Source organism: Drosophila subpulchrella, chromosome 3R (genome assembly GCF_014743375.2).
Source record: "Drosophila subpulchrella strain 33 F10 #4 breed RU33 chromosome 3R, RU_Dsub_v1.1 Primary Assembly, whole genome shotgun sequence".
Taxonomy (NCBI): domain Eukaryota; kingdom Metazoa; phylum Arthropoda; class Insecta; order Diptera; family Drosophilidae; genus Drosophila; species Drosophila subpulchrella.
In genome coordinates this window covers 10,566,927-10,783,872 of record NC_050609.1, presented here as the reverse complement: position 1 = coordinate 10,783,872, position 216,946 = coordinate 10,566,927, and the positions used below count along the sequence as shown (strand labels likewise).

General features: G+C 43.4%; 30 protein-coding genes and 1 pseudogene across 44 annotated transcripts; 17 read left to right on the top strand and 14 right to left on the bottom strand.

Annotated features, from left to right (window-relative positions):
* Window positions 1–5,032: 5,032 nt before the first annotated feature.
* Window positions 5,033–5,783, top strand: LOC119550897. Its single transcript, XM_037859890.1, has 2 exons — window positions 5,033–5,155; window positions 5,215–5,783. Exons 1-2 carry the CDS (start codon window positions 5,045–5,047, stop codon window positions 5,755–5,757), a joined length of 654 nt encoding a protein of 217 aa, XP_037715818.1. The 5' UTR covers window positions 5,033–5,044; the 3' UTR covers window positions 5,758–5,783.
* Window positions 5,784–7,559: 1,776 nt separating this feature from the next.
* LOC119560881 (probable V-type proton ATPase subunit d 2) lies at window positions 7,560–8,827 on the top strand. The gene is made up of 2 exons (XM_037874562.1): window positions 7,560–8,299; window positions 8,357–8,827. Exons 1-2 carry the CDS (start codon window positions 7,614–7,616, stop codon window positions 8,721–8,723), a joined length of 1,053 nt encoding a protein of 350 aa, XP_037730490.1. The 5' UTR covers window positions 7,560–7,613; the 3' UTR covers window positions 8,724–8,827.
* A 410-nt stretch (window positions 8,828–9,237) lies between these two features.
* LOC119549279 (RING finger protein unkempt) lies at window positions 9,238–19,910 on the top strand. 4 transcript variants are annotated; one of them, XR_005219396.1, is made up of 12 exons: window positions 9,238–9,330; window positions 9,400–9,609; window positions 10,939–11,358; window positions 11,417–11,619; window positions 11,888–12,000; window positions 12,209–12,317; window positions 12,494–12,616; window positions 12,683–13,263; window positions 13,319–14,843; window positions 17,772–17,873; window positions 18,526–18,596; window positions 18,672–19,910. XR_005219396.1 is itself a non-coding variant. In XM_037857216.1 (9 exons), exons 1-9 carry the CDS (start codon window positions 9,266–9,268, stop codon window positions 13,514–13,516), a joined length of 2,022 nt encoding a protein of 673 aa, XP_037713144.1. In that variant the 5' UTR covers window positions 9,238–9,265; the 3' UTR covers window positions 13,517–16,631. The 4 variants fall into 4 exon arrangements, 2 of the variants coding, with proteins under 2 accessions (XP_037713144.1, XP_037713159.1); XM_037857216.1 differs by lacking the exons at window positions 17,772–17,873; window positions 18,526–18,596; window positions 18,672–19,910 and having other exon boundaries at window positions 13,319–16,631; XR_005219397.1 differs by lacking the exons at window positions 12,209–12,317; window positions 13,319–14,843; window positions 17,772–17,873; window positions 18,526–18,596; window positions 18,672–19,910 and having other exon boundaries at window positions 12,683–12,824.
* Window positions 19,911–26,815: 6,905 nt separating this feature from the next.
* Window positions 26,816–40,987, top strand: LOC119552307 (protein hedgehog). The gene is made up of 3 exons (XM_037862069.1): window positions 26,816–27,556; window positions 35,547–35,808; window positions 39,796–40,987. Exons 1-3 carry the CDS (start codon window positions 27,095–27,097, stop codon window positions 40,467–40,469), a joined length of 1,398 nt encoding a protein of 465 aa, XP_037717997.1. The 5' UTR covers window positions 26,816–27,094; the 3' UTR covers window positions 40,470–40,987.
* Window positions 40,988–41,280: 293 nt separating this feature from the next.
* LOC119554847 lies at window positions 41,281–42,700 on the top strand. The gene is made up of 2 exons (XM_037865928.1): window positions 41,281–42,154; window positions 42,217–42,700. The coding sequence occupies exons 1-2, from the start codon at window positions 41,443–41,445 to the stop codon at window positions 42,555–42,557; spliced, it is 1,053 nt and encodes a 350-aa protein (XP_037721856.1). The 5' UTR covers window positions 41,281–41,442; the 3' UTR covers window positions 42,558–42,700.
* A 486-nt stretch (window positions 42,701–43,186) lies between these two features.
* On the top strand, window positions 43,187–45,638 carry LOC119551813 (zinc finger protein 184). Its single transcript, XM_037861377.1, has 3 exons — window positions 43,187–44,322; window positions 44,386–44,519; window positions 44,580–45,638. Exons 1-3 carry the CDS (start codon window positions 43,254–43,256, stop codon window positions 45,294–45,296), a joined length of 1,920 nt encoding a protein of 639 aa, XP_037717305.1. The 5' UTR covers window positions 43,187–43,253; the 3' UTR covers window positions 45,297–45,638.
* Window positions 45,542–51,159, bottom strand: LOC119551801 (arf-GAP with coiled-coil, ANK repeat and PH domain-containing protein 2). 2 transcript variants are annotated; one of them, XM_037861355.1, is made up of 10 exons: window positions 50,783–51,159; window positions 49,148–49,264; window positions 48,975–49,068; window positions 48,746–48,910; window positions 48,537–48,680; window positions 47,927–48,222; window positions 47,623–47,760; window positions 47,400–47,558; window positions 46,192–47,346; window positions 45,542–46,137 (listed from the first exon to the last, which is right to left on the bottom strand). In XM_037861355.1, the coding sequence occupies exons 1-10, from the start codon at window positions 50,833–50,835 to the stop codon at window positions 45,951–45,953; spliced, it is 2,508 nt and encodes an 835-aa protein (XP_037717283.1). In that variant the 5' UTR covers window positions 50,836–51,159; the 3' UTR covers window positions 45,542–45,950. The 2 variants fall into 2 exon arrangements, with proteins under 2 accessions (XP_037717283.1, XP_037717294.1); XM_037861366.1 differs by having other exon boundaries at window positions 47,623–47,739.
* A 570-nt stretch (window positions 51,160–51,729) lies between these two features.
* LOC119563017 lies at window positions 51,730–55,673 on the top strand. Its single transcript, XM_037876211.1, has 8 exons — window positions 51,730–52,155; window positions 52,267–52,361; window positions 52,418–52,600; window positions 52,664–52,852; window positions 52,911–54,340; window positions 54,406–54,732; window positions 54,800–54,904; window positions 54,966–55,673. Exons 1-8 carry the CDS (start codon window positions 52,116–52,118, stop codon window positions 55,024–55,026), a joined length of 2,430 nt encoding a protein of 809 aa, XP_037732139.1. The 5' UTR covers window positions 51,730–52,115; the 3' UTR covers window positions 55,027–55,673.
* A 1,514-nt stretch (window positions 55,674–57,187) lies between these two features.
* On the top strand, window positions 57,188–103,921 carry LOC119563018 (proteoglycan Cow). Of its 2 annotated transcripts, none has more exons than XM_037876213.1 (11): window positions 57,188–57,663; window positions 91,828–91,894; window positions 91,990–92,092; window positions 92,197–92,574; window positions 97,506–97,654; window positions 98,283–98,476; window positions 98,545–98,664; window positions 98,732–98,828; window positions 99,366–99,752; window positions 100,721–100,858; window positions 102,213–103,921. In XM_037876213.1, the coding sequence occupies exons 1-11, from the start codon at window positions 57,526–57,528 to the stop codon at window positions 102,317–102,319; spliced, it is 1,878 nt and encodes a 625-aa protein (XP_037732141.1). In that variant the 5' UTR covers window positions 57,188–57,525; the 3' UTR covers window positions 102,320–103,921. The 2 variants fall into 2 exon arrangements, with proteins under 2 accessions (XP_037732141.1, XP_037732140.1); XM_037876212.1 differs by having other exon boundaries at window positions 57,189–57,663; window positions 99,366–99,761.
* Window positions 70,391–71,597, bottom strand: LOC119563023 (annotated as a pseudogene).
* Window positions 71,732–73,408, bottom strand: LOC119563021 (aminoacylase-1-like). Its single transcript, XM_037876219.1, has 5 exons — window positions 73,274–73,408; window positions 72,726–73,217; window positions 72,255–72,672; window positions 71,925–72,192; window positions 71,732–71,856 (listed from the first exon to the last, which is right to left on the bottom strand). The coding sequence occupies exons 1-4, from the start codon at window positions 73,362–73,364 to the stop codon at window positions 71,988–71,990; spliced, it is 1,206 nt and encodes a 401-aa protein (XP_037732147.1). The 5' UTR covers window positions 73,365–73,408; the 3' UTR covers window positions 71,732–71,856; window positions 71,925–71,987.
* Window positions 74,342–75,791, bottom strand: LOC119563022 (aminoacylase-1-like). Its single transcript, XM_037876220.1, has 4 exons — window positions 75,665–75,791; window positions 75,121–75,609; window positions 74,643–75,060; window positions 74,342–74,587 (listed from the first exon to the last, which is right to left on the bottom strand). The coding sequence occupies exons 1-4, from the start codon at window positions 75,753–75,755 to the stop codon at window positions 74,383–74,385; spliced, it is 1,203 nt and encodes a 400-aa protein (XP_037732148.1). The 5' UTR covers window positions 75,756–75,791; the 3' UTR covers window positions 74,342–74,382.
* On the bottom strand, window positions 76,930–78,494 carry LOC119563019 (aminoacylase-1). Its single transcript, XM_037876214.1, has 4 exons — window positions 78,382–78,494; window positions 77,833–78,324; window positions 77,362–77,776; window positions 76,930–77,308 (listed from the first exon to the last, which is right to left on the bottom strand). The coding sequence occupies exons 1-4, from the start codon at window positions 78,476–78,478 to the stop codon at window positions 77,104–77,106; spliced, it is 1,209 nt and encodes a 402-aa protein (XP_037732142.1). The 5' UTR covers window positions 78,479–78,494; the 3' UTR covers window positions 76,930–77,103.
* Window positions 78,997–80,994, bottom strand: LOC119563020 (aminoacylase-1). 3 transcript variants are annotated; one of them, XM_037876216.1, is made up of 5 exons: window positions 80,969–80,994; window positions 80,755–80,853; window positions 80,165–80,656; window positions 79,371–79,788; window positions 78,997–79,309 (listed from the first exon to the last, which is right to left on the bottom strand). In XM_037876216.1, the coding sequence occupies exons 2-5, from the start codon at window positions 80,843–80,845 to the stop codon at window positions 79,105–79,107; spliced, it is 1,206 nt and encodes a 401-aa protein (XP_037732144.1). In that variant the 5' UTR covers window positions 80,846–80,853; window positions 80,969–80,994; the 3' UTR covers window positions 78,997–79,104. The 3 variants fall into 3 exon arrangements, with proteins under 3 accessions (XP_037732144.1, XP_037732146.1, XP_037732145.1); XM_037876218.1 differs by having other exon boundaries at window positions 80,964–80,981; XM_037876217.1 differs by having other exon boundaries at window positions 80,955–80,973.
* Window positions 103,922–108,026: 4,105 nt separating the features above from the next.
* On the top strand, window positions 108,027–113,424 carry LOC119554267. Its single transcript, XM_037865119.1, has 8 exons — window positions 108,027–108,646; window positions 109,877–110,221; window positions 110,292–110,481; window positions 111,211–111,451; window positions 111,555–111,735; window positions 111,792–112,005; window positions 112,175–112,372; window positions 112,424–113,424. The coding sequence occupies exons 1-8, from the start codon at window positions 108,559–108,561 to the stop codon at window positions 113,346–113,348; spliced, it is 2,382 nt and encodes a 793-aa protein (XP_037721047.1). The 5' UTR covers window positions 108,027–108,558; the 3' UTR covers window positions 113,349–113,424.
* Window positions 113,351–114,640, bottom strand: LOC119554275 (ubiquitin-like domain-containing CTD phosphatase 1). The gene is made up of 2 exons (XM_037865130.1): window positions 114,309–114,640; window positions 113,351–114,245 (listed from the first exon to the last, which is right to left on the bottom strand). The coding sequence occupies exons 1-2, from the start codon at window positions 114,466–114,468 to the stop codon at window positions 113,443–113,445; spliced, it is 963 nt and encodes a 320-aa protein (XP_037721058.1). The 5' UTR covers window positions 114,469–114,640; the 3' UTR covers window positions 113,351–113,442.
* Window positions 114,641–119,408: 4,768 nt separating this feature from the next.
* On the top strand, window positions 119,409–121,994 carry LOC119557705 (scaffold protein salvador). Of its 2 annotated transcripts, none has more exons than XM_037870593.1 (3): window positions 119,409–120,310; window positions 120,650–121,579; window positions 121,649–121,994. In XM_037870593.1, exons 1-3 carry the CDS (start codon window positions 119,514–119,516, stop codon window positions 121,713–121,715), a joined length of 1,794 nt encoding a protein of 597 aa, XP_037726521.1. In that variant the 5' UTR covers window positions 119,409–119,513; the 3' UTR covers window positions 121,716–121,994. The 2 variants fall into 2 exon arrangements, with proteins under 2 accessions (XP_037726521.1, XP_037726512.1); XM_037870584.1 differs by having other exon boundaries at window positions 119,409–120,325.
* Window positions 121,995–124,600: 2,606 nt separating this feature from the next.
* On the top strand, window positions 124,601–126,669 carry LOC119557719 (cystinosin homolog). The gene is made up of 7 exons (XM_037870604.1): window positions 124,601–124,715; window positions 124,792–124,888; window positions 124,947–125,129; window positions 125,236–125,596; window positions 125,854–126,142; window positions 126,199–126,301; window positions 126,466–126,669. Exons 1-7 carry the CDS (start codon window positions 124,664–124,666, stop codon window positions 126,560–126,562), a joined length of 1,182 nt encoding a protein of 393 aa, XP_037726532.1. The 5' UTR covers window positions 124,601–124,663; the 3' UTR covers window positions 126,563–126,669.
* Window positions 126,670–126,980: 311 nt separating this feature from the next.
* LOC119563183 (cellular tumor antigen p53) lies at window positions 126,981–131,458 on the top strand. 2 transcript variants are annotated; one of them, XM_037876455.1, is made up of 9 exons: window positions 126,981–127,102; window positions 127,163–127,465; window positions 127,827–127,946; window positions 128,015–128,051; window positions 128,114–128,140; window positions 129,931–130,240; window positions 130,309–130,558; window positions 130,618–131,045; window positions 131,107–131,458. In XM_037876455.1, exons 1-9 carry the CDS (start codon window positions 127,059–127,061, stop codon window positions 131,127–131,129), a joined length of 1,542 nt encoding a protein of 513 aa, XP_037732383.1. In that variant the 5' UTR covers window positions 126,981–127,058; the 3' UTR covers window positions 131,130–131,458. The 2 variants fall into 2 exon arrangements, with proteins under 2 accessions (XP_037732383.1, XP_037732384.1); XM_037876456.1 differs by lacking the exons at window positions 126,981–127,102; window positions 127,163–127,465 and adding an exon at window positions 127,509–127,689.
* On the bottom strand, window positions 128,159–129,546 carry LOC119551410 (putative gustatory receptor 94a). Its single transcript, XM_037860753.1, has one exon. The coding sequence runs from the start codon at window positions 129,371–129,373 to the stop codon at window positions 128,159–128,161; it is 1,215 nt and encodes a 404-aa protein (XP_037716681.1). The 5' UTR covers window positions 129,374–129,546.
* A 1,526-nt stretch (window positions 131,459–132,984) lies between the features above and the next one.
* Window positions 132,985–136,695, top strand: LOC119563438 (short-chain dehydrogenase/reductase family 16C member 6). The gene is made up of 7 exons (XM_037876829.1): window positions 132,985–133,431; window positions 135,277–135,432; window positions 135,493–135,669; window positions 135,870–135,942; window positions 136,005–136,182; window positions 136,241–136,366; window positions 136,435–136,695. Exons 1-7 carry the CDS (start codon window positions 133,144–133,146, stop codon window positions 136,520–136,522), a joined length of 1,086 nt encoding a protein of 361 aa, XP_037732757.1. The 5' UTR covers window positions 132,985–133,143; the 3' UTR covers window positions 136,523–136,695.
* LOC119563439 lies at window positions 136,678–137,364 on the bottom strand. The gene has a single exon (XM_037876830.1). It carries the CDS (start codon window positions 137,362–137,364, stop codon window positions 136,693–136,695), a length of 672 nt encoding a protein of 223 aa, XP_037732758.1. The 3' UTR covers window positions 136,678–136,692.
* A 1,620-nt stretch (window positions 137,365–138,984) lies between these two features.
* Window positions 138,985–139,425, bottom strand: LOC119562973. The gene has a single exon (XM_037876149.1). The coding sequence runs from the start codon at window positions 139,318–139,320 to the stop codon at window positions 139,045–139,047; it is 276 nt and encodes a 91-aa protein (XP_037732077.1). The 5' UTR covers window positions 139,321–139,425; the 3' UTR covers window positions 138,985–139,044.
* Window positions 139,426–148,089: 8,664 nt separating this feature from the next.
* Window positions 148,090–149,984, top strand: LOC119555244 (estradiol 17-beta-dehydrogenase 11). Its single transcript, XM_037866531.1, has 5 exons — window positions 148,090–148,319; window positions 148,877–149,032; window positions 149,133–149,309; window positions 149,396–149,468; window positions 149,527–149,984. Exons 1-5 carry the CDS (start codon window positions 148,152–148,154, stop codon window positions 149,916–149,918), a joined length of 966 nt encoding a protein of 321 aa, XP_037722459.1. The 5' UTR covers window positions 148,090–148,151; the 3' UTR covers window positions 149,919–149,984.
* A 7,465-nt stretch (window positions 149,985–157,449) lies between these two features.
* On the top strand, window positions 157,450–162,907 carry LOC119560857. Its single transcript, XM_037874525.1, has 3 exons — window positions 157,450–158,931; window positions 160,056–160,217; window positions 161,842–162,907. Exons 1-3 carry the CDS (start codon window positions 157,450–157,452, stop codon window positions 162,682–162,684), a joined length of 2,487 nt encoding a protein of 828 aa, XP_037730453.1. The 3' UTR covers window positions 162,685–162,907.
* A 6,470-nt stretch (window positions 162,908–169,377) lies between these two features.
* On the bottom strand, window positions 169,378–172,729 carry LOC119553572. Its single transcript, XM_037864023.1, has 4 exons — window positions 172,496–172,729; window positions 172,363–172,431; window positions 170,875–170,997; window positions 169,378–170,744 (listed from the first exon to the last, which is right to left on the bottom strand). Exons 1-4 carry the CDS (start codon window positions 172,655–172,657, stop codon window positions 169,815–169,817), a joined length of 1,284 nt encoding a protein of 427 aa, XP_037719951.1. The 5' UTR covers window positions 172,658–172,729; the 3' UTR covers window positions 169,378–169,814.
* Window positions 172,730–174,535: 1,806 nt separating this feature from the next.
* LOC119554970 lies at window positions 174,536–184,833 on the top strand. 4 transcript variants are annotated; one of them, XM_037866102.1, is made up of 5 exons: window positions 174,536–174,660; window positions 176,649–176,968; window positions 178,242–178,331; window positions 181,896–182,067; window positions 183,483–184,833. In XM_037866102.1, exons 2-5 carry the CDS (start codon window positions 176,654–176,656, stop codon window positions 184,619–184,621), a joined length of 1,716 nt encoding a protein of 571 aa, XP_037722030.1. In that variant the 5' UTR covers window positions 174,536–174,660; window positions 176,649–176,653; the 3' UTR covers window positions 184,622–184,833. The 4 variants fall into 4 exon arrangements, with proteins under 4 accessions (XP_037722030.1, XP_037722047.1, XP_037722039.1 ...); XM_037866111.1 differs by lacking the exon at window positions 174,536–174,660 and adding an exon at window positions 175,357–175,425; XM_037866119.1 differs by lacking the exon at window positions 178,242–178,331.
* Window positions 184,834–187,382: 2,549 nt separating this feature from the next.
* Window positions 187,383–205,800, top strand: LOC119550944 (sodium/hydrogen exchanger 9B2). Of its 3 annotated transcripts, XM_037859972.1 has the most exons (11): window positions 187,383–187,741; window positions 188,467–188,736; window positions 195,074–195,425; window positions 199,608–199,895; window positions 199,951–200,133; window positions 200,209–200,384; window positions 200,481–200,587; window positions 202,723–202,911; window positions 204,151–204,294; window positions 204,607–204,708; window positions 205,410–205,800. In XM_037859972.1, the coding sequence occupies exons 1-11, from the start codon at window positions 187,726–187,728 to the stop codon at window positions 205,653–205,655; spliced, it is 2,073 nt and encodes a 690-aa protein (XP_037715900.1). In that variant the 5' UTR covers window positions 187,383–187,725; the 3' UTR covers window positions 205,656–205,800. The 3 variants fall into 3 exon arrangements, with proteins under 3 accessions (XP_037715900.1, XP_037715914.1, XP_037715908.1); XM_037859986.1 differs by lacking the exons at window positions 187,383–187,741; window positions 188,467–188,736 and adding an exon at window positions 191,324–191,712; XM_037859980.1 differs by lacking the exons at window positions 187,383–187,741; window positions 188,467–188,736 and adding an exon at window positions 192,708–192,908.
* Window positions 196,004–197,302, bottom strand: LOC119550973 (odorant receptor 94b). The gene is made up of 2 exons (XM_037860011.1): window positions 196,205–197,302; window positions 196,004–196,057 (listed from the first exon to the last, which is right to left on the bottom strand). Exons 1-2 carry the CDS (start codon window positions 197,300–197,302, stop codon window positions 196,004–196,006), a joined length of 1,152 nt encoding a protein of 383 aa, XP_037715939.1.
* LOC119550964 (odorant receptor 94a) lies at window positions 198,127–199,440 on the bottom strand. The gene is given in 4 exon segments (XM_037860000.1): window positions 198,127–198,212; window positions 198,274–198,613; window positions 198,615–198,638; window positions 198,698–199,440. Coding segments are annotated over 4 exon segments (1,161 nt in total). The 3' UTR covers window positions 198,127–198,158.
* A 3,646-nt stretch (window positions 205,801–209,446) lies between the features above and the next one.
* On the bottom strand, window positions 209,447–210,079 carry LOC119553118. Its single transcript, XM_037863305.1, has one exon. It carries the CDS (start codon window positions 210,046–210,048, stop codon window positions 209,575–209,577), a length of 474 nt encoding a protein of 157 aa, XP_037719233.1. The 5' UTR covers window positions 210,049–210,079; the 3' UTR covers window positions 209,447–209,574.
* Window positions 210,080–216,946: the final 6,867 nt, after the last annotated feature.

Sequence of the window (216,946 nt, the reverse complement as noted above, 5' to 3'; positions counted from 1 at the left end):
TTAACTCCCCCAAGACCTCTTACACATGTGCCTTAGTGACATGTGCTGAAGTGGAGAATGATTTGTGTGCACAGGGAATAATAATCCATTATCAAAGTTATGATTGAAAGAAATAAAGAAGTTTATAAGAAACCATAAAGTTAGAGAGGGATATGATATGATAATAAAAGTAATAGCTATTAGTATTTTTAGTGCAACTTTTAGCTTTTAATTGATTTCACTTTGTAGTAGTACTAAAGATTATTTTTCCCAGTGTGATTACTTAGATACAAGCGTAGGGCTGGTAACCTCAGTGGTTTTGAAAGCGCATGCATCCTCTTAATTCTCAAGGTCATGGTTAAAGGGCGGGGAATTCATAAGCTGTTTGGGGAACCGCTCTTGAGCGAAACCATCAACAAAATTGAATTATTTGCATGAGCGGAGACAAAGACACGTGGCTGGCACACGTGGTTGTGGTTGAGTATACTGAAAGATATCCTTCGATTTTAAAGTAATCCCCTGACACGAGCCCCCTGATTTCCATGTTACGTTATGTGGCGTTCTGTAATTTCCTTTCAGTGGCCAAGAAGTGTTGCATACTTTCGACGACCCAGTTGCGAGTACCATTTGCGGCTATTTTTAGCCAACTTGCAGGTTAATTCAGGCCTTGGCTAACAAGTGCCAGTGGCCAATAAATAAGTACGGGCACGTACAGCGGATCTGCTTGATTAAGGAGGTGGATTGCGGGTGGTTCTTGCAGTTGGCCGCAACCTGAGCGTACTGCTAAGCCAACGCATGTCAATGTCATTGCGTGCCCGGCATGGAAATGGAAGAGGGGGAGGGGGAGGGGCAGGGGTCAGCCCGCTGACGTCCTTCGATGACCTCTGGTCGGCCATTGAACTCCACATTGCATGACACGGTGCACCACAAAAGTGGGCCATTTGCATGCCAACCTGGCCAGAAGCGGTGACCTAGGATGCGTTTAGATCCCCAAAGAAAATCCTTCTGCACTCGGAACGTGCCGCAGCTGCAAGGAAACCACACAAGGCTCACCTCGGTCAGGCATAAATAAATGTATATAAATAGTATGCACTTAAAGGAGACATCTGCCATGCTCCAAAGTCCCAAGATTTATTGGGCAAATACAAGACAGAGCCTTACAAATTAATTGCACACAAGAATTCGTGATGAATTTTATTTGGGGAAACATAAATCAAGAAGGAACTTGAACAGTAAATATCTATGTTTGAATAGGCAATAATTTTGGAAACCAATGCAAGACGTGCCCCAATTCTTATTTATTACATTGGTTTGAAAAAAAAGTATCAAAGCATTATCGACTCAAGTTACAGTATAAAACGTTTAAAGGGAAAATAAAATTGTAAGATCTTCGGAATATAAAGGTTCTTATCAAGCAATATTTCTAGAAATTGTAGACAAAGCACATGTCCGATTACAAACTCAACCCTTAGATACTTTCGTCCATTGCCCTTGGCTCTTCCAAGCGATACTCGAGTCTCAAGTCCTTCCTGCCGATATCAGCTGATATTGTGTGACGTTAATGGCCAGTGCCATAAGTCCACCAACTGTCCCTAATTAGTTGCCAAAGCGCCTAATCCAAACTTATCTGGAGTGTGCAATTTCCCCTTGTGACTTAGCGGTCACTTTAATGTTAATGAGCCATCCAGTCGAGGTATTAAGGTCTTAGGCCACTTTTATGATGTTAAATATGCAAAATTCTGCTATATCTTCAGCTAAGGCGCCTATTCCACCGAAGTTCCAGCACTAATGGATACTATCAGCTCAAACAAAGGGATAAACTCGGGAAATACCCGAATGATTATGACATCGACGGTGTTTCGGCTTATGGCAAACTGTCTTTTGGAGCCTGAACACATCTGATGGCTCCCCTGTCACGCTGGTCAACAAAGCTATCCATAAATTCAGACTCGCGACCATCCCGAGGCTTTTCGCTGTCACACCCCTATCAGTACTAGTATCTGTATCTGGAGCAGTATCTTTTATAGTACCTGTATCTGTATCTGCACCTGTACCTGTATCCCAATCTGGATCTTTGCTGGCGCATGACTACTGTTGACTCAGCGCGACTTTTTACTGACGGATTCGTACGCAAATATTAGCAACAATTTACGACAGTTGACATTGACTTATCTTTTCCAAAGGGGGTTCCAGAACTATAGCTTTTCAGGCTGGCGGGACATCCATTCGCGTTCATCTTAGTGACTTGGAGTAAACTAGATTTGTTTGGTCAGGTCTAGACTTTAAACTGCGACTGTTTGGTCTGATTTATCTAAAGAGACTTTTTAAAGTCAGGGAATATGCTAACCGAATGACTAACACCAAACAAAGTCACCTAGAAAATTGTAAATATTAAGTAGCTTAAACAAAATAGTTTTCTCATAAAAGTGTTAGCCACATTTTAATATAATAAATATTACTTGCTCTACTTTCAATCTTGAGGTAACTTAATGGCTAGCTATTTGTTATTCGCTACAATCTTTAATTAAGTTAGTTTTTGTTATAATCTATAGCTGTGTTATTTGATGTGCTCAGCTGTCTCTCATAGGAAGTTGAACCCGGCAGCATTTTCTTTTCATTAACACACTCATTAGGAGGGCCATTCTATCCTGTTGTTTTACGGCCCACTTTGACCCCGGACGGAGAACAAAGGCAATCATCCATCACATGTCACCAAAGTTATTTCGAGCTCGTCTCCTGACCGCCTTTTTCCAGAAAAAAGCAACAGATTTTCCAGGGTCAGGCGCCAGGGTCAGCAAATAGTTTAGAACCGAATTCGGTTCAAAGTTGAGCGCTCCCCGAGTGGCAATAAATTTATGTTGATTGCCCGAAATCCGACCTATGGCAACATTCGAAGGATACATATGATTCTAGAGACAGCTGAAAAAGAGCATTAAACTCACCCCGAGTCTTTGACCGGCACTCCTGGCTGATGGATGTGGATCTTAAGTGAGTTAAAGTCCCTTTAAATCCCCCAGCCAAACAATTCCCTTGTATGCAAATCGGATAATGGTTAATGGAGCGCTGAACAGCTGAATTACTGTATCAACAGTGGGCACAGCATTCAAGAGATTCCCAGAGGTACTTCTAAGAAAAGTCCCCCATTCAAGCGAGTTTTAATTGAAAATCGATGGTCGCACTTTTCCCGGGCCACGCTTCAATGGGGAAAACTTTCCGCTGCACTCAAAGGAAACCAATAAAACTTGGTCAACTCTCAAGTGACGGTCAACGTGTTTTTCAAGGTTAGCGCGAGTCCTGTGGCTCCTCACAAAAGGATGAGGGGGAAACTGCAGTCAAGGTCAGTCAGGATGTGCGGGGTGGTGGGTTGGTTGGTTGGTTGGGTGGTTATAAGGGTGGTTCGGTGTAGAGCCAAGCAAACAAAAGGGACGCCAACGGGAAGCGGATGCCCAGACAGGGCAATTACCATAATTGCCATGCACATATGCGTACAAGTTAGCTGCACGTTCCATGTATGCATAAGTAAAGCAGCTTCGGTTCAAGGACACTCTTCGAATTGAACCGGAAGGATCTGGATTCAGAGTAACCCCAGCGGGAGTTGAATTGCAAATAGTTTCGCCATTAGCTGTCGTGCAATTTGCATGACCAGCTTCCCCCAATTAATAAGCTATTCGAGACCCACTTGTCAACCTGTCGAAATACTTTTGGGATATTGACCCAATCCAAATATGAACTTGGCACAGTTCTAATTATTTTCATTATTCTCACGCTCATAGCTGTTGGCCATTTGGATGGGGGCCAGTTTTCTGGCGGACCATAAAGTATGGCTAGAACAAGAGCCAAACAATCTATTTCTGGGGATGCGTGCTAGCCCTTGGCAACGGCAACACACCAAAATGATGGGATAACCGTGCTGAAAACCAAAACACAAATATGGCGTCTTCTTTATCACTTAAAGGGAAATATTTATAGAATTTTGAAAGTACCCAGTTGGTTAAAAATTACTATGATTCATGGAAATATAAGTCAACAATTTTAGATAAGCTCATTCATCACACTCCCTTTCTGATTGTTATTAATTGAAATTCAGTGGCCAACGTTGCGTATGAGTAATGTGAGGGTAAAGCTAGATAAGGTTATTAATTTAAAACGAAGGTAACGCCAAATCTGTATGGTAATACCAGCTAATCTCAGTGCTCATTAAATGTTTATGAACCCTAAATACTTTTTCCTTGAATAACTGAGTTATAAGAGGAAATTTAAAGCAAGTTGATGCTTCAAGAAAAATAAGTCAAGTGTTCTTTAAATATATAAATATTAATAATCTCTGAATTTTTGCTCATCTCTTAAAATAACCCTTCTCAAATGCATAGTATATGGAAAACTATTTATAAAAAATGAACTACGAAATCGGGAATGTCAGTGGAAAGTTTGATAACTGATTTGCAGTAGCCTAAATTTAGGAATTGCAAGCCAGTTTACTCATGATTTTCGCTGGGGAAACACCCGATCCCCTTGGAGTCAGCTGACCCAGAAATAATCTTTGGCCATAAATCGAGGGCGCGGTTTTTGAGTCGAGTGTGTCTATAAAAATCACGACGTTGATTTGGTAACTTTATCGGTCAGGTAGCCCCTAGATTGTAAACTGTACTCTGCTCTCCCGGATTCCGCCGTCTGGCCAATTACACCTATCTAATCTGAAGAAGTTCTTTTTCTGACTACTGGGGTGGTTAAGTTAAGACTAATTATTATATGGTCATGTCGCGCGGTCATGCGACCAGATATATCTGCCTCGCGTGGTGGCAATCTTTATGCGCTGCTAAAATTGGATGTTTGCTGGTTCCTTAATTCCTTAATTGAGCTTAGATGTTGTTTTGCCATGTCAAGTTATATGGGGGAATACTTAAGACATATTCTATTATTAGCAGGGGGTCTTCAAATAAATAAGGACATGAAAATTCGTTTAGGTATTTTGAAAAAATATGGCCACATCCCAAGAATTTATCATAGTTCCGCTAAAGTAGGCCTTGATTTTACTATTCCTGTTTGAATATAACCTAAAATAAAGATGTTTGCCAAGCTCCGCAAGATTTATCCCGGTAAAAAGACGGTTAGACCGTCTCTAGAACCCTGTTGCTCCAAGGACTTGAACAATTTGGAACAGGAATCAACAGGGAAGGTCAGCAGATTGAAGGGCATACCATACATTGAACCTAATCTACTTGTATTCCCCTCCAGAAAAGACGAGCCGAGTATCTTTTGGATAGAATGCAGCAGCTTCTGTTCTTCCTGGCCGTTTTCTTATTTTTTCCCGTGGTGATCTTCAGCACCTTTAAGTTCTTTGTTATGGAACCGCTCTATGGGAACAGTGATACGAATGGGGCCATTGGATCTGCCGTGGCCACGGTGATAGTGATGCATGTCCTGATCACGGGATATATCCTGCGCCTGATCTTCGTCCAGGAGTTTCCGCGCATGGAAAAGCTGGAGTTGTGGACCGAGTGGGAGGTACTCATTCCGTCGCAAACCCAGATACATGGTCCCGTGTTTATAGTCCTCCTCCTGATGTCCTACTGCTCTTTGATACTCGGCTTTCCCATCGCCACCTTCTTTGCCCTCAAGTTTGTGGTGCTCAAGAGTTTCGCCCACATTGATGCCGACATTATTTCGGCCATTTGCACTGTGGTTGCAGTTCATGCAGCTGTTGGTTTTTATATTTATAGAGCCATCTACACAAAGAGTGCTAAGGGCAGTCGGGATGGTGGAAAGATATCTTTGTGATTTTACCAAGAAAACAAAAAAAAACGTTAGCTATTGATTTTCTCAACTTAAATTCTTAAATATACCAAAGAAAACGCAATACTTTCTTATCCAACAATGGTTCTATTTATAGCTTAAACACTTCCTGCATTCGTCATGAGTTTGGCAAAAGTACATATACACCCCCATTGCTTCCGTGGAAATGTTTTCGCCATTGGGAAAAACATTTCCCACGCGATGATTTGTGTTTTTTGAGCGAAAGTTGCATGTGTTGGAAACGCATTTCAGCTGTCACTTGTCCATCTGAAAATGATGGCTTGGTTTGAACTCCTTGACGGGCATATGACCAGGGATTTAAGCAGGGGACAAAAAACAGCGACAGCCTAAGACTTTTCGCATGGAAAATTTAGCAGAGTGACGAGCCCCCGACATGACAACTGCCCGAATTAAATAGTTCAACAATGTGTTTATTTATTACCCATATCGGCTGACTTCTGTCAGTTGGCAAGACTTTGTCTAAATATTTTGACTACTGCGCCATCGGAAAATAACAGGTGGCACTCGTGACTTAAGCATTCGCCATTGACCTAAAAATTAATCATAAATTCCTAAGTCCACCAAAACTTATTGACCCCGAAGCATCCACAAATTTAAATTTAGAAACGTAACATATTGATACTTTAAAGAACTTGCCAATCAAAATGAAATAAGACAAAAGCGACACTTTTAAGACGCAATCGACTTTGAAAATATTTGAATCTTGGATGAAAGTATTATATCCAATGTTAGTAATATTTTATTTAAACATTTTTTAATCAAGAAAATTAAATTTCAATGTTTAAGATACTAAAATTTTTTATATTTTATTGACTATCAATTTATTGGATTTACAACGTTTTTTAATACATAGTTTTCAAAATGATAATTACTTATTCAAACCTAAAGGCCGCCAACTAGTTATTCACATTCTGTATATTTCTTACCATATTTCCAACGTTAAAAACACATAAGATCCGTTGTGACAGTTTCATTTTTCATCTGCCAGGGAGAATTATTTATGTTTGATGATAACCGAAAGTGAGAATTTGTCTTTGTCCGCATTGACACCCCTGTGATGGGCAATTAAATGGCTCGGCGGGAATAATAATTGTCGTTTTACTGCCACATTTATGCGATGCACACGCGGCGAAACTAACAAGGCGATGCCAAACCGTCGCAATATTAAAACACCAAAGTCCCAGCGAGAAATTCACATGTTTATTTGCTTTAGATGAAAGGCCGAATGTTATGGCAACTTGCAGTGAGAATGCTGTTGGCTGAAGCGCAGCTAGTTGACTGAGTAAACAAACAAGTGGCAACAAGAGCAACAGGTAAATCCCATCCAGCATCCCATCTCTCCAGGCGCATGTGCAGGAGTTCCGGGAGAATAAGCGGATGAAATGCAGCCAAGTGATCTGTAAACAGTACGGTGAGAGTGGGGTTACTCCAATATTTATAACTATTTTACTTAGAAACACTTTAACCGCAATCAAATAAATAAATAATTAACTAACGGAAATTTAATTCAAATTCAAAATTTCTAGAAGACGTTGCCATACCGTCAAAAAAGGCTAAAAGTATGGTAGCCCAATATAAGCAGGGCGGCCCTAGGATTAACTGCTTGACAAGCAGTTCAGAAGATGGCAGCGCTAAAAATTTAAATAAACCAGCCGTTACTTTATTTTTAAGAACAATCTTATAAGTTATAACAAAAGAGACATCTTTGTTTCCACCCACACAATCACATCTTCCGAGTTGTACCTTTCACTACCCACCAGCTTTTCACAGTTGCTGGGAGTACAAACCTTTAAATAATAGTTGAAAAACAATAGGTCAAAATGTCTATGATCTTCAATACGGAGTGGGGCTACTTGGAGGCACTAACGCGTGGCTTCAAGAATGGTATGCTGAAGCATTCAGACTATCTTAACCTCACCCAATGCGATTCCCTGGAGGACGTGATGATCAGCATCCAGGGCACAGACTACGGCATTATTTTCGGAGGTGAAAACAAGGAACCATGCGTGGAGGTGATCGAAAGGGCCTTGAGGGACCGTCTTCTGCAGCAGTACTACTACATACGCAGTCATGCGACCGAACCATTGACCACTTTTATGGAGTACATCCGCTATCCCTTTATGATCGATAACGTGGCGCTTCTGATTGCTGGCCTGAACAACCACCGATCCATGAAGCGTCTGCTGAAGATGTGCCACCCGCTGGGTGAATTTGACCAAATGGGCGCCATCGAGGTGGCCACCAATTCCTCGGAGCTCTTCGACGCCATCCTAATTGACACGCCCATCGCCCAGTTTGTGCCACCCGATCTGCCCATGGGAGGCCTGCATCACCTCGACGTGGAGATTATCCGCGCCCACTTGTACCGCGCCTATCTGGAGAAATTCTATGCCTTTTGTAATGAACTGGGCGGCACTACTGCTAACGTGATGGCCAATCTGTTGTCCTTCGAGGCGGATCGTCGTACCATCACCATAGCAGTGAATTCGATAGACAGCGAAATCAGGTAATAATAAAAAAGGTATATAATTTGGGTGCCTTATAGTCTAATTATCCCTCTTAGTCCAAAGGATCGGCTTAGGATGTTCCCCTCCTGCGGCTACTTGCCCAAGATCGCCCTGGCCAGCATGTCCGTTCTGAATGACTCGGATAAAATAAGGGACGTGTGCAATATGTTCGATGGATACGGCAAGATGTTCGACAACTTTGAGCGCGACACTGACGGCATGATCACGCTGGAGGACCGCTTCCTCATGGTCGAGGCCAAGAAGAATGTACAGACCTTCCTGCAGCAGTTTCAGTTCGGGGTCTTCTACTCGTTCATGAAACTCAAGCATTTGGAGTGTCGCAATATCGTTTGGATCAGCGAGTGCATTGCGCAGCGCCAGACGGACAAAATCAATGCCTACATTCCCATACCCTTTGATTAATTAATAAGGCATTTTTCATTAGTGGGTACAATCCAAGCTTTTTTTCGTTCACTATTAGTTATAATTTTTAAATGATTTTTTGGTTTCTAAATTTAGAAATTTGTTTCATAACATTAAGACAAAATAAATAAATAAAAATAAATGCTTGCATTTTGTTAATACATGAATAAAACAATTGTTCTCCCTTTGCATTTAAATCTTCGCGCCTCATCGCCACCCAAATGTTAGGTTGATAATTTTTTGGTATATATCGAACAATACCGGTGGTTTATCGAGGGTGTCTCTAGCGAAGACACCCTTCTAACATTTGCGTAGGACCGTATACGAAATACGGTCGGTAAATTTATGCATTTTCTTGGCATATACCTCAATATACCGACAGTAAGGCCTCGACAAAATGTTGGCGGCGATAGTCGAGACACCCACCTAACATTCGCATGGGACCATTCTTTTGCGCAGATCTCCCATCTCTATCGCAAATTCATCGATGTTTCGCCGTTTTCTAACATTGACATTTCTAGCACACTGCTAAACACTGTAAAATGTTGGCGAACGAAACGAACAAGCTGCTGCTCTCCTCGCAGCAGGAAAAGCCCAATCACTACACGTAAATACCTGGAAATTGCTGTTCAAAGTGCCCTCGAGTGACCCCCCGCTCTACCCCCCTCGATTGCAGATACCTGAAGGAGTTCCGCGTGGAGCAGTGCCAGTCCTTTCTGCAGCACAAGTGCAACCAGCATCGCCCCTTCGTCTGCTTCAATTGGCATTTTCAAAACCAGCGTCGGCGTCGCCCCGTTCGAAAACGCGACGGGACTTTCAACTACAGTGCGGATAACTATTGCACCAAATACGATGAAACCACTGGCATTTGTCCCGAGGGCGACGAGTGAGTATCCTTGGGGTTTTTGAATCCCGATTTCCGATCCCCCCTCCCGATGAAATCGCTCGGGGATGAGACAGCAATAGCGAACGACGTAGTATTTTTTCGTTTCCTCTTTGCGCTCTCGTTCCTTCGCGATGTGTGTGTATCTCTTGTCTTCGTGTTTACAAACAAAATGTATGGTGCGGGTGTGTGCGGGGGCTCGGCGTCGTCTGGAAAGCTAAAAGTGAAATTGTACATAGGTGCGTATGGGTGTTGGGTGGCTCTGCTACTGTGTGTGTGAGTGTGTGTGTGTGGGGGGAGGCGAGGTCACCACCGTGCAAAAGTGAAAGTGATTCCAGCTCTATTGGGCTAGCGAATTCTTATCAGCATCCGTTTTGGCCTTGCGATGGTGGTTGTTGCTCTTTCGCCGTATACATACACGGGCACACACGCTCACGCACGCCACCGCTACAAGTGTGTGCGTCATTGTTTTTATTGCGTTTCGCTTTTGCGTGTTTTCTTCTTCGTTTATTTTGATTTTCCCCCGGCAGCTTCGAAATGTACAGTTATTGTGGCTGGCGAGCTTTGGAGAAAAGCTCTGCCAAGCGCAAGAACGGGCTAAAAGTAAAACGCAATTACAATCGTTCAGAGAAACAACAACGCGGGCTGAGTTTATGACCCAGACTCAAGGCCCGACCTCTGACCCCTATTTTATCTATATATTTTTAAAGACTCGTTACTTGCAGGGTAGGCGGGGGTACATTGTTTTGAGGCAAAATCAGTGGTACAAGGCAGATATGTAAATAGAGTTCCCAGCTCTAAAAACTGGTTACTATTGTAGAACCACAATAACAAAAGTCCCAATTTGAATATAAGTCTATTTAAAATTATCAATTTAACTTAAGCTGGCCATTTCTGATTTTTACTCAATTAGTTTTAAACCAATTAAATACTTAAAATCATATTCAAGTCAATCATTGAAAAGAAAACCGAAAAAGGCAATATAAAGATTTTTAGTTTGAAAAGATGATTATCTGTACATAAAAATGTATGGATATTCCTTATCAGCAATCATAAATCCAGAAAATTAAGATTGGATTCCCAAGGCGAAGTTCCGGTTTGCTTTTTGGCTAAAGATTGATTGTATGTACATATTACAGTTTTTTATCAGCACTCAAAGTCGAATAATAGGGTGTATAAAGTTGTGGACCCTATAATTTGCTTACTAGCATACCTTTTTTTTTCTCAAGACTAACCTGTTAACAGGTATCTCCCAGTCGAAACACTAGACTCAAGAGATCTTTATGGCTACAGCCTGCTTTGACGTCACTAAAACTTCTTTCTCCCATTCAGATGCCCCTTTTTACACCGCACTGCTGGCGACACCGAGAGGCGCTACCACTTGCGCTACTACAAGACATGCATGTGCGTCCACGACACCGACAGCCGAGGATACTGCGTCAAGAACGGACTTCACTGCGCCTTTGCCCACGGAATGCAGGACCAGCGCCCACCGGTCTATGACATCAAAGAGCTGGAGACCCTGCAGAATGCAGAGAGCACCCTGGACAGCACTAATGCTCTGAATGCCCTAGACAAGGAACGCAATCTGATGAACGAGGATCCCAAGTGGCAGGACACCAACTATGTGCTGGCCAACTACAAGACAGAGCCCTGCAAGCGCCCACCGCGCTTGTGCCGCCAGGGATACGCTTGTCCACAGTACCACAACAGCAAGGACAAGCGACGCTCGCCCAGGAAGTACAAGTACAGGTAAGGAGACTCCTTGGGATTAGCTGAAAGCCAGATCTGACAACCTTTTACCTTTTAGGTCGACTCCTTGCCCGAATGTCAAGCACGGCGAGGAATGGGGCGAACCGGGCAACTGCGAGGCCGGCGACAACTGCCAGTACTGCCACACACGCACCGAACAGCAGTTCCATCCGGAGATCTACAAGTCGACCAAGTGCAACGATGTCCAGCAGGCCGGCTACTGTCCGCGCAGCGTCTTCTGCGCCTTTGCCCACGTGGAACGTAAGTACAGAAGAATCGCCACCCTACTAGCTAATCCTCGGCTTTCAGCGCTGTGCTCCACAACCAGTTGGGAATTAGTGGGGAATTGTGTAGGGCCAAGCTATTACTTTCCTGTTCTAACTCTATGTTTGTCTTTTATTCGCCTCATCAATCAACCCGCAAATCTGTTTTAAACTACTGTAAAACTATTGAATCCTTTGAATACCAATGCATCAATCAATGTTCGGTGTCGCTTGCCCATGTACCTATTCCCAATCCAAAAAAAAAGCATGTTCAATTGCCGAGGAGAAGACGTGGGATCACGAGGTGTCCCTAAGCGAGCTTATTTCCAATGCCTTGCCCGACCTTCAGGCCCAGGATGCATTCCAAAGGGGCGATAATGTACGTATTACCGAGCCAATAACACCCACCCACATCCAAGCCATCGATGTGCATCGCCTAATCCCAAACATACTACCACGCATCGTACGTCGTTTTAATCCAGCTAACCAACATCAGCTAACTGCTTAACACTCTCACCAAACCATTGAATCCTGTGGCCTGCTCTCATTGCGATCCTCGATTTTTTCTTGTTTCGTTCTCTTCGTAGTTGTTGAACATTGATGGTAATAGTACCAATAAAATGTTGGTAGATGCTTTGGAAAACACAACAAATTCCAGCAAATTTTTAAGTTTCTCACGACCCATGGACAGTCGTTGTGAGTATCCGAGAGTCCTGACATGCATACACCTAAGTTACACACCCGAATTCACTATCCTAAATGTTGGTTGTGGACAAAAAATGTCAGCGCTAAGACAGCAAACGCCTTGCCCTGTGCTCCACTTGCCTAACTTGAATCTTAATTATTTATTTGTCTTCATTCTTTGCAAGCAGCTTGCTCACTGGACGATCCGCGCGAGAACTCACTGTCGTCGAGTCTGGCCAATACTAGCTTATTAACACGTTCCTCGGCGCCAATTAACATTCCTAATACGACTCTAAGTAACTCAATTAACGGTAAGTGATCAACGAGCAACGTTTACCAACTAATTGCCAATGCTAATACTAATTCTGTTTGCATAGATTTCAACTCAGGTGGCTTCGCCGTCAACATTCCCAGCAGCTCGCTCACCTACAGTCCCACCAACCATGCCAATCTCTTCAATGTGGACGCCTTCAACTACGGCGGCTCCAACAAGCTCAGCAATTCACTCTCGGCCACCCAGAACGAGAGCAGTCTCTTCTTCCCATCGCGCATCATATCGCCCGGATTTGGCGACGGGCTGTCGATCAGTCCCTCGGTCAGGATATCCGAATTGAATACCATACGCGACGACATCAACAGCAGCTCAGTGGGAAATAATCTGTTTGAAAACACTCTGAATTCGGGCAAGAATGCTTTCAGTCTGCAATCGCTGCAGTCGCAAAACCACAGCGACCTGGGCCGCATCACCAACGAGCTGCTCACGAAGAATGCTCAGATCCACAAGTTGAACGGTCGCTACGAGGACATGGCTTGCAAGCTGAAGATCGCCGAGTTGCATCGCGACAAGGCCAAGCAGGAGGCACAGGAGTGGAAGGAGCGCTACGATCTGGCCCAGATCCAACTTAACTTGCCGGCAGAGCTGCGGGATCTATCCATACAAAAATTGAAGCAATTGCAGGTTAGTGCCTGGATTATTTTCCCATTTCGATGCATCTAATTAAATGCCATTTCAGTCAAAGCTGCGCACTGACTTGGAGGAGGTCGACAAAGTATTATATTTAGAAAACGCCAAGAAGTGCATGAAGTGCGAAGAAAACAATCGTACGGTTACCCTGGAGCCGTGCAACCACCTGTCCATCTGCAATTCTTGCGCTGGCTCGGTCACCGAGTGCCCCTACTGTCAGGTGCCGGTGATAACCACACACACCTAGAACATGTTTTATCAGCAACAGGACCACAAGTGGCCCTTTGGCTGAAAATCGGATGCCGAAGAAGATCGGATGGATCATGGGGATCAATGGCGCGAACAGCATGACAATGTGGTACTCACAAAGCAAACTTTAGTCATAAGCAAAAAGTTGAAACTTTTGATCGGTTAGGAGATGCCACATGCCACATGTGCGTGTGGCAAAGAATATATAATTTATATTTCCACTCTACGCAAATTATCGTCATGAATATTAGCAATTACTAGGCACAAACTATTAATTGAATTAGATAGCAGCTCTAAACAATTAAGTATGTAATTTTATTTTTGTTCATTTTTTTCTCATAACGACTACAGGAAAAAGTTTTAAATTTGATTTTTTTTACTATGCTTTTATGTCACCAACTATTTTAATTTTGTTTAATATTTTCTGTCTTTAGGCATACAAATTATCGTTTAATCTAATCAACTGCACGAATTTGCAATATCTCATTTATTTTTTTAACCATATATTTTGTGTATCTCTATATTTGTATTGAAATATGCTACACTTTCAGTCATATTGTACTTTTCACTAGTATTACTTAAGAAATTATGAGAACTAGGCCATTACAAGATGTAATTGGTTGAATGATATGATAAATATATAATATATTAATTTTTCTAGACACTTTTAGCAATTGACTATTAACAAATTTATAGAAATCAACAAATTGAACAAGTTAATAATCTTTAACAATGTATTGTCGCATAGGAGAGCAGCAAACAACCACAAACAAACAAAAACCACCAGTGATTTTATATAAGCCGATTTTCAAACTGTATTTTATATGTATGTGTTTCGAACTTGTGAAAGCAGACTACAACTGAAAGCCAAGACAAGCGTCATAAAATCTATGTAACTGACAGGTAATTAATCTTAGTCGTACTCGCTTCAATTTTTTTTCCAACTGCACAAAAGTAATTATAGACGTTAAACTGAAATGTAACTGAATGCGACAACGCTTTTCCTTATCGAGAGTTCATTTTGTTTTCTGAAAAACAAGTTGAATGTATTAAGACACTTTGCTTTTATTTAGGCTTTGGTGGGATCAGCGTTTGTTAACCAATGCCAATAACCAGCCACAAAATTACGAACTTACGTATATACTCTATTAGGTTATTTTGTGATTTAAATAGTGCTTTAAGTACTTACGTTGCAGCTGACTTCAATCTTCATTTTACTTTCGTAGTCTCAACCGGACGCTTCCACTTAGTAACGGCAAAAACAAAATAATCGTCAATGTCAGAACGTAATATTTAAGATATATAAATCAAGCATTTGGCTGATGGTACAAGAACGAATATGAATAGATATATATATTTATGGAAAAATTGAACGCAGATTCGACGAGTGTGATGTAGAAAGCATAAACAATAAAAGTAACTCGATACAGCGAAATGAACAGAGTTTAATGAAAATGTTAACCAGAGTTAATGTAAAACCGTCTTCAAAAACCATTGTATTTTTTCTGCAAAAATAAAGTTATAAAAAGTAATCAATTGGTATCTGTGGACAATGTTGAACGAAGCTGAAACGTCTTGTTAGCTAGTTGAGTTAAATTGATAAACATGTAATCAAAACGGAACTGTTTTGGGAGTGAATTGAAAATGAAACTGCATAGGCATTTATTGGAAACAAAAGCAACACTATAAAGATATACAAAAAATAAGAAAACGATAAAATATTATATTACAAAGCTAAGTAACTAGGAAAGGCAGCGCAAAGGCTTTTATCTCTGTGTGTGTTTGTACTGTGTTTTGTAGAAGCCAAATCATCAAGAAATACAAATTAATAAACATAACAATAAGCAAAAATGTGTGTTAACTTATAAATGCTTTAATAGTTTATGACAAAATGTACACAAAAGAACTAAAAATCACGAGAACAAATAATGAGAAAATTGGTTTTATAATGGAGCTGTTGAGTCGCAAATCTAGTGTGTGTAATACCAGACTAAACTACATGCATACCTCTCTCAGAATATCCTTGACTCTCATCGACCGGGCACAGTTTAAACATTTGCTAATTTACTTTATAAATCTCTGCGAATATTCACGGGATGTCTATCGACTTACGGGTTTTTCGAACCTCAATCCAAACCAACCAATGCAAAGCAATTTTACAACATGTCACAAAATCCATTTCACGCCATCTCAACTGAGAAGAATCAATGCATAAACCAGATCGAAAAGTATATTTATAGATGACACATGTATTTTGTATACGCTACTGTAAGAGTGATTTTTATGTGATTTTGAAACTACTTGAATATGTGATCCAGAAATATATAAAAAACAAAAAATAACAAAAAAAAACACAAATATTTATATGTAAATGCAAGCTCGCGTCAGCAAACAGCAATAAAACAAATCAACTTGACTTTATGTACAACAAGAATGACAACAAGATAATATGTTGTAAAGCTCCAGCTCCATTTAGAAAACAAACGGCAAGGAGGAGAATTTTAATAGTTGAACAAATATGGACACACAGAATACTTAAAAAATTGTCACATACACGTAGACCAGAAACATCAAGATCGTTAATGTCTAAAATATCAAATTGAATTAGTAGCTAGCTTATAGGATTCTCAAAATAAAAATTTAACGGAAGAAATCTCGAACGAGTAACAACAGCAAAGGCAATTACTTCTCTAGCTCTAGAACAAAGAACAAATGTTTGCTACCAATTGTTTCAACCATAGTAGTTAATTCGTAATAAATTAACAAATTATAGGCAACTGTAACTGAAGGTTTAACATGATTAGTTAACCACAAATAGCAACCAAATAACATGAAAACTCTGAACACCGAACAGGAATTTTAATGATGAGTTATCCTCGTGGATAACGAGCAATTCGCAACCGAAAGTACTGTCTAGTATTTTAAACTTGTCTACAACAATTATGAATCAAATAGATTTATGCAATTTTGTGCGAACCAAGCCCACACAGACACACACAATAAGTGAAACACGATAAACTAAGTGGAATCAATATGAATAAATTTATTTTTTTCTAGAATACTACAAATGTGTGTCAAGACCTAAGTGAAATAAACAGAATTTGAAACTTTTACTAGGAATAAACGAAATGAACTAGAGATTCGAGAAAAATCGACAGCTCTTCATAAGACAACTTACAACTAGCCTAGGAAATATATTTACCCATTTAGAATATCTATGAAAATTGTATACTTTATTTGCGGTTCATATCGTCGCTTTTTTGAGTTCTGATTAGTTTGTATATCTTCTTTTTATTTACCTCCGATTATTGGGTCTTGTCGAACGATATTAATACCGATGCGCTGATATTGCTCCGACGTCATAAAGCTCTTGACTTATACAATTTCTTATCGGGGATTAATTGCAGCTGAAACGAGGTCAAAGCAATTTTTTTTATCACTTGCAATATAAATTAACGGACATCCCCCGATATTATAAAACCTAAAGACCAAACACAATATTTGCTTAACGATGTTCATTCGCTTCCATTAATTTTGTTCTTTCAGTTCGTAGTGACTCGGTTTATTTTCTTGCCTCACCAGGCAATGTTGTGTGTTATTGCTAAAGTTATTGTCAAAAGTGAAGATATATATAGATATTTAGAGAGAGACAGAATCAAGAAATAAGCATTGTAATATTTGACAAACGAGCAAACCAAAATAAGTGACAAGCTACAAACAATAGACTCCGACTCAAAAAACACCCTTCCACATCGTAGACAATGCAACCTTAACAAATCAATTATTTAACTAGTTATGCCCACAGAGGATATGAATACAACAAAATATTTGAACATTTATATATATATATAACATATTAACTATGATAGCATTATCAAATTATTATCAAGCAAATTGTGTAGCAATTTAGTTATGTATTTCGAAATCGAGAACAATTGTTTGTCCAAGGCGACCACAAAAGCAACAAAAGCATCTGCCTCAATCCGAATATACACACCTCTATATATTTACGAAACTAAGTGTTGGCAATAATCGAGTGGACAGCAGGAGTTTCTATATAGGCATTTGCTAAGGAGAGTTACTACTATGTAAACTATGCAATTAACAAATTGATAAATACAAATTACTATTTAAAAGAAAGATTAATAAAACCGTGTTTAAAGCAAGCCCCCCCTGAGTGCCTTTCCTAATTTGTTGATGAGAATGCCGCAATTTTTTGTGTGTTCCCTTTTCATTTCTTTTTTTTTTTGCAGTCTGCAGACAAGACAAAGCCAAGGCGCTTGGTTCCCATGCGTGATTTCAATCTGGCCCAGCCACCACAACAAAGAGCAGCAGAGAAAAGGGCAATATAAAAGGTAAAGGCAGAGCAACATCGGCATCGGCATCAGCAGCACAAAACTCGTAAGAATTTTAAAATGCACGATAATCGTTCAGTGATAGCTAAGCAAGCCGACAATGCTTGGCTGCCTGCCTGCCCTGCCCTTACACTCGCCGAAAAATCAGAACCAAAGTCATTTTCAGTCACCTTTTTAAAAAAATTTACCATCATTTTAAAAGCCTCTTTTTAACTATAATATCTTCTATATACATACATATCTTTTTAAACCAAGGAAAGCATCAATATAGACATTTTTAAAAAATGTTAATTTTATATATTCTTGAATTATAATTAAACAATTTTAGTTATAATTTGCTTGATATTTTTAAAATTACTCAAGAAACATTTATATCCAAGCCGGTTATTTTTTATTTAATCCTGAATTTTAATAATACCTTTTTTGTATAAAATTTTTTATATTTTTAATAATTCTCACCAACATAATAAAGTCCAAAATGTTCTATAGAAATTTTTAAGTTGAGCTGAGTTGAGTTGATAAAATATTTTGACGATAAAAATGGTTATATTTATGAACAAATATTTTATGCTTTAAAGGGTATAAATTAAAACCACGATATTATTCTTACAAATATTTTTCATATAAAGGAACCTCTTAAATTTGATTTCAGTGTAGCATCTCATCTCTCCACTGCCACTTTAAGCCGAGCCACCGAGGTCCAGGGAGCCAGTTTGAAACAAGGTAGGATGCTGCCGTTGCTGCGATATCGCCGCGTTCGCGCGTTAAACACAAGCGCAACAATTTTTATTCTGTCAGCGAACGCGTGCCTGTATTTGTGTGGTCCCGTCTTCAAACTGGACTGGATGGACCGGGGTCCATGGGCTCCTGCTGCCTGCTGCCTTCTGCCTGCCATCCTTACCTTCTGATCTTGCGTGGCGATCTCACGCGCTTGCGCCTGCGCTTGTGGAGGAGCACGCTGCAGTGCAAACTGACGGGCATATCGATGGAGTTGGAGTTGGAGACCCAACTTAGGTAGCTGGCTGCGGCCGTGGCTTATAAATAGGTTTTATGAGCGCAAAAGTGTTGCCATTTTTCATGCTGGCAAATCCATGGATCCCCACCCGCCACCGCCGTCGCCCAACTATTTTTAGATGGACATTTACAAGAGCAGAGGAGCAGCCGGGGAGGAGATCAGCATCCAGCATCAGCGTCAGGCTTTCGCCTCGATCTCGATTCGTGTCCATGTTCTGCAGTGTTTCGCACGCTGCACGCTACACGCATTTCCACTCGAAACTTGTTCTTGCCGCTGCCATCGCTTCCCCCGCCGTGATTTGTAACACGATACATTTCGCCGCCGCCGCCGCCGACTGGAGTAAGGGTGTATATACATATATAGGACCTACGATCCCAACCGAACCGATCCACGGGTCCCTGCTGCTTCTAATGCATTTTTCAGCTCTTTTGCATCGGACCCGGACCGATCAGCTCATTAGGCATTTTTAATTTGACAACGCGCGCAATTTATGTGGGAATTTCACGGCGTGCAGTTTGACTCATCCAATCGAATCGAAACGAAACACAACGAAACGAAAGACTTAGGCAGCGAACTTGGCGCGCCGAGCTCTGCTCAAAAATCAATTTTCAATTTGCTGCAGTTGGTCGGGACGGAATGGGGCTCGTGTGACTACCTCAGGGCCCTGACTGCCGAACTGCCTTTCTGACTGACTGACTGCCTGACTGCCTCACTGCCTGCCGTCCTGCCTGCAACATCCGCAGATCAAAGCCAAGCGAAGGAGTGCGCAAGGCGACCCCAAAAAAGAATGACAGGAAAGCTCTTATAGGTGGGACATCGAAACAGTGGTTACCCTTCGATACTTCCATTTTTAAGTATGTATATATTTTAACTTTGATGTTTTTTAGTTTAATAATAAATAAGGTGGTAAAAATACCTTTAGTGTAGTGCAAGTTTTATATTTTATAAGAAACAATGTATTTTCGCAGATGAGAATCAGATATGTTTTGTTTTCTATATGTGCCAAATCGAAGCACTGCTGATTTCAAAATAATTAAAATTAAAAATTAAATATTTAGCATCTTACAAGCTATTTGTATTTTATACTTAAAGTATTCTATACGAATAAAACTAGATATATAAATAAGGATATGGATTATTGCTTATTGCTTAAATGTGTAGTGCTTCTTTTCAATATTTTTATATTTATATTAAACAAATATCTTCTATTTTAATTATTTTTTTTAATAATTTAAAGTTTGGTGGAGGTCAAAACAAACAAGTTCGCTAAAGAGTGCATGACGCTCCCATAGAGTATCGAAAATCTATTTAGCCGGCACAGGCGTTGACGTTGATGTTGGCCCCAACTTAACGAAGTGTTGCTCGGCAGAGCCCGCCCTCCGTTTCCAGCCCCCTTTAACCCCTGGCTGCCGGCGGCTACAAATCTACATTCCGCGTGCGGTTTTTGTGGCCAGGCGGCATTTGGCCACGAGCGGCGCATAACAAAAAGGGAGTACTGCCACTATTGGCATTTCGAAATTGAAAACCCCTTTCCAAAGAAGATAAAAATGTGCAATTTTCTAAGACCCCAAAAGCACTTGAAAAGGGGCAGCTTTCCGATGTTTCACCTATGATGTGTTTTACGTGCTGTTGTTGGTCATCAACTTTCCATAATCGGCGCGCAGACAACAAACAACTTGAGCCTTCGACGCGGCCCGCCCGCTGGGTCCGTCGGCAACAACAACAGCAACAACAAGGGCAACAAGCGCCACTTTGCTGTCAATTCAAAATGATAAAGCAAACAAATATTAACCCACTCCAAGTGGACGCATGTGGCTGCCGTCTCATGGCACTTTCTGACAGCCCAGCGACACTCGAGCCGATCCGATGCGATCCCGGGATGTGGGACTGGGACTCCGAGAGCCCAAGACTGTGGGAATGTGCCACGGTCTCCTCGCCTCCATGCCCATCCCCATCTCCATCTCCTCGTATTCAGAAAGACACTCGCATTGCCACGGCTTAAATGCTGTTCCAGGCCATAATGACTTTTAATTTTTATGGCACTGGCTGCCGAGGATGCCGATGCAGCATCAGCAACGGCAGCCGCAGAGCTTAAGTCGCATATAATTCAAGTCCATCAACGCATGCGCTTCACTTGACCACCGCCATGATACACATTTAAATACGAGATCCCATACCCATGCCCATGCCCATGCCCCTCAAGCAGATCCCCCGCCCCTTGGGCTGTCGCCTGCACGGCCACTTGAGAGGGCATCCATGTGACTCGTCTGCGTCTGGACTGGATCTATGTAGCTCCTCCAGCTCGATGCTCAATGGTCGATGCTCGAATGCTCGAGAGGGCAACAACGGCTCAGCGTTGTTTAATATTTTAAGTAAGTGCTGCCGCCTGGCTTTGCAGAGAGCATGGGAGAAGCTCCATGGGATCTTCTTCTATGATGCAGTGCAATTTGTTAACAACAAATCAGGAGTAAAAGCCCTTAAGTCGAAGTGGTTAATACCCTTGATATGGATTGGTTGTAAGAAGATTTTGGGATATTGGTACTAATCTCTCAGGATAAAACAAAGCTTTGTTTTTCATTTTAATATTTCAATTAGGAAAATATTATAAAATATAAGAGAGTTTATTTCGTTTTGAGTCCGTTAAATCTTAAATATTTTTTAAAAAAATTTGAAATCTGAATTCTAGGACTTATCTTTACTATATCTTAAATGGTTCTGTTAACTATTACCTGCTATTATAGCCCGATCCCGGTTTACCTTTGCTAAAACTGATCTTATAAAATTGGAATTGTAAATTATATGTTTTTTTTAAAAACGTTGATAATGATTCCAAGAATATGGGGTAAGCTATCATAGTTCAATTTCCAGCGAATAAGTGGCATATGTTTCCATATCTACCGACATTTGATTTGTGTACTGATTTGGCAGAAACATTCGGCACATTTAGCTGCATTTTTGTGGTTTGTCTCGTGCAAAAACTGTTGGCCAAATACGCGCCGCATGTGGCCGAGATGCCTTTCCTGTTGCAGCCCTCCTCTGGGCCAGCGGACACTGCTTACTCACCGAGATCTCGACTGCCCCGACTGCCGTTTAAACCGCATCGATCGCTGCCAGCTGATAGCACAATGGAACCACTGCACAATGATAACTATGCCGCTTACGACTTTTTGACTCTCGTGCCGGCCAGGATCAAAAGGAGCCCGGTTGACAAATGTTTGTAGGGAACACAGCACACACACAGAGGTTGGCCTTCCCGAGTGTTACTGAGACCCTTTTTATGCCCAGTTACTGGGACTCTGGCTGTGAATGTTTATGTTACAAGCCCCCTGCCCCTTTTGCTCCTGGGCCCATTCAGTGGCTGTTCCTGCCTTTGTGGTGGCAAATTCCCCGGAATACCGGAGGCACATCCATCCATTTGCCTAATTTCTAACTCGGCAGCAATTCCCCAATGGCATTTCACTTAGATTTATGTGAATTAAACAGCCCGAGTGCATACAAGTCGGAGTTCCAGTCCCGATCCCAAACCCAATCCCTAGTAGCCGTAAATGTCAACATCCATTAGAGACCTCAAACCGTTAGTGGCATTTGTCGCACGCTATGAGGCCAACAGTCACAACAAGAGTCCCACCACTCGCAGCATGATTGAGTGCCTGATTCTTGGAATCAAATAGAAATCAGCATTGGCCTGATATGAGAACGTCGGCTGAGATCGGCTTGGATTGGTTTTTTGGTTTGGTTTCCGTACCCCTTTTGGGTATGTGCCAGCCAAAAGTGGCCATAAACAATATAAATATTCTCGTAAATATTAGTTAGTATCAGTTATTAAATTACCGCGACCTTCACAGGAGATAACCGAGCGAAGAAACCGGTGCGACGGGGCCAAAGCACGCGTTATGGCCATTATTATTTGTTAATTATGTGGCCGCTCATGATTCTGTCTAATGCCAGAGCGGCGCGAGTTGTGCAGCCAAAACAAAAGACTTTGGCAACAAACTTGCCAGCCACAGCTAGCTCACTGACCATAAAGCACTTCTGAAATTCAATGAACCCCAAGCCAAAGCGGAATAGTTGTGGGGACGGAACTGAAATCGATCATTAAATACTCTATAAATTTAGATTTAATGTTCTAAAATGATATTTACATATATTTACATTATATACAATAAATAGTATTTTTAAAAAGTATTTTAAGATAAATTAAAGATCTTAGAAGTCTTTCAATTTTCTTTCAATACCCGTTTATATTAACTTTTTTGCTGTTTGGCTTAAAATGTTGTTCATCCTCAATTTCTTCAATTTTAGTATTTAATGCACCTGTTTTCCTTGATATTTTTGTGGTAAATAATTAAAGTGGAACTTTGGCTTTAAAAATGACTTTCCAAAAAGTACCTTCCTTTTTTATCAGCCTTTATGGCATGCTGTTCATTTTATATTTTGAATTAAAAGTAGGTGTCTTTTCTTTTTCTCATCATCCTTAAGCGACTGCCCCCTTCACCCACCCCAAATCGCATTACATAAGCCGTATGCCCCCAACCTGTGGAAGCGCATAAAAAAGAAACAAAAAATCAAGTTTCATATCGAAGTTTTATGATCGAAACACCAACGAAAAGTAAGAGAAACAAAAAGAGCAAATCAGCCGCAACCCATGGCGTTGGTGGGAATGGTGGGATCCAAGCCGAAAATCAGCCGCAGACCAGCAGGAAGGGATCGAGGCGGTCGGAGGTGGAGGCGATCCGGGCGAGGCAGCAGCAGCCATGTTAACAACTTCCATTAAAAGAAATTAAAAGCAGACGGAGACGCCGTTGGATGCGGACGCGCCATGGCGCACAGAAAATGGCGTTCCATCTGCTCTTCGGCATCTGCCTGGCATCTGTCCATGGATTCCATGCCGAGTTGGCTCAGAGGAGATGGGAGCTGTGAGCTGCGATCTGGGCTCTGGGCTCTGGGGTCTCCAGTTGGCCAGCGAATGGTCTGGGCATTTCCGGTTCGACTATTTCGAGGCTCTGGCACACGGAAAATATACTAAACAACACAAGCCATTCTTAAATATATACAAACTATCGTATTTTTAAGATAAGGTTTAAGCAGTATTACTTCAAAATGTAATATGTCTTATACTAAGCTTGTTATGAAACATATAATTAAAATAAAATTAAACGGCAGCTAATGAAACAAAAATTAAATAATTTTTGAAAATGTTATGTGGGTATCAACGAATGATCAAAACATGTTGACATATACGTACTATAACAGAAAATATATGCAATAGCGATCAGCAATAAAGGAACTAATTTATTGCTGATCGCTCAAAATATTTTGAAACGCAAATGAACCTTTTTCAAAAATGGACTTCTACTTCAAAAAAGGCAAGTGGTTATTACTTAAAAAAATAAGATTTAACACTATTTTTGCTATTGTCCACAAGCAGTGTACAAACTAGAAAAACTAATAATAAATTTAACCGCATTGTGTTGAAATACCTGCTAAATTAAAAGAGAAAATAAAAAAGTCATTGTATCCCTTTCTATATAGAAGTAACATCAATTGATAATCGATCCCTGTTTTTTAATTTTTCTAAATATAAAAAATCAAATATAACCAACTATGCATTTAAAGTTTTTTCCCGTGCAGCATTACAGGTTGCCATTAAAATTCAATTTCGGTTTATAACTGTCGTCCCATTAATATTCACATAAATCAATGCTGGACCAAATCTAATTACAGAAACTAATCTGCGCCTTTTTATCTCGAAGGGCCTGCAAAGTATTTTTGTTAGTTTATTTGTTTAGTGTTTTTAACTTTTTTTTCTTTTGGTTTTGTGGGGTTTCGGCTAAGAGCGCGATCTATATGATCGTGATTATGAGGCCCGCTGGCCGTCTCGCTTGCTCCACGGCCTGCGATTCCATTTATTCATGCTCATTAAGTGCTGGAGCGATTGTTGTCTGGGCCCCGGGATGGGATGGTGTGGTATGGTATGGTATGGTATGGTCTTCGTATCTGTATCTGCCTTGTTCACGGTGTGTTCATTCACAAATGAGCGCCTTAAGCAGCTCCGCCCCACACACCGATACAGATGCCCAAAGACACACAAGACCTCAACGCACACCAGCGCACGTAATGAGTTGGGAGCGCACACAAAGAAGCCAGAAATTTATGTGGCAGCCACATAGAGTCTCGCACACAGATGCCCCAGCATCCAAACCTCGTACTCCCCCCTTTTCTTCGCCAGCCTTTTCAGCTTCTTCATCTTTAATTTGGTTCCGTGTATCTTGTTGATGGCGTTTTGCCTTCTCTTATATCTTTTGCCGCCACGACCAGCTATTGAATGTGTTTCTTCTGTATTTCTTCTCTTTCGTTTCGTTTTTGAACTTTTTTTTGTTGTTGCTTAAATTATATTATGCTACGCTTTGCATTCCAGAGCGTTACCCAAAAAAAAGATCTGGCCCCTTGGTATCCGTTACATGGGCAGGTGCACCCTAGCCCTTGGTTTTTCCCAGATCGAAGGTGACAATTTCTTGGGCATACATTGACGGGCGTATTCCGCGATTCGCGCTTGCCAAGTGAGAGTGTCAATAGACCCTAGTGCAACCGCAAAAAGGTCTTGAAAAAGACCCAAAACAAAAGACTCTCGGGGGCGAGAGCAATATTATGGCACCACAAGCCACCAAGTTCAAAATGTGCGAAAAAGCCAAAGTAGATATACAAACCCCAGATACCCAGATTCCCAGTTCGGGAGAATTCTATATTGGCCAAAAGTCAACAGAGATAAAAACTGGAAATTTGTTGATCTCTAGAAAAGCGGCATCAAACCTCAGTCGGTTATTTGCAGTGCATAAATATAAAGTACCTAATTGCAAATTGTATTTGTCAAAATTGTTATCGGGCTTGCAATATATATAGACATATTCGCGATTATTTACAAAGCGTCGAACGGAACATATGACAGAGATTAATTTCCTTCGTTGTATTACCCAGTTATTTGAACATCTTATCGAAACATCGCCACTTCCCAAGGGGCATATTAATAATTTATACATCCTGAGGCGATATCTTATCGACTTCCTTAGAGGTTTTATTAACCTACTCATTAGGTGACATAAGCTCGGAGTCTACGGCGATTATGATCGGTATATGACCATTCTAGCTGGAGATCCCCGCGATTTTCTTTTCAGTAAAGATGGCCAAACGGAAGCAGCATTGAACCTATATACTCCACATACCATATACCATATAAGGTGGCCCAGGAGTCACACAATACACAAAAAACCGGAACATTATTAATTTACAAGCAATAAAGCGAAACGAACAACAAAACGAAGAAAGGCAACGGAAAAAAAACTGAACAATGAGATGGAGGAGATGGATGTGGACATGGCGATGGAGGAGTTGCAGGGTCAGAAGCGGCTAACAAGCCACAAGAGTCGAGTAGTGCAAGTGTTAAGAGAAATTGCAGCAGAGGATGCGGCTCTTCTGGCCACTAACACCAGCACATCCAATTGGCAACAGGCGCACACTGTTAACCATGGTTATAATGGTACGATACCATACCATGCCATACCATCCAACATCTGTTGCCAGCACCGCTTGGTGAGCTACGAGTACATAAGACCCACTAACACTGGGAAACCAGTCTTGTAGGTATGGCCTACTATCCGGTTGTCCCGCTCCCACCTCCGCCTCGATAAGGCAACATAAAAATGAACACCAGACCCGATCGTCGAGTGGCATACCCATACAACCCAGACTGGGAATGAACTCGGGGCAGTTGTGTGCGTGAGCTGAAAGGCCTAGGGTTCTTGAAAGCACCCTCGTACTCGTACTCGCACTCGTATTCGTATTCGTTTTCGTATTTGCCGCCGTACTCGTACTCGCACTCGAACACTCTGCGCGCTCGATACTCCGCTCGGAAATGTCATTTGTCAATCACAGTGCGAGCGCAACGGTTGTCCGATCCGAGAGCTAACTGCCAGTTCAGCGGAGAACAGTTAAGACCGACGACGCCAGTTAGGACCTGCTAATCCGCCGATTCCAGTATTTCGATTTAGCCAGGCTTAATATTACCTACAAATAAATTAATTCAAAGATAACAAACGTGTCGCCAAAACGTGTCAGTGTGCCAAAAGTGAAGTGCTAAATAACCAAAAAAAAAAAAAAGAAAAAAAAACCCAATCAAGAGAAACAGCAAACAACGAGTCCAAAATAAATAATGGATAACTCCAGCTCTGTGCCCTGGGCCAGTGCCGCCAGTGTCACCTGTCTCTCCCTGGACGCCAAATGCCACAGTTCCAGCTCTAAGGCGACCACGAGCTCCATCTCCGCATCTCCAGAAGCGCAAACGATGCGCCACATTGCGCATACGCAGCGTTGCCTCAGCAGGCTGACCTCGCTGGTGGCCCTGCTGCTGCTCGTCATCCAACTGAACTTCACCCCGGCCCACAGTTGCGGTCCTGGCCGAGGACTGGGTCGCCATAGGGCGCGCAACCTGTACCCGCTGGTCCTCAAGCAGACCATTCCCAATCTCTCCGAGTATACGAACAGTGCCTCTGGACCTGTGGAGGGCGTAATCCGTCGGGACTCGCCCAAATTCAAGGACCTGGTGCCGAACTACAACCGGGACATCCTTTTCCGCGACGAGGAGGGCACCGGAGCAGATCGCTTGATGAGCAAGGTAAGGCAAATTATTAATATATCATTTGGAAAGTTTCGCTTAAATGGAGTTTTTTTTAAATGACATATACAACATTTTTACGAACTAAAAATATATCTTTCGCCTGACTTGTTAACAGAAAAATGACTAAACTATTACGTACAAACTAGTCAGCTACTAAAGTGATTAATCAAAATTGGGTTTTCCAACTCAATCTTTTCGAAATAAAATGTGCACAATAATATAAGATTTTGATTATTTCCAACTGTCTGAAGATTGGGGAATCTGTTAGTAATAGAGTGAGTAACACAATCGGAAATCATGTGAGTTAGCAATAAATAAAACTACTTGTAATCGTCAAATAGTTGGACATTAATGCTTGATATAGGAACTATTTTTTGATATGAGTAAGCCCATTGTGATATGGGTATTAAAAGCAATTGAATATAAATTTTCGGAAAGGAAGTTGCCAAAGTCCCGATTTCTGGGGCTATACCAACTTCCCTTCCAGATAGACTAGGCTAATTCCGTGCTTATTGCGCACTGCACTCACCTTTCGCCACCCGTGAACACAAATTCAATTGACAAATTAGCGATCGCTAATCGCTGGCACTGGTATACCTTATCTAGCGATCGCCCGATGGCACGAGATTGTGCCACTCAGTTCCCATTGATAAACGCTACGTGGCGGAAAAGTGCCCAATCATTGGCAACGGGTTGGCTATTTCACAAAACTTTATGGCGCCCGCGGGCCATAAAACCAGGCAGAAATATCGCATAAGTTTTTGAGCATTGCCCATTAAATGATTAATTATGCATCTTATCGGAACCACTGCACTTATTTCGCAAGTTCAGAATAACAGGAAGCCCGATACTCGAAAGCCAAGGTAGATAGCGTCTGAATTCCAGCGAACTAAGCCATAAAGCAGTAAAGCACCCAAGCCAAGCGTTTCCGAGTCCAAACAAACAAGAATGCGTTCAACAACCTCGATACCAATCGATCCGCGGATCATCATCGCAAATAGTTCAATCGACATTGTCACCGCTCGGCGAATGCGTTCTCGATTTCGCGCTGAACAACAAACAGGGTATCGAGTGCGGGGATTACGAGTCCCGGTGTTTACCTGGTCTTACCCCTAACCAAAACCACCCCTCCGCCCACTTGTCTACGCCCCAAAAGTCGAGGCACGCGAGCTGTTGCCGCTTATCGCCGGCGTTTGTCTGATAAGCGGACTGCAGCCAAGTAGTCCGTTCGCCAATACACAGGTACTATCCACCAGATAGTGACTATATTTGCTAACATGTGTAGTTGGTAGTTACATATGGGCTGACACCGAAAGAATATTAGTTCACTTTTGATGACTCATTATTTGTAGGATATTTATTGTATATTGCCTAAGAGTATGGGATTTTTGAGTTATACATTCTAGAAAATAATAACCATCTGAGCCATCTTAAAGATCATATTAGGTCCTATATTATTTTGGAATCTATAAAGAATCTTTTAAATTCTAGGAATAATACAACAAATCTCTGTACTATACTTTATTATAACTTTTTTTATAACTGAATCCGGCAAACAAATCATTTGTGAATCATTTCTGAAACACATTCGATTTTTTGGTTTATATTAGGTATATTTAATGGGTATTTTTATTTTATAAAAATGTTTAAATTATTTTCCGTGCAAGTACTTATAGGTGGCTAATTGTGCCACTTCGCCAGTAAAATGTGTGTTAAGACACCAGCTAAGGCGAAGAATAGCAATATCTTATCGCTCTAGGACAGTGAAAGTGATGGGGGGTGGCCATTCGGTTAGGGGGTGGTTGGGACTCAAAGTGCAAAACAGCTAAAACAAGTGCTTAATTTCAGCGACAAGGTGGTGGTTGCATTACAGCCATAAGCCTGGCCAACAGTCAAGCCCCCCTAAGAGGGCTGACATTGAAGTTGATATTGCCGATAATATATAATCGGCACGCTTCCCATGGACACAGCTGGCTTATCGGGTGTATTTTTGTTATTTTAATGAAATTTTAAGTGCTGACGAGGTGTAAAAATAGCCCTATTATCGATAAGCTTCATAAAGGGGCCATTAAAGTTTTATGGAGGACTTCCAGTTCCCTTGGCCACGATTTGAAGCAAAAGGCTGACGAATAACAAACCAATAATCAGAAGTATTAGAAGACAGATTACGGCTGCCAAGCAAGTAATTCAGTTGATTTAAGTTTATAATATAAAACTCAAGTTATAATGACTTTCATTATTGAGATTGATTTGCTGGTAGTTTTTGGGGGTTTTAGAACAGCAATCGATCTTTAAGATACGGGTTTACTGTACCTAATGATCCATAGAACAAAACAGTTGTTCGCCGTCTAGAGTTTCACTCGAAAACTTTCCCAAATTGCCTTTTGCAACTGCCACGTGCCCATCGGGGGACTTTAAATGGTGGCAGCGATTTCAGATGTTACCTTGAATTTGATATGCAATCAAAAGGTATTGCAGCCTTTCCAGAAACCGAAACAGAAACAGAAACTGGCGAACAATTAACAGTTGCTCGCACGGCAGCAAATTCGAAGTGACACCGAAGGCCAAGGTCCTTCGGGCAGTTGACTAAATGGCCAAGGACACTCGGGGTACATAAAAATTCTGTTGTTCACGGGGCAAATATTTACAACGGCAACTGTTCCGCTACCGAAGTTGCAATACCAGTGACATTGAGAATCGGGATTCGAGGACCTACAGAGCGCAACAAAATCGTATTTTATGTGGATTTGGATTTGGCTATCAGACCGAGTGACTTACTGGCCGCTGTGCGTGAATTTCGGCTGGTAAACAATTCGTTTTGGCCATTTAAAACGCTCACAAAACGGACTGCTAACTGTGTGGCCCTGGCTGTCTGTTTTTTTTTTGTTCAGTTTTCCAGTTGTTGCATAAACAAATTGCGAAAATTTCAGCAATTGGCATACGGTGGCTAAACCGAAGCGAAGCCTCGTAAAATGCCGGAGCTTATGACAAGTCATTGCCTCAGGTAATTACAGGCAAATGTGTCTAGGGAACACGCCTTTTCAGAACCCAACCGAAGTATCTGAAGTGTATCTCGAATGCCACGGGATTAGACAAGCAGCAGAAACCGCAGCGGACAGATGGATGTGGACGATGGACAAAAGAATGCGTCAAAAGCCGCAGCATAAGTTCTAAAATTTCATAAATTGTAGCAACAATGGGGCTGAGGGCAAAGCCATTGGGTAATCCGATATGATTATTGACATGCATGCAGCGGTCTCTGTCTTCGGTCTCCAGTCCTCACCCCCTACTCTTCCAGACATGCACATCAAAATCAAAAATCAGAACCAACATCACCATCAAATCAACTCCACTCAAATCAAATCAAAGTAAGCCCTCAGCCCAGGCATTTTAATAGAGCATTATGACTCAAAATTGATCCTATTATGACAAAAAGAGAAGAGAAACAGAAAGTAAAAGATAAAACGTTGGGTGGGATGATGTCAGAGCTTCAGTTTCAAAGGCAACATTGCCAAAAACTCAAATCAAATCACGTCAAATGCTGCGATAAGCAAAACATCAGTCCATTTCGTGGGAACATTCCTGGGGGCCAACAAAGTAATCAAACTTATCAAACAAACATCAGTCAGGCAAAGTGGACAAATCGTCTCCGAAAAGTCCCCATATATAGTGGCCATATATGGCCGAATGTCCCTGCTCGATCCGCATTCGCACTGTTTGTTTTGCTTTTGTCCGAGATGAGATGCTTTTATATTATTATTAATCAATTTGATACTTTTACGAGGGCACTCAAGCGCGAATGTTCAAGGATTTGCTGGCCCAAAATGCCATCGATATTTGTGGCTTTTGCTTTATTTGCATAAAACTTTTATGAACTTGCTCGGGGGAGAAGATCGCGATCAGAGATCGCGTCGCGGCTATCACATTACTGCTGGGCGAGTGACTCACATTTCACATGGCTCCTCTCGATTCCTGCAAGTCATTGGAACTTGGAACTGGGAACTTGGATCCCCATCCCCTAACCCTCTCCAGCCCCATCAGTGCCAATGTGCGGCTCATAACTCATCATCAAAGTTAATCACACATCAGGGATTATGGCGCTTATCATTTAAGACCCTGCCCGAACCCACGGCTCTTACCTGGCTGAGACTACTCGACTCCACAACTCCTCTCCTCGTCGCCAAATGACTTTTGCTGATCGCCGGGGGACATTAAATGTGGCAGGCAGACCCCAGGCAGGTGAGGCAGGGCAATAGGCCACAGCTGAGATTTAATTTACGATTTCTGCAAATTAATAGCATTTAATTAATAACAATAAAATGACGCCTTCCTTTTATGGACATTTATTCGACGCGAGATTTACGAGCACTTGTAATGCGTTTGGGGGGGACTCGTTTAGTTGGGGGCTAAAGATCTAGTAAATGGAAAATTTGCATTTACATTTTTGGATGGGAAAATTAAAAAAATATTATTATGATTTACGATTAATTGCTTTTGACTTTTGCTTGCTTCTTATAGCCTCCCAGTAAGTGGCAAAAATTCAATTAGCTGCGATACAGAACTCTTAATCCCCCATTAATCCAATAAAGGTTTCCACTTTTTAATGCCCTGCCATTTATAAGGGAAACAAAAAGCGAAAACAAACAGACAGGAGCAGACTTCGGAGACCCAAAGATTCCGTAAACATAGTCTCATTCCCCCCGGAACCGTTTCCAATTAATTAAAACTTCAGACGTCCCTTATATTTTCGATATATGATTTTTGCGCTGTAATAATTGCGCTGCCAGCGCATCGTAAACAATCAAAGACCGCCGCTAATTCTAACGAAGAGAACTGTGAGCTGTGAATAGATTGGCAACACAAATAAACAGAGTGATGGAGCTGCGGATTGGCATTGCTCTTGAATCAATCAGAGGATCCATAACAGTTTGCCAATTAAGTGAGGAAATCTGTGTGAGCTCTCGAGTGGGCCACACAGGGCGGCAAAAGGCAGATGATGACTGATGCGAGGGATTCTAGAGTCTAGATTCCATAGATAGCAGACTCCAGAACCCGTGAAACCCTAAGTTGCCACCTAAGTGGTGGCCCCTCAAGTGGCCCACCTCAGTCCCCGTTGACACACATATCGTGTATAGTGTGTGTATATATTAAGTCGGGTGGGTGACGTGATTTCTTCAGAGTTTCTCCTTTCTCTCCGTTTTTTTTACTTGACTATATCCTGTGTCGCTTCCTCAGTTGTAAGTTTTCGCTTCCTCTGCGATCGCAATCAGTGCCGGGAATCAAAGGATATGCCATATCTGCTTACACCATAGAGCACGTGCATCGGTATATAAAAAAAAAAGGGGTGACTCCCCTGGCAGCCGTAACTTAATGCGCACTTGAATTATGTCGTTAAATTGTGTCGTTTCCTAATCGTCGGTTTCCCTGGGGTACCCAGTAATCCGAGACCGAGACCCTCGCAAAAAAGCTCAGGAACAAGATGGTATGGCATGGGATGGTCAAAACAAACAAAGCCCCCGAACTTGTCGCCGGGCCGAGAAACGGGCTATTAAGCCAAACCCGACCAGGCCAACTCGTCTTGTCTTGGCCGCGGCCTAATGATGATGAGTGCCTAATAATCTTCGTGCCATAATAATTTCGCTCGGCCATTAAAAGCGTCAAATTGGCAGCCAGCCAGACAATTTAAATCAATAAAACTGCAGTCGCGGCCATTAAAAACGCATCAGAGGGATATAAAAAACACACAGAAATAGCCAAAATCGAGCTGGAAAGCTGTAGGAAATCGAATGCAGCTAGGTCCCATGTAAACACACAATGGGGCGTGGTTGGATTTAAGATCTCTGATTTTCTGATTTTCTGATTTTCTCATTTCTGATTTTCCCCTTTTCGGGGTAATGGCTGGGCAAAGGTAAATGCAAAGTTCACACCTTGTTGAATGTCTAATTAATGCAGCTTTCCATGGGGGAAGAGAGGGTATATACATATGGGTATGGGCTATAGGCTATAGGGATTTTCCGATCCCAGGGCACGGGCTTATTTACACTTGACGCTGTTGTCTAACGGCCACTTACAAGGCACACACATTATTTAGCCATCTTTTTGGGCCGCCGACGCCGTGTATCCGTAATGTTTACCTTACGCACCCGTCGGCAAACGAACTTGCTGGAATCGCTGGGAGTTCGTATATGGAAGATGGGATATGGGTATGTATATGGGATGGGTGAGATCCCAGTTTCAAGATCCCAGATCGAAGATCTGAGACGGCCGTTGTTTGTTCATTGCGCGTCCAGCGCATCGATTCGAATTCGAGCTCGAGCTCAATGCATTAGCATGTTGGGTAAACATCGTTGGCAGTGCTTAAGACAAAAGCGTTTGTCTTTCCCCCAACCATAGCCCAGTACCCAATACCCCATAACCATATGAATATATCCATCCATTGCCTGTTTGTCGTTACGCTTTTGTGCTCATTAGCACAGCTTGGCTGTCGCCTTTCGAGACTTCCAACATCCAACAACTCTCGACTCTTAACTGGTTAAGCCTTTTAATAAAGCAAAGCTGCAGCATCGGAGCAAACAAATATCATTGAACTCTTCCCGGAATGCGGCCTGCCACCTCAATTTGCCACAGTTGCGGCCGCTGCGAAGCTGTGTGACAAATTTGGCAGCTCTGTTTTTGGCCAAATAATAGCAAACACAGACCGCTACAGATCCACACCTCATCAAAACATAAGCCCAAAAAGGCAACAACTGATCGGCTGTGGTTTGTCCTAAAAATAAGAATGAGAAAAGGATCTCTGTGTTGCAAATTGATTTTACGGCTCGAATTCTGTTTGCCCACAAAGGCAACATCCTGTCACCCGGGCTCTGTCCGTTAATAATTGATTTTGTGGCTGGCTCAATCTTAAAGATACTCTGTTGCCTTCTTAGTTTCGGGTTTTGATTTGTTTCTTTTTTCGAGTTCTGAGTTTTGGTTTCTCAAATATTTGCATAGACCTATTCGAATCCTTTTCTGCTTGGCTGGCATTTCTCTGCTTCTCTCTCCACTAAAAAAAAAAATGAAAACGAGCCGACAAACGGATGAGCACCCACCACATTGGCAAACAAAGCGTAAGCATTTTCATATTATCGACAGGAAAAACAAAGAGTGAAAAGGGAGAAAATAAAAGGTATATCTTCGAGCGTGGGTTAGGTGGGTTAGGGTCACCATGGAGGGTCAGTGTTTGAACTGCGCGTAAGCATGGGCAAATAAGCCTTTGGCCAAAAGGGAACTGGGCAAACACGATCGCCTGTTTGTTGAGGTTGCAGCAACAGGTTCAAAGGATGCGACCAAAAAGGGCAGACTCACAAAGCATGAAAGGTAGATGCACTGGGAAAAATTCGATTCCTATTTTTGATTAGTTTTGGTTTTGATTATAAATACGCTAAAAAGATAAATAACACGGAAAAAACTTTTTTTTGGAAAAAGAATATATATTATTTTGTAGTGCTAAATAGGTATATATTATAATTTTGTGAAATATTATAATAATAACATTAGTGTTTTTATTTGAATTTTTAAATCCTTTTAAACTCAATAGTTTTATAATTCTTTTTTTAACTTTATAAGTTATTTATAGCAAATGGTTTTCAGAAAAAAGACATAGTTACAAATATAACTAACAAGTTTTGTATCTCTTTTTTCAAACATGTAGAAACTGTAAGAACTTAAAATCCTAGGAACTATAAAGTATCAACAAATATTGTTATTCAAAACAAATAAAAATATTTTAAAGTTCCCAAGTTTTCCGAGTGTATGCCTCTGTCTCGATTGGAGATCGGCGAAAATGAACGCGTTGGGCCCTTTGGGCCACCGGAATGAACGCCCGCATGCCACGCCCCTCGGCAGCACTATATCCATCTCGCTTGCCCGTGCGTGCTGCGTGAATTTAACATGGCGTCTGGCTATTAACAATACCTAATCGATCTACCCTGCTTTCTGCCCCTTTCAGCGCTGCAAGGAGAAGCTGAACGTGCTGGCCTACTCGGTGATGAACGAGTGGCCCGGCATCCGCCTGCTGGTGACCGAGAGCTGGGACGAGGAGTATCAGCATGGCCAGGAGTCGCTCCACTACGAGGGCCGCGCGGTGACCATCGCCACCTCCGATCGCGACCAGTCCAAGTACGGCATGCTGGCCCGCCTGGCCGTCGAGGCCGGATTCGACTGGGTCTCCTACGTCAGCCGGCGCCACATCTACTGCTCCGTCAAGTCAGGTAATTGTACACATAATTTACTTAATCGCGGCAAGGGGCGCCTAATGATTTGGTCATATTTCAAAGTGAATACATTTCCGGTTTTGTGGTTTAGGTTGAGTCACAGTTTAGCTATTAAAAACATCATTTTTTACAAATATGTATAAATGGAAAACATGAATTACCATAAAGACATGAATATAGTAAGGGGGACCATAAAAACCATCATTAAGTATCCCATAATTTTGATTGCTTTTCTATATGTTCGTTTGTTAATAAAAACAATATAGTTTTTGTAAACTTTTTGAGGAAACTTAGGAATTCATAGAATTGGATAAGTGGGATTATAACTATGTGCCTTTTTAATCTCCATTTTTCCACAATCCTTGCCTAGTTGAATATTTTTTGATAACACCATAATTGGATTGTTAATTAATTTAGATTTCTTGAAAAAATTAATTGTAACCAATCAAGTATTACTGGAAATAGATTATTAACAAATGGATTTCACATATGTATACTCCTCAATTTACATATGAGTATTAAGATCTGCTCCCATATAAATCTATAACTCATTTCCTAGAGACCTTAGAAGCTGTTTCAAGTTAGTGCATCTGTAGGAAGTAGTAAGTGAGGTGCCGGGTGATGGGTGGGCCTGGTCGGTTAGCCAGAAGTGACACTAACAAGCGTAATTTCGCATGTTTCGTACTGGCGATCGCTAAGCTGACAGGCGTTGGCAAATTTCAGCCGCTCGCCCTGTACATCGCATCCGCCAAATTGGCCACGGCTGCAAGATCGCAAGATCGCAAGATCCCCGAGATAGCCGAGATGGCAAGATCGAAAAGGGGAAACGACAAAGCAACAAAGTCCGAAAACCGGACCATGGATGGTCTGCTGGGGACCTGACTGGACCCGAAACTCGGCTCCAGAGGCGGCAACCACCACTACTAACCGCATGGCTGTTGTTTTGACATGTTTAGGTTTGCGCCTGTCAAATTAAACGAATTGATGATACGACACCCAAAGCGTTTCTCAGGCAGCACAAACTGGCCGAGACAGAGGAGCTGGCAAACTGGCAGGCAACAGCCAACAGCCAAACAGGCAAAGATGAATTAAATGCCGGGCTAAAACCTGAGCGCGGGCCTAATTGAAAAAAACACTGAAACCAAACGGCCGGCCAGCAAGTTAGCATCATCAGTTAAGACGGTCCAGGCCGTTCCAAGTGTGTATCTGTGAGCTGCCATTATGGCCAGCAACCAGTTTTCCCCGAAACATAACGAAACTGCCCCAAAGACCGAGAAGAAAATGCTTTTGCCTCGATCAGCCAACCAAAACGGGCCAAGACAATTAAGTTTTCTTGCCCAGAGATTTGCTCTCTCTCTTTGGGTTGCCTTTTATACATACATATATATATAATTTTTTTTTGCATTTCTTTGGCGGCTTTGGAGGGATTTTCCCTTTCAAGTTTCCCACACACAAACGGACAGACACTTTGGGTGCGACTGGCTGTCAGTTGTTCATTTAATTTCCATCTACAATTACAAGATGATGCCACGCCTCTTTCCCACACACGCAGTCGAGTCACAATATTGTGACTTTTGGTGGCGGCCCATAAAGATTACAAAGGACGATGGAAGGGAAACCGAGCCGAGTGTCCTTGCTCATTGATTCTAATTGCTTATGAAAGGAGCCGCCGCCGGTCTGCGAGCCTGGATCCTGCTGTCATCTTCTGCCCCCCTCTCTCCTCTCTCCTTTTTTTTAAAGGAATATCAAAAGGTCAGCCGACGAACAAGTGGCAAGCAGCAGGTCATCTTATTTCTAAACCTATGCCCATCCTGCCACATGTGTGTGGTCCCAGCCATGTGTTTGTGTTCGTGTGTTGCATGCTGCTGGCTATCAATAAATTACGGTGCGATTGATTGCTGATAGGCCGCTGCACATAAACCACGGGCTTATGACAGTTTTGGCACAGCATTCGCTGCGCCTCGAGTTCGCTGCCTAAGTCTTTCGTTTGGGGGCCTAAACAGCAGCAGCCAAAGCAAAAGCAAAAGCAACAACACGACGACGAAGAGTAATGGCTGTAAACCTTTTTGTCGACACTAATTTTTTTTCTTTTTTTTCCCCTCTTACCAATGTTGCTGCTGTCTTTTGTTGTTGCTGTTGCTGGTGTGTCGCGCGCGCGCATTAAAGCCCCCAAGCGCGTGTTGTTGTTGCATGCTCATGTTAATGCTGTCCAAACGATCAGTCACCAAGCCAACAACAACAACAGCAACAACAGCAACCAGCGGCTGTCCTCTGTTTTGTAATAATTTATCAGTTTAGTCTTCACAACAAAGATAAAATAACGATAATTTTAACCACTTTAATGGTTTATTAATTTATGACCCTTCAAGTTCTTCACTTTCCACTCACCGCCGACGAAGAAGACGACCAGGCCTGAGATTTTTCTTGTCCCTCGTCTTTTTTTTTTTTACTTTTATTTCTGGTCTCCGTTTCTGTTTCTCTGCCTGCTTTTGGTAGAAGGTAGATTTCACACCAATTTTTCTTGTTACCATCGCGCTTCCTCTCACACTCCCCTTTTTTTACCCAGTCTGTTCTTCTTTTTTGGGCCCGATTCCGATTCCGCTGCCCTCCCCATCGATTATGGGTTTTATAGACCTCGACCATATGTATTTAATCCGATTTTTATTGTTTCTACACTTTTGTGTGTCCGCCCGTCAGTGTGTTTACCGAAATGCATCAATGGGAATTTCGGTTGGGCCACTGGGAAGGTGCATTTTCTTTGGAATTCCATTCCAGCGGCAGTGGCAGCCGCAACAAGGCCACTTTATGGCCACTCATTATAATAAAGCGCGCGCGGTTAGTGGTCGCCTTTGGTCTGGAATTTTTAATTTGAATTTTACAAGCCTCGACAGCAGCGGCGGCGCTTCGGGTGTGAAGGCCCCCGGCTGCAGAGAAAGTTCTACAAAGTGCATCCCCCGATCTTGGCCAGATCCATTTGGGTGGGCCCTTGCCAGGGCAACTCGATACCCATTAATGATGATTAATGTGGCCTGCGCTGCGATTATTGTTTAGGTGGGTTGCAGCATGTTCGGTAATTGCCAACAGGTTGCCAAAAAGGTTGGGAAAACAAACCACGAACTGCTACCTGGCCCATCCCCTTTTTTCTTTTTTTTTCTGTTCCTAATTTTTTTTTGGCAGCTCACCTCCGTGGGATTCCTAAGCCGCTTTGGCTCGAGTTCGGCTTGGGCTGAGGCTGATCCCACGGCTAATCTTGCAGGGAAAACAAGATCACAATTTTTGTGCAAGCCGAAACAAAAACACGTCGGCCGCTTGTTATTGATATGCCTGGCAGATCGCAGATTGCTGATCTCGGATCTCCGATCTCCGATCTCTGTTCCTCGATCGCATTATGTTCATGGCTTGTTGGCGAACCGCAAAAGGCAGTCCTTTCAGTCCTTTCGGGCCCATTGTTTCACATTGGGCTGCAACGGGCCAGCCCCGGACTGTGAAAACCTTTTTGACTTGTTGGGCTTGGCAATTGGATGCTTAACGCCAAATTAGATTAGCAAACTAATGCCATTACCTGGGCGGCCTGAACTGAGAGCGCACTACTAGCTATCTACAGATCAGAAACACAGGATTTGATTCCAGATTGTGTAGTTTTTAAAAGGAGCTTCCTTAAACATTATTACACAATTTTGTATTTAATAAAATAGCTTGTGTTGTACTTCTCAAATTCTCTAATAGTCGAACTAAATCGAAATCTAATTTAATAACTAGGATTATGATGGATAAGAAAGTTATAGTTTTTTCTTACTATTAAATAAAGTAGAATCCCTATAAACGAATATATCAACATTTTAAGGAATTCAAAAATGATTATTTTATAAGGATTTCTCAAAAATAAACGACAACATCTGGAAGAGAGATTTAATGTTCTAAACTATGTTAATAAAGCCTTAACTTCAAAACAAAAGTTCTAACCATATCCTTTTCATCTTACAGATTCCTCGATCAGTTCCCACGTGCACGGCTGCTTCACTCCGGAGAGCACGGCGCTGCTGGAAAGTGGAGTCCAGAAGCCGCTCGGCGAGCTCTCCATCGGAGACCGAGTCCTGAGCATGGCCGCCAACGGACAGGCAGTCTTCAGCGAGGTGATCCTCTTCATGGACCGCAACCTGGAGCAGATGCAGAACTTCGTGGAGCTGCACACGGACGGTGGTGCGGTGCTGACCGTCACGCCCGCTCATCTGGTGAGCGTTTGGCAGCCGGAACATCAGGATCTAACCTTTGTCTTCGCCGATCGCGTCGTGGAGCAGAACCAGGTGCTCGTCCGGGATGCGAAGACGGGCGAACTGAGGCCCCAGCGCGTCGTCCGGGTGGGCAGTGTCCGGAGTAAGGGCGTGGTGGCGCCCCTGACCCGCGAGGGCACCATTGTGGTCAACTCGGTGGCCGCCAGTTGCTATGCGGTGATCAACAGCCAGTCGCTGGCCCACTGGGGCCTCGCTCCCATGCGCCTCCTATCCACGGTGGAGGCGTGGCTGCCCGCCAAGGACCAGTTGCGCAGTTCGCCGAAGGTCATCTCCCAGGCGGAGCAGCAGAATGGCATCCATTGGTACGCCAATGCGCTCTACAAGGTCAAGGATTACGTGCTGCCGCAAAGCTGGCGCCACGATTGAGGACACAACCTGGATCCCGATCCCCACGATCCTGTATTGTATTATATCCTGTAGTTATGTATATGCCTAATGATTGATGTATTTCAATGTTGAATATCGTTAATGATCGATCGATACTATTTATTTACCACAAAACAACAAAAAACACACACACAAAACACCCCACCCAAGCGATAAAGCAAAGAGCAAACGAAAAAAAGAAATCAAAACGAAAACGAAAACATTGTTAAATGTCCTTGACTTATTGCTTTTGCAAACATTTTAGCTATAAGTAGGCAATCCTCGGCGCAGATCCTAAAATGAGTAAAGAAACCCACACCTTTCTTTCAACCGACAAACTCCCGAAGAACACAGACGACTGTTACTGTATATTATAATGGAATTGAATTGCATAATTTATTGAGGTGCGGCGGCGAGTTCAAGCCATTGGATATAAATATATCGTACTTTGTATATAGAAGAAGCATTATAGTGACTGAATACTTTATTGTAATTGTGTATATAATACTTAATAGTTAACTGCGTATTTATACTTAATATTTAATGAAATATAATGAAATTGTTTGATAAATGAAAGAGTGTTTTTATTGGTACACGGTAGTTAGAATTATATTTGTTTTGGCACTATCTTATATATAGAGGGTATATATGGTGAAATGCTAGTTAGCATCTTTTTTTCAAATTTTTAAATTTTACCCGCCATTTGGCTGCAGGAAAACGGTCACATTGCCGGAAGAGCTGCCAACCTGCGATATTTTCTCAACACGCTTGCAACAAATCTATCGAAAAATAAATCGATAACACCGTTTATGTTTGATCCATCAATAACTTTAACTTTTTGTTGTTTTTCAAATTTGGTGTTTATAGTTAATTTGGCTTTCTAGCAAGCCACCTTTAATATAAATTGTCAGACTTACCTGAACCCCTATTCAGGTGACCAGCTGTCTTCCACCGGGTATCCTGCGAAGCAATAATGAATGTTTGCCGCCTGTGCCTCTCAAAGGACGCCAACTTTCCTGTTTTTGGGACTGGCACGGCTGCTTTGAGGATTATGTCCTGCACATCGCTGGACATCGAACCCGGCGACGGTCTGCCGCAGAACATATGCACCCCCTGTCGTCTGCGCCTGGAGGAGATGCACTGCTTCCGTCGTCGCTGCCAGGCAGCCGACCGGCGCTTAAGGCGCCACAAGGCGTTGCTGCGGCAGGGGGTCAAATCGAATTTGGGGGAGGTAGCGGAGGAACTGGATGCCCTGCAGGATGTGGCGGGATGCAATGGCACGGCCTGTTCTGAGAACAACGCCCAGTGGCGCCAACAGGCTGCCCAGCTCATTCGCGCCGAGATGGATGCCTACAAAAAGGAGCTCCTGGCCACCTGCAAACAGGCTGTGCGGGCCGACATCGAGCTGGAGCTCCGGGCGGAACTGGAGGAGGTCATCATGACCGAGGCCAAGCAGCAGCTGCGGCTGAGCGTCCTGGACGACTTGTTCTACGAGCTGGAAAGCTACTTTGTGCGCAAGCGCAACGAGACTGCCGGCGAGCAGGTCCATTGTTCTGAGAGCTTGGCCTCCGGATCCGATATGAGGATTAGCTCGAACACTCAGCTGGCTTCCGATGGCTTCTACGAATCAGTGGCCGGCGAGGAGCCAGAGGAATCCAACGATGGTAGCGTGGTGGAGCTACTGGGTAAGATTTATATATGCCTCATTTACCCGAAATCAGATATTGTACAGAACATTAATTTACAGACGACGAACCAGAGACCAGCAATCAGCCAGCTGCCACTTCTACAGTCGCCGTTCCCATGGTCGAGATCAACATGAACGACCCGCAGCTAAGTCATTTGCGGGAGGAGTTTAACAGGGACGCCTTTCTGAGTACTCAAAGATCCCCCATAAAGGATGTAAAAAAAGACACGCCTTCTCACAAGAAGGTGCGCTTCCAAAGCCCGAAAAAGAAGCTGGTCAGACTCTGCCGGAAGCACGCGTCCTTATCGAGGCGGTACTCCCACACCAGTAACTACGAACCCAGCAACTGTGTGCGCTGCCGTCTCAGAGGAGCGGATAAGCTCAATAGATCAGTATCGTAGACTATCGTTTTAACAATGAACTTGCAACATGTAACCAAAACGTGCCCTTTGTATTTTGTAACGTGCATGAATGTATGTTTCTTGCCGAAAATAATTTGATATTCTTTGTCCTAGCATTCTTGATGTCTGCATATAGTCTAAGTTGTAAAGTAAGCATATTCATAATATAATTAAAAGGATATTACAAGAGATTATTGTTCTTAATTGAGTCGAACGTATTTACATTTTAATATCTAAAATGAAGCAGGCTTGGGTGCAAGTACATAAAAAGAATGGAGATATAGAGTAGCAAATCGTTAATTTCTTCGTTAAAATACAAACACGTGCTTAATAATGAAATTGAATCTTGGAATTTGTATTTCTAACCTAAAAAATGATCTCTGGAAGTATTAGAGGAAACAAATCTATATGCGTTAAAAATGATATTACGAATACAAAAAATATATATTAGTGCAAAATTTCTTTTAACTTTAATATTGATAAATCTCTTTGAAGTGAAGGTGAACAAATTATAAACGAAGGTTAACAAATTTTAAATTTAAAAAAAGTAAGGCAGTGTTGGATTAATGTTCGCCAAATGTAAGTATTTTTTCCCGCCCTGCCTGCGGTCACATTATTTTTTTGCTTTTTATTTTGCGATGCGAGAGACGCCGCCGTGTAAATAAAACGTTGATTTAGCACAAAATAAGTGACTCCATGGACGCGCCGCCGTCGTATCCCGACTTGGCGACCCTGTGTCGCCTGTGCCTCAAGGAGCACCAGGATGCGTACGCGATCTTCGAGGAGGACGACACCCAGCTCTCGATTCCCGTGCGCCTGATGGCCTGCGTCGCTCTGGACGCCAAGGCGACGGACAGCCTGCCGAAGAGGATCTGCCAGGAGTGCCGGTACCAGCTTGAGAAGTCCTTCCTCTTCCGCCAGCGCTGCCAGTGGGCGGAGAAGAAGCTGCGCAAGCACATCCGCCTCCTGGGCCTGGGCAAGCGGAGTCGGGTCTTCTCCAAGGATCCGGACGACTACGACGAGGACGAGCTGGAATTCGAGGACTCCATCGCCTTTATCGAGGTGCAGGACAAGGTGCGCAAGTTGGAGGACGAAAAGTGGCGAGAGGCGTTCAAGGAGGAGCAGGCGGCGGAGTTCAACAAGCGGCTGGTCAAATCCCGCCTGGAGCTCCGAGCCAAACTGACCATCGAGCTGCGCAAAGGACTCGCCGAAGAGGTGCGCAGTCAGGTGCGCGAGGAACTGGCCGAGGAGGTGCGCAACCAGGTGAGGCATGAGCTGCGCCACGAGGTTAGCGAGGACATGCGGAAGGAGCAGCTGGCCATGCTTCTGGGCGAACTGGAGGTGTACCTTACCGAAAAGCGGGCCGGTCAGTGGGAGCCCTTGGATGGCTCAGAGCCGGATCCAAAGACACAAACCAAGGAGGACTCCTCGTCAAGACAGAAGCTAAAATTACCTCCCAAGCGGCGCCCTAGCTCACCCTGCAAACCACAGGTGCCACTGCCCGTAAAGACGGAAAAGGATGAAGAATTCATACTGGAGTCGAACTCGAACTCTTTAGGTGCTAACGAAGTTAATTTGGACGCCCTCGAACTGGAGGAAGAAGTGCCCACGGAGGACGGGGAAGACTTCAGGGACATCAAAATGGTCGGATCAGGGGATGTGGTGCACACCGAGGACGGCGAGATCTACATTATTAATGCGGAGGATCAAAAGCAGGACTCCCCGCCTGAATTTGATCAAGACAACGAAATAACCTCCTACAACAGTGAGTGGGAATCTTATTTAAAAGTATGAACACAGTTTTAATCTCATTTACCCTTTTGCTTAGTCAAGGAAGATGGCGAGATTCAGTTTAGTGGCGAGAAATCGGAGGAAATCGAGGACGTGGTTGTGTTTAACCTGGGCGAAGAGATGTCTGAAGAGCAACAGGTCTTTAATTTCGACGAGAATGTCATCATCGTGGTAAGTAATGGTTTGATATTTTATCTAACTTAATTATAACAGCAGTCTACGCATTTTCAGGAAAAGGAGCCCATGAAAGGTGATGAGCAGACGCCCGTCAAACGAAAAAGATCGAGTGAGTTGGTGTTCAAGCAGTCCTCCATTTGCCCCCAACCAAAAACCGGGCGGGTAACTGACACGGTGAAGTCGTTCCAGTGCCATTTGTGCCCAGTGGCCTTTGCCACGCAGAAACTGCTGACGCGGCACCACAACACCCACATCAAGGGCCTGAAGAGTGGCAAGGGCGGCACGCTCAAGTGTCCTAGCTGCTCGCTGCAGCTGTCCTGCGCCAGCTCCCTCAAGCGCCACATGATCATCCACACGGGCTTGAAACCCTTCAAGTGCACCGAGTGCGAACTGTCCTTCTCCCAGCGCGAAGTGCTCAAGCGTCACATGGACACCCACACGGGGGCCAAGCGCCACCAGTGCCCCCAATGCTCGAGTTGCTTCGCCCAGAAATCTAATCTGCAGCAGCACATTAGTCGCGTGCACATGGGCAACTCGCGGACGCATAAGTGCCACCTGTGCCAGCGCAGCTTTAACCACGTTTCTGGCCTCAGTCGTCACCTGGTCACCCACGCCGGCGTCATGTTCTCCTGCAAGCAGTGTGGGCGTCAGTTCAACGACCGCAGTGCTGTCCAACGTCACGTGACGACCATGCACAAGGTCAAGAACAAATCCGCCGACTACATATCTGAGCCCGAGATCAGCGAAATAGAGTTTCAGGCTGGTTCATAGAATAGTCCTCGTGGTTATATCAATAACTTTGTCCCCCTATGTTGCAAAACCATCAAAGAACCATTTTGCTCTGAATATTTTACAACTTTATTCGCGAACTTGAAGTGCTCACAATAGTTGGCACCAAATATCATCAACATGATAGCGTTAAAACATTTAGAAAACATGCAGCGTTAAACAGTTTAGCAAACAAATTCGAATCGGAACATTTGGAACAGCTCTTTAACAGGATACCATATAGCTAGTACATTTTACAATATCGTTTAATAAATACCACATAAGACGATGTACAATTTGATAGGCAAATACACGTATTTTTAATAAACTCAACTCTTCTACGAATACTTTAAACTTAATCTAAATGCCAAAAAACGGGACTCAAAATGCGCTTTAGAGAAAACGAATGGTCAATGCACGCCATTCGAGTGCAAAATGCAATTAATAGTATTTTCTTGTATAATCGGAAGCGCTTTTTAAATGAGATTACCTAGAAAAACAAGCCCGTACCGATTTCCTTGGAAATCGAAACCGTGTAACATACTTGGTTAATGCGTTATAAAGCCAATAACAATCCAATATCACCCTAGCCAACTAATCGGAACAAATTCCTTGATAACGAGTAAGTTCCTAACTCCTGCGACCCATCGCCCACTGCTAGTCGGAGTTGGTCAAAGAGCTGCGCTGCGATTCCAGGGTGTTTGAGTCGTGGCGCTGGCGCAGAACCCTCGTCTGGCTAGCGGGTAACTTGGAGAAGTCCTTCATCACATTCTTGTACGTCTCATCTTCCCCGTTGTACTCGTCGTTGGGTCCAATCTCGTCATTCAGTTGTGTCAATCGGAGTCTGGAAGAAGGATAGTTAGGTTTTTGTACTTTAAAGCTTGGTTATCCCACTCACAGCGTTACAATGTCGGCATTTTCCTGGTCCACCGCTATGTCTAGGGCCTTCTTTCCGTCACTGGAGGCCAGGTCGTAGGCAGCCTTATGCTTCAGCAGCAGATACACCTGGGCGATGTGACCCTTGGCCGTGGATATGTGCAGTGCGCTGTAACCCATCTCATCCACCGCATCGATGGCGGCACCGTTTAGCAGCAAGAACTCGCAGGCCATCACAGAGCCGGATATCACGGCCTGGTGCAGGAATGACCTCTGTCGGTCCTGGGGATTCTTCCAGACCTTGTCGGCACCCAAAGCGAAGGCCATGCACATCACCGGCAGATTGTGCACCACTGAGGCCATGTACAGCAGCTGGTTAGCGTCCAGCTGCGAAAAGGGCAGTTCCTCTGGCGTCTCGGCATCCGACTCGCCATCGGTGCTCTCTTGATCGCTGCCCAGAATGCCGGGCGTTTCCAATCTGTCCAGGGCCAGGTCGTCGCCAATCACCAGCAAATCGTCGCGCGAGATGCTCAGTGACATCGAGGGAATGTTGATGGACTCATCATCATCGTCATCGTCCAACTCGTCGCCAGTCTTGGCTGTGTTGTAGATGCTCGGATCGTCGCTCAAGGTTTTGGGCAGTGGTCGCTGCTTTTGCCTTCGTCTCAGCTTCTTCACCGCCCACTTTCTAGTGCCGCCCAGCGAGAGAGTGGCCCGCTTGGCGATTCCACTGCCGCCACTTTCACCATCCTCCACCACGCCGCCGCTGTCTATGCTGAGCACTTCGGCCGTCTCGCTGGCCAGCAGCTCCTGCGGTTTGGGCATTCCACACACAAAACGCCGCTCCACATATTTGGCCTTGATCCAAGCCTCGCGCACTCCAATCTCGCACTGCTCTGTGGGTTTTTTGAGCCCACAGTCATCACCGATGCGTGCCTCATAGATGCGGTTAACCACCTCGTTGCCCAGCTCCATCATCACCTTCACGTTCTCTGTCTCCCAGGCGTCGAGCGTCAGGGAACGCACCTTGCTGTAGTGGACGCCCAGACTCCGGTGCACGCCGGAGCACTCGATGCACAACGTGATGCCCAGGTTAATGGAGGCCCAGCGTGGTTCGGGACTCCTGCAGTCGCAGCAGTAAGCGTTGCCCGGTATCTTCAGGAACTCCTCCCAGTGGCTGTGGAAAATTGCTCATAAAACAAATGGAATTCGATGATGATTCAAACATACATTCTACGCTTTGCGGGCAGAGCGTTGTTGGGAGTGTTCGTCGATTGTGGGCGCGAGTGGTGCGTGGAATCATGCTGGATGGCTGCTCCAATGCTGTGCTGCAGCGCGGAAATCCACAGGGACAGCATGTCGGCGGAGTCTGCCTGCAGGATGTGGGACCTAGAGAGGGAGGAACCAAATGAATACCCAATTTTTTATAGCAAATCAGACATTAAACACTCACTTGGTCGGCGAGATGACCTCGAAGCAGAAACGGCGGTCGCCCTCGTTCACCGGACGCACGCTGCAGATGCGCAGATCCTCCTCCATGACCGAGAACGAGTCCTCGTTGCTGCGTTTTCTGCAATGCGAATCCAAATCACTTCAGCGTACGGCCACAACACATCACATTACACCACACAACAAAAACATCACAAAAATCAAAAGTTGCAAACGAAAAGAAGACGATTGATTAACTAAGCAAGCAGATGGGATGGCATTTCTGGATGGGCGAAATGAGTGGCGTTAATTAGGCAGAGTGCACCCACCTGTAGACGAGCTGGTTGTCGCTGAGGTAGAACCATCGCCGGCACCAGGTCTTGAAGCCCTTGGACTTCTTCTTGAACAGATAGCCCTCGATTTTGTTTGAGGTGCTGTTGGTGTTCGAGTCGCAGTAGCGATTCACGCTCATATGGCGGTTCTGCATTGCCTTCTCCAGCTGCTGGTAGTCGCCGCGCAGAGTATTCAAGTCCTCGCTGATGTTCTTGAAGAACTCGTCAAAGTCGTTGCACAGGTCGAAGCCCTGGTGGTAATAGGTCACGCACGCCTGATAGTAATCCAACAGCTGCCGAAAAAAGAGCAGAGGAGAGCAGCATGAGAACGTGCCAAAAGCAAAGAATTGCTGCTATTGTTATCCAGCCTTCTCCAACAGCCACAATCCAACTCCGAGCACTCCCGATAGACAACTGAGCGAATTGGCCAGCGCACCACTGACTCAACATGCTGATCAATGGGTTTAGATATGGAACATACATATACCAGTTCACATTGATATCACAACAGTGACGTCATAGCAATAACAAATCAGAAAACTTATTTACTTAGTGGTCGTGGGGCACTCCATTCATGGCATTTACAGGGCGATAAGCCTTTCCTTACCGTGGACAATATGGAGGGGACCTTGCGAGCCTGCGCCAGTGTTATATAGTTGACATAATCCAGAGCGGTATGTTGGAAGCACGATTTGGAGGCGGAAAGGATGTTGGCAGCCTCCTGCATCTCCTGGGGTCGGTTTTTGCTGGCCTGTAATAAGGGAAGTCATATGTAAGCTTGAGTAAACTCTGCTTATTGACACAAGCCAAGCCCACCTGTGCGTTCTTAATCAGCGCATTGTCGTAGCCCTCGGAAACCTTGAGAAAATGCCCCTTGTAGTCCTTCACCTGGTTGATGTCGTCCTTGACGAACACACTAAGATTTTTCAGCACCGTGCGACTAGCCTGATCCAACAGGATGGTGTGGAACTTGTTCATCTCCTGGAAAACAAACTCGGGACATTAGCTATATATAGCAAAATAGGCACTCCAATGAAAGGCCAACCTGAAAGCAGTGAATCAGCTTGCCCAGCGCATTGTGGGCGTTCTTGTTGTCGAGAAAGTGCTGCTGCAGATCCCACAAGGACATGGCAAAGGCGCTGGAGAAGTAGAAAAATACCGAGAATCGATGCAAATGAATATGCATGAGGTCGAGATATTGCGCAGTGAGTTGTTTACCTCTGGTTCTTGACATACTCCTTGCCCGAGTCCACGGCCACATTGCACAGCTTGATGATTTTCTCCAGCCGTTGCTCCAAGTGCTCGATGTCGCTCTCCTCCTTGGACACAAATTGTCTGACGAAAAAACAAATTGAAAACGTTAGCACAATCTTGTCGGGATGTAAACAAAAGATGGGCATCGGCGTGGGTAAGCTGATGATGATTAAAATTGGCTTCGGCTGGCTGAGCAGGGTAAATATAATCTTCCAGCTTAATCAAAGAAGTTATCGCGGGGCCAGCGGATGATTCCCTTACTCAGACCCTCACTCTGCCTCTGTTTATGTTGACACTTTTAATTTATGCGGACTTATTAAAGCGCTGTTTGCGCTTCCAATTGAAGACGAGTCGCCACAAAATAGGGAAGACCCCGTCTTCTCCTCGGGGACAAGTTTTTGTATCACTTTGTTGCGTCTTGTTCGGTGTTTTCTCGCCTTTTCCCCTGTGAATTCCATCGATTTGTCGGGCACTGCTTTTGTTTTAACTTTGTAAATGTTCTACAAAGTACTTACGTACTCTTTCAGAGGGTTTTGTTATTTCAAGTGGAAGTTTGGAATGCAAAGGGAAGGAAGTTCTGAATTTAGCAGGGTTACTATAGAGCAGTTTTATCATTCTGAGCGGTTTTTTTTAGGAAGTTGCTATCTTGCTATAATATACATATATATGTATCTATTAACAAACGAAATTTAAAAACTACATATATCTTTTTGTAGTTGCCACGATTGAGCCGAATGCGCAGTACGTTATTGCTTTCGATAATAATTATTTTAAGCTTGGCAGTTTATCCCCTATCGCAGTGCTAGGAAAATACGGAAATTAGTCAGAAATATTTAAATTTATTTATATAAAAAAATTGATTTTTCAAATAAAATAATTATTTGTAGTCCTTTATATTTATGAAGCATAACTGTGCAGATTGTAACGTGTTTCTTAACTTTTATTGACATGACTGACTATTTACAAAGGATGAATCACACTAATTGATTGCAGTTTGTTTTAAGAAAGAGGTCTACCGAGTTTTAATAAACCTAGTTATGGATAGAACTTCTCTAGATGACGGAACAACTAAACTGCAAAAGAATTCTAAAATTCCAGACCTTAATTTCCGGTTTTCTTTTTTTACTGAAGCTGCTGCAGGTGCTAAAAACCAAAAAAAAAAATAGGGGGAGTGGGGATTGGGCTGCTGGGCAAACAAGTTATGACCGCTTTTGAGCACCGTTTTACGAGGGAAAGCTTTGTCTTTGGATGCGATTAGTGGAGAAGCGGCAATTTGGGTGAAATCTTATCAATCGGCAGCGAACTTCGGGGCGTTTGAAGAGGAGCGACGGAACGAGACGAGAGCATCGACAATTAGCTGCGGAAATTGGGGGGCAGGCACTACATTCGTACATTCCACAGTGCTGACGGGACAAAGTTTGTTCGATGGATGATTAAGCCGCGTTTTCAGGTGGAGGTGGAGGAGGTGGGTTCTGGGAGGTGGGCCGTATCTGGTTTTGGATAGTAACCCGTCACGCTACGCGGAACAATGCAAATCTCAGCCAGAAGAGGAGGTGAAGTAGGAGGTGGGGGTGGTGCTATCTGGCGAATAATATCCACCTGAATCTGGGTGAATCCTTCAGGCACTCCTCGAACTCAATGGTGGCGCGCATCTTGACCAGAAACACAAATCTGTCAAGGAAATTGCACTGTTGGCTAATTGGGGCCTGTGAATTTTCGTTGGCCTGTTGCTGCTGCTCTGCCTTCCTGGCTAAAGTGGAGATTTCGATTCGCGACTTTCGAGGGCGGCTCTCGGGGAACCTAATTGCGGGCAGCCGGAAGTTGGGGGACACCTCGCATCCTCCACAATCGACGGCCAGACACGTAGGGCACTGGCCCAAATTAGAGAGACACGCCGATTTACGCGATTCGGGGCCGAATTAAACAAAATTACACAGCGCGCAGAGACAACAAATTAAAACGTCTCACTTTCTACTCTCGGGGAAAAGTGTGGCAGCATCTCCGTAAAATCTTGCAGCTGCAGATTGTGGCACTTTGGCGGGCTTTTTTGTTTTCCATATTTTCTATTCTTTATTTTTAAGACAAGCTCTTTAAATAGATTAAACGTGGGTTTTATAAATGCAGGCTAGAAGTTAAAAGCCTGATGAAGCATAGATAAATATATTTTAAAAACAAAAATGTAAAATCTGCAGCATTGCCAACTCTAAGTCTTAGAGATGCCAGTTCCGACCGTTGAAATGGCAAATAGCTAAAAATGCTAATTGAGATTAACTACAATAAAATCTTCTCTATCCCATTTTTCCTCCTATAAAGTATGTACATTTATATCGGGGGAGACACACAAATATCATCGGTTGAAAATCAAACCATATTCCTACCTGCATGATTACAAATTCGTATATTATCAGAACTCGAAAAACCAAGTTAGCTATCTGATTTAGCTAGGAAAAAGCTAAACTAAAACCATTGCTGGATTTTAGGGTGCCCATATATTCCAATAAGAACACCACACCAGTCCTGCACAACGCGCGATTTTCATTTCATTGTTCTGTTCTCTTTCTGCTGGTGCTGTTTTGGTTTTAGTGCAATTATCCACTCAAGAACGCACCGAAACCCGATGCACCTGCCCCGTGCACCAAGTGTGGGAGTGCCCAGTGCCAGTTTCATTTATAAAACTATGAGTTTCGCACGGCTTCCAGCGCAGCTGACCGACTGACCGATCAGAGTCGCAAGCCCCCTCTTCTGTTTGCCCCCTCTCGTCCAGCGATCTATTTGCGTTTCGTGTCCATCGCTTTAAATCGCCTCATTTGCATACAACTCATTACGTCTTTACGTCACAACTCTCTATAAGGAGGAGGAGTAGGAGGAGGACTGGAACACGCCCATTCCCGGAGGATATAGTAGTATTAGCCTGACCTGTTTGGAATCCAGAATGTGGAAGTGCCACAAGTGCGGCAAACCCGTTTACTTTGGTAATACAACAAGCACCCACGCACACACAAACCCAAATTCAATCCCAATCCCAAGCACACACAGCGATCCGTAAATAACTTGTAAATTATATTTATTTATGCCCCGCACAGCGGAACGTAAACAATCGCTCGGCTACGACTGGCATCCGGAATGTTTGCGCTGCGAAGAGTGCGGCAAGCGTCTGAATCCCGGCCAGCATGCCGAGGTGAGTGGGATCACCTGTTGGTCATATAATCTCTATAAACAATCTGTGTATTCCAGCACAAAAGTGTGCCCTACTGCCATGTGCCCTGCTACGGAGCCCTGTTTGGTCCCCAGTTGTTTGGCCATGGCACCCGGGTGGAGTCCCACAAGAGCTACGGGCAGAAGGGCGCCCAGAAGCCAGCTGGAGCTCAGGCCAATGGCCCCACACTGCCGCGTGATCACCTGGAGTCCAAGCTGAAGGTGCGGCATTCAGCAGTACGAAGGAGACACAAATGACTCATTAAATCCCCTTTTTATGGGCAGGTCTACAACCAATTCTACGACAACAAAAGCCTGGAGATACGCAGCCGCGAGGTCAACAACCGCTTGGTGCTGGAAGGAGCCCTTCGAGTTTACTGGGGCGTTCAGGGAATGATTCACCTCAAGGAAGACGACGATCAGCGCATCTTGGTACGCAAGAGGAACTCCTGTCGGGTCTCCAAGGCTGCCGATGTAAGTTAACTCTTAAATCAATTATAAACCATGCAATTCATGTGAGTTTCACTCACAGGAAAGCAGTTCGGACAAGGAAAACGAGGCTAGCGAGTCGCTGGCTCCGCCTACAACCACCACAGGCGAGGTGGACCAACTTTCCACGGATGTCTCACTTTCCGAGAGCATGACCTTCGATTCGTGCAGCCTCAATGAGATCTCCGAGCTGCCCACAACCCCAGAAGATGCCTCGGCCAACACCACAGCCAACAGCAAAGAGGTAACCAATGGCAAGGTGTCCAACGACGACGAAGATACGACCACGACGGACTCTTCCGGCACTCTGGTGGAGGCTCCAACGGCCAGCACAAGTTGTGTGTCCAGCACTCTGCCTTCCAAGCTGGACCATCTCGAGAAGCTGGACTGGGACGACATTGATGATCTGCTGCAAGTGGAGAGACGTCACAATGAGAAGGATCGCATCTACGAAACCATGCCGGTCAAACTGCCGTCCTCGCAGTCCTCCAGCGACAGTTCGCCCAGCAAAACGTCCTCGGAAACCACGACCACCACTGAATCCAGCTCCACTCAATCGGCCACGACCAACAGCAGCAGCACGGACAACTTTATGACCGCCACGGGCTCGTTGACCGCCAATACCAATACGCAGAATACCACAACGTTGTCTACCACTGAGACTTCGCTGGATAATTACGAGACCTGCGATGATAATACCCTGAAGCCCATGGATTTCGAGGACTTTAAGCGCAGTGTCCATCAGGACTATGTGAATGGGGCTAACTCCTTTACGGAGCCCAACGAAGGCACCCTTAAGCGTAATCAGCCAATTGATCCCTCTCGCATTCATGATTCACTCAAGCTCTACGGCGAGAATTCAGTGATGAGTAAAAGCTTTAACTGCGAGCATGCTTTGCGCTCCATAGATCCATCTCTGATTAACGACACCATGAATCTGCGCAGCAGTGTGGACTCACCCCGTTCCACGCAGCGCCAGTACGCCTTGCAGAAGAGCGGATCTGCCTCCGCATCCACAGTGACTAGCAGGGACCAGAAAAAGCCATATCAACAGGGGCGGCAGCTGTTCGAGAAGGGCATTAACCGCTCCAAGTCGGGACCCAGCTGCTTTGTGTACTCCGACAGCGATGACGACGACGAGGCCACGCTGCGTCCACAACGCCTGGCCACCATGCGGCGCAGCGATATTCCTCTCCGGTACATCAAAATCCAGATGGACTGCTATCCCAAAGAGAATGTGGCTGCCGGCAGCGAGGGTGAGTCAAGTCGTGCCGATGCTCCGTCCATTACCAGTGGAGCAGCTGCCGGCGACGAGCTTACGCAAACAGAGGAGTTATATACTGCCAGCGAGGGAGTTGGAGGTCCAGACGGCGATGGATCGGCTGGCTTGCACGTGACGGAAGACGGTGTGGTGCTAAGGAGACCTCCGCGCACTGGAGCTGCAGCCATCAAGCGACGCAGTGGCAACCGTCGGTGAGTTGTACTTATAAGCTCATATATCTTTATCAATTTTGTAATTATAATACTTTCATCAACAGTTCTCGTACCAAGCTGAAACGTCGGTGCTCTATCAATGGTCACTACTACAATCGGGAGACGTCGTTTTTCACGCCTCCCTACGGTTCTCAAATGTCTGTGTGGGTCTCCTCAATGGTGACCACGACAGAAGTTATTAATTTGGTGCTGGAAAAGTACAAGGTGGACAGTTCGCCGGGCAACTTTTCCCTTTTCATTGTACGCGACAACGGGGAGCAGAAGCGTCTGAAGGATGATGAGTATCCTCTGATTACGCGCGTCACTTTGGGACCTCATGAGGATGTGGCTCGTATGTTTTTAGTGGACTCGCGCAAAACTGACGAAATCAGGCAAGTAATCCCGAAATCTTCAACTGAACTCTTGCTAACAGTTTCCGTTTCCGTTTCTTCATATCAGTAATGAAGTTGCTCAATTTTTAAACCTATCGGTGCCCGAGTGCCGTGCCATTCTGGAGCGTTATGATCAGGAAATAGCTCGCGAAGTGGCCAAAATAAAGGAAAGGTGAGCTTGGAATTTTTTAAAGTTTCACCACAACTCTACTAAATAAATAAATTCATTGCAGATACGCCGAATTGCGTCGCCGGATTGTGAGCCGCATGGAATCTCTTAAAGTGCATTTGTAAACCGTAAACTGTAAACGGAATCTCTGACATAAGAGCAATTTTTATTAGCCATAATATGAATGCGGCCAAAAAAGTGTCGGCAGCAGCACAGCTAATAGTATTCACGTTTTTATACAAGATATATATTTTTATGTAGGACTTAGAGAAAATTACGAACTAGCAACATTAGGCGCCCAGTGAACAAGAAGCAGCTGCTGCACGTCGCAAATACACATATATACATTACGTTTAGGGTTCGATTCTTCCCAGCCGAAACTAACAATCATTTCCAGGCATTTCCATTCGTTTAGAAAGCGTTTAAGACTTGTAACTAACCAAAAAATAATTATTAATCCACCACATTACCATACAATTTTTTGTTTTGTGTTTATAATCAAAATATGTGCTTTGTGCAGTCACGTTTAAAGCGGTGTCATGTATCTATTGTACAATGTTTAGCTTTTAAGTCGTGACATGAAGCACAGGTCCTGCTAGTAGCCATTTTATTGAGCCATTGAACAAATGTGTGAAAATCAATTTGATTAGCAATTGCAATGCCTGCGAAAAAGAAAACAATAACTGTACCACATACTACATATTGCATAACATGGACTTGTTGATTGAAAATCATTTGGAAATCCAATAAAATGTAAAGTTTTACAAGAGAAGCAGCAAAGCAGAGTTTAAGGCCCCATGGCCACCGACAAATTCCGGCAAGTAACGCGTCCCTAGTGCAAAAAGGCGGACCTAAAGGCGGCCCCCAGCAGCAGGAAGTGTGAGCCGAATATTCAAAAAAGGCAGCAACCGGCGCCAGCCGTCCGTGCCGAAACGGGGATCAAGTGGAGGCGGACTTCAGAAACACATACACCAGAGAGGAGGGAGTGGAGTGGGCCCAACCAAAGTCCTGTCCGGGCCAAAGCAGCCATCAAAGCACAAGTCAATGATGCCATTATAATAGAGAAGCAGCCGAGGAGCAGCGACGAGGACGAAAGTAGGCAAGCACAGGCTCACTCACATAATAAATGCACACCCCACAGCGGCGCAGGGTGTGTGTGGTGTGTGTGTGTGCGTGGCTATTAATTTGAAACTGACAGAGCCTACGGGTCCTCCGTCCTCGGTCCGGCTACAACGTGGCTGGGACTCCAGCGACAGGACCTCACCAGCGTTGGCCAGCCTTTGAGACGCTCTGATGCTGACGCGTTAAATGGTTTTGGGGTTTCCCGGCCAACAGCGGCCGCGTTACCAGTGGTCCAAGTGTGCCAAGCGCCAATACATAAAAATCAACAGCCAGCGACACTAGCGAAAAAAAAAACTCAAGTCCATTTGGGATGCGAAGTCGCATTGGGCGCCAGTGGCAGGTTCACGACCCGCTGCCTTGGCTCCAGCAATTATGGCTTAAGAGAATTCCCGAGCCCGCATTCCAGAGCTCTGGCAATGGGTGGCCAGAGAAGAGAGTCCGGAAAATCGATTTTAAACAATCGCTAGTCGCTGTCCATATTGTTGGTGGTGGCATTCGGGAAGGGCCTGGCAGTTGTTGCTCTAAGGATAAGGGGATGAGGGCCACATCGAGTGAGAGAGAGCTGGCCCACATTGCGCATACGCACTGAGGTACACTGGGCAAAGGATTGGGGGATTGTGAGTATGCAATTTAAATACTTATGATTATTAATTGATTAAGTTTAAAGTTGTGTGTAAGGTAATTGAAGGCTGAAAGTAATTGAAATACTTAATAAAAGTATAAATATACATTATTTTAGACACTTTAAAAAATATTACAAAGTAACAATAATTAAAACAATTCATTAAACATTTAATTCTAAATTTTATTGATAATAAGTTATATTTTTTACCGCATCTATTGTCTTTAAAAATCTATATTTCTATAAAGAAACGCTGAATTGTATAATGTAGGTAAAAATAGTTAATTTTCGAATTATGCCATTGAACAAAACTCTTAGTAAGTATGACTAATTTTCAAACTACACTTTAATAAAATATACATTTTATTTTAAATTTATTCTAATAATATTTTTCTATTTTTCGCAAAGCATCGTGACAACCCTGCTGTTCCAGTGGCTCTCTTAGCGCATCCTGACAGCACTCTTAGACCTCGGAGCAAGTGTCGCAAAATTCCAATGCTGCCCGCCGCGGTGGATGCCACTCAGCAGCTCGACTCGAAGGCGCTCAGTTTACGTTTCGGCCGCATCGCCTTCAGTTCTTCAGTGTTCCGTGTCCAGGCTGCACTTCATCCGCGGAGGCGTCTGCGATTGCAAGAGCAAAAACAAAATCAGAAACAGAAACAGAAACAAAACCCAACTCATTGTCATTCATAGCTTAGCATACTAGCTGCGTGATTGTGTGTGCGTGGATTCCGCCAGTGAGTGTGCGTGAGTGCGTAGAGCCGAGGGCGTCCGTAGTTTTCCGCAGGACATTACACCAGCGATTAGCGCCAGCGAGAGCGGAAGCACTTCCTCCGTAGCCACCACTGTCGTCTCCTGTTCCTGTTCCCGTACGTAGGCCATGAAGCACTCGCCGCTGATTGCCAGCGCTTGTCTGGCGCTGGTGTTGATGTCATCCAGCCTGATTGGCAGCTCGGAGGCCAGAAACAAGAAGAAGTACGTCGGCGAGACGGGCGGCGATTTCGAGTTTATCGATGAGGTAAGTCCCAAATGGCTTCACGGCAGCCAGCCAGCCATCCAGCCCCACTTACTCACTGTCTCCGCTTGCCAACGGCTCGGATTCGGATTCCCCGTCTGAGTCTCGGATGCGTCTCCGCCTCCCAGTTTGCCACTCTTCCTGTCTGTCTCCTACTTAATACGCCTTAAGCTGACTGCTGACATTTGCCAAGGCTCCGAGGCGCAAGAGTGCGGAATGCACGGAGAAAAACCCATCAATGTCAACTAGATATTAACAGTTATGGGGTGCTTTTTAAATGGTTGTCGTATCTTTTGAGGGAGATTATGGTTTAAATCCGAAAGAAAAAGTCTAATAACTAGTAGTCCCAATGCTTAGCCTTGTTTCTTGCAAATTTGTTATCATTTTAGATACTGGGATTACCCCTATTCCCCAAAATCCAAATTTTCTTAAGACTTGAAAACTTTTGAAAATATTCTTAAAAGTATGCTATGAAAAATGTAATTAATTATATCGCATTTCTGGCAAATTAGTTTAATTGCTTTTTAATTAGACTGCTTCCTACAAATTAGTTTGAAATCTGAAACCACAACATAGAACCTTTTCATTGGGATACAAAAACCATTCAAAAGCCTAAGTAAAAAGTCAATTTTTTCTGTGTGTTCTGTGGCATATATAACGCGATTGCGCTTTTATTTGCCCAACTTTTTTCCCAGCTCGTCGTTGCTGAGGTTTCACACCAACAACTTCCGGTCGTGTTGTTTGTTTTTTTCCGCTCATCGTTTTCTGGCCCCCAAAAAAAAAAAAAAAGAATGCGACGTGCCAATTACTCACGCAAATCCGATTTGTAGTAGCCTGGGTGTTCCCGTCTCCGAAGACCGAAGACCTGACCCGGCTGAGCTGGGCTATCTATGGCTCTACGGCTCTATGGCTCCCTTCTTGTTCAGGTCTTTGGCACGCACCTGTCCGGATATCGGAGCCGATCCGGGAGGAGGCCCAATGGCGGATAGGTACAAGTACCAGCCAAGCGAGGAAAATCAATAGCATTTGGCATTTTTGTTGTCGTTTGGCTGCGCGTAAACTATGAAGTAAGCGCTAAGCTGCTTTCAGTCGGTCTGCCAACACGCACCACCCGATCCCATCGAACCGCCCAGAAAACCCACCCAAAGAACCCCCGAAAACCACCCGAAGCACCCCCTCATCGATGACTGTTAGTCACAGACGCAACGTCGTCGCTTTGTTTTTTTTTTCGCCCATTTGAATGTATTATTTGCCTGGCGCTTTGCTTTCTCTCCAGCTTTTCTTCGCTCTGGACTAGTTCTTTTCCATACTCTAACAGAGGGTTTTCAAGTATTGTTAGAAGTTTGGTGATGAATTTTCATCCATATCAAGAATTCGCAATCGGCATCACTTCAAGGGCTAATAACTACTCATTAGAAAATATTTTTAAATAATAATTTAGTAATATATTAATCTATTTTGGCTGCAATAAAATCTAAATCTTATCTATAATCGATATCTAATGTTGGAAAAGATTCGTTTAACTTTGAATATATAGTAGATTATGGTTGAAACTGCAAGAGTACATTCATATTAGTTCGCAGAATTTAACTTTTTTTTAGAAATGTATAGTTAAGCTCGTCTCAAAATATTTCAGGGGGATTGTTGAACCAATCGATAACCCTTAACTTTAATGGAACTGATTTATTCATCTGAAAATACCTCTTCGATAAAGCTTCAAGAGAATATACATTTCGGTTCGCAGAATTTGACTTTCTTTTCCTTTTTATTATTTTTTGTTGTATTCCGTTTTGTATGTTGTGCTGTGTTTGTTTTGTTTGCCATTTTGGTTTTATTTCTCTGCGTTTCCTTCCCATTTTTCCGAGCTCTTTTTTGCTCGGCCATTGTTGAGCCCTCTTCCCGAATGTGTTTGTGTGTGTATGTGCTAATAGTCTGCTGTGCCAGTGTGTGTGCCTCAACACACACACACACAATCACAGTTCGTCTAGCGGCCTTCAAGCAAAATTATTGCGATTCGCAAAGTTTCCATAGGAAAAGAAGGAAAAATTTCACGAAACAAGGCATGTGAAATTTTTGGCAGGCACTACATACGCAGAATTTTAAACAGTTTCCAAACCGAATCCACATGTGTCCTTGTATCTGTGTTTTTCGTGCGTGTCTCCCATACAAACAACCCAGCAATTTACAGCCTCCGCTTTTGTTTCTGCATAAATTTCACTTTGATGTTCCAAAAATCTCCGTTTGATGCCATTTTATATTTCCTGCGCTTAGTTTTTATAACGTCTAATCGCACATTTTCATTTTCTCGCAATAAATTGTACTTTTTATTTCACCAACTTCTGGCTTTTCAAGTATTCGCCGAATGGAATAAATTATTTGAAAAGTTTATACAACCAAATTGTCTGCAGTTAAGTGGGAATTCAAATTTCTCGCAGATTTCCGTAACATCGAAATTTTCGACACATGCCTGGACTTTTGGTAACTCCCTGAATATCTTTTAATTGAAAAGTTTTCGGGCAAAGTCAGAGATTCTTTGCCGAAAGTTCAAGACAAATTGTGAGGGAAAATCGTTTTCAGCCAAGGATTTAAGCGAAAAGTATTCAGAGGAACCCTACCGATACAGGCGTATGAATAAATGAAATCATATTTTCTGTATCCCTAGGTAATTTGCTGGGTTATCTGGCAGGAAGGCGGAAGTAATCCCCGCCAAAAAGGAAATGGCCTCGAAGTGTGCGGCACAAAATAAATAACCATAAACAGTTGACGTTAATCAAGCACAAAAGAAGCGAAAGCCCACAGATACACACGCACTTTGGGATGGGATAGGAATAGCATTTCGTTATGATTTATGCATGGTATACATTTCCATTTCCCGGTCCAATTTGGATCCGTTTTGTAAGCTCTGCATTAGTCGTAAAAATGATAATAAATTAGCTTAGATCGCAAGGAATTCGCCTGATTTGCCGACATTTCCGCATGGCTGCCAACCAAGCAATAATCCCCAGCCATTCATTGCTAGTTTATCCTATAGATATAGGCAAAATCAGGCAGACAAACAGCCACTTTCAGTGACTGAGAGTCTGAAAGTCAGAAGCTCTTACCCATCGATTACCAACAAATGACGCTCTGTTTGTCAGCACAAAATAAATCTTTGCATTGTGCATTTTGCAATTTGAGCGCTGGGAAAATGTGTCGCTGCAGCATAAAATAAAATGCGAATAAAATGGGAGTAAAATAGAAATAAGCTGAGGCCCCATGGCTCAGACTTTCACTCTGGATCACACACAATGCGTAATATATGCAAAACGTGGGGCTCTTTGTGTGTAAACATCTCGGCTGGTGGCATTTTGTGTGTGAAAATGGCTGCCAGCCATAAAGTTGATATGCATAATTTTGTATAAGCGCCACTTAGTGCTGCAGACACTATATATCCCATGGACATGGTATAGAAACACCTCGCTCTCTCAGGGAAACTGAAAACTAAATCAGAATGTGGCTAAATTACAGCTTTCCCCAGCCTCTGGTCAGGATCCATTTTTATGGGCACTAGATGGATAATGTCTGGTCTCAGCATCCGTTTGACCCCCCGCGCCGTGTGTAGTGCAAGTTATGTAATAAACTTTTATGTTGTCAAACTGTTGCATAAATTGCCAGCACGCTGGCGAAACTTTGCAGGATGCTAAATAGGTTCAGTGGAGTGTAGAGTGGGTGTGCGTGAGTTAGGGACATCATGGCCAGCAGGGACATCATCATGGCCCGAGAAGTTATAAAAACGGCTGTAAAAGCTAACGACATAAGTATTCGGCTGTCTGGCTATTTGGCCCCTGCATTAGCACCTATTTAGGGCTCCCGGAATCGGATTCGGGCCAAATGTAGCTTTTCTCAGCCGGAGCTTAGCCAGGTTCAGGTGCGCAGAACAGAGGACTTCACTGGGCATGCAGTTCGTTTGGCTTTCATTAGCATTGCAATTTCCAGGACCATTCCCACGGTTCACGGGCTAAAGAGATTTGCATATTGCATGCCAGAAAACCGAAAAACCGAATAACAGCGAGGGAACTCCGGCAGCTGAAATGTCTGAAACCAGCAATTTTCTTGCCGCCTTCCTGCGATGAAAATTTCCCAGGAGTGACACAGCTCTTGGTCTGAAGAAAATATGACCCGAACTAGACAGAACAATTTCTCTGTTCTCCGAAAAAAAAGAAGAAAAAAAATGCAGACAAACAGACAAACGAACAGGAAAACTTATGAATCCGCTGCAAACTTTACTCACTTTACTCTTTTATTCACCGGCCCACGCCCACTTATCAGCCTTGTTGTGCATTCCGCTTTCGTCTGCTTTATGGTCTTATGGTCGCCCTTATCGCATTGTGGCCTCCCTGCGTCCTTGCCAATCGCAACCCTATCGCCACCCCCCGAATAACCACCCAGCTTAATTTCTTTGTGGCAGGAGTCGAGTCCTGCACGTACACATTAGCAAATTGCCTGCATGTGTGCGAGAACTGAGCCACTGGATATATTGCTACACGCTGCAAATGGCAAATAGCCTGCAGCAAAGGTTAAAAAGGCTGCAAATCGCTTACACACAAAGAAAACAAAATTTCCATTGGATATGCACAGGGGGGAATTTCATTTTTGCATTTGTTAAACAAGTTTATTACAAGAACCGATTCTAGAGATGCCTTTGGGATAGTTTCAAAAAACAAAGTGACTTACAATTTTTGAACAATTACATTATTTTAAATAATAATGACCTAAAGTATGAGCCTACCATATATATATATATAGCTTAAAAAGAATTACCTAAAATGTAGTCCAAATAAGTCAAGGCAATACAGATATTATCCTAACTTATGTGTTACGATTATTTTAAAATTTATATATACCTTCAAAGTCATCACTTCCAATATTTAAGTAATTGTTATATCATTTTAGGTAATTTTTTTGGGGTGCAAAATTGATATAGATTTAAAACAAAATAATTTCGGTTCTATGTTAGTTGATGGCAATGACAATTTTGTTATAACAGTCTTTTAGAAGGTCATTGTTACAGATTAAAAGTCAGCAGAGAATTATGAGTCACGTCTGATTAATTAATTGCTTTTTTATCTTACGGATTTAATTGCCTATAATTGAGAACTCAAATTAATGGTTTTTTAGAATATGTTCTCCTGTTTGAGTTCTTTACCTTTACATATAGAAAGCCGAACTTTTTCCTGTGTATTTAATGAACATCATGAGCTCGTAATGCGATAGAACAGCCGCAGGATGCGAGTTGGGGTTTTTCCTTTGATCATCGACGCTAATTAACTGCTTAACTCGGATTTGGGGCAAGCGTATTTGTTCCGCTTAAGAGCTACTTTACATGGCTCCTGCCAACAGAGCCAACCGAACCATGTTTCATAAATCTTGCACTGCGCCACCCACCAATAAGACAAATTGGTTTTGAAGCAACAAAACTTCGATGTCAGCCAAGGCGAAACTAAAATATTTTTCCTCCGGAGGGGAGCAAAACTTGAGTAAACTCATTTTTCACTTTCATATTGTTGTGTGGCAGGCCCCAAACAGCTGGAGGACTGACTCGGATAGCCATACCAAACTATACCATACTGAAAACCACCCGGCTATTGAGATCCTGGTTGGTACATATGTGTGTGCCACTTAACTGATTATGTAAGACGAGCTCTGTGTGCGGGCTTGTCAGTTCTTGTTTGCTCCAGCAACATCTGTATTTACTGCCGGGCAAATATTAAATTTTCATAGCCATGGAGCCAGGGAGCCAGGGAGCCAAGGATGCCGGAGAGAGAAATGTGCAATTTTAATTAATAGCTGCAGGGTGATGCCCGGTCGAGTTGGTCCAGTTAGGAGAGCTGGCCACATATTGCAACTAATGAGTTTTCGAGAGGTGAGACTGCCCAAAACCTCGGCCCAAATCGAAGATGCGAATCTGTCGCCTGGCCTATCAATTACAACTCGACACAATGGCCAGATACTCGGCAGAAATTCGGGGAACTGAAGCATTGGGGCTTTATGGCAGCTAAGCACATGTCAAATGGGATGTCGCATGGTCTGGCGGATGAGTGCCAGCCTGTTAAGCTGTCATTATTTATGGCCCATGGACTCAAGGACTAAAGGACTCGAGGAACCTTTGCTGACAGCCGCTCGCTGTGATTTCAAGGAAACGAAAACAGTTACAAATTATGCATATTAATTGCTTGTCTGCGGTTGACGCAAAACCTAGAAAAAAAAGTGCTTAAAAAATATTAGGGTTCTTTAACGAAATGGAATGGAATTTTCCAGACTTACATTTCAAAATTTTTTTTAAAAATATCATCTTAAATTCACTAAACTTTCAATAAGATGCTACTAGTCTATTTTGTTATATTTATTTTATAAACACAATAAACCCATGCCTTAAATGAGTAAGAAACAAAATGAAAAGATTCTTAACTGAAAATGAAGTCAAAAGATATCCTTTAGGCCCACATCGCGTATACGTAATGCGTGATGCTGGCGATGGTGACCTTGCTTTTCACTCATTTTTCCGCAGACATCTTGCCGTCGGCCATTGGTTTTGGCCTTTACCCTGGCTCTTACATAATTTTCGACGAAAAATTCATCTTGATATTGACTTTGTTGACGAACATTCCTGACATTACAATTTGCCATATTAAATTTCTCGTCATGTTGTGATTGGCATTTGACATGGCCAAAAAGGAGCTCATGTCGCCGCCGCTGTCTCGCTGCAGGATTTCTGGGGCCAAAAAGGACGAAAAGTAAGGTGGAGTAAAAGTTGATTTAATATTTCAGCTGCAAGGTGCCACGGAAAAATTAAAAGCGAGATAAAGGGATTCGGCATGGACGTTAAACGAAACGACATTTTGGGTGTGGTAATGCGAGGTCCTGAGGTATGGAGCACATAAAACTTTCTGCCAGAGACATTTTCGTGTGTGCGCACGCATTACCATAAATAAATTATAACGTTCGCTACTTCGACTGCGAGTTTATAGCTTGTATGCGATAACTCTCACAGACACACACATGCAATTTAGGATCCTTCCTTGGGGGAGGGGGGTCCTGGATGTACCAAAAAGCTGGGAGACAGATACTAACAGTTGGCAAGTTGGCAACGAAGGATGGTTAGGATGCTACATCCTTTGGATGCTTGACAAGAGAAAGGGAGCGGCACACATGCAGGCGATAATAATTTACGGCATGAAAGCAAAACACAATGGAGGCCTGCCATTCGAAACAAAACCAAAGACCGAAAAACGAAACGTTCACCGAGGACGAGAGCATAAAACTTTTTATTCCACTAAAATTGCAGAATCCTGCATACGAATTATGCAATTAGGTGGGATGTGAACGACAAAAATTGAGGCCAAGTGCGGATATTATGTTCTTAAAAAACTAAAAGCTCAGGCGAAAGTTTTTCCGCCAGTTATCAAATTCAGAAAATTGTCTCTGCCGCAAAGTCAGCATTGACTCCCAGGTCCCGAGTCCTCAGTCCCTGAGAAATAGTCAAAAATCCCTGACAAATTGTCAACGAAAGTTTATACTCGCTCCAAGAGTTGGCTCTTGGCTCTTGGCAAAGTTTTTCCAGGCTAACTGCTGACAGTTGTAAAAATAATATTGCGTATACGCAGCGCTTGCCAATGACGAACTGCCTTTGGGAGGGGGGCCAAAGCAAACACTGTAAGTGAAACGGGTATAAAAACGAAGCCTGTCTGAATGGGGACAAAGGCGCCCAAAAGTTTTCCATTCAAGTTGCAATTAGCTGGCCCGAGGAGCCTTAGAAAGCCGGAAACAGACAATGACAAGTGGTAAAACAAGGTCTAAACTTTGACAGCCAAACAGAGAATCTCAGTTGATTGACTTTCTGCTGGCAAAAAGCCGAGCTCAAGGCGCTTTTTTGTTTGCTTTGGAAAAAAAAACAGCATACTCCAATCATGCAGGAAGAGAAAATTAAATTTTTATTCTAGCTTCATTTTGCATTTTCGTGGCAAATTCAATTGCAGCTGCCGCCTCTCCCACTTCCTGTTGCACTTTGTTACTCTGCAGGAACTCCTGCACTCCCCCAAAAACTGCATTCCTTTGCTCCGTTTCAATTAGATACCGACTTGGCAAAAAGTTTATGCAAGAATTTCGCCGTATCTGCGCGAAAGTCTGTGCAACAGCCAAAAAAACACAAAACAAAAACAGAAGCTGGAGCTGGAACAGCAGCCGAAAATACTTGTATACTTATTTCCCAAAAATAAACGGAACGGCGACTGCAAACACACAGCGATGGCCAAAAGAGGGAATAAAATGCCAGGGAACGGAAATGAAATTGCAATTGCTGGCCCACACAGACGACGCCAAGTCGCGAAGCGTTGATGCGCAGTCGGTGGTGGTGGTGGCGGGGAAAAAAGCCAAGTTTGCACTGCTTTTGCATGTCCTGAGCTGTTGCCTTTGCCTCCTTTTGGCCCGCCTTGCAACGCCATTTCCGCCACGGTCTCATATTGCGCCCTGGCGTATGCAATAAAGTTTGCTCTGCGGCAGCGGCAGCCAAGGAAAGAAAGCTACAGTCGAAAATCCGCCATTCGAAGATCCATTTGACAAGGAACATGTACAAACAGACGCAGTATTTTTTCTTTTTAATGATTTTTCTTATTTTACCCCACTTTTCTCCGATAAATATATCAGTGACACAAAGAAAGTCTGAGCTGAAAACCTGAGCAATTAAAATGGAATATTTATTGTTTACAAGTTATAAGATTTATTAAATTTCCTTAATTTGTTTGAAAACATTAATTCACTAATTTATATACCTTTAGTATTTTGTTGAAACTTTCAAAGAATTTTATTGCAGAAAAGTTATTGAATATTATATATTTATCTAAATTTAACTATTATTTATTAATTTTTAGACCAGTATTGTTTGTTATAATGTTCGATAAATTATATTTTTACACCATTATTGTGTTGTTAAAATATTCATAAATTATGTAGCTTAAAAGTTACTACTACCTTGCACTAGAATTTTTTTTTTTGTAATTAGTAGATGGGCTCTACAAATTTTCTTTATAATATTATTTTCAAAAGCGGGCTCTGAAAATGTGTAATTACGGCCTTTGGATTTTAGTTGCTAGTTGTGAAAGTTTGAAGTACGAAAATAAATTATAAGCAATTAGTCGCCAAACTCTATTTGTTCCTGCTATAAAGTTTAATAAATTTCTACAAGTGGATTTTGGAATTATGCTGGAGAGGACTGTATGCGAAACTAGAAGCTTGACTCCCAAGAGCCATTTGCAAGACCATTTCCAAAACCCCACTCTCACCCGTTGGCCGCAAGGGCTTAATCAGGCGCAACTTTTTAGAAGAATTTTGTTGAGGACTAACGCTCTTAATGTCGCACCCCCACAATCCCCACAACCCGCACACTATACCAAATATATAGAGCTATAGCTGTGGATATAGCTTTGGCTATATGGCACACAGGAGCTCATTAGTTGGGCGGCACTGGCGCTTAAGCTTAAGCTGCGAGCGTGGAAATTGCGCAGCTTTGGCGCTAAACAAGTTAATTAGTTTGCCTCTCTTTTTTCCGCAATGGCTGGAGTTGAGCTTAACGACAAAATAAATTATTTGCCTCGCCATGGAGACTTCAATTGACTTTATTAAGCGTGTGAGTGCGTGTGGGCGTGCCTGCGCCCTAATGACACTTTTCAGTCTTTCCAGTCAGCTGCTGTCGCTACAGGACGTGGTTCTAACCCACGTTTATTATCCCGGCTAACGGGGGCTTCCTGGCTCTGCACAATGGCAGGATGTGTGAGCCGAGTGGCAAATGGGATCCCATCTACGGCCTGACTTTGATCTACGGCATATTAACCTCCACTCTGCGTGCTTCAGAGTCTTTTTTCCACTCTCTCTCTTTTTTTCTTAATTTTTTAGAAATTAATTTTTATGTGACAGCGGTAAAACCTCCTGTCGCCTGGTCACCTGTGCGGCCCACTGTGCAGCTGCGGCCACATTAGAAAACAAGGCGGCGGCAATTGCCTTTGTGTCGCACAAAAACACTTTGCTGTCCCCAGCCAGATATATGTACCACATATACCACTTGCGCTTAGGATAAGCCCATACAGCTGAGGTCAAAATAATAGGCTTCTTAGAAGCGAATCTCCCAGCATTATATGAATTTATTGAATTAATACACATTTATTTTAATATGATAAGTTAAGTCCAGAGCTATTTTGTTTTGGTACTAATGTCTTTGTGAAACTTTTTTATTTAAATGAACAAATGTTGTTTATATGAAAAATAAGTTTATCAAATTAATCAAATTGCACTGCCTTTAATTTATTTAACAAACAATGCTGTTAATATTCCAATAAGCTGGCATATATTGGCAATAATGGGATTATTTCCCATAAGTCATCATATGTTAAAACAGGATTAATGACAAAAACTGGTCCAATGACACTTTTCTAAAATACAAATCCCACTAAAAGTGGTGTTATAAATCGAATAAGCTGTAAATCTATTGGCTAATAATGCGATTAGAAAGCGTACATTTGTTAAAACTAGATTCTTGATTAAAGACTGGATACATGACATGTTGGTAAACGTTTTATTATCACTTCAATATGCTGAGTAATATTTTATTATATTGATTATATTTGTTTGCATTTAAAAATGTATAGGATAACAAAAGTATATTTTCAAGAGTTAGCAATATAATATAGGTATACCTCTTTATGACCACAAGTATACTAAGAAGGAGAAGCCCACACAGATACAAGCCTAGGCTCGTTTAATCTTGGATTTTAATTGCACGGCCATAATGTTGTGAGCCTTCAGAAGGCATTTCAGGACATTGAGCCGCAGCAGTCACAAGTAAATTGAATTTAATTAGGAACGAGTTTTTCATTGTGATCGTTGGGTTTTATTCGTCATAAACTTCGGACGGCAATAAAAAATCGAGGCTGCTGCCAAATGCAAATGTGGAGCTCATTCCAAGCAGTTTAAGAAAAAAAAAAGAAGAGTCTTTAAAGACGCTCAAACTTCTGGAGGCCCTAATTAGTGTGAGTGGGCCATTAAGAATTTGCCCAGGTTCGGCTTAAAGTTTGCATCGAGTGTGGGGCAAAGAAATTAAAATTGAAATGTAAAAGTTGCCAAACTTTTCCCCCTTCCCTAACACACACATTATGTGAGTTGGCGGAAATTTAAAATGCAAAGCAGAGCGCCGTGAAAAAGGGAAGAGAGATCCCGAAAACCCAGGAGCTGGAACCCAAAACTCGGCACCCAGAACCCAGAACTTGCTTTCAAGTGGGTTCGTGGCAGGTGGGCTGCAAAAACTTGCTGCATTAAGTGCACTCTGCGAGGACCAGACAACCGGGCGGAAAAAGCAAAAGAGGTGAGCGAGCTGTGCTGCCAACTGCCACCAGCTCATTAAAAGCAAAAATGATATGCATTAAGTTGCCAGCGGTAACGAGAGCGTTAAAGGGCTGGACCTCGTCGACCGAACTGAACTGGACTGGTCTCATTATGCCAAACTGGCGCCACTAATGGTCAGTGTTAATTGCGTGGAAAGCATTTGAAATGCACCACCCCAAATAGCCAGCCCCTTTGCCAACTGACATTCGCCTGATAAATTGTCATAATTCCAGGCCGCACAAAGGACAAGGGATCCCTCTCCCAGGACCGCCATCAATACATATTTCATTGCCCTGACACATGCATTAACATGTCTAATCGGCACGCACGGGTCACAGTTGCAGTCCGGCCAGGACACAAATGGCCAAAATGGGGGGTTTGGGTTGTAGAAGGGGACCCTTTGAAAGCACGTAGCCATTATTCATTCTGCGGCCCCAGCATAATTTATTGCCCTTGGCACCACTCACATGTCAGACATTCCGAAGTGCTGCCCAACTGACAATTTGCAGAGACTGACATGCAGCAGTTTAACCTAACCCCTGACCCCCAACCCCCCACAGAGTTCTCAGGTGGCGGCGACGGGGCCCTAAAATTTATTTTGTTTGACTAACTGACAAAACTCACTCCCACCTGTCTCGTCCGCTTGGCAGCAGTGTCTCGCAAACTCGATGCACAACGCTGTCACATCGACGACAGCACTCCGTCCACCGGGTAAATTGGCAAATAGGCGAGCCAGGCGTATACGCGATGCACATGCACTGGCTGAGGCCGAAATGAGTTCGTTGCAGGACAAAAAAGGAACCCTGAAGATAGGAGTCCACCTCTCGTGGAGTTGGTCAATGGTTGATAGACGAAAACCCAAGGGCCAGTATCCACAGTTGTCGCATAAACCGACGTTGCGCCAGGTCAAACGCCATTTTGAACTTTCGATCCTCTGTGTTGTAAAAACCAAGTCTGGTGTACCATTTAGATAACTCGAAATTTGACTACATCGTTGCTTATAAATGCATACCCAAATTTTAAACTCAGCTGGATTTTATTATGACCGACCACACCTTCGTCTAGAGAGAAGCCAACGTCCACTTCCTTCAAGTAATCGTGCATTGATTCAATTTCCTCATAAGACACTTAGGTAATGTTAACAGTTCACTGGGGTTGAGTTGATTTATATCTTAATTTTTTATTTCTATTTGAAACCATTTTCTTATCTACTCAAATACCATTTTGGTGATAAGTTAAACAAATTGCTCTGATCAGACATTTTTATCATCAAATATTTATCTTTATATACGTATAACATACATAAAATTTCATCCTTCTTAGACGATGTATCGCAAAGCTGTATCCACTTAAGATAAGATACGTAAATCAATACGGTCCTATTTAAATAAGATGTGTATAGGGAAGACGTTGGCTAGAATTCGGTAAGATTCGGAATAATCTTTTTGTAAACTTCAATGCCTTTTAAGTAATCATCAGCCTTCAAAAACTCAGTACGGGAGTATTTATGATGGGTGAGAAACCAATTGCTGGGGTTCCCTGCTGGCGAATAAAACGGCTCCAAGGCACACAATCGGTTTTATTTTCAAGCCACTAAAAAAAGGAAAAAAAAAGTTTTTGATTAAGAATCCCACCAATACGCACAGTTCATCTATAGCGGCTTTTAAAGCTAGCCAATAGGGATTGGAATCATCCAGTTTGGTGGGGGCCACATAGGCATCTTTCAGAGGGAACTCGATCTCAATGCCACCACCTGCCGATGTTGATGCTCTGGTCGTTTTTCAGTCGCAGGTTTTGCGAATCCCGAAACTCTGACAGTTTGTTTAGCACATAGTTGAGATTTACTCCGGCAGTATCGGGCAGCAATAGTGAACCATGGCCAGCTGTTCCGCCCACTTTCAGATGCAAAACTTCAGCAAAGAAAAGAGTTTCAATTCACTGATATAAATCCTGTAAAGGCAACTCACCCCAGCGAGTGCGTTCGGCGTAGAACAAATGATGGACATCAGTGGCACTGGTGCCTCCCTCGTCCAAGCCGAATCCCACATTCATTTCTTTGTAAAAGTCGGTTTTAACAAACGCTTCCATGCCAAGGGTTCCTCCAATCTCCTCGTCGGGCACAAAGGTCACGTAAACTGTCTGTTTAGGCTGGAAGCCACCAGCCTTCAGAAGGCGAATAGCCCCTAGATACTGAGTGATCACAGATTTCATATCCTGAGTACCCCGCGCAAAGATCCTTCCCTCCTCATCTATATCGGCGAAAAAGGGTTCATGAGTCCACCTTTCCGAAAACACGGGAACCACATCCATGTGCGAGTTCAGGAATATTGAGGGGAGCTCCGGCTGTTTACCAGCCCACTTGATGATTACCACAGGCTTTGACTTAATAGCTGGATAAACTACTTCGACGGGAAGATTGAGGGAATGAAGTCCTTACTATAATCAATTTCCGGGTGTACGGATGGAATACGCAAGTGTTACCGGAAAATTTTAATTTCCTCATTGTTCTCCCATTTCCCGGAACTCATTTTGAAAGAATTCAACACAGCAAGTAAGAGCGATATACTAAGAATGAGTAGACTAATAATTCCGCTGGCTATTCATACTTTGGGATCACTTTACTTGGGTTCCTATCTTATGTGCTTATGATAATATTGTTCTATTAAAATGCCGTAATTTATTTTCTATGGATGCTTGCGGGAGACTTAAAATGATAACACCAATGAACAAAGTCCTTAGATTATTTTAATTTCCTTCGTTTAAATTGAAAGTGGTGTATCTTGTTATCTAAAACGAAAAGATGTAATAAAGTCTCCATTAAATTTGATAAGATAAGAAACAAAGCAACCACCAACCATGCTTAGAGGAATCCGGCCATATTTAATCTGACAGTGATCCCCGTTCATGCAATATTTTTATTATACTTCAGCCAGGTTGTAAATAATCTTCTTGTACACTTCAATGCCTTTGAGATAGACATCAGCATGCAGAAACTCGTCATGGTCATGGATCCGCAAGGTGGTGTTTATGATGGGTGAAAATCCGATTGCTGGCGTTCCCTTTTCCCGAATGAAACGGCTGTCGGTGGCACCAGGGCAAACTATGGGACGGACCTTCAATTCACTGAGAGACCAGCAGATTTTAATAATATAACTAAGCCAATCTAAAATTTAAATGGCACTTACAGTTCATCGATGGCGGCTTTGAAAGCTAACCAGTAGGTGTTCGAGCTGTCCAGCTTGGTGGGTGCTATATAGGGTTCCTTCTGGAAGAAATCAATGTTAATGCCACCACCAGCTTCCTCGCACCAGTCGCGAATCTGTTTCTCAAAGGCAGCGACGTCCACAGTGATGGCAATGCGCATGTCGAAGACCGCCTCGAAGAGCGGAGGAACCACATTGCTCTGGACTCCGCCGCTCAGCTGGGTGAGATTGACGGTGGTCACATCGCCGAACCTAAGACTGGAATCCTTCGCCAGGATCTCCACCTGCGAGGTTCGGAACTCCGTGAGTTTATTTAGTACGTAGTTCAGCTTTACGCCGGCGGTGTTGGGCAGCAAAAGCGATCCGTGGCCAGAGGTTCCATTAACTTGCAGTTTGAGCCCTGCAGGAAAGACAGATTACTCTGTTTCCACCTTGATCTCTAGAATATCTTACCCCAACGCAAACGTTCGGCGAAAAACACATGGTGCACATCACTTTCGCTGGTGCCTCCTTCGTCCAGGCTGAATCCCACATTCATTTGCTTGTAGTAATCCGTTTTAACGAACTCCGCCATGCCCATTTGGCCGCCAATCTCTTCATCGGGAACAAAGGTCACGTACAAAGTCCTCTTGGGCTGGAAACCGCTGGCCTTGAGCTGTCGAATGGCTCCTAGATACTGAGTGCCAACCGATTTCATGTCCTGAGTGCCCCGTGCAAAGATCCTGCCCTCCTCATCTATATCGGCTGCAAAGGGATCGTAGGTCCATTTGTCACGGAATACAGGGACCACATCCGTATGGGAGTTCAGAATAATGGAGGGCAATTCCGGCTGACTTCCGAGCCACTTGATGATCACCACGGGCTTTGTTTGGACAGCTGGAAAAACCACCTCCACGGGAAGATTCAAAGAGCTAGCCTGACGCTTAAGAAACTTTACACAATCGGCTAAAGTCAAAAAGTTTTTAATTGGTGAAATTTTTAAGGATTAAACTGAACCTTACTGTAATCAACATCAGGGTGCACGGTTGGTATACGCAAGTACTCCCGGAAAATTTTAATTTCCTCATTGTTTTCCCACTTTTCCAAGCCCATTTCGAAACTACTTCTGCTAGAAATAAAATGCAACTGAGCTGCTTTAGAGACCCCGTGCGATTTTATAATCGCATTCTTTGCCTTAATGTTTATGGATAACGTTTATCGCTTAAATGATAATCAAATGCGGTTGTGGATGCCTTATCAGCAAAAACCACTTGTCTGTTACCGAAAATAGTGACTACATTTCTAGGAGTTTAATCAAAAGGATAAATTGTTAAATATGTATTATACCTATAGAAAAAAATGTTGTATGTAGATTTTTATTTGGTAGGAACTTAAAAACAAGTGAATCAAGTCATATGTGTACTAAAAACAAGTACAGTTTATTAATAAAGTTAGTAAGTTGCTGGCATGATTTAAGGACGATTATTTCTTAAAGCAATAGACATATATTGTCAATTTAAATTGGGCCTTAACTATGTGCTAGTAAGAAAAATAAGTATTGAAAACTGAATGTAGATAAAGGAGATATATTTAAATTACATTATTACCGTGTATTTTATGCTAATTATATACCGAGCCCTTTCAGAATAAAAAGTTGGGAATTTTAGGAGTTTGTCGTTACTTTAGTCCTAATTGTTAAACATGAAATCGTTATTAAATCAAGTCTGTTTGTACTTCATTCAAGCCCTGTGTTTTTCTGAGTGTATCATGTTCTTGGAATAAATCAATTCTGATTGCACCAAAGAGTAGTCTCAATCCGAAAAAGTATGACACGTTTTCGGAGCTTTGATTGATAGCCTTCTTTCTAAACTAATCAACTGATTATTTGGCTTTAATGGGCTCCCCAGGTTTCAAGCCTGCTATCTACAACGATAGATATCTATTATCTACTTGCTGTCGTCAGGATAGCAACTTGTGTTTTCCTAACAACAAAGCTGATATCTCTATGTGAATATATCCGTTTAATTCAGGGCAGATAAGATAGGAAAGACGGGCATTTTTGCATCAACTTATAACAAAATCATCAATCTTTATTTTGATAAGGTTCTCAAGCGGTATTTCGAATTTTTTTTTAGACTTTGGCTAGGTTGCCCAAAATTTTCTTGTATATTTGAATTCCCTTCAAATAAGTTTCGGCTCCCAAATATTCATCGTGATCATGGATGCGCATGGTGGTGTTCTTAATGGGGGAGAATCCCAAGGCGGGAATGCCCTGTGCACGAATATTTCTGCTGTCGGTGGCACCGGGACATACAATGGGGTAGATCTTCAGGCCACTGTAATATTTTAATATTAGAAATTGGCTTTGTAAAACACTGGACTCAAACTTACAGTTCATCGGTGGCGGCCTTGAATGCCAGCCAGAAGGGATTGGAGTCGTCGATCTTAGTGGGTGCCACATAGGGTTCCTTCTCATCGAAGGAGATCTCAATGCCGCCACCTGCCTCCTCGCACCAATCGTGGATCTGCTTCTCGAAGGCCACGACATCTAGGGTGATGGACAGGCGCATGTCGAACACAGCCTCGAAATGAGGAGGCACCACATTGCTCTGGACTCCACCGCTCAGCTGGGTGAGATTGATGGTGGTCACATCACCGATGTTAATGGTCTGATCCTTGGCCAGCCGTTGGACCTGCGATTCACGGAACTCCGTCAGCTTGTTCAGCACGTAGTTCAGTTTCACACCGGCAGTGCTGGGCAGGAGCATTGAACCATGTCCGGAGGTTCCGCTGAAGTTCAATTTGAGGCCTAGAAAAAAATTGATATGTTCTAGAGTTCCCTATGACCTGGATCATGAGAATTACTCACCCCAACGCATGCGCTCGGCATAGAACACGTAGAACAGGTCAATCTCGCTGGTGCCGCCCTCATCGAGACTGAAACCCACGTTCATGTTGCTATAGTACTCCGTCTTGACGAACTCCTGCATTCCCAGTTCTCCGCCGATCTCCTCATCGGGCACAAAGGTCACGAAGACATTGCGCTTGGGCTGGACACCACTGGCCTTGAGCAGGCGAATGGCACCCAGATATCCAGTGCCCACCGATTTCATGTCCTGCGTACCCCTGGCAAAGATCCTGCCCTCCTCATCCATATCGGCGGCGAAGGGATCGTGGGTCCACTTGTCACGGAACACGGGTACAACATCCATGTGCGAGTTTAGAATAATGGAGGGCAGTTCCGGTTCGGTTCCCAGCCACTTGATGATCACCACGGGCTTGGCCTCCACGGGATATATTACGTCCACTGGGAGGTCCAGGCTGTGAGCCTGGCGCTTCAGGAACTCCACGCACTCAGCTAAAAGTTAAAATGTTCTTAACATCCTTTCAGAGATCCTTTGGGGAGTCCTTACTGTAATCCACATTTGGCTGCACCGTAGCTATACGCAAATATTCCCGGAATATTTTGATTTCCTCGTTGTCCTCCCACTTTTCCGTGCTCATTTTGTGATCGTCGATGTTTAGCCTACCAGTTACCAAACTAGAATGTGCGGAAATTGGCATGAAATGAGCTTTAACAATTATTTTCATGCTGGTGATTTTCTATTTTATGGCCTTGGTTTTGAATTATTATCAAATAATTAGTACCTTATCAACCGCTAGCGGTTTCCAAAATGATAACAGCTCAAATTCGTGTACAAAACTCTTCCAAAACAAATGTCTGATAGCAAACAGAAGCCCCCAATTCGATATACAGTGGTCGGCATAAGTATTTTGACAAAATAAAAGTTAAGTATACTCATAACTTGAATTTACTTCTTGTAAACTATAGGCATCAATGGAAAGGTAATTTCAATGCCGTTTGAATGATACAATACATTTCTTTACCCATTCAGTACTTATTGAAAAGGACGAATTTGTGTAAATCAACTTTGAAATTTAAAAAAAAAACTTTTTTCCTCGTCTTGAAAACTTAAATTTTTTGATGCAAAAAGTTTCTTCAAACAAAAATAATAGTAACTGCAAAAAGAATTTTTCAAATATCATTTTGCTTATATTTTTTATGATTTTTTGAAAATGCTTAAAAACAGGCATTTGAGCCATATTTTTGTCTTTTTCATACAAATTTTTTCCGACATTGTCACCTCCAAAAATAATAAAAAATATAAGCAAAATGATATTTGAAAAATTCTTTTTGCAGTTACTATTATTTTTGTTTGAAGAAACTTTTTGCATCAAAAAATTTAAGTTTTCAAGACGAGGAAAAAAGTTTTTTTTTTAAATTTCAAAGTTGATTTACACAAATTCGTCCTTTTCAATAAGTACTGAATGGGTAAAGAAATGTATTGTATCATTCAAACGGCATTGAAATTACCTTTCCATTGATGCCTATAGTTTACAAGAAGTAAATTCAAGTTATGAGTATACTTAACTTTTATTTTGTCAAAATACTTATGCCGACCACTGTAGTTCACTCACCGATGTTTATGTACCCTTATAGGCTGTGGGAAACTATTTATTATTATGAGGTTAGACAAAATATAATAAAAACGAAAACTGAATACATGTTCGGCAATCCGAAAATTTTAAAATTTTATTGATAATAGTGACGAGTTGTATTTATTGGATATTATTTGGGGACAAAGTCTATAACAAATTAGTCTTCCCAGAAATGTGTGCTATCAGTGTTTGGCTTTTATTTGTTCTGTTTTAGATATGAATGGAAGTAATCACAACATTTATTAATTTAATTTCGGCCCTACACTCATCGCTTGAAAACATTACTCATTAAAGATAAGATCAATCGAAGCGTATTGATTTCCATGCTTGAATCATCAGAGTATTGAGTATTTTATGAATCAGCAATTGCCGGGATAAGCTTCCTATACACCTGAATTCCATGTAGATAGGTGTCGGCCCGCAAGTACTCATCATGATTGTGCAGCAGCATGGGGGTGTTGTTGATGGGGGAGAACCCCAGAGCGGGAACCCCAACCCGCCGAAGGTAGTAGCTGTCGGTGGCACCGGGGAAGACTCGCGTATGGGTGATCAAACCTCTGTTATAATAACAGCATTAGAAAGGAAAACTCTACTATCTCGTTATCCTTACAGTTCATCCAAGCCCTTCTTAAAACCCAGCCAGAAGCGATTGGAGGCGTCTATCTTGGTCTCCACCGAGGGGCACCTTAAGATGAAATCCAGTTCTATCCCGCCTCCAGCCTCATCGCACCAGTCGCGAATTTGCTTCTCCAGGGCATCCGCGTCCTGGGTGATGGCGATGCGAATATCGAAAATGGCTTCTAGCAAAGGAGGAACCACATTGCTCTGCGTTCCTCCCTCAAGTTTGGTGAGATTCAAAGTGGTCACATCGCCGGCATCCAAGGAAGGGTCTTTGGGCAGTAGCTTGTCCTGGGTTTCCCGGAACTTCATCAGCTTATCCAGCACATACTGGAACTTCTCGCCAGCCGTGTTCTTGTGCAGCAGCGATCCATGCCCTGAATGGCCACTGAACTTAAATCGGAGGTCTAGGAAGATAGTATATTATTGAGTAATGCTTACTGCCCTTAAAAAAAGAACTCACGCCAGAGAGTGCGCTCGGCATAGAAGACAGGATAGGATTCATCACCACTGGCGATGCCCTCGTCCAGGCTGAAACCCACATTCATGGCTTTGAAGTAATCGCCCTTCACAAATTCGGCCATGCCCAGGTCGCCGCCAGTTTCCTCATCGGGCACAAAACTCAGATAGACAGTCCTCTTGGGCTGATAGCCACTTGATTTTAGAGCACGAACTGCAGCCATATACTGGCATCCCACGGACTTCATGTCCTGCGTGCCACGTGCATAAATCCGGCCTTGGTCGTCCATGTGGGCACCGAAGGGGTCATGGGTCCACTTCTCGGGGAATACGGGAACCACGTCCATGTGCGAGTTCAAAATAATCGCCGGCAGTTCGGGGCTCATCCCCAGCCACTTCATAATCACCACCGGTTTGGATGGCATGACAGGATGCACCACATCCACCGGTAGGCCCAGGTTGCCAGCCTGCCGCTTCAGGAACTCAACGCATGCAGCTGCAAAGGAAATCAGGATTATAAAACAAATCTAGGGGGTATTATAGCAATCCTCACTATAGTCCACATCCGGATGCACCGTGGGAATGCGTAAATACTCCTGGAATATTTTAATTTCTTCATCGTTTTTCCATTGTTCTGGGCAAGTGTTCATTTTGAGTTGAATGGCTCGCGGCTGTAAAGAGACTGACTTGTAATCCTCGACGATATTTGTTTTTAGGTCTGGAAGGCTTTATCAGCTGTTGACTCTACACCCAGAGAAATGCGGTTAGATTATATAATTAAAGACGGAACGTTCTTAAAAATTAGAGCCCTGCTTGGGTTTTTTGGGTACCGAACCTAAATTTTAGGTAAAGTGGTTAGGGTGTCTGTCATTAACCACAGATCAAGTAAGTCAGGCTTTTATAATTTTTTTTCATTTAAGAACGTTTTTTCTATTAATGGGAAATGTTTGTTTCTGAGATTCAGCCAGGGAATGCGATTCATCGAAATATTCTACGTGTTCTAGCAGTTAGGAGGTTGGCGAACGCTGATAAGAGAGACCAGTAGTTTTCTTTTTTAGGCGTGCAAAGCCTCTTTTATATAGAAAACGGTTAAAAAGTACAGCTGCCCAATATTTGAAGGTATTATAAAGATGTACACTATGGATGGTAATCTTTTAATTGTATATAATTGTGTTTAATAGACTTTTATTGGCCTGCCTAAACAATTTTTGTAAGCAAACAATTAAAAAAGCATATAAATGCAATATTTCATTATATTAAAACTTCTATCGGGTTGTTAGGCATCGGCGACGGCAGGAATGAGCTTCTTGTAGACCTCAATGCCATGTAAATATGTGTCGGCTTTCAGGAATTCATCGTGGTCGTGCAGCAGGATGGGAGTGTTGTTAATGGGCGAGAAACCTAGAGCCGGAATGCCTGCATAGCGAACATAGCGGCTGTCCGTGGCGCCGGGGAAAACTCGAACCCGTGTCTTGAGGCCACTGAAAGAAAAAAAGAAAGGATATCAAAGCAATGCCTTTAGTAAGAGCGCCTCATCCTTACAGGTCATCGAGAGCCTTCTTGAAGGCCAGCCAGTAGGCATTCGACGAGTCAATCTTTGTTGGCTCCACAAAGGGATTCTTCATCTCGAACTCCAGCTCGATGCCGCCGCCAGCCTCCTCGCACCAGTCGCGAATCTGCTTCTCAAAAGCTGGGATGTCCACGGTGACGGCAATGCGGATATCAAAAACAGCCTCCAGCAGGGGAGGAACAACGTTGCTCTGCACTCCTCCCCTTAGTTGGGTGAGATTCACAGTGGTTACATCGCCAATTTCAAGGGAAGGGTCGTCAGCCAGTTTCTGCACTTGGGATTTGCGGAACTCCATCAGTTTGCTCACCACATAGTTAAGCTTCTCGCCAGCGGTATTGGGCAGCAGCAGAGATCCGTGTCCAGCAGTTCCACTGAACTTGAAGCGGAGATCTAGGCAAATAACATTAAATATGAACTAACTGAAAATTGAATAAACGTGAAATGTGCAGGGGATTTCCAACTTTAAAAGGTGTTTTAGGGGGTTATGAATCTAAACAAAAGTTTAACATTTATGGTTGTTTCAAAGATTTAGGAAACGAGTAAATAAAGAATACTAGAAAATATAAGCTAAGCTGGAAAGGTAAATTAAAATCCAAAGAGTTTTACAAGGTTTTAAAAGTAAAGTAAGGAAATCCCCTTCGACTAGATACATATTTGTAAAGCCAATCTTTAAATTTTGTGTTAGAACATTACATTTAGTATCTTGAAAACTATTTATATACATATGTATATATCTTTGATCCTTCGTATTCTTTAGTATACTTACGCCACAAAGTCCTCTCGGCGTAGTACAAGGCGTAGGTCTCGTCCGCGCTGGAGATGCCCTCGTCGAAGCTGAATCCCACGTTGAGCTTCTTGAAGTAGTCGCTCTTCACCAGCTCCCGCATGCCCAGGTGGCCGCCCACCTCCTCGTCCGGCACAAAGGTCAGATAAATGGTCCTCTTGGGCTGATAGCCAGTGGCCTTGAGGGCTCGTACTGCTCCCAGGTATTGGGTGCCCACGCACTTCATGTCCTGGGAACCCCTGGCAAAGATCCGACCCTCTGCATCCAGATCCGCGCTGAAGGGACCATGGGTCCACTTGTCGGCAAAGACGGGCACCACATCCGTGTGCGAATTGAGGATGATGGAGGGCAGCTCCGGTTGGGATCCCAGCCATTTGAGCACCACCACGGGATTCTGCTCGTTGACCGGATAGATAACCTCCACGGGCAGGTCCAAGCTGGCGGCCTGTCGCTTCAAGAATTCCGTACAGGCGGCTATAAATAGAAGACACATTTTATAGTACGGTCATATATGTAGATTGTGCGCCTTATCGCATACTCATAAAGATATACGAATCCATCATAAAACTCACTGTAATCCACATTGGGATGCACTGTTGGTATGCGCAGGTATTCGCGAAAGATCTTAATCTCCTCATTGTTCTCCCACTTGGCGGTACTCATTTCGAAATCTATGAATGGGGATTTAGCCGGTTGATAAGTAATCAATAAAATTGTTTGTCCAAACAAAGATCTTTAAACAGCTGTTTCACAGTTCACCACGGCAGATCACCTCGCTCACCACACCTTTCGCAACACTGGTTCGTCGACGACTGTGCGATCGTGGTGAGAAGCGCGCGTTTAAATATCAGCGATAAGCGGGAGAAAGAGACAGCATGCTAATAAGGCAGAAAAAAACTAAACCTAATTTCTTTATCTTGCGGTTTTGCCTATTAAACTGGTTTATCAGAAGAATTTGTTTACTTTTTGGTGGCTAATCTAAATTGGTGTACTTATGACTGGCACTTAATTATGTGTGGATAGCAATATTGTTTTTAACACGAAACTATGTCTTTTCTTTGTCAGACTTGTTTTTTTTAGTAATGAATTAATATTTCTATTACCAACAAATCTTGAAGTAACTTTAAATTTACAAAAGGGACAGTTCCCAAATAAAAGTTTAAGAATGTATTTCCTCACCAAATCGGATTTCGCAGCTCATAACACATTGATTGAAAACCAATGAATTCAATTTCTGTGACACCCGAATTGGTAAAGACTCTCCGCATTGGTAAACATTTCACCAACGCTTTGCAGTACATGTGAACCCACTTTAAGGCTCATTTACTTGATAGTCCCCCTGACTGATGGATTTATTTTCCTTAAATCGTAGCGAAAGTGCTTCGCATTGCTTTCGGGGCAATAGGATGGCCGGGCGGGATGGATGGTGGCTCCATTTGGCCCGCAGCCAAGATTTCCGATTACTGATGAATCGCATGCAATCGCATTCCAATTCCAGTTGATTTGTTAATCAAGATGCACTGCACACGTCCTCGCCCACACGCCCACTGGGGTACTGAGTAAACAAGTTGCCGGTCCTGGGGCCTTTCAGCCACTCCAAAATTTCGCATATTAATGGTGTTGCTGCTGCTGTTGCACTTGCACTAACCAATGTTGCTGCAATGCGACTGTTGTCCCTGTGTGGGAAAAGTTTGTTTTAGATTTGGATTTCACGCTTGTTCCCATAGTGAAAAAAGCTGAACCGAAGCCCTGAGATTTGTGTTTTCATGTACAATGTACAATGTATATACTCGGTGCCAAAGTTGATATTGTTTTAGTGTGTGCACTCACAAAAAGTCATTAAAAGTTCATTAACAATGTTGCTGGGATTTTAATGGCGCACCAGCAGCAATAACAGCAACTACGGGCTACACATGTCTGCATTTTAAATAACATCCAGGCCCAACAATCGTACAAACTCATATTCCCCCCTATTTACAACGTCACATAAGTCAAATAAACACACAAACTTCCTGCGCACGAACACTCGCACAGCTGCACTGTGGGCTAAAAAGGTAATTTACTGGATTTTGCGAGTCACTGGGCTAAATGTTTGGAACATTACTAGGGTTGGTGAAATGATAAATTAGAAGTATGCCCCGAAAAAATTTTGAATTTAAGATAATCGGATTCTAAAATGATATACCATTTCTTTTTTGGATTTAGATTGTTTATATTATAAGAAAAAATTTATATTGTGGAGTATGCGATTTTTATATGATGAAAATCAATACCTTCACTTTTATAAATTGGTAGTAAATGCTTAATTTGATTTATTTTTAGATACAAATTTCTTTAATTTGGAATTAGACCATTTTCAACGATTACGTTTTGCTTGGATCAATTAGAAATACGTCTAAAACGGACTAAAAACACTTAATTTATGAAACCACAATGTTTTAATGTGAAAGTAAATATTTAAAAATGTTTTTAAACTTGTTACCTGTTTCAATTTGTCTTAAAATTTATATGCATCCTTCTTAGCCATTAATTTATTTAATTTATGCCGACTAAATTACTTTTTGCCCATGGTGAGCTGGGGGCGTGGCTGCTTGCCGAAGTTGTTGGTGCTGCTGCTGACGCTGATGTTGCTGTTGTGCTGACATGTTGTCGCTGGGCAAATAAACTAAATGAAAATTTTGTATATTGTAACAATTATCCGGGCATCGCCGAGAACTGTTTGCGTTGAGTCCCAGAGCTGTAGGGCCCGAGGATATCATGGTTTGGGGTGCCTGTTCCAGGGCCTCTTCTAATCCGTTATGGGCGCATTACCTGGCCGAAAAAAAAGACTGGAACTGATATAATCCTGCTCTGCCATTTACCATTTACCATATCCCTCAGCCCAGAACGAGTACTCCCCTTTGTTCGGGCTTTGGGCAAAGCCTTGGTAAAACTTTTGGTAGTATGGAAATGTGGGCGAAGTGGGCGTGGGGGTGGGCGGACTGACAGCTCAAGGACAATCCGGCGGGCATGCGTTTGCATCTCCCGTAGAGCTTCAATTTCTGTGTGCCAGGCATTAGGTGAAAAAAGCGCTCAGCTCTTGGCAAGCACTTTGGCAAACTGCACTCACAGTCGACATCGATATACAAAAAGTGCTGGCCAACAGTGCGTATGCGTGCTGAATGCAGCACAAGGCAAAACTACTCGAAATGTTTTAAATTCACAAGTTGTGCGAATGTCATCAAAATGTGGAGCACTCGGCCTGCAAATTGGATGCACATCCATAAAGCCTCTGCAAATGGTCTCTGGCAAAAAAAAGTGCGTGTTTACATAATTAGCAGTCATAACTTAATTGATCGACATTTATCGCTTGATTAAAGATAATTATTACACACTTTTCAAATATAAATCCCCCAGCTTTAATTTTAATTGTGAAGCTCAGCATTCACAATTCCCGGAATTCAATGGCCTCGATTCCTGTTTGCTTTGGCCATTAATCGCATTCGACGTTCAATTATGCAGCTACCAATAGCCCGATGCAATAAAGCAAATCAAATATTTATTTAGCTGCATGTTTGCGGGGGGTGTGTATTACAAATTTGGTTGGATGCACTTTCGGCCGGTGCAAATAATCAGCTTTGATTCTGCATAAATTAAATTACATTCAAAATTGGCAGTGAGCCGGACTGCCTCAATATGAAGTGGTTTTGTGTTAGCACACAAAGTGTGGCTCGGGCGGAGATTACATGCTCTAATTTAAATTTCTGAACAAAAGTCAATATCAGCCTTTCAAGGGAAAAGTAATCTGCTGGGCATTTGAATTCTATATTTAACTCTCAGAAAAATAAATTATTAAAGTGCATTCGATTTAGTAGAATATATAGGGCGAGGTAAATAAGAAACAATATATGGGAATTAATACCACAGAAATAATTTCTTATTTATTATTTTTGTATCTATCATGAGCTAAACATTTCTTTTAATAAGATATAACTTAATTTGTTTATTCTCTGGTTAAAAGAAAATTTTTAAATTATCTCTAACCTATAAATTCTAAGTTACATAAATTAAATTATAAGTTATGTTCTAGTTAAGTCAAGAAAATAAAATATGTAGACTGAAAATACTATAATAAATACAATATATATCTTGTGCAATGGTAATGAAGGTTATATCAATAAAATATTTTTTTTTATTTTTTCTTTTCTTTTTTTACCAATAATTAATTAATTAACTAAATGTTCAATAGGAATTTATCCAATTTAAGTAAAACTTCTCATCAAATTGTAAATAGCATTACGAGAAAGAGAAGCCATACTTAAAAAATGGGTAAAAGCCAACTTGTGAGTAATTCTGTTTTATTACTCCTACCATTAACTGACTTAGTTGACTAGAGAGAGCTTTATGTGTACTTAAAAGTGCTCTTATTTTCTGTGCTAAAAGTGCAGCTCAGAAGCAGTCGAGGCAGAAATCATAGCATACTTACGGGCATAAACTTTGGACCCTCCGAAAGGACGAATCTCTGTGAAGGGGAACCAGAGGGCGATGGGACAGATAAGAAGGCAACAGGCAAGGATCGCACTTGGCAATTACAGCAACAGAGATTACAGGACATGAACAGCAAACACAACAACACCCGCGGGCCAAAGCAGCGCCATCAAAGCAAATAACACACAAAAGTTATGATAAATGCAGATGGAGCACGGCAAACGGCATTATTGCCTGTCATTTCTCATCAGCGGAGTTCGACAGTGGAATCAAAGGGTGGGCACAGAGATAGGGGGGACAGAGATAGACGACGGATAGACAGAGAGGGCAGCAGCAACAGTCGACTTCCGGGTGCCGCCGCCATTTTTCGCTGGGCTGTAATGGCTGCCTGGAAAATCCAGGGTGCGCTTCGCCCTTCTGAATGGCTTGCAAATGAAAATGGAAGGCGGAGGTTAGCGGCGGGAAAAAGCGGAAAATAAAACATGATTTTTGCCTCGCTTTTATTTTCTATTAAGAACCCAGCACATTCAGCTCAGTGCCACCACCACCATTTCAGCCCCTTTTGCGTGAGCGATGAATTGCAATTTGCAAAGTTTTTGTTTGCTCTGTCTGGGAGTTGCTGATGTAACTCGGAAAAACTTCATTTTCCGCTACTTCATTCGGGCCCACTGTGAGTGAGTGTGAGTGCGAGTGCGAGTGTGTGTTTGCGTTTGGGCGCGGGCGACAATTTCTTGTCTGCCACGCCCTCTTTTCCACTTTCTCCTCGGAGGCGGACAGTTGGTCGTGATGTGTGGCAATGAATTGCAGTCCCATTTCGCCAGCTCGCCCCTGTCAAAGCTAAAGGATTTTTAATTGTCGCTGCACAGGAAAAAATACAGGATGTGGTTAAATCAATGTTAAACAATATACTACCTTTGTTTACATCTTTGGATAAAGAAAGTTGTAGGTACTTGAAAACAAATTTACTGATTTAATTTAATTTAGTTTCCAAAAAAATTGTTGAGCATAAAAATCACTTTAAATCAAATTTAATAGTTTCTCTTCGCTATTCATCCATTGCGGTTTTTATTGGTTTTAGATATGGAAATATTGAAATAAACAATTTTAGTCAATTAAAGTTAATTTAAAGATTATTTGATATAAACTTTATTTTCATTAAATAACAAAATGCCTAAACGAAATGACTAACAAAGCACCTAATATTTTTATTTAATAGGCAGATATTTATTTCTACTGTTCCATTTTTATCAGAGAAGCTTCCTTAATAACAAAACCCAAATGTTATTAAATTCAATTTCATATTAAACCCCTTTTGTTTCCCGTGAGCAAACCACGTGTGTCAGCCCGTCGGATTGCGAGTTGGCCAGTGTCATTTCCAGCTATCTGGTTTCCTGGCAAGCTTGAATAGCCGGCAAACTGGCAGCTGGCAAGCTCGGCTCCTTCCTGGCAATCACATCGCCCCCACTCACATCCGGATCCGCAGCAGGACTCACAGGACTTGCCCTCTGCTAATGACCGCTGCTAAGTGCCTCGATTTGTGCGGTGCACTCCGTTCGACCAGAACTGCAATTAACTAATTGATTGAACTATTCAATCGGTGAAAATGCACCGCACTTTGGGGGCACGAAGCGTGTGACTGGGTGTGGCGGGCTTATTAAAGGATTGGCGCTTAAGGAGCGAGCATTTAACGCTGCAAAGTGTAGACTGTATACTGCAAACTGCATACATATCTGTGCCCTTTGTGGCGTGGCCGGGGCACATTGCTCACCGGGAGTTGAAAGCTTTTAAATGCCCCCATTAGCCGGCTGCCATCGCCCGCATATCGCAGGGAGTCCGGTCCAGTTGAGTCGAGTTGAGTTCAGTTCCTATTTCTAACCAAGTAATGCCTGACTGACTGATTAATGGCCAGGGCCCAGAGATATAATCGATTTTCCGTAATGCATTTAGAGCCGTTGGCCTCCTTCATATCCGGAATCCCTGCAGCATCAGCATGGCATCATAACTTTCCACCTTTATCCGGGTCCTGCATCTTGGCCAGTGTTTATGGGCCGGGATTTGTAATAAACTTGTTCCAATCTCCGAGTCTCGAAGCCACACCCACCGAAACACGTTTCCGGTTTACCAAATGCAGGACATAAAAAATGCCAGCAATCAGATGGTTACCACTCCGCCACCAGACAATTCTCCAGAGTGCGGCTTTTTCAGAGTGCTTTCCATGGTCTGCCCTTTGTTTTTTTTCATTCCACCAGCCACCATGTTTATAAATAGGAATTGCAACCTTGTATGTAACCGAGTGTATCTCTTCCACACAGGTAAGCACATTTTAGTGGCCTTTGTTGGCCACGATGATGTTGCACTAGTTGCAATTTGTTGCAGTTTCCCTCCGCAGCCTTGTAGCGGCAAATGTTTTATGACTGCATTGCAGTCTGGGTTGCCAGTTGCAAAATGCATTTATGATTCATAAACATAACGGCAAGGATAGGCCTTCCCGGGGATCACGTTTCATAGCAGGTGGGCCCAGGTTTATTGTCCTGCATGCCATGCTTTATTTAAAGCACGAATCGCATAATTCTTTTTATTGCCTCCGACATAAATATTTTCCACCTGCAATTTTGCCATTTTCCGTTTTAACGATTGGAAATCAGGGGGTGACATCAGTTTTGACAGCTGAACGTTATGGTAATTTAATTAACCATTAAAATGAGATTATGGTGTAATTTATGCATGTGACAGCGACAGTGACAGCGCTTTTAATGAGTCGCCCATAACTAATAAGTCAGTGGGAGGATGGGCACCAGAGCAATTAACTTTCCCATTTCCATTTCCAATCGGTGGATTGGGAATTTGATGGCCCGAATTCTGGTGACACTCTGTGCCAGCGCGAAGAATGCAATTTCCTGGCCCTAAGTCCGCTCTGGACACTTGAAAACTCTGGTCTAGGCTTTATATTGATGGATTCGGATTCGTTCTCGGATTCGAATTTGGATTCACCCCCTGCCACGAAACCGGATCCGACTACGGAAATGTGCCAGCCCGAAATCCGGACAGCCGGCTTAGGGGCCATCCGCTGGGTTGTAATAGTAATAGGAATTGATTTACCATTTTGTGTGCACGAAAATGTGCAATTTATGTGAGCTCCGTCCCATCTGACTCAGCATGGATGATGGCCCTGGCGGATTGGGGACACACATACCATATACCATTCTTTCCTATGCGGACACATAAATTCCGGGGGTTAGGGCTAATGCATTTTTCAAGTGGAGTGCATAATTTAGAAGCGAAGTCAGTCAGTCAGTTGGTCATTTTTCGGGCCTGCATTTAGCATATCAATGGATATTTGCATACACAGAGAAAAAGTTGATAAGATATGATGATCATTATGATGGATTTTACTATCAATTCTTCCTTTTTTCACTTTGATATGTTCGCCGTCTTGCTTTTTGCAAACTTTTACTCTTTCGGAGAGTTTAAAATACTGCTGTCACGCTCTTTTCTTTTCTTTTTGATGCCATAATCAATATCAAGATTACATTATTCAATGGCAAAAATAATACTTAATAAATTTACCATGCCTATATCAAATCAATTCTTTTGGTTTTTTCCCTGTGTATAGTTCCTTCTTCAATCCTGATCTATTTTGCTCTAATTGCCACACAATGCTGCGGACCCGAACAATTCCCATATTTTCCCGACCTCACCGCGTTCATATTTTATTGATTGAATGGTAGGAGCATTGGCAGTCATTTGATGTCCGCTGAATAATTTACAACAATTTTCGGGCCGAGCCACGCCCCGTTCCAGTTGCAATTCCAATTTCGTCGAAATTTCGATTTAATGCCCATTTTTACTTCTTTTCTGGCCGCGCTGATTGCCGAACGCCGCAATGAGTTATGTGCCAGGGGATAGAAGATATATGGCCATCGATCGATTCAGCTGAAATCGGTTTGAATTAATGCATGAGCGAAGGTTAAATGGAGCACAAAGGATTTGGATTTGGTTGTGGATTCGAATGTGAATTTGGGTTGGGCTTAAGATATCGATTGCGGGGCATAGTCAACTTAAAAATTACATTTACATAATGCAACCGAAATTGACATTCCCACTCGAAAAACGCCAAGTAACCACTAAAATATTTGCTATTCCTCCCTTGGCAAATAAAGAAAACAATAAAGGAATTGCAGAGGCAGCGGCTCCTAGAAAACAAAGGAAGATGAAATAAGTCCGCAACGAAAACAAAGTCGTAAATTCAATTTAAAGCTTGACAGATTGCCACACTGCGGTGAAAAAGTGGGCGGACCGAGGGGCGAAAGGGGCGTGGCATGTGGTCTGAACAATGCAGCTGTTGGTGCAACAAAAATGGCGTCTGTAACAATGCCGCCTTTATCTTTTGCCCCAAACTCAAAACCACGGAAAATAGTTCCCCCAGAGCTCGAGGCTCAAGGATCCAGGCTCCAGGCTCCAAAGAGCTCGACTTCCACTCCCAGGGACTCCCTCTTCACTCCTAGGTTTTCTTCCACTTCTCGAGGGACTTCCAAATTAGGGTCAAGTTTTGCTTGAAGGCGCCTGTGGAGCACCGCCAATTAAATGGGCTTTAATAAGCTCAGCCACTTAAACAGCCAGAAATCTGGCAAAGAGGTTAAACGGCTGGCAAACTTTTGCCAACTTGTGGGTGGTGTTGGCTGGTGGCTCCTTTATCCAGCCCTAGTGCACTGGGGATGGTGCTGTGTTGCATTATGTTTCACTTGCAGCTGCTGTTTTGACCCAGTTTAGTGGGGCATTTTTTAATGCCATGCTGTTTGGGTCATGTCACCGTGTTGCCTTTTGCACAGCTGTGCGCAAGTTTATCACGCGCCCCGTAAAAAGCCACAATAAGGTCAATCGCATGGCCAACGCCGGTGATAGCAGCACCACCCTGGTTACCAGGCTTCCCCCGGCATCAGCACCACCTGTCCAGTACCACCAGCACCACCGCCACCGCAGCAAACGCAGCGCAATTAAAGCCAACAAACGGGGCGCCACAGAAGCAGGCCGCACGGATTGCCGGCCAAGCCAATCAGCGAACACAGCCGCAGATCCACATACCCATGCAGAGAAAACAAAACCAGGGCTTTAAGTTGGATATGAAAAAGCTATATTCGTTAAAATCTAGTACGAAGATGGCCTCTTCTTAATTTCTAACATTTAATATTAAAATAGATAAAGCAGCATATTTTTTTAAGGGACTAAAACATAGGTGGCTCATAAGTTGCAATTTATTTTAACAGCGGGCAATAGGAAAACATACAATTAAACTTTGCAAAGTGGAAAATTAAAAAGCAAACTCTTAAATGTAATTTTAGGTGCCCAAAAGTATGCAACAAAATTTTTGAGCACAGGACCTTACTCAATTTATTCAGATTCATTTATTTACTGCATACTTTTGGACACATAAATTTATTTTTAGTTCTTGTTCTTTTCTTTAAACAATTTTGATATTGGATTCTGAAAAGTTTAGTGTAAAAATACAATTCCTTTTGAAAAATAATAATTAATATATTTTAGTGAGGACTAGCGTGCAAAAAATCTACTTTTAAGGAAAGACATTTTTATTAAATTCTTTCCTACCCGCAGGCTGTTTTACAGTTTTTGTGGTTGTTTGGTGAATAATTTTTTAATATTATTTAACCCTAGGGGCTTAATATATTTTTTTTTTAGTGGAGCGCACTGCACTGCAATCACAGGCGAGCGTATTAAAGCTGCAAGAGATCCCGGTACGATGAAGAGTCTCATCGGAATGTGCCAGAAGGCGTGGGGTGTTGGTAAAGTGGTAGGAAAAAGGCATCGGAAGAAGGCATTTGGGATGGGGATGGGGGTAAGGATGGAGGGCTCCGAACCGGGGGCAGGAACGTTGCGGCCGCGGCCAGGAAACGCGCACAAATTGCGTTTTAACGCATGCAAATTGCCTGCGTCCACGTCCTGGACGAGTTTATTGCATTACAGGGAAAGGACGATGGGCGTGAAAGGGGGGTGGGATGAAAGTGGGATGAAAATGGGTGGCGATGGGTGTTGCCAGTGGATGTGTGTCCCGCAATTGCCACTTCGCACTTGAGCGATTTCGCGCTCGAAACGGGCTGTGTGTTTGGGTGCATGTGGGCGGAAAACATTTGCAACCAGCCAGGCTGGAAGCTTTCAGCCGTTCCTGCCTCAGTTGGTGTCCTGCAGCTCCTGTCGCTTTCATTAAGCCAACTGACAGCGGCGATTGCAGTATCACATGCCCATGCAACGGCTGCCCAAACTCCAAATACAAAACTGTCAAGTCAACGTGAGCTCAGGGTGGGTGGTTTATTTATTTTCCCCATTTTTCAAAGCTTATTTTCCCCATTTAACCAACAGCAGCAGCAGCAGTGGCAGTCGCTATTTTTGTTGCCGCAGATGCTGTTGGGGCATCATAAATTTTATAGACAAGTTAAATATTATGCATACGCACCATTGCACTTAATAACATTTCGGTTCGCCTCACAATGCCCAGGAAATGGGAAAATACACACCATTTTCGTGGATGGTTTCGCTGGGAGAGCTTAAGCAACGTGCTGAATTGAATTAAATTAAAATAAATCTGCACCGAGTGTCGCATAACTAAGCAAGGCAGGAATATGCCATATTTTTAGTATGCAATCGGATTTGCATATGTTCACTTGGACGTGCATTTTTGTTTGCCAGCCGGGGAGGCCTTTTCGGACTATACAAAGCAATATGAGTTTTTCCTGCTCGCAAAAAATGTTATTTTTCCTAGCTTTAATCTGTGAATCTAACGCTCCATTTGTTGCCATAACAGATGAACTATTGATCATCATTAGAAAGGCATACACCCATATGACACTACCCCATCTCGTACCTAGTTTTTTCAGTTCTCCCCTGACTCGATACTGTTTGCTTTTTAACTTTTCCCCCTGTAGTGCAAATATGCCATAGTGTTCTGAAAGTCCATGTGAACTGCCATTACGCATACGCCCTGTGTGTGTTTGCCTCAGTGGGTCTGAATGGATGCCATTTGTGCATGTGTGCATTTTGACAGACGTCAGTTCGGTTTGGCTTGTGTGCTGTGTGCTGTGTGTGCACTTTGCATTTTTTATGCATTTAAATAACAAAATTAAACTAGCAAATGTTTCACATGCAATTTATTGTTCTCTCACTTCCAGATAAACAAGAACACGCAGAACAACAAGAATCTGGGCGAGCACAAGCGCTGGATACACGATCCCTCGAGTGAGTTACACAGGCTTCGGGAAATTACGTTTTCACACAAAACTTTATATATGCACAATATGACCTATTAATAAATTAAATTGCCCTATTTGCAGGTGACCTTTGCCGACCGCTGAACTGCAAGAAGCGTGAAATTTGCCTGTTGGAGGACGAGTTCAGTGCCGTTTGCGTGTCGAAGAAGGAGCTCCACAAGAATCGGTACGTACTTTTTGGGGCATTTCCCTCCTGACGAGCCAATTAAATTGCGACGTCCGAGCCGCAGGCCTTCTAAACTTAAACCCGAACCATATTTCGCATTCCAGTGATGAGATAATCACCAAGGCCAAGTATCTGGAGGAGGAGGCCAAGCGGCGTGTCAACCAGCAGGACAACCAGGACAGCCAGGATGCGGAGGACATCAACAACGACGACGAGGACAACAGCAGCGACGGCGGCAGCAGCAACGCCAGCCCCACGGGCCAAAACAATGGCCAGGCCAATGTCCAGGGCAACGAGGAGACCGACGACGAAGATAAGAGCCTCAGCCTGGCCGACGACGAGGACTCCAAGGAGGATGATGTCTTCTACGAGAACAGCATCGCCGCCGGCGATAAGCAGCAGTCACAGCAACAGCAGCAGCAGCAATCCCAGCCTCCTGCAGCTCCCTCCGCCATTCAGCAGGACGACGACGAGGAGTTGGAGTAAGTACACTGATAAACATTTTTAAGAACTAAGCCCTCACTTGTAAAGGACCATCCCAATTATCTTCCTCTCTCCTTGCCTTTTATTTTTGTAAGGTTCGGAAAGTTTTCCTTTAAGATGTTGTCACACCAAATTTGTTTTTAATATTTAGAAACAATATATGATGAACTTAGAAGTACAATGAAATCATTTAGAAAGACGACTATCCTTTATTTACTGCATACTTTTACACACATACGATTTTGTTTGAAACCTCATTGGCAACCCCCTTTACCTATTTTATATATTTTTATGTCACCAGAAAAAATCTAACAATTTGATAACATGTTATAAAGGATAGTGTCGGCTTAAATAAAAAAGTAACACAGACGATTTTAAATATATTTAAGATATCTGTTTCACTTCTTTTTAAATTCACTAGAGATATATTTCTAGTTTAGTAGCATAATACATCGTATAGAGTGTAAGATCTGGGTCATTAGAAATTTCCTAGTAATACAAATGTTTACTTTTATAAACTTTTTTACTAGACTACCAAATTACTTTTTATATTTTCATTTCGAGATATCCTTTCTGCCTATATATTTTTCTAAGTGTACAATTCGAGTGCTTAACTCTTGGGCCGATCTTTTTGCGATTGCCTTTGTGTGGGACTTTACATTTCATTAAGCAAATTCGGGTCCACAAAAAGGGTTGACGACGGGGGGTCGGGTCACCTTTGACATGCGGCCCCGCCCGCACTCCAAACTCCCCCTGATTTCCACGGTCGCCATGCTAATAACAAATTGTTTTATCGTGTATAAAAATTCCGCAATAAATTTACAGTGGTGTAGTACATTTTTGAGCACGCAGCCTTTGGGCAATGGGGCCCTGGCCTGTTTTTGCCCTCCTACCGCTGTTGGCTTTTTGGATGTTTGGTAGTGGCATACTTCTGGCTGAATGGTTCAATGGGCCGCAACGACAGCTTTACGGCCTTTACCCTTTGACGCGTGCCGTCGTCGGATCCCTATCCCTTGACTTGTTCCGTGTTATCGCTTTGACCCTAACCCAAATTGTGGACTGGCACGCGAGCAGTGCCACCAAGAAGGGCCCGAAAAGGGCAGTTCCTTGGGAGGAGGACCAGGAGCAGGTGTGCCAGCGGCAGAGCCCGGAAAATGAAGTCAAAGCCGAGTCGGTGTCAAGGCTTGATTGGCTTGGGTTTCCACAGGAAAAGGGTTGCGATTGCACCCAGCAGCGATAGGAAGTCGTTGGCAACAAACAGTCAATTTCCTTTCTGAAAATATTTGGAAACGTTTCCCGCACATTTTTACACACTTTCAAGGATGTACCCCACAACATTGATATTGAAAAATATTTCTTATAAACTTTTACAATAATGGATATAACAAATATCTAGTATATTTTTAAACGAGAAAGCAGACTTCTGAATACTTCCTATTCAGATTAATTTCTAAATAGAAAGTTGTGTAGGTATTAAATGCTATACAAGTATATAAGAAATTTTACATTTTCGAAGGCCTTAAGTTCAATAACTGCTTATATACTTAAAGTTATATACAAAATTCTATTTTGATGGCCTTGTCTACAGTTTCATTCTAAAAGCTCCTCAACTTTTGTTTACACAAGGTCCAACCAATAGCCAACTTCTTGGACTCGTGTCCCACTTCTCAATCCTTTGATATTTAGCCCCCACCCGAGTGTTATAAAAATGTTTTCGCTTGGTTATTTTCGTCTTGTTTATCAGTTGTGTTTTTGTTCGAACAAAGTTTAATTTCAAGCTCGCTTCCTGACACTGGTCCAAAGTTTTCGTTCTGATCCTTTGGCGTTGGTATATTTTGAAATGAAAAACAATTTATCTGAAAATAAAATAAAAAAAAATAAAATAAAAGAAATATATTGTAGTTAGAAATCTGGGGCCAGTAAGGCGATGGATTTCATGGCGCTTGTTGGTTTCTATGTGCCTTCTCAGGCGACTGTAATTGAATTAAAATCCACTTGCCAAACAACGCGGCACGGTGGGTGTTTGAGTGTAAAAATCAATCTATAGGCAAATCACGCGCCCCGATCACATTCCCCATTTTCAGCTCCCAGCGATGACATTAACAATGGCTTTTGACATATTTCCCCTATTCTTTTACGTTTACGAATTTTCCTTTTCAATTTTGCTTTCACGAAAAGTCCCCGCTTTGCATATGTGTATCTATGTCAATGGCATGAAATATGAATGTGTCACGCCGTGGGCAAAATCAATAGTTTGAGCCACAGCACTTGCCACTCATCATGGCAGCGGGAGCTGCTCCAGTTCTTGTCTTTCCATTCAGGCGCAAGTCAAACAAAAGACCTGCCCCAGTGAAAGGGTCTTCAGGGGTAGGTAGTGGGGGCGGGGGCAGGGCACTTCTAATAGACCAAAATGCCAGGCAACCTCCACAATACCCAAACACACATTTCCCAACCAGCTGCAAAACGAGATCGGGCCATAACTCATGTGTGAGACGGGCATTGTTTGTTGCAACAATATGCCATCGCACAGTGGCGTCTATAAGAAGAGCTGTGGATAAAATCGAATTTTTATTAGTTCAGTTTGACAAAATTATATTTATCATAATTTATAACATATTTCTTAAAATTCTTGTGGTTTTTATTAGTTTTAATCTGTACCTTTCTTTAGTTATAAAAAGTGTTTATGTATAATTTGTTTTTAGAATGCCATTTTTAGAATTTTGGAAAGTATCTACTACTTTTATAACTTAAATCCAAGATTAATATTATATTGTGCAATAAGTATTCACATTTTCCCACATATAAGGTATTCTAAAGTTCTTATATGGATATATGTCCATATTTATATAAAAACTTTTCATGTCATAATATTTTTCCTTCTTACATTTATCATTTCTCTTTTATTAATTTAAATTTCGTATCGTAAAGCTTATGCCATTTTGGCTGGTTTGTTTTTATATATTTATTCATACTTTTGCTTTTCCTTTATTTAAAATTTATTTTAAACTTGTTTTGCTTTCAAGAATTGAACAGAGTGCTTCGCTGGAAAGGAAGCTGTAGGGATTCCAGAAGGCCCCGTTGGGATAGGGCACATACCATAGTTCAGATCTCACCTCAAGCTGCCTCAACTCGGCTGTGTGGGGCTCTCTGTCCTTGGCAGTTATTCGAAACCACTGAGCTGTTTTGTGGTCTAAGCACATGAAGCTGTCGGCTCCAGCAATTTTGGGGTACAGAGGCAGCAGGTACTGGAGCCGCTCAAAGGGAGACTTGGGTCCCGAAAACTTGGTTCACGGTGGCTCGAATGGGATGGGGTTGCAAAATTGAAAGCAAATATTTGAGTAAAAATTTACACATTTTACGAGGGAGTGAGACACGAAGCCGGCATTTGATGGGCAATTTGCTCAAAGCAACCGCAGATGCTGGGCGGGCCATTCAAGATGCCATCGGCAATGGCAACTCTATGGTCGCTGTCATTGACCAAGGATCGCATTATCAAAATTTATTCGTCTCACTATTTACTTGGCCCTAAGAATTTCATTAAATTTGTATAAACAATCCGGCGAAGCAGGGCAAACAAAGCGAACCGGAAGCGAGCAAAAGAACATGCGAGAGAATTTTTAATTAAAAGCTGTGCACACACACAAACACAGGGGGGAAGTTAAGGATATAGGGATATACATATCCGGGAATATGTTTACATTGGTTTTGGCCATTGGTACGTTTACTTTGGCTCTGCAATCAAATTGGCCAGCTTAGGGGATACAGATGCACATATCCAAAGTCCTTTGACAAATCTAGTTATTCTTTTATTTTATTAAATTTACGAATATATTCTTCTGCACTTAACAGTTGTGTACCCAAGGCTTTATCTATGTTTAAAGTTTATTTGGCAAAGTCAAACAAGTGACAGTTGCAAAGCCAAGCTTGACCCGAAAAGCAGGCCAATTTTCAATTATTACTTCTTAAAATAAAAAAAAACAAAAGCCCGCTGAAATCCTCTAATTATGACTGCCAAATTGGGGCAATTAGGCAAATTGCTTTTCATTCGTTCTCACCCGGCGTTGTACAGCCAAATAAATGTGCAAATTTTATTTGTTACCAGACGAAAAAAATGCCAACGGCAAGCCCAAACAACGGAGAATATATATCTCTGAATAAAATTATGAAATAGGGTTCGTGGCAATTGGTGGCGAATTCGTGGCAGGCCAATTAAAGCGACATCGAAGCAGATAAAAAACTCACACTTTTTTATTGAATGGATGGCCACTGCAGTGGCACTTATTAATTGGAATAATCGATTAGTTGGTTTTATTTATTAAAAACAGGGGAAAAGAAATAAGTTGAGGGGTGTGATTTTCTTTTGAATTTTTAAGATAATTGATTGGCAGGAGATAAAGGGCTAAAGCAATTAAAAAAGGATAAATGTTGCTAAAGGAATTGAAAGGATAATGGCTACGTACAATGGAATGGAGTTGTGTGTACGAAAAGCTAAATTATGAGTTTACCCCGGGTACTTTTCGTTTGACGCTGGCAGTTTAAATATTTGTTCAAATTATTAAATAAAGTTTCGTCCTGTGCCCCATCCACATCCTGCTCCCCAGTCCCCGAGCCAATCTCATGGCTCGCCTGTTTGCCTGGGCGTGCGTGCAGCGCATATTAAATAAATATTTAAATAAATGTATAAGCAAGGACCTCCGCTGCTCTCCTACCTGTTCAACAAATTGTCCACCAGAGGTGGGGACATGTGGACAGAGATACAAAAAAAAAAATGGTATTATATGTAGAGAGAGGGATATGGAAAGACGCAGGCTTCATTTGCATAAAAATTAATTTTGCATGTCATCTATTTGTTGCCGTTGCGCCCCTTGAGTTTTACTTTTCTGATTTCAGGCGGCATTCTAACTCCGCTTTTTTCCCCTTTTTTTCGTAGCAACTGCAAGCCGTGTCCTGTGGCCAAGCCGACGTTCCTGTGCGGTGCTGACAACAGAACCTACTCATCACTATGCAGATTGGATTATCACAATTGCATACATTCGACGTCCATACGGATCGCCTGCAAAGGATTCTGTCCCTGCAAGGGTGAGTCTATATCCAAATCCTAGCCGTAACAAACGGACTAAGAGTGCCGGGAACAAATAACATGGCCCCGTCCAGACCAGAATCAAATGCCTCCGCATAATGAGCTACAGCCTGGCAGTTGGCCAGAGTCGAAGGACCACGAAGGACTACGAAGGACTTACGTAGACTGCAAAATAAATTGCATGCATATTTTGCGACAGGCTTAGTCGCCCGTTGTTTGCCCATGAAAGTATGCTGCAAAAAACTGAGCTGCCTGCTAAACGCAATTTGTTAGGGAAGAGAAAAAACCTCCTCAAAAGCTGGCAATTAAAAATTCCAATTACCAAACAATGGCTTTGGCTTTAAATATATTTTTGCCCCGGCACATCACTTGTTAAATATTTAATAGGCCGGCGAACAAGTAGCCGACGCTGCCATTGTTATTGGGGGCCCCCAAAACCACTCAGCCAGTCAGCCACGTTAATTTTCAATTTTGCACAGCTGAGAGGGCAATGTTGGCCGGAAAATAAAGCAGAGAAACAGAATTTGGGGGGTTCCAGGCGGGTGTTCTGATGCCCGGATGCAAAAAGTTGGCCTGTTCCAGCGGTTTCCTGACCATTTCGCCACTTGGCCTTTTTATTTTCCACAGAGAACGTCGATGGAAAGCGGCTGCAACGTGTAGGCGGCTACAACAAGTACAACAAGAAGATCAGCCTGGACCAACAACAGCAGCAGCAACAACAACAACAGCAGGCCTACAAGGATAGCAGCAACAACAATATCATGATGAACAGCGGCAATATTATGGGCGGCAACAACAACGACTTTAACACAATCATGAATGTAAGTTAATCAATTATATATATTTCCTATCGATATTTTAAGACATTTTCATGTTGGCTATTCCGCAGGACAAAGAGGACAATAACCGGCATTATAACCACATTAATGCCCAGTACACATTTACGCCCGAGGAGATCAAATACGACAACAAGCACTACAAGTACCTCAAGTACACGGCCTACAAGAAGGTGAGTGGCCCAAAGCCCCCTGTGGTGTCCCTGTATCCAGTATTCCTAACTGTTTTGCAATTGGCAGGACTCCAAGTACCAGGAGGACAAGCACAAGATGCGCAACTACAACGAGGTGGTGGAGAAGCAGCAGCAGAAGTTCAATAAGAACACCAACTTGAATGGTGAGGCATTCCCAATAAACACAAATAGATATCGGGCAAATTTGGCCACTACCAACAGTATGCTTATAATTTCATGAAATATTTCCAAGACTTATTGAAGATTATTTAACGAACCGAATCAAATTATACAAGTTTTTATCTACTATCTATTTTCAATTGCTTAAGAAATTTATAAGTTTACAAAATATAATTTTTTATTGGTTATTTAAAGACTCTTAAAACACAAATCGAATGAATTTTGGTTACTTCACTTTTTATCCATTTTATTACGATGATTCATCACTGATAAACTGGAAATTAAAAGAAATAACTAACACTACAAAAATATTTCTTAAAAAGAATTTATAAAGTTCGAAAGGCATATTGGTATGATATGGAATTTGATTCCCAGGTAGAACTAAAAATATTAAGTATAAAGGGTAGTGTACTCGACACTCTTAAGATCCTAATGTAACTTAACTCGAAAATGGACCAAACTATCTATAAAGAAAAACATCTCTAATTATATTATAATGATCTATTATCATCCCCCCACAGCCTACCCCTCGAAGTCGGCGGAGTGCAAGCCGCAGCAGCTGACGGCGATTGGCAACCGGCTGCTGGACTGGTTCTCGGTGATCATGGCCGACAGCAAGAAGCGGCGCCAGCACAGCCAGAAGTCGAAGGCCCACTTCCCGCCCGCCTGCAAGACGGAGGCCAAGTGGATGTTCGGCCACCTGGACCTGAACAACGACGGGCAGCTGTCGCTGCAGGAGATGTACGACCTGGAGCACGACCAGAACGAGCGGTGCATCAAGCCGTTCATCGACACCTGCGACTTGGACACGGACAGCTCGATCAATACCAGGGAGTGGTGCCGGTGCTTCGAGAAGACGGATCGCCCCTGTGCCGCCGTGCGCCGGAGAATCGCCGGCGACTTTGCAGGTGAGATAGGTACAGGTGGACATTTCTCTGGCTACATAACACTAATACTTCTATGTTCTCTCTATATATTCGTATGAGTTGTGCGGGGTCTCCTGGGCCTTATTTATGTATATTCCCAAACACCCAAAAAAAAATATGAACCACAACAACAACTAGAAAACAACCAAACTAAAAAAGACCAAAGAAAAAAGATAATAAGCGCGCTAAGAGTAATTTGGTTTCAGTTGGTTTTCGTTACTTTCACCTTCACTACCGCCTCTATTGCCATCTCTTTCGCCGCCTCTGTTTCCGTCTCTTTCTGTCGTGCTACCTGCCATCTCTTTCGGACGGCGCTTTGTTGCCCGCTTAGTTTTTGTTTGTCTGACACTCTTTGCTCCTACTTTACACGCGTTGGAACCTTTTTCAAACTATAATTAAGCGCCTGACAGCTAAATAGAAACCCTGACACACTTACACTTAAACACTCTGCTGAAAAACCAACAACACCAACACACACACACACTCAAACACAAAGCAGTTAACAGAAGTAACCTTTTTTTCGCGCCGCTTTCGTTGTTAACTTTCGTTTTGTGCTCGCTGCCCCGTTTTTTCTATATCTCCAACTTTTAAGCCAGCAAATTAAACACTTTTAACAACAACACAGAACTTTTTCGCAACCTCAGAACCCCCGAAACCCCCAAAACCCCCGCTGTAGAAACCGCCACAGTCCGATGCTTTTTGTGTTTGCCTTTTTGGAAACCCTCTTATAAAATATATATATATATAACTATATAATTTCTTCCTTTGTTCGCCCGCCACACGACCCTACTATACGAAACCCAAAAACAAAATAGATCCAGCAACAACTTGCTTGTGCCGCTTCTCACCGATAACAAAACTAACCCACCCATTACTGCCCCACCAAGTTGCCCCACTAAAACGCTGCACTTTCTTCTCTCTCCCTCCTTGTGGCGCCGCAAACTAATTAGGGGCCTACGCACCGGACTGCGACATCCAGGGATTCTACAAGCCCACCCAGTGCCACAACTCGGTGGGGGTCTGCTGGTGCGTGGACAAGCACGGAGTCGAGTTCGCCAACACACGCACACGGGGCAAGCCCAACTGCGGTGAGTACTGGGGTCGGGATTCGGGTTGGGAAATGGGCACTGGAAACTAGGATGCGGGATACAACCAACACTTAACCCAAACATTTGGCGCGGCTCATAACAAAGGGCCCACAAACTTTCAAAAGACCATAATCAGCGGTGTGGCGCCAGTGGAAATGGGTTAAGCTGGTCAGTTGCCGCGTTTAACCCTCTGCACACACAATTGACGTTTCTACAAAACACCTGAAAGTGCCCAGAAACATATGTACGTTGGTAAGAGCCACAGTTCCCTGGCAAACCGACCATAAAAACATAATGCAGAAGCCAAGCAATTTACACATAAAGAGCAAATTCGCCTTGTTTTTAAAAGGAATCTTAAATTTCTGCCTTCCGAAGAAAACTTGGAAGAGTCTAAAAACCAAAATAATACATAAATAATAACAATAAAGGTCTTTGAAATAGGACCGACAATAGGAGTAATTTAAGACTCTTATGTTGAAAAGACTACTGTGAGTTTTATCTTTAGACAAAAAAATATCACTACTAATTATTTATGTCGAATTTAAAAACCTTAAAAATAAAATTTATCTGTGACTACAAAGTGATAAAAAAATACCTAAACATCCCTGTAGTCCTTTTAAAACAAAAGTATTAAATACCATATATTTTTGGTTCCTGTCCTTGCTTTTTTACTATCGATACACCCTAATTCATAGGACTAAACCGAATATGCGAAATAAATGAACCTGTGCGCAGATATAATCCTCAGTGGTTGGCATTTACTGCAGTTAGCAGTCGCTGCCAATTAATGTGGAATCCCCTTGGATGAAATACGGCTGAAATACTCGTGTTTCTTTAACGATTTTCGTGGCTATCGAACTGTGTCGGCCCGGCACTCCCACGGTTTGCCACCTGAGTCCTGGCCAGCCGCCCGGATTGAAATACCAGCCTTTAAGCCAGCTTTTATGACCCAATGCTGAGTTATGCGTTGCCGCAGTGCCAGCCTCCTATCGGTATCGAAAACACCTCGGACTCCGTTGCGTATACGTAATCTGCTTATCTGCCTCCCCCTACTGTTTACTTGGCCTATCCTTGTATTCTGGTTTCCCCGGACGAGCTGATTTAACCCAGCACTTAAGGTTGTTAAAGTTGTCGGGAGCAGGAGGCGGATAAGAGGGTCAGTCCGGGTATTACCAGTGAGTCGGTAATTGAGTTTTGCTATTAATATCGCCCATACGCCATGCATAACACATGAGAGGGCTGCGAACGGGTTCCGTTTCGTCCTTTCCAGAAAGGGAATCTTTGCGGTTGGGCAAGGGGTATCTCTCTATAAATCCAAGCACACATTCTAATTTCCAATTTCACGTCCAAACAGAGTCCGTGGTTAATAACGCCGCTTCCCTGACATCCGACGACGAGGACGAGGGCGCCGATGACGAGGACAGCGCGGAGGGCAGTGCCGATCAGATGCTGGTCTTCTAAGCGACCCAACGACGGCTCCAGCTCCACCAGCTTGGGCAGCCCATAGCCCTGGGCCCTGGCGCATCATCCAATCAGCGAGCTAGCGTTATAACAGAAGATTAATATTATTATTATTATTATGATTGCAAACAGACCGAGAAAGTGGAAGTAAAGGCAAACGCAGCAGCGAAAACCAAACCATAAAAAGAAAAAAAAAAAACCAAACCAAAAAACAGAAACATAAATGTGCAGTAGCCAAGTAAGCGTTTTTGAATAGAACTACGAATAGCAAACAGCAGAAGCAGCAGAAAACACACATACACATCACACTCCACGCCATCGAGGATAACTAAAAGGAGTCACAGGACGAACAGGAGGGCGAAACCAAAGAGAAACTGTAGCATAGTTGAAGGCGCATCGCACGCAAATTGGCAAATCGCTGATGTAGGAACACAAAAAAAAAAAAATGGAAAAGAAAACCCCCCAGAAAGCACCCATCCAAGGCTCAAGTTTTTTGTTTTTCGGTTTTTCAGTCAATCAGCACAGCCCATTCAGACACGCATTCTCCTTTGTTATCACTGTTGTTTGCACAGATGGGTGACCATCTCAGTAATCCGTCTATTTTGGCCTTTCGCAGCAGAATTAGAACCCCTCCTCTGCTTTCGCGCAAGCAAAACACGACACACGCTAAGAATTCCGCCCAAAAAAAATATATAAAAATTTATGTGATAAGTTTTTGAAATGAATGAGAGTACGAACGAAGATGGCAACTAAGCTAGCGACTCCAGGGCCCTCAGGATCAAAGGATTTAAGGATCGTAGGATCGCAGGATCGTGGATACACAGGAACGTGTGGCCAAAGAGAGAGTAGTTGGAAAAGGGGTTTTCAGAAGAGGCGAACTCATAGTTGCATATGTACGAAACATAATCGCGTTCATTTAGTGTTACTTACCAGATATATAGTGAGAGATCCGGCGCTTGCAAGGCTTTGTTAACGTCGGCTAACGTCGTTTGTATCAGCACCTGCCAGGGCAGAACTCAGCACCTGCTTTTAAGTAATCCGATTGTCAGTAATACCAGTACACCCAGTACACTCTCCCCACATTGAGATTACCAATTTCCACACACACTCGTAGGACATACGACATTAACGTAAGGAAAGGACTCGGCAAGAGATTCGATAAACGGCAATTCGCTTATACATGCATATATAAATAAATAAAATATATAATATGTTTAACGTGTAAGTATATAAGAGGCATAATTAAGTGGCAGCAAATAGCAGATCGTCGAACCGTAGCTCATCCCAAATTTTTTTAATTCCGCCCTTTGATACTTTCCAGACGCGACTAACATATGAAATTGGAATTTTAACACATTTACGGGCGAGAAGGATTAAAAAAAACATAAAATGCTTGCAAAACGACGAAATTATATAGCCAATTGTAGTAAACAAAACCAATGCATATAAATAAACCTTTTAATTATAGCAAAAATTTATAACCAACAAAGAACATTAATAACAATCATTTGCGATCAAGCGAAGAGTGGAGAATAATATCTGTTTTCGGCTGCATTTAAAGCAAAGAGCAAGAGTAAAAATATAACTGACTATGTACTACGATTACGATTGTATTTATGTATGTATTTATGAACTTGTGTATTATTATGCGAACTGCATTAATTCTAGGGAGCCAAAGGGGCAGCCACCACGGAAATAAAAGACCCATTTAGATCACACCCCTGGGCACTTTATAATATATTATTATTTTCCAAATTTCTGTTTAATTTTTACCACTCATAACTACGCGATTTGCCATAGAATCAACTACATGATACGTACGTAATGCATTTGGAAGACATTTTACGAATAACATTTACTTGATTCGATAGCACAGGTTTTCGTTTCTACTAACTACGATTCGTTTATATATGGAATGATGAAATCAATAAATATTATTTAATGCAATTCAAGTGTCGACTCTTTTCTTGGCCAATCACACGGCAGGTAAGGGATCTACTTCTATGGCCAATTTTTTATGTGACTTTGGGGCGCGTGCAAACGGCTTCGTTGGCCGGACATTAAACAAATTGTGGCAACTTGTGACATTTAAACGGACTCCATAACAACACAAAAGCGGCAAGAATGCGAATGACTAACAATAAATTTACGGAGCTAATTTTATGCGCACACAAGCAGCAAAAAGCCAAACAACCAAAATGAAAATGAAAACGAAAACCAGAAGAACTCGGCGAGGGCGACGCGCAACAGGCGCCCAAAACAATTATGGCACAGATTTAAATAAATTTTAGTTTGGTGGGGATGGCTATTTAGTTGAGGGTTCGGGGGGTCGTCTATATGGAGCACACAAAAAGTCAACGCCAACACCAACGAGTTCACACGCTAGTCGGTTGGCGGGGCACGGTCCCCATATCGTTATAAAGCCAGCCATATAGTCAGCCATATAGCGGTGTCAAGGGTGCTGAGACCGGCGGCAACTTTGCCGTGCCGTACAAAACGGAAGTTCCCGGCGACAATTAGGCAACACACACTATATAGTATAGAGGGCCAAGTTGCCCCCCACATTCTTAGTCAAGTCAGCTAGTCAGTCACTCAAAGTTCACTGCTGCACAGAGAAAATAAATTGACATGAAAAAATTAAATTTAAAGTTCTTTAATTTAATTAATAAGACATCATTGAATTTTGACTTTCGATAAAAAATATAATTTTTAAATATGGTGATTGACACACTTTTTTGACACTGTTACTGATGGGACCCCTTTCAAAAATTGTTAGATAGATAACATCATTTCTTTGTATTATTTATAGAAGTTAAATTGATAAAATCATGGAAATCTTTTAGAGAAAATTCAAAAATCTGAAACATTTATTAATTTTTTTAAATACTTACATTGTATATGAATGAGCCTAGAGCTATCATTTTTTTCGGTTTATTTTCAGTTTCTGAAAATAGATTTCCCTATATCATTTCATAATAAAAACATGTTGTTTTTATTTTTCTCTGTTCATTTAGTATTCTTGTGTCTAGATTTTTGACTAGCTAGCTTCGGCTAAATATTTGGCCAACATAAACAATTCCGGCTGAGTGTGCGTCGGCTCATTTGCATAATTCTGTGGAGCAGACAATGCGACAAGTTGCACATGCAACGCCTGGCTGCTCGACTCGACCAGATTTTCGAGCCCCTTTGCCACATAGCCAGTTTGCCAGACGGAATGGGACTGCTCTGAGCCAAGCTCCATGTCAGCCAGACGGTTATGGTGGCGGTTATGGGTGCCTCATTGTTCCGGCCTTTTGCCACCCGGAACACCCATGACTTTTTGGCATTTTTAATTAGTGCCCTGATACTCGTATGTATGTGCTGCTGTGCAGTTGGCAACTTTTATTTTTATGCGTCATTCAGGCGTCACTGGGCCCTTGTTGTTGACACCACGCACATACTCACTGGGTACTTTATAGTTCAAGGTGACTACGTAAAAGTTTTGTGGGACTCGACTGGAAATAAACTCAGAGGTCTTTGTGTTGTTCGGCCATAGCGTTAAAAATTTAAGCCTGCCCCATTCGTCCTGCGATGTTGCAGCAACATTCTGGCTTCGTGTCACGCCACTGAAACTGAATGTTTCACATTATTTAACTCCTTTTTTTTTGGATGGGGTCAACATAGGCGACGCAGGGAGGCAATGCTGCAGGGGCGTGGCCTGCAGCTGCTGCAACGGGCAATTATTGCGCAGTTATTGCATGTCGTGTGCAATGCCTATGAATTATTACGTATACGCAGAGTGTCCACAGCGAAAACGAAAGTCGGGGCGGGGCGGTATTCATGCTGCAGTTGTTAATAAATTCAACGAAATTGCTACAGTTTTTATTTGTAATGTTTGGCATGGTAAGTGCATACATGGCTTTTTTTGTTATTTATTAACGGTTTTATTTTTTAACAAATTAAATTACAAGAGAGCCATAAGATTCGATTTTAAATTGAACCTTTTTAAAGCACATACGTAAAATATTTTTATTTATGCTAAAATCTGCTAAAAGTACATTTCATTCATTATTGTTAAATAAATGACTTAACGACAAATAAGTCTGGTAGATATTTTTATGAAAAGTAAACACTACTAAACTACCTAATAGCTACGTAGCTTAAACTAGGTAAACTCTAAGCTTATCGCATTCCTGGCTATTCAACATTCTGTATGACAAAACCGCACGCTCTCCAAAACCTCCTCAAGTCGGATGGCGTTCATTAAATTAGGTAATCGCATGAGCCCTAATGTCAACCGTATCGCCGCTCAACCAAGACATTTCGGTCTCTGTGGCAATAGAGATAGAGCGCCACCGACCTTGGCCAACTTGCCAATATGGGTTCCAAGTGGCAACCGCAGAGGTCACGCACTGTTCGCCATTTCGGATCGCACACTGCTAGTTCCAATAGATACATAGATACTTCTCTGGGGGCCCTTTGATGACACACTAATTAAAGGCTACCTGCCACTAATTAGCGATAAACAATTGGCCCGCTTGCTCTTGCCACGGGTAAGATACTTGGCCCCAACTTGGCCCAAGAAAAGGGGGCCAACGGCACGACCATTTGTCATTCGGAAGCAGCCGCTGCAAAGGGGAAACAAACGTTGTCAACGCCAAAACCACTGAACTGTTAAAAGTGCCATTGAATTCAAACAACAAGCGATGCTGGGCGCAACTGTGCAAACAAACAAACTGTCGGAAAGACAGAGCATGCATGGCTAGATGCGGTGTCTGTGTCTGTCCGATGGATCCCCATCCCAATCCCCATCCCCATTCCGATTCCGATCCGACCCACCCGAACCGAACTGAGGCGAACTGAACTGAACCGTGCCCCCAGATGGGACCTCGCCCTGCCCCACTCGAAAACCCTTTGCAAGCGTTAAATAGTTTTGTTTATTGCACATTGAAATCGAGCCAGCGAGCAATTCGGTGGCTGCTCCGCGCGCGACACACTCCAGCGATCTAATCAGCAATCTCGACGACGACAGCGCCGTCATGATATTTCTCATACGCTCGGTTAGCCGCGACGTCGACGCTCGATCGAATATATTCCCTATGCACTGAGAGAAAACTCTACACTTACCAGATCAATGTATAAGGTGACAGAAAAGTGGTATATTGGCTTATCAAGCGTCTTCAGTTAAAACTTCTTTAAAATTTTTAACATTTTCAAAATTGTTTTAAATAATCCGCAATGGAAATTAAAATTTTACAAAATTCAAAATGTTAGAATCAACTAAAAAGTGACTTTAAAAAAAAAATATTTCTCTGCCTCCCAAAAACAAAGACATTTTTCAAGGAACTATCTCAAAATAGGCCAATAAAACTTACAAAAAAAATTATTCGCCTAATTCAATTCTAAAACTAAGCTTAGATATTGCTTTGGATAGGAGTTAAAATTTTTTTTTAATTTAAAAGAGGAAATGAGCAAATTTTAAAGGAAATATTGATAGAACAGCAGATATTTATTTATTTATGTATTTTTTTAAAAAAGTTAATAGTATTACAATCTGTTTTCCGCAGTGTACTGTTGCTGCTGCGACAGAAGCGTTCATATCATTTACATACGCAGCGTTTCGGAGTGAGTCTGCTGCGAGTGCCTGGCGCTCTGAAGCCTCTGCGTCTGGGCCTGGCTCTGGGGGATGGATCTCGATCTCTCGGCTGGGAGCTCAGATCAGAGTCGGCTATTTGCAAGTCGAGAGCCGCGCGAGTCGGACGTGCGATCGCCTCAGCAAAATAAGGGGCAATACAATTAAACAGATGAAACAAAGTGCATTCGGCTAATGGAAGTGGTGGCAAAAGTCAAAGCCATAGCCAAAGCCACGAGATATTTCCGAAAAACAAACAAATAATGCATAATCGTGTTTGGAGTAATTAGCACTAGAGGCTGCTGGCGGCTGTCCGACCCCAAATCGGTCCAAATTATACATTTGATTGCAGGCGGACAGGATTCAGAGCTGCACTGAAGTGGACCCGGATCCTGACCCATTTGCATATGCAAATAGCTGAATCTGCAGGCGATTGAGTGGCAAACAATCAGTGCACGTGCCGAAAGTGTTAAACTGTGCCAAACATAACCAGCAAACAGGCAAAAAGCCAGTGAATAAATAACCCTGTTCGAGTGACCCGTGTTCCAGCCGAAAATCAATTACAATTTATTGCACGAGCATGCCAAACGAGTCGCGGTTGCAGCCACAAAAACGCATCTGAAAAACAATGCACCTCCAATCATCGCTGACCGCCCCCTGGCTATGCAAATTAGCGATTGCAGCGATTTTGCTAATTCTACAGCAGAGTGCCAGCGGTGAGTTCTGTTCTCAGCCGACCTTGCCGATTGGCTAAAATCCCCACTCAAAACGTCATTCCTTAACCGATGTTGCCAATTCAGAGAGTTGTTTGTCGAGAGTGATGAAGATGCACTCGCATTTGCATTCAATAGCAAAAGTGGAAACCAAAACCAAAACTGCATAGATCAATTTACAAGTCGCTAAAGGGGGTTGCTTTGCTGGATGTGCATGTCAGCTGTTATTATAGATATATTCGCAAGCACCCTGAGAACGAGTTTTCAATATTATTGAATGGGAGACTGACCTACACAAGGAAATGCATTCCTAACTAAATAACCATCGTGGGGAAAATACTAGTAAGATAAGGATTTACCAGGTTCCTCATTGTCTTCTTAGATAATCAAAATTGGGGGAATGCAACACTGATAAAAAATATAAGGGTAAAAAAAAATTCCTTCATGTTGAATCAAAAATTTCATATTTCAACTATATAAAAAACATTTAAGCTGCCATGATGTAATATGAATAAATAATTGAATCAATATATGGTTACTTAAGCATATTTACTTTTAGCATCTTAAAAACCTATTTTTTAAAATTTATTTAATAAGACATATTTGGATTTTCTACCTTCTTTTTATCAGTGATCTTATTCCATATAATCATAGTCATTTTCTATTTAACACCTGTTAGTAAACAAGTTTTTACTTCAGTTTTGACTCCAATAAAATCAAATTATCTAAGGGTATCATCCTACAAAATCTTTACCGATTTGCACTTGTGAATGATCTTGAAAGTTTTGGGTAGTTGTGGTAACTCCATTTATAAAATTGATCAGATCTTAGTTGTAGATTTTAGTCTGTAACAATCTGAGTTATTTATCCCCTATACTAGACGTTTTCATTTTCCTTAGAAAATATTTTGCCTAAGATCAATTACTGTATTCCCTGTATTAAATGCATTTTCTAATTGTAAGCTCAGGCATTTGGTATTCCCTACTTAAATCTTTAGCTCGCAGATGCATGATTGATTTTCTCATTGCTTACTTATGCATAAAAATATCATATTAATTGATGCCCAGCCACAATGGCGCACAAGCTTAGCAAATAGACATACCCCTTGAATGGAAATCGATACGCAATCCCTATATTATGGTTGCTCGGCAATTTCAAAAATGTTATGACTCGCAGTCATGCGCATCCCTTGGATGATAGCCCACATTCATGGCATTCCGTTCCGCCCCCCAGTTGCCCTGCTGCTCAAGTGTCCGCTGCACCAGTTGCAGTTGCAGAAGATCGTCGGATTCCGGCCTCCGCTGGAGTATCTGAATGAGGGCAATCTGATCTACGGCCCGGAAATGGCGAGCAACTTCAAGGAGCGCAATGGGAACCAGGAACTTCCGGTCAGCCAGGTGTGCTGGAGGATCTGCAACGAGGATCCCGATTGCATTGCCTATGTGCATCTTCTGGACACGGACGAGTGCCATGGCTACTCGTATTTCGAGCGAACCTCACGATATCTGGCCATTTCGGGGGAACTACCGCTGGTGGCCGATGGCGAGGCCGTGTTCTACGAAAAGACCTGCCTCCGAGGTGAGTAGAACCATGACCGGATGGGGGCCTGAAGCGACCTTGCTAATCGACAACCATTCCGACCTTGCAGTTCCCGATGCGTGCCGAGGGCGTCTCTGGGCACTGACCAAAATCCCCGGCAGCACCCTGGTCTTCCAGAGCAAGAAGACCATTTCGACGCTGGTCACGCGGCGTGAGTGCGCCGAGCGCTGCTTCTTCGAAAGCGAGTTCAAATGCCTCTCCGCCTCCTTTGCGCCCTCATATCGGAACAATCGTGAGCGGTAATTGACTGTTTGGTGGCCGGTTGTTGTAGGTTGTTGTTGGTGGTTGTTTATTGTCGTTGCTGTTGCCGGACAAATTAATTGCTTTTGTTGTGCATTTTTAATGCATGGCCGAGGCTTTTCTCCGGATTATGACATCACTCGCAGGCGGTGATGGGATAGGTTAGGTTTTTTTCCATTTTTCTGTAAAAAGTGATTAACATTTTTTAATATTCAATCCAAGCAGCTTAGTACAATACGAAATAGAGTATAAAAGCACAGATTTACATTCAAATGCCAGTTAAAAAATATAATTATTTTTAACTTAAAAAGGATTTGTATGAGTAAACGGGAAAATCGCTTTTCAAAACGGCTCCACAACTGTAGAAAACCATTAGGTAGTATGGAACAAAGTTTTTAAGTTGGTATAGCCAAACGATTGAATTATTAAAGGAACAATTTGTTTTGATTATACTCAGAATAAAGATCGACGTATATAAAAAAAATTTAAGAGCATTTTAGAAAAAGCTGCCCACTTTTTTCTTTCAAGAAAATGAAATAGTTTCCGAAGATTACCAAAATTTGCCGTTCCTTTAGAAAATATCATTAAATTAGTACCATAGCGGACAAAATTATTTGTGTATTACTAAAATAGATAGATAGATAAAAGGAAATGAATAGTGGTATGGGGAGGTGTAGGATCACAAATTACCTGATACTAAGCATATAGTTTAAAACGTGCGTCTACAGGTTCCGTGGCGAAGCGAATCCCGGCCAGAGCCCCTCCCCCCGCCTGGGCAGGTGCATGCTGAGCGACAGGGACAAGACCATCCAGCCGGACGCCTTTCGAGCCGCCCCGTACGACGAGGAGTACATGGAGAACCAGTGCCACGAGCGGGCCGTCGAAAGCGACAACTGTTCATACGAGCTCTATGCCAACAGCAGCTTCATCTATGCGGAGGCCAGGTATTTGGGCCTCTCCCAGAAAGAGGTGTGTCCACCGCGTTTCGGCTGTCGCGCATTATGATTGGAATCGAAATCGATGGGAGTCGGTTGAGTGATTGATGACTCTTTCCTCCGTATTTCCCCTACAGTGTCAGGCGCTGTGCTCGCACGAGGCCAAGTTCTACTGCCAGGGCGTCTCCTTCTACTACGTAAACCAGTTGTCCCTGTCCGAGTGCCTCCTCCACTCCGAGGACATCGTGTCTCTGGGACCCCGGAGCCTGAAACTCCGTGAAAACTCTGTCTACATGCGGAGGGTCAAGTGCCTGGATGGTAAGAGCTCCTTGGAATGTGATATAACTAATTCTAAGCATTTCCATATTCCACAGTCCGGGTGTTTTGCACTCGTGATGAGATGTCCATCAAGTACAACCCAAAGGACTGGTTCGCGGGCAAGATCTATGCCAGCATGCACTCCAAGGAATGCCTGGCCAGGGGATCCGGCAACGGAAGTGTCCTGCTGACGCTTCAGATCGGCAGCGAGATCAAGGAGAACCGCTGTGGCATTCTGCGAGCCTATGAGATGACGCAAGCATACCAAAGGTAAGTCACTTTGTAGAAGAGTACCCTATATTAGAAATGTTCTGTAGAAATTTCGAGTTTGTAGCTCTACTGGATTAAGATCTACATCGATCCCACTTTTGTATAGGAAATGTATGAATCCATTTCCGAATTTACTTTTATAGTCAATTATATTCCTTTCATTGCTCAGAACCTTCATCTCTGCCCTGGTGGTCATCCAAAACAACCCGAATGTGCAGACCCAGGGCGACCGGCTCATCAAGGTCGGATGCATACAGAGCAATGCGACCGCCTCGCTGGGCGTTTCGGTGCGGGACAGCAGCGCGGATGCCTCTGAGATTGTGCCCAGCGCCATCGCCCTAGAATCCTCCTTGGAGTACGCCGAGCAGTGAGTTCTGGTTTTCTTTATCTGATTCCCCATCTCACATAATCCTTGCAGCATGTTCCCTCACGAAGGCGTGGTGCACTACAACAGCACTACTGGCCCCCATCCGCATCCCAGCATCTCGCTCCAGATAGTGGATCTGTCGCACCAGCACGAGACCAACGACGTGCAGATTGGACAGAACCTGGAACTCCAGATCGTCGCAGAGTACAGCCAACATCAGCTGGTCGAGCACATGGAGCTGCAGTTGGCACCACTGCCGGACTTTCGAGCCACCTCGCTGGTGGCCAAGACAGCGGACAACGAGAACTACGTGCTGTTGATCGATGAGCGGGGCTGTCCCACGGATGCCAGTGTGTTCCCCGCTTTGGAAAGGGTTCACTCGGCCACCAGAAGCATGCTGCGAGCCCGGTTTCATGCCTTCAAGTTCTCGGGAACCGCCAACGTGAGCTTCGATGTGAAGATCCGCTTCTGCGTGGAGCGGTGCTCGGCCAGCAACTGTGCTAGTGCATCCTGGCAGAGGAGACGGCGGCAGGTGGATCAGCCAGATCGAAGACCAGAAGACTTGCGTGTCCAGAATCCTGTGTACATCTCCACCGTGGTGGACGTTGCACCAGAACAAGGCAAGGGGAACTATTCCATTGCGCAAGAGGAACTGCCTCTGAACTACAATATACGGGTTCATGGACCGGACAAGAACAACGCCAACAGCTACATGTACGGCGAGCGGGGAGTGCTGCTTATAGCTGGCATCGACGATCAACTGCACCTGGATAACGTGTGCATCAACCAAAGCCTGCTTATTGCCCTGTTCATATTCTGGTTGATCTGTCAGGTAGCCCTACTCTTCGGCTGCGGCATGGTGCTGCAGCGCTACCGCCGACTGGCTAAGCTTGAAGACGAGCGGCGCAGACTGCACGAGGAGTACCTGGAGGCGAGACGAGTCCACTGGGCGGACCAGGGCGGATACACACTATAATGTTCGGCTGGGACGCAATGCGTACAAAATGCATCTTAATTTAATAAACATAAACCTATGCGGATCTTACAAACGAGTGCAATTTCTGAAGAGTTCAGGAGTTCTTCTTGGGATGGTAGTGTTCCCACTTGCGGTGATTCAGCGAGTTAAAATCCGGGCAGTGGTGGGCGATCTTACGCAAGTAGTCGGACAGCTTGAGCAGCTCCGTGTCCGTGCCCCGGTTGAGATGGGCCTGACGGAAGGGACGGATTTTCAGACCGGACTTGGGATTCATCAGGAAGTTGCGGCGGATATCGTCAAACATGATGGTGTTGTTGGAGCTGTACTGCTTGTACAGGGCCCAAATCACACCAAGTGGCTTTACATCCACCACTCCGCGTTCCGGCACATGAACTGAGATCATGGCGGTAGAGTCGAGGTAGAACATGACCTTGTAGTTCTCGTTGTTGGCCACGCCCAACAGGCGCATCTTCTCCTCGATCCAGCGCATACTGGTGGCGGACCAGATGACAATGTCGTAGTCCTCGTAGGCGGAGGCGAGGAACTCGTGCAGATACGGACGCATAAGCTCCGTGCCCGTTTCAGCCGGCGAGCGGTGATCAAAGAGGGTGTAGTCGATGTCCAGGACAAGAAGCTTCTTGCCCTCTCGTGGCGGCGACAGCTCCTTGATCTTGTAGTCGCGCACACGACGCTGCACCTTGGCCAAATACACGGCGGAGTGCTCGACGGATTCTTCGCGCTCCTCGGCGTCGTCGAAGTCATCGACCACTTCGCCAATGTCCTCCGGCAGGCTGCAGGCATCTTCGATGTCCGCCTCCGTGGAGCCCACCATCATCAGCTTGAAGTTGGGCTTCAGTTCCAAAGCGCTAATCTTTACATTGTCGGCGGCTGTCTTTCCTGCAAGTCATTGGATTTGTAATGACTAGGAATCCTTGGATATGAAGCCTCTTAAGTACGTACCTTTGTACTTTAGGTTGAGCAGCTTCTGGCGCTCGGGGCGCACCTGTGTCTTGCGGAAAATCTCGTGACGCAGCACCTCCACGGTGTCCTGGTCGGTGAGGTCAACTGGGTACTCCTTGCCGGACCACTTTACAATCACGACCACTTCCTTGACCTCCATCTTTGTGTTCCGTCAAAGAATTTTGTTTGCGACAGATCTATCACACCATAAAACGCTTTTTAAGCTTAAGATATGGTTTGCGGCTAGGGAATTACTGTAATTTGTCTTAAACTTTATTAATTTTTTTTTTTTTTAGAAATAAACAGCGTCGGAGATGTCAGACATCGATGGCACTATCGATGAAAATTACCGGCGTCATCGATTGATTTGGGACTAATTGAAAGTATCGAAAGTACTTATATATTTGCACTGGGCTCCCTGTTGATGACCAGTCAATTCAGCCCACTTTTAAATAACCCGCGCCCGTTCTTCATGATCTTCGACGAGTTTCACTTGAAGAAAATTCCAAATTGGCGGTTTGAATCATGGAAGGCTATGGTGGTGGCCATTGCCACCTTCGACGGGAAATTTCTGAAGATCGTCCACATCCAAATGGTAAGTTTTAATTTATGTAAATGTTTATTTTAGTCTTAGCTTTCGCATTTAGACGGCCGCGCGCGCGCTGTTCTGTTAGAGATGCCATCGGATATCGTATATCGTATATCGTAGATATATCGGCACCGTGGCAGTGCAGTGAAATCTACTGCCAAATGTAAACAAATTTGAAAAAAGGCGTTATTTTTTTTTAATGCTATTTTTAATGCTATTTATTATTTTCATATTTTATATATATACATTATATTATAATTTTTTTATTCATTATATATATATGTTATATATTATTATTCATTATTTTTATTTAATATTTATATTTTTTCACAGATGTCTCCAGAGATCAGCAAATTGGGGAAGGTGGAGATAAAGGACGGAGTGAGGGAAGTCTATTACTTTGCAAAACGAAACGGGCTGCAGCACCACCTGGTAGGAGCCGTGAGCGACGGAAATGCGGCGAACCAGGACGCCATCCAGTGGCTCCTGGGAAAAAATGTTCCCAGCATGTATGACCACCGTCACTTGTGCGGGCGCCTTGTTCGGTTGGGGGTGGCTGACGGTTTGCTCAGGCACACATATAGGCACCTCAAATTCCGAAAAGGTACCTATATGCGTGTCCTGGGCGAGATGGCAGCCAAAGCCACAACCTCCATCTCCAACCACACGGCGCTCGCGCACTACAAGGACGAGTTCGGGAGGATGGAGTACTTGCTGCGGAACATCTACCAGGTGGTGCCGGAGGAGGAGGAGGTGTCCCTCACCAGCATCAATTCTGACCTCTTGGAGGACATCGGCCAGAAATGGGCCTTCTTGTTGGACGAGGCGTTCAAGGAAGCCCTGTCGGTGTTCCCGGAGGTCAGGGAGGATGAGGAGCAGGCCCTCCTCCTGGTCGGAGTTTTGGTGACGGTGATGGCGATCTCCGAGGAGCATTCTAATTTGTAAAAAAGAAAAATAATAAAATTTTTAAAAATCAAACACTTTAGTCGTATTTTTAATTTTATGTAATATTAGAAAATTTACTTTACAGTAAAGTAATAAAGAAATATTGATCAAAGCTCTTAAAGCTTTCGATCATGGAAATGTTAAGTTTTTAACAGGAGGGAACGGGCCAGCAGCATACAATTTAGAGCGAGACGACTATGTAAAGCATAGAACGGTTATTGCGGTAAATTTGTTTTTTAAATTTCTTAAGAAGAAGAAAGTGACGGAAAGTGGCGAAGACACAAGTCAGGTTCCGAAGTTAAATCTAAGAAATAAAGAAAAATGGATAGAAAACAAGTTAATGAGGGTAAGTAAAAAATCTTTCTAATGAATGTTTTTTATGAAAACGTTAATATTCTTTTTTTTTATTTGCACAATTTAGCAGTCCAGGCGATGATGACTGCGATGGCCAATGGGATGGCGGCGGCGTCTGCTGGTATGGCGGCGGCGGTGCAGCTTCTGAATATGGATATTCCACCGCCGCCACCATTACAGGCGGCCATACAGCAGGATCACAATCCGCCGCCACCACCACAGCAGGCTCCTCCGACGCCACCACCAGCGCCGGCGCCACCACGTCCGGAAGGAAAATGGACGTGGACGCCAGCGCAAAAAGAGCCAACACCACCTCCACCTCCGGCAGGAAAGTGGACGTGGACGCCAGCAGAAGAGATGCCGCCACCACCACCACCACCACCACTTCAGGCGCCATCTCCGCCGGAGGTGGAGCAGGAGCAGCCGGAGGAGCAGCTGGAGGAGCAGCCGGAGGAGCAGGCCCAGGCTGCCAATCCCCCGTTGGCCCCCCCAATTCTGTCGCCGCCGCCGGGGCCAGGGCCATCAGCAGGGCGAGGGCGCCCATATCCAGCACTGGGAACGCCCCGTCTTTCGTTGCCTAACGATGCCGTCGAAGTGTCTCAGTGGCCACAGCTCCCCACAAGGGAACTGCAGAGGCACTTCGATGGCAATGGGCGACGGTGCCTTTCCAGTGCTGGATGTGCTGGCAGAAATGCGGTACTGCGTTTAAAGCCAGGCGCCACACCTGCTTGGCCTCGTCCCTCACATATTCGTGCCCCTACTGCCCCTTCAGTTCAGTGGTGAAGAACCCTAGTGGGCATAGGGCTAAGTGCGATGGGCGGAGCTGAACAAAGGGGTGATGCAGCCGCCTGCTTCCAGGGAGTCCTCGATGTCCCCCCAGTCGCGGGAGCTCAGTGGGGGATCAATTTATTGAAGTAAATTTTTTACAGAAATAAAAAAATTGAATTTAATTTAATTTCAATTTCAGATCCTAGTCTCTAGCTTGCTGGACAAAATATTTCAGCAAGTCTCGGGTGTTTGGATCCAACCTTTTGTTTATGAATTACATTTTTAAGTAGTTAATTATATTTACTTTAATAAAATGTTTAATGTCAACATTAAAATGTATTAAATTTATGTTTTTTATTTAATGACCAATATTCAGATATTCATCTCCAGCAGATGGAGTGCTTGCGGTTAGACCCGCACGCGGTGATTAAAGCCGAATGATTGTTTTGTTGACGAATCCCGAAATCGACAACAGTCTATCGATTTGCCTGAATATCGGCTATCGATGTGTGGCCAACGTTGCCACCCTTCGGGGAGCTGCCACTGAGCCTGCCACTTTTCTGAGGTGAGTATTCCGTTTGAAATATGTTTGTGGTATGAAAGAGTTTCAAATAACAGAGCTATTAGTAACGGTTTTCCAAGAAAATTATTTGTTATCAGTTCCCTAAAATCCTCACTTTAACCCTTTTTAAAAACGAAAAACATTTTTAAAATGAAGTTTAACGTATTTAAGAAAACAAAGTTCACCCATAAAGTAGAAAACTGTAAACAGGCGTTTGATACTTTGTGGATAAGATCGAGCGTTAGTTTTTGCTTTTAAGTTCAAAGGTCCCGAGTATTCAAATGTATGTTTTAATCGTTATAGTCGTACACTTTGAAGCTAAAAAACATGTTTATTTTTTTTTTAGCTAGGATTTTTGTTTTGTAAGTTAGTTTTTATTTAATCTTAGCGTAAAATAAATGATTTTAAGCCCACCTTAAAATACACCAAAAAAATATTTTATGCCCGTATTAGTAGGCATTGCCCTAATAATTTATCCAAGGATATGCAAATTACTTAGCTTAGGTAAAGCTACTCAGATCGGCTTAGAGTTCCACTAGTCGAAAAATCTTATTCTTCGTAGTGTGACCGAAGTTTTCAAAGTTCACCCGCAATGCATCAGGCATGGTATTACTGTAAAGCAGCTGGGCATGTTGCCAAACGAAAAACAAATCAACTAGAGCAATTTAAAAAAGAAGAGTCTGCTGATACACAAAGAAATTAAAATAAAAATAAATGGAATGTTCAACGAATGTTTTTATTTCTTCTTCTCCTTCCAAGCATGCTTCGCCATCTTTCCCGCGCCATCTTTAGGCCAGCTCCGAATCCCAATAAGCATATTGGACCTCGAGGAAGTTGGAGCCGGATTGGGAACGGGGTTTTTTCTCCTCATGCTGCAGGAAGTCGCCCAGCATCCTGGCCATGGCTTCTCCAACTGTTCCTTAGCGGGCGCCCTATTTTCCTCCTCCCTATAGAAGCCACCGCGTCCTCCAGCTCCGCTTAAGCTGCCAAGTAGCTGGTGGTCCGGAGTCCTAATGGAGATCATATTACTGGTGGTTCTGCTAAAAAGATCCTTCTATTAGTACAACGCAACCAAATTATTTTGGCCAGATCTTACTTTCTTTGCGAGAACACGCTCGGCAGGATGTCCATGTAGAGAGCGAAGTCCCACTCGGCATGTTCCTTCCCACTGGGATTCTCTAGAGGATCTCCTCCAGCACGTCAACCATTCTGCGGATTTGCCCCGGTTGTGGTATTGCTTCCTGTCTGTGAAGTCCCACAATAATGGGCAACAGCTTGGATTAGGCGTCCTTTTTCATCTGCACTGACCTCCTTTAACCGTTTTTGGGGGTTTTCTTCCGTTTAAAATTTTTAAATTCCCTACCGCTTCTGCACGAACACCGCCAAAGATTAAATTTCTTATTCTTTGGGCCGCGGCAAACGGCGTTCATCGAAAATTCACTCCCGAAATTTGGTATTTTTTCTGGTATTTCCTTAGCTCATCTGAGTACCGCGCTGAAAAACAGACCCGACGAAAAGCTTTAGCCGCCTGTTTGCCTCTCGCTCACTCCTATGGTTAGCTCGCGGTTTTCGTCGATGTGAGTACTAGGCTTTAGAAATAAACAGCGTCGGAGATGTCAGACATCGATGGCACTATCGATGAAAATTACCGGCGTCATCGATTGATTTGGGACTAAATGAAAGTATCGAAAGTACTTATATATTTGCACTTTTAAATTGTTTTAAATAATTATTAATACTTATCAAAACTGTTAGTAAATGCGAAATATTTTTTTTTTTTAAATGAAAAACTAGTTAAGACTTTTTCGAAAGTAGGAGTACCCCTTTTTCGCCACACGAATACCCCTAATTTACCAGCATGCGATAGTATCGATAACTTTGAGCTGGCCACCAGCTGAATAACAAAAAAATTGACAATAGCATAAAATTAGCTCGGATATGGACTAAAACAAAGAAGGCGAACCGAGATCCGAGGTCCGAGATCCGCATGAACTATCTAACGATTCTGCTGTGCAACCGAAAACCGACGATGCTCTCGCGCCGGAGCAAGGAGAAGTCCCAGTCGCACAAGGAGGGCGTGGTGGGGAAGTACATGAAGAAGGACACGCCGCCGGAGATCCCGGTGATCAATGTGTGGACCACTGACCAGCGGGCCAAGAAGAAGTCCCTGCAGCGTTGTGCGAGCACCTCGCCCAGCTGTGAGTTTCATCCGCGGAGCTCGAGCACCAGCCGGAACACCTACTCCTGCACGGACTCCCAACCGGACTACTACCATGCGCGGCGGGCCCAGAGCCAGTTGCCCCTGCAGCCGCACTCCCATCCCCACTCCTTGCCCCATCCCTCCCATCCCCAAGTGCACTCCCACCCTCCGCTGCCGCCCCACCAGATCCGGGCCAGCAGCAACCAACTGAGCCAGAGCAGCAGCAACTATGTGAACATCGAACAGATCGAGCGGATGCGCCGTCAGCAGTCGTCGCCTCTGCTGCAGACCACGTCCTCGCCTGCTCCCGGCGCTGGGGGATTCCAGCGCAGCTACTCCACCACCCAGCGGCAGCACCATCCCCATATGGCCGGCGCGAGCTACGATGCGGATCAGGGCCTGCTCAGTGCCTCCTATGCCAACATGCTGCAGCTTCCCCAGCGGCCTCACTCGCCCGCCCACTACGCCGTCCCACCGCCTCAGCAGCAGCATCCTCAGGTCCACCAACAACACGCCTCCACGCCCTTCGGCTCCACGCTGCGATTCGATCCGGCTGCCATGTCTATCAGGGAGCGACAACCAAGGTACCAGCCCACTAGGTAAGCAGCAAGCACTGCTAGACTAGTTTAGATTCAGAAAGAAAAGGTTGCCATTGGTAAAGATGCTTTTGAATAAATAGGATGGTTAAGACTTGAAGCGAGTTTCCTTATTGCATTACATTTTCCAGCGAATTAAAATAATTCTTAGAATATAATTAAGACAAAGAGAACTTTAGTTTGAAGTCAATCAAAACAGTAATCAATTTGTCTTAAAATATTTGTACATTCTCTAAGGTCTGTAAGAGGAATTTGAGCAGGTAGTGTTTAGGTTTAATTACCTATATGAACTGTTTTTTTTTAAAACCACCTCTCCTCCTTTCACAGGTCTCCAATGCAGCAACAGCAGCAGCTGCAGCACCAGCAACTGGCGGCACACCTGGCCGGCAGCTACTCTAGCGACTCATACCCGATCTACGAGAATCCTTATCGTGTCTCATCGATGCGCGCCACTCAGTCGCAGCGATCGGAGTCGCCTATTTACAGCAACACGACAGCCTCATCGGCCACGCTGGCCGTGGTTCCTCAACATCACCACCAGGGTCACTTGGCAGTGCCATCTGGAAGCGGTGGAGGATCTCTGAGCGGCAGTGGCCGTGGCGGGAGCTCTGGCAGTGTTCGTGGCGCCTCTACCTCAGTGCAATCTTTGTATGCCCCGCCCCGGACACCGCCCAGTGCAGTTGGCGGGGCGGGGGGCAGCGCCAATGGATCGCTGCAGAAAGTTCCATCACAGCAGTCGCTCACCGAGCCCGAAGAGCTGCCTCTGCCCCCCGGATGGGCCACACAGTACACGCTGCACGGCCGAAAGTACTACATCGATCACAACGCCCATACCACGCACTGGAATCACCCCCTGGAGCGCGAGGGGCTGCCGGTCGGCTGGCGGCGAGTGGTGTCCAAAATGCACGGCACCTACTACGAAAATCAGTACACCGGGCAGTGTCAGCGTCAGCATCCTTGTTTGACGTCCTACTACGTGTACACCACGTCAGCGGAGCCGCCAAAAGCCATAAGGCCCGAGGCATCGCTCTACGCTCCGCCCACCCATACTCACAACGCTCTGGTGCCGGCGAATCCTTACCTGCTCGAGGAGATCCCCAAGTGGCTTGCCGTCTACTCGGAGGCGGACTCCTCCAAGGATCACTTGCTGCAGTTCAACATGTTTAGTCTGCCGGAGCTGGAGGGCTTCGACAGCATGCTGGTGCGACTCTTCAAGCAGGAGCTGGGCACCATTGTGGGCTTCTATGAGCGCTACCGGTGAGTAAGCGACCACCTGGCTGTATGCTCCGCTCTAAAAAGCCACTTCTCTCTTGTTACACCTTTCAGTCGCGCTTTGATACTCGAGAAGGCCCGACGCGCCGGCCAGAACCAGAATCAGAATCAGAACCAGTGACCAGGTGACGACTGAATCAGACCACATACTCGCCAGCAGCTATATATGTAGTTTATAGTGTCCTGCAATCGACCTTTAACTTATTTAACCATCGACTCACAACAAATCAGTGCCTTTGACAAGACTAAACGAGGAGGAGGAAGCCAAGCCAATCCATGACAGTTCGAGTGCCTTGTTTTAACGTAGAAATGTGTAACGTTCTATATACCCTTTAATGAGATTTGAGCTTGGTATTTGTTTGTAAAATGTGCAAATTAAACTGGTTTACTGCTCATCATACTCGCCCAGTGCAATCGTAATCCACGTGCAACGTGACCCCCCACAGGTTGTTGTTCAAGCGGAATCGGTTTCTCCCCCGGATGTTTTGGAAATTGAGCCCCAAATTGTAATTAAGGGCCAACAGTTGGTGGCCAAGTTTTACTTGGTTTGGCTTGACTTGGCAAATATTTTCGAGTTACATGCCAAGTTTTCCATTCGCTTGCAAAATTATGCATTGGGCACAAGTGGATCGTGGTTGATTCTGCATCAGCAAAAAAAAGAGCCAATAGAAAGTGAATCTTGTGTTTGTTTTTGTTTGTGCTTATGCTTATTTTTAGTCCCCCATTGAACGCTCGAACTTGATATTTCAAAGACATTGGCCCTTATCGAACTGTACTGTTGCTCTTTCTGCAGGTCCCTCAAAATGTTTCTTCTGTTGATAAGAAGTTTCAAAGTGTTGTGTGAAATTCGCTATACCCTGTTTAAAGGTTTTTGCCTCTTTGCTAAATTTAAAAAAATGATGTCCCTAGGAACAGGTCATTGATAATGGCTTGTTATACGAGTATGAGCATTCTTTTTTTCACTAATTTTAAATTTTAACCTAATGGTAATTTCAACCATAACTAAGTATGTCTCATTATAAACAATAAATATTTTTTTTGACTAATAATATTTTTACTTTTAAAATCATAAACCTACTAATAATGTCTTCCAGGAAGTATTTTCAGTGACTAACATTATTTTTGATCTTTAAAAAATTCTAATTTGTGAAGATTCACTGACAGAATAAAACATTAACTTATAGTTTATTATGTCTCATTGTAAACAGAAAATATAATCTTTGACTAAAATTATTTTTTCATTCAAATTGTAGCTCAAAACAAAGTCGTTCATTTTGGAAACCTGAAAAGAGCTGTCAACAATTTTGGTATAATCCCACTGAAGTACACAACTTTCGTCTGATGGGTTCTCAAGTGCAAAAATCAAATATAATAAAACATCAAGACGGCGGCGATCCGCTCTCGCTCCATTTGTTGTTGTTGTTGTTGGGGCCCGCTGCCGACGTCGACGGCGGCTGCACCGCTCCAATATTTAAACGGCTCCATTGAAACGCGCCGTCAGTTGCTGGAGAGTCGCCATCGGTTCCAAACTCATTCCATTTCATTTGTCGCCTCAACCTTACCCGTTTAATCGTCAGTTAGACACATTGTTTAACTTTAATTTTAACGTGAGTGATGTGGTGTGATGTATACCACTGGGCAAACAGTCTGTTCTGAGCACATTATCTTTGTTTCGACCAAATCGGGCGGAGTATACATATGTTTTTGGTTACCCGCAGAAATCTACGCACTGCTTTGCTTTCCCAGATGCCAGTGAAAGTTCTTATCCGGCTGAAACAGACTCAAAATAGTGGTATCTCGTGCGTGGAATTATGAATGAACGGCTGGTATTGAAACAATTGGCTTTTCCAGACGTTCTTTATCGGAGTAAAACTGAAAGTGTTTATAAAAATAACCAATCACTCAAGATATATAACGACAATTCTTATTTTTTATGTTAATCACTGTGTTCAACACGCTCAAGTTACAGCCTTATATGATATCCAAGCCAATGGGCCATAAAACTAGATAATTGTTATCTAAGATAAATTGAGATTTTCACAGTAAAAACAGAATATACTTTCTAATAACACCTTTCTTACTACCAAAAAATCTTTAATTATATAAAAAACATAAAGGAATAAAAGAGTATACTGAGAAAATGGGAGATTTTCACAGTAAAAAAGAAAACATAATAAGATAAATTTTAAACATGACATATTTTACATTAACCCTCTTTTAAATGTACCTAATAGTTCTTTAAAAATTTAAAAGCTAGTGAGCAATGAGTGATTTATAGAGAACCAAGTCCACGGTCGGATCGTGACTTGCAATTACAATATTCCCAGGTTATCTGGCGTTCGCAGTGCATTGCCCAATCTATTGGCTATCTGTAACCTGTGGCACGGCATACTGCCGCAATAATTCGAATAAAACCGATTGACACTATCAGCTCCATTGATTGAGATAAGCCTGTGTTCTCACGCGGTATTTACACTTCTTCACAATCGCCTTGTCACGGCCCTCCCTTATAAACCACTCGCAATATAAATAGTCTGGAATCTTTTGTTTTTTACGAGTGGCCGACAAAGCCGTGTATTTCCTGCTGGGGTCCATATAAAATGAGTTTCTCGATCGTGTGCTGTGCAAAAGTTTGCTCTAATTGCAAAATTGTAGCATTGGGCGACACTTTCTGAAGGTTGTCGACTCACGCAGCAATTTTATCTCAAATTCTATAGGGAGCGTACACGCGTAGATCGAGATTGTTAGGCACATACGTGCATTCATGTGCTATAAACTTGTTAGAAAAAATAAGAGACACTTTAAAAATAGAGTATTACCTTTTTTCAAGATTAATACATCTTAATACATAGTATATTGCAAGTCAATAACTGGGCCACTAAACTCAAATTTGCCATTAAGTGGAAGGAGTTGCATTCCAGACTCCTTCGAATTCATTCCCTTGATTGTTGTCAATTGGTCAATTGAAGTAATTCACGTTTAAATCAATACCATATATAGGGCTTCATTGAAGAAGATGCCAGCAGGCCTGGAAACTCACGCATAAATAAGAAGACAATCGAAACCAGAATGGATAGGCACGTAAGCACGTTCTACCTGGCTTTTCTGCTGCTAGCCACAGGTGAGACTCCCATTCCCGAGTTCCAGCCGGATCCAGAAAAGGTATTCGATAATGAGGGAGTTTCTCCACCCCACAGTTGCCCTGGGAAATGCCCAAACCAGTCTACTCACCGTCGATTCCCATGACATCACCGTTCTCCTGAACACAAACGAGACATTTGTGGTATTTGCCAAGTGAGTTGCAATTGCAGGGAAACCAAAGTGATATCGAGTCATGAAACATGTATTACAGCGGACTAATAACGACCGATGTGCAAGTAACGCTGGGAACGGACTCCGAAGATCACTTGGATCTGGACCCTGCGTCGTTCCTTTATCCCGCCGGCGGTACCCAGAATCAGTCGGTGGTGATAACAGGCCGGAGTGCCGGATATGTCAAAGTGACAGCCGACAGCGATGCTGCAGATGCAGAGATGTGAGTAATTTCTCGGAATAACCAGAGATAGTCCCATATGTCCTATAAATAAACCATATGATATGAATGATCGAAAACATCTCACCAAGAAAATCCCTTTTTCCAGCGTTAAGGACGTCTTTGTCCGCGTTACTGTGGCCAAATCTCGGGCCCTAATATACACCTCGATCGTTTTCGGATGGGTGTACTTTGTGGCCTGGTCGGTGTCCTTCTATCCCCAGATCTGGATCAACTACCGCCGCAAGTCCGTGGAGGGCCTGAACTTTGACTTCCTGGCCCTAAACATCGTGGGTTTCACGCTTTACAGCATGTTCAACTGCGGCCTCTACTTCATCGAGGGTCTGCAGAAGGAGTACGAGGATCGGTATCCTCTAGGCTTGAATCCTGTCATGCTCAACGATGTGGTGTTCTCCCTACACGCCATGTTTGCCACCACCATAACGATTCTGCAGTGCTGCTTCTATCAGGTAATATTAAATGTATGATCAGTGATTAATTTAAAAATAGACTGGGTATTTTTTTTGAATCAGCCTTGTCGCCAGAGTGACAACCATTGTCGAATCGAACTGTAATTAAGTACTAAAACACTAATTGGCTTTAATCAAAAATGGCAATCAAAATGAATCACATAGGATATTTTTGATAAGAAGTAAGATAAGATTTATCATATAGTTTACGCTATTCGATTTGCCTAAGTGTATGTTTTTTTTTATACTTTATGCAGAGAGCACAGCAAAAGGTGTCGTTCATTGCCTATGGAATCCTGGCAATCTTTGCCGTGGTGGTGATTGTGTCCGCCGGTTTGGCCGGAGGAGCCGTCATCCACTGGCTGGACTTTCTGTACTACTGCAGTTACGTCAAGCTGACCATCACCATTATAAAGTATGTGCCACAGGCTCTGATGAACTACCGAAGGAAGAGCACTTCCGGCTGGAGCATCGGCAACATCCTGCTTGACTTTACTGGTGGTACTTTGAGCATGCTGCAAATGATCCTGAATGCCCACAATTACGGTATGAGCTAGTCCATCATCAATGAATTACAACTGAACTTGAGTTTTGCTTTTTAGATGACTGGGTGTCCATATTCGGAGATCCCACCAAATTCGGACTGGGTCTGTTCTCGGTGCTCTTTGATATTTTCTTCATGCTGCAGCACTATGTGTTTTACAGGTATGGAAGAAAACTTACTCACAAGTGTCCGTCCTGAAGTAATCATTGACACATTTTTTGAAGAGGAGTTTAAAATTGTATATTTCTTTAATGTTAAGCCAAAAATCAGTCACCTTTTCATTGTACACTTATCATCACTGTGCTGTTTTGCATTTCTTCCCCAGGCACTCCAGAGAATCCTCGAGTTCTGACCTCACTACCGTGACAGAGGCCCCAAATCGATCAAATGAGCCAAGTGATGTAACGACTGAGAAATATTAGAGCTGTAATATGTGTGCAGTAGAAGACTTTTGTGCCAGTAGTGCTTTTTTGTACATTCTAGATTTGTAAATATATTTGTACGCCTTAGCTGCATAAGCTTAATATAACTGGTGTCTTTTAATTAAATATAGCTTAAAATGGGTTGTAAACCAAAAATAAAATGCAAGATATTTTGTATTTTAGAAGCCGGCAATGCTACGGACCACTGACCAGTCATTCAAATGGATATTTAGTGAAACCAATTGCCTATATGTGGCATAAAATGTGCAAGCCATTAAATAGATTTAAATAATACAATTTAAACTTGCCGCTAAATGGGCAGCACTGTTTTAATTGGCCGCGATAGTTCCAATCGATAGCTTATCGATATCGGTAAAAGTTATGATAACTCTGGTCCACCACAAAAACATCCAATTATGGGAGAGGTGCCAACCCTGGTGGGACGCAAAATTTCTACACCTGCGAAATAAAAGTTTACTTTACTTAATCCGCAACCATGGCACTCCAGAGATCCTCGTCTATAAGCATGACTTTCAACCAGTAAACAGCGCTGCGATTCCTGCATTTATCCAATCCTCAAATGGTGGCTCTTTCTTGCAGAAACACTGCGTTTGTTTCGCGTTCCGATGGTCAGACACTGCTTCTGGGATCTTTCGAGGAGTGCTTGGAATTCATAGACCTAAGCAATGAACTGTTCCAACTGCCACCGGTGAGGTCCTCCAACAGTGGCGGCAGCGGCGGAGCTTCCGGCTTGCTGCAGAGTTTCGTGGCCACCGGATATCCCCACCTGGTGATCCAAACACCGGATGGATCCCACTTGGACAACAATATCTATGCAATCCCGGCTAATAATTGCGACGCCAATAACAACGCACAAGCATTCGACAAAATCAATCAATGGGGGTAAGCAATTTCAAAACAACGCGCTCGCAGCGATAACTATCGTCTACCGCGATTGATCGCGTTTCGTGGCGAATGGCACAATCCGTAGAATCAGTGGCCGTACATTTTTGTTGGTAGTTTTAAGCAATTAACAATATTTATCCCCTTTCTCCTGCCCGATCGGTTGATCAGATAAAGCTGCCCGTTATGTATATATCACAACCGATGTCGTGGCACAAGATCAGGTACAGCCGGGCCAAGGATTGCTGCTGAGCATGCAGACCATGCATGAAGCAACACGCTTGTACTTGCATCATTCTGTTTTTGTTCACCTAGCCAAGGCGGAATTTTTCACTAATTCTCTTTAAATTTCACACTGCAGCACTGACTCCGAGGATGATGTCCATGTGGTGAACGAAGCCTCTTTGGGATCGGTCGATTCCGCTGTGGAGGATGCTCAGGAGGATATTGAACAGGCGGTGGGGGTGACAGGATCGGAATTGTGGGTACCAAATTACAGCTGGTTCGTACCCTTACTCACTATTACCACTACTTTTGTTATTCTTCCAGGACCACCGAACCCATGGCCTTTCTTCAGGGACTAAACGTAAGTTGCTCTTCCTAATCCAACCATAAATAACTAACTGTTAAATATTCTCCCCCGAATAGTCCGAGAATCTGATGCAGTTCAGCCAGGTGGGTAAAATCCTTTATTTAGAGCATCTTAAAACGCTGCGAGAGATCGGCCTGCACTAGGATCAGCAGGAACATGGCCACCGCCGAGAAAACATTGCTGATCAGCCGCATGTCCAGCTCGTATAAACCCAATGGCTTGATCTGGAACTTGGTCACCGTGACCAGCAGGGTGAAGCTATGGACTGCTTGACGATAGCGACGGTCCGCATGCCGGAGATTCATTTCCTGGAGGATAACCGCTGATCTCCTGGTGGCGACCAACAGGTGGTTGCACAAGTGCGTCAGCAACGTGACCTCCGCCAGCGAGATGAGCAGGAAAACCAGGTTGATCAGCGATCCCTGTCCATCGTACGGCTTGCCCAAGATAAAAGTATCCGCTATGGAAAAATACAGGCTGTAGAAGGCCACTGTAATGCCGAGCAGGTGGCAGATAAGAGACAGGATCATGGACAAGGACATTGGAGTCAGATACTTTCCGGAGTGCACATATATCAGCCTGTATCGATAAGCCAGTTTGTCCAGTTCATCCGCCATGGTGCAAAATCGCTGCATTCGGTAGTATCTGGTGTACAGCTTCAGCTGATCCTTTCTCTGTAGCAGATTAACCTCCTGCAGCTGCAATTCCAAGCGGATATTCAAGGCATTTAGCATTTCCTTCACCACGACCATTGCTCCAAAGTAGCAGTTGTTGAGCAAATTTGAAATAACCAAAGGAAACAGCCTGTACACCGTCCAGATCAAACTCATTTCCGGATGCTGCCGCCTCTGCTGCAGTATGAAGGCCACCTCGAGGGTCAAAGGAAACACAATCGTCTTTACCAGGGCCAAGATTATGGACCTGTACAGCGACCTGCTGTCAAGGTGGAATGTTTTCAGGGTATCAAAGAATGGAACTCGGCTCATCATTCTGGCCACATGGTCACTGATTATCATCTGCGTCACATAGTTAATAACAGCCACCGTGATGTTCATGTAGCTGTACAGAGTGGTGGCGTCTTTAAGGTTGACTTGGCCGTGGAGGTATTCTTTGTAGATTTGCCTCCCGTAAACCAAGCTAAACGCAATGGTCCATAGCAGGGCATAGGCCAGATAAGCCTTCGAAAAGCGGAACCTTTCACGGCTACCAGAGCGATAGCGATTGGCCAGGAGTCCAAAGGCGGTCATAAAGACTACAAGCGTGATCGTCAGAAATTTCACCATACGCCGGTGCGCGTAGTCGCTGGCCAAGTTCATTTTTCTCTAACAAATAATACAGACTGGCTGCATTTTCTATAGAGCACCCGTTAATAACCGCTTAATTGTTTTCCAACTTTCCAACCGATGCCATCTAAAGGTCCTGTCAAGTTGGCCGACACTATCTGGACACATCGCGCAAGGCTTGTATTTCGCTGTCCGTCTGAAAACCAACTGAGCATGCGTTGCGTTGGCCATTAAAAAGAGCAGAGAATAGCGAGCGGCCGGCGACATTCCACTTATGACTCAGCCGCTGCCTGCAATTTCATAAGAGTAACATGACGTCAAAACCTCACAGGGATTCACTTTTAGTAAGAGAATGGAACAGCACACTCTTATCTAGCCATTTGGCAGGGAACACTCCTACTTGTCGTCACTAGTCAGCTAAATTTGCAAGCACTTGTGAAACAGCAGAACAAAACAAATCAGCAGTCCATTTGTTATTCCAACAAGCAACGGCATGAAGCTCTATCAGCTCTATGAGCGCAAAGTGTGAACTCTTGATTGGTTCCGGTTTAATTTACCATTATAATAATGTTCGCTTCATATTTTTTCAGCAATCCGTGCTGCGCGAGATGATGCTGCAAGACATCCAGAGCCAGGTGAACACGCTGCCCAAACTGGAGAACCACAACATTGGCGGCTATAACTTCAGCATGGTTCTGGATGAGCCGCCCAAGTCACACTGGATGTTCTCGGTGCCGCTGAACAAGCTTTACATCCGGATGAACAAGACCTTCAACGTGGACGTTCAGTTCAAGGCAAAGATGCCCATCCAGCCACTCAATCTGCGTGTCTTTCTCTGCTTTACAAAGGATGTCAGCGGTCCGGTGCTGCGCTGCCAGAATCACCTGAGCGTAGAGCCACGTAAGTGAAGAAGAAAGTGCAAATCTGTTAGCATTCTTTAACTTATATTTGTATGTACATATCTGCAGTGACCGGCCAAAACATGAAGATGCGAGAAAGCTTGCTGCGCAGCGAGAATCCCAACAGCGTGTACTGCGGAACGGCCCAGGGCAAGGGCATTTCGGAACGTTATTCTGTGCTGATTCCGCTGAACATGTGTCGATCTGGCAACCGGAGCGCTGGTCATGTGCGCCAGACCCTGGCCTTCAAGTTCGTCTGCCAGAACTCCTGTATTGGCCGAAAGGAAACCTCCTTGGTCTTTTGTCTGGAGAATGCAAGGTGAGATTGTAGCAGTCGAAGTTAGTAATAATTCCTTAGACTCGTGTTTCCTTTTGCAGTGGCGATATCGTAGGACAGCAGGTCATGGAAGTCAAAATCTGCACGTGCCCGAAACGCGATCGCAACCAAGACGAACGCCAAATGAATGGCAAGAAGCGGAAGTCCATAGCTGAAGTTACCGATGAAGAAGAGCAGGATATAAAGCCCTCAAAGGTGCGTCGGCGCACGGTGTCGTACAAAAGTGATATAAAGAAGGAGGAGACGGAGAGCAACGACAGCCACGACAGAGACACCAGTGAGCCCATCTCGGATTGGAACGTGTCGACGACCAAGAACGGAGAGTACCGCTTGGCCATTACCTGCCCCAAAAAGGAGTGGCTTCTTCAGGGCATTGAGGGTATGATCAAGGAGGCGGCGACTGGAGTGCTGCGAAATCCCAACCAAGAGAATCTGCGTCGCCATGCCAACAAATTGTTGACCCTCAAGAGTAAGCAAAAGAATCGATAGATTGTGAAATGCGATCGTACTTACCCAAGTTTTTTTTACAGAATGTGCCAATGAGCTGCCATGACTTTGGAGCTGACCAACATTTTTACTACTTTACACTGTGAACCGCCAGACACCTTTGAAATGTGTTGCAGATCTGAGGTATAGGTGTAAATATCTTAAGTTTGTATTAATCTTTGTTTGTTAGGCGTTTAATAGTGATATTCCTATGCGGACTTGGCACGCACATAGCCAAAAAGAAAAGATTTTTATATTTTTTATAATATTATACAGCTGTTAAACTCAGTTATATGAAACTAAGTATTTATATGTAACACAACGAAGGAACTTCCCATACTCTGTACAAATAAGCCAAAAGTGAACTGATTAAAGAGCTGTCATGTTTTGCAAGCAGATCCTGATCCTATAAACGTGGTGTACGCCAAGGCCTAGACCCTACTGTACTCCTACCTCGAAGCGCATGCTATGTGACATGTGTGGCTTGCGTGCGGTCAATGCTCTCGGGATCCGTCTCAGCTAGTCTGCTAATATGTCAAAATCGCTGGGCTGCATTTACATATTTTATTTATACCCGTATCTGCGCGTCTTTGGTTTTAGTTCTATGCTTAAAAAAACAACCTCAAGCAGGGCGCATGCGTTCGCCAACGTTGCACATGTGCGAGGATGCAAAAAGAGATACAAAAAAACACCAGATGTTGACACTGTGCCGCAGCTGCAGGCGACTTTAGCTTTTGCCACATGCGGCAGCTGAATGTTTACTCTAGCACACCGATCGCTGTTCATTGACCTAGGGCAGGGCCTTAAATATGCTTTAATTGTAACGGAATGGAATCCACCGTGGCCATCCATAATGCAGCCGAAGCGGATGTACCGGCCTTCATTTTGGGGCCTTTCCTTTTTCGCCTGGCTGCCACTTCCACGTCGGGCAGCCTACCAGTTTGGCACCTCGAAAATAGGTCGACCAAAGCGCTCAACCATCCAGCCGGTCTGACTCACTCAATTCTCGTTCGGTGAGAGCTATGGAACGCGGTTTTGGATTCGAACCGAGTTCAATTGGAAAGAGAGTCTCTAGTGCAGAGGGAACAAAAAAGCTCAAGACGTGGGGGCTTCAGTTTATACTAATAGGGATACCTAAGGCCTCTCATTAAAACTAAGAAAAGGTTTTCTTAAATACTAAAAAAGTATAAAATTATAAAAATATACAATGCATGTAAAATTGCATCCAAGTTTTTTTTTATAAAATCGTTATTGTGATACATTGTTTAACATCCTGTTGTTAATCATTTGCAGTTTTTATCTAACACAAACATATTTGTCAAAAAAAATTCCCAAATTACTCATTACTTTTGTGTTAGCTTAAAAAGTGATTATTTTTCTCGGTGCTCTTTTCTCCAGCGCTGCACTCACCTAAGAAGCCCAATTAAATATTTGAGTATTTCTTTGATTGGCTGGTGGCAAAAGGTTGACAATTCGAAAGTGCTGCACAGTGGCTGCCAGTGGTTTATAATTACCCTTATTATTTAGGGGATACTTCGAGACTTTTAGGGAGAGATGAGCAGTAAGCAGTTGTTTACCATTTTAACCAGCTGCAGATATCCCATCTTTCCGGACCAGATAAGGGGAAAGCAAACACGGGAGACCCCTTATCGGGGTTCATCTTCATCCGCAGTTCCCACTGTGCGCGTGGGGAAAACAATATGGCCAAGGCCCATAAAAACAGAAAGCCGGCCCAAGACGTCAGGTGAAACGCAGTTACTCCACTCGGGGCACTTCCACTTCCACTCAAAGGTGCTGGCTGCCCACTCAAACCTGCAGTCGTAGATACGAAAACCAGATAAAGCCGAGCGCCCAGCGATCTTCACTCAATGGGGAAATACTGCTTTAGAGTCGAAAGCTTGAAAACGTATTCGCGTTTGCTTTTCAGTCTGCTGCCAGATCTTCTACGCGTTGGAGTCGCCGCGAGTGCCATATAATTTTTGCTTTGACCGCGAAAAATTCTGGGCTAAACAAAATATTTGTGTATATACATATACGTATCCCACATTTTAGCCATTTGTGAGTGCAAGAAACTGTGAGTGATGGTGGAAACGGAGACGACAACCACCATAACGCGCACCACCACTGCCGTTCCGGCTGGTTCAGTAACGGTAACCGGACCCACCGCCTCGGCCACGCCCACCGCGACTCAGGCGGCTGCGCAGGCGCACCGCAATGATGAGACCACCCGGGCCATCTTCAATCTGAAAGTCATCATCTTCCTGCTCCTGCTGCCTCTGGTTTTGCTGGCCGTCTTCCTGAAGCACCTGTTGGATTACCTATTTGCCTTGGGACTCAAGGAGAAGGATGTCAGTGGAAAAGTGGCGCTGGTAAGATCTATCAGAGTGCTCTCGGGGCTAACAAATGGCTGCAATGAGCGTTTGGCAAATGAGCCATTAATGGGGCTAGTTAGATACGCATCTGACATGTGTACACTCAGAAAATGACGGCTGTATCATATTAATCATTTTACATATCAGATGAATATTAATAGAAGTATCTTGTGCAGTTTTTTTATAAATTGGTGTTTATTTTTTCGATTTATTACCATTTAATTATTAGAAAGCATTGTGCTGAGATTTAAAAAAAAGTAAATATTATGATTTCCAGTATAAAATCATATCTTGAACCATCTTATCATATCATAATAGTTTTCTGTGTATATGTATCTTTGATATCTTATATCTGGTGGCATATGTAGCCAGCCAGAAACGTCACGCACTTTCCTTTTCCAGTGGCTGCCTCCGGTTTCCACGCCCACCTTTTGCCTCACCCACCTGGCCCCTATTACCGCTTTTCTTCTATTTCCTTTTTTTTAAATCTTTTTCCCACCTTTTCCCCCTTTTTTTTTGATGTCACTGCCATAGGGTGCGGCCGATCGTTAGGATTGTGTTATTAAAATAAATATTTATGCGTTTGGTACCAGCTCGTTTAGTTGGCCAATTGTTTAGTTGTGTCCACAGAGTCTGGTCTTTGGTGCCACGGTCAGCTAATGTGACATCATTTCCCTATAAACGCTGCAATCGGAGAAAATCTCCAACTGCAATTCGTGCCCGTGGCAACCATATCGCAGTTCATTAATCACATGTGCATCTCGGGTCGTCGAATTATGGAGAAGTCAATTGTTGGGGGCGCCATCGCCACTGGACAAGGTCAAGTGTGTAGGTGATTGTGGAGATGATTCGATGTTCCATACCGTAAAGAACCCGATCGAATTCGGAACCCATTAGCATGCTTTTCAGGCTTTGAACGTGGGCGTGTGCCGGCCATAAGCGTCTCATGTAGCGAAAATGAATCATTGTATCTCGGTTTTTGTTTTAGTCTCAGCTCTTACAACCGCTCTCTTCTCGATATCGTTTTTTCGGATACAGATACAGATAAAAATACAGATACTTTTTTGCGGTTGCACAGGGAAGTACTAGTACTGCGGGAGGGGGCAGAAGTTCTCAGCCCAGCTGTGAGAAGCATCTTAATTAGAAGATTGATTGTCGTTGATAAACTCTGTTGACATCATTGTTAAGGAATTCGAGTAATTTCGGCTTGAAATCCCCCCTTTTCGACGCCCCTGTGTAGCCTCAAACTGGTTTTGCCAATATGAACTCAAAAAGAGCGCAAAAATGCAAGCCACAGAGACTTCACTTTTGTTTTCGATCGCTGACGTTTGTAAACAACAGAGAACTTTCGAAGGGCAAAAATAAAAAGTATCTGGGAAGCATGCCGGGTATCTCTCAGATGCGTAGATAAAGCCCAACAGTTGTTGCCGCAGCTAATTTGCATATGATATTGAAATTCTTCAGGAATGCTATAACTATAACCACAACAATTGCGCATTTGGTATTGTTGTTTTTTCCGTGCCTATTCACTAACGTGCCAAACATTGAATTGAACTCATTCCGGGTTAAATTTCGTGCGATCCCCCACCCCCAGAAAACGATTACTGAGGTCACCCAGTGCGCTTTAATTACGGTCAAAAGTCACTCAATTGTCCCCCAGAGGGTCGGCCCACCGAGCGTATGAGTAATGCCATTCATAAGTCGCCGCTGTTCGCTCACATAATTGTCCGTAAATGAGGTTTTTGTTCAATGCAAAGTCACATTAGCTCGAGTTGATTGTTTGTAAATTAAGCTAATTAATTTCGTTGAGTATAATGTGAGTAACCTGTGATTTAAACTCAGGTGACCGGAGGAGGCAGCGGCCTGGGTCGCGAGATATGTCTGGAGCTGGCCCGTCGTGGCTGCAAGCTGGCCGTCGTGGATGTCAACTCCAAGGGATGTTACGAAACGGTGGAGTTGTTATCCAAGATCCCACGGTGCGTGGCAAAGGCGTATAAGGTAAGATCAAAACGAAACTAGGGTTACTTTGATGTTACTTCAAACCTATATTTGTTACAGAACGATGTCTCCTCGCCTCGCGAACTGCAGCTAATGGCCGCCAAGGTGGAAAAGGAACTGGGTCCCGTAGATATTCTGGTTAACAACGCCTCCCTTATGCCAATGACCTCGACACCCACCTTAAAAAGCGATGAGATCGACACCATCCTGCAGCTCAACCTGGGATCCTACATTATGGTGAGAACATAGTTCTACTTTAAGTTCATCATAGCTATTCTTTCACCACTACTACGAATTTAAGAAATTCTTGCGGTCAATTTTGTAACATAAATGGTTAAAGTTGGTGTTTAAAGTATTAACACATTTGATAATATTTTTAGTATCTGAAAATATTTATTTGTATTCTATCAAAACTAATGAATGGTTTTCCTTTTCAGACCACCAAGGAGTTCCTGCCCAAGATGATAACCCGCAAATCAGGTCACCTGGTGGCAGTGAATGCCCTGGCGGGTTAGTTTACTTTTCATTACTAAAGCTAAGCAGTTCTATTAATCCTGGCATTCTGTACATAGGTCTAGTTCCTCTGCCTGGAGCTGGTATCTACACGGCCACCAAATACGGAATCGAGGGCTTCATGGAGTCACTGCGGGCTGAACTGCGATTGTCCGACTGCGACTACGTTCGCACCACGGTGGCCAATGCCTATCTGATGCGAACCAGCGGGGATCTGCCGCTGCTCAGCGATGCGGGGTAAGAGTGGGTTAATCTACATCCTGATCACCTGATCTGATCCAAATTCCTCCTCTAGAATCGCGAAAAGTTATCCCGGACTGCCCACGCCATATGTGGCCGAGAAGATTGTCAAGGGAGTGCTTCTGAACGAGCGCATGGTGTACGTGCCAAAAATATTCGCACTCAGTGTATGGCTGCTCAGGTGAGAATTGAATTAGCCCAGGTATCCAACGATTATTCCTAACGATTATTACATTTTCCTTCTGCTAGACTGCTGCCCACCAAGTGGCAGGATTACATGCTGCTCCGCTTCTACCACTTCGATGTGCGCAGCTCCCACCTGTTTTACTGGAAGTAGGAAAATCATCGGGCGAAAAAGGAGTTCCCCCACCCAGCATACAGCATTTAAGCGGCGAGCTCTTGTTTGTTTCCCATTTGCAGTTCTTAATTCGACTGTTGCTTACGCTAGGTGTACATGTTTAGCTATTTATACGAAACTTTAACTTAAATTAAATCTATATCCTAACATTAGAAGTATATCTTCTGATTCGTTAGACGAAGTCTATCGGAGTAGCACTTCTTCTCGGACTGCTGGACGCAGGATCTCCGCTCGTAGTGCCAAGTGTAGCCCGAAGGACATCGATGGATCAGCTTGGAGCCATTGGAGCAGTAGTAGAAGTAGGCGCAATTTCGTGGATGTGCCATAAATCCAAAAATTCCCTTCTGGCAGTCGGTGAAGTTCTCTGGGGATGGCACCCGATTGCAGGACACCAGATGAGCGGGTGTGCAGGCCTTTGCCAGGCCCGCTCCTTCATAGCACACCATATAGGGATAACAGGGTCCTGCGTTGGGTAAAAGTCGCAGGGTGATGACCAGTGGATCCGCTTTCTGAGCTGCAATGGGTGGATTCTTAACGACCAGAGGTGATTTGGTGGTGCTAGCCATCGGATCCTGACACCTCTTCACCAACTCCTTATCCACACAGCGTTCCAACTTTTCTTCGTAGTAATGACCGTCCAAACATTCGGCTTCGAAAGATCCCGGACCGGCACAATAAATGTATTTGGAACAATTACTAGAGCTGGCCACGTAAATTCCCATTTGTGGGGCACTGGCACACTCCTCAAATTCCAATGCAGCGGTTCGGTGACCCAGCGAGGCCACCAATATAATAATAGTTATTATGTTTACAGTTCCCATTTCTGTACACCCGTAATGCCGGGAAGATGACTAAAGACTAAATTCATGATGATGGGTTCGGAATATTTTTGCATGTGCGCCACCTGATAAAGAAGACAAGTAGGAGCATCGATTATTGCGCGGTTATCGCGTACTAGATACCGCTAATGAGTGCGGGGGAGTTACTGCCACGCCCATGTTTGCAGGGGGTGGCAGTTACCACTTTCGTAGCATACTTCCCAGTGGCAGAGAGGCTAGGGTTTAAATGACTGGGCCATAACCGCAGCACAATGCTCGACTGCTCTCGCAGATCAATAAAAGTTGAAAATGCACTCAATACGCAATTAAGTGTCGCCACTTCCGGCAGGACAAACGGACGGCCAGCGATACCATTCAGCCCATTCATCCTCATCCACATTCACATTATTATTTCCATAGCCATCGCCATCATCATCATCATCATGGTCATGGCTTGTTGAAGTCAAACGCCGGCCATCGATTTAATATCCGATGAGATATTCATAACTTGCAATTAGGTTTGGCGGCTCTGCGCTTTTCCGCTCGCTTTCGATTTACGTAAATGATTGGGCTGCTGATTAATGAAGAATTACCAGGGCAAATGGCTGGGATCTGCGGGCATTATCCAATTCCCCATCTGCCAACCGACGACCCCATTGCCATTAACATAATATTCAGCGCTGTCATCGGCAGAGTTCAGTGCCAATTGCGCGCAAATTAAAAGTTTTATTAATTGTTAATTAAACGCTGTCGAGTGCTGGCTCTGCCGCCAGCTTTGTGGCATAATTTTCGGGTCAATCCCCATATCTGGCCAACAGGTTATATCGCTCGGTCCATATTCCACGCTCCACCAGATGCCGTTCGGAACCAAGAAACACAAAAAAAGGACCCCATATGGTGCCGACGGCTCAAGTGATTAAGTGCACGACGAGTTCTTCAAATGCATTGCAACATGTGCACAAATAACAACACACACTCATACACCAACGATTTGAGAATGTAAATTCTAATTAAGATTGTGGAAGAAGACCCCCAGCACCTGATTCTTCTACTCCCGCGGCACTCAGTGTTCAGGCTTCAATTCTCAGTGCTCATTGCGCATGCGCAGCCCCGTCTCCGATCCATAAAAATAGCTCACTAATTATTTGTGTGCTAGGGTTACAGTTCTCATAAAAAACAAACAAACTGTCGGCCGTTTTATGGATCTGCCGCCGGCTTTAATGCCCCCACGAAGTTTTTCGATCCCAATTCAATTCGACACAGAAACACTGATGGCTTTCCCTTTTTATAAACACTTTAGCATCAGTAGTTGTAAATAAGAATATCTCATTTATTATTTAAATCAAGTTATAAAATACCCGATGTGTTAGAAATTATGTGTCATATATACTTTAGTCAGATTTTATAAATCACAAAATAGTTAAAAATAATTTCATATTATATGATCATATTAATGGATTCATTGTTTTTCTTAATCAGTATTCAATATATTATCCAACTTATTTGAACAAACATTTTATAAACTCATAAATCCGAGTAGTATGATTTCGATTCTATGATTTCCTTTATTGTTTTCCCATTCTTGTCCTTTAGTTAATTAATTAAGAAATACATGTGACAATATTTTTTTATACATTTCATGTTTTTATTTCACATAATGTACGTTTTCAGTGTATTTCCCGCCTACGCTCTGGCATCCGGATCTCCGCACCCATCGTGTGGACTCTGCGGCTGCATTTCCGAGCTGATTAGCCGTCGAATCTCCACCAGAACGTTCTCCGTTCGCTCCTCCAGGTTATCCAGGGCGGAGTTTAGGGCGTCTAGGCTTGAGTTGACACTCGCAATCAGACGCTCCGAGTTGTTGGTCATTTCCATGAGGTCATCGAAGTTGCTGACCCGTCGACTCGCCTCCGAAATCATGTCCAGCTCGAGCTGCAGCTGCTCCTCGCCGCTTTCCATCAGAGCTTTGAAGGCAGGAAAACAACTTTTCGAATTGACTTTAAATTTTTATCACCCTTCGGAGAACCTAGAACATGACAGACATTTTTGGGGTCCTATATTCTGCTAACCAGATCCGAAGTGTAGAGCAAATTTGCCTCTGGTTTGTTTTGCTATCAAGCATAATTAAAGTTGCTTAGCAAAAAGCGATTTAATTCAATTGAAATTGCAGCTAACTGATTTTGTGCACTTTTGCTTTTAATAAACGAAAAATGTGCCATATTAAGTATATTTTATTTCACTGATTTCGCCTGTAATTTTGGGTTCACGGGGTATGTTGAAAAGCTACCTCGGCCGCAGGGTTTTTAATTAAATGATTTGTAGATTAATTATATAAAAATATATATTTCAGTAATATTTTAATTAAAAATTCAATTTTATTCTTAATCACTTGTTTTTAAATCCGAAAAGTTGATAAAAATTAAAAAATAATTTTGGTTTGTCGTTCTTGAAATCTTATTTTTAGAAAAAGAAATATATTTTTGCCTAGGGCATCTTAATGTCTACTCCCCTAGTTACTATAATGTTTATTTTGCTTTGTTTGTAATTGCCGACTTTTACAAAAGCTACACTCGTTCATTTCATTAAACCCATTTACAAAATGGCTTTGTCCATTATTTATACATATCAATTATAAATTGTACGCTGCGCCTGCAATATTCATATTCACTTGTCAAAATGTCAACTCAAAATAGAATATTTATGCATTTTTATGTGTGCATATCGGTGCGTGATTTGTTTGTTTTATGCTCTCGGTTCGAGAACTCTTTGTCGGGATTGGGATGAAGTAAAAAACCAGAAAGGCAAAGAGGAAAATGACAATTCAGCCTATAAATAAGCGGCGGCAACCGAAGTTGAAATCAATTTTTTTGGCCCCATACTGCGGTGGTCGCGTTCCCCGATTCTCGAAAAAAGAAGGGTTGAGCATCGAAAACTGAATACCGAAAACCGAATGGTGCGACTATTTAGTTAGCCGCAGAACAAGGTGCCTCAATTTATTTTTAATTGAAGGCAAATTGTGCCAATCGCCGGGTTGATGGAGGTGGCAATGGAAATGCCCGGCTGCGGTTGTCCATGCTGTGTGGTCTCTTTCGGCTATTAAGAGGACGAAGCTCAAGCTGCCCCAAACCAAAATGTCTGTTTCTTCTGCCGGCTTACGCATTTTCACTTAATGAATTTTCATTCAAAGTGACTGCAAGGATGTGTCGTCACTCGATGGCCAAAACTCTGGACCTGAAGTAGACTTCCAGCCTCACTCACTGGCCATTAACCGACCTGCTGCTGGCCAAAAAGGATGCCTCTGCTGACGTTTTCTCTGTGGTTGGCTAAAATCTGTTATTATTGCCATTAAGCAGGCTTTTGTTGTCACCGCCCGGCCTACATATGCATATATGCATGCATTTTCCTTCGATATCCTTCACTTCGAGTGGTCTTGCCGGGTTTTTCACAGATCTTGAGGCTGTAATCGCTTGGCCATTGAATTTTCCACACACTTAACGAGACCCTAAGTCCAGGGCTCAACTTGTTGCCGCCCATTTTCAATGAATTTTGGTTTCTGCTCGTCGTCATTAGTTGAAAGCGCTTAGTTTGGCTCGTTTGTTTGCTGAAAGTTGTATGTTTCCTTGTGGCCAAGGTCTGTTTCTGCTTCTGTTTCTGTTGCTGCAGTACGCAGCCTGCTGTTGTCATCAAGTTGCATTTGGTTTTTACATTGTTTCGCCTAAATAAAGGCGTGTAATTTATGTGTGTGGCCTATTTACAAGGTTGTGCATACGCCACGTTGACCGCCCTGTGAGCCGGCATCCGAGGAGAGAATACTGAGTGAGCTGCCCCATTGTGGTCCATATACTTTGTCACGGTGCGCAGCCCGTTTCCCTGGTTTTCTCTGGTTTTTACTGGCCTTCCCTCGTCGTTTCCATCCCGCCTGAAGGACGACGCTTCGGAGGCGATTGCTCAGGCAGGACATGTGTGCCCCGCATCGTTGCCCGTTATTGTTTTCCAACTTTTCACCTTGGTTATGAGCTGTCCGAGCGCCGCAGTCAGTTGCACGCTCGCCTCCATCAGCGTCGCCTCCATTCCGCTGACCACAGTGGACAACGTGGACTTTTTGGCCAAGCTGCTCGTGTTTCTGTCCCTGAGTGGATCAGTACAGTGAGAGAAAGTCTTTAAGAAATGATTTTAAACATTTTTAAAAAGTAAAGCTATTTAAAATAAATCAAAAGTCGATTAAGATGGAAACAATCAATCTTTAAGATAGATAGGTACATAAACTGAGGAACCCAAGTCTTATTTTTTTTATCCTTTAAATGGTATTGGATTTGTAAGAGGATTACGGAAAAACGAAACACATATTATTGAAAGACTTATAAAATATTATTTTAAAGGTGTAAAACAAACAATCTATTGGCATTATATTATCTTAATATTATTGTGAAGTAAGAATGAACTACTATAGAAGTATAGCAGTATATAATAATATAGAACTGTTGTAGTATAGTAACTACCTTTAATCATTATAAATATAAAAGAGGAGGAGTTCATAGTTTAAATTTGAATAATTGTCACAATAAGCCCTATTCAAAGGTGCTTTACCGTTATAATAATAAATCAAAATTAAGAACCTCAAATACTTAAAATCTCTAAGATCCTATGTTCTGCAAGCAAATTAGTTTAGGGATGCACATTTCAAGAAGAAAACGTTCTTAATGTTTTATAATCCTGGCTTTTCCCGCAGTGGAAGGACATGTGTGCTTGTGAGTGCTGTTATGCTTATATCCTGCGGCTTAAGCATTTGTTGTTTTACAACGTTTCAGTCTGTTTGCCAAGTAAATAAAAGCTGTTAACTAGTTTTCACACACCGAGCCGAAAAGGTGGAAGGGGTTCGGGTTTCGGTTCGGTTTGGTTTGGTTGCGTTTTCCGAGGCGAGCTGCAACACGTGCTGGGCACTTTTTTGCCAGGCTTGTCCTGTTCCGGTTCCTGTTACATCCTTTTCCATACTTTTCCATTCTATTCTAACTGCTTTTGTGCGTAGCACTTGTGTATGAGCAATTATTTAATGCCGTCCGCTTGTCATTGTTGTCTTTGGGCTCAGAGTGTTGCCTTTGTCTTGGTTCCAGCCAGCCAAGTCAGCCAAGTTGGCCAAGTCAGCTGCAGCCATCTCGTCGTCTTGTCTGCCCCTTTTGTGTCGCTCATTTATTTGTGTTTATCCTTTCGCTTTTAATTGCGGCACCGTCCTTCTGCCCCTGCAGCCACCCTGCCACCTGGCCACCCACATCCCGCCCCCTTTGTGTAATTACAAGTGTTTGTTGTGTAAATAATAGCGTTAGCTGCCTGGGCCGAGGACGAGGACCATCGTTGACGCATCGTTTGCATGCTCAGTTAATGCCGTGCATCAGGACATCCTCCATTGTCCTTTCTCTCTGTCTGTCTGTGTGCTCTTCTGGTCTTCTGTCTGTGTGTTTGTGAGTGCGTCTGTCTGTGGCAGGGAAAATTAATTACAAGAATTAAGCAGCACAACGCCCGATCTGCCGCGTTGACACAGGTGTTGGCCGCCCGCCGTAACGTATTTTCCTTAGATAATTCCCACACAACTCGACAGCCATGTGCTGCACCTTGAACTCGAACTCAGACTAGAACTCAGTGCAGATGCACAGAGGAAAATTTAAAATACAATCCCCAAGAAATAGTCTTGATTTCATAAATTTAGAAAATATTTTTCGATCCATATGTTTGGAAAGTCTTAGACAAAAATTTCAAACTCTAAAAAACCAAGAATGTTGGTATGTTTGAAAATAATTTACATTTTAAAAATACTTTTAAAAATTCCCAATTCGAGGATTTGAAAAATCAAATGGCTTGACGTACTTGAATATCATTTACCCCAAATTAAACTAGACAAAAATTCGAATTTTATAAGGTAAATAGTCAAATGGTTTTGTATACTTAAAAATATTTTACATTAAAAGGATGCTAGATAAAAAATGTCGTATTCCAAAATTTCAATAATCAATTGGATTGGTATACTTGAAAATAATTTACAACAAAAGGATGCTAGATAAGAAATTTCGAAATCTAAAAGTGAAAAATCATATGTATTGGTACAATTGAAAATAATTTACACCAAGAGGATGGCATTTAATATTATCTATTTTTTCTGTGTGAACCTCTCGAGAGTACCGGAGGCGGGACATTAATTCATTCACCTAGAGACACTTACATGTGGTGCCCATTAGCCGAATGCCACGCCCCCGTGGAGGGCAAATGGCAGCGAGCCATGCGACTCCAAAAATTTCCATTTCGTTGCTTGAACCGTGCATAAATATGTCAATAGGGATTATCCCATCCCAGGCGGCAATAAAATCTCCGGGAGCTATTAAAAAATAAAAAATTTCGAAAATGGGGAGAGGAAAACCTCAGCTAAACAAACAGGGAGCTGCAACTTGATTATCCTGGCAACCTGCCGCGCATTTTCCGACCGTTGAATTATGACATTCGACTGTCAGTGCGGGTTCAAGTGGATTGGGTTTGGGTTCGACATAGATGTAGTGCGGATGCTCCTGGCAGGCGTGAGAATCCGTTATCCTTGCACCTAAACAAACACGTTCGAGGCCTTCGGGATGCAGTAGCTGCTCGTCCTGTTCGAGTCCTGGCCATGGGTGTCGTGTTGCAGAATGTTTTTCGATATTGATCCTCCGCATCCTTACGCATAACACGACCAGCTAATTTATTTACTTTGCTGCCTGTACACCAGTTGCACTTGTTCTAAACTGAAACACATGTTCGAGGATCATAATCGAAATGGCCTGTTATCCCGGCCTGTCTCATTATGTCCTGCTTTTGCTGCCGTTTCTGCTGTCGCAGTAGCACTTCAGATTGGTGTTGACAGTCGTGCTGAGAAATTGCCTCGCCTTTCGCCCCTTTCCCCTTTTTTTTGGCCCTTGTCTTTTACAAGATTCCTCTAAGCTCTGAGTGCTCGACATGCTAATGTGAAATATTACAAAACTAATGGAAAAAACGTAGAGCCATGCCATCGAGTTTAACGCTTCTGAGCACTCAAACTCTCCACACTTTTCCCTTTCGTCCGCCAGCTGGGGCCCTCCTCCAATCTCATCTCATACCATCCTGCCCTCGGTTTATCCTTTGCCGTGGGAAACTCCGGTGCACAGGTTTAACCACCACTAATCCTTTACCTTAAGCACTTTACAACATTTTTCTGGCGCTGCCCGTTAAGAGTGCAGTCGTCTGGGGTATATTCTCTTATTTTTCAGCTATTTTCCAGGGTACCAACCGAATTATAATGATGTTTGGAATGTATTTTAAATATTATTTAAAGTTTTAGTTTTGACACCTTTTTAAGGAAAATTAAAATGCTGAATTAGAAAGGTGTAGTTATACTTTGTTTCTGATATAAGCAATACCTGATAATCATTTCTATAATAGCTCATAAAATCAAACAAAAAACCTAGCTCAAAAAATACATTAAACAGAAAATTCTGAATTACTGTTTAATAAAAAATGACTTTTTTAATATAGTTTAATATAAAAATACTAATTATAATATTTTAAGTATCAGCTAGCATTACAACTTCCTTACTTAGTTTTAGTTTTGATAAAAATGTTACCATCATGAAGTAATTAAATTATTTTCGAATGTGCAAAACAAAGTATCTTTATCAGGACTTGTTAAGTACTTATATTACAATTTAAAGTTACTTCAAGAAAGTTTTTAAATAGTATCCAATAATTTTTTACAATGATGAACTTGGCTAGTTTTTTGCTCTTTGGAGTTTAACAACTCGGCTAAGCGTTCTTAACTTTACCGCCAGTGTTCTTTGAGTACCCTTTGAGAGGAAACTGAAGCTGAAGTGTTGTTGTCGGGACAGCGTTGAGTGGCAAGGAGTTTTGACAATTAAGGGGGTCACAATGCTCGAGTGTCTATATCTTTATAGCTTGCCACCGCAGATAAGGTTGGAAAATGGAATGGAGGCAACCGGTGCCATGTGCTCTTATTCCGAAAACGCAGACGCCTGGCCCATAAATCATCGAAACCCAATAGCCGCAAAAAAGTCGCATGCAAAGCGCGGCGGCACCACGTGCACAAAGTGTGACCCGATTTTGGCAACATCCAAAAGCGAGTGTTCGCCTAAATAAATACAAAATTGCATCACGTGCAGCGGAGTAATACGAAAAAAAGAGCGAACCCCATATCCTCATCCTCAGCCAAGAAGTTGGATTCGTAATTGCGCCAAAACGCATGGAAATGAAGCCAAAGAAGAATTCCTGGCCGCATATGTGTGGCTAAGAGGATGGGGTTTCGGTTTTTGGGGTCGTTTTCATTTTCAGCGAACCAAAGCTATTCTGCCAGCGATCGACACATGCCCTCGAGTGCGCCAAGTGCAATAAATTGATACAAAAACAAGGAAGAACGCTATAGTCGAGTACCTCGACTATCAGATACCCGTTACTCAGCTAAAGGGACCAAAGGGAAATGGAGATATGCAAGCAGCAAAGCGAGATTTAAGTGCGCCACCTACCGGCGGAAGACAGATTTAAACATTGTGGGCGTTAGGGTAGGCGTGGCAAATTTTTTTTTGGATCAATCGATAGGTATTGACGAGACCAATACATTTCAGTTAAAATTTGTTATCTAGCATAAAAATTGTGGGCGCCACAGGCTTGGGCGGTTTGTGGGCGTTAGAGTGGGCGTGGCATATTCGCATAACAAACCTGCGCTGCGTACAAGGCTACGGAATCTAAATCTGAAATCCCAATACTCTATCTTTGATAGTTTCCGAGATATCCGCGTTCATATTTACGGTTTTTTGAAGTTTGTGGGCGGTTTGTGGGCGTTAAAGTGGGCGTGGCAAACTTTTTTTTGGGTCAATCGATAGGTATTGATGAGAACAATTAATTTCAGTTTAAATTTTTACTCTAGCATCAAAACTGTAGAAGCCACAGTTTTGGGCGGTTTGTGGGCGTTAGAGTGGGCGTGGCACTCTACTGAAACAAACTTGCGCTGCGTAAGAAGCTCAGGAATCTGCTCGCCAAATCTCAATAGCCTAGCTCTCATAGTTTCCAAGATCTCAGCGTTCATCCGGACAGACAGACGGACAGACGGACAGACGGACAGACGGACAGACGGACAGACGGACAGACGGACAGACGGACATGGCTAGATCGACTCGGCTAGTGATCCTGATCAAGAATATATATACTTTATGGGGTCGGAAACGCTTCCTTCTGCCTGTTACATACTTTCCGACGAATCTAGTATACCCTTTTACTCTACGAGTAACGGGTATAACAAAAGTGTCGCAAGTGGGGGCTGCGGGGAGGTGTGGTAGAAAGGGGTGAGGGAGGTCTTGGCGAGGGGGTTAACCTGCTCCGATTGTTCCAGCACCTTGGCCCGGCTAAAAGTCTATTAAAATGCCATTGCCAGAGCGAGAGAAAAAAGAGATGTGATAGGTAATATTAACTTGTACTTCAAATACATAACTTTTGAATACTCTTAAAAATTTTTTTTATTGTGTATGAAACTCATAATTAAATTAGTATCTAGTATTTGAATCTAGTAATAACAACTTATCATATTAATGTGATCTACATCATAAAAAATTGGTACAAGAAATACCAACTACTTACAATTAATTTTAAGTTTTACACAGAGGTCTTCAGCAAGTAGAACAGATTTCTCCAGAAAAATATTTTTCTTATTTTGAATTTGCTAGATTTATATTTATGAGATGTAATTTATCTGTTCAAGTACTTTTTATACATAAAATGAGTATTATTTTCATAAGTTAACAAATTGAAATATTTTAATACTGAGATAAATCTGCTTAACAGTATAAAAAGTAAAATTTATTCATCAGGCTAGTAAATACAATACATCGTTTTTGCACATTATTCCATCGATAATATTTTCATTAGTCTGGAAATTAATAGCAAGCTTTATCGAGCAGCTTAAGCACCCTACAAAAAACTGAATATGAAATATACATATTTCACGAATCTCGTTTTTGTCGCTCGCTCTTTGTTATTTTTAACTAAAACCACAGCCGGCAATCGCTCTGTCCCGCTCTATTCCCCCCTCCCCCAACAATATAAAATTATCCTTTGGCTGTCTCTATTTGATTTTTTTTTTCCAATTCTATAGGGTGCTCCGATTTTTTGCCTCTGCTCGTTTTCGTTTATGGATATCCACTTTATTGTCAGAAAATCATTTTTTCGTTGGCATCTCTTGATGTCTTTTTTTTTGTTCCATCTTTTCTGTTTTTATTGAGCTGGGGCACAGAATGTTTGTGTAAGTATGTTTGTGGGGATGTTTGGATGCTCATATGCATATGTAGCACTTGTACATTTGTAGTTCACAAAAAATTGCCTTTATTTATTACTAATGGGCTGGTTGCGCTGCTGCTCTGCCCGTATTGAACATTACTTACCGCGGCCTCAGCCGACTCATCTGTGCAGGAGGTGACTTTTCTATTTATTTGCTGACAACGCCAGCTCCCCAAAATTTTTCCATGGAGTTGGGGGCTGATTTTTGGATTGCTAGGTAGTAAGTGGGTTGTCAATTCGGCGCTTGGTCCACATTCGGACTTTATAAGTGCGCTGGAAGTCGCGGTTAATTGCCGATCTTTGCCAACCGAGTCATTGGGGAATCACTCGAATGCAATCTCGACTAAAAGCCAGTTTCGCGAAACGATCCGCGTTTGGCGGCTTGCGTTTGCGACTTGCGATTCAAAGCTTTATCGCCATTCTCTCCGATCGGTCGTTGCTTCTTGTTTCGCGGAAAAATGTCGGAAGTACTGCGAAACACTCTGGTAAAACTTCAGGCCCTCATCGGACTGATCGGCCTCGCGGCTCTGACTCCACTACTCATTTTGGCCGCTATTCTCAGCCATCTGATTGCCAAACTCTGCCGCTGCCCCAAGCCGAAGAGCATCGAGGGAGAAGTGGCTGTGGTGAGTTTTGGCCAACAAAAAGAAACCAACTTTTAGCGAAACCCATAATAACAAAATTCGGCTAATGAAAAACTTGGCTTTCAAAGAGCGTGATCAAGTTGCAAAGCCACTGAATCGTGTAAACTCAAGAATGAGAGTATTTCAAAATTGTTACCTTTTTAAAAGTTACCTATATTTCTGATTTTTGTAACATCTACAGTACGTTTGTACTTCCAAAAATCTTATTATTTGTACATATTTAAAGAACTGGAATAACCGGCACAATCGATTTGGTAACAAAAAAGGATAAATTATTTATAACGGTTGGTAAAGATCCGGTTATTTTAAGCTAAGCAGATAGTTATGATGATTTATTTCAATTTAAGTATACAAATGCTTAATTTGCTCATCCAGACTAAGGTTAATAAGGGTACACTTTATTGACATATTTTACCTGAAAGTAACATTTATTATTGCAAAGCTGGTTTATGGCTTAAGATGAATGTTTTTTTTTTATGAGTGATAAACTTAATGAACTTTTTATAACACGTTTATTATATATCTGTTGTTTCACCTAGGTTACTGGGGCTGGTCATGGCCTAGGTCGAGCCATTTCCCTAGAACTGGCCAAGAAGGGCTGTCACATAGCCGCTGTGGATATCAATCTCTCTGGAGCCGAACACACCGTTAAGCAAATCCAGGAAACCTATAACGTCCGTGCCAAGGCCTACAAGGTAAATTATATAAACGAAGGGATGCTTGCAATACTGGTTTTAAAAGGTCCATTTAATTGTTGATACAATTATCAGATTAAATTAAATGCTTAATTCCTAGGCCAACGTAACTAAGCTCGGTGAACTAGTTGACCTGAACAACAAGGTGGTTGATGATCTCGGACCCGTAACTGTCTTAATTAATAATGCAGGTGTTATGCTGCATCGTAACATATTGAACCCGGACCCGGCAGATGTGCAACTGATGATCGATGTAAATCTAACCTCGCACTTCTGGGTGAGTTGTCCTTATAGGGTTTTTTGATCTAAATATCTTTGTTATAAGGTAATATCCTAATATATACCTTAATATAATTCCTTTAGACGAAAATGGTTTTCCTGCCGCCAATGAAGGCATTACGTAAAGGTTTTATAGTCACCATTAGTTCGCTTGCAGGTAAGAGGGCTACTATAAAAAATATTATAATCATTTTGTAACTCCCGCTTTCCTTCAGGTGTTTTCCCACTACCTTACAGTACGGCCTATACAACCAGCAAGGCTGGAACCATGGCCCACATGAGGGCCCTGCGAATGGAGTTGGCTCTGGAGAAGCAGAATAACATCCATGTGACCACTGTACTCCCCACCTTTCTGCGCACCAACGATGAGGTTACTCAGATGTCGAATACTATCGGAATCGAGGAGATGTATCCCCTAATCAGTGGAGAGGAGGTGGCCCACCGAGTGGTGGGCGGAATGTTGCGGGGTGAGCATGAGATCACCTTGCCGGATTTGGCATCCGTCCTCTACCGCCTGGTGTTCCTTTTGCCCGTCGACTGGCAAATGCGAATGATTCTGCTGCTCAGCGGCAGTCGGTTCAAAGAGTTCTCAAATATGCGATCCTGAGGAAGATGTGGTGGGAGTGGCAAATAAATAAATATGTATATATTCCGGTTTCGGAAAAAAAAGAAACTCGTGCGTACTCGTCTGCCCCTGGGACTCTCAGGTGGCGGCGCTGCTTAAAAGCGTTCCATTAAAATCCGATTAAAGATACTTTTTGCGGCCGGCTGGTCACGGACAACTGGCCACAGGCCACGGACTCCAGTCATGTGTTTTTCATTTAATTTTCAGCCAGCATTGCTTTAATTTTTCAGCCCGTCTGGATCCTGAGTCCTGGGTCCTGCGTCTGCATTTGTCAGTTGGCACAGGGGGGTGGAGAAAGGGGGATGCAATCAACTTTTCAGCGGACACAACTTCGCCCACTTTTCCACTCCCTGTGCTGAATCTCATTATGCAACTTTTATGGGGTCATTGAGGATGTGTGATTTATATGTTTTGCAAATATAAAAAAACACAGCCCGGCAGGGGTAAAAAAAACTGCATATAGAAAACTGAAAGGCTTAAGGCTCTTTCACTTGTTAAATTCAGGGTTTTTAGAGCAATTCGGTGAAAGTACGAGTGCATATGCAAACGTTTTTGCCACTTCAAACGAAATTGTTGTCTAATAGGGTCGAGTGAGGACCATTAAAAGAGAGTGGCTTGACAGAAAGTATTTTTTGGTTAAAGTGATTCCTTACAAAAACCGTAGAAGGATGAAACCCCGTCTTTTTGTTCGCCCGACAGTTTTTCTTTGTTCCTTTATCTTTATGCTGGTGAAATTAATGCAACACATTAAGAGAAATATTGCAACAGCGGCGGCAGCAGACGAGGACTTTTCCATTTTTCTTATTTTTCCTCAGCGCGAGCTTTTCACAGACACGCTATGATGCCATATATATGTACGATTTTCTTGCATATTTCCACGTTCTGCTCTGCACGCGCTTTTCCCTCATCCTCGACCTGATGCTTTTATTTTATTTATGCTATCACTGCAACCTGAAATGCTTTAGCCACACAGATACACAGATACACACTCATAAAGCCGGGCTACAGGATACTGCATTTATGTGGAATTTCTTTCCTGCTGCATTTGCCTTTTCTTTTGGAGCCCAGGACATATGCATGGAAACTTTAGTGAAATTAAGAAAAATATAAAAAGACATTCCAGCAGCCGGAGTTGAAAGAAAGAAAGAAACGCTTTAGGAAAATGAAAAAATAATGCTGCCAAATGCAAAAATAACATCAGGAAATGAGTCAAAGTCCTGCTTCTGCCACTTGGCTTTTTCTCGGGGGAAGGAAACCGGAAATCACCAGAGAAGGGAAAATATTATGTCAGCAAATCAAATCGATTGTGTGGGAAAGCAGCATTAGCAGAGCAGTCAGGAAAAGGGCTCCCAGTTCCCGATATCCCCAACATCCCCGTAATTCCCAATTAAAAAGCCGTTAATGATGCGTGGCCCAAAGCGAGACCATCGCAACCCCAGAGGCCCAGACGTGTCGCAAGTAACGCCTCAATGGCAGCCTGATTGAAAACTCGAATGTGCCACTCCGATCCGATGCGATCCGCCCCCGATGCTCCGGTTTATTGTTTGTCTTTGCCACTGACGAGCACTTTTTAATTTCGATGGGTTGTCTGCGGACAAACGAGGCATTTCCGCGTGTGATTATCGGGATCCATGGGGATGTACATATCTACATATGCGTATATGGGAACTCCTCTGTCGACTTGGGCTTAATTATGAGCTGCGAGTGAAGTGCGTGGGAAATCGAATAGAGTTCCCCAAGGAACACTGGCTGAGGGCACCTGTGGTTGCCTCTTTCCATTCAGATTCCCATTTTTACTACCAATATTCTCTGTAATACAACAGACACTTCCGACTTGTGTAGCAGTCATGTTTGGGGGCATTTCCATCAGCTGCGAATCCGCGAAATGAATTTAATGAAGAGTTGTATCCCGTGTCAGGATGCTCACAAAATTTCATTTGCTGTTGCATGCGCATTTGCATTTGCATTTCCATTTTCCGCCCGCCATTTTCCATTTTCAGCAACCTTGGTCCGCAAAATGACGGCTTTCGACTGTCAGGCGTCCAAAACTAATTAAAAAGCTGACCGGGACACGTTCCATGACCATTGCCATAGCTAATGTCAGAGTAACTAATTTTGATGGCCCATTGATTTTGGGCACACAGTGCCAAAATGATTGCAATTTAAAATAAATAGAATTTAATACTTAAAAAAAAACCTTCTCTGTAATTTATATTAACAAAGCTTACAGTTACTACTTAAAGCTACAGTAGTTTTTAAATTAAATACTTTTGCCCGGACGAAAGTCAAAACAACTATGGCCGATTCCTCCCTGTACCTTAAGTTTTAAACTTCTGGCAACAGTGTACAATAAATAAATACTTTTGCTAAATTATGCTTTTTGTTGTCTGGGATTTTAATATTTTTTAATTTATATTTTTCCAACAATTTTGTATTTTAAATAAATAAATCGATAAATAATATTATTAAATTGATAAATGTACTTAAGCGTGTAATTTTTCTCAGTGTATAAACAGGACTATCTAGCCACCAAGTGTACTGGAATTTCACAGTCCGCTCCTGCCGGGAAATGCGATACGAAGCGATACGCTTCGGGTGCATAAATCACATGTTTAACTAATTAAACGAAACAGTAAATAACGATCTAAGGCCGGTCAGCGTTTTAATGAGTAGACAAAATGCAACCGTAAACGGGGACTTGAAACGCCCACGGGAATGCAGGGTCCACCGATCATAAAAACGCCCCAACCCTGCACAGATGCCGTCCCCCCCGGCGCAATAATCATAAAAATTGCATATTAAAATTCATTCGGGGGGCGTGAACTGCTTCAGTTTTCTTCTTATTTTCTTTTTATTGTGCGACGCGTTTAAAATGTTTATAAATACAGTCAATTTGCTGTCAACTTTTGAACTTGCCACATGTGTTCGGCTTCGGCTTTCGAGTTGTAAAATGTCATGGGGTCAACGGCAACGGCTCATTATAATGCAACCGCCTAGGCCGAATAGAGTGAGTGACACTCTTTCCAGTGACGGGCCAGAAATCGGTTTCAAATCGAATTATGCTAAAACATATTTCGCTGCGATAGCGACTACTCCGGCATGCATGTCAACGCAATCATTTGACATTTTGACAGGACATCGGGGGGCTGAGCCGGGGATTTTGGGATCACAGGGTCGGGGGACGGGGTACGGGGGATGGGGGTTCAGGGAGCGTGAGTGCGGCAGGATAGTTCGAGTTGAATGTCGCGCCTGCGCGGCTCAAATTACAAATTAAACAGCGACGATGTCGGGGTTTTCCATTTCTCTTGGCTAAACAAAATCAAATTACCGCCTGACAAATGTACTTGTTGAATGCGATGAGGGCGAGCGGTAACGATGTGGTGTTTAAACACCTCAACATAGGAAAACTGGCCCGTTTTCCCGCTTTTTCTAGCTGAGTGCAAAGATATTTTGACTTCTTGCCAAGCAAAAATCACAATTGACGCGAAAATGTATTATTTTCCCTGTCCTCTTGTTTTCATTTCAGTCAATTGAATTGTTTCAATAGGGAAAGGAAAGGAAAGGAAATGATTTTCTTCAAAATAGTATAAAAAAATAGCGAAAGACCATTTGAATCATCAATTTTTATACAGCATATTTCCTAGAAAAGATAATAACTCTATTTTGACAGATAATCACAGCTCAATCTCAACCCTTCCCAACGCTGCTTTATTTATTTATTTAAAGACATTCGAAGCGTACACATGATGTCTATGATTGGAAATAAACAAAAGCAATAACCATTTCGAAGTTTCCACAACAAGAATTACCCCAGATATAGCCCCAGCCCAAAATCCTGCCCATCAGCAGCTCTCTTGATGGAGAATGTGTATGTGGAGTAAATAAACGCGACCATTTGCAGCATTGTCAAGTGGAAAATCATTGACAAATTTATGAACCCAGCCGACAAACACTCAACAAGGGCAAATACACGAGTGTATATGTTTACGTACCGCATATATATCCTCGAACCAGAGAGCGGAAAACATAAAGTTAAAAATTTCATTAACAAATCGACACCGCACCGTCTCATTACTTCGCAACAAATAAATTTTATTAAGTACGCTTTTTCTGTGTGCTTTTGCCCGCCGTTTCACGATTTACGATTTTTCATTAAAGTCATTTGGCATGCCGCATAATGCCCACCCACCAAAAGTTGACCAAACATTCGGCTCTCGCGTTTATCCATTAATGTTGCGGCTTATTTGTTGCATTGCGCTAAAAAAATATTACAATTTGATTGAAAAAATGTTTACACATGCAGCAGGGCAAGGGTCATTCAACATTCAGTGCTGCTGTTGCAAGCTTATGCAGCTAATTAATTGCATGGTTTTTGGGCAAGCATTTTCCGCAAACTCATTCGAATTGCCGACGAAAGTGATTCACTCGGGGATTTTGTTGAAATCGAAACTTGCCCCAGACAAATCATAAATTGGGCGACAGTGGCGCTGCCCACGCATCACGAAAAATTACCTTAAATCTAGCGGGAATTGATAATCACCAGCGGAAATGGTCGAGTGTTTTCCCAAGAAACGTCGCCGCGCGTCATCGCCCCTCATATAAACATCAAGTAGCATTGGCATCAGGTCTATAGGTCTGGGCCAAACCACCAATTTCTGAACACTTGAAAAATTTTAACAACATTTTTTGAAAGTAAAAGGTATTAAATTACTTAGTAAAGAATTAAAGAACAATTAAATTTGAAATTGGAAAATTATTCCTTTAATTGGAAAATAAAATAGTTATTTAATATTTTTCTCATCTATAGAAAATAATTGTGTTAATTAATGAAATTTGTAAAATTCCTATTTCGGTACAGAAAAAAATGTGTAAGAATTATTATTATTAATAATATTATTATTATCATCCAAGTTCCTCTCAGTAGATACCATTTTCCCTGATATCCATTACCATGATTTTTAATAGCAGAATCATAAAGACACATCCTGTTTAGTATTTAAAATTCGCTTTATATTATCCCGCTTACTACTTGTAGATACATTTTTCGATGGTAGGAATTTCCTATCTTAAGAAATGTTGATTTTGAATATTTGAATATCACGGTACGGTTTCGGGTATGATATTTGAATATCAGTTCATATTACCGAAGTTCCTGTTATTAGATACCCTTTTCCTTGATAAATATTTTCAAGCTTTTGAAATATTTAATATTCACTTGCTATAACTCAACTCAACTCTTATTTGATACCCTTTTTTTCCCAGTGTGTCCAAAAAGCATGGCCAAATCGACTAATTTTAAGAATGATGTAAGTTGTCGCCATCGTGCGACAACAAAGGCTGTGTCCACACAGTTTTGGCCGCGAGCCCAATCTTTTGGCCAGCCCTCCGACCGATTCGCAAATGACGAGCGCGCAAGTGGCAGGAATTGTGTGTTAAACGTTTCTGAATTGACTTGACGCGTTCGGCCCGAGAACAGAACCCCCTGGCAGGGGCAGCCAGCTGCCAACCTATGCCAACCCGAAACCGTACCATTACCATCCCAAAAGCACCAGCCCAATCCCAATCCCATAACCATGGCCATCCGGGTGAACGTGCGCCAAAGCGCGACGCTTGCCAAAAATCATAAAAAATATATGGCGATTATTGGGGAGATGGAGATGGCATCATTTAATGATGAAGTGCCGCGATGGGCTGGAAAGGGAAATGGAAATGGGAATGGGTAGGGAAATGGTCGGGGATAAAAGGAAACTGACTCATGCTCCGGAAACGTCACTATTACCATTGCAATTACAACCACACAATGGGCAATGCACTGGAGGACCTAGGACAATACGCTTCTGAAACGGGGGAACAAAAACAAATAGTTTGCAATTGCATTTTTGTGGCGTAAATTAAAAACATATTGTCAGGCATTAGCGGACGGGCTAAAAGTGCTATAAATAGATCGAAAAGAGAGCGGGACTTCGAGATGCATTTTTGCGTTCTGCAAGATGCACTGGAGCCCAGAGTGTGCGATGTATGTGCTATTTGTCGCACTGGCAAATGAGTTGCCTTAATAAATTTAGCCCATGTATGTAGTACAGTACTTACGCCCGCCTGGTGATTCTGATTCTTATTCTTATACTGACTCTGAGCAGCAAAAACGGAGAGAAATACAAAAAAAAAAGGAAAATTATGTGGCAATAAAAAATAGTGCTAAAACATTCGACAGCCTAGCTGCAACAACAACCACGGGGGCAGAGCGTCGCACACTTGCACACCATGTGTGCAACAACAAGATCGCACTGTGCAGCACGGCTGCAAATGGAAAGGGGGCGGGGAAATGGTCGAGGAAATGGAAACGGGCTGAGGATCCAGCAGATCACAACGGAGCCCAGCGACACTGCCACGGTCAAGTGCACTGTGGAAAATGTGACGTGATGTAAGGGATGGCAATGGGATTAACTTTAGTGATGAAATCTTATAAGAATGGAGGGCTAAGAATGTTCCTTAAAATATAGTACTATCAAATTAAACACAGCTATATTTTTTATAGTCTTCTAACATTGCCAATAATATTTTTTTTTAAATAAATGATCCTATTTTTTAACACAACGCTTCAACAGTTATTACGAAACTATTAAATGCATGATCATATTTTAATAAAGGGGATCCATTATGTTTTATGTATTATATTTAATGTTGCTGTAAAACATATTATAATACAACAAAATTTAAATAATTTTATTTAATTTAAATAATATTTTGTGTTTTGTATAGTAAGGTATAGTAAGGAAAATATAATACAATTAGTATCAATCTTTTCCCTTAATATTTTGGTTTAATACTCATTGAGCTCCCCATTTTCCACAGGGCACTCGGTGTAGCTCACGCATAATTTCTATACACAAACATAAGCCTAAAATAACAGTATTAACGAGAACAACAACCACATCGGCAGCACTGCGACTAAAACAAGAGGAGTACAACTACACCACAGATCGGGAAAATCTAGGGGGTGGGGGGTTACGGGGTAGAGGGCAGGGGCAGGGGTAAGGTGGAGGGACGCCGACGTCGACTGAGGCAGCGGCGGTAGCACATGTGTGCGTGCCAAAGGCAGGAAAAGCGATCTGCGCTCGACGCCGACTGCGGCAGAGGCAGGATCCAACGCTCCACGTTCTTTTTCCCCTTACCACAGCCATTCCCATTCCCATTCCCATTCCCGATCCCGTAGAACATCCCGTTCCGGGCATTTAAATATCGTGCCCCAGCAGCTCTCCGGTTTATTGTCAGCCAGATCGCGGTGGCGTGAACATCGCAAGTGTTGAGCTAGAAAAACTAGAAGACTCTCGGATTTACGTGTGTGCGTTAGTGTTCGATTTCCCTGGGATTTCCCGCGTTCGGTGGCCGTAGGAAAATATAAAAAAAACAAACAAAAATAATTGGCAACCTTCCCAGACAACTGCCGGAAATGCGAAAGTGAAAGCGGCCGGCCAAGAAGAACGGACAGCAGCAAATCACCATAGAATATAGTATGTCATCCACGCTGAAGACCAGCCAAAGTGGCGGCATGTACGTCAAGACGTCGGAGATTTCGGGCAAGGAGGCGGCCAGTTGCTACGGCGGCTTCATGTCGCCCCCTTTGAGTGCCAATATTACGGTTGGCACCAGGGATCGGGACATTTTCCGGGTGCCAGCCAAGGTGGTGGAGACGGTGGGCGGAAACTTCACCTCCAGTGAGCTACAGTTTCCGGACTTCTCGCACCTCTGCTTTGCCGCCGAGACCCCGAACTCGGTGTTCAGCGATTGCCACAACTATGCTGGCCAGGATCAGCAGCAGGACTCGGATCAGGATGATATAGTATGCGCGGCGGCGGGAAACACGGGTATGCCCTATCAACAGGGACAGTACACACAGCTGAATCGCGAGGATATCTTTCGCTTTGAGCCGGAGGATATAGCGCGGCTAACTGGGGAATCGGAGCTGCCGGGTCTGCTCCAGCCGCCGCAGACTCCCTACACCCCATACACCCCCTATACACCCTACACACCCTGCAGTGCCCAGAACAGCCAGTATCCCGTGCAGCCGGCGAATGACTCCATTAATCTGGATATCGATTACTTTAATTATGACGAGATTAATTGCCAATCGAAAAACCAATCACCATGCTCATCACCGCACTTGGATGCCTGGCTGAACTTCAATCTCGGCGAGATTCAGGCGGCAGGTGGCGCCCCATCGAGTGGCGCCTCGCCAAAGTTGTGCAATGTGTTCGAGGAGGACGAGCAGCGGGTCAAAGAGGAGGCCTCGCCCACCAAACTCCCGTCGATGAACTCCACCTTCGGCACCCCCAAATGCATTCCCATGTGCGCCAGCAACTACGAGGACTACGCGAATCTTTACCAGGGATCGGCGTATGCCTCCGAGAACTACCAGAATAACATGGCCCAAGCCATCGAGAAGCCCAATCGGGAGCACAAGGCCATCTGGACCATTGATGAGCTGGATGAGCTTATGCTCGGAGACCAGCAGCAGTTCTATCAGCATCAAATGCAGCAGCAGCAGCAGGATCTGCAGCAACAGGAACCGGAAATGCAGTCCCAGAGCTGCAATTACTTGGCAGATGAGTTCATTAAGGCCGAGGAGATCCAGAATGTGGACAGCGAGGATGATGAGAACTACAACGAGGAGGAGGAGGACCTGGACAACGAGGTGTTTGCCCCGCCGGCGGAGAGTGATCCCAAGCCGGATTCCACCTGCTGCGATCATGAGACAGAGGGGGCGGAGACGGAAGTCATTCCCCTCATCTGCCGCTGGACGGGATGCGACGAGGAGTTCCCCCACCAACAGGCCTTCGTGGAGCACATCGAGAAGTGCCACGTGGACGTGCGGAAGGGAGAGGACTTCTCCTGCTTCTGGCTGGACTGCCCCAGGCGCTACAAGCCCTTCAATGCCCGCTACAAGCTGCTCATCCACATGCGGGTCCACAGCGGCGAGAAGCCCAACAAATGCCCGGTAAGGATACGATATAGATCTTAAGTTAACTTTGGATGTGAGAAAGATCCCCTCAACTAAGGAGGTGGATAAGGATAATATTCACTTGTCTCAGTAATTCCTCAATTTAGATATATTGCCTCTCTGTTTACCAACCTAATCAATAAATTAAATATCTTTAGACTCCCTCTTGGTTTACCGAACATATCTCATTGCTAAAATAGTTTCTAAAAAATAAGTTTAGTTTCCCTTAAAACCCCCATTTCTGTTAAGGAACATATTAACTTGGCTTTGTGGTTTCCCAATTTAGATATATTTCCTTAGTGTTTACCAACCTTCCCAATCCCTCATAGAATATCATTTTTCAAAATCAAACAACAGATTGGGATTTTTTGTTGTATTTTTTTTCTGGCCCAGCTGGCGCATTTGTTTATGCGTCCAAACAAGAGTTTTCAGCTAGGAAACCCATTTTATGCGTTTCAGTCTCCTTTTTGTTTGTATCATGCACGTGTTGACATTTGATGCGCCATCGCTGGGATGATGAATTGTGCGGCGCAGGGCAATCACAGGAATTGACAGGGCGAGAGCTGCGAAGTCCACTTGAAATAGAGTTGCTGGTAATGTTATTAGGGCGAACACTCGCTATATCTTCTATCCTATCCTATCCCATCCCATCTCATCTCTCTACCCATCCCATGAACCGCCCTTTTGCCATGCTCTTTCATTTTGATTTTTGAGTAATTGATGGATTCTTGCCTGCTTTTTTTGCGATCGAAAAGGCTCGGCCATCATCAACTTGGCCCACTGCTGCCTTTTGCCATTACACATGTTTCTGTTTCTGTTGCAAAAACGTAATTTTCCCATTTCAGGTGGGATGGCAGGGGATGGGATGGGATGGTATCGTATGGGGTCAGATGGGATGGGTTGCCTGCGACACCTGCGGGCAGCAGCAGCAACAGTAACAGCATCATCGTCACAATTTTATGCGTCCTTCCAGCACTTCTTGTCGTTCCTTTACCCTTTCGCCATTCCTTGCAGCCATCTTCACCCCCAATATCCATCGCCCATACCACCAAACCCCCCCCCCCCCCCCATGGTAATTGCAATTCTCGATGACACCTTTCTTTTTTGTTTTTCCATTACAGTTTCCCGGCTGCAATAAAGCATTCTCGCGTTTGGAAAATTTGAAAATTCATCAACGCTCGCACACGGGCGAGCGGCCTTATGGCTGCCAGTATAAAGGTTGCCTCAAAGCGTTCAGCAATAGCTCGGATCGGGCGAAACATCAAAGGACCCACTACGATACGGTGAGTCTCGCCATATAACTCCTATATGCATATGAGTGGGGATGTGGGGATGTGGGGCTGTGGGGTTGGGTGGTTTCCATGGGTCCCAGCAATTTGCAGTGCGTGTCAAAAGGAAATTGAAGAGCTCGCGGCTGCAGAAGATGCAGCTGGGGATTGCCGAAGAGCGGCTTTAAGATTTAATGGACGCCAAGGCTCTAAGCGGCCACTCTGGCTGCTAAAAAAAGAAGGGAAAGAAAAACTAGAAAGGAGCCACTGTTGCTGCTGCCAGCATGACATGTGCACATTTCGCATTTCGCTGCCTGAGTGATTTATAGTTTGTATCTGTGAGAGCGGGCCCGATGGCCAAAGTAACAGCAGCTGGAATAGGAATCGCACTAGAAATCGGCACAGGGATATTGGGGAGGGGCGGGGGCATCAGCAGCCGCGTCAGCGCGTACGACAACCGGAAAAAAGGTCAAAACCAGCTGAAAAGGCCACCGATTCAGCCAGCAGCAATGGCAGAAGCAACAGCAACAAGGGCAACAACAGCAGCAGGCAAATCGAATAAACTAAACGAGTTACTTTCGTTGCCTAGCTGAAGGGGCAGGGCAGCCAATCAGGATCACAAAAGGACACAATGTGTGCTGGCTTGGCGCGGCTGCCAGTGCCTGGGGTACACTCGAAAAAACAGGTGTTCCAAGTACTGTCACCAAGCTGATTCTCAGGAAGCGAAAAATGACATCATTGCTAAAGTGAAATTTTTAGAAAACCTTATGTTTTTTCTTATACTTGGAAACGGGAATTGCTGGGAATTTTGAGTCTAAAATAAATTGAATAAAACTTAAGAATTCTATATTTTCGGGAATCGTACAATTATATTTTTCAACACCTGAGTACCATGAATCATTTTAAGTGGAAATAATATATTTTTAAATAAAATCATATGACGTTGTGTATTGGTTAAACATATGCCTACGTGACATTAAGACTTAAAAAAAGACTCTAAAAATGTAGTAATGTATGTTAAACAATTTAATAATGTTTGCAAATTTATAATGATGTTCAAATATTTTTTATAAAGCTTATAGTTTCAAGCACAAGTACAGCACAGCTTAAGATTCTATAAATTAAATGAGAAGTTAAATATAACTTAACAGTTTCGATAATAAAGGCAATATTTCTAACTAATAGGTAGGGACTATATTATCCTTGACTCAAGCTTATTAGGTATGTTAGGACTCCAAGACAAGTACAAGTTCCCCCAGTTATTAGAACAATTTTTTTCCAGTGCACTGCCATTGCTGTTGTCGCTTTCGACCCGCGGCTTTTGCCTGGGCAGAATAAACAAAATGCAGCATGACATTTCAAAACGATTTGACTTGGCAAATACGCTGGCCCATCTGTTAGCGGGTGTGTGAGAGTGTGGTTGTGTGCTATGTGAGGGTGTGTGTGTGTGTTATGTGTGCGTGTGAGTGAGTTAGGAGGGCCTGCGGGGCGAATGGGAGAAATCAATTGCATAGTTTTAGGCGGCGGCGGCACTGTAGCTCTGAGCTGCAGCTGCGGTTTGATTCGAATGCGAATTCGAAGCGGAGGCAAATACAAGTACTAACGCAACGCTCTACCAATTCTCGCTCTATTGGAACAGAAACCGTATGCCTGCCAGCTGCCGGGATGCACGAAGCGCTACACGGATCCCTCCAGCCTCCGCAAACATGTCAAGAACCACGCGCTGCGCAACGCCAACGGACAGCTGCGCCGCAAATCTGCCGGCGGCGCCTCCATTCCGCCCGCCGGACCCAGGAAGGCGGCCAAGACCCGCCGTCACTCCGAGGGGGGCGTGGCAGGGGGATCGGCTCCGGGGGATCAGCGACAACACCGCAGCAATAGTTGCAGCGAGGCGTTGCTGCAGCCTGAAAACGACAGGACGACAGGGGCAGGGGCAGGGACATCCAACCGCAACAATTGCGGCACCACCGGTGTTGCAGCTAATAACAATTCAATGAACTTTAATGAGTTGTCAAATTGCATTGTCATCATTGAGCACAATCAGAGTGGAGATGGTCCTGCTACTGCAGCACAAGTTGCAGCAACCGCAACGGCAACTGCAACATATGGCGGCAACATGGCGCCCGCACCGGAAACGGATGTGCTTAGCGGGAGCAGCAACAACAACAACAACAACAACAACGGCCATTACAATGGGAATATTAATCAATTAAGCGAACTGGAGCAATTGCTGACGACGACGAAACCTTCGGGCCCGTCATCTGGTAATGGAATTAGCCTGGCCAACAATAACCATAATAACCAGGCCAATGGCGACAGCAAGTGCCACTTGAGCGAGTTTGTGTCCTTCGAGTACGTGACAAAATATCTGGCGGATGTCTACGAGCCGCCTGCGAAAAGCCCACAGCCACCGGCTAATTTCCACTTGCAGCCAGAGTTCGATAGTAACTTCGACATGCTGGACTTTCCCCAATTCATTTAACCTAAGTGTAAACTTTACTTTAGACATAATTAGAGAAAAGTCAGCGATTCAATGCCCAAAGATCTCAGTGCCTGAGCCCTTATAAGAATGCCTACCATTAGTAAGACACCACCACTGTAAATACTGTATTTAAGTAGTAGACTAGAACACGCCAAAAGAAACGTTCCTGAATTTCATCGTAATCCAGTGATTAGCCGCGTCTTCCCAAACCCTTCCCAATCGTAAATTTAACTAGAATAGAATACTCTCGGTTAAGTACTACCTGTAATTGCTTCGTTAAAGTTTGTCAACAAACACATTGACCATAATAAATAACTTAATTTGCATAATTTTTTCTTAGTACTTAAATATTTAATTTCATTTGAATATTCATTTTAATGGCTTGGTGAAACATTTAAAAAAATATAGAGTGCCTAGGGAAAAAAATGGACAATAAAAAGATTGCGACCAGAGTTAATAAATTGGATTAAAAAAGATTTAATGGTACTTCAATGAAATGATAAGTATAATTATATGTATGTTTCAAATTCAGATTACCTTAATGGTTTTTTTAATTTGTATATAATAATCATAATATGAAATGTCCTTGCCCTAAAATGTCCTCGATTTCTACCATAAGAGAGTGAAACAATCATTCAGAATATTATTAGGATGATCATTCTGTCTGCCCATAAAGATTTTACTGAGCTATAAATCCATTTCTGAGTACATAATTCCTGTTAACGCGCCGTGATTACGCCTATCCATTCCATTTCGATTATATATCTCACACCTGGTTGCTTTTCCGCGGAAAATCGGACAGGGAGACATGCACAACATGTTGGGATTTCCGTTTCATGTTTGCCCGCCTGACTTTACTTAATTGCTGTGCATTCAAAAAATAATTTACAACGCCAGCGAGCCACATTAATATGTTGGTATATAGTTAATTTATTATTCGCTTTTAACACATTCTCAGTTTTTCTTTCATTTGTTTACATATATCGAATTAATTTGCGTTGCATATAAAATTCATATAAATCGGCTTAAGTCTTAAATTAATTTTGGTTCGGGTCGCGCACTGATTGCAGTGTGTTCGGGGGTCAGCGAAAGGGAAGGGGGTTGAGTCAACGCGACATTTGCCTAATTTGATTTAATATCCCACATTGGGTCCTGTAATGGAAAATAACGGATATAAACAGGGATCTCATTAAAAATGATCATGTTAAGCCTTAAACCTTGACGTACCTCACTGGCCAGCTGTACTGCCGATGCATTTTTAGTGACTTAATAAGGCTCGAATGGCCTCTTTCGTTAACTGGTTGGAAATGGCCCTGGTTGTGGTACACAGCGGGCTGTTAATGTGTAAACAACTGCCAACATATCAATGAACAGGGGGCGGTCGGGGCGGCTGGGGGCGTGGCCCGGACCGGAGGGCAGTCAGGCAAAAATAAAGTGGCCAGAAGCATGGCCCCGTTAAATGAGCAGTTAACATTGCCCGTTATGAACTTTAATATTAATAACCATTTATGCTTATGACAGACAATGAAAGCCGTGCGCAAATTTACTTGCCGCACAGCCGCAATCCCCTTTCCCCCCGGTAAACCCCCATACCCATGGCTCGTTTCTGTTTTCGCTGTTCAACTACGGCCCTAAAATGCTTAGGGCTGGAGTTCGGTGGGTGGTTGGGCGTGGGGAGGTGGTTCAGTGGGTGGTTGGGCTTTGTACTATGCATTTAAAAATGCTGCAAGTGTGCCAGTTAATATGCAGACCGACACGGTCTTCATTACAGCCCGCAAACACAGACAGGGACAGACACTCTCACACACATAAGTACATATATACACGGAATTGCAGGGACAGCGTCAACAAAATAAACAAAAATGTAAAGCAATTAAAAGCAGCCCAGCAGAACACAACGGAATATCCCACATAAAACATGAGCAAGGGCATGATTTTGACTTTTTTGCTTGCTTACTTTCTATTATTACGTCCCTGACTCTCGGAGAATTCGAAACCATCCTCTGCGGAGAAAAAGATACCCCCTTCTCGTAATATTTTGATTAGGATCACTAAAAAAATACTGAAAACATTTGAACTTTTAAGCTAGAAAATTGCAGTGAGCACTTAATAATCAAAGTATTCAGCCTTCTTTATCAGGATGTCTTAAAAGAATGCTTATCTTAGATTTTAAAATTTCAAAAATTGGCCCTAAAAGAATTGCATTGATGACAGCTATCTAATTTTTGGGATGATAATAACATGACGAAACGCAGAACGCTTATTTTAGAATAAATTATATCAAGTCGGTATTAGTATTTTAATCTGTTATTTTAAAAAACCAAATTCTGCAAAGGAAGTTAGCCCTCTTATCATGATATTTTGGTCAGGGTCAGAAAAGATATGATAAAAACGTCCCAACAATTTCTTTAGCTGAGCGTTATAAAATTTATTAATGTGTAATTTAAATAGGAATTTAAAATTTGTATTCTGTTTCTTAATAAAATACAAAACGAAGCTAATAAGTAAAACGGTTTTTTTGGTTTTTTCAAATACAACCGAACCAAAACCCATCCCAAATGCCAATATACCCCTTCTATTTTCCACGATTCCTAGTCATCGAAAACGACTGTGGGACTGCCCGCTGAGGGCTACAAGTGGTCATTGGCTGGCTCCTGGCGCTCATTCAGACCGGATTTTAGTTGGATCCGAAATGAATTTTTTGCTTTTGAGGTTAAAGGGCAAAAATGGTGCAGCTAGGCGTCGGCGAACACACATCGCAGCGGATGGCAGCTAAATATTTACAAGCTGAGCGAAAACATCCGCAAACAAAAAGCGCAGACACGCAGACGGAGAACGAGAAGTTTTATGAAAATGTCCATGGGTATATATACCCCGCATATGTGGCGGAGTAATTGTTATGCCAAAGTCCCGCTCACAATTTATTTTTGTTAATCAGCAAACGGCCATTCCAGCAGGCCATGCCCCCCGCCCACCGCCCACCGGCCAGGCACCACGCGTGGCAAGTGGCAACAATTCGACAATTATGTGGCATTTCCATTGCTGCCCCTTGCTGTTCGTTTTTATTTTAATTAAAAAGTCCCCTGCCAGGATGCAAAAAGCGAACAGGTTCGCGGGTTCCCACACCTGCAGGCAACCAACCCGAAACCATCCCGAAACCCCCTTGCAACCCAACCATGTGTTAGAATTTTTGATATTTATGGGCAGTGGCCACTGGGTCGGTGCAAAGTTACACCCCGATAAGCATCTGCACCACCCACAAATCCCCTAAAATCACCCAATCCACCGGCCATTGCAGCTGTTGTGGCTCAGATTTTCGGTGCGTTGCGACGGTTTGGTTCGCAATTATGCAAATCAAAAGATCGCCACACAGCGATATCCTAAAATTCCATGCATTTACAATTTTCTAATCAATGGAATTTTAATTTTAATTTCCAAGACTGCCCCCGCCGGCTGTGGTTGCCGATATATCTTTGGAGTCTGCATTTTACTCGCTGCGTAAATATGGTTTAATTTGCTGCTAGGGGAACACAGAATTCTAGGGTAATCGCCGGGCAGTCCAGATGAGTTTTCGATTAAAAGACCCCATGTTTCGATTAATTCAATCCCAGTGTGAAATGTGTCACTCACCTGTCGCCCACTGAATCGCTTTGTTGCCTATTTACAGGCGCCGTGAATGTGGATGTGAATACGCCTGTGAATGTGAATGCAATTCATATTCATTTTAATTTAATCAGGCTCTTGCGACATCGCTCAACCGTAATTAAGTTTCTTGTGCCGGGACCAGAAGCTCGGCGAGCGTGCGAGAATAAAAACAAAATACCCTGCCATATAATGGGGGAAAAATTGAATAAATCAGATAGATATGTGCACCATATTTTACAGACAGCGAACCCAGGGAGCCCAGTGCCCCCAGCGGGCCCAGCTCATGGCGACTAATGCAATAAAAGATGGCCACAGCACGTTTTTTAATATTTAATTAAATAAATAATTTCCATTTGCCGTTTGCCAGTTGCCGTTTCAAATATTCGAACGCACGAATTTAAATATGGAAATACTTTGCACGCAGGCGGTTGCATTTTCCATTTTCATTTCGCATTTCCCATTTTGCACTTCCGGTGGGCGACTCGTCAAAGTTTCCACGAGGAGATGCACGCACACACACACACACATGAATCAGGGGGTTTTTGGCCAAAAGTTTTCCCTCGGAGTAATTAGAAGACTTAGTCCCCTGCCAGGCGGTCTTTGGCTGACTGCTTAAAATGCTCTTTTGGCGTTAAATTTATGACAACCGCACATGTTGTTTGCCAGCAAGAAACAATAACAATAACAGCCCGCCAGGCGGCAGCCGAAGGCGTGCAGCAACAAAGGCCAAAAGGGGCGTCGGCAAAGGGGGGCCAGATCGCAGGGGGGGGCCGCTGCGAAATGCTCGTTAGAAAGTTTCTAAGGTTGCGGCCGCACACGAAACAGCTGCGCCGCCAAAGGGGCAGGATTCTCCAAATTGTTGCACGCTTTCCTTCGCTTTGGGGCGGTCACATTGTTGCTAAGCTATACACACACTCTGTAAGGACTGTTTCTGTTGCTGCCTGATAAGCTACACGTGAAGAAAAGTACTACCAAAAAATCAGAAATAAACTTATGGGGGTAAGGAAAGACTATTAAAAATAGTTTACGATGCCTTGAACTGAAACTCTGCTACCGAGATATCTTTAAAATCACCACAAAAGTAGGGTAGTATACGATGATACACAAATGACCTGAACATGATTTTGTAAGAAATCTGTAAACCTTAAAAAAAATATCACCACATTTAAAGCTTGCTTTTAAAAAAAATTGTTGTATATATTAAATAAACTTTTATTGTGTTGAAATCATTTATAAATGTGTCTAGAAGTATGCAGTGAAAAGGGAATATGACACTTAATGGTTGAAAAGTAAAATTGGCTTAAGTATTATGTTTGAAATTCTGAAAAAATAATTGAATTTAAACTCTACTAATTCTACCCCCTATTTCAAGACCAAATACCCCCTTTTTTGGCAAGTGCACTGGGACTCAAACGCATACCCGTACCCATACGCCGTGTGGTGCACTGACGTGACCTCCACTTGTGCGGCAAGTGCTCGAGTGGGCGTGGCAACGAAATTTTCGCTCCAAAGTGAATTTATTGTTTTGGCCATTACCACTTAGCCGGTCCCGAAACTTGCCCCAAAGAGCCGTTTATTTTGATGCAAGACGAGAACTTAAACAACGCGGCTGGGCTGCCATGGATGCAAATTGAAGGGCGAATAGAGCGTCGATGCTTTAAGGGCTGAAGCCCTCTGTGTTTACCCAAGGTAAATTGCACTCGATAATGAGTGCTTCACATTAATTAAATAACCAATAGATCGGTCTGGGCTTCCCATTGCAAATTATGCGGGGGGTTTCGCCGGGGGGCAATGGAAAACTGGAAGCACAAGCACACTTGTCGCGGTTTTCGCAGCGATTTCTTTTACCAGCGACAGCGAAATTAATTGCATTGCAGCGTTTCACGTGGAGGAGCACTTGTTACGGTTGCCATTAGCGGGGCCATCATCGACCCTCGAAATCGCTGTAATTTCCAATAGATAATGAAATGCAATTAGAAAACGTGTGGCTCAGCCTGTGTGTGTGCCGCAAGACTTGTGCGAAATGAAAGTGCAACAATAACAGCAATTTAAACACGCTTTCCCAGCCGTCGAGCAGCAGCAGTGCATAATGGCGCATAGAAGTTTGTAATTAAAGTTTGCCGACTCTGTCAGGTGACGACACCACGGGATATGGCCGTTTATTCCGGCCATACCGACCAATCCGACCAGTCGGGGCTCACAATGCTGCACCAGGAGCAGCATCACAGCCAGCAAATCAATTTCCGCAACCGGACGCGGATCCACGGACTGTGAACTCGGCGCTCCTGCTCGGTCTTGGTCTTCGGCCGGGGCCTTTGTGCGGGGCATCAACAAAGCAGAAAATAAAATTCAATTAACGCGCTTAAATTAAACTGCCACTTCCTGTTTTGATGACATTTTCATAGCAGGCTCCATCCAGGAGCAGCCAGCGGGAGGCCATTCTGCAGCGATAAGAATGCGGTTGGATCGGAGCAACTGAGGGCCTGCTGCTGGCGTGGTTCATCCTCCTCCTTGGGCGCCTTGTGCATCAATATTAAATGGTAAACGGCCGGCATAATGGCTGTCCGACTGCGGCTGTCATTATGGTTCTGCCGGGACAGGTTCCACGCCTGCTCCCGATGACAAATAAAGCTCATTACGCGCTTGTCCGGCATCCTTCACTTCGCTCCTGATTGACCTGCATCTGCGGGTGGCGTCGCCGACTGCAGCCCTGCACTGGGAGAAAAGAAGTGCTGAAAATGGGATGGGAAATTTGAAAAATATTAGGAATATGTAATCATAATCCTCTATGTTTCAGTTTGTACTAAATGATCTAAAATTAATTTCAGGTTGCCTAAAAGTATGCAATGAAAAATGATATACCAATATTATTGATCCTTAATATTCAATAAGTTGCATACTTTTGGACGCCCTCTTAAGTAATTTGATAACCCTTGCAACTTTTCTAACACTCTCGAATAGGTATTTTTTTGATTTAAAAAAATATGTGAATATTTTACCTTAGGTATATTTTTGGTTTTTGGTGTATTTCATCGAAAAATCAGAATATTAAGCAAAGAATCCATTTATTTTCTGTGTGAATCGAAGACATGCGTTTGTCAAGCAAACCCCTGAAAGCAGTATACCCCGGCTTCATTATCGAGCAGCGCAACTCTGACGCCAAATGACACAAAGTCAGTGGAGCGTTCAGGAGTGATTAAATTAGAACTCAACTTGGCCAAGTTGAACTCTTCGCTGCAGTTCACCGGGCAGTGGAGCATCTCTGGATGCTGGACCAACTTCTTTGCATCTCCAGTCAGGGGCCTTTTGTCCTGGCTCGACACCCATTCAATTCCTTTGCCGGGTTCAGTTCTTTACGCGATAAGCAACTTTGGCCAAGCAACTGGCGTTTAATTTAATTAGTAAAGAAAATAGGAGGAGGTTTTGAGGATGGGTTGTAGGATGCCCGGCTGATAAGAAGATGCTGTTGATTGAGATGTCGGAGCTCAAAGCAAACGAAAAGCGGATTTGTAGCAGCAGTTCTGGTGCAGGTCCTTTGCAGGATCCTGTGGATCCTGCAGCTCGCAGGGACAGCGGTACATCAGCGAGGCCGGCTTAGTTTGGACAACCTGCTGGGGCACATCTTGGCTAGGAGTGACAGGAGGAATGTGAATGGGCTGCATCCCGGAAGATTCATTGATGGCCGGGATGTCGGCCGAGGATGGAGTGGGAGGATGCAAGGATGCGGCGGAGCTGTGGCTGCTGCTGTCCGTTCCGGATTCCTCGTCACCGCCCTCGGCAGTCGGCTTAACCCCATCCTGCTGTAAATCATTCGTCGAGAGTGAAGGATGCTCCGCATTCGCGTCATCCAGAGCATGCATTGTTGTCCTTTCGGGGGGCCTGGCTGTCACTGGCGATGTCCTGGTCGGGACTTCACTGGGATCCGTGGAGCTAGTCCGCAGTAGGGTGGCGGCATTCGAGGGGGAGAGGTTGTCCATCGAGTAGGCACAGCCCTCCAGCAGCTTGGTTAGGAACTTGTTCGTCGGCAGCACAGGTCTTCGCTTTCGCCAGGTGTCCTGCTGTCCTTGTCCTCCTGCTATTCTGCTCTGTCGACCACTGGCCACCGGTCTTGTTATCCCGGCGAAGAGCTTCTGCCGCAGCTTATTCTCGGATCGGCACATCTCGAAGGCGTTGGCTATGGTCAGGAAAATCTGCTCCGCCAACAGAGCCCGGCGGGGAGTGTAGAAGTCCCGGCAGACAGGACAACGCTCGGAGCGGATGCGACAGTCCACGCAGAGCAGGTGTCCGTTTTGGCACTGCATCGCCGGCGGAGAGATGGTCACTACGCAGACAGGACACTCGACGAGGCGCAGGATGCTCTCCAGGACGAGGGACAGGCGTCGCAAACTCGTGGGCATGGGGGCACAGCAGATGCTCTGGGGATTGCCACAAAAACTACTTTAGTTAAGTGTCGGAATGGATTTATAGATAAATGTTGATTAAGGGATATTTATAAGTCGCTAGGATGACTTATGAATATAAAATATATATTCTTCTATCACTCACATTTTTATCACAGTCGTTATCACATTCGCTGTTCCAGCAGAGAATTGTGACACAATCCTTTTGACTTTTGACCATTTTGGCAATTTCAGCTACTCGTAAGCCCAAAACATCTTTACCATTTACCTGAAAATATATAGGTATCTAAATGTTAAGGGTAAAATATGGGGTGTAGATTACTAAAGGCTTACGTCAAAGAAAAAAATGTGGATTTGTTATTCCAAGAATACATTGTATATCAGGTAACTAAATATTTGCATTCAGACAAGCTTTAAGAAAACAAATAAATAAAGCGAAATATGGCCAACACATTTTCAAATTCCCGACACTGCTTGCGAATGCTAAACCTCTGTTAACTGGAAGTGTTAACCGGCACTGTTAGCCCAATGAGATATTATCTGATAACTGCAAGTCGCTCGCTTTTGCTTGCTTTAAATATTCAAATATTTACTTAGCGATAATTAATCTTTGCCGTCAGTTAGTCGCGTTAACGTTCGAGTTGTGTCATTAGTGTTAGGCTCGTCTAGGGCGCTTTTTGCATTTGCCAGCTGTTTCAGGTGCCCACAGCCCCCTCCAATACACCCTCCTCCAATAAAAGTGCTGAATAGCCCCGATGAGAAGCAATTAAGTTTTACTGCATTGCTATTTTAAGCAGGCAATATCCACGAAGAACAACAAAAGCAGGTACTGGACTGCAAAGTCCAGGCTTTAGATATAAAGTCCAACTTCCACTACAAAAACTTCGACTTAAAAGGAATTTATCTCAAACCATTGGTAATTTAAATGACTATATCGCTTGAAAAATGTTATACTAATTCTACACACTATTTTAGTCTAAATACTTTTTTATTAAGTACGACATTTTTGAACACTTGTCTAAATAAGATTTTTTTAAGTTTGTCAAGATTAGACTCTTAGTCAAAGTTAATTTTGATCAATATTTCGAGTTTAAACGGAGATCTGAGTTAAATAATTTTACTAAACCTTTACCTTTGGCACTTGTTTTGTAACCAACTGACTAAATTGATGTTTAAAAATTGTATTTAAGACATAAATTCATAAAACATTGTTAGGCTGGAGATTCTTTTTTCTCTACGCTTACCATAACGATTTAAAATAAATTAATTGGCAAAAATCAAGCAAGTGTCATGGGGCGTTTAATGGGATAATAAGTTTTCCAAAAAAAAGGTAAGGTAATTATTTTGTATTCCGAGAAGTTCAAAACCTGAAATTTTGTAAAAATTCACGCCTTCTTACTTTTATATTTTCCTGTTAGTACTTTGGCATGAAACTTCTAATCTAGGCCCTATTAGGTGAAGTATGTTCTGATCGACATATAGCACTTTATTTTCTGAAACCCGAGTTCTTGGCTAGATGGTGTTGCTTTCCCGGTTGGCCTGTATTTTGCATAATCCAAGCCAAGCCCCTTTTTTCCGAAGCTGAGGTCATGGTGGCCAGTGGTCTGTGGCAACTACGTGTGGCAGTACTCACCTCCAGAACGCAATCGCCGGATTTTAGGCCGCAGAGTGCGGCAGGTGTGCCGGCTGCCACCTCGCATACCTGTCGGTTGGGCGATATGGCATTAGAAGGGGGCGGGATCTACTATTGCTGGCTAGATTGTTACCCATGGATAGGGATCCCACTTGCTGCGGGTCAGCTGGAATCCGTAGTTCTCCATGGCCGGGGCAGCCCTGGGGATCCTCAGCAGGCGAACGGAGGAGCCCACTTCGTTCTCCCCGTCATTTTCAGTGGGCGGTGGCTGAAATCCTCCCCATGATTTCCTCATCTTTGGCTGGAAAACTCGCGATATGATCCAAAACAAAACGCGGCTAGCGAGAGACGTGTTCAACGTGCGCTCTCAGTTGGCAAACTGTTTTTCGTGTGTGTTTTTTAAGAGCCAGCTGGCTATAAGTGGGCCGCCTGAAAAGTGGCCGAGCGCCGAGCACTGAGCGCTCTGGGCCGACGCAATCGGAATCGACGACAAACATTTTGGCCTCAGCTTTTGGCCAAGCTCGTAGCTCCCAGCATCAACCATTTAACCCCTGCCCCTCGAACACTTTGGGCCATATGACGCTGTGTTGTAAGTTGCGACTCAAGATCCGAGATCGGAGATCCGAGATCCGATGCTGACAGCCAGTTGAGATCATGGAAATTAGTCTTGCGAAGCAAAGTAAATATTTGAACTTTCGGCTGGCAGCGGTTTTTGGGTGCGTTATTAAGTCGCCAGTAAATGCGATATGACAATATAATGCGATAAAACATGAATAAACAAATACATGTATCACCGATTAGGTCATAAGAAGATATGGTTTGATTTGAAAAACTTGAAAGTGAGTGTTATTTCAATCTCGTACGGTAATTCTGCGGAAGTGAAATCGAGAGCATGGCTGAATGAAGTAATTTTCATGAAAATTTCAAATAAAACTAAAGGGGTTTCGTGTTTCAACATGTAAGGAAAATTACAACCAGATGTTTTCGAAAAATAATATTTCCCTATAAGAAAACATATTAGTTTCGGGAAACAATAAATGTATTTTCAATCTAGTAAAATTAACTAAACAACCAAACATTATAAAAACAAACCTCACCCAAAGCTTAAATTATATTTTTGGTACAACCCACACAAAGTGTAATCGGATAAAATCGCTATTAGCAGTAATGTACACGAAACTTAATCAGTTTAATTTCATTTTGTTTACTTTAAAAGTTTATCGACTTTGTAATTAAATTTGAAATAAACAGTGTTGTTTTTCAGCTTAATTGCGGCCTGACAGTGCCAAATGAGAGTGCATTGTCAATTGAGTGGCGGACCAGTGAACCAAAATATTATTATTTGAAAGGCCGAAGAAATTAAGGCAACAAACGTGGCCCTGCATGAAGGTGTCAGGCCGCGATAAACATAAACAATGAGGCCCTAAATAAATAATCGGTCCCAAAACCAGCTCGTCCATTAACCCTAACAATGATAACTGATGGAAATTGGCAGCTGACAAATGGATTTGGCATGGCATGGCCAGCAAACCATCGCAATCCATTTGACTTTCGCTTTTTTGTTGTTTAACTGCCATTGAGGCGGTAATTTGAGTTTGGAGCTCGGCTGAAACATTGCCCAAATAGCATTGAAATTTGCAATTTCATTAAATTCTGCGCCCAGCGAAACTGACCCTGGACGGCATTGTGGTGTGATTTCGTTTTGGCTTTTCAATTTGCCAGTTCAATTAGATTTGACCGAATTTATGTGGCATCGAGTGGCCCACGGAAGCGTTCGGCAGCTAAAAGCCGTCAGCAGTGTCAAAATTACCAAATACTTGGCCATAACCAGGCAATAACATCAAAATTCATGTTGCCCAAGCGAACGCCCACCCGAAAGGTAATTGACTTTTATTAATCGGCCGGCAATTAGGCCTGGCCCAAAGGCAAATGGCCAAATTCAAGTGCAATTCCGTCTCTCAAAGTATTAACCACCGACTTATTTCTGCCCGATGGGTTTTGAAAAACCGTTCAAAAGCTCGCTGCAAGTTGGTTCAAAGCTCTGCCGTAAGAGGGCGCTCGGTTTAAGCCAAGTTTGTAGGTCTGCTGGTCAGCTGTGAAGACGGCGTGGCTCAGTTTCTTCGCAACTGGCAATCGGTGAAGTGCGCAAGCGCCGCAAGTTCCGCTAGCAAACGCGAAGTGCGAAGCGCCGGCGCCAAAAAAAGTTATTACGATACGATCTGAAAAAAGAAAAAAATCACCTAGCGTGTCCAAGAGTTGTGAAAATTGATTAACCAGCTAAGCAATAAAAAAAAAACGGTGTGTAATTGTTAACAGGCGAGAGCTAATGGCCCAAATGACCTTACTATCCCAACCAACTTCCAACTTCCAAGTTGGTTAACGTTGGCTTAGGTCAAGGTCCGGTTAAGAGCCGAAAAACCCGGAAGTGTAACGCATAATTATAAACGCATTTGCTGGCTTTTCGTATAATTAAAGCGGCAAACAAGTTTGCTTCTATTTCCTAGCTCCAAAGCAAACAAACGGGTCTAAATTGAATTAGAAACGCGCCAAGAGCGCATAAATCAAACGTACTCATACGCAATGCTTGCGCAAATCTCAAACACTCACATGCACACTGTGCGAAAACGGAGGCAAAAAAGCAAATCACGTCGGAATTTCAATTTTTACACGGCAATCCCACAGAGTTTCGGGTCCCAGGCGGCTAATTGTAGAGCTGCAGCGTCAATGGCGCATGCGCAACTTTTTAGCCCGCTTTGGGGTTTCTGGGTCTCTGTCTCAGGCGCTTTTTTTTCTTATTTGATTTTTATTTTTTTCGCTTGCGGTTTCTTTCGTGTAACTGTGACGCAATTTTCGTGTGAGTTTGTTTTAGTCTCGCCTCGTCAGTTTTGCCACTGACTCAATCTCACAATACACTGAAAACGAAAGCGGCGACTAAGATCGTGTGCAATGTGCTTTGCCTTCGGGCGACTGCGTGCTGCAGTCAGTTGCAATTCACACGCGTGTAAGCTCAGTTCGCTTCCTCCAGAAAAATAGACAATCTACCATAATAGCGTTAACTTTACGGTATAAATACAGCAGTTGGCAATTAAATTTGGGCCTGAATTGGAGCGTTACCAGGGGCATTCATCCTGCATTTGGGGTTTGCGTAATTGTTAGCCAAGTGATGCGCTTCATTGACTGGGTCTAAAAGAAAACAATGGCTTGTCGTTCAATTCCAGTAGTGGGTGCAGCTTTGTAATGTAATTAAATCAAACGCAACTCCTAATTGCCCTCACAAGGGATAAGGCTTAATTGATTGAGGGCCAGCTTATTGTTCAATGGCTTATTTACTTTGCGCTGTGCCCACTTCAATAAACCGACGTCACAGCGGCTTCATGGCCAATGTCAGTAGAAGTGAAGTGAAGTGATTTGAACAAGTTTGCCGTACTCGTACTCGTTTATCTACAGATACTCACATCTGTATCCGCGTGCGTAGACAACCAGAGAGGAAGCTATAAATTCGCAATCTACTCCAAGTTTTGGAGTGCCAGAAACATAATCAATTTCGCTGAGAGAATCTTCTAAACTGACAGCCCAGCGAATCTGACGCAATTCATGGCTTCGACTTCTGAGTGACTAAGCGAAAGAATCCAGTTGGTAGAACAGCTGGGTCCATATATTCTATATGGGCATGTGAGTTCCGGGGCTTAATTGATTTTCGTTAGTGCTGAAAAGTTTTCAAGAAACCCTTTCTATTTTTTTTTTCTTTCCCCGGCTGGCCCCGGAAAACTTTTGATTTATGTGGGCAAATTTTACGCCTGGCGAACGTGGCGTATGCGTAATTACGACCACTTGGCACCAAACTTTCTGGCTAATTAATTGGGCTTCGTCTCGAAGCTGCCGAAAGGTGAAAGAATCGCCCGCCGAAAGGTGCAAATGAGTCGAGTGTTGGAAATCAGAGGACTCCCGGCTAAGGTTGCCCCAATCACACACACTCGGGGGCATAATAAATGCGAGTGTGTTCGTGATGGGCATGTCAAGTAGTGTGTTGGCCCTCTGAGACAAACGAAATAAAACAGTTTGGTTTGGCAACATTTTTCAAAGCCCCTTTCCCCCCCCCCCTGTCTATCCAGTTATATATGTGTTATGTGCCCAGGTAATTAGATGAGCGAGGGTGTGTGCGTCTGGCAGACGCCCCAAGTGTTGAAAATTGGCCAAATTTATGTTGGCCAAGGCAATGGGCGACCTTGTGGTTGGATGACCAAGTGCCGGATTTGATTTGAACCCCATGTCATTACCAATTACAGACGAGATGCTTCAGTTGTGCACCATCTACGCCTGCGCGAACGGGACCTTGGGCCTGAATTTGAGTCGTGCCCCCTGGGATCCGTATCCCTGGGTCAGCGGGGTGCAGGCGAAGTCGAGTGCGGAAAGGGGCGGCGTCCGGCTGGGGGATACCCTCCTGGAGCTGAACGGAGCCGATGTCCTGGGCCTGAGGATCAGTGAGCTGGCCAGTCGGTTGCAGGATCACTGGCAGAGCGGCGCCGAGGTCGTGACCCTGATGATGTGGCGCCAACAGGGGGCCATCGACCAGAATGAGGATCCTGCCGAGGCATCTCATGCTGTGGTAAGTATTCCACCGTTGGCCTAGTTAGAGTGCGCTGCCTATATGGGCCATTGTCTTACATGAGTGCCTTAGCCAGCGTTACGTAATACTGATTGACTTAATCACTGCTACTGCTGGCTTAGCCCAGTAATTAGCAATTAGACGCTGCCACTTGGTCCGCTTGCTTTGTGGGCCCCAGAATAAAGCCCGTGCCAAGGTTTCTTGGCTTATGAGAAATACGCAAGATTAGTCTGTAACTAATAACTCATCCATAACCGAACGTTATCGTATTTGACTGGCCATCAAATGTTATTTACTTGGACTTAATTGCGCAAATATAAACTTAGTTGCCTACATTTTATCCTAGGATGAACCTTTAAAAAAGATTTTATTAGAAAAATGAGCACTTTGATTAATTTAATTTTTTTTAAATGTATTTTATGTATCATATTTTCTTAAAAGTCATCATATCTTGTTTTAAAAGTTAACAAATAATTTGATGTACTCACATCAAATGCATGCCAATTATATTTGCCTAAAGCAGGCCTTGAAGTTATTTAAAGCAGATTTGAAAATAAAAGTTATTAAAATGTTGTTAAAATTAAAAAGTCATGATTTTTATGCGGAGTTCAGGTCCACTTCAATGTATAGATAAACTGACATCCTGAGGTGAGCCTCGAGGTGTTCAGCCATGCAGATGTCCGTGTGTCGTTGTAAATTGTTTATCTGCCGACCAAGAAGCTGTTTACTTTATTAAATGCAATTGAATCGAAATAATGCAATTTCGTTCTTGACACATTATGTGTACTTTATTGCAATTCAATTGACCTAAATGTCCTCGCAGAGGACAGTTGAAATTTAAGGACATTCGCATACACGTGGTGGACATTCACCTGCACAGGTGGTTGGCAGGGAAAGTCCATTTCAATCAATGCCGAAGGCTGTGAATCACAGAATGTGTGCCAGATTGACCCGTTAAACAGATTAAACTTTCAACCGCACTCGGCCATAGGACAAATGCAGGCGGTCCTTTCGGATGGGCATTCAAACACAAGTCGTTTTGATAATCGCATGCAGAGTTGAATGGAAATCGGCTTAAATCAAAGCCTTTCATTGCCAGCGTGGCGTGAATTTTTGACACCGCCCCACTGATATTGGGGATGTTCCGCCCCAAAAATTTAAATATAATTAAGTGCAGGCGTCTGATTCAATTGATTAAATTTCCTCAAGTGTCGCTTGCCCTTGAAGTGGAATCCTTAAATTAACCAGCAGTCCTTCCCTTTTACAATTGCAGCAACACGAAATTAATCAGCAATCGCTGCAAAAGTTTGCAACATGCCTGCAACATATTTCCCAATTACTGGAGTGTCCTGTGTGCCTTGAGGTAAGTGGATGCGGGATGCGGAATACGGGATGTTTGAGTGGGTGGGAGGCTGGGCCATAAGGACATCCACTTCCAGCCGCCTGCATGTGCATTGCATATCGATGAGCCCGGCTGGCTTTAGTTTTAGTTCGTCATTATCTAACTCAGCTGGGCTCGAACTCTCGACCCAACTCGCCCCAAACTTAGTTGGCCAGTTGGCCTCTTGTTTGCCTTTGTGAGCCGCTGCTGTCAATCCCACTTTGAGAAAAGTATCGCTGGGAACATAATTGAAATGGGTTCTATCTAGGTCATGTTGTTAAGGGCGTTAGTTTAAAATATAGTTTAAAACGTTTTAGTTCTAGTCTAGTTCTTTTGAAGGATATCCTAACTTATTTTAAAATATGTGGTATAAATATATTCTTTTATAAAGTACAAAATATTATATGAAATAATCCTTACTTTCAAAACGTATTCGTTCTTTATATCAGCGGTCGGCAGCTTCCTATGCCCATTTCTCTGCCGCCACACTTCTATTTATTAGATATGAAACGCATGAAAGCTTTAGTAAAACGAGTTTGTTCAAACTTGTGATAAAAGACCAATGAAGGGAAATATGATATTGTATAGGAATTGTTCTCTGTGCAGTGGCAGTTTCATTGGCAATCCCAGTGCCATCCTCTTCCGGGCCTGCGTTGATTTTGCTGCGCAAGTTTGTTGCTAATCACTTGACTGTATATAAAGTTTGCAACGTCGGGCTGCCGGTGATTGCGTGCCCCCTTGGCCCACGTCCATGGGCCCATGTCTCCGCCCCAGGAACCCCCTCTCCTTCGTCCAGGTACCCCCGCTTTGTTGACTCAATTACTCAAACGACGCACATGGCTCTCCATGTTGCCAGTTAATAGCCGACGGTTATGTTGCCTGGCCAAGTTTTTTATTCGGCCGGCTGCTCGCCTGTTTTATTTTCTGTCCCATATTCGAGTAGGTTTTTGATAAATGTTTGCCCTGGCATGTGATTTGATTAGTTTCGCAAAATATATACATCCAAAGCGGGCCGTGTGATTGATTATGTCGTTTAAAAATCAAATATTGACGATTAGTGTGTGTCGAGTGTGTGGATGGGACTGGGATTCGATCGGCGGCAGCGGAAGTCAGTGTGAATAATCGTGTCAATCGCCTGCGGGCCAGCTTCTGATTTTGAATTTGCTGTTTTTGATGCGATGTGATGGCCAGAGCCAGAGCCCAGAGCCCAGAGCTCGTTGTGCATTTAAATTAAAGCTGGTGGCGAGGGCCGGCTTTAAATTTATTTATGCCCAGCTTGTCAGCAAAAACATAAATTTAATTAATTAGACAAGATAAAGAGTGAGCAGAGCGGAGCAGAGGAGAGCTCTCCTTTCTGGCCATTTAAAATGCAGAGTTATTTTCAAATGAAATTCTCGCCTGCAGCAGATCTTGTTGGCCCAGTGTGCTGGAGTGTCAGTGTGTAACCATAAATTAAGCATGTGCAGGGAGGGCCAGGATGGGCCAGGATGGCAAGGACATCCCGTAGATATCCTGGACACGGCCACGCTGCAACGCCTCCGAAGCCAGCTGGCCACAGAGCAGCTGGAACTCCACTTGCAGCTGCACTGAATAATTTGTTTATTAACCCGAAATCAGTTTATGCTGCCCCATCCTGCGGCCGAGCTGGCGAGCAGGAGTCCTTCGGAATGGGTTATTATTACTCCAGCACGAAGCCGGCATTATATTGTATTATGAGCACACGCTGGTAAATATACATATATATATGGTATACTATATATGGCATATCCTTCGTTATGAGCCATGTATGCAAACACGCACACAAGTCCATTAAGTTATTAAGGGATTTTGTTTTGCTAGATTTTCAATAGTTGTGCATCCTCGATTCCCTTGAATGCTAATCGCCTGCATTAGTCTGCATCCAGTCGGATAAGGATTTGCCTCTGCTTCTCCTTGTTTGACATTAAATCGGGCATGAAATTGTTTTTGTTCCATTTAAATATGCATAAATTTGCAGGCCATTTAATTTCCATACATTTTGCAAGCAAACAGCTCAGCCATCGCTCTTTATGGCAATATGATTAATTCATTTTCGATCAGCCCGGCGGTGTTTTAGTTAATATAAACTATATAAACAATATAAACTGGCCAGCAAGTGGGTACTTTGAATCGAATCAATACTGTCCAAGATATTTTACAATATGCCCAAAAGCATGCTATGCCAATTTCGATTGCCCTGCGACAGTTGCGGAAAAGTGGGCTAAAACCAAAACTAAACCACTCGGCTTTGGACATTTCCGCTGCCCCTTCCAAACTTCCCCTTCCCGTACCCATTTGGTTTTCGCTCAGCTGCATTTAATTGATTTCTATCACTAATTGGAGTCTTTGTTTATGCATGCTGGGGTATTAAAATTAAAAGCATTTGCTCATGCCATTTAAGCCAATTAAAAACAATAAAAGACGAGTAACATTTAAATATCTGCCACACGTGCAAGTTCCTTTAATCCCCATATAAGCTCGATGTTTTATTTGCCAGGCATGTTGAAAAGTTAGGGCTTTCTAGCTATTAAATTGCATATACGATGATCACATCCACATACAAAAATATCTGTATATTTTATTAAATCCCAAATATTTATATGGATCCGATATGGTTTTTACGTTAATGAGGATACAATCATATGTATTTCTTTCCGTGCACACACGTTCTTTATCTTGGGTTTTTATCTGGTCAGATTGCAATCGAATCGTTTTACATTTGTAATACTTCGACTGCAGTTTTGCCAAATCGTAGCAAAAAGTATGAAAGCTGCTGTACTGAAATTGTTTCTTTATTCAGCTCGTAGCAAATTTATGTTCGCCTGCATATTTACAACAGTTTTTGGCTGAATTCACGCACAGAGGGGCGGAGACAAAAAGCATTGGCCAAATATCGATACACATTCCCCAGCTCCATAGTCTATTTTCTGTATTTTTCTGTATTTCTATTTTCATTTCTGTATTTCTGTTTTTGTGCTTTTGTGAGGGACCGACTTCAAATGCGCAAAAGTATTTGGGTGCGCATCAAACACAGTTGTATTATTTTAAATCCGCTTGCAATATTTTCAATTTGATTTTCAATTTAAATGGAAAGCTTGCTGCGCACAGCGCTGCCAATACAATAATACATTTTTCATGTCGATTCGAGGAGGAGCAATCGGGGCTGCAGTCGGACTTAAGGATGCCCAGGTTCCGGAGGCAAAACAAGGAGCAAATGTGGGCAATAATCAAATTTAGCTGCCGTTTGTGCATTACGTATGACGTATGTAGACTAGAATTGGTTTTTGTTTAAATGCAATTGGGAAAATAATAATGAAGCAATCAGGCAGCCGGGCTCAGTGCCAGCTCATGGGGATGGGCTCGATGATGGGATGGGCTCGATGGCCATTATACTAATAATTAATTGAAATAATGCTCTCCCCTTTGAGTCCTTTGAATAATTACACACACTCACTCACGGAAAACTCTTTCTTTTTTCCACTTTCCTTGGCGCTCCACATCCCGTTCACCTGGCCAAACGGAAATCAGGTCATCAAACCACCTGGCTGGCAGTGCTGCAATGGACACGTGCTCTGCAATAATTGCCGCAGTCGCTCCGTAAAGTGTCCGGTGTGCCGGGTTCCTCTGGGGCCCAGGGGCCGCTGTCTGCTGTCGGACAAATTATTCACCCTGCTGGCGGAGAGCTTCCCCTGCGACGGCGGTAAGTGCTGGCCGGCTTTCGAGGACGTGTATTCGCGACTTTTATCTATTTAAACTGCTCGAAACGATACCCGAATTAGCCTTGTCATTAGGCAACAGCTGTCAGTTTCTGCCAGCTTCGGGGACCTCTAGGGGGTCTTCAAGGGTGGCAAAGACAGAGGTGGGTCTTGGGGGCTAACTTCTGTCTTCCCTCATCATTTTAATGAATCCAATTTAAAGTCCTTCATTCTCTATTAATCGAATTTAATTCAGGCTTCACAATGAAATACAACTTGTTGTTTAAATTAAAAATAAAGGTTTCCTATTCATTTATTTTAAAACCGTTAAATTATTACAATTTCGAAAGAGGCTTTGTTTATACGTTTAGCCATTTTATTCTAAAGAACACGAATTTTTTGTATCATTATGTTAGCAAAATAATTATTTAAAGAAATCCCCTTCCTTACATTCTTGCTTAGGTTTACCTAAATCAAAAATGGGACTGCGAATTCTTCAGAAATCGGTAGCCGAAAATTCCAATGCCAAAAATGTAATATTTTAATGATTGTCATTTCAACGATTAAATTTCAAACTGGTGTATGTCAAGAAGATATGACCTTTGAGGTGCAAACCCCCTGCCAGTTGACTTTACCCCGCCCCGCCCTAAAATATATCCCTGTGACCATTAGCAACATCCTGTTTTCGAGTCTTCATTTAGGTGGGCCCAAACTTTTCGACAACGGCAAGTGTCAATGTTTCAGTTAAATCTCAGCCGAGAGTCGGCGTAAATGTGACGAGAAAGCGGAGCCGAGTCAAGAGTGCTTGAAATTGAGCGCAATGGCTCATCTTCGCTTGTTGTTCTTTTTATAGCATAATTATGTAACATAAATTGCTAAAGTTTTCCGCGCTTTTCTCCGCTGCCATCCGACCATCTTGCCATCTTGCTGGCATTGCGATACTTGTGCTCGGCCCACTGGGCGGCTTCGTTTAAAGTTTAGCCGCCCTTGTTGCCATTTTCAATCTGTGTCCGCCAACTTAACTTCGAGTGAAGTTTACAGCGGAGGTAACAAGCAGCAACAGAATTTTCCGCCGTTGTCTGCATTTGTTTTTCCTTGTTGGTCTTCATTTTTTGCCACTTTTCCCCACTTCGGGTTATTTTTCTTTGTTTTCCCCAGCTTATGCTGTGCTTAGTGCGTTTTTATTGCTTCTACATTAAGTGTGCATTCTTTATGTTTCGCCGAGATTCGCCCATGGCTCAAAGTTGCATAGATATAGATGTTGGATATTTATTTACTTTTTTCCATTTTCATTTGCCACTTGAACAAGAGTTAGGGTCTGCCTAACGAGCGAAAATGGTAGGAAAACTTGGGAACTGTGCGTGGACTTGGTATCCGGTCTGTATTTATTGTATTTACCTTTTCGAATGGCTCTTTCCAGGGAAAAGCAACCAGGTGACTGCGGCCCAGGGCCATCAAAAACTGAGCATCGTCAACAAGTGCACAAATGAATATCATAATCAACCGAAAATGGCGTTGGCCAAGCCGAGTTCCGGCAAGTCGAAGTGCGGCAAGCAAATCTCCAGGCATCTGGCAGTTTCGGTGGACCACAACCCAGTGCCAAAGGGAACTGAAGATGGAGCCGAGGAAAATGCTGTGGCCCAAACTACCAGCGAAATCAGGAGGAAAAGCCAGGAGGCTGTCCTGCAACGTTGCACGCTGATAAAAGTGCAGCACCAGGAGACTGCCGAGCACTTTTCGGGGGAAGGTCACAACAATATGCTCGTTAAACCAAAGTTAAAGTTGAGTAAGAAAAGTTGGCGGATTACAGGGCGAGATCAAGACGGATTGCGCTGCGATGAAGTTGCCTCCATGAATAATGGTGGGCAGGTGGGCCAGCCGGAGGAGCAGGAGCTGGAGGAGCAGGAGTATCAAAATTATCATTGCCCCACTGGGAAATCATGCGGCCACAGTTACCAACTGGCCAACAAATTGTCAACAGTCGCGATGCAGGACACCGCAGTTGGGGATTCACTAGGTGCATCCTTATCAGCGGGGAGCCATAAACAGGCGCTTTCATCCGGAGTAAATCAGGGAGTGATCCCCGCCGAACTGGAGGCGGGGTCAATAGGTCGCCGGGAGTGGCAGCTGCTGCGCCATTTGAGCGGCGACCATCGCCTGGCAGTGCTGCAAATCTACGGCACGTTCGGCGAGCGGTTGCACGTCCGCCCCCAGCTGCCCCAGGAGGGCGTGGCCTGCCTGCGGCTGAGCGAGGAGTCCTCCTCCTCCTCCTCCTCCTCCTCCGCTTTCGGCCACGTCAGAGTGCACACATTTTTCTTGGCTGTCATTTCAACCGGCGGCGTTGGCGGCGATGAGCACGCCGTCTTCCTGTGGCACCTGGACCACCTGCAATCACCGCAAGGACCCACTTTCGAGGCTGTCATCGAGGCACAGGGCTTCCCGTTTCGGGGACCTGCCCACTCCCTCCGCCGCAGCTGGCCAGAGATTAGGGCCTCCGGCCAGTTCCTCACCTGCCGCAACCTGTCCGCCAGCCTCGAGGTGACCATTCAAGCCAGGTAGACCTCCCCAGCACCCAAGACTGGTCCCAAAGCATAGGAATAGTAATAGTATTAAAGCTAATTAGGTCTAAGAAATTTAAGCCAAGACTATGAACTGATTTTTCTGGCTCTACTAAAGTAGCTAAAGTAGCATAGAGCAAACCAAAAGGCAATGAGAATAAAAAATGTGAACTGTATGCTTTGTAAATTATATTTGCATTTTTTCAACTCGCTCGTATTTATACGAAAAATGCAAAACGCAATTTGGAAATGTGTTTAATTTGCAATATTTTTAATTAATAAAAACATTTAGAAAAGTGCTGACCTGGCAGTTTGAAAGTCGTGGCAGATGAAAGGTGAAAGCGGGCTCTATGAACCTTTAGATGCTCTATAAAATCAAGGAACTTTAATAAAGGTATGTATTTATATGGGTACTTTTATCAGGGTACCGACTCTTTTGATATTTAATACAGTTTTTTTTTGGTAACCCCATCAAGAGTATCTCAATTTCGTGAGTACCTCCTTTTGGTGCAAAAATAATTCTGATATTTGTACTGAAAACCGAAAACCGACAACATCAACGGCGATGGTAACCAGCGCCTGTCTGTTTGCTGCCTCCTGATAATTGACTTGCATGCAAATTAATGTTTTTTGCCTCCTGCGAAACGCGGGGGCGTAAATTGCTGCCCTGTCTGACAAACAGTAAACACGGTCAATGCAGCGGCGAGTCATTTTCATCAACGCGGCGCTATACATAAATCTCTGCACCATCGATGTTTACCATATTTAAGGAAAAAATTCCAATTTGATGCAACAAAAATCACAGCCCTGTAACAACATGTGTGCGCAGCAAATAGAGCAAGTCTGTTTTATTATCCCATCTTTTTTTTTATGTTTTGTCGATGTCCTGCCTTTCCACACTATCGCCTGTTTGTTTTTGATGAGCCATCATCGTCATCATCATCATCATCATGGTCATCTTATATAGTGGAACTCCAACTGCACTCGGCACTGCATACAATTGAAAAACTGAGCATAGTTAAAATAAATTAAATATTTTCGCAAACGACACTTTTTTCAACGCGGATGATGAGGAGATGATCTGAGTGAAGCACGGATAATGGCGGTGACGTCACAGCGATTGGTTATCTTTGTCAGGGGCGTCCATCAGGTAAATTAAAAATATTCCGGCGCAGCAATTAAATTACGGCGGACTCGGTGGGAGTGCAAAATAAGCCCAATATGATGAGCCAGTCAAAATGCAAATTTCCAGAAAACAATTTACAAGACAAGCGACACGGTTTTTAATGAAAGCTGCGGCTGCATTTAAAAACAAGGAAGAACGCTATAGTCGAGTACCTCGACTATCAGATACCCGTTACTCAGCTAAAGGGACCAAAGGTAAATGGAGATATGCAAGCAGCAAAGCGAGATTTAAATGCGCCACCTACCGGCGGAAGACAGATTTAAGCATTGTGGGCGTTAGGGTAGGCGTGGCAAATTTTTTTTTGGATCAATCGATAGGTATTGACGAGACCAATACATTTCAGTTAAAATTTTTTATCTAGCATAAAAATTTTGAGCGCCACAGGCTTGGGCGGTTTGTGGGCGGTAGAGGGGGCGTGGCATATTCGCATAACAAACCTGCGCTGCGTACAAAGCTACGGAATCTAAATCTGAAATCCCAATACTCTATCTTTGATAGTTTCCGAGATATCCGCGTTCATATTTACGATTTTTTGAAGTTTGTGGGCGGTTTGTGCGCGTCCAAGTGGGCGTGGCAAACTTTTTTTTGGGTCAATCGATAGGTATTGCTAAGAACAATTCATTTCAGTTTAAATTTTTACTCTAGCATCAAAACTGTAGAAGCCACAGTTTTGGGCGGTTTGTGGGCGTTAGAGTGGGCGTGGCACTCTACTGAAACAAACTTGCGCTGCGTAAGAAGCTCAGGAATCTGCTCGCCAAATCTCAATAGCCTAGCTCTCATAGTTTCCAAGATCTCAGCGTTCATCCGGACAGACGGACAGACGGACAGACGGACAGACGGACATGGCTAGATCGACTCGGCTAGTGATCCTGATCAAGAATATATATACTTTATGGGGTCGGAAACGCTTCCTTCTGCCTGTTACATACTTTCCGACGAATCTAGTATACCCTTTTACTCTACGAGTAACGCGTATAAAAATTAAATTGAATTAACAATAAAAACCATTCTTTTAAAATATTTAAAACTATTTAGTATAGTCTTTTTCCTTTTTCTTTTGTAATACCTAACATTATTAAACAACAGCATTGGCTTAATATACGTATATCTGAGAACATCTAGAAATGCGGTAGGTCAGGCATTATTTCATGAAAAAGTGAAAGCATTTAATCATGAAATACTCATGAATTGCTGATATAACACCCTTATATGATTACATGTATATTTATAGCCAAGCCTTATCTCGTTAGGATAAATTATGATTATATGTCAATTATTTATCAGCTAATTGCTTTGCCTTAGAAAACTGAGGGGAGCATGGAATCGAAGATAAACGAGGGTTCGCACCCCCTTTATAAGTATGTATTATATGCGTGCTCTCTGCCTTCCCCCACAAACTCATTCCGCTCATTTTTCTCCAACTGGAGGTTTGCTTTGCCCTGCTTGTTTGTTTGCCAATTAGTTTTAATCGAAGAGCGCTCGCTGGTTCTCCGCTCGCCAATCGCTTGTTTAAATTGCTTTTCTAATTAATGCGCTGGGCAAATATTTGCCAGTGCATGTGTTGTAATAAAAAGAAGCTCCGGGCTCCCGGTTCCTTGTTCTTGGGCTACTTCCATTCGATTCCGCCTTTCCGGCGGTCGTGTCGCGCGTGCTATCTCAAAGATTCCCATACAGCTATATAGTATCTCAATTCTCCGGGTCCGTCAAGTGGTCGATTGTGTATAGCTCCTCAGTTTCAGACCAAGTCTCTTTGGCCCACTGCGATTCTCTTTGGCTGTCAGTTTGAGAAGAAAACAGGCGGCTACGTCATCGTTTGATTGCGTCAGCAGTCGCTCTTTGCTTTTGCCTTTGGCTTTCATATTTTTTCATTCACTTCTCACTCGGTTTTGTTTTGCTCCGACATTCAACAGCCGGTCGTCATGAGCAGCGATTTTGGTAAGCTAATTTATTAGTGTTTCTAGCATTTAGCACGAGCGGCTCTCGATTCTCACATTCGGCGTTAATTTACGAGTTTATGGTTAATCAATTAAATGCCACTTTTTGCCGGAGTGCCAATAAATCGTGTGCAAATACAGTCCAACTAGCAAAATATTATCCACTGGAAAATAAAATATTTTATTTATACACTTCGGACTGACAAATAAATTCTAAATATTTTGTTATTTTTTAATCAACTTGACATTTATAAGCTATTTTATTTATTTATTTATGGTTTTTGTTAACGGTCTATAAAATTAGTGGCCTTTACAAAATCGACTAGAAACATAACTCTTTAATTTATAGTCTTCAGATTGCCTAATAAATGCAGCATCTCGTATACAATTTTATTCAACTAAGATAATTAAATCGTAAGCGCTTTTCATTAATGGAGAATATTATTATAATTTTGATTAGGGCAAAACGTTTTATTTTGTATTAACTAAATGAGTGGGAAGAAATTTAGTTTAGAAAACGTTTAAGAAAAATTCTATTAATTGGATTTATTTTTAAAAAATGCTTTAAATTAATTAAAATCTATTTAGAAAATGCTGCATATGTAAATTATATGTAAATTAAAAATTTAGCCCATACAAAATAGTTTAGTTATGTTCTTTTATCCATACAATTTTGTGAATCCTATCATATGTAAGCAGATTTTCAAAATATTTCTACGCCTTCAGATGTAATGGATGTGGTGGCGGGTAGTGATGGTCCACCTTTGCAAGCCTTTCGAAGCAGCAACCCCTTTGACGAGTCCTACCGGAATTCGTCCTCCCAGCAGGACTTGGAGCGGTATCGGGACGCCAATTTGACGCCGTTGCATATGCTCAGGCGGGCCAGTGAAACGGTGACCGCTAGCATCATGGAGCCCGAGAAGGAGCACCTCCTGGGCGACAAGCCCCAGCCCCCACCACGCACCCATGGAACCTCAGTCCAGAGTGCCTCTGAAGGTGAGTAACATGTATAATTGTGCACTGTCGTCATGGGGAACTCAAAAAATGCAGAGTTGAAGCAGGACGAAAGTATTTGTTCCGGAAATTCTTGCCTTTCTCCACCCATCCACTCTGAGGCACAAATATATGTATTCCAGGGAATTGGACTGGTACCGGGAAAAGGATGCTGAGGAGAGACAGCTCTATGCCAGCGCTTTGTTGGCCAGCCAAGCGAAGTGGCTCCGACAGCCAAGTGCACAATGCGTGCTCAGATATGCACTTCAGCACATATTCATAGTTTGTTTATGCAAAGTTGTGGTTTTTGTTTCGCCGGCGAAGGAGGGATCCTGGCTAAATCACAGCCCGTTCTCTGAGCTGGCAGGATCTGATTGAGGCATTTCGATTTTAAGTGAACCGCACAATCACATCTTGGCACAACGGGCGGTGGCGAATGCGGCGTATACGTAATATTTCCGCACATTGACGCCAGAACGTCTGCGATTGGCAGTCGAGAAGCTGCTGTCCCGGCTCAAACTGAAACTCAAACCCAGGCGTTTCCTTGGTTTTCCTCTGGCCAGTGGAATTTTTCGCAACGCTGTTGTTGGCCATATGTGAGGAGGACCCGGCTTTGAGTTCTGGCCGGGTTTTTGTTTACGCTCTTATGTTTTGGCAGGTGGTCGCTGCTGGTTTTTCGCCCTCAACCAAACAGTTATTATTGTTGAAAGCCCCCGGAGTTGCAATTGTTTTGCATCTGTCCAAATACCGGTTTTTCAGCGGGGGAGCGGGCTTTTGCCAACTTTTGCCCAAACGAGGGGCAAAGGAAAAGCAAAAGGATTTCCCTTTGGGCCATGGCCGCTGTGGAATTTTCACACGAATAATGAGCCGTTTTAGTTGCGCCCAAATGCCCACAATCAGACAGCTAACACGAGTGGCAAAAGCCCGCGGCCCTCGGCAAAAGTATGTTTCCATGAATATGCATTAGCCGGGGCTCATTTCCTGTGCATTTCATTTCGCATTTGCCACTTGCTATTTGCTATTCGCATTCGCTTTACATTCGAGTTGGGCCCTCGAAGGCAGCACCACTGATTCCGATTCAGAGTCTGTTTTTGATTCCAGTTGTGATTCTGATTTCGACTCTGACTCTGATTTGACTCGGGAAGTCATATTTAAATAAGTTTGCGCACCGCTGCAGGCTGCAGTAATGTTCGCATGTGCAGGCACTCGTTTATATTAAATAAATTCCATTTAAATGCAGCGTCTCGGGCAATTCCTCAAGCTCAACCTTGAATGGTGCATCAAAGCCCACCCACCTGCCCACCTGCTCACCAGCCCACCTGCCCACATTTCACATGTCGCTTCTGCCTGTGAGTGAAGCGGCGACATTTCTGTTAACTAAAGCCAACATGATATACGCTTGGCACACAAACATTCGCTCGGCTATTGATAAATGCAGTGCATTGCGCATTCGCCCCGTGCGCCCGTGTGTGTGGGTGTTCAAGTCAGTTCATTACGTATACGCAGTGTGCGACATTTATAAATGCCAGAATGGCTGTGACTCGGCATAATGATTTTGAAATGAATGGCAGAATGTTAAGCGTCACGAAAACCCTTTCGACGCCATTTGAATTGACACTCGTGGGAATGCTGATGCGCTTTGCCCAACAGCATATCCTTTTGAGTGGCTCTGAAGGATCTGGCACTTGCACTTGCACCGCAGCTAATTACTAAAACTGCGCTTAATCGGAGCTTTCCATTTCCATTGCACCTCTGACCACCTGCCAGACTTTGCCAGCGGATTTGTTTGGCGTTTTCAATTTGTCGCCTTATTTGCCAAGCGTCATTCAGCCGCTTTATGACCTGGTTTTTCCTACTACTATTTTTATTTCGTTTTGCCCGGAGCCAAGAAAGTGCCAGTTTCCACTGATTTGCGATGTATGAGCACTAAATTAGATGCGAATCGCTGGGGCGTGAGTTCATCTCTGCGCAGCAAGTGCGTGACAACGGAATGCAATCCCCCGCAGAAAGAAATTATTTTCCGACTGCGCGCTATGTGTAGCTGCAAGTCTGAATCGGAATCGGGATTCAGGACGCGCCAAGGATGCCGGCTGGCATAGTTAAAAGGCGGTGCGCTTAAGTAAACATAAATAAAATAAATGTGTGCTGCGTACGGGCAAAGTGATTTGATATATGATGCAGACAGAGATGGAGTTGCAGACGCAGACAAGCGGAACTTCAAGTTCCTTGGGTGGGAAAAAAAGAAAAATATTAAGGAGAAAGGAGAAAGGAAAAAGAAGCAGGAGCAAAAGTCATCACCGTGTGCAATTTACCGTTTAAACATATTGAAAAAGCACCTGACGTTCGCCTGTAAATAATGAATAGTTGAATAACTGATATAAATCACCGGAGATACTAGCATCCACACCCCTGCCAAGCAATTTATGGCACTTTTTGCCCTGCACTACTACTGTCACGCCGTAATAACAATCTAAATGTTAAGTGACAGGCAAAAAAGTTTTGCAACTTCGAGAAGTGCCATAAATTCTCCATCAGACCTTAAAGAACTTTTTCGAATATCTTGTTGTTTAGTTTTCGGCCCGGCCTCGTCCGGAGAAGTGTTCGCCTCGCTTCCAATTAACACCTCAGATTCGCACTCGTACGCAATAGTCCGCACATGACAGCCGAATGACAAAAACTTTGGCCGGAAATGCAGCTGCAGCCATTACTTTTTTCCATCCTGGGGAGCAGGATCTTCGCTTTTTTGCGACCAGTGGCCATAATTTGTGTGGAAAGTTCTTCGGCAATTGAAAAGCGAGATGCTCGGCAGCCAGGGCCTTGGCTTAGGGGAACTTTAGCATTATTTTCGTGCCTGGTCACTTGAAAGTTGCAGAAAATATGACAAGATAAAATGGCAGAAAGTGCCGGCGGCAAGTGGGCGGCGTGCAGCGATAGGGGGCGTGGCACCATCCTGGGGAACTGAAACGGCAACTGCCAAAGGTAATAATCAATGGGGCGGCCAAAGAAGCCTTAATGACCTGCCCAACTTGCAGTTCAAGTTGGCTCAACGGCTTCTTTTTGCCGCGCAGCAAGTGCAGCGCATGAATATGAAATATGAAATATCACAGCAGCGAAAAGACCTCCGAAAGTGCTCTCTTACAATACCTGAGCGCTATCTTCGTTGACACCTTTGCACAATTTATGCACCATTTTTTTTGGCGAGGCAGCGACAGAAGCTGGCAAAAAATAAAAGTAAGTGCCGCAAAAACTTTTAAATGAGGCACATAATTCAAAAAGATGGAGAGGAAATCTTTCCTCCGTTATCGTTCCACTGCCCCTGCAACTTTTCCCAGTTTATTTTGTTATGGCGGAGATATTTTAAATTAATTAGCAAAACTTAAATATTTGTTGTAGTTCAAACGCGAACTTCGCATTGAACTTGTAAATATTCAATGGGCTCGCAGTCATAATGAATTCAACTCAACTGAACCGCACCGAGTCGGGAGTTTAGCCCCGTTGAAATGGCAAATATTAGCAGGGCGTACATAAGTTTCCTGTTGGTTATGGCTAATTAATTGATAAGCAAATGCTCGTAATCAAAATTGGGCCCCAGGCCAAATAAGTGTTTATTTTGTAGAGCAGAGTTCCGCGGAGTATTACTTCCCCAACTATGGAAACAGCCCGGGGCTTACAACGCACTTTAATCAGTGGGAATACAATATAACATCTTAATCATGATCGGATTCCGACAGCTCTTCGGATTAGCACCTCCAACACAGGGTTCAGTGTCGATTCCAGCTATTAATCCCATCCATATATTCTCATTATCACACATGGGGCTCTCTCACTCGCCATTTGCTCGCTAATTTTAAATTATTAAACAAATATTTTGTGCGTTTCGCTCGCGTGCCCACGAGAGCGTCTCGAACTCTTAGATATATGTTCTTATTAGCATAAGATAAAAAGTATATACGACAGAGGCTGCAAGCTTTCCATAGAACGTTTCCATCTCAGTTGGCCGCTGCCTTTGAACGCGATTAGTCGGTGTTTTGGCATTATATTTGTGCGGTTCGGTTATGAAACGGTTTCAATAAAACTGCAATTTCCATCCAGTGGGAGTGTATAATGCTAGTGAATATTGCTAGTTGTATGAGTGTTGTGGCTAAAATAAACTAATTTATTTACCTGCTGCCCAGGTAAGCCCCCAGTAATGTCAGGGAAACCCATAATTTCCCGACTTTCATCATTGTGTTGATTGTTGGGAACCACTATTTCTATTAGCGCTCTGGGTTTTTAAGTTCGTTATTGTTTTCAAAAAGTGCATAAATTTAATGTTTTGCATTCAGCTCCCGCGTTGCCAAAGCAGATTACTTTATTATTTTAAATGAAATTATAATAAAAATTGTTTGGTTTTGATGTGTTGCTGTGGAGAGAGAGTGAGCGTTACTCTTTATGGGTAATTATTTTGAATGCCGGTGTTTTGAAACGCTTATTTTCGTTATCTGTCGTTTGCATCAGTTGTAGTTTAATTTTAGTTTATTTTCTTTTTGTTGTTGTCCAGAAAAATCAAGAATTTGTAGGAATAGTCTCACTTGACTGTAAACCAGTATCATAGCTGCACTACTATGCATTCTTTAATTGGTGTTTATATATTTGTGAGAAACCATATATACCGAATTTTAGATTTTTATTGTTTCTCTTTTAATAAAATGGAAAAGAATAAACTATTTTCGGTATATTGTGCCAGCCTAAGAGGGATTTAAAATCGAATTATGTAGTTGGTTTTATTTTTCATCTCTTCATTGTTTTTTTGCCTGAGAGGATAAAAAAATTCAAAGTAAATGCATGATGGCCCATATCCTACTAGACTAAGAACCAATATTAAGGCATTTTTGCTGTTTTCGTTTTATTTGAAAATTCAGAGAATGAGATTTGAAAAAGTAAAATAAAAAGAGAGATACAAAAATTCTATAAGAGGGACTTTAAATCAAATTAGGTAAGTATTTTATATGCGGCTGTAATAATCCGAACTCTATTAGCTGTGATTTCGCATTCACCATATAGATTTGCGCTCCCTGAATTATGACACCCAATTAACATGGGCAATCAATTTAGCCGTGTGTGCCAAAGAGTCGTATGACGCGCTGAATCACAATCGACACGTGATCGATGGACCGATACGCAAACAGCGAAATTGTCACCCCGAACAACTGGAACTGGAACTGAAGTTCGCACCGGCGAGAATTGGCGCTAAATATTTGCGCACAATTAACACGTAGCCATTCGAGTGGTGACAAATGACAAGCAGATTGTCTTCTAAACTCAAATACAAACACGGCTAAAAAGGGCAAAGAATCTGAAATCGAATCAGAAATCAAGTGCTGATTGCAGAGCATATGGAATAGAGACATATACAGAGTCGGCTGTGCATAATAATTGGGATGAGAAGTGGATTGTAAATTCTTGTTATTAGACCAGCGCTTCATATGCAAATATCAGTCTCCACTCCAATTAGCCGGCGTGGAGGCGTCAATTGCTTGGAATGGCTTCGATTCGGATACTCATTCGGATTTCCATTCGGATTCCCAGCGAACCGACATTAAGTGCGCTAATTATAAATGGAAATATTTATGTATTTCCTAGCACCTAGCACCTAGCGCCTTTCTCAACCTGTGAAGTTGTCGCGGCAACAATGAAGCCAATTATGGAGGCGACTCTCGCAGACCGTGCACCTGTCTGTCTGGGCTCGTCCTTGTGCTCGTCCTGGCCCAGGTGAAGACAGCTTCCTGCCGGCAGCGGTGTCCTCGTGCTCGTGCTCGTCCCCGTCTGTGCCTCTGCCTGTGCCTGTGACTCCTCGGCGCAATCAACGGTTGTCAATCTTTGTTGCAATCTTCATTGCGCCATCGCCTTGAGTGGTGAGGAGCTTGTGTGTCTGCTGCACTTTGCAATTTAAACGATCCAACTGCTGTTGGGCCTTCGTTATGCATGAGCAGCGGGAGTGAATGCCAAATGGGCTAAATGCAGCTGCTTGGCGCTTATAAGCCAGTCGATGGTGCTACTCTATTTGGTTTCGCCGTTAAGTACACGGCAATAAATGTGAAAACAAGAAAAATTCTAGGATATCTGTTAGATTGGTATGATAAGATGATACAAAATATATTGCTGCATACTTTTCGATACCTTTAATAATTATTTGAATCTATTAGTATTTCCTAAGGCCTCTATATCTTTTGAACATCTTTGAAGCAACCAGTTGTCAATGGCATTCCTTTTAACACATAAGAACTACTGCCCATTTTCTCCCAGTGCACTTCTCGCTGACATATCTATTAAGACATTTAAATCTGTTTGCCACTTACAGCTCAGCGCAGCAGACAGCAACAGCAGCAGCACAACAACAGCAACAGGGTCCTGGCGCCAGGTGACAATATGACACAGGACGCGAAAGGCGACATCCTGGCCCCCCGTCCGCTGCATACCAAATTAGACATACAGAAAATCCCAGAGGATGCGGGCGGTGACGCCGCACAAAACGCTGCAACAATAATTTTAACGCCGACATCATTAAATTTAACAAATACAACACAGAATGTTGCCGGCAACAATGGGGGAAACTCCAGCTACCCGACCCCGAACCCAACTCCAGCTCAAACTCAAACTCAAACCCAAACTCCTGGCGGAGTCCGTGGCGAGGAGTACAAAGGACCCAAATGGTAAGTGAAAAGCTCATGTGGCCGGCACTCCGGGTTTCGCTGGGCTGCCATTGTGCGGATTTGCGCTTAACCCTTTGAATGCACTTCCGGCGGGACAGCAGCGCCGCCATTCACACTTGCATTGCACGCGTTTTTCGCATATCCGTTGGCTGCCTTCTCCTTCGTTTTGTACACTGTATTTTCTGTTCTGTATTTCGTATTTTGAATTTCTTTTGTTGGGATCCCCAACAATGTCGTCGTGGAAGTTGCCGCTGCACTAGGCAGCAGCGCGTGCTTCCGCTCTGTTTTGGGAATGAGAATGGGATTCAGCATGGGGATGTGACTCAGAATGGGGATGGGGATGGGGTCCTGTTACAAGGCATATCTCATTCTCATATCCCCCGACGTCTAGTCGCTGGCGAGCCCGATTTCTTGTTCCCTTTTTGGCTGCGACACTTAGTTTAATAGCTGGCGAAATGCCTTGTTGGCTGCAGGCGTTTATTCTCCATGTTCACAACAACGCGGCGTATGAGTTACAGTGTTACGTATCCGACCCGTGGGTGGGTGCTCCATTGTGGCTCCGCAGCGAGGGTCTCACTTTACTTGGATATCTTCAGCAGCAGGGCGAAGAAACTGTAGGCATTGTTGATAGTCTGCCAAAAGTTATGGGTTAAAGGCTGTGATATATATACGGTACTTAAGAGGGTTTTCAGTTCCGCGGGGATAAAGGATTAGATAATTTTAAAAAATAACAATATAAAAATTCCTTTGGAAACATAAACACCTCTTGCTAATTTCACCTTTACAAAGATGGGCAATCCTATTTCAAAGAACGCCCCAGCTCGCACTTTCACCGGTCGCTTGAGGAACTCCATGTAGCAGTTGAGCAGCTTCCGAGTGCCCACCGAGTACCCCAGCCAGTTGGTACCAAAGACACTAGTGGTAAGAGCATTGGCATGGAAGGTCAGCTCATTGCCATAATAGCAGGGCAGGAAGATCTGGACGATCATGACGGCCACAAACTGCACAGTGGTCAGGAAAATTCCGGGTCGCTGTCTAAAGCCCATGTGCACCAGTCGATAGGCACTAAAGCATATGATAAAGGCACTAAGGACCACCTGAGATAGGACATAGGGCGAAACCAGGACTTCACATTGCCTCGTCAATCGGCGGACTTTAGCGTGGAGTTGGAAAATGTTTCTCAACTCCAGCTTGGCCTTCTTCTCGGAGGAATTTTTCAAAGCCTCCAGTCGCATTCCTATCAACCTATAAAACGAGGCAATGTGAAACATGAAATAACAGCCCAAAGTATCCAAGAGAATATTGGATAGACAGCACAGAGTCATGGCCACCACATTGTAGCCCCAGGCGTAGAAATATCGCTCCTTGGTGCGCCATTCAAAGGGCACGTAGTATCCGAAGGGCAGCTCGTACTCCTCTTGGAAAAACACGCCTATATATCCCATTATGGCCACAAAGAGGCTGCCAGCGATGTACCAATAGAAGATGCGCTTAAAGCCTCTTTGATTTTGCTGCCAGAATTGAACTTCTTCGGCATTGCGTAGATTATAGGCAGGATCGTGTTGTAATTCATTGATGAGGTTAGCTGCCTCATTGCGTCGATACCAAACATTCAGGAGCTTAGTGACCAGGGCTAGTTCGGTTATAGACATGTACAAAACTTGTCCAGCTTCCTCGAAACCAGATGAAGTGATGGCCTCATACCACATGAGTGCTATATATGTAAAAGTCAACGGCAGGTGCAACACAAAGGGATAAGTGCGCTTTAGCCAAGTTAAAAGGCCATCTTCTTCCTTGTTTTCCCATTTAAGGAGTCCTATCCATCGTTGAATTACCAACAGAGATTGGATGGCACTTAGACGATTCGTAGACTCCATTTTCACCAGCTTAATTTTAATTTCCTTAATGAAAAGCCCACAGAGTCTTCCGACTTTTATAGCCCTTGTAGTTCTCAAAAGCCTTAACAGGTCACCTTGGGGATATTTTTTTAATGAGGCTGAACTAGGGAGGTATTATAGAACTTATTCCCACAGGAACTAACTATTTACAGCCAAGTTCCTTTTTAGTTCTTCAAAATTATTACTTGCATCCTTAAAACCATATATATATTGAAAGTAAGGAACCGGTTCATTTTGGGAGCTTAGTTCTCAAGTTGCTCCGTCCCTGAATTGTTTAGGTAACCAGCCAAAATATTTACACAATAAATAAGCAGGGCAATTACAATAATTAGCTTGCTGTCATTAAAATCTATTAATTGTTGACCGTCACTAAATGTGTAAGTCACGCAATAGAAAGCAAAGATAATTGGGGAAATAACCCCATCATTGTTGTGTGCATTCCCAAGCTCGAAAAAAGTTTAAATCAGTGCATTTTTAGAGCCCCAACATGTTTCTGACTTGATGAGAAATTTATTTTAAAATGAACATTTCACAGAAAACGTGTACGAGTCAATGAAGAAGTCTTAATCTTTGTCACTGTTAAATTCTAAAATGATTTCTTAAATTGTTACCTAATGCCTGCTTATATATATACAGATGCAAAATAATTTTGAAGGCTGTTGTTGGCCTACCACATGCTACCAAACAAATTTTTAATAAAATAAATCTTTAGTTTGAAAATAGAAGTTTTTATTTTCTTTTCAAAATGAAATCTCATTTAAGATTACAATAAAACAATATTTTGATATATTTCATAAATAATATTGGTATACTTTATTTTGTCAAATTTTACAATTTATTTCGATACATTCAATAACAGAGCGAGGAAACTGTAGGCATTGTTGATGGTCTGCAAGATCGGAGACAATAACTTTAAAAAAGAAGATATATACAGGTTAAAAAGAATAGACCTTAACAAAAATGGGCAATCCAACAGCGAAAAAGTTGCCAGCTCGGATGGTAACAGGTTTCTTGAGATGCTCCATATAGGCATTGAGCAACTTGCGAATCGGTGGTCGACATTGTAGCCAATCGGTGTGATAAACCTCGTTGGTCAGCTGGTTGGCATAGACGGTTATCTCGTTGCCATAGAAACATGGCAGGAATATCTGCAGGATCATCACACTGACGAACTGCAGCATGGATATAAACTGGCCGGGATTTTCCCGAATTCTCAAGTGCTGCAAGCGATACCCACTGAAACAGATGATCAGGGCACTCAGAATAATCTGAGATAATATATAGGGAGACAATTTTCTGACAGCTTCTTGTTAATCTGTGAAATTACAGTGTTATTATAAGAGAAACTTAAGGTAGTTAGAAATATCACCATACCTTCGGATACTCTGATGTAATATAAAGATGCCACGCAATTCGTGGCCAAAGTGGGCTTCATCCTCCATATTTTTAAGACCCCTTAATCGTAGGCCAAGTAGGCGATATAGAAGTGAGATGTGGAACAGGAAATAACATCCCAGGGTGTCCAAGGTGATGTTCGAGATGCAGGTCAGCGTCATTCCAGCCATATCGTAACCGTAGGCGAACCAATACCTTCTCTCATTTCGCCACTCGAAGGGAACGTAGTAGGCGAATGGCAATTCGTAGTCCTCGAGGAAAAGCACACCAGTACAAGCGCTATATACCACGCCCAAACTAATTAGGATGTAGATGTAAAAGAACCTTTTGAAGTATCGTTGCTCCCGGCACCAGAAATCCCTCTCCTCCTGCTGGCGAAGTTCGTAGTCAGGTGCACTTTGTAGCTCCTCCATCAGCTGCCGGGCCTCAGTTCTATAATGCCAAATGCTCAGGATCTTTACCACCAAAGCCATCTCGGTGATGGACATGTAGAGCACCTGGCCAGCCTGTTCCAAATCGCTCGAGATGAAGGCCTCCAGCCACATGAGTCCGATGAAGGTGAAGGTTATGGGCAGGTGCAGCAGGAAGCGATAGTTCTGCTTTAGGAAACCGGAGAAAGTCCACTCCTCGCCAGCTTTCAGGGACCAGGGCCAGAGGCCAAATAGTTGCATGACCCGAAGAATCAGGCTCATGGACTCAGTGCGTTCCTTGTGGCTTACCATTTTAGTCCTGGTTGTATTTTCCCATGGGCTGACTGCTTTTATAGTTCTAAGTGGGCTCGGTAATTAGCAGCAATTACGTGTACATAATTTAGGGAGAGATACACGGAAGTATTTCTAAAGAAAGAGGTTCCTTAGTGTATTCATAACCGTTTTGAACTCCTCCTTAGGTGGCTCCATTTCCTGTCGCATTGGGTGAACACATCCGAGCTGGTGGCCCTGCTGGCCATTTTCCTGGGCCTTTGGGCCATGGGCTGGGTTCTGCTGCCGGAATACTCGCAGCCACAGACGGTCATCATGCGCATTGCATTCCTCTTCGTGGGCGCCCAGATCTCTGGAATCCTGGTGACCTTTGTCAATCTGCCGGATATGCTGGGCATGCTCTTCTTCGGCGTGCTGTATGCCAATGTGGGCCTGGCCAATTTCGAGGGCTATCAGAAGTTCGAGCTGTTTTTGAGGTAATAAAATAAATAATTTTGAGAAACATATAATGTGGTTTTTCCCTTAATACAGGGAAATGGCCTTGATCAACATCATGTTGCTGGCTGGCCTGGGGCTGGATGGCGAGGCCTTCAAGCGGCTGTGGTTCATGATTCTCCGCCTGACCCTGCTGCCCACCATTGTGGAGGTGGCGGCCATCGCCGTACTGGCCTACCTCACACTTTCCATGCCCTGGCTGTGGGGCATCGCTTTGGGGTGAGTGTGGCTAATGGAATACTTGGATTAACGGAAGCCTTAACGGTCCTGGTGGCCCTGGGGGTATTGTTACAGCCTGGTCATCACCGCCGTCTCCCCGAATGTGGTCGTCACCGTGATGCTAAAGCTTAAGGAGGATCGCCTCGGCCTGAACAGCGGCATCCACACGCTCATCTACGCCATGACCACATGCAACGATGTGGTGGCCATCTTCATGTTCGGCGTGATAATCAGCGTAATATTCTCAACGAGTGCGTGCCACCCGCCGTGCCCGGAAAATCGGGAATCGGATTCAGAGTCGGAATGAGTGTCAAAGTTAAATAAACCCCCACTCCGCTTACTTGCAGCCTCGCTCACGCAGCAAGTGCTGCAGGGTCCCATTGGCATCGGGATTGGACTCGTTTTCGGCTATCTCTACGGCTCGATGCTCCAGTACTTGCCGTCGCGCAACGCGGTAAGCTGCCAGACAAAGGCGCGGACCCAGACGCAGCTCGTCCTGCGTGTCCTTCCTCGTCCTCGAGCGGGCTGCACTTAAAATGCACATTCAGTGAACACTTAGACACTCAATCAGCGCATTTAATGATGCAAAACGCGCGCCAGTCTCTAGAGGGAAGGGTGATGGGCGGGCTTGGGGGGCGGTAGCTGTGCCATATGTACGTGGGGCCTCAGAAGACTGCACTCAGGAAAATAGGTTCTGAAATGAAAAATATATTCTCGGTAGAGGAAAAACAGGATTACCTGGAAAATGTTTGTTTATATATCACATAGGACCTTATAATACTTACTGGCCCTGGCAGTACGACTACAAGAAAATATTAAAATAGAATAGCGAAAATTTAGCAAGTGATATGATATAATAGGGCTATGTTTGCAAGTTCGATAAATCATTCGCAACATTTGGAGAACTAAGAAGAGCAATCTGTATTATAGAATCGGTTAAATGTTCTTATTTTATAAAATATGTTTGGGGTTACTAGAAATATGTCAGCCAACAAATTAAGGACTTACAATTTCGTTTGGATTTTGACTGCAAGAAATGATACTGGCACTTTAAGTTATGTCATCTCAGGACTGAAATATCTTGAATACAAGCTACCAATCCCAGACTTTGGACCCCCATTTTTGCTCAGTGTCAGCTTCCGCTCAGCCCGCCTGCTTGGTTGTTTGTGTGGGTGCATTTTGCATAAAAAGACACTTACATGCATAGCGGCAACGACAACGACAACGGCAACGACGGAGCTGGCGACATTTGCGACGACAGTTACTGCCAGCATCTATGTGAAGTTATGCCGGGGACATCGAGGCAGCCGCAGCCAGAGCCACAAAACTCATTGCCGCAACTTACACCGCTAATGGCGCGCATAATCAAACGCCATGGGTGGTGGTGCACTGAATGGGCTGCACCACCCAAGTCACCCCACCACCCATCCGCCCATCCAGCCTCCTTATACACACACTCCCGTCGAGTTCTCATAACTTTTGTTTTCTGCAAGTCGCGCTCGCCTTTGCCATCGTCAAGTGGCATTCACATCCGCATCCACGCAGCGCTGCAGTTTGTACAAAAATTTCACGCTGAGCGCCGTTGAAGTTGCATCCTTGCATATTTTACACACCCCCCAAAACCACCTCGTGCCGCCCATCAACCACACACACATACCATATACACACAGCCATGGGCTATTCGCTGTCACCCCCCAAGGGGGTTTAAATAGTGGGAAAAAGGGGGGTCTGTCATCAGGCCTCGGTTTCGGTCTCAGCATCTTTTCGCATGTCATCGCCACCGCCTTTATTTTATTATTATTACGCAGTCCTCTGTAATTTTGCATTCAACGTCACCTTTTGCCACTTATTTTTCCCGAGCCGGTTGACAGTATTTTTCAATAAAAGATTCGCGCAAAAGTTTGTAATTCAACGAGGTGGCAGAAACTAAAGTTGTAGAATTAAATAAGTATACCAGTGTGAGGGAAAACTTGAGTTTTTCCTATAATAAAGACTGGTAAGTCCTAACGATGTCGAAGGCAATTTCATGCCATTTTACTAGAACGACCAGTTTAAAGTTAAACGAAAATATCTTGACAAAGGCGAGGGCGTAAATTGAATTGCAGCCATTTGCGGTGTTTCAACGGGCTATTGAGAAAGTCACCAGGTAAATTAAAAGATCCCAATCACTCTCAGCACCAGCCAGGAAAACTGACAAGTTGACATTGCAGATATTACAAAATATCCGAAAATTCCGGCTGAGAAAACATTGTTGCAGGCGAGATTTATCAGATCTAAACCTTTGTAGAAGTCATTTTAGTACAATTTTAGAGCTTGGAAAAAAATGGTATATGCAAACAAAAACAAAGAAGAGATGGGAGGATAGGATAGGAGGGTTTTCCTGGTTTTTCCTTGACTGCAGGACACGTTGCGTATACGCAGCTGACCGCACCCACACACACACACAACACAAACAACGCAGGTGGGCGGGTAAAAAAGCAGTTTCCATCAGAGTTTCGTAAGTGATTTCGCCTTTTTTGCCCGGGAAGCCTAACTCACCTGTTTTGCCATTCACTCTCTTCATATCTGTCTTTTTCCCATCCTCCGCAGACGTACGCAAATGGGCTCCGTTTCGTCCTTACCGTCTTGGGCGGAACCATCGCCGTGATGGGCAGCCGCGTCATCGGTTATACGTCGGCAGGAGCTCTGGGTTGTGTAACGACCGCCTTTATTGCGAGGATTGGCTGGCGGCGGGAGGAGGCCAGACTGACGCCCCCGCAGCTGCAGGCCCAGCAAATTGTGAGTACTCCGCACTGCTAAAAATAGGGGGTCCCTTCTAGAAAGGAAAAAATAATGGATAGGACAATGGGATACGATAGGTTTTAATTAGGTGTATTAATCATATCAATGTGGTACATTGAGTACTGGTCTCAACCATCTTATTTGTTACCAGAAATATATACTACAACATTTTTTTTATATTTTATGTTATAATTAATTTTAGCCTTCTTAACGTTCAAACTACTTATATGATAGGTCGTTATTTCTATTTAAAATCATATTAATTTGATGGGTATGTTACACTTTTGCTTAACCTATCTTATGTGAAAGACATTTTCTACAATTTTTATTTAGTTTTATATATCCTTGAAAAAATTTAAGATAAATCATGAATTTCTTTTCTACTTTGATATTAATCCTTCTTTCACCTTCAAGAATTGGATTGACTTTTACATTATTTACATGTTATCAGATTGATATGTTAAATACTTGTCTCAACCGTCTTATTTGATGTCTGAGATATTTCCTGCAGTTGTGATTAAATATAATCCTTGAAAATCTCTTTAATGTTTTATCATACTTAGAGATATACTTTCTACTTTTAAAATTTAAATAAAAATTGAAGTTAAGTAATATGAAATGTATTCCTTCCTAAAGTTTATTCATCTAGACGACCCATAGATTACCAAGTTCTCCTCCAATATTTCTTTTCGTGTTTTAAGGATCAGGATTGGTCCAGTCGGCTGGCTCTCTGAGCTCCAGACTTTGGCTTTGCCTCCACCTTTCAGATTCTGAGTGCTTTTGGGGTATAGACCCACACGCTCTTTTCTTTTTCTGATTTGTTTGGTTTTGGGTCAAGAAAAATGTTCCCTGGGTGTAGTGCCATTTTTTATGTCTGTTCCGCTGCAGCCGAAAAAAGCGGCTGTATGTGCGGGATTTTTGCTAGGTAATTTGTGACATCACGTCCTTGTCCCATGTCAGAGTTGACTGCCGGTTCTCGATTTGTTTCGAGCAAGTGTTTTGTTTTTCTTTTCTCGTTGGGTCTCTTCCCATTTACCTTTGCCTTAAACTTTTAACCCAGATCCTGCGAAAGGCGGTGTTTTTGCACTCGAACTGCACTTGAGTTCCAAGGCAACGCTCCGTAAGCCGATTGGCTTGCTTCCTGCTTGCTGGCCATTGATGGTCTGATTTAAATGGGGAACATAATGAACTAGCTGCCCGATCTAATAACAACTTATTGATTTCTCTCCCCTGCAGGCGAGTGTTCCCAAGCGTCTGGACCTCATGTGGAAGTTCCTCAAGCCCGTCTCGTTTGCCCTTATTGGCAAGGAAATTAATTTCAACGTGCTGCAGGGCCATGTAATCGGTTATGGCGCATTGTTGGTGCTCGTCGGAAGTTTGGTAATTAAAATGGTCGCCGGAGGCGTGGCCGGTGGTGTAACAAATGTTCACCCCGGCCACTTACTTAATTTCTCTCGCTTCTCAGCCAGTTTGTGCGGGGAATACTCGGGTCCCCACGGTTTTGTGGGGTACGTCCATCCTGGTAAAAAAAAAAAAGAAGAAAGCAGAAAGCCAAGTGGAGATTCCGGATTGGGTTTGGGGGTGAACCGAAATGAAAATGTTCCGGCACCGCAATGCAAATGTTACCTGCACACGGAAAACTGAGGGGAAAAAACCAGCTAGAGATGACCACTTTCTTGTTCTTGTTTTCAGTTTCGCCTGGCTTTTGCATATTTATCCACATATGGCGGAAATCTGTCGAGAAAGGAACGTGCCTACATTACAATTTCCGGTTTTCCCAAAGCAACTGTCCAAGTAAGTTTCCCGTTCCGCGTGTCATGTTGCTGCGGTTCCCATTGCCACTGCCCCCCATTCCCTTACCCCTACCCTTTTCCTACTCCATTTTCCATTTTCCATTTCCCATCCGTTGTCTCCTGGCCTGGTGGCGCTTTTTATTTCATTGCCGGCCATTTCACTCGCTTGCCACGAGCAGACTGCCCGTCGTCCTGATCGTCCTGGACGTCCTGCCCGTCCCGCCTGTCCTTGCTGTCCACCAGGTTGTCCTGGCCGGGCCTGTCCTGGTGTTTTCCCCATGCTTAAGTTATACACGTATTTGCAGGTCATGTCCTCTTCGGCCAGAGTCATCGCAGGTCCTGCTCCTGCGGCTGCAGTTGGCATGCCAGCCTTTTGTTTGCAGTTTAACCGCAAGCGGACATTTTGTTTATGTCGCCTGTGCGAGCGAGTGTGCGTCTCTGTGGTTGCCCCAAAATTTAAATGTTCCGCTGGCTTACTTACTTCCCCAAAAAAGCTGAGTTGGTCACATGTGCGCCTGTCTAACTTTTCCCTAATATGCGGTGCATATTTCACTGTCCACCTTCCTCGTACTGATTTAATTAAAACTGCAAAGCGAACCGCATTTAATCCGAATCCGCTGCACATCGCATATCACTCATACGCAGCGGTGGCCAGTGCTTAATTTTAGCCCTTTTCTTCGTTTTTTTTTCCCCCAACTTTAGGCCGCCTTGGGTCCCGTGGCTTTGGACATGGCACGTGCTGCCAGCGTGGCCAGTGCGGAGCAGCTGGCTCTGGCCAGCAATGTGCTCATCATCTCGGTACTGGCGATTATATTCACTGCTCCGCTGGGCGCCATCCTCATGCTGCGACTGGCGCCCCACTGGCTCAAACGTGGCGATGCCGTGGAGGCGGCGGACTCCCCGACCACGCCCACCAGTCCCAACGCCAATTCCTTCAAGGGGTCCTGAGCTGGAGACCTGGAGACCTGGAGATCTGGAGTCGACCCCTCCAGTCCGAACTTTTAATCCATGCCGTACTTATACTTACGTGTACTTAGTCGCATTCGGTAATACGCAGTTCAAATAAAAATAAATGCGAAAAGTTGCCAACATATTTTGCTCAAAGGTTCCCTTTTCAATTCATTCCCAATCCAAAGCACCTTTTTTTATGGTCCCAAATTCCCAGTTATTTGCCTACTTGTCCTTAAATTTCAGCGAATTAACAAACTTTGGACTTAATCCTGCAGGACTAACGCCCCAAATGGGCAACTTGGCCAACTGGGATTTTATTGTTTTTTTTTTTTGTCCCGCCCATGAAAAGAAGAAAAGCTTTTGGGCACCTAATTATGACTGGATCTGTGTTAATCTCGGGCTTGAGCCTGTGCTAATTGATTTTATAATTAATTTCGGGGGACTTAAACGATCCGCCGTGTCAATCTGGCCCGAGTTTTTGTGTCATGTCGAATCAATCCGTATTAATGATTGACAATTGAACAAGCTGTTTTTGCGAGTAGAGGTCGTTTGAAGAGGCTTTCGTCGAGTTGGTCAAGTAAATAAATTATCCCAAAATGATTTCGTTATTTCAAAGAACAGTTGTCGACCTCTTTTCCCCCGTTTCCACTCCGATGTATTTTTACGCCTGCTGCTTTTGTGGCAAAATCATTTTGCTCCGAGCTTCGGAAAAAGCCAGAGCCATGGCAAAAAACACAAAATAATGGCAAAGAGGGAAGAATGGCATTTAATTGAAAAGTGATTGTGGGGCCAACCAGCCCCGTCGACAAGCGATGCAGAATTTGCAATGCAAACGGCTTAGAATGAACTTGATGTTCTGGCCGCCTTTGATGCTTTTGGTTTTTGTTGCTGCTGCGGTCGCCTGACAACCGATGGTACCGGGAAAAAAGGGGACATTTTTTCCTAAATTGCCACCAATTAGGTTTCGGAACACTGGAAAAAGTCGGAATATTTTGCGAATCGAATTTTGATTGCAGCTAAAAATAAATAAAAAGTGTTTCATAGAAAGTCCTTTTAAAAGTTAATTGAAACAAAGAGAATATTTTCCTACTTTTCAGATATAAAGTTCCGTGAAACTTCTATAAATGCTATTATATCAAAAAAGTTTTTGGAAAAATTTTTAAACTGAATATATATTTCCCTGAGTGTAATAGCTGAGCTTCAGCTGTGGCCGGATGAGTGAATGCTGAAAGGAATGAAATTAAAAGACGGCAAAAACGCAGCGAACGATAGAACTGAGAGAAAAACTTATCACTTTTATTATCCTGCAGCTGCGCATATTTATAACCGCATATCCCTGTCTCTTTCGCATTCGCATCTACCATTTGACAGCCCGTCCCCTTCGCACCGCCAACACTATACCATCACCATCAGTGGCCTTTGTGTGGCTCGAAAAAGAGTTGGGAATTGAAGGTAAATTAGTGTTATTAAAATGGCTGCACAAAAATAATTGCGCAACTAAATGAAAATTTTAATGAAAATTCTTTGGTTTCTTCCCCATTTTGTACCTGTGCTCCAGCAGTTTTTTGCTGCGATTGCGATTGCCTTTGCCCCTTTGCTTTCTGTTATTAGTTGCATTGTTTCCGCAGTTGATGTCCGTGCAATTAGCATAATGAAACCATCTGGAGGACCAGGATATTTGCGCAAATAGCCAAGGAAAAACACGGGAGAGAGCATCCGAAGTACGGCCAAGGGCCATAATGAAGTGCCGGAAAAGCCAGATTGGAGCAAAGCAATTACGCCGCATTGAAGTATGTTCGCATCACATCAATTATGCTGCCACCGGCATAATCCTTCAAAACTCATTGCTCTTATCGCGGCCATTGAAATGCCAGTGGCCATAGATCAACCTTATCAGCGCAGCCAAAGCATTTTCCTGCGCCAAATAAATTCCAGCAGTTTATTATTCTAATTCGCATGCCGAATTCCGGCTGAAAAAGAACGCCTGGCACGTGAAGCCAACCCACCTGAAGCCAGCAGAAACCACCTGAAGCCACCCGAACCACCCAGGAAGCCAGGAAAACCACCCAATAAGCCACCCACAGACAGCCAACCGATACGGCGAAAAAGGAGTTGTGCGAGTGCCAAACGAAATCAAATCAAAAAGTTCACAAAAATGCCAGACCAACAGAAATTAAGTTATAAAATTTTAAGGACTATGCGCAGTTTAATTTCCAAATGCCATGCCACCACCCACCTCCTGAGCCACCCAACTCCCAAAGACACACAGGTGGGCTGAGCAGAGGGGCTGGAGCTGAAGCGTATTGTGGTTTTTGTTATGCGCCGATTACCATAAAAACAAGCCAAAGAAAGTTGCGTCCTCCTTGTAAGTCCGACGTGGTCGGAAACGGAAATCAAGAAAACAAAAAGAATGGGCCCAAATGAAGTCAAACCTGGCGCCCGCTCCTTCAGTTAATAAAGTTAGTTGCGTTTGGCTTGACGGCGAAACTTTTGAGTTATAAGCGCGCAAATTATGGCTTACAACAAAGCCAAGGCGGCGGCACCAGAAACAACCCACAATGCCGAACAAAGGAAAACAATTAACATGACGAAGACACATAAAATTTCCACTTCCATGCCAGTCCTTCTCCGCCCACTAGTTGGGTGCGTCGAATTAGCAGTTGTATTCGCTGGCTCGAAATGTGCGTCAATCACGTGATGGAGGGCGGATCCCAAACCCTCCAGAAATCCACTTCCACTTCCTCCAACCGCCAGAAAGCCGTTTCTTGTCTGCCTCTTCTTGTTTTGTTAATTTTAATACATGTACTTTTTATCGCTCGGCATTCCGCAGCAAGCTGCTCGCTGAATTAAGCCATTTGTTAGCTGTATCTGTGGCTTAGCTTTTTGGCTAAGTCCTTCCCCTGGTATCCACCCCCCCCCCCCCAGAACCTTTCTGGCAGAAGGCTATCAATGTCAGGGGCTACAGGTCACAGCACATCACAGTTATTTTCGTGCAAATGGCATATTTTTTATGGCTTGTCGCTGGCTTCTTGTTCCTCGTGTTGTAATTAGACAAAATTGTTGACTGCCACGACTCCGCCCAGTGCCCCGCCCACCCGAAGGTAACCCCTCCCCCCCCACTCGCGATTGTTCACTCGTTCAGTCCTTAATTCCGCCACTCATGTCTGAGTCCTGCGAGTGTTGTCCTGCCGCTGGAGGTGTGTTTGACACTTGGCGTGTCGGGACAGCGAAAATATTATTCCCGAACAGCGACCACTCGCTGGGGAAATGCACTCGGAAAAATATATTCTAATAATAATATTTCCTGTACGTTGGATGGTTTTGCTCTTTTGATTCGGTCTACAAAAATATTCAGTTCCTTTATGTTCTCAACTAAACCCATAAAAATTCTCTAATCTTCAACTTCCTTCGGAAAAAAACACAATAAATAATAAAAGATATAAATTGAAAACATAAAGATTAAAGTTCATAGAAATATTGTTTATATTAGAAACAAATATTTTTGCCTCAAAAGTTGATTAACGTATACAGTTTGTGAGTTACAGTAAAACAGGTTCTCGATGATGAACCAAAAAATTGGCACACAAATGTTTTAACAATCTAAACACTTAAAAATATTTATTTCCCACAAAACTTTTATTGGGTAATTCCAAATGCTTCAAATGTTTAATTCACTGATAAGGAAATCAGTCATTCATCACAAAACTCAGCCATTTGTTGTGACTACTAGATTAGCGTTGTTTATACCACATACTTATCAACTTTTTTCCAGTGCTCGAAGACAGGGATGATCTTTGGGCAGTTCAGCAGTTCATTGGGGTTTTATTGTGATTATTCAGACTATGCATGTTTATAAAAAATTCCACAGGTATACCTAATAATTATGCATTGGGCACGTGTCACGAGAGGCGCCCAACTACCAGATTTCCCGGCAGCGACCACGATGGTCGGGCAGATAGCCCGGCTGGCAGGGAAAGTCGATCATGGCCACCATCATGGTGTTGACGGCGGGTTTTCCGGCGACTGGTGGCTCCGTAGGTGCCTCATAGGCGGCCAAGACCTGCTCTTCATCCAGATCGACGCACTGGTTGGGCTTGGCAGTGGTGGTCTGGTTATTGGGACAGGTCACTCGGTGGAGGCAGTACTTCAAACAGGGCCTGGGAGCTGGGACCTGGGTAAGCTTCTTCTTGCACTTGAACTGCCCTTCACAGCCCTCCTGAATCGCGGGTATATTGTTGTTGAGGAAGAAGGGTCGACGGGGCTCCTCTGTGGTTGTAGTTGTGGAGGTGGTTGTGGAGGTAGACTCCCGGTGAAAAATCCTGCCCAGAATTCCGGCCTGGACGGCGGCTACCAGCAGAGCGGCCAATAAAGCCACCAGAAACTGCTTCATCGCCGACTTGTTTGCACTGCGACTGTTGTTCGACTACAGAGCATTGCCAGTTTTCAAGAGCAGCGCGGCAATCGGCGACCCACTCGCTCGATAACCTCTGACCCCAGCACCGCGGCATGGAGATAAACAGACACACACTACCCGCATCAAAAATACACTCGCACCCATAATTCCATACAGTTTTTCTTTCATTTTTGGTTAGCTTTAAATTGGTTTATCGCCAAATTGAATTGCATTTGAGGTGAGCGGGGGTGGGCTGGTCGCCCCGCGCCTATTTTGGCAAATTTGACACAGGAATTGAATTATCTGCATTCTGTGAGCCGCAAAATTGTATAAATAAATATTAGTCAATTCGGTATTTTATACACATGCGTACGCATAATTTCGAGCTGCCATGGGCCAACCAAACTGCCAGTTTAGTATAATAGAAAATAACCGGGGCAGGAAACGCGCTCGAAAATCGACACGAATTTTCAATGATAATGTCGATTTGTCTGATTTGTCAAATGCGCTTTAAGTGGATTTAATTGATAAGAACTATTGGTATAGAGAGCTACGTTATTTTCTCTTTTTGACAAGACCGATAACTGTTTGAGATTAAACTTGCTTCAAAAATAAATGACATAGAAATCCTTTTTTTTTATTCGAATTTTTAGTGCTGGTTAAAAAATAGATTTTCAATAATTTGTGTTTAATTGACCACTTTTTTATTGGATTTATGTAGGTTCAGGCTTTTAGATATGTATATGAAAGCGTTTTATTCCAAAAATTTTTCACAAAATCATGCACATTCAATCAAATCGTTTAATACTTAATAAAGACGGTACTTTAAAAAATTGGGATGTACAAACGGTAGTAAACTTGGTTGAATATAGAAATCTAAAAAAGACAACGGAATTCGAAAATAATTCAATCGTACTACTGATTTATTTGTCTATAGTCAAAAGGAAAACATCATTTGAGAATCAAATACTCTTCTTTAATTTTCTGAAAATGCCAATTTAATCTGTGGTCCTTAAGATGCCTAACCAACAGAAACTAATGGATTAAACCGGTAACTTAAAGTAGCATTTTCCAAGAGCCAAGAATCCCATACCCCTGCCTGACTGGGTGTCATAGGAACATGGCCAACACGTCGAGAGCATCAGATATCGCTCAATATTGGAAACAAAGCGCCCGACTGCCTTTCAGTGGGCTGAAATGACCAGTGGCCAACAAAAGCCGGCGCAGCTCATGGCATGCTGGTGACTTTGGAGATGGGCCCTAATAAAGCGGCTCATTGTCGATGTGGGGGCGGGCACTCCTTTGAAATCCAGCAGCTGGCTCCAAACTATTTGAATAATTGATATTAATCGCTGCCAAGAGCTGTCAAAATTAATTTGTGATGTGTTTCCAAAGCCAGATTATTGATGATGATGATTATGGCCGGGCCGTAATGAAGGCACTGGCTAATGGAAGTGCTCGCTCTGACAATTGAGCCGTTCGGCAGTTCCACAGAAGCGCTGAGTAGTTGTCCAAACTCCAAGTCTAGTTTGAGTCCACAGCGGCATTAATTACACTTGGACTTGGAAAATTGATTCGCTTCGGACGTGGCGAACTTCAACCACCCGTCGACTGGATGGGAAATCGCTTAATATGTATTAACATTTATTGCCGGGCAAACTTTCCCAGCTGGGGAGAGAAAAAAAGTAAAGCTAAGACAACAGCAGGCCGGAAATTGCCGAATGCTGATACTTCCGCCGGAAATAAGTTCAATTCTCGTTGCTCACGCTGGTTGAGGTGGCTGCCTGCCCTCGAGTAAATTAAGTTAAGGTCGCCGGCACTCTATCAGTCGATCGAAAATGAAGGACAACGCCTACTGGGCGCCTTCATCTCGTCTATCTATAGAAACACATTTCACATTTGTCGTAAAGGCGGCTTAATTGCCGCCCACTCGCCGGTTCACAGCACTTTGCACAATAAACAGATCATAATCTGGCTAAAACTATCAATTTCCAGCCAAACAGAAGGGAATATCTCAATCGCAGAGAGAGAGAGTGGAGTAAGGAAAGCGACAAAAAACAAATGAAAATGCTTTACAACATAAAAACAAACTGGGGATTGGGATGCCGGGGCGACGATGGCAACGATGTGTTAACACTTAGGAGGACGAACGAGCAGTGGACGGGTGACAATGAAGACAGCCGAAATCCTTCGATAGGTTCCCGGGGTTCGAGGTCCTGGAGGAGACGGAGGAGGCGGAAGCTGACGACTGAGCGTCCTCATAGATTTACGCACACTTAGGCAGCGTTTACTCAGTCCTACGACTTCAAATAGTCGTATAAATTGTTCGGCAGGCGCAACTGTAGCCCGGGCATTCTGTTTCAGCTGCTCTTTGTCTTTGGCTTTCGGTTGAACTGCTGTCCGGATGGAGTTCCCTGGTTCTTCAGCCATCCAGCTCTCCAGCTTTAGAGCCATCCAAAGAGGGGGGCACTTCCGGGGCGTGAATGAAGTGCCATGTTCCCACGCTCACGCATTCGCCAAGTGCCTGCCGGCCCACATGTCGTATGAGTTTTATGTCCCTCTGTTTATAGGACTGTCTCTGTGCGCTCAATCGTTTCTGAGACACATTTATTTGCCCAGTCGTTGCTGCTACTTTTGTTAGTTTAACAAATAAAATTAGTGCTATAAACATTCGTTGCCATTGCTTGGCTACGTGGCATCACAGCATTAGGAAAAAAGGGAGTTCAAGTTTTCGCCTTTAAAGATGTTAATAATCCATGGAGTTTTTTCAGTATTTTTAAAATGTTATATCTAAACTTTCACTTAATGGCAGCCCCCTTGAACTGCGCCCCTGGTCTTCTTTAAATATTTGTTTACACAATCGCAACTCTTTGCCACTTCATGAGTTCTTTTATTTCTGTGCCACCCACTTCCTTGGGGGATTTATTGCCACAACGAATCTGTTGGTATCGGGGGTTCGGGGGTCAGGGGTCACAGAGGGAAAGCCAGACAAGGACCCAGCTTGTATCCCATTTCCGGCTGATGACTCGGATGTTTGTTTTAGCGGCGGCATTCCACTTTGCTGCAACTCTATCCGAAACACTGCCACATCGCAGCGATATTTGCACTGCCGATTCGGTCCAAGCTGGAAGAAATACATATCTATTAAATTTATTTTATATGTATGCCATATCGTACCAAATGCATTTTGCGCACAAATAGCCAGCGGGCGGACATAAAACATAACAAAAGATGCTCAAAGGTAAACACAATGATAAACAGACGATACGTTGGTGGAGAGAAATTAAGGTAGAGACTAAGGGATATCCTATTTGTCATATATGATCTGAAATAAAATGTACCCCCTCTTATGAGTGTTATATTTAGTTGGTCCTTACATTTTCAATTTATGTTCAGGTAAGACGAAATTCAAGGACATTTTATGGTTGCATTAAAGTATCAAGGGGTTAGCAATGCTCCAAATCCATAATCTCTTTTAATACCCGGCACCTTGTCTTTTTAATGACAATAGGTGGGTTGCTTTCAAGGTTCCGTCTTTTTGAGAGAGGAGAACACGTGTCCCGGGACCCTTGGAGGTGTCTTTAATGGCCTATTTTTGGGGTGCTTGTGGTTTCGGACCCCAAGGCTAGACTCTTTCTTTCTTGGTCTTTGTCTATTCCCATGAGAATGAGCCCTTTGTTGGCCATTAAAATGGCAGCCATATTTATGATAGGCCACTGGTGTATGTGATTATATAATTTCAATTTCAGCCAGGCCGGGCCAGTCAGGCACATGATTATAATTCGCTGTCGGACAGCCACTAAATTGCAGAATTCTCGCTGGCAAACGCCGAAACAAATTGCTGCGAATACATTTTATTATTATCGCAATTGAATTGAATTTGCGATAAACGTAAAAATAATTCGCATGTTGCACATGACCGCAGGAGGGGCGGGGAATCGATACGGATTTGGATGGTCAGTCGGCTTTCGAAAATCTCAGCAAGCATGCCGTTCCAGCCAGGAGGATGGGAGTACGAATCTGAATCGGAATCGGAATCGAAAGCGGGATCCGTAGCATGTTCCTGTGTGTTGTAATCCCTGGCAAAGCGATTATAGTTTTTGTTTGAATTTTGAATGTGCACACGGGAGCGGGTTCTGCAGTGGCAGCGAACGATCTGCAGTATTTACATTGATGCACTTTAGCCGCATTTTAATTGGATGCTAACTGGCACTCCCGCCCACATTTGGCCGATTAGCGCCCAATGGAGTCCGCAGTTACTCTATTTCCAATTCGAATGCAAATGTTTCTGGTCGGCGGCAGGAGAGCGATAACAATGGTTTAGGTTTATGCCCGCTAATTTCGCTGCCATGCGGTAAATGGTAATAAGCGCACTTTCGCCGTTCTACGAGCAGGCTGGCCATGAACCCAGCAAACTGATTGTTATTTATTTTTGTTTTTGCCACGGCCATTTGCTCTATAATTTGTCACTGCCGCCGAGCCATAAAATCCGTTATAGATATGCATGTGTTGGGCCTAGAGCAAACAAATTGCTGTGTTTTATGGCCCAGCCATGGACTGGACTGCACTGGACTGGCTTAAAAGCTAATTACATTTTATTTGTGCAAATATTCGAGGCCCGCTCATTAGGTTGGATCCTCCCCGGCCAACTCTTCACCCCACTTTCTCCGCTCTGCACTTGGCTTCACACTTGCCCGCATTCATGTAAAAATCAAGCGGCCATTCAGCGCTCAGCCTCACTTGAGTTCAATTAAAACCGCACTTGTACTTGTTTGCATAACAAACACACTCTCAGCGCACTCGACACACTCGGCCAACTGGCCAAGCAACCGCCACGCCCCCTCTTGCGAGCCGCCCGCCCCCTTTTGGCCCACCATAATGCAAAACGAACTCAGTCAAAGGCTGAACGCAGTCATTGTTGGCCATTGTTTAACAATTAACCGCAAATTGAATGCAATTAAATAAATAACGGTGTTGAACCTTTGTGCAAACGATGTAGGCACGTGTACGCGTCGCCGAAGTCGCTCCTCCATATCCTTCCACATATATATGGTATACTATATATAGTATCCAGAGGATCTCCCTTTGTGGGGGTATGTGTGTCCTTCATTGCCAGGCCAACGGTGAGCAAACACACACACAGTGCGAGTGTGCAGTTGCGTTGTACAAATGAAATGAAATATTACGTATACGTCACGTCGGTCCATTGGCCAGCAAACAAACACATTCGCACAATGGACGCCCGACTGGAGTTGCCCGCTGGGCGGCGTATTTGCCAAAGTTATTGTTGTGCTCGATGCACAGCCCAGCAGGCAGCTCCTCCACCTATTTTCTTTATGGGGATTATGCATATGGAAAACGGCTGAGAGCCTTTACTCCACCGCTGACGATTGCACTTACTGCGTGGTAAACCGGGCTTAATTTGTAGATTTTTAATGTATCGACAGCTCTTAGTTTAAGGCATCTCCATAATCATTTTCAAAGTTTGTACCCCCATTTATAACCACGAATAAATAACAACACATTTTGATAGCGTCTAAATCAATTGGAAAACCTATTAAATCGTATTCATCATCATTGCTTGATTTATTAGATTTGTCCTCGTAATGTATCCTAATATAATTTAAAGCAAATAAAACCACATATTGGTAAAATAAATGTCTAACATAACCCAATCATAAGGTGGTTATTTATGGACTTTACCGTTTTAATGTTATAATTAGTTATTATTTAAATCAATGGCCTTTATCATGCCAAAAGTAGGACGTACTATTTTCAAAATAAAAACCAATAATTGGTATTTCTTATAATGAGACACGGTTCTAAGTAATGGTGTGGAAAACCATCAGCCCTAATCTTTTAAATCGTTTTTATTGGATTGCAACTTAAACAATTATAACCAAAAGCTTTCTATACGTAACAAAAAACAATACTTAATGAAATTGTACTTCTTAAATATATCTAAACTTTCCCATTCATGAGGCACTTATTTACAGATTTAATATTTATAATGATTTAAATAAATCATCTGCCTTAAGCCTTGTCAAAATTGAGATATAGTTTTTAAAAATGGATATCAATCATTTACTTATTCTTACTATTGCAACTGATTCTATCCCATTGTATCATAATCTATATAATAATTTTTAATGGACTGCAGGGACCTCAAGCTAGCCATTACACCATTAACCCACTGCCACTCGCAGTGCAAAACTGTAGAATTTATTGCAACTGCAGGCAGCGTCGACAAGCGAAACACAGGCCGTATAATCGGGGGCCAATTAATCGCAACACCCTGCTGCAGGCCGGCCGATAAAAAGCCCCGACTCGAGAGCACTTAAAGCGCATAAATGAGTAGTTAAAAGATTGCCACACACTTTGGATTGATTGATGGATTTGCTTTGTTCAATGCCCATTGAGGCCATTCGAGGGGCCAAGTGCCAATTGCTAAAGTTTGACTGCCATTGAAGGACTAACCCTGCCCGCCCTGGGAGGGGAGGGACAGGGGAAAGAGGGGGCAGACTGCCCAATTTGACACTTTTTATTGAGCTGTTTTGTTTTGCGATCGGTGGAAAAAATTTCAATTTGCTATCCGGATGGGTTGCCAGGGACATGTGCACGCAATCTAAAACTTGTATGACAACGAGACACTGCACCCATTGCTGTTGTTGCTTCAATTTGGCCCACCCGTCGCGCTGATTGTCTATTTGCCAGGACCACATCCGAAAAAATAGGAGACTATCTATGGAGTATTTTGCAACTGCAAACAGGACTCACCGCGAACCGAGTATGAAACACGAAACGCAAATGTTAAATGTCAGTAAGACATGCAAAGATACTGTCACACATTGCGGCCTGTTCGATGGCGGCGGTGGCGGAAAGGATAATGCAGGGC

Coding starts and splice junctions, on each gene's coding strand:
- LOC119550897 (XM_037859890.1), top strand. CDS start 5,045: ATGTTTGCCAAGCTCCGCAAGATTTATCCCGGTAAAAAGACGGTTAGA. Junction 5,156..5,214: donor AACAGGAATCAACAGGGAAG/GTCAGCAGATTG, acceptor ATTCCCCTCCAG/AAAAGACGAGCCGAGTATCT.
- LOC119560881 (XM_037874562.1), top strand. CDS start 7,614: ATGTCTATGATCTTCAATACGGAGTGGGGCTACTTGGAGGCACTAACG. Junction 8,300..8,356: donor TCGATAGACAGCGAAATCAG/GTAATAATAAAA, acceptor TATCCCTCTTAG/TCCAAAGGATCGGCTTAGGA.
- LOC119549279 (XM_037857216.1), top strand. CDS start 9,266: ATGTTGGCGAACGAAACGAACAAGCTGCTGCTCTCCTCGCAGCAGGAA. Junction 9,331..9,399: donor GAAAAGCCCAATCACTACAC/GTAAATACCTGG, acceptor CCTCGATTGCAG/ATACCTGAAGGAGTTCCGCG. Junction 13,264..13,318: donor AAAAATTGAAGCAATTGCAG/GTTAGTGCCTGG, acceptor ATGCCATTTCAG/TCAAAGCTGCGCACTGACTT.
- LOC119552307 (XM_037862069.1), top strand. CDS start 27,095: ATGGATAACTCCAGCTCTGTGCCCTGGGCCAGTGCCGCCAGTGTCACC. Junction 27,557..35,546: donor CAGATCGCTTGATGAGCAAG/GTAAGGCAAATT, acceptor TGCCCCTTTCAG/CGCTGCAAGGAGAAGCTGAA. Junction 35,809..39,795: donor CTACTGCTCCGTCAAGTCAG/GTAATTGTACAC, acceptor TTCATCTTACAG/ATTCCTCGATCAGTTCCCAC.
- LOC119554847 (XM_037865928.1), top strand. CDS start 41,443: ATGAATGTTTGCCGCCTGTGCCTCTCAAAGGACGCCAACTTTCCTGTT. Junction 42,155..42,216: donor TAGCGTGGTGGAGCTACTGG/GTAAGATTTATA, acceptor ATTAATTTACAG/ACGACGAACCAGAGACCAGC.
- LOC119551813 (XM_037861377.1), top strand. CDS start 43,254: ATGGACGCGCCGCCGTCGTATCCCGACTTGGCGACCCTGTGTCGCCTG. Junction 44,323..44,385: donor CGAAATAACCTCCTACAACA/GTGAGTGGGAAT, acceptor CCTTTTGCTTAG/TCAAGGAAGATGGCGAGATT. Junction 44,520..44,579: donor ACGAGAATGTCATCATCGTG/GTAAGTAATGGT, acceptor ACGCATTTTCAG/GAAAAGGAGCCCATGAAAGG.
- LOC119551801 (XM_037861355.1), bottom strand. CDS start 50,835: ATGCGCGCCACCATTGAGTTCGAGGAGTGCCTGAAGGATTCACCCAGA. Junction 49,265..50,782: donor AAGGATTCACCCAGATTCAG/GTGGATATTATT, acceptor TTTTTTCGTCAG/ACAATTTGTGTCCAAGGAGG. Junction 47,347..47,399: donor CTGCCCGCAAAGCGTAGAAT/GTATGTTTGAAT, acceptor AATTTTCCACAG/CCACTGGGAGGAGTTCCTGA.
- LOC119563017 (XM_037876211.1), top strand. CDS start 52,116: ATGTGGAAGTGCCACAAGTGCGGCAAACCCGTTTACTTTG. Junction 52,156..52,266: donor CGGCAAACCCGTTTACTTTG/GTAATACAACAA, acceptor TGCCCCGCACAG/CGGAACGTAAACAATCGCTC. Junction 54,733..54,799: donor CGCAAAACTGACGAAATCAG/GCAAGTAATCCC, acceptor TCTTCATATCAG/TAATGAAGTTGCTCAATTTT.
- LOC119563018 (XM_037876212.1), top strand. CDS start 57,526: ATGAAGCACTCGCCGCTGATTGCCAGCGCTTGTCTGGCGCTGGTGTTG. Junction 91,895..91,989: donor CTGGATACACGATCCCTCGA/GTGAGTTACACA, acceptor CCCTATTTGCAG/GTGACCTTTGCCGACCGCTG. Junction 92,575..97,505: donor GACGACGACGAGGAGTTGGA/GTAAGTACACTG, acceptor TTTTTTTCGTAG/CAACTGCAAGCCGTGTCCTG.
- LOC119563021 (XM_037876219.1), bottom strand. CDS start 73,364: ATGGGCTTGGAAAAGTGGGAAAACAATGAGGAAATTAAAATTTTCCGG. Junction 72,673..72,725: donor CGCCGAACGTTTGCGTTGGG/GTAAGATATTCT, acceptor TCTTTCCTGCAG/GGCTCAAACTGCAAGTTAAT. Junction 72,193..72,254: donor AAAGCCGCCATCGATGAACT/GTAAGTGCCATT, acceptor CTGGTCTCTCAG/TGAATTGAAGGTCCGTCCCA.
- LOC119563022 (XM_037876220.1), bottom strand. CDS start 75,755: ATGAGCACGGAAAAGTGGGAGGACAACGAGGAAATCAAAATATTCCGG. Junction 75,061..75,120: donor TGCCGAGCGCATGCGTTGGG/GTGAGTAATTCT, acceptor ATTTTTTTCTAG/GCCTCAAATTGAACTTCAGC. Junction 74,588..74,642: donor AAGGCCGCCACCGATGAACT/GTAAGTTTGAGT, acceptor AAAATATTACAG/TGGCCTGAAGATCTACCCCA.
- LOC119563019 (XM_037876214.1), bottom strand. CDS start 78,478: ATGAACACTTGCCCAGAACAATGGAAAAACGATGAAGAAATTAAAATA. Junction 78,325..78,381: donor GCATCCGGATGTGGACTATA/GTGAGGATTGCT, acceptor TTTCCTTTGCAG/CTGCATGCGTTGAGTTCCTG. Junction 77,777..77,832: donor TGCCGAGCGCACTCTCTGGC/GTGAGTTCTTTT, acceptor CTATCTTCCTAG/ACCTCCGATTTAAGTTCAGT.
- LOC119563020 (XM_037876216.1), bottom strand. CDS start 80,845: ATGAGTACCGCCAAGTGGGAGAACAATGAGGAGATTAAGATCTTTCGC. Junction 80,657..80,754: donor GCATCCCAATGTGGATTACA/GTGAGTTTTATG, acceptor TTCTATTTATAG/CCGCCTGTACGGAATTCTTG. Junction 79,310..79,370: donor AAGAAGGCTCTCGATGACCT/GTAAGGATGAGG, acceptor TTTTTCTTTCAG/TGGCCTCAAGACACGGGTTC.
- LOC119554267 (XM_037865119.1), top strand. CDS start 108,559: ATGCACCTCCAATCATCGCTGACCGCCCCCTGGCTATGCAAATTAGCG. Junction 110,222..110,291: donor CGAAAAGACCTGCCTCCGAG/GTGAGTAGAACC, acceptor CCGACCTTGCAG/TTCCCGATGCGTGCCGAGGG. Junction 111,736..111,791: donor GAGGGTCAAGTGCCTGGATG/GTAAGAGCTCCT, acceptor CATATTCCACAG/TCCGGGTGTTTTGCACTCGT.
- LOC119554275 (XM_037865130.1), bottom strand. CDS start 114,468: ATGGAGGTCAAGGAAGTGGTCGTGATTGTAAAGTGGTCCGGCAAGGAG. Junction 114,246..114,308: donor GCTCAACCTAAAGTACAAAG/GTACGTACTTAA, acceptor AATGACTTGCAG/GAAAGACAGCCGCCGACAAT.
- LOC119557705 (XM_037870584.1), top strand. CDS start 119,514: ATGAACTATCTAACGATTCTGCTGTGCAACCGAAAACCGACGATGCTC. Junction 120,326..120,649: donor CCAAGGTACCAGCCCACTAG/GTAAGCAGCAAG, acceptor CTCCTTTCACAG/GTCTCCAATGCAGCAACAGC. Junction 121,580..121,648: donor GGCTTCTATGAGCGCTACCG/GTGAGTAAGCGA, acceptor TACACCTTTCAG/TCGCGCTTTGATACTCGAGA.
- LOC119557719 (XM_037870604.1), top strand. CDS start 124,664: ATGGATAGGCACGTAAGCACGTTCTACCTGGCTTTTCTGCTGCTAGCC. Junction 124,889..124,946: donor ACATTTGTGGTATTTGCCAA/GTGAGTTGCAAT, acceptor CATGTATTACAG/CGGACTAATAACGACCGATG. Junction 126,302..126,465: donor CAGCACTATGTGTTTTACAG/GTATGGAAGAAA, acceptor TTTCTTCCCCAG/GCACTCCAGAGAATCCTCGA.
- LOC119563183 (XM_037876455.1), top strand. CDS start 127,059: ATGGCACTCCAGAGATCCTCGTCTATAAGCATGACTTTCAACCA. Junction 130,559..130,617: donor TTTTGTCTGGAGAATGCAAG/GTGAGATTGTAG, acceptor TTCCTTTTGCAG/TGGCGATATCGTAGGACAGC. Junction 131,046..131,106: donor CAAATTGTTGACCCTCAAGA/GTAAGCAAAAGA, acceptor TTTTTTTTACAG/AATGTGCCAATGAGCTGCCA.
- LOC119551410 (XM_037860753.1), bottom strand. CDS start 129,373: ATGAACTTGGCCAGCGACTACGCGCACCGGCGTATGGTGAAATTTCTG.
- LOC119563438 (XM_037876829.1), top strand. CDS start 133,144: ATGGTGGAAACGGAGACGACAACCACCATAACGCGCACCACCACTGCC. Junction 135,433..135,492: donor GCGTGGCAAAGGCGTATAAG/GTAAGATCAAAA, acceptor TATTTGTTACAG/AACGATGTCTCCTCGCCTCG. Junction 135,943..136,004: donor GGCAGTGAATGCCCTGGCGG/GTTAGTTTACTT, acceptor TTCTGTACATAG/GTCTAGTTCCTCTGCCTGGA.
- LOC119563439 (XM_037876830.1), bottom strand. CDS start 137,364: ATGGGAACTGTAAACATAATAACTATTATTATATTGGTGGCCTCGCTG.
- LOC119562973 (XM_037876149.1), bottom strand. CDS start 139,320: ATGGAAAGCGGCGAGGAGCAGCTGCAGCTCGAGCTGGACATGATTTCG.
- LOC119555244 (XM_037866531.1), top strand. CDS start 148,152: ATGTCGGAAGTACTGCGAAACACTCTGGTAAAACTTCAGGCCCTCATC. Junction 148,320..148,876: donor TCGAGGGAGAAGTGGCTGTG/GTGAGTTTTGGC, acceptor TGTTTCACCTAG/GTTACTGGGGCTGGTCATGG. Junction 149,469..149,526: donor CACCATTAGTTCGCTTGCAG/GTAAGAGGGCTA, acceptor GCTTTCCTTCAG/GTGTTTTCCCACTACCTTAC.
- LOC119560857 (XM_037874525.1), top strand. CDS start 157,450: ATGTCATCCACGCTGAAGACCAGCCAAAGTGGCGGCATGTACGTCAAG. Junction 158,932..160,055: donor AGAAGCCCAACAAATGCCCG/GTAAGGATACGA, acceptor TTTCCATTACAG/TTTCCCGGCTGCAATAAAGC. Junction 160,218..161,841: donor AAAGGACCCACTACGATACG/GTGAGTCTCGCC, acceptor CTATTGGAACAG/AAACCGTATGCCTGCCAGCT.
- LOC119553572 (XM_037864023.1), bottom strand. CDS start 172,657: ATGAGGAAATCATGGGGAGGATTTCAGCCACCGCCCACTGAAAATGAC. Junction 170,998..172,362: donor CCGGCGATTGCGTTCTGGAG/GTGAGTACTGCC, acceptor ATATATTTTCAG/GTAAATGGTAAAGATGTTTT. Junction 170,745..170,874: donor ATAACGACTGTGATAAAAAT/GTGAGTGATAGA, acceptor GGCAATCCCCAG/AGCATCTGCTGTGCCCCCAT.
- LOC119554970 (XM_037866102.1), top strand. CDS start 176,654: ATGCTTCAGTTGTGCACCATCTACGCCTGCGCGAACGGGACCTTGGGC. Junction 176,969..178,241: donor CCGAGGCATCTCATGCTGTG/GTAAGTATTCCA, acceptor TTACAATTGCAG/CAACACGAAATTAATCAGCA. Junction 182,068..183,482: donor GAGCTTCCCCTGCGACGGCG/GTAAGTGCTGGC, acceptor GGCTCTTTCCAG/GGAAAAGCAACCAGGTGACT.
- LOC119550944 (XM_037859972.1), top strand. Junction 200,134..200,208: donor CTGTGGGGCATCGCTTTGGG/GTGAGTGTGGCT, acceptor GTATTGTTACAG/CCTGGTCATCACCGCCGTCT. Junction 204,709..205,409: donor TTCCCAAAGCAACTGTCCAA/GTAAGTTTCCCG, acceptor CCCCAACTTTAG/GCCGCCTTGGGTCCCGTGGC.
- LOC119550973 (XM_037860011.1), bottom strand. CDS start 197,302: ATGGAGTCTACGAATCGTCTAAGTGCCATCCAATCTCTGTTGGTAATT. Junction 196,058..196,204: donor GATTGCCCATCTTTGTAAAG/GTGAAATTAGCA, acceptor AACTTTTGGCAG/ACTATCAACAATGCCTACAG.
- LOC119553118 (XM_037863305.1), bottom strand. CDS start 210,048: ATGAAGCAGTTTCTGGTGGCTTTATTGGCCGCTCTGCTGGTAGCCGCC.